At 52.6% G+C, this 282147-nt stretch overlaps 1 protein-coding gene across 1 annotated transcript; it reads right to left on the bottom strand.

Annotated features, from left to right (window-relative positions):
- Positions 1-58614: 58614 nt before the first annotated feature.
- On the bottom strand, positions 58615-273274 carry LOC140422695 (testis-specific serine/threonine-protein kinase 4-like). Its single transcript, XM_072507660.1, has 3 exons — positions 272539-273274; positions 268020-268359; positions 58615-58881 (listed from the first exon to the last, which is right to left on the bottom strand). The coding sequence occupies exons 1-3, from the start codon at positions 272955-272957 to the stop codon at positions 58648-58650; spliced, it is 993 nt and encodes a 330-aa protein (XP_072363761.1). The 5' UTR covers positions 272958-273274; the 3' UTR covers positions 58615-58647.
- Positions 273275-282147: the final 8873 nt, after the last annotated feature.

Raw genomic sequence — 282147 nt, 5'->3', positions numbered from 1 at the left:
CTCTCTCTGTCTCTTTCCCCCCTCTCTGTCTCTTTCCCCCCTCCCTTTCCCATCTCTCTTTCCCCCCCTCCCTTTCCCATCTCTCTTTCCCCCCTCTCTCTTCCCCACCTCTCCCTCTCTTTCCCCACCTGTCTCTCTCTTTCACTCCCTCTCTCTTTTTCCCTCTCTCTCTCCCTCCCCCTCTCTCTCTTTCCCTCTCCCTATCCCCACTCTCTCTCTCTTTCCCCCCTCTCTCTTTCCGTCCTCTCTCTTTCCCCCTCTCTCTTTCCCCCTCTCTCTTTCCCCCCCTCTCTTTCCCCCTCTCTCTCTTTCCACCTCTCTCTCTCTTTTCCCCTCTCTCTCTTTCCCCCCTATCTCTCTCTCTTTCCCCCCTCTCTTCACCGTCTCTCTCTCTCTTTCCCCATCTCTCTCTCTCTTCCCCCCTCTCTCTCTCTGTCCCCCCTCTCTCTCTTTCCCCTCTCTCTCTCTTTCCCCTCTCTCTCTCTTTCCCCCCTCTCTTTTTCCCCCCTCTCTCTTTCCCCCTCTCTCTTTCCCCCCTCTCTTTTCCCCACCCTCTCTTTCCCCCCTCTCTTTCCCCCCTCTCTTTCCCCCTCTCTCTTTCCCCCTCTCTCTCTTGCCCCCTCTCTCTCTCGCCCTCTCGCTCTTTTGCCCCCTCGCTCTCTTGCTCCCTCGCTCTCTTGCCCCCTCACTCTCTCTCTCTTTCCCCCGCTCTCTCTCTCTCTTTCCCCGCTCTCTCTCTCTTTCCCCCTCTCTTCCCCATCTCTCTCTCTTTCCCCATCTCTCTCTCTCTCTTTTCCCCCTCTCGCTTTTTCCCCCTCCTATCTCTTTCCCCCTCCTCTCTCTTCCCCCTCTCTCTCTTCCCCCCCCTCTCTCTTTTCCCCGCTCTCTTCCACCCTCTCTCTCTTCCCCTCTCTCTTTCCCCCTCTCTCTTTCCCCCTCTCTCTCTCCCACTCTTTCCCCCCTCTCTTTACCCCCTCTCTCTTTCCCCCTCTCTCTTTCCCCCCTCTCTCTCTCTCTTTCCCTCTCTCTACCCCCCTCTCTTACCCTCTCTCTCTATCCCCCCTCTCTCTCTCTCTCCCCGTCTCTCTCTCTCTTACCCCGTCTCTCTCTCTCTCTCTCTCTTTCCCCCCTCTCTCTCTTTCCCCATCTCTCTCTCTCTTTTCCCCCCTCTCTCGCTTTTCCCCTCTCTCTCTTTTCCCCCTCTCTCTGTCTCTTTCCCCCCTCTCTGTCTCTTTCCCCTCTCCCTTTCCCATCTCTCTTTCCCCCCTCTCTCTTCCCCACCTCTGCCTCTCTTTCCCCACCTGTCTCTCTCTTTCACTCCCTCTCTCTTTTTCCCTCTCTCTCTCCCCCCCTCTCTCTCTCTTTCCCTCTCCCTATCCCCACTCTCTCTCTCTTTCCCCCCTCTCTCTTTCCGTCCTCTCTCTTTCCCCCTCTCTCTCTTTCCCCCTCTCTCTCTTTCCACCTCTCTCTCTCTCTTTTCCCCTCTCTCTCTTCCCCCCTATCTCTCTCTCTTTCCCCCCCTCTCTGCGCCATCTCTCTCTCTTTCCCCATCTCTCTCTCTCTTTCCCCATCTCTCTCTCTCTTTTCCCCCCTCTCTCTTTTCCCCCTCTCTCTGTCTCTTTCCCCCCTCTCTGTCTCTTTCCCCCCTCCCTTTCCCATCTCTCTTTCCCCCCTCTCTCTTCCCCACCTCTGCATCTCTTTCCCCACCTGTCTCTCTCTTTCACTCCCGCTCTCTTTTTCCCTCTCTCTCTCCCCCCCCCCTCTCTCTCTTTCCCTCTCCCTATCCCCACTCTCTCTCTCTTTCCCCGCTCTCTCTTTCCGTCCTCTCTCTTTCCCCCTCTCTCTTTCCCCCTCTCTCTTTCCACCTCTCTCTCTCTCTTTTCCCCTCTCTCTCTTTCCCCCCTATCTCTCTCTCTTTCCCCCCTCTCTTCCCCGTCTCTCTCTCTCTTTCCCCATCTCTCTCTCTCTTCCCCCCCTCTCTCTCTTCCCCCTCTCTCTCTCTGTCCCCTCTCTCTCTTTCCCCTCTCTCTCTCTTTCCCCCCTCTCTTTTTCCCCCCTCTCTCTTTCCCCCTCTCTTCCCCTCTCTCTCTTTCCCCCCTCTCTTTCCCCCCCCTCTCTTTCCCCCCTCTCTTTCCCTCCTCTCTTTCCCCCTCTCTCTTTTACCCCCTCTCTCCCTTGCCCCCTCTCTCCCTTGCCCCCTCTCTCTCTTGCCCCCTCTCTCTCTTGCCCCCTCTCTCTCTCGCCCTCTCGCTCTCTTACCCCCTCGCTCTCTTGCCCCCTCACTCTCTTGCCCCCCTCTCTCTTGCCCCCCCTCTCTCTGGCCTCCTCTCTCTCTTGCCCCCTCTCTCTGTTGCCCCCTCTCTCTCTTGCCTCCTCTCTCTCTTGACCCTCTCTCTTTCCCTCTCTCTCTTCCCCCGCTCTCTTTCTCTCTTTCCCCCGCTCTCTCTCTCTGTTTCCCCCGCTCTCTCTCTCTCTTTCCCCGCGCTCTCTGTCTTTCCTCCACTCTCTCTCTCTCTTCCCCCGCTCTCTCTTCTCTTTCCCCGCTCTCTCTCTCTCTTTCCCCCGCTCTCTCTCTTTCCCCCGCTCTCTCTCTCTCTTTCCCCCGCTCTCTTTCTCTCTTTCCCCCGCTCTCTTTCCCCGCTCTCTCTCTTTCCCCCGCTCGCTCTCTCTCTTTCCCCCGCTCGCTCTCTCTCTTTCCCCCGCTCTCTCTCTCTTTCCCCCTCTCTTCCCCATCTCTCTCTCTTTCCCCATCTCTCTCTCTCTCTTTTCCCCCTCTCGCTTTTTCCCCCTCCTATCTCTTTCCCACTCCTCTCTCTTCCCCTCTCTCTCTTCCCCCCTCTCTCTTTTCCCCGCTCTCTTCCACCCTCTCTCTCTTCCCCTCTCTCTTTCCCCCTCTCTCTTTTCCCCCTCTCTCTCTTTCCCCCCTCTCTCTTTCTCCCTCTCTCTCTCTTCCCCCCTCTCTCTCTCTTTCCCCCCTCTCTTCCCCCCTCTCTCTTTCCCCCCTCTCTCTTTCCCTCCTCTTTCTCTTTCCCCCCTCTCTCTCTCTTTCCCTCTCTCTACCCCCCCTCTCTTTCCCTCTCTCTCTATCCCCCCCTCTCTCTCTCTCCCCATCTCTCTCTCTCTTTCCCCGTCTCTCTCTCTCTCTCTCTTTCCCCCCCCTCTCTTCCCCCCTATCTCTCTCTCTTTCCCCACTCTCTTCGCCATCTCTCTCTCTTTCCCCATCTCTCTCTCTCTTTCCCCATCTCTCTCTCTCTTTCCCCCTCTCGCTTTTCCCCCCTCTCTCTTTCCCCCTCTCTCTTCCCCCCTCTCTTTTTCCTCCTCTCTCTCTTTGCCCCCTCTCTTTCCCCATCCCTCCCCTCTCTCTCTCTCTTTCCCCCTCTCTCTCTTTCCCCCTCTCTCTCTTGCCCCATCTCTCTCTTGACCCTCTCTCTTTCCCTCTCTCTCTTTCCCCCGGTCTCTCTCTCTCTCTCTTTCCCCCGCTCTCTCTCTCTCTTTCCCCCGCTCTCTCTCTCTGTTCCCCCCGCTCTCTCTCTCCATTTCCCCCACTCTCTCTCTTTCCCCGCGCTCTCTGTCTTTCCCCCACTCTCTCTCTCTCTTTCCCCCGCTCTCTCTCTCTTTCCCCCGCTCTCTCTCTCTCTTTCCCCGCTCTCTCTCTCTCTTTCCCCCGCTCTCTCTCTCTCTTTCCCCCGCTCTCTCTCTCTCTTTCCCCCGCTCTCTTTCCCCGCTCTCTCTCTCTTTCCCCCGCTCGCTCTCTCTCTTTCCCCCGCTCTCTCTCTCTCTTTCCCCCGCTCTCTCTCTCTTTCCCCCTCTCTTCCCCATCTCTCTCTCTTTCCCCATCTCTCTCTCTCTCTTTTCCCCCTCTCGCTTTTTCCCCCTCCTATCTCTTTCCCCCTCCTCTCTCTTCCCCCTCTCTCTCTCTTCCCCCCTCTCTCTTTTCCCCGCTCTCTTCCACCCTCTCTCTCTTCCCCTCTCTCTTTCTCCCCCTCTCTTGCCCCCTCTCTCTCCCCCTCTCTCTTTCCCCCCTCTCATTACCCCCTCTCTCTTTTCCCCCTCTCTCTTTTCCCCTTCTCTCTCTTTCCCCCCTCTCTCTTTCCCCCCCTCTCTCTCTCTTTTCCCCCCTCTCTCTTTCCCCCTCTCTCTTTCCCCCCTCTTTCTCTTTCCCCCTCTCTCTTTCCCCCCTCTCTCTCTCTTTCCCTCTCTCTACCCCCCTCTCTTTCCCTCTCTCTCTATCCCCCCCTCTCTCTCTCTCCCCGTCTCTCTCTCTCTTTCCCCGTCTCTCTCTCTCTCTTTCCCCCCTCTCTCTCTTCCCCCCTATCTCTCTCTCTTTCCCCCCTCTCTTCGCCATCTCTCCCTCTTTCCCCATCTCTCGCTCTCTTTCCCCATCTCTCTCTCTCTTTCCCCCGTCTCTCGCTTTTCCCCCTCTCTCTGTCTCTTTCCCCCATCTCTGTCTATTTACCCCTCTCTTTCCCATCTCTCTTTCCCCCCTCTCTCTTCCCCACCTCTCCCTCTCTTTCCCCACCTGTCTCTCTCTCTCACTCCCTCTCTCTTTTTCCCTCTCTCTATCCCCCTCTTTCCCTCTCTCTATACCCACTCTCTCTCTCTTTCCCCCCCTCTCTCTTTCCCTCCTCTCTATTTCCCCCCCTCGCTTTCCCCCCTCTCTGTCTTTCCCCCTCTCTCTCTTTCCACCTCTCTCTCCCACACTCCCCCCTCACTCTTTTTCTCCCTCTCTCTTTCCCTCCTCTCTCTTTCCCCCCTCTTTCCCCCTCTCTTTTTTCCATCTCTTACTCTCTTTCCCCCCTCTCTCTCTTCCCCCCTCTCTCTCTCTGTCCCCTCTCTCTCTTTCCCCTCTCTCTTTCCCCCCTCTCTTTTCCCCCCCCTCTCTCTTTCCCCCTCTCTCTCTTTCCCCCTCTCTCTCTTTCCCCCTCTCTCTCTTGCCCCCTCTCTCTCATGTCCCCTCTCTCTCTTGCCCCCTTGCTCTCTTGCCCCCTTGCTCTCTTGCCCCCTTGCTCTCTTGCCCCCTCGCTCTCTTGCCGCCTCGCTCTCTTGCCCCCCCTCTCTCTTGCCCCCCCTCTCTCTGGCCTCCTCTCTCTCTTGCTCCCTCTCTCTTGCTCCCTCCCTCTTACCCCCTCTCTCTCTTGCCCCCTCTCTCTTTCCCTCTCTCTCTCTTTCCCCCTCTCTCTGTCTCTTTCCCCCCTCTCTTCCCTATCTCTCTCTCTTTCCCCATCTCTCTCTCTCATTCCCCACCTCTCTCTCTCTTTCCCCCCTCTCTCGCTTTTCCCCGTCTCTGTTTCCCCCTCTCATTCCCCCTCTCTCTCTTTCCCCTCTCTCTCTTTCCCCCGCTCGCTCTCTCTTTCCCCCGCTCGCTCTCTCTCTTTCCCCCGCTCGCTCTCTCTCTTTCCCCCGCTCTCTCTCTCTCTTTCCCCCGCTCGCTCTCTCTCTTTCCCCCGCTCGCTCTCTCTCTTTCCCCCGCTCGCTCTCTTTCCCCCGCGCTCTCTCTCTCTCTTTCCCCCGCTCTCTCTCTCTCTCTCTCTCTTTCCCCTCTCTCTCTCTCTCTCTTTCCCCCGCTCGCTCTCTCTCTTTCCCCCGCTCGCTCTCTCTCTTTCCCCCGCTCGCTCTCTCTCTTCCCCGCTCTCTCTCTCTCTTTCCCCTGCTCGCGCACTCTCTTTCCCCCGCTTGCTCTCTCTCTTTCCCCTGCTCGCTCTCTCTCTTTCCCCCGCTCGCTCTCTCTTTCCCCCGCTCGCTCTCTCTCTTTCCCCCGCTCACTCTCTCTCTTTCCCCCGCTCTCTCTCTCTCTTTCCCCCGCACTCTCTCTCTTTCCCCCGCTCGCTCTCTCTTTCCCCCGCGCTCTCTCTCTCTTTCCCCCGTTCTCTCTCTTCCCCTCTCTCTCTCTCTCTCTCTTTCCCCATCTCTCTCTCTTTTCCCCCTCTCGCTTTTTCCCCCTCCTCTCTTTCCCCCTCCTCTCTCTACCCCCTCTCTCTCTTCCCCCCTCTCTCTTTTCCCCGCTCTCTTCCACCCTCTCTCTCTTCCCCTCTCTCTTTCCCCCTCTCTCTTTCCCCCTCTCTCTCTTCCCCTCTCTCTTTCCCCCTCTCTCTTTCCCCCTCCCTCTCTCTTTTCCCCCTCTCTCTCTTTCCCCCCTCTCTCTTTCCCCCCTCTCTCTCTTTCCCCCCTCTCTCTTTCCCCACCTCTCTCTTTCCCCCTCTCTCTCTCTTCCCCCCCTCTCTCTTTCCCCCCTCTCTCTCTCTTCCCCCTCTCTCTCTTTCCCCCCTCTCTTTCCCCCCCTCTTCCCCCTCTCTCTTTCCCCCTCTCTTTCTTTCCCCCTCTCTCTCTTTCCCCCCTCTCTCTCTTTCCCCCTCTCTCTTCCCCCCCTCTCTCTTCCCCCTCTCTCTCTTTCTCTTTCCCCCTCTCTCTTTTCCCCTCTCTCTCTCTTCCGCCCCTCTCTCTCTCTTTCCCTCTCTCTACCCCCCGTCTCTTTCTCTCTCTCTCTATCCCCCCCTCTCTCTCTCTCCCCGTCTCTCTCTCTCTTTCCCCGTCTCTCTCTCTCTCTCTTTCCCCCCTCTCTCTCTTCCCCCTATCTCTCTCTCTTAGCCCCCACTCTTCCCCATCTCTCTCTTTCCCCATCTCTCTCTCTCTTTCCCCATCTCTCTTTCCCCCTCTCTCTTTCCCCCTCTCCCTTTCCCCCTCTCTCTTTCCTCCTCTCTCCCCCTCTCTCTTTCCCCCCCTCTCTTTCCCCTCTCTCTTTTTCCTCCTCTCTCTCTCTTTGCCCCCTCTCTTTCCCTATCCCTCCCCTCTCTCTCTTTCCCCCTCTCTCTCCTTCCCCCCTCTCTGTCTCTTTCCCCCCTCTCTTTCCCATCTCTCTTTCCCCCCTCTCTCTTCCCCACCTCTCTCTCTTTCCCCACCTGTCTCTCTCTTTCACTCCCTCTCTCTTTTTCCCTCTCTCTATCCCCCCACCTCTCTCTCTTCCCCCCGTCTCTCTCTTCCCCCCTCTCTCTCTGTCCCCCTCTCTCTCTTTCCCCTCTCTCTCTTTCCCCCTCTCTCTCTTGCCCCCTCTCTCTCTTTCCCCCCCCTCTCTCTTGCCCTCTCGCTCTCTTGCCCTCTCGCTCTCTTGCCCCCTCGCTCTCTTGCCCCCCCTCTCTCTTGCCCCCCCTCTCTCTTGCCCCCCCTCTCTCTGGCCTCCTCTCTCTCTGGCCTCCTCTCTCTCTTGCCCCCTCTCTCTCTTACCCCCTCTCTCTCTTGCCCCCTCTCTCTCTTGACCCTCTCTCTTTCCCTCTCTCTCTTTCCCCCGGTCTCTCTCTCTCTCTCTTTCCCCCGCTCTCTCTCTCTCTTTCCCCCGCTCTCTCTCTCTGTTTCCCCCGCTCTCTCTCTCCCTTTCCCCCACTCTCTCTCTTTCCCCGCGCTCTCTGTCTTTCCCCCACTCTCTCTCTCTCTTTCCCCCGCTCTCTCTCTCTTTCCCCGCTCTTTCTCTCTCTTTCCCCGCTCTCTCTCTCTCTTTCCCCCGCTCTCTCTCTCTCTTTCCCCCGCTCTCTCTCTCTCTTTCCCCCGCGCTCTTTCCCCGCTCTCTCTCTCTTTCCCCCGCTCGCTCTCTCTCTTTCCCCCGCTCTCTCTCTCTCTTTCCCCGCTCTCTCTCTCTTTCCCCCTCTCTCTCTCTCTTTCCCCCTCTCTTCCCCATCTCTCTCTCTTTCCCCATCTCTCTCTCTCTCTTTTCCCCCTCTCGCTTTTCCCCCCTCCTATCTCTTTCCCCCTCCTCTCTCTTCCCCCTCTCTCTCTCTCTTCCCCCTCTCTCTTTTCCCCGCTCTCTTCCACCCTCTCTCTCTTCCCCTCTCTCTTTCTCCCCCTCTCTTGCCCCCTCTCTCTCCCCCTCTCTTCCCCCCTCTCTCTTTCCCCCCTCTCTCTTTTCCCCCTCTCTCTTTTCCCCTTCTCTCTCTTTCCCCCCCTCTCTCTTTCCCCCCCTCTCTCTCTCTTTTCCCCCCTCTCTCTTTCCCCCTCTCTCTCTCTTCCCCCCTCTCTCTCTCTTTCCCCCCTCTCTTCCCCCCTCTCTCTTTCCCCCCTCTTTCTCTTTCCCCCTCTCTCTTTCCCCCCTCTCTCTCTCTTTCCCTCTCTCTACCCCCCTCTCTTTCCCTCTCTCTCTATCCCCCCCCCTCTCTCTCTCTCCCCGTCTCTCTCTCTCTTTCCCCGTCTCTCTCTCTCTCTTTGCCCCCTCTCTCTCTTCCCCCCTATCTCTCTCTCTTTCCCCCCTCTCTTCGCCATCTCTCCCTCTTTCCCCATCTCTCGCTCTCTTTCCCCATCTCTCTCTCTCTTTCCCCCGTCTCTCGCTTTTCCCCCCTCTCTCTTTCCCCCTCTCTCTTCCCCCTCTCTCTTTTTCCTCCTCTCTCTCTTTGCCCCCTCTCTTTCCCCATCCCTCCCCTCTCTCTCTCTTTCCCCCTCTCTCTTTCCCCCTCTCTCTCTTTTCCCCCTCTCTCTGTCTCTTTCCCCCATCTCTGTCTATTTCCCCCTCTCTTTCCCATCTCTCTTTCCCCCCTCTCTCTTCCCCACCTCTCCCTCTCTTTCCCCACCTGTCTCTCTCTCTCACTCCCTCTCTCTTTTTCCCTCTCTCTATCCCCCTCTTTCCCTCTCTCTATACCCACTCTCTCTCTCTTTCCCCCCTCTCTCTTTCCCTCCTCTCTATTTCCCCCCCTCGCTTTCCCCCCTCTCTGTCTTTCCCCCTCTCTCTCTTTCCACCTCTCTCTCTCTCTTTCCCCATCTCTCTCTCTTTCCCCCTCTCTCTTTCCCCCTCCCTCTCTCTCCCACACTCCCCCCTCACTCTTTTTCTACCTCTCTCTTTCCCTCCTCTCTCTTTCCCCCCTCTCTTTTCCCCCCTCTCTCTCTTTCCCACTCTCTCTCTTTCCCCCTCTCTCTCTTTCCCCTCTCTCTCTTTCCCCCTCTCTCTCTTTCCCCCTCTCTCTCTTGCCCCCTCTCTCTCTTGCCCCCTCTCTCTCTTGCCCCCTTGCTCTCTTGCCGCCTCGCTCTCTTGCCCCCCCTCTCTCTTGCCCCCCCCCTCTCTGGCCTCCTCTCTCTCTTGCTCCCTCTCTCTTGCTCCCTCTCTCTTACCCCCCTCTCTCTTGCCCCCTCTCTCTTTCCCTCTCTCTCTCTTTCCCCCTCTCTCTGTCTCTTTCCCCCCTCTCTTCCCTATCTCTCTCTCTTTCCCCATCTCTCTCTCTCATTCCCCACCTCTCTCTCTCTTTCCCCCCTCTCTCGCTTTTCCCCCGTCTCTGTTTCCCCCTCTCATTCCCCCTCTCTCTCTTTCCCCTCTCTCTCTTTCCCCCGCTCGCTCTCTCTTTCCCCCGCTCGCTCTCTCTCTTTCCCCCGCTCGCTCTCTCTCTTTCCCCCGCTCGCTCTCTCTCTTTCCCCCGCTCGCTCTCTCTCTTTCCCCCGCTCGCTCTCTTTCCCCCGCTCGCTCTCTTTCCCCCGCGCTCTCTCTCTCTCTTTCCCCCGCTCTCTCTCTCTTTCCCCGCTCTCTCTCTCTCTCTCTCTCTTTCCCCTCTCTCTCTCTCTCTCTCTCTCTTTCCCCCGCTCGCTCTCTCTCTTTCCCCCGCTCGCTCTCTCTCTTCCCCGCTCTCTCTCTCTCTCTTTCCCCTGCTCGCGCGCTCTCTTTCCCCCGCTTGCTCTCTTTCCCCTGCTCGCTCTCTCTCTTTCCCCCGCTCGCTCTCTCTTTCCCCCGCTCGCTCTCTCTCTTTCCCCCGCTCACTCTCTCTCTTTCCCCCGCTCTCTCTCTCTTTCCCCCGCACTCTCTCTCTTTCCCCCGCTCGCTCTCTCTTTCCCCCGCGCTCTCTCTCTCTTTCCCCCGTTCTCTCTCTTCCCCTCTCTCTCTCTCTCTCTCTTTCCCCATCTCTCTCTCTTTTCCCCCTCTCGCTTTTTCCCCCTCCTCTCTTTCCCCCTCCTCTCTCTACCCCCTCTCTCTTTTCCCCGCTCTCTTCCACCCTCTCTCTCTTCCCCTCTCTTTCCCCCTCTCTCTCTTCCGCTCTCTCTTTCCCCCTCTCTCTTTCCCCCTCCCTCTCCCCCTCTCTCTTTCCCCCCCTGTCTCTTTCCCCCCTCTCTTTACCCCCTCTCTCTTTTCCCCCTCTCTCTCTTTCCCCCCTCTATCTTTCCCCCCTCTCTCTCTTTCCCCCCTCTCTCTTTCCCCACCTCTCTCTCTCTTTCCCCCTCTCTCTCTCTTCCCCCCCTCTCTCTTTCCCCCCTCTCTCTCTCTTCCCCCTCTCTCTCTTTCCCCCCTCTCTTTCCCCCCCTCTTCCCCCTCTCTCTTTCCCCCTCTCTTTCTTTCCCCCCTCTCTCTCTTTCCCCCCTCTCTCTCTTTCCCCCTCTCTCTTCCCCCCCTCTCTCTTCCCCCTCTCTCTCTTTCTCTTTCCCCCTCTCTCTTTTCCCCTCTCTCTCTCTTCCGCCCCTCTCTCTCTCTCTTTCCCTCTCTCTACCCCCCGTCTCTTTCTCTCTCTCTCTATCCCCCCTCTCTCTCTCTCTCCCCGTCTCTCTCTCTCTTTCCCCGTCTCTCTCTCTCTCTCTTTCCCCCCTCTCTCTCTTCCCCCCTATCTCTCTCTCTTAGCCCCCACTCTTCCCCATCTCTCTCTTTCCCCATCTCTCTCTCTCTTTCCCCATCTCTCTTTCCCCCTCTCTCTTTCCCCCTCTCCCTTTCCCCCTCTCTCTTTCCTCCTCTCTCCCCCTCTCTCTTTCCCCCCCTCTCTTTCCCCTCTCTCTTTTTCCTCCTCTCTCTCTCTTTGCCCCCTCTCTTTCCCTATCCCTCCCCTCTCTCTCTTTCCCCCTCTCCCTCTTTCCCCCCTCTCTGTCTCTTTCCCCCCTCTCTTTCCCATCTCTCTTTCCCCCCTCTCTTCCCCACCTCTCTCTCTTTCCCCACCTGTCTCTCTCTTTCACTCCCTCTCTCTTTTTCCCTCTCTCTATCCCCCCACCTCTCTCTCTTCCCCCCGTCTCTCTCTTCCCCCTCTCTCTCTGTCCCCCTCTCTCTCTTTCCCCTCTCTCTCTTTCCCCCTCTCTCTCTTGCCCCCTCTCTCTCTTGCCCCCCCCTCTCTCTTGCCCTCTCGCTCTCTTGCCCCCTCGCTCTCTTGCCCCCTCGCTCTCTTGCCCCCTTGCTCTCTTGCCCCCTCGCTCTCTTGCCCCCCCTCTCTCTTGCCCCCCCTCTCTCTGGCCTCCTCTCTCTCTGGCCTCCTCTCTCTCTTGCCCCCTCTCTCTCTTACCCCCTCACTCTCTTGCCCCCTCTCTCTTTCCCTCGGTCTCTCTCTCTCTCTTTCCCCCGGTCTCTCTCTCTCTCTTTCCCCCGCTCTCTCTCTCTCTTTCCCCGCTCTCTCTCTCTGTTTCCCCCGCTCTCTCTCTCTCTCTCTTTCCCCCACTCTCTCTCTCTTTACCCCGCTCTCTCTCTCTCTTTCCCCCGCTCTCTCTTTCCCCGCTCTCTCTCTCTCTCTTTCCCCCGCTCTCTCTCTCTTTCCCCCGCTCTCTCTCTCTCTTTCCCCCGCTCTCTCTCTCTCTCTTTCCCCCGCTCTCTCTCTCTCTTTCCCCCGCTCGCTCTCTTTCCCCCGCTCGCTCTCTTTCCCCCGCTCGCTCTCTTTCCCCCGCTCGCTCTCTCTCTTTCCCCGCTCGCTCTCTCTTTCCCCCGCGCTCTCTCTCTCTTTCGCCCTCTCTCGCCCTCTCTCTATCCCCCCTCTCTCTTTCCCCCCCTCTCTCTCTTTTCCCCCTCTCTCTTTCCCCCTCTCTCTCTTTCGCCCTCTCTCTCTTCCCCCCCTCTCTCTCTCTTTCCCCCCTCTCTCTCTTCCCCACTCTCTCTCTTTCCCCCCTCTCTCTTCCCCCCTCTCTCTCTCTCCCCCTCTTCCCCCCCTCTCTCTCTTTTCCCCCCTCTCTCTTTCCCCCTCTCTCTCTTTCCCCCCCTCTCTCTCTTCCCCCCCCTCTCTCTCTCTCTCCCCCCTCTCTCTTTCCCCCCTCTCTCATTCCCCCCTCTCTCTCTTTCCCCCTCTCTCTTCCCCCCTCTCTCTCTTCCCCCCTCTCTCTCTTCCCCCCCTCTCTCTCTTTCCCCCCTCGCTCTCTTCCCCTATCTCTCTCTCTTTCCCCCCTCTCTTTCCCCCCCTCTTCCCCCTCTCTCTTTCCCCCTCTCTCTCTTTCCCCCCTCTCTCTCTTTCCCCCCCTCTCTCTCTTTCCCCCTCTCTCTTCCCCCCCTCTCTCTTCTCCCCTCTCTCTCTTTCTCTTTCCCCCTCTCTCTTTTCCCCTCTCTCTCTCTTCCGCCCCCTCTCTCTCTCTTTCCCTCTCTCTACCCCCCGTCTCTTTCCCTCTCTCTCTCTATCCCCCCTCTCTCTCTCTCCCCGTCTCTCTCTCTCTTTCCCCGTCTCTCTCTCTCTCTCTCTCTCTTTCCCCCCTCTCTCTCTTCCCCCCTATCTCTCTCTCTTAGCCCCCTCTCTTTCCCATCTCTCTCTTTCCCCATCTCTCTCTCTCTTTCCCCCTCTCTCTTTCCCCCTCTCTCTTTCCTCCTCTCTCCCCCTCTCTCTTTCCCCCTCTCTCTTTCCCCTCTCTCTTTTTCCTCCTCTCTCTCTCTTTGCCCCCTCACTTTCCCCATCCCTCCCCTCTCTCTCTTTCCCCCCCTCTCTCTTTCCCCCTCTCTATGTCTCTTTCCCCCCTCTCTGTCTCTTTCCCCCCTCTCTTTCCCATCTCACTTTCCCCCCTCTCTCTTCCCCACCTCTCTCTCTCTTTCCCCACGTGTCTCTCTCTTTCACTCCCTCTCTCTTTTCCCCTCTTTCTATCCCCCCCTCTCTCTCTTTCCCTCTCTCTATCCCCACTCTCTCTCTCTTTCCCTCTCTCTCTTTCCCCCTCTCTCTTTCCCCCCTCTCTCTCTTCCCCCCGTCTCTCTCTTTCCCCTCTCTCTCTTTCCCCCTCTCTCTCTTGCCCCCTCTCTCTCTTGCCCCCTCTCTCTCTTGCCCTCTCGCTCTCTTGCCCTCTCGCTCTCTTGCCCCCTCGCTCTCTTGCCCCCTCGCTCTCTTGCCCCCTCGCTCTCTTGCCCCCCCCTCTCTTGCCCCCCCTCTCTCTGGCCTCCTCTCTCTCTTGCCCCCTCTCTCTCGTACCCCCTCTCTCTCTTGCCCCCTCTCTCTTTCCCTCGGACTCTCTCTCTCTCTTTCCCCCGGTCTCTCTCTCTCTCTTTCCCCCTCTCTCTCTCTTCCCCCCTCTCTCTCTCTTTCCCCCCTCTCTTCCCCCCTCTCTCTTTCCCCCCTCTTTCTCTTTCCCCCTCTCTCTTTCCCCCCTCTCTCTCTCTTTCCCTCTCTCTACCCCCCTCTCTTTCCCTCTCTCTCTATCCCCCCCCCTCTCTCTCTCTCCCCGTCTCTCTCTCTCTTTCCCCGTCTCTCTCTCTCTCTTTGCCCCCTCTCTCTCTTCCCCCCTATCTCTCTCTCTTTCCCCCCTCTCTTCGCCATCTCTCCCTCTTTCCCCATCTCTCGCTCTCTTTCCCCATCTCTCTCTCTCTTTCCCCCGTCTCTCGCTTTTCCCCCCTCTCTCTTTCCCCCTCTCTCTTCCCCCTCTCTCTTTTTCCTCCTCTCTCTCTTTGCCCCCTCTCTTTCCCCATCCCTCCCCTCTCTCTCTCTTTCCCCCTCTCTCTTTCCCCCTCTCTCTCTTTTCCCCCTCTCTCTGTCTCTTTCCCCCATCTCTCTCTATTTCCCCCTCTCTTTCCCATCTCTCTTTCCCCCCTCTCTCTTCCCCACCTCTCCCTCTCTTTCCCCACCTGTCTCTCTCTCTCACTCCCTCTCTCTTTTTCCCTCTCTCTATCCCCCTCTTTCCCTCTCTCTATACCCACTCTCTCTCTCTTTCCCCCCTCTCTCTTTCCCTCCTCTCTATTTCTCCCCCTCGCTTTCCCCCCTCTCTGTCTTTCCCCCTCTCTCTCTTTCCACCTCTCTCTCTCTCTTTCCCCATCTCTCTCTCTTTCCCCCTCTCTCTTTCCCCCTCCCTCTCTCTCCCACACTCCCCCCTCACTCTTTTTCTACCTCTCTCTTTCCCTCCTCTCTCTTTCCCCCCTCTTTCCCCCTCTCTTTTTTCCATCTCTTACTCTCTTTCCCCCCTCTCTCTCTTCCCCCCTCTCTTCCCCCCTCTCTCTCTCTGTCCCCTCTCTCTCTTTCCCCTCTCTCTTTCCCCCCTCTCTTTTCCCCCCCTCTCTCTTTCCCCCTCTCTCTCTTTCCCCCTCTCTCTCTTTCCCCTCTCTCTCTTTCCCCCCTCTCTCTCTTTCCCCCTCTCTCTCTTGCCCCCTCTCTCTCTTGCCCCCTCTCTCTCATGTCCCCTCTCTCTCATGCCCCCCCTCTCTCTTGCCCCCTCTCTCTCTTGCCCCCTTGCTCTCTTGCCCCCTTGCTCTCTTGCCCCCTCGCTCTCTTGCCGCCTCGCTCTCTTGCCCCCCCTCTCTCTTGCCCCCCCCCTCTCTGGCCTCCTCTCTCTCTTGCTCCCTCTCTCTTGCTCCCTCTCTCTTACCCCCCTCTCTCTTGCCCCCTCTCTCTTTCCCTCTCTCTCTCTTTCCCCCTCTCTCTGTCTCTTTCCCCCCTCTCTTCCCTATCTCTCTCTCTTTCCCCATCTCTCTCTCTCATTCCCCACCTCTCTCTCTCTTTCCCCCCTCTCTCGCTTTTCCCCCGTCTCTGTTTCCCCCTCTCATTCCCCCTCTCTCTCTTTCCCCTCTCTCTCTTTCCCCCGCTCGCTCTCTCTTTCCCCCGCTCGCTCTCTCTCTTTCCCCCGCTCGCTCTCTCTCTTTCCCCCGCTCGCTCTCTCTCTTTCCCCCGCTCGCTCTCTCTCTTTCCCCCGCTCGCTCTCTTTCCCCCGCTCGCTCTCTTTCCCCCGCGCTCTCTCTCTCTCTTTCCCCCGCTCTCTCTCTCTTTCCCCGCTCTCTCTCTCTCTCTCTCTCTTTCCCCTCTCTCTCTCTCTCTCTCTCTCTTTCCCCCGCTCGCTCTCTCTCTTTCCCCCGCTCGCTCTCTCTCTTCCCCGCTCTCTCTCTCTCTCTTTCCCCTGCTCGCGCGCTCTCTTTCCCCCGCTTGCTCTCTTTCCCCTGCTCGCTCTCTCTCTTTCCCCCGCTCGCTCTCTCTTTCCCCCGCTCGCTCTCTCTCTTTCCCCCGCTCACTCTCTCTCTTTCCCCCGCTCTCTCTCTCTTTCCCCCGCACTCTCTCTCTTTCCCCCGCTCGCTCTCTCTTTCCCCCGCGCTCTCTCTCTCTTTCCCCCGTTCTCTCTCTACCCCTCTCTCTCTCTCTCTCTCTTTCCCCATCTCTCTCTCTTTTCCCCCTCTCGCTTTTTCCCCCTCCTCTCTTTCCCCCTCCTCTCTCTACCCCCTCTCTCTTTTCCCCGCTCTCTTCCACCCTCTCTCTCTTCCCCTCTCTTTCCCCCTCTCTCTCTTCCCCTCTCTCTTTCCCCCTCTCTCTTTCCCCCTCCCTCTCCCCCTCTCTCTTTCCCCCCCTGTCTCTTTCCCCCCTCTCTTTACCCCCTCTCTCTTTTCCCCCTCTCTCTCTTTCCCCCCTCTATCTTTCCCCCCTCTCTCTCTTTCCCCCCTCTCTCTTTCCCCACCTCTCTCTCTCTTTCCCCCTCTCTCTCTCTTCCCCCCCTCTCTCTTTCCCCCCTCTCTCTCTCTTCCCCCTCTCTCTCTTTCCCCCCTCTCTTTCCCCCCCTCTTCCCCCTCTCTCTTTCCCCCTCTCTTTCTTTCCCCCCTCTCTCTCTTTCCCCCCTCTCTCTCTTTCCCCCTCTCTCTTCCCCCCCTCTCTCTTCCCCCTCTCTCTCTTTCTCTTTCCCCCTCTCTCTTTTCCCCTCTCTCTCTCTTCCGCCCCTCTCTCTCTCTCTTTCCCTCTCTCTACCCCCCGTCTCTTTCTCTCTCTCTCTATCCCCCCTCTCTCTCTCTCTCCCCGTCTCTCTCTCTCTTTCCCCGTCTCTCTCTCTCTCTCTTTCCCCCCTCTCTCTCTTCCCCCCTATCTCTCTCTCTTAGCCCCCACTCTTCCCCATCTCTCTCTTTCCCCATCTCTCTCTCTCTTTCCCCATCTCTCTTTCCCCCTCTCTCTTTCCCCCTCTCCCTTTCCCCCTCTCTCTTTCCTCCTCTCTCCCCCTCTCTCTTTCCCCCCCTCTCTTTCCCCTCTCTCTTTTTCCTCCTCTCTCTCTCTTTGCCCCCTCTCTTTCCCTATCCCTCCCCTCTCTCTCTTTCCCCCTCTCCCTCTTTCCCCCCTCTCTGTCTCTTTCCCCCCTCTCTTTCCCATCTCTCTTTCCCCCCTCTCTTCCCCACCTCTCTCTCTTTCCCCACCTGTCTCTCTCTTTCACACCCTCTCTCTTTTTCCCTCTCTCTATCCCCCCACCTCTCTCTCTTCCCCCGTCTCTCTCTTCCCCCTCTCTCTCTGTCCCCCTCTCTCTCTTTCCCCTCTCTCTCTTTCCCCCTCTCTCTCTTGCCCCCTCTCTCTCTTGCCCCCCCCTCTCTCTTGCCCTCTCGCTCTCTTGCCCCCTCGCTCTCTTGCCCCCTCGCTCTCTTGCCCCCTTGCTCTCTTGCCCCCTCGCTCTCTTGCCCCCCCTCTCTCTTGCCCCCCCTCTCTCTGGCCTCCTCTCTCTCTGGCCTCCTCTCTCTCTTGCCCCCTCTCTCTCTTACCCCCTCACTCTCTTGCCCCCTCTCTCTTTCCCTCGGTCTCTCTCTCTCTCTTTCCCCCGGTCTCTCTCTCTCTCTTTCCCCCGCTCTCTCTCTCTCTTTCCCCGCTCTCTCTCTCTGTTTCCCCCGCTCTCTCGATCTCTCTCTCTTTCCCCCACTCTCTCTCTCTTTCCCCCGCTCTCTCTCTCTCTTTCCCCCGCTCTCTCTTTCCCCGCTCTCTCTCTCTCTCTTTCCCCCGCTCTCTCTCTCTTTCCCCCGCTCTCTCTCTCTTTCCCCCGCTCTCTCTCTCTCTCTTTCCCCCGCTCTCTCTCTCTCTTTCCCCCGCTCGCTCTCTTTCCCCCGCTCGCTCTCTTTCCCCCGCTCGCTCTCTTTCCCCCGCTCGCTCTCTCTCTTTCCCCGCTCGCTCTCTCTTTCCCCCGCGCTCTCTCTCTCTTTCGCCCTCTCTCGCCCTCTCTCTATCCCCCCTCTCTCTTTCCCCCCCTCTCTCTCTTTTCCCCCTCTCTCTTTCCCCCTCTCTCTCTTTCGCCCTCTCTCTCTTCCCCCCCTCTCTCTCTCTTTCCCCCTCTCTCTCTTTCCCCCCTCTCTCTTCCCCCCTCTCTCTCTCTCCCCCTCTTCCCCCCCTCTCTCTCTTTTCCCCCCTCTCTCTTTCCCCCTCTCTCTCTTTCCCCCCCTCTCTCTCTTCCCCCCCTCTCTCTCTCTCTCCCCCCTCTCTCTTTCCCCCCTCTCTCATTCCCCCCTCTCTCTCTTTCCCCCTCTCTCTTCCCCCCTCTCTCTCTTCCCCCCTCTCTCTCTTCCCCCCCTCTCTCTCTTTCCCCCCTCGCTCTCTTTCCCCCCTCGCTCTCTCTCTTTCCCCCCTCTCTTTCCCCCCCTCTTCCCCCTCTCTCTTTCCCCCTCTCTCTCTTTCCCCCCTCTCTCTCTTTCCCCCCCTCTCTCTCTTTCCCCCTCTCTCTTCCCCCCCTCTCTCTTCTCCCCTCTCTCTCTTTCTCTTTCCCCCTCTCTCTTTTCCCCTCTCTCTCTCTTCCGCCCCCTCTCTCTCTCTTTCCCTCTCTCTACCCCCCGTCTCTTTCCCTCTCTCTCTCTCCCCGTCTCTCTCTCTCTTTCCCCGTCTCTCTCTCTCTCTCTCTCTCTTTCCCCACTCTCTCTCTTCCCCCCTATCTCTCTCTCTTAGCCCCCTCTCTTTCCCATCTCTCTCTTTCCCCATCTCTCTCTCTCTTTCCCCCTCTCTCTTTCCCCCTCTCTCTTTCCTCCTCTCTCCCCCTCTCTCTTTCCCCCTCTCTCTTTCCCCTCTCTCTTTTTCCTCCTCTCTCTCTCTTTGCCCCCTCACTTTCCCCATCCCTCCCCTCTCTCTCTTTCCCCCCTCTCTCTTTCCCCCTCTCTATGTCTCTTTCCCCCCTCTCTGTCTCTTTCCCCCCTCTCTTTCCCATCTCACTTTCCCCCCTCTCTCTTCCCCACCTCTCTCTCTCTTTCCCCACGTGTCTCTCTCTTTCACTCCCTCTCTCTTTTCCCCTCTTTCTATCCCCCCCTCTCTCTCTTTCCCTCTCTCTATCCCCACTCTCTCTCTCTTTCCCTCTCTCTCTTTCCCCCTCTCTCTTTCCCCCCTCTCTCTCTTCCCCCCGTCTCTCTCTTTCCCCTCTCTCTCTTTCCCCCTCTCTCTCTTGCCCCCTCTCTCTCTTGCCCCCTCTCTCTCTTGCCCCCCCCTCTCTCTTGCCCTCTCGCTCTCTTGCCCTCTCGCTCTCTTGCCCCCTCGCTCTCTTGCCCCCTCGCTCTCTTGCCCCCTCGCTCTCTTGCCCCCCCTCTCTTGCCCCCCCTCTCTCTGGCCTCCTCTCTCTCTTGCCCCCTCTCTCTCGTACCCCCTCTCTCTCTTGCCCCCTCTCTCTTTCCCTCGGACTCTCTCTCTCTCTTTCCCCCGGTCTCTCTCTCTCTCTTTCCCCCTCTCTCTCTCTTCCCCCCTCTCTCTCTCTTTCCCCCCTCTCTCTCTCTTTCCCCCCTCTCTTCCCCCCTCTCTCTTTCCCCCCTCTTTCTCTTTCCCCCTCTCTCTTTCCCCCCTCTCTCTCTCTTTCCCTCTCTCTACCCCCCTCTCTTTCCCTCTCTCTCTATCCCCCCCCTCTCTCTCTCTCCCCGTCTCTCTCTCTCTTTCCCCGTCTCTCTCTCTCTCTTTGCCCCCTCTCTCTCTTCCCCCCTATCTCTCTCTCTTTCCCCCTCTCTTCGCCATCTCTCCCTCTTTCCCCATCTCTCGCTCTCTTTCCCCATCTCTCTCTCTCTTTCCCCCGTCTCTCGCTTTTCCCCCCTCTCTCTTTCCCCCTCTCTCTTCCCCCTCTCTCTTTTTCCTCCTCTCTCTCTTTGCCCCCTCTCTTTCCCCATCCCTCCCCTCTCTCTCTCTTTCCCCCTCTCTCTTTCCCCCTCTCTCTCTTTTCCCCCTCTCTCTGTCTCTTTCCCCCATCTCTGTCTATTTCCCCCTCTCTTTCCCATCTCTCTTTCCCCCCTCTCTCTTCCCCACCTCTCCCTCTCTTTCCCCACCTGTCTCTCTCTCTCACTCCCTCTCTCTTTTTCCCTCTCTCTATCCCCCTCTTTCCCTCTCTCTATACCCACTCTCTCTCTCTTTCCCCCCTCTCTCTTTCCCTCCTCTCTATTTCCCCCCCTCGCTTTCCCCCCTCTCTGTCTTTCCCCCCTCTCTCTCTTTCCACCTCTCTCTCTCTCTTTCCCCATCTCTCTCTCTTTCCCCCCTCTCTCTTTCCCCCTCCCTCTCTCTCCCACACTCCCCCCTCACTCTTTTTCTCCCTCTCTCTTTCCCTCCTCTCTCTTTCCCCCCTCTTTCCCCTCTCTTTTTTCCATCTCTTACTCTCTTTCCCCCCTCTCTCTCTTCCCCCCTCTCTTCCCCCCTCTCTCTCTCTGTCCCTCTCTCTCTTTCCCCTCTCTCCTTTCCCCCCTCTCTTTTCCCCCCCTCTCTCTTTCCCCCTCTCTCTCTTTCCCCCTCTCTCTCTTTCCCCTCTCTCTCTTTCCCCTCTCTCTCTTTCCCCCTCTCTCTCTTTCCCCCTCTCTCTCTTGCCCCCTCTCTCTCATGTCCCCTCTCTCTCATGCCCCCCCTCTCTCTTGCCCCCTCTCTCTCTTGCCCCCTTGCTCTCTTGCCCCCTTGCTCTCTTGCCCCCTCGCTCTCTTGCCGCCTCGCTCTCTTGCCCCCCCTCTCTCTTGCCCCCCCCCTCTCTGGCCTCCTCTCTCTCTTGCTCCCTCTCTCTTGCTCCCTCTCTCTACCCCCCCTCTCTCTTGCCCCCTCTCTCTTTCCCTCTCTCTCTCTTTCCCCCTCTCTCTGTCTCTTTCCCCCTCTCTTCCCTATCTCTCTCTCTTTCCCCATCTCTCTCTCTCATTCCCCACCTCTCTCTCTCTTTCCCCCCTCTCTCGCTTTTCCCCCGTCTCTGTTTCCCCCTCTCATTCCCCCTCTCTCTCTTTCCCCTCTCTCTCTTTCCCCCGCTCGCTCTCTCTTTCCCCCGCTCGCTCTCTCTCTTTCCCCCGCTCGCTCTCTCTCTTTCCCCCGCTCGCTCTCTCTCTTTCCCCGCTCGCTCTCTCTCTTTCCCCCGCTCGCTCTCTTTCCCCGCTCGCTCTCTTTCCCCCGCGCTCTCTCTCTCTTTCCCCCGCTCTCTCTCTCTTTCCCCGCTCTCTCTCTCTCTCTCTCTTTCCCCTCTCTCTCTCTCTCTCTCTCTCTTTCCCCCGCTCGCTCTCTCTCTTTCCCCCGCTCGCTCTTTCTCTTCCCGCTCTCTCTCTCTCTTTCCCCTGCTCGCGCGCTCTCTTTCCCCCGCTTGCTCTCTTTCCCCTGCTCGCTCTCTCTCTTTCCCCCGCTCGCTCTCTCTTTCCCCCGCTCGCTCTCTCTCTTTCCCCCGCCTCACTCTCTCTCTTTCCCCCGCTCTCTCTCTCTTTCCCCCGCACTCTCTCTCTTTCCCCCCGCTCGCTCTCTCTTTCCCCCGCGCTCTCTCTCTCTTTCCCCCGTTCTCTCTCTTCCCCTCTCTCTCTCTCTCTCTCTTTCCCCATCTCTCTCTCTTTTCCCCCTCTCGCTTTTTCCCCCTCCTCTCTTCCCCTCCCTCTCTCTACCCCCCTCTCTCTTTTCCCGCTCTCTTCCACCCTCTCTCTCTTCCCCTCTCTTTCCCCCTCTCTCTCTTCCCCTCTCTCTTTCCCCCTCTCTCTTTCCCCCTCCCTCTCCCCCTCTCTCTTTCCCCCCCTGTCTCTTTCCCCCCTCTCTTTAACCCCCTCTCTCTTTCCCCCTCTCTCTCTTTCCCCCCTCTATCTTTCCCCCTCTCTCTCTTTCCCCCCTCTCTCTTTCCCCACCTCTCTCTCTCTTTCCCCCCTCTCTCTCTCTTCCCCCCCTCTCTCTTTCCCCCCCTCTCTCTCTCTTCCCCCTCTCTCTCTTTCCCCCCTCTCTTTCCCCCCTCTTCCCCTCTCTCTTTCCCCCTCTCTTTCTTTCCCCCTCTCTCTCTTTCCCCCCCTCTCTCTTTCCCCCTCTCTCTTCCCCCCCTCTCTCTTCCCCCTCTCTCTCTTTCTCTTTCCCCCTCTCTCTTTTCCCCTCTCTCTCTCTTCCGCCCCTCTCTCTCTCTTTCCCTCTCTCTACCCCCCGTCTCTTTCTCTCTCTCTCTATCCCCCCTCTCTCTCTCTCTCCCCGTCTCTCTCTCTCTTTCCCCGTCTCTCTCTCTCTCTCTTTCCCCCTCTCTCTCTTCCCCCCTATCTCTCTCTCTTAGCCCCACTCTTCCCCATCTCTCTCTTTCCCCATCTCTCTCTCTCTTTCCCCATCTCTCTTTCCCCTCTCTCTTTCCCCTCTCCCCTTTCCCCCTCTCTCTTTCCTCCTCTCTCCCCCTCTCTCTTTCCCCCCCTCTCTTTCCCCTCTCTCTTTTTCCTCCTCTCTCTCTCTTTGCCCCCTCTCTTTCCCTATCCCTCCCCTCTCTCTCTTTCCCCTCTCCCTCTTTCCCCCCCTCTCTGTCTCTTTCCCCCCTCTCTTTCCCATCTCTCTTTCCCCCTCTCTCTTCCCCACCTCTCTCTCTTTCCCCACCTGTCTCTCTCTTTCACTCCCTCTCTCTTTTTCCCTCTCTCTATCCCCCCACCTCTCTCTCTTCCCCCCGTCTCTCTCTTCCCCCTCTCTCTCTGTCCCCCTCTCTCTCTTTCCCCTCTCTCTCTTTCCCCCTCTCTCTCTTGCCCCCTCTCTCTCTTGCCCCCCCCTCTCTCTTGCCCTCTCGCTCTCTTGCCCCCTCGCTCTCTTGCCCCCTCGCTCTCTTGCCCCCTTGCTCTCTTGCCCCCTCGCTCTCTTGCCCCCCCTCTCTCTTGCCCCCCCTCTCTCTGGCCTCCTCTCTCTCTTGCCCCTCTCTCTCTTACCCCCTCACTCTCTTGCCCCCTCTCTCTTTCCCTCGGTCTCTCTCTCTCTCTTTCCCCCGGTCTCTCTCTCTCTCTTTCCCCCGCTCTCTCTCTCTCTTTCCCCGCTCTCTCTCTCTGTTTCCCCCGCTCTCTCTCTCTCTCTCTTTCCCCCACTCTCTCTCTCTTTCCCCCGCTCTCTCTCTCTCTTTCCCCCGCTCTCTCTTTCCCCGCTCTCTCTCTCTCTTTCCCCCGCTCTCTCTCTCTTTCCCCCGCTCTCTCTCTCTCTTTCCCCCGCTCTCTCTCTCTCTCTTTCCCCCGCTCTCTCTCTCTCTTTCCCCCGCTCGCTCTCTTTCCCCCGCTCGCTCTCTTTCCCCCGCTCGCTCTCTTTCCCCCGCTCGCTCTCTTTCCCCCCGCTCGCTCTCTTTCCCCCCGCTCGCTCTCTCTCTTTCCCCGCTCGCTCTCTCTTTCCCCCGCGCTCTCTCTCTCTTTCGCCCTCTCTCGCCCTCTCTCTATCCCCCCTCTCTCTTTCCCCCCTCTCTCTCTCTTTCCCCCTCTCTCTTTCCCCCTCTCTCTCTTTCGCCCTCTCTCTCTTCCCCCCCTCTCTCTCTCTTTCCCCCCTCTCTCTCTTCCCCACTCTCTCTCTTTCCCCCCTCTCTCTTCCCCCCTCTCTCTCTCTCCCCCTCTTCCCCCCCCTCTCTCTCTTTTCCCCCCTCTCTCTTTCCCCCTCTCTCTCTTTCCCCCCCTCTCTCTCTTCCCCCCCTCTCTCTCTCTCTCTCCCCCCTCTTCCCCCTCTCTCTTTCCCCCCTCTCTCATTCCCCCCTCTCTCTCTTTCCCCCTCTCTCTTCCCCCCTCTCTCTCTTCCCCCCTCTCTCTCTTCCCCCCTCTCTCTCTTTCCCCCCTCGCTCTCTTCCCCTATCTCTCTCTCTTTCCCCCCTCTCTTTCCCCCCCTCTTCCCCCTCTCTCTTTCCCCTCTCTCTCTTTCCCCCTCTCTCTCTTTCCCCCCCTCTCTCTCTTTCCCCCTCTCTCTTCCCCCCCCTCTCTCTTCTCCCCTCTCTCTCTTTCTCTTTCCCCCTCTCTCTTTTCCCCTCTCTCTCTCTTCCGCCCCCTCTCTCTCTCTTTCCCTCTCTCTACCCCCGTCTCTTTCCCTCTCTCTCTCTATCCCCCCCTCTCTCTCTCTCCCCGTCTCTCTCTCTCTTTCCCCGTCTCTCTCTCTCTCTCTCTCTCTTTCCCCCCTCTCTCTCTTCCCCCCCTATCTCTCTCTCTTAGCCCCCTCTCTTTCCCATCTCTCTCTTTCCCCATCTCTCTCTCTCTTTCCCCTCTCTCTTTCCCCCTCTCTCTTTCCTCCTCTCTCCCCCTCTCTCTTTCCCCCTCTCTCTTTCCCCTCTCTCTTTTTCCTCCTCTCTCTCTCTTTGCCCCCTCACTTTCCCCATCCCTCCCCTCTCTCTCTTTCCCCCCCTCTCTCTTTCCCCCTCTCTATGTCTCTTTCCCCCCTCTCTGTCTCTTTCCCCCTCTCTTTCCCATCTCACTTTCCCCCCTCTCTCTTCCCCACCTCTCTCTCTCTTTCCCCACGTGTCTCTCTCTTTCACTCCCTCTCTCTTTTCCCCTCTTTCTATCCCCCCCTCTCTCTCTTTCCCTCTCTCTATCCCCACTCTCTCTCTCTTTCCCTCTCTCTCTTTCCCCTCTCTCTTTCCCCCTCTCTCTCTTCCCCCGTCTCTCTTTCCCCTCTCTCTCTTTCCCCCTCTCTCTCTTGCCTCCTCTCTCTCTTGCCCCCTCTCTCTCTTGCCCCCCTCTCTCTTGCCCTCTCGCTCTCTTGCCCTCTCGCTCTCTTGCCCCCTCGCTCTCTTGCCCCCTCGCTCTCTTGCCCCCCCCCTCTCTTGCCCCCCTCTCTCTGGCCTCCTCTCTCTCTTGCCCCCCTCTCTCTCGTACCCCCTCTCTCTCTTGCCCCCTCTCCTTTCCCTCGGACTCTCTCTCTCTCTTTCCCCCGGTCTCTCTCTCTCTCTTTCCCCCACTCTCTCTCTCTCTTTCCCCCGCTCTCTCTCTCTGTTTCCCCCGCTCTCTCTCTCTGTTTCCCCCGCTCTCTCTCTGTTTCCCCCGCTCTCTCTCTCTCTTTCCACCGCTCTCTTTCCCCCGCCTCTCTCTCTCTTTCCCCGCTCGCTCTCTCTCTTTCCCCCCTCGCTCTCTCTCTTTCCCCCCGCTCGCTCTCTCTCTTTCCCCCGCTCGCTCTCTCTCTTTCCCCCGCTCTCTCTCTCTCTTTCCCCCGCTCGCTCTCTCTCTTTCCCCCGCTCGCTCTCTCTTTCCCCCGCTCGCTCTCTCTTTCCCCCCGCTCGCTCTCTCTTTCCCTGCTCGCTCTCTCTCTTTCCCCCGCTCTCTCTCTCTCTCTCTCTCTCTTTCACCTGCTCGCTCTCTCTCTTTCCCCCGCTCGCTCTCTCTCTTTCCCCCGCTCGCTCTCTCTCTTTCCCCCGCTCGCTCTCTCTCTGTCCCCCGCTCGCGCTCTCTCTTTCCCCAGCTCGCTCTCTTTCCCCGCTCGCTCTCTCTCTTTCCCCGCTCGCTCTCTCTCTTTCCCCCGCTCGCTCTCTCTCTTTCCCCCGCTCGCTCTCTCTCTTTCCCCCGCTCGCTCTCTCTCTTTCCCCCGCTCGCTCTCTCTTTCCCCCGCTCGCTCTCTCTTTCCCCCGCGCTCTCTCTCTCTTTCCCCCGTTCTCTCTCTCTTTCCCCTCTCTCTCTCTCTCTTTCCCCCGCTCTCTCTCTCTTTCCCCCCGCTCGCTCACTATCTTTCCCCCGCTCGCTCTCTCTTTCCCCCGCTCGCTCGCTCTCTTTCCCCGCTCGCTCGCTCTCTTTCCCCCGCTCGCTCTCTCTCTTTCCCCCGCTCGCTCTCTCTCTTTCCCGCGCTCTCTCTCTCTTTCCCCCGCTCTCTCTCTCTCTTTCCCCCGCTTTCTTTCCCCGCTCTCTCTCTCTCTTTCCCCCGTTCGCTCTCTCTCTTTCCCCCGCTCGCTCTCACTCTTTCCCCGCTCTCTCTCTCTCTTTCCCCGCTCGCCTCTCTCTTTCCCCGCCCTCTCTTTCCCCGCCCTCTCTCTCTCTTTCCCCGCCCTCTCTCTCTCTTTCCCCCGCTCACTCTCTCTCTTTCCCCCGCTCGCTCTCTCTCTTTCCCCCGCTCGCTCTCTCTCTTTCCCCCGCTCGCTCTCTCTCTTTCCCCCGCTCGCTCTCTCTCTTTCCCCCGCTCGCTCTCTCTTTCCCCCGCTCTCTCTCGTTCCCCGCTCTCTCTCTCTCTTTCCCCCGCTCTCTCTCTCTCTCCCCCGCTCGCGCTCTCTTTCCCCCGCTCGCTTTCTCTTTCCCCTGCTCGCTCTCTCTCTTTCCCCGCTCTCTCTCTCTCTCTTTCCACCGCTCGCTCTCTCTCTTTCCCCCGCTCTCTCTCTTTCCCCCGCTCTCTCTCTCTCTTTCCCCCGCTCGCTCTCTCTCTTTCCCCCGCTCGCTCTTTCCCCCGCTCGCTCTCTCTTTCCCCCGCTCGCTCTCTCTCTTTCCCCGCTCTCTCTCTCTCTTTCCCCCGCTTGCTCTCTCTCTTTCCCCCGCTCGCTCTCTCTCTTTCCCCCGCTCGCTCTCTCTCTTTCCCCCGCTCTCTCTCTCTTTCCCCCGCTCTCTCTCTCTTTCCCCCGTTCTCTCTCTCTCTCTTTCCCTCGCTTTCTTTCCCCGCTCTCTCTCTCTTTCCCCCGCTCGCTCTCTCTTTCCCCAGCTCGCTCTCACTCTTTCCGCCGCTCTCTCTCTCTCTTTCCCCCGCTCGCTCTCTCTTTCCCCTGCGCTTTCTATCTTTCCCCGCCCTCTCTCTCTCTTTCCCCCGCTCACTCTCTCTCTTTCCCCCGCTCGCTCTCTCTCTTTCCCCGTTCGCTCTCTCTCTTTCCCCCGCTCGCTCTCTCTCTTTCCCCCGCTCGCTCTCTCTCTTTCCCCCGCTGTCTCTCTCTCTTTCCCCCGCTCTCTCTCTCTTCACCCCCCCCCTCTCCTCTTTCCCCCCCCCCTCTCCTCTTTCCCCCCCCCCCCTCCCCACCGCTCTCTTTCCCCCTTCCTGACTGCCCTCTCCACCCCTGCCCTGAGATTGGGTCCCCTAATTGTAGACTCACCAGCCGGGGGCAGCCTACATCCAACCCTGTCCAGGCAGGGTAAGAATTCTTTCACCTCCTCGTTCTTCTAAACGGCTCAAATACTGGCCGTTATCCCAATCTCGTACAACAGTCCTGCCATCCCAGGAATCAGTCTGGTGGCCCTTTGGCATTCCCTCTACGGCATGTATAAAGGCCAAGACTGTGCACAAAACCCCAGCTGCCGCCTCACCAGGCGCTCCATCATTGCAGCAAGACATCTTTGGTCCTGCATTTCAACATCTACATCTGTCTGTTTATCTGTCCATCTCCACCTCTCTCCAGCTAGCTCTCTGGTTATCTATCTATCTGTCTGCCTGTCTGTCTATCCATCTATCTATTTCTCTGTCTCTCTTCATCTCTCTCTCTCTCTATCTATCTATCTCTATTTATCTGTCTGTCGATTTATCTATCCCTTCATCTATCTATCTGTCCATCTATCATTCTCTCTCCCTGTCCATCTGTCTATCTATCTCTCTATGTATCTGTTTCTCTGCCTCTCTGTCTCCCTCTATCAATCTCTCTCTTTATGTCTGTTTATTTTTCTGTCTCTCTTTCTCTCTCTCAATCTGTCTGACTGTCTTTCTGTTTATCTATCTGATCAATCCATTTGTATCTCTCTATTTATCCATCTGTGCATCTATCCAAGGCAGGCCGATTGCAAGCCAGAGGAGGAGTCATGAGCACAGTCGGCCAATGCCCTTGTTTTGCACAGAGGTGGGTTTGAAGGGGACTGTTCAATGATCAGGGAGGGAGAGAGTTAGAGACCGAGACGGAAGTGTTAGAGGCGGCCATTTCTGAGCCTCTGTGGTTAAAGGGACACACAACTTGGGCAATGTTCCACGCGCTGACAGACTCCGCCCAAGCTCTCCACCATCCTACGATGGTGTGGTAGGCACTTGGACCACAAGACATAGGGGCAGAAATAGGCCCTTCGGCCCATCGAGCCTGCTCTGCCCATTCGATGAGATCGTGACTGATCCGATGCGATAATCCTCAACTCCGCTTTCCCGCCTTATCCCCATAAACCCTCGATCCCCTCATGGATTAAAAATCTGTCTGTCTCGGCCTTGAACATACTTAACGGCCCAGCCTCTACAGCTCCCTGCGGGAAAGAATTCCTCACATTCACCCCCCTCCGAGAGGGGAAATTCCTCCTCATCTCTGTCTGAAATGGGGCGGCCCCCTTACTCTGAGATTATGCCCTCTGGTCCCGGACTCTCCACAGGAGGAAAACATCCTCTCAGCATCGACCCTGTCGAGCCCCCTGAGAATCCTATCTGTCTCAATAAGGTCGCCTCTCATTCTTCTAAACTCCACTGAGGACAGGCCCCAACCTACTCAACCTCTCCTCGTAAGAAAATCCCTCCCTACCAGGGATCAACAGAGTGAACCTTCTCGGGACTGCCTCCAATGCCGGGATATCGTCCCTTAGGTAAGGAGACCAAAACTGTTCACCGTATTCCAGGTGCGGTCTAACTCGTGCCTTGTATAGTTTTAGCGGGATTCCCTATTTTTATATTCCAATCCCTTTGAAATAAAGGCCAACATTCCATTTACCTTCCCCATTACCCGCTGAACCTGCACGCGAGCTTTTTGTGATTTATGCACCAGGACCCCCAAATCCCCTCTGAGCTGCATCTTTCTGCCGTCTGTCTCCATTTAAATAATATTCAGCTCATTTATTCTTCCTACCAAAGTGCACAGCTTCACATTTTCCTGCATTATATTCCATCTGCAATGCCCTGACCTTTAAAGCTGCCCAGGCAATGCTGTGGGTTTCGTCACTTGCCTCATGTTCTTTGGTCCCCGCCCCCCCCCCAACAACAACAACCCCCCCCCAACAACAACCCGTCGCCCATTTGCCATTCCTTCCAAATGAGCAACAGCGGCCGACGAATGGGATGTATCTGTCAAGCCACCAAACATTCGGGCTTTGACATCTTTGCTCAGGTTCCGAAAGGAGCAATTTTTTGCACCACTGGTTTGACCATTGCATTTGGAGCATGGATGCTGGCATAGTGGAAACATTGCTGGGGTAGTAGCAATGTGGTTTGAGTAGGGGGTGGACACACACACACAAACTGTGGGGGAGGGGGCGTAAGACACGGATTTAAATCCCACCAATGGCAGCTGCTGGAATTTAAATGTAATTCATAAGAAATTGGAACACATTTTTTCCAATTAAGGGGCTCAGCGTGGCCAATCCGCCTACCCTGCACATCTTTGGGTTGTGGGGGCGAAACCCACGCAGACACGGGGAGAATGTGCAAACTCCACACTGACAGTGACCCAGAGCTGGATCGAACCTGGGACCTCGGCGCCGTGAGGCAGCCGGGCTAACCACTGCCCCACCGTGCCGCCCAAAATTTGTAATACATGGCGCAAGTCTTAGTAATGATGATCATGGCGACGATCACTAAAGGCCAGGTGTTTGAGCAGCTCAGCCAGCCTTTGTCTGCCAGTCAAGTGGTGGTTTTGCCATGACCTCCCCCCCCCCCCCCCCCCCCCCCCACAAAGCCTGTCCACCATCCACAGGGCACAAGTCAGGAGTGTGATGGGATACTCTCCACTTGCCTGGGTGAGTGCGGCTCCGACAACACTCGAGAAGCTCGACACCATCCTGGACAAAGCAGCCCCGCTTTGATCGGCACCCCATCCACAAACATTCACTCCCTCCACCACCGACGCACAGTGACAGCAGCGTGTGTACCATCTACAAGATGCACCGCAGCAACTCACCAAGGCTCCTTCGACAGCACCTTCCAAACCTACCCCCTCTACCATCTAGAAGGACAAGGGGCAGCAGACACATGGGGAACTCCACCACCTGCAAGTTCCCCTCCGAGCCCCACACTCCCCATCCTGACTGGGAAATATATCGGCCGTTCCTTCACTGTCGCTGGGTCACAATCCTGGACCTCCCTCCCTGACAGCACTGTGGGTGTTACCCACACCACACAGGGACTGCAGCCGGTTCGAGAAAGCGGCTCACCCACCACCTTCGCGAGCATGCTCCAGGATTTTGACCCAGCGATAGTGAAGGAACGGCCGATATATTTCCCAGTCAGGATGGTGTGTGGGGGGCTCGGAGGGGAACTTGCAGGTGGTGGAGTTCCCCATGTGTCTGCTGCCCCTTGTCCGTCTCATAAAAACAGTCATCGAGTCATATAGCACAGAAAGATGCCCTTCGGGCCATCATATATGTGTCGGCCATCAAGCATCTATGTATTCTACTCCCATTTTCCACAGTTATTTCCACAAACTTCTACAGATGTACGAAAGAGAGCATCACAGCCTGGTATGGTAACTGCTCGATCCAAAATCGCAAGAAACTGCAGAGTGCGGTGAACTCAGCCCAATGCATCTCACAAGTTTGCCACCCCCACATTAATTCTGTCTACACCTCCCGCTGCCTCAGGAAGGCAGACAGCATTATCAGAGACCCCTCCCACCCAGGCATTGCCCTCTTCCAGACCCTTCCATCAGGCAGAAGGAACAGAAATCTGAAGACCCGCAACATCCAGACATGGGAACAGCTTCTTCCCCACAGCTACCAGACTCCTCAACGACTCCCCCTCGGACTGATCTGTTACCTGTACGATGCCCTATGCTGCGCTTGCCCATGTATTTGCTTTGTTTGGCCCCTTGTTCCACACTGTAACTAATCACTGTCGATGTACCATTTGCCAATGTTCTCTGTTGATTATTCTTTTGTCTACTATGTACGTACTGTCTACGTTCCCTTAGCTGCAGGAAAATACTTTTCACTGTACTTCGGTACATGTGACAATAAATAAATATCAATCGAACTTGGTCCAAAGCCCTTGTTCGCTGTGGCGTTTCAAACGATCATCTAAACGCTTCTCAAATGTTGTGAGGATTTGGTCACTGTCCGTGTGGAGTTTGCACATTCTCCCCGCGTCTCGTGGGTCTCAACCCCGCAACCCAAAGATGTGCAGGCTAGGTGAATATGCCACGCTAAATTGTCCCTTAGTTGGGAAAAAAATAATTGGGTACACTAAATTTTTTTTAAAAAATGTGACGGTTCCCACCTCCACCCCCCTTTCAGACAGCGAGTTCCAGATTCCCACCACCCTCTGGGTGAAAAGTTTATCCTCAAATCCCCTCTGAACCTCCTGCCCCTGACCTATGACAATGGTTATTGACCCCTCCACTGAGGGGAAAAGTTCTAAAGGCCCCCTTCTGTGCTGTATAGTTCTGTGGTTTTATTTTTCCCAATCTGTGTCCCTCATAATTTTGTGCATCTCGCTCAGGTCCCCCTCAGCCTTCTCTGCTCCTGGGAAAACAACCCCAGCCCTACCCAGCCTCTCTTCATCGCTGAAACGCTCCAGCCCAGGCAGCATCCTGGTGAATCTCCTCTGCAGCCTCTCCAGTGCAACACATCCTTCCTATAGTGTGGTGACCAGAACTGCACACAGCTGGGGCCTAACCAGCGTTTTATACAGCTCCAGCATCACCTCCCTGCTCTCATATTCTATACGTCGGCTAATAAAGTGAAGTATTCCAAAGGCCTTGTTTAACCACTTTATCTATCTGTCCTGCTGCCTTTAGGGATCTGTGGATATGCACCCCAAGGTTCCTCTGTACTTCTTAGTGTTCTAGATGGTAGAGGTGGTGGGTTTGGAAGGTGCTGTCGAAGGAGCCTTGGTGAGTCGCTGCGGTGCATCTTGTAGATGGTACACACGCTGCTGTCACTGTGCGTCGGTGGTGGAGGGAGTGAATGTTTGTGGATGGGGTGCCGATCAAAGCGGGGCTGCTTTGTCCTGGATGGTGTCGAGCTTCTCGAGAGTTGTCGGAGCCGCACTCATCCAGGCAAGCAGCATGTGTACATCTACGTATATAGTTACCGGTACGACCTCCGGCCAGCAGGTGGCGATGGAGATCCACCATGTGACTTGAGAGATTCGGCAGTTGGTAGTCAGTCGTACGAGAAGTAGCTCCAGGAGAATTCACTGAATTCATTTACTTGTTACCACTTGTATCATAGTTGGTTAGTTGTCTTTCCACGTGTTAATCATGTTAATAAGTTATCTTACTAGTCAAAGAACTAGATGTTCTGCGTGCATCAGTACTGCGGCCATAACACAGAACATTGCATCGCACTCCTGACTTCTGCCTTGTAGATGGTGGACAGGCTTTGGGGAGTCAGGAGGTGAGTTACGCACCGCAGGATTCCCAGCCTCTGACCTGCTCTTGTAGCCACAGTATTAATATCATAGAATTTACAGTGCAGAAGGAGGCCATTCGGCCCATCGAGTCTGCACTGGCTCTTGGAAAGAGCACCCTACCCAAGGTCAACACCGCCACCCTATCCCCATAACCCAGTAACCACACTCAACACTAAGGGCAATTTTGGACACTAAGGGCAACTTATCACGGCTAATCCACCTAACCTGCACATCTTTGGACTGTGGGAGGAAACCGGAGCACCCGGAGGAAACCCACGCGCACACGGGGAGGATGTGCAGACTCTGCACAGACAGTGACCCAAGCCGGGAATCGAACCTGGGACCCTGGAGCTGTGAAGCAATTGTGCTAACCACTATGCTACCGTGCTCCAATGGCTGGCCCGATTCTGGTCAATGGTATCCCCCAGGATGTTGACAGTGGGGGGTGGGGTGTGGATTCAGCGTCAGTTTGCGTCTTGGTGGGGATCTATCTCCACCACCAACCCCCACCTCCCCACCTGCGCCTGCCCTCGCCAAGCCAGAAGGTTAAGGGTTAAAGCCCCCGATCTGGAGACTCCTGACGCCAGGACCGAGGGAGTGCCCCACAAGCATCTTCTCTCAGATGAGAAGTTAAATCGACGGGATCACGATGGAGGAGGCATCTCGGGCCGATGTAGAAGATTCCGAGGTGACTATCGGGACAAGAGGTGGGGTGGGGTGGGGAGTATACTCTGGTTGCCCGAGCGCATCCGCGCACTGCCTCGCCTGAGCACGGAGCGGCCCACTCACTTGCCACGTTTTGCTGCTTGCGGGAGCTTGCTAAGCGTGAATTGGCTTCCTGCGTCGAGGATGAGGGGAGGGGCACTGCTAGCTGCTCTTCAAAAGTAAGAAGGACAGCATTTTGTGCTGTCTCGATAAAGAACATGGAGACCATAAGAAATGGAAGGGTGGGTGTGGGAGGGATCGTGGGTGGCGGGCCGGGTGTAGTAGGCCATTCTTCCCCTCCAGCCTGCTCCCCCCCCCCCCCCCCCCGCCCATTCCCCTTCGATAAGTTTGCAGCTGATCCGATTGTGACCCCAACTCCCCTTCAGCTTCCCACCCCATGGCCTTGGATCAGAACCCTCTCTGACTCGGGCCTTGAATATATTCAGTGACCCGCAGCCTCCGCTGCTTCTCTGGGGGAGAGGATTCCACAGACTGACGTCCCTCCGAGAAAAGAAAGTCCTTCCTCATCCCCGTCTTCAATGGGGGACCCGGGTGAGGCCTCACCAAGGCCCTGTATGGTCGTGGCAAGACTTCCCTAACTTTGTCCGGGCGATCATCATCAGGTTTTACCGATACCAGTATAAGGAGTGGGTTGCTGAGGTGGGTGAAGGACCATTGAAACTGGAGATGGGAGGGCCTGGCCATCAGGATATACCAAGGTGCTGGGGCAGAGCTCGCAAGAACGCGTGCGCCATTTAACAATGGGCGGGGAGGAGGGAGTTCGCTGTTGCCCGTTTGTTTGGTTGTCTGGGTGGGGTGGAGCTGGGCCGGGGGGTGAGGGGTGGAGTGCTAACAGTGACGATTCCTTTATTTTTGGTCTGGCTTGATGGGGGATGTGGCGGCCATCTTGGGTGGGCCCGAAGCTGGTGCAGGTCGGGGCACAGCTGGATTGTCTCACAGGACGGATATGGCTGATCTTGGTGGGGGGGGGGGGTGAGGGAGGAGGTCAGAGGCCCCCTGCCCGGTTGATAACGTGGAATGTGAGGGGGTTGAATGGCCCAGTTAAAATGTCCCAGGTGTTTGCGCACCTGAGGAGTTTGAAGGCGGATGTGGTTTTCCTACAGGAAACCCATTTGAAAATCAACGCTCAGACAAGGTTGTGGAAGGGTTGAGTGGGGCAGGTATATCACTCGGGTTTTGATTGTAAGGTGTGGGGGTGGGGCCACTGTGTTGATTAATAAGAGGGTGGCTTATTTCGTGCTTAATATATTAGCAGACTCGGGGGGGAAAGTACATAATCAACAGTAGGTCATCGTGGTGTTGGGCAATCATGCATGCATCAAACTGGGATTTCACGGCATTCATTAATAAGGTGCTGCCGTCTATCCCAGAACTTGATTCACATCAGTTAAATCACAGAATCATAGTGCAGAAGAGGCCCTTCAGCCATCGGGTCTGCACCGAAGCATGAAAACACCTGACCTGCCTACCCAATCCCATTTTCCAGCACTTGGTCCATAGCCTTGAATGTTATGACGTGCTAAGTGCTCATCCAGGTGCCTTTCAAAGGATGTGAGGCAACCCGCCTCTACCACCCTCCCTGGCAGTGCATTCCAGACCGTCACCACTCTCTGGGTAAAAATGTTTTTCCTCAAATCCCCCCTGAACCTCCCACCCCTCACCTTGAACCTGTGTCCCCCTCGTGACTGACTCTTCAACTGAGGGGAACAGCTGCTCCCTATCCCCCCTGCCCATGCTCCTCATAATCTTGTACACCTCGATCAGGTCGCCCCTCAGCAGTTGGGGTGGGTGTGGGGGGCTACAATTGTGTTTTAGATCGTAGGTTGGAGAGGTCCGCGTCCCAAATCTCTACGTCCAGCTGGGGTGGCAAAGTTACTGGTGTTCGTGGAACAGATGCAAGGAGGGGGGGGGGTGTCATGTGAGAGTACCTTTAAGAAATGGGTGTTTATAAATGGGTGTGTATATAAATATCTATAGTGGGAGTACCTTTAAGAAATGGGTGTTTACTACTGCAGTGATGTCAGAGAGTGGGTGGAGCTGGGCTGTCTGTCAGCTTTTTACTTTCGTTTTAGGTTGTTTGCTGCAGGGTGTGTTTTAGTTTTGTTTTCAGTGTTGGAGCTGAAGCCAGACAGAGCAGGTGTACTGTTGATCTCTCTGCCATGAAAAGACTGTCTCTTGATCATTTGGTGAATTCGGAATTATAAATGTTCTGAGTAGTGACTTTAACCTAACGTGCTTCTGTTAAAGGTTATGTTTTTTGTAAGTCTTCTGGATGTTAAAAGGACAGCGTACGCATTACTTAGTGTTGTATTCTTTGGGGGTTGTATTTGAATTGATGGTTGCTAAGATGTTCACTGTATGTTTTAAAAAGGTTAACTCGAGTTCATGGAATAAACATTGTTTTGCTTTTAAAAAATACTTTTCGATTTCTGCTGTACCACACCTGTAGAGTGGGCCGTGTGCTCCCCATACCACAATCTAGTAAAAGTTGTGGGTCAGGTGAACTCCAGATACACTTTGGGGTTCTCTAAATCCTGGCCCATAACAAATTGGGGGCTCGTCCGGGATAAAAGTCTACCTATTGGATTGGCTCAGTGAACTTAAAGACAGTGAATCATGGAATCATAGAATTTACAGTGCAGAAGGAGGCCATTCGACCCATCGAGTCAGCACCGGCCCTTGGAAAGAGCATCCTATGGAAGCCCAAACCTCCACCCCCATCCCCCTAACCCAGTAACCCCACTTAACCTTTTTGGACACGAAGGGCAATTTATCACAGCCAATCCACCTAACCCGCACATCTTTGGGCTGTGGGAGGAAACCGGAGCACCCGGAGGAAACCCACGCAGACACGGGGAGGACGTGCAAACTCCGCACAGAATGACCCAAGCTGGGAATCGAACCTGGGACCCTGGAGCTATGAAGCAACTGTGCTGACGACTGTGCTACCCGTGCCCCCCATTATCAGTGAGGGGTGAGCATATTGTGGTTGCTTTTCATGTGTGGTATTCCAGTTTAAGTGGGAGTGTGTTGTGGACAATGGCTCTTTCAGAGGTTCTGAAGTTTTTGGGGGTGGAGACGGTCACACGCAGTACATTACGGACAGAGACTAAAAGCAGACTTTTAGATTTGGCAAAAACATTGCAGTTAACATTACCTGACAAAATGCAAAAAGATGAGGTAATTATGGCGGTGGCTAAGCATTTAAAGTTGCCTGAGATACAGTTTGACTCATTGGAAATGGCAAAAATTCAGGTGCAAATTAAACAAATGGAACATGAGAAAGAATTAAAGCAGTTTGAATACGAAAGAGAGGAAAAAGAAAGAGCGAGAGAGAGAGAGCGGAAAAAGAAAGAGAAAGAGATAGGGCGGAACGAGAAAGAGATAGAGAGGAAAAAGAAAAGGAGAAAAGAAAGAATAGCCCCTAGCAGAACAAAAAGAAAGAGAAAGGGAGACACAGATCAGGGAAAAAGATAAGAGAGAGTTTGAACTTCAGAAAATGGCCATGAAACATGACAGTCAGTTAAGAGCATCAAAGTCGAAGGCTTGGTGGGGATCTATTTAAATATGTCCAAACATTGCCAAGGTTTGACGAGAAGGAGGTAGAAGCCTTTTCATTTCATTTGAGAAGGTGGCTAAACAAATGAAATGGCCACAGGACATGTGGGTATTGCTGATTCAAACAAAACTGGTAGGTAGGGCTAGTGAACATAAGAACATAAGAACTAGGAACAGGAGTAGGCCATCTGGCCCCTCGAGCCTGCTCCGCCATTTAATGAGATCATGGCTGATCTTTGTGGACTCAGCTCCACTCTCCGGCCCGTACACCATATCCCCGAATCCCTTTATTCTTTAGAAAGGTATCTATCTTTTTCTTAAAAACGTTTAAAGGAGGAGCCTCAACTGCTTAACTGGGCAAGGAATTCCAGAGATTCACAACCCTTTGGGTGAAGAAGTTCCTCCTACACTCCGTCCTAAATCTACTTCCCCTTATTTTGAGGCTATGCCCCCTAGTTCTGCTTTCCCCGACCAGTGGAAACAACCTGCCCGCATCTATCCTATCTATTCCCTTCATAATTTTATATGTTTCAATAAGATCCCCCCGCATCCTTCTAAACTCCAATGAGTACAGTCCCAGTCTACTCAACCTCTCGTCATAATCTAATCCCCTCAACTCTGGGATCAACCTAGTGAATCTCCTCTGCACTCCCTCCAGTGCCAATATGTCCTTTCTCAGGTAAGGAGACCAAAACTGAACACAATACTCCAGATGCGGCCTCACCAACACCTTATACAATTGCAGCATAACCTCCCTAGTCTTGAACTCCATCCCTCTAGCAATGAAGGACAAAATTCCATTTGCCTTCTTAATCACCTGTTGCACCTGCACACCAACTTTTTGCGACTCGTGCACCAGCACACCCAGGTCCCTCTGCACAGCAGCATGTTTTAACATCTTACCGTTTAAATAATAATCCATTCTGCTGTTATTCCTCCCAAAATGGATAGCCTCACACTTGGCAACATTGAATTCCATCTGCCAGACCCTAGCCCATTCACCTAACCTATCCAAATCCTTCTGCAGACTTCCGGTATCCTCTGCACTTTTTGCTTTACCACTCATCTTAGTGTCGTCTGCAAACTTTGCCACATTGCACTTGGTCCCCAACTCCAAATCGGCTATGTAAATTGTGAATAACTGCGGGCCCAACACTGATCCTTGAGGGACCCCACTAGTTACAGGTTGTCAACCAGAGAAACACCCACTCTCTGCTTTCTGTTAGTTAACCAATCCGCTACCCATGCTACCACTTTACCCTCAATGCCATGCATCTTTAGTTTATGCAGCAACCTTTTGTGTGGCACCTTGTCAAAAGCTTTCCGGAAATCCAGATATACCACATCCATTGGCTCCCCGTTATCTACTGCACTGGTAACATCCTCAAAAAATTCTACCAAATTAGTCAGACACGACCTACCCTTTATGAACCCATGCTGCGTCTGCCCAATGGGACAATTTCCCTCCAGGTGCCCCGCTATTTCCTCCTTAATGATGGATTCCAGCATTTTCCCTACAACCGAAGTTAAGCTTACCGGCCTATAATTACCCGCTTTCTGCCGACCTCCTTTTTTAAACAGTGGTGTCACGTTTGCTACTTTCCAATCCTCTGGGACCACCCCAGAGTCTAGTGAATTTTGATAAATTATCACTCGTGCGTTTACAATTTCCCTAGCCATCTCTTTTAACACTCTGAGATGCATCCCATCAGGGCCAGGAGACCTGTGTACCTTTAGCCCCATTAGCTTGCCCAATACTGCCTCCTTAGTGATTACAATCATATCAAGGTCCTCACCTATCATATCTTTATTTCCATCAGTCACTGGCATGTTATTTGTGTCCTCCACTGTGAAGACTGATCCAAAAAACCTGTTCAGCTCCTCAGCCATTTCCCCGTCTCCTATTATTAAATCTCCCTTCTCATCTTCCAAAGGACCAATATTTACCTCAGCCACTCTTTTTTGTCTTATATATTTGTAGAAGCTTTTACTGTCTGATTTTATGTTCTGAGCAAGTTTACTTTCATAGTCTACCTTACTCTTTATAGCTTTTTTAGTAGCTTTCTGTTGTCCCCTAAAGACTTCCCAGTCTTCTAGTCTCCCACTAATTTTTGCCACTTTGTATGTTTTTTCCTTCAATTTGATACTCTCCCTCACCTCCTTAGATAGCCACGGTCAATTTTTCCCCTTTCTACCGTCTTTCTTTTTTGTCGGTATGAACCCTTTCTGAACACTGTGAAAGATCGCTCGGAAGGTTCTCCACTGTTCCTCAACTGCTTCACCATGAAGTCTTTGCTCCCAGTCTACCTTAGCTAGTTCTTCTCTCATCCCACTGTAATCGCCTTTGTTTGATTTTACCTTGTCATCCTCCAACTGTATTTTAAATTCCACCATATTGTGGTCGCTCCTTCCAAGAGGATCCCGAACTATGAGATCATTAATCAATTCTGCCTCATTACACAGGACCAGATCTAGGACCGCTTGTTCCCTTGTAGGTTCCATTACATACTGTTCCAGGAAATTATCCCGGACACATTCTATAAACTCCTCCTCAAGGCTGCCTTTACCAACCTGGTTAAACCAATCGATATGCAGATTAAAATCTCCCATGATAACCGCTGTACCATTTCTACATGCATCCGTTATTTCTTTGCTTATTGCCTGCCCTACCATCCTGTTACTATTTGGTGGCCTATAGACTACTCCTATCAGTGACCTTTTCACCTTACTATTCCTGATTTCCACCCAAATTGATTCAACCTTGTCCTCCATAGCACCAATATCATCCCTTACTATTGCCCGGATGCCATCCTTAAACAACAAAGCTACACCACCGCCCTTACCGTCCATTCTATCCTTTCGTATAGTCTGATACCCTTGGATATTTAACTCCCAGTCGTGACCATCTTTTAACCATGTTTCAGTAATGGCCACTAAATCATAGTCATTCATGATGATTTGCGCCATCAACTCATTCACCTTATTCCGTATACTACGAGCATTCCGGTAAAGTACACTTATGCTGTTTTTTATGTCTTTGTTATGAATCCTAACACCTTGATCAGTAACTTTTCGCAAATTATTTTTCCTCTTACCCTTTTTCTCCTAATTTTCCTCGTCTTTGAACCCATATCTCTACATAATAACCTGTCACGTAACCTGCTGCCTTGCTCTCCATTAACCATTATACTGTCCATAGCTGAAGTGTTTGCATCACTACCGGAGGAGGTATCTGGGACGTATGAGGAGGTGAAAAAATCCATCTTGGGTGCATATGAACTAGTGCCTGAAGCTTACAGACAAAGGTTTAGAAATTTAAGGAAAGAATTTGGTCAAACATACATGGAGTTTGAAAGGCTCAAACAGAGTAATTTCAATAGGTGGATAAGGGCTTTGGAAATAGACCAAATGTAGGAAGCTCTCAGAGAAAGTATACTTTTGGAGGAGTTTAAAAATTCAATTCCTGATGCAGTGAGAACTCATGTGGAAGAGCAGAGGGTTAAAACTGCGAGGTTAGCAGCAGAAATGGCAGATGATTATGAATTAGTTCATAAATCAAAGATTGGTTTCCGCCATCAGTTTCAGCCTGAGGGATAGAAACTGGGGACATGAGGAATACTCAAGTGGTAAAGGTAAGGTGATCTGATGGGAGACAATAAAGAGAGTGTACCTCAGATTAAAAAAGAAATCCAGGAGGGTGGAAACTAAATGAAAAGTTTCAAATGTCTTCACTGTAATAAACTAGGCCATGTAAAGTCACAGTGTTGGTGGTTGAAGAAAAGCACTGGGAAGGCTGATGTGGTAAAACAGGATAAGACAATGGGGTTTGTTAAAGTGGTAAAGGAAAGCCCAAGTGAAGAGAAGGAGGTGCAAAATATTGTGCAGCCTGATCAAGAGGTGATTGATAAGAAGGTGCCAGATCTCTTTAAAGAATTTACTTGGGTGGGTAAAGTTTACTCATGTCTATCAGGAGGAGCAGGTAAAGAAGTCACAATTTTCCGAGATACAGGGGCTAGTCAATCTTTAATGGTAAGAGACGAGGAGTTATGTAGTTTGGGAAGAATATTGCCAGAAAAGATGGTGATATGTGGAATTCAGGGTGAGAGGAGCAGTATCCACAGGTGGGAGTGATGCCTACTGTGGTTGATAAGACAGTGGAAAATCAGACAACTGAAGAGTTGAAGTACGAATATCCTGGGATTTTTCCGGATTGTGTAGTAACAAGGGGCGAGATTCTCCGACCCCCCGCTGGGTCGGAGAATCGCCGGGGGCTGGCGTGAATCCCGCCCCCGCCGGTTGCCGAATTCTCCGGCACCGGATATTCGGCGGGGGCGGGAATCGCGCCGCGCCGGTTGGCCGAAGGGCCGAAGTCCCGCTGCTAAAATTACTGTCCCGCCGGCATAGATTAAACCACCTACCTTACCGGCGGGACAAGGCGGCGCGGGCGGGCTCCGGAGTCCTGGGGGGGGGGGGGAGCGGGGCAATCTGGCCCCGGGGGGTGCCCCCACGGTGGCCTGGCCCGCGATCGGGGCCCACCGATCCGCGGGCGGGCCTGTGCCGTGGGGGCACTCTTTTCCTTCCAACTTCGCCATGGTCTCCGCCATGGCGGAGGCGGAAGAGACTCCCTCCACTGCGCATGCGCGGGAATGCCGTCAGCGGCCGCTAACGCTCCCGCGCATGCGCCGCCCGGAGATGTCATTTCCGCGCCAGCTGGCGGGGCACCAAAGGCCTTTTCCGCCAGCTGGCGGGGCGGAAATTAGTCCAGCGTGGGCCTAGCCCCTTAAGGTTGGGGCTCGGCCCCTCAAGATGTGGAGCATTCCACACCTTTGGGGCGGCGCGATGCCCGACTGATTTGCGCCGTTTTGGGCGCCCGTCGGCGGACATCGCGCCGATACCGGAGAATTTCGCCCAAGGTCGCAAAATCACAGATTAAGACAAGAAGAGAAATCAAAGAGTGAAGATGAAGTTGAAGTGCAATTTTCAGAAACGATTTTTGATCAGATGGTTGAAAAAGAACAAGAACAGGTGGAGGATGAGGCAGATATTTTTAGTTCAGGAAAATTGGCGGAGTTACAACAGAAAGATATAGAAATGAAACGGATGTATCAGAAAGCATATACGGAAGAGGAATCTGAGTGTATATCAGAGTGTTATTACTGTAAAAGTGATGTCTTGATGAGAAAATGGAGACCTTTACATTTACAGGCGGATGAAAAGTGGGCAGAAGTTCATCAAGTAGTATTGCCGGTAGGGTATGGAAAGGAGGTGTTGCGAGTTGCACATGAGGTACCAGTGGGAGGTCATTTGGGAATAAGGAAAACTCAAGCTAAAATCCAGAAATATTTTTATTGGCCTGGACTACATAAAGATGTAGTTAAATTTTGTCAATCATGTCACACATGTCAAGTGATAGGGAAACGTCAACCAGCACCCTTAATACCTATTCCAGCATTTGAGGAACCTTTTTCAAGGGTCCTAATTGATTGCGTGGGACCGCTTCCTAAAACTAAAAATGGGAATCAATATCTTTTGACTATAATGGATGTGTCTACTAGGTTTCCAGAGGCCATTCCAGTACGTAATATTACAGCTAAAAAGATTGTGGAGGAGTTACTTAAATTCTTTAGTAGATATGGACTACCCACAGAAATACAATCGGATCAAGGATCAAATTTTACCTCAAAGTTATTCAAAGAAGTTATGGATAGCTTAGGAATAAAACAATTTAAATCAACTGCGTACCATCCAGAATCGCAGGGTGCGTTATAAAGGTGGCATCAGACATTAAAGACAATGTTGAGGGCGTATTGTCAAGATTATCCAGAGGATTGGGATAAAGGTTCTTACTGTTTGCAATTAGGGATGCACCTAATGAGTCTACCAAATTCAGTCCTTTTGAACTAATTTTTGGTCATGAGGTAAGAGGACCACTTAAATTGATTAAGGAGAAATTGGTGGGTGAGAAATCGGAAATTACATTATTGGATTACGTGTCAAATTTTAGGGAACGATTAAATAGAGCAGGTGAATTGGCTAAACAACATTTAAAAGTTGCACAAAATGTGATGAAACGGGTTGCGGACAAGAAATCCAAAGTTCGTAGTTTTGCCAGTGGAGATAGAGTTTTAGTATTGTTACCAGTGGTAGGTGAGCCTTTAAAAGCTAGGTTTTGTGGACCGTATCAGATTGAAAGGAAATTAAGTGAGGTGGATTATGTGGTAAAAACACCAGATAGAAGGAAGACTCACCGAGTGTGTCATGTGAATATGCTTAAAAGGTACTTTGAAAGGGAAGGAGAGAAAAAGGAGGTTTTAATGATTCTAACTCAAAGTGACGAACCAAATCCAGATGACTGTGAATTTAACATACCTCAAATTAAATTGGAAAATGAGGATGTTCTTAAAAATTGGGATAAATTGTTGAGTTACCTTCCAGAGGAAAAACGGACTGACCTGAAAGAGCTATTGATATCACATGGGCAACTTTGTGGAGATAAATTGGGAAGTACTAAAATGGCTATACATGATGTAGATGTGGGAAATGCTGTTCCAATCGAACAACATCCACATAGACTTAACCCTTTAAAATTGGCACAGGTTAACAAAGAGATTGAGAATATGCTTTAAAATTGCATAATTGGAGTGGGTTGCAGCCAATGGAGCTCACCCATAGTGATGGTACCTAAACCAGACGGTACCCAACGGTGGTGTGTGGACTATAGAAAGGTTAATGAAGTTACAAGATCAGACTCTTATCCTATCCCACGTTTGGAGGATTGTATTGAGAAAATGGGACAATCAGCTTTTATTTCCAAACTGGATTTACATAAAGGTTATTGGCAGGTACCTTAATCCGAAAGGGTGAAGGAGATTTCAGCTATTGTGACTCCAGATGGTATATACCAATTCCAAAGTATGCCATTTGGCATGAAAAAGGCACCAGCCACATTTCAACGGTTAACTAACAAAGTTGTTTCAGGATTACCCAATTGTGCGGTATACATCGACGATCTGGTAGTTTTCAGCCAGACATGTAAAGAACATTTAAAACATCTGATGGAGTTATTCGATCGACTTCAGGAGGTGGGTTTGGTGGTAAACCTAGCCAAAAGTGAATTTGGAAAAGCCCAAGTCACTTTCCTTGAGGGGTTTTTGATACCCTCAAGACGAAGGGAAATAATGCGATTTCTTGGCATGAGTGGATTTGATCGAACATTTGTGCAAATGTTTGTAGCGTGATTCCTCCACTGATGGACTTGCTGAAGAAACGTCAAAAATTTCAGTGGACAGCAGAATTTCAACAGGCATTTGACTGCCTGAAAGCTGTGATAACCAATGCTTTTGTGTTGGAGAATTACAAGGCACTCTGTGATCAGACTGAACTAAAGTATCTGACTTTAAAGGGAAATGCCGAGGCGTAGAGAAATGGATGGATCGTGCAGAGTCCTTCTTGTTCAAAGAGACTGTCAATCAGAAAGGATTTCAGTTGGAGGAAGAAGAACAAAAATGAACTATATTAATATACCTGTTTGCGTGTTGGTTTTTTTAAAACAAAAAAGTACATTTACTGTGTGCATTACTTAAAGGATAGTGAAACGATGAAAAATGAAACCATCTTGAAGTTTTTTTTCTTGGGGGGAGGTGTCATGTGAGAGCACCTTTAAGAAATGGGTGTTTCTAAATGGGTGTGTATATAAATATCTGTAGTGAGAGTATCTTTAGGAAATGGGTGTTTACTACTGCAGTGATGTCAGAGAGTGGGTGGAGCTGGGCTGCCTGTCACCTTTTTACTTTTGTTTTAGGCTGTTTGCTGCAGGGTGTGTTTTAGTTTTGTTTACAGTGTTGGAGCTGAAGCCAGACAGAGCAGGTGTACTGTTGATCTCTCTGCCATGAAAAGGCTGTCTCTTGATCATTTGGCGAATTCAGGATTATAAATGTTCTGAGTAGTGACTTTAACCTAACGTGCTTCTGTTAAAGGTTATGTTTTTTGTAAGTCTTCTGGATGTTAAAAGGACAGCGTACGCATTACTTAGTGTTGTATTCTTTGGGGGTTGTATTTGAACTGAAGGTTCCTAAGATGTTCACTGTATGTTTTAAAAAGGTTAATTTGAGTTAATAGAATAAACATTGTTTTGCTTTTAAAAAATACTTTTCCATTTCTGCTGTACCACACCTGTAGAGTGGGCCGTGTGCTCCCCATACCACAATCTAGTAAAAGTTGTGGGTCAGGTGAACTCCATGATACACTTTGGGGTTCTCTAAACCCTGGCCCTTAACAGGGGGACAATCGTGATATTGGATGATGCTCTGCAATTTGTGGACCTTTGTGGAGCTGAGCCTCTCTTAGCGACCCCCATGGGGATTGGACACACTGTCGCTCGCGGATGAGGGATTTGGCGAGCGGATGTCCTCTGCCATTGGGGTGTGCGTGGGTCCAATAGGACCGGTGTTGATGGTTGAGGCTGCGACATTCGAGGGGATCGTATTATGAGTATGGGGAGAGGGGCAGTCGTTTGTTGGTTCATCAGCTGAGGGGGCAGGCTGCCTTCCGGGAGGTTAGGGCAGATTAAGGACTCGGGTGACGGGTTGGTTTCTGCCCCAGAGAGGGTCAGTGAAGTGTTTGAGGTCTTCTGTCGTGGGTTGTATGAGTCAGAGCCTCCGGAGGAGGATGCATCAATGAAGCAACGTGTGGATGGGTTGACCTTCCCAGAGTTGAAGGAGAGAAGGCAGGAGCTGGAGACGCCAATGGGGCTGGGGATGATTGTGAGCTGTATTTGTTCAATGCAGATGGGTAGAGCTTCACGTACGGACCGGTTTCCCATTGTCCTGGGGAATGTTTGCCGGCCATTTTGGCGCTGGCGTCAAATTTCTTTGATCCTGAAGATCCCAGGGAATGCGGGTCGCCTCGGTCTATCTCGTTGTTAACCGCTGACACTAAGTTGTTGGCTGAAGTCTTGGCAATGCGTTTGGAGCCCGGCCTACGTGGGGTGATTTCGGAGGAGCAGACTGGATTTGTTAAGGGCCGGTAGCTGTCGGCATATATTAGGAGATTGTTAAATGTGGTTTTGTCGCCCTCCCTTGGGACCAAGTCAGAGGCGATTATTTCGATGAACGGGCGAGAAGATGTTCGATAGGGTTGAGTGGATGTACCTCTTTGAGATCCTTGGGCGGTTTGGCTTCGGGTCTTGGGCGGTTTGGCTTCGGGCCTACGTTGGGGGGCGGGAGAACAGAGCGTCCTTATCGGAACCTCTCTCCAATGTGGGGGAGATAATGGGGCTGCGCAGGAAGTGTAGCAGCTCTTCTTCGGGGTCCAGGCTGAATCTGGGCAAGAGTGAATATTTTCCGGAGGTGTCATGCATAGGGTTGAGTCTGAGGGCCCAGTGTTGAGAGCCGCTTTGAGAAACTCAAATGAGTTTAGGCAGCATTTTAAATTGGGCTCCATGTCACCCTTGGCTCCGACTTGCAGGAACCATAGGTTGGTGCTGCCTGGGAGAAGGAGGGGTTGGAGAGGTTTAGAGACACGCTTCTGGAAGGTAGATTAGCCGGCCTGGATGAGTTGTTCGAGACGTTTCAGCTCCCACGAGGGAAGGTATTCAGATACTTTCAGGTGCGCGATTTTTTGATGCAAGGAACTTCTTTCATTTGCCCTGCTAACATCGTCTTTGCTGATGGACAGGGTCTTGTCCTGACCGGGTTTCACAGATTTCATAGAATTTACAGTGCTGACGGAGGCCATTTGGCCCATTGAGTCTGCACCGGTCCTTGGAAAGAGGGCTCTACCCAAGTCCACGCCTCCACCCTATCCCTGTAACCCCACCTAGCCTTTTTTGGACACTAAGGGCAATTTATCACGGCCAATCCACCTAACCTGCACATCTTTGGACTGTGGGAGGGAAACCGGAGCACCCGGAGGAAACCCACGCAGACACGGGGAGAACGTGCAGACGCCGCACAGACAGTGACTCAGCGGGGGATCGAACCTGGGACCCTGGAGCTCTGAAGCAACAGTGCTAACCACTGTGCTAGCGTGCCGCCCGTGGGGAGGGTAGGATTTTGGAGGTCAATGGGCAAATGTTAGTGTCATTGGAGGAAGTGGGAGGGTGAGCTAGGTTTGCTCTTTTGAGGGGGGGGGGGAGGAGGGTGGAGTGAGGCCTTCACAGGGTCAACTTCACATCCTCATGTGCGGGTTTAAGCCTGATCCAGTTCAAGGTGGTGCACACGGCGCACCGGACCAGGGTGCGTATGTGTGGGTTCTTCTTGGAGGTGGAGGATAGGTGTGAGCAGTGCTCTCGGGGGCTGGCAAATTATGCGCCCAATGTTTGGGTCTTTCCCTGAGCTCGTTGTTTCTGGGTCTCCTTTTCTGATACAAATTCAAAGATTGTGGACATTCAGCTGGAGCCCTGCCTGTTCGTGGGCCTCTTGGAGTTTCGGACACGTCACTGCTGCGGATGAGGATGAGGGCAGGTCCTGGCTTTCATCTTGCTAATAGCCCAGAGGCAAGTTCTGTTGGGGCAGAGGTCCCCAGTACTGCCTAAGGCCTCGGCCTGCCTGAGCAAAGAACAAAGAAAAGTACAGCACAGGAACAGGCCCTTCGGCCCTCCAAGCCCGTGCCGACCATGCTGCCCGACTAAACTACAATCTTCTACACTTCCTGGGTCCGTATCCCTCTATTCCCATCCTATTCATGTATTTGTCAAGATGCCCCTTAAATGTCACTATCGTCCCTGCTTCCACCACCTCCTCCGGCAGCGAGTTCCAGGCACCCACTAGAGTTCCAGGCACCCACTACCCTCTGTGTAAAAAAACTTGCCTCGTACATCTACTCTAAACCTTGCCCCTCGCACCTTAAACCTATGCCCCCTAGTAATTGACCCCTCTACCCTGGTAAAAAGCCTCTGACTATCCACTCTGTCTGTGCCCCTCATAATTTTGTAGACCTCTATCAGGTCGCCCCTCAACCTCCGTCGTTTCACTGAGAACACACCAAATTTATTCAACTGCTCCTCATAGCTAATGCCCTCCATACCAGGCAACATCCTGGTAAATCTCTTCTGCACCCTCTCTAAAGCCTCCACATCCTTCTGGTAGTGTGGCGACCAGAATTGAACACTATACTCCAAGTGTGGCCTAACTAAGGTTCTATACAGCTGCAACATGACTTGCCAATTCATATACTCAATGCCCCGGCCAATGAAGGCAAGCATGCCGTATGCCTTCTTGACTACCTTCTCCACCTGTGTTGCCCCTTTCAGTGACCTGTGGACCTGTACACCTAGATCTCTCTGACTGTCAATACTCTTGAGGGTTCTACCATTCACTGTATATTCCCTACCTGCATTAGACCTTCCAAAATGCATTACCTCACATTTGTCTGGATTAAACTCCATTTGCCATCTCTCCGCCCAAGTCTCCAAACGATCTAAATCCTGCTGTATCCTCTGACAGTCATCGCTATCCGCAATTCCACCAACCTTTGTGTAGTGTGCAAACTTACTAATCAGACCAGTTACATTTTCCTCCAAATCATTTATATATCCTACAAACAGCAAAGGTCCCAGCACTGATCCCTGCGGAACACCACTGGTCACAGCCCTCCAATTAGAAAAGCATCCTTCCATTGCTACTCTCTGCCTTCTATGACCTAGCCAGTTCTGTATCCACCTTGCCAGCTGACCCCTGATCCCGTGTGACTTCACCTTTTGTCCCAGTCTGCCATGAGGGATCTTGTCAAAGGCTTTACTGAAGTCCATATAGACAACATCCACTGCCCTACCTCCATCAATCTTTGTGACCTCTTCGAAAAACTCTACCACATTAGTGAGACACAACCTCCCCTTCACAAAACCATGCTGCCTGGGAGACCTGATGGAATGTTAGCGCCTGCCAAAGATCAAGTATGTCATGAAGGGGATGGGTGGAAGGGTTCTAGTCAACGTGGTAGCTCTTCATCTCCTTTTTCAGGGAACTGGTTACCGTCAGCTGTTTTTTTTTTGGGGGGGGAGTTTGTCTCTGAATTTTGTTCAAGGTTTGGCTTTAATTTTCCCCTCATAGTGGGGAGATGGGGTTTGGGGGAGATGGCGGTTGTTGTGTTGTTTGTGTATTATGAAAAATTTGGTCTGAATAGAAATATTTTTTTTTAAACCGTAGCTACAATCCTTTTACAAGAGGGTAGGTGCATCTTGACTAGGCCCGCCTTCTGGAGTGACACAGCTTAAAAATAAGGGGTCTCCCATTGAAGGGGATGAGGAGGAATTTCTTCTCTCAGAGGGTGGTCAGTCACAGATACATAGATACATGTATACATTGAAGATGGGAGCAGGAGGAGGCCTTTTGGCCCTTCGAGCCTGCTCCACCATTTATCACAATCATGGCTGATCATTCAACTCAATAGTCTGATCCTGCTTTCTCCCCATAGCCTTTGATCCCATTCTGCCCAAGTGCTGTATCCAGCCGCCTCTCGAAAAATTCAAAGTTTTAGCATCAACTACTTCCTGTGGTAGTGAATTCCACAGGCTCACCACTCTTTGGGTGAAGAAGTGTCTCCTTATCTCTGTCCGAAATGGTTTACCCTGAATCCTCAGACTGTGACCCCTGGTTCTGGACACACCCATCATCGGGAACATCCTCCCTGTATCTACCCTGTCTAGTCCTGTTAGAATTTTATGAGCTGGGGACTTCCGGTTGCGGCTCTGTCTAAGTAGGTCGCACGTTCAGCAGCTCCCGTCGGGAACGGACTTTTGGGCTCTCTAGAGGAGCCCCAACGGCAATTGTTCGACGGCTTCTAGTGAGGGAAGGTGACAGCAAGGTCCCCCCGACATTATATGGATTGGACCAGGAGTGGAGCGGTTAAAAAAAAGTGATCCTGGTGCAGCGAAAAGTGCGAGGGAGGAAAAGCAAGATGGCGGCGGGTGGAGACCAAGCAGCATGGGCGCAGTGGTCGCAGGAGCAGCAGGAGTTTCTTAAACGCTGCCTTGAAAATGAAATGAAATGAAAATCGCTTATTGTCACAAGTAGGCTTCAAATGAAGTTACTGTGAAAAGCCCCTAGTTGCCACATTCCGGCGCCTGTTCGGGGAGGCTGTTACGGGAATTGAACCGTGCTGCTGGCCTGCCTTGGTCTGCTTTCAAAGCCAGCGATTTAGCCCTGTGCTAAACAGCCCCTGAGGAACTGAGGACAGAAATGCTGGCGCCAATGAAGGCGGCGATTGAGAAGCTTGTGGAGACCCAGAAGGCCGAAGGGGCGGCAATCCGGGAGGTGCGGCAAAAAGCCTCGGAGAACGAGGACGAGATCTTGGGCCTGGCGGTGAAGGTGGAGGCGCACGAGGCGCTGCACAAGAGGTGGGCGGAAAAATTTGAGGACCTGGAGAATAGGTCGAGGAGGAAGACTCTTCGGATTCTGGGTCTCCCTGAAGGAGTGGAGGGGCCCGATGCCGGGGCATACATGAGCACGATGCTCAATTCGCTGATGGGCGCGGGAGCTTTCCCGAGGCCCCTGGAGTTGGATCGGGTCCTGGCAAGGAGACCCAGGGCCAACGAGCCGCCAAGGGCTGTAGTGGAGAGGTTCCACCGCTTTATGGACAGAGAGTGTGTCCTGAAATGGGCCAAAAAAGAGCGGAGCAGCAGGTGGGAGAACACGGAGATCCGAATTTACCAGGACTGGAGTGCGGAGGTGGCCAAGAAGAGAGCTGGCTTTAATCGGGCCAAGGCGGTGCTCCATCGGAATGGGGTGAAGTTCGGGATGCTGCAGCCAGCGCGATTGTGGGTCACGTTCCAAGATCGGCACCACTATTTTGAAACGCCTGAGGAGGTGTGGAACTTTATACAGACTGAAAAGTTGGACTCAAATTGAGGGTTTGTCGTGGGGGGATGTTTACTGCGTTTGGGGAATGTTCTTTTGGTTTGAGTGCTGGGTGGGGATGGGTGAGTGGATTTGAGGTGGGGGCTGTGGGGGAGTGTTGGAGGGGCAGGGCCCCGCGGAGAAAGAGGGGGGATGGAGGCCCGGGGATGGGGAGTTGGGGTAAGGCCGCAAAAAGGAGCTGCGCCAGAGGGGGCGGGGCCGGCTCAGGAAAGCGTGGGCTTTTTTCCCGTGTTAGGGAAGGATGGGGGCGGGGCCAGGGGGGGAAGGGCGGTGCTGGAGAGGAGCGCACACTGACTGCCAAGGGGTGGGGGGTTTCTCACACTGGGGGGTCGATGGAATGGCGGGAGAGGCCGGGGTCAGCAGGAGTCAGCTGACTTACGGGAGTGTTATGGGGGGAGCAAAATGGCTAGATGAGGATCTAGCGGGGGGGGGGGGGGGGGTGGCTGGGTTGCTGCTGCATTGGCCAAAGGGGAGCTGGAAGTAGGAGAGGTAGTCGGGGCGGGGGTCCGCCGCCTGGGAGACTGTAGGGAGCGGGAGGCACGGGCACGTGGCTGGCCTGGAAAAGGAGATGGCAGGGGTGGGGCGTGTAGCCCCCCAATCCGGCTGATAACTTGGAATGTGAGGGGCCTGAACGGGTCAGTCAAGAGGGCCCGGATGTTCGCGCGCTTAAAGGGACTGAAGGCAGACGTGGTTATGCTCCAGGAGACACATCTGAAGGTGGCTGTCCAGGTTAGGCAGAGAAAGGGATGGGTAGGGCAGGTCTTTCATTCAGGGCTGGATGCGAAGAACCAGAGGGGTTGCAATACTGGTGGGGAAGCGGGTGTCGTTCGAGGTACTGAATATTGTAGCGGATAATGGAGGTCGATACGTGATGGTGAGCGGTAGGTTGCAGGGGGTGCGGGTGGTACTGGTGAACGTATATGCCCCGAATTGGGATGATGCCGGATTTATGAAACGCATGCTGGGTCAGATTACGGATCTGGAGGTAGGAAGCTTGATAATGGGGGGGCACTTCAACACGGTGCTGGACCCAGCGCTGGATCGCTCCATATCCAGGACGGGTAAGAGGCCGGCTGCGGCCAAGCTGCTCAGGGGGTTTATGGACCAGATGGGGGGAGTGGATCCATGGAGGTTTGCCAGGCCGCTGGCCAGGGAATTTTCCTTCTTTTCCCACGTCAATAGAGCCTACTCCCGGATAGATTTTTTTCATTTTGAGTAGGGCGCTAATCCCGAAAGTGGAGGGAACGGAATTATCGGCCATAGCCATCTCGGACCACGCCCGCATTGGGTGGAGCTGGAGGAGGAGAGGGACCAGCGCCCGCTGTGGCGCCTTGATGTGGGACTATTGGCGGATGAGGGGGTGTGCGGGCGGGTGCGGGGGTTTATTAAAAGATATTTGGAGGCCAACGACAGTGGGGAGGTGCAGGTGGGGGTAGTCTGGGAGGTGTTGAAGGCAGTGGTCAGGGGAGAGCTAATCTCCATTAGGGCCCACAGGGAGAAGAGAGAGGGGAGGGAGAGGTTGATGGGGGAGATTTTAAGGGTGGACAGGAGGTATGCAGAAGCCCCCGAGGAGGGTTTACTCGGGGAGCGACGGAACCTCCAGACGGAGTTCGACCTGTTGACCACAGGGAAAGCAGAGGCACAGTGGAGGAAAGCGCAGGGGGTGGCGTATGAGTATGGGGAGAAGGCGAGTCGGATGCTGGCACATCAGCTTCGTAAGAGGTAAGAGGGAGGCAGCGAGGGAGTTAAGGATAGAGGGAGGAATACGGTGCGGAGTGCGGTGAGAATAAACAAGGTTTTTAGGGAATTCTATGGGGATCTGTACAGGTCTGAGCTCCCAGGGGGGGGGGGGGGGATCCTAGATCAGCTGAGGTTCCCGAGGGTGGAGGAGGGGGAGGTGGCTGGTTTGGGGGTGCCGATTGGGCTAGAGAAGCTGGTTAAAGGATGGGGGAGCATGCAGGCGGGGAAGGCCCCGGGGCCGGATGGGTTCCCGGTTGAATTCTACAGGAAATACATGGGCCTGCTGGGCCCGTTGCTAGTGAGGACTTTCAATAAGACGAGGGAGGGGGGGGGGCGGGATCTTGCCCCCGACAACGTCCAGGGCGTTGATTTCTTTGATCTTGAAGCGGGACAAGGATCCATTGCAATGTGGGTCGTATAGACCGATCTCGCTCCTCAATGTTGACGCTGAGTTGCTGGCGCAGGTGCTGGCTACGAGAATTGAGGACTGTGTCCCGGGGGTGATTCATGAGGACCAGGCGGGATTTGTGAAGGGTAGGCAGCTAAATACAAATGTGCGGAGTCTCTTCAATGTGATTATGATGCCCCCGGTGGAGGGGGAAGCAGAGGTAGTGGCAGCTATGGACGCGGAGAAGGCCTTTGATCGGGTGGAGTGGGAGTAATATCTTTGGGAAGTGTTGCGGAGGTTTGGGTTCGGGGAGAGGTTCATCAGTTGGGTCAGGGTGCTATATAGAGCCCCAGTGGCGAGTGTGGCTACGAACTGGCGGAGGTCGGAGTACTTTCGGCTGTACCGGGGGACGAGGCAGGGGTGCCCCTTATTGTTTGCACTGGCAATTGAGCCGCTGGCCATGGCACTGAGGGAGTCCAGGAAATGGAGGGGACTGGTCAGGGGGGGGGGGGGGGTGGAGGGGGGGGAACACCGGGTGTCGTTGTATGCCGATGACCTGTTGTTGTATGTTGCGGATCCAGTGGAGGGGATGGCGGAGGTCATACGGATCTTTAGGGAGTTTGGGGATTTTTCGGGGTATAAACTCAACGTAGGGAAGAGTGAGCGAGCTCTTTGTGGTGCACCCAGGGGACCAGGGAAGGGGGATAGACGAGCTGCCACTGAAGAGGGCGGAAAGGAGCTTTCGGTACCTAGGGATCCAAGTAGCTAGGAGTTGGGGGGCCCTGCTCAAGCTCAATTTGACGCGGTTGGTGGAGCAGATGGAGGAGGATTTAAAAGATGGGACATGCTGCCACTCTCACTAGCGGGTAGGGTGCAGTCGGTCAAAATGACGGTCCTTCCGAGGTTTCTCTGTGTTCCAGTGCCTTCTCATTATGATCCCCAAGGCCTTTTTCAAACGGGTAAGCAGGAGCATCATGGGTTTTGTGTGGGCGAATAAGACCCCGAGGGTGAAGAGAGTGTTTCTGGAGCGTAGCAGGGACAGGGAGGGCTGGCACTGCCGAATTTGTGTGGCTATTATTGGGCAGCCAATGTGGCGATGATCCGTAAGTGGGTAATGGAGGGAGAGGGGGTGGCATGGAAGAGGCTCAAGATGGCGTCCTGTGTGGGCACAAGCCTGAGGGCGCTGGTGACGGCACCGCTGCCGCTCTCGCCGACAAGGTACACCACGAGTCCGGTGGTGGCGGCGACGTTGAAGATCTGGGGGCAGTGGAGGCGACACAGGGGCGAGGTGGGAGCCTTGGTGTGGTCCCCGATTCGGGAGAATCATCGGTTCGTCCCAGGAAGGATGGATGGGGGGTTTCGGAGCTGGCATCGGGCAGGGATTAGAAGAATGGGGGACCTGTTCATTGACGGGACGTTTGAGAGCCATGGGGCGCTGGAGGAGAAGTTTGGGCTACCCCCGGGAAACGCTTTCAGGTACATGCAAGTGAGGGCATTTGTGAGGCGGCAGGTGAGGGAATTCCCGCTGCTTCCGGCACGTGAGATTCAGGACAGGGTGATTTCGGGTGTATGGGTTGGAGAAGGCAAGGTTTCGGCGATTTACCAGGAGCTGAAGGAAGAGGAGGAGGCCTCGGTGGAGGAGTTAAAGGGCAAGTGGGAGGAGTAGCTTGGGGAGGAGATAGATGAGGGTCTGTGGGCTGATGCCCCGAGTAGGGTTAATTCTTCCTCCTCCTGCGCCAGGCTCAGCCTAATACAGTTCAAAGTTACTCACAGAGCGCATGTGACAGGGGCGAGGGTGAGTAGGTTCTTTGGGGTGGAGGACTGATGTGGGAGGTGCTCAGGGAGCCCGGCAAATCACGTCCATATGTTCTGGTCGTGCCCGGCGCTGGATGGGTTTTGGAGGGGTTTTGCGAGGACTATGTCCAAGGTGGTGAATGCCCGGGTCAAGCCGAGCTGGGGATTAGCATTATTTGGGGTATCGGACGAGCCGGGAATGCAGGAGGCGAAAGAGGCCGGTATTCTGGCCTTTGCTTCCCTGGTAGCCCGGCGGAGGATTTTGCTACTATGGAAAGATGCGAATCCCCCTAGTGTGGAAGCTTGGATCAACAACATGGCAGGGTTCATCAAGCTGGAGAGGATAAAGTTTGCCTTGCGAGGGTCTGTGCAAGGGTACCTCAGGCGGTGGCAACCGTTCCTAGACTATCTCGTGGAGCGTTAGGAGGAGGTCAGCAGCAGCACAAGGCGGGGGGGGGGGGGTTCTTTTGGGGGGCGTTTGGGTGAAGGTGTTTTTTCCCCCCTATTTGTGTTTTGAAATGTTATATGGGGGGGTTATTGTATATGGGGGAAATCCAATATTTAATTTCTGATTGTTGTGTTCTTGTTTCTTTCTTTTTGTTGAAAAATTTGAATAAATATATTTGACAAAAAAAAGAATTTTATACGTCTCTATGAGATCCCCCCTCATTCTTCTGAACTCCAGCGCGAACAATCCCAACCTAGTCAATCTCTCCTCATATGACAGTCCCGCCATCCCTGGAATCAGTCTGGTAAACCTTCGCTGCACTCCCTCGAGAGCAAGAACATCCTTCCTCAGAGAAGGAGACCAAAACTGCACACAATACTCCAGGTGTGGCCTCACTAAGGCCCTGTACAATTGCAGCAACACATCTCTGCTCCTGTACTCGAAACCTCTCGCAATGAAGGCCAACATACCTTTAGCCTTCTTTACCGCCTGCTGCACCTGCATGCTTACCTTCAGCAACTGGTGCACAAGGACACCCAGGTCCCGCTGCACACTCCCCTCTCCCAATTTACAACTGTTCAGGTAGTAATCTGCCTTCCTGTTTTTGCTTCCAAAGTGAATAACCTCACACTTATCCAAATTATACTGCATCTGCCATTGGTTTGCCCACTCGCCCAACCTGTCCAGATCATGTCTAGGATCCCTGCATCCTCGTCATAGTTCACCCTTCCAACCAACTTGGTACCATCTGCAACCTTTGAGATGTTACATTTTGTTCCCTCATCCAAATCATTTATATATTGTGAATAGCTGGGAGGGGGGGGGAGCATGGTGATGCAGTGGTTAGCACTGTGGCCTCACAGCGCCGAGGTCCCAGGTTCAATCCTGGCTCTGGGTCACTGTCCGTGTGGAATTTGCATATTCTCCCCGTTATTGCGTGGAATTCGCCCCCACAACCCAAAAATGTGCAAGCTACGTGGATTGGCCACATTAAATTGCCCCTTAATTGGTAAACACAAATTGGGTACTCCAAATGTCTTTTAAAAAAGTGAATAGCTGGGGTCCCAGCACCGATCCCTGTGGTACCCCACTAATTACTGCCTGCCAATTTGAAAAGGACCGATTAATCCCTACTCTTTGTTTCCTCTCTGCCAACCAGTTTTCTATCCACCTCAATACACTTCCCCCAAACCCATCCGCTTCAATTTTGCAGAATAATCTCTTATGCGGGACTTTGTCAAACACCTTCTGAAAGTCCAAATATACCACATCGACTGACTCCCCCTTGTCAACTGTACTAGTCACATCTTCAAAGAATTCCAACAGATTTGTCAAGCATGATTTTCCCTTCATAAATCCATGCTGACTAACTGATCCTGCCACTGCTTTCTAAATGTTCCGCTATAAAGTCCTTGATAATGGATTCAAGAATTTCCCCCACTACTGATGTTAGGCTTACTGGTCTATAATTCCCCGTTTTCTCTCTACCTCTCTTTTTGAATATTCACGTCTGTGGAACCCTCTTCCCCAGAGAAGCAGCGGAGGTTGCGGGTCACTGAATATATTCAAGGCCCAAGTTAGAGTGAGTTCCTGATCGACGAGAGAGTCGGGGGTTATGGGGGCAGGGGAGGTGGGGGCAGCAAAGTGGAGTCGAGGCCCACGATCAGATCAGCCATGACTGTATCGAATTTTGGAGCAGGCGCAAGGGGCCAAGTGGCCTACTCCTCCTCAGATGGACATTCCCATGTCCGTACGTCTTCGGACGAGTATTTGGGCGCTTGTCCTGGTATCCTGTGAGGCTGTTGTTTGATAATCACTCCTCTGGGACATCCTGGGACAGTTCATTACGGCGAATCTCCGACTTAAGTACAAACCATTGCTTGCACGGGAGTTGGGGGAGGAGGAGAGCAGGATCTGGCAGATAGGCTAATGGAATCGGTTGAAAGATTTATTCTTTATTCAGTAACTTTGCGTATTTACAGGGTATTTACCTACTTACCCGTTTAGTTTACTCCTTGCTACACGGGGAGGGTCGGATGGGTGTGGGGGAGGGGGAAAGGTGAGGATAAGAGAGGGGAAAGGAGATACTCTGTGCAGCAAGGCATTGGCACCAGGCCTGCGTTTCTACTTCCTCTTGATCTCCCCCGCCGTGTCTCCACCTCTCGTTCTCTGCGTCCCACTCCCGCCCACCAACGCGGGGAAAGGTGTTTTCATCAGCGTCACTGCCAGGGAGCCCAGCCGGCTGGTTGGGGGAGCACCTGCCAACTCGGGCCCAGTCTGCCTCCGGTTGCCTTGACCCCGTTCATGGCCTTGAGTCTGCCGCCGGCCTTGGCCTCGCAGGGCACGGCCTTGACCTCATCAGCGAACCTGACCTTGTCGTTCACCTTGGTCTCTCTGCCACCCTTGCCTTTGAGGACGGCCTTGACCTGAGCAGAGAATTTGACCCCCGTCGCCACCTTTGCCCCACTTGGCGACCTTGGCTCCGCAGGCAACCTTGACTGCGTCACCACCTTTGGCCTCGTCGGCGACCTCGACCCAGTTGGCGTCGGCGACCTCGGCCCCGTCGCCGCCTTTAACCACATCGGCGATCTTGACCCCGTCGACGGCCTCGACCCCGTCGCCACCCTCGGTCCCGTCGGCGAAGCCGGCCCCTCGGCGGCTGACCTGGACGCCGGCCTCGGCCCCACCCCGGGGATGCCGGGCAGCCGCCAACCCCCCTCCACCGGCCACTCCCGGGCCCACGCGGCGTCCGCCCGATGGGCGTACAGCGCTGCCATGTCCCTGGGTTCAGTGGTCAGGGGCCAGTGGGTCAGGAAGGTGACGAGCCAGGGGTGACAGAACAGGTCCGGCATGGTGCAGCGGTGGATGGCTGGCATCAGCATTTTCCGCATCATATCCTGGAACGAGAAATGCACGGCGCGCCGTCAGTATCTGGTTACGTCACACAGTGCGACACCCGAAAGACATGGCAGGGGGTGTGGGGGGAGGGGGCAAAAGAAAAATCACTGTGCCCGACTCTCCTTCAAAAAAAAAAGGGAATTCAATCAGTTTTACAGAGAGGAGAGAGAGACAACTTGCATTTTTAACATGGCAACCCAACCCAACTGGGGACAAGTCGAGGACAAACTCTTATTTCTGACATACGGTCACAGTCGGGAATATGGCAGCGACTCTGCACACAGCAAGTTCCCGCCCAGGATCGGACGGGGGTTACCTGAGTCACTGGAGGGCGGGGAGGGTGGGCGGGGGCTACTTCGCAGGACAACGAACGAGGGATCACTCCCCCCGCCCCTCTCCTCCCACCGCCCACTCATTCATAGAATGCCAACAGTGCAGAAGGAGGCCATTCGGCCCATCGAGTCTGCACTGACCCTCCGAAAGAGCACCCTACCTACGCCCATTCCCCCACCCTATCCCCGTAACCCCACTAAGGGGCAATTTATCATGGCCAATCCATCCTCACCCGCACATCTTTGGACTGTGGGAGGAAACCGGAGCACCCGGAGGAAACACACGCAGACACGGGGAGAACGTGCAGATTCCGCACAGACAGTCTCCTGAGGCCAAAATCGAACCCGGGTCTCTGGCGCTGCGAGGCAGCAGTGCTAACCACTGTGCCGCCGCGCCGCCCTGTCTAGTTTTTTCTTCCACGGGACGTGAACGTCTCGTGGCCCATCCCTCGTCGACCCCTTGAACCGAGCGTGGGTTCGCCTGGCCATTTCAGAGCGGGGAGCGGGGGGGGGGGGGGCAGTTAAGAGTCAACCTCAGGGCTGTCGGGAAGGGGGGTGGTTGTGGGAGTGCGGTCCAGAGTCACCAGTAGGCCAGACACAGCTAAGGCAGCAGATTTCCCTTGGTCCCCTAAAAAGGGGGACATTAATGAACCAGATGGGGAGGAGGGGGTGGGGGTTTTATTTTAACAACAACCGGTGAGGATTTGGGGGGAGGGGGGGGGGGTGCAGCTGGCTTTGGGTAGATGGGCAGCGTGCAACTCGAAACACAGAAAGATCAGTCGCCATCTTATTGGATGGCGGACCAGCAGGGGGGGGGTTGCGAAGGTGGGGAGGGATGTTCCGAAGCTGCCGACCACCAGGCCTAAAGAGAAGCCGATCCTGCCACGGGTTGCGGTGCTGGGGCGCAGGAAAAATGAACGAGGGGACACTGGCGGCTTGTTATTTTTCTTTATTGGTTATTTTTCACTTATTTTTTTCCCTCACCCTTGCCTCACCCCACTCCGCCCCGCCCTACCGACGCCACCGCTTCACCCCACTCCGCCCCGCCCTACCGACGCCACCGCTTCACCCCACTCCGCCCTGCCCTACCGACGCCACCGCTTCACCCCACTCCGCCCCGCCCGACCGACGCCATCGCTTAAACTCTTTGTTCCACTTTTTTCTACTAAACTCGCTATCGAGGAAACGCTTACATGTGGTGACTCTGTGGAGACCCGTGAGGGAGGGGGATGGGAGGGAGGGATGCAGTGGGAAGTGAAGGAAGGGCGAGGGGGTTGGGTGGAGGAGGAGGGAGAGAGAGAGCGAGAGCGAGAGGGTGTGTGCAGGGGTGGGTTCGAAGGCATGAGTTAGTCCTGCCCTGTCTACCCGCCTCCTCGGAGACAGGGGATGGTCCCTCCTGCACCCCGCTCTTTTCCCAAACCCCCCCCCCGCTGACCCCACCCCAAATCTCCTGGGGTCCAGCCTGCATTTTTCCTTTTCTTTGGCAGAGGGTGGGGAAATGGGGGGGGGGGCTTTCGGTGGGTTTTGGAGGTGGACGAGTAGTTGGTGCGAAGGATGGCAATCTCCGCCCGATTATTCCCTCTTCCCCCCCCCCCCCCACTCCGGTTGGACTCGCCAGCTCCACCCCAGCCCTGTCCCCACCGCCTGCTCCTCCTCCTCCTCCTGGAGATTAGTCCCATCCCTTTACTGTGATCAGGGAGTCGTCATAAGAGTGGTCTTTTGAATAGCGGACTGTCATGAGGTGCTGGGTGCTACTGGTGACATTGTGGTGGTAGTACAGGCTTCCGAGCTGTTGGAGGCACTCCGGCTTCTCCGTGGCCAGGTAGGCCATCCAGGGGTGGTCGAAGATCGCCATCATGGTGCAGCGGTGGGAGGCGGTCCTGAGCACGTTGCGGATCAGGTCCTGGAACGAGAAAGGACGGGAGGCTCCAGTCAGTTATCCGACCTTTACAGAAACAGTAGGGGTGGTGGGAGTGTGGGGGGGGGGGGGGGGGGGGGGGGGGGGGGGGGGGAAGGTGAAGGAGCACGTCAGAGGTGGGGAAAGGCTGGGGCGGAGGTTGAAGGGGGTTGGCTCCAACCCCAGTCGCGGACTCTCGCACTACCTGTATGGCCCCACCACCTTGACCTACTATTCTCATGGCGCCGGAAGGCCTTTTAATGTCCTTGCCGGGGAGACGGTGGCGCAGGGCTATTGTCGCTGGCTGAGTAATCTAGAGAGCCCGGGGTAACACTCTTGGTCCCCGAGTTCGAACCCCAACCATGGTGGATGGTGAAATTTGAATTCAACATTAAAAAGAAATTGAATAAAAAGTATGACCATGAAACTATTGTCGGGCACCACGGTGGCGCAGTGGGTTAGCCCTGCTGCCTCACGGCGCCGAGGTCCCCGGTTCGATCCCGGCTCTGGGTCACTGTCCGTGTGGAGTTTGCACATTCTCCCCGTGTCTGCGTGGGTTTCACTCCCACAACCCAAAGATGTGCAGGGTAGGTGGATTGGCCACGCTAAATTGCCCCTTAATTGTAAAAAATGAATTGGGTACTCTAAAAAAAATTTTTCTTTTTAATTTTTAAAAATGAAACTATTGTCGATTGTGGTTAAAAACCCATCCAGTTCACTAATGTTCTTCAGGGAAAGAAATCTGCCATCCTCACCCGGCCTGGCCTACATGCGACTCCAGACCCACACAGCGATGCTGTTGACTTTTCACAGGCCCTCCTAGCAAGCCACTCAGCTCAAGGGCAATTAGGGATGGGCCCAGCAAGCGTTGCCCACATCCCAAGAAGGAATAAAAGAATTGTCCAACCCACCCACCCTTCTCCCCCCACGCACTCTGTAAGCCTCCCACCCCGAGAACGGCGGGAGCGACCACCCTTCGCTGCTTCCGCAGGGGGGAATCAAAGAAATCGTCAAGCTCCCATCCCTGACAGTTCCCCCCTGTGACAGATGCCATGCACACGGGTTTCAAGATGGCGGCTCACCCCCACCTTCCCGAGGGGGAGTTGGAGGGCGGGCAACAGGCCAGTGACACGCGCCAAATTCTGAGGGAGAAGCAAAGGAAAACCTAACAAAGTAATCAAAGGCATACAAAGTGGTCTTAAGATGGGCGCCCCCGGCACTCGGTCTACTGGGGGGAGCTTTATAACGAGGTGAAGAAGGAGATTGGGGTAAGGTTTAAGGATGGAATTCCAGAGCCGGTCGCCAATGGCGGTGCGATTGACATCAGGGGCGAGGTGGGGGGGAAGGTTGCTCGAGAGGCCGGAATTGGAGGGGCACAAAGATCTCAGGTTTGTGTGTGGGGGGGCGGGGGGGGGGGGGGGGAATTGGGAGGGGGAGTGGGTGAGGTCGGCTGCAGGAGGGGGGGTGCCGCGGCCACGGAGGGTTTGGAAAACGGGGGGGGGGGGGGAAGGGCGAGGATTTTCAAATGGTTGCTGGTCTCGGGGCCGTGGTTTCCTCTTCAGAGGATGCCGTTCCCTATTCCCGGGATCGCCCGCTCCCGACCGGATGTCCATCCGACTCCTTCCTTCCTCCGTCCGTCCATCGAGAAGTCGCTGAATGTTTCCGCCGGCAGTCCCTCTTGTAGCCCTTGGACGCTGTGACAGTTCAAGTGCTCATCTCAATGCTTCTCAAAGTTGTGAGGGTTCCCGCCTCCACCGCCCTTTCAGGCAGCGAGTCCCAGATTCCCACCACCCTCTGGGTGAAAAAGTTTCTCCTCAAATTCCCTCTGAACCTCCTGCTTCTTACCTTAAATCGATGCCCTCTGGTTATTGATCCGTTCACCAGGGCAAAGATTTCTTCCTATCGACCCTATCTATGTCCCTCATTATTTTATACACCTCAATCAGTTCTAACACCCCCCCCCCCCTCTCTCCAGGGTTGGCCTTCCTTAAGCTGCCTCCTGCAGTTCAATAGCCCCCCCCGCCTTACTCGGCAGAGAAGTTGGTAATGGCGCAAGTATTCCAGCCAGGAAGCATTGCCTTTGGGAGAGGGTATAAGGACGGTATTGGGGTGAGTGCGGAGAGGGTGCTGGTGCCCAACTGATGTACCTCCATCAGAGGCAGAGGGAGAGAGAGACAGAGAGAGATAGAGAGGCAAGGTTTGGTCAGGGACAGTCAACGTGGCTTTATCAAAGGGAGGTCAGGCCTAACAAATTTGATCGAGTTTTTCGAGGAGGTGTGTGTGTGGATGAGGGTAGTGCAGTCAATGTAGTTTATGTGGATTTCAGCAAAGCCTTTGACAAGGTCCCACATGGGAGACTGATAAAGAAGGTAAAGCACCTGGGATCCAGGGTAACGTGGCACGTTGGATCAAAAACTGGCTGATGAGACAGACGGTGATGGTAGAAGACTGTGTGACTGGAGGGTGGTGTCCACTGGCATACCACATGGTCACTTACTTTTTTAAAAATAAATGTTTTTTATTGGGATTTTGAACAAAGTATATTTACAGTTATGTACGCAGAATAAAATTTATATATATATATAGAAGAGAAGAAAACTAAAGAAAAAAAAAAACGGTAGGATATTGTGCACTAGCTCAACAACAGCAATTCTGTACAGTTAGCAGTATTATTTTTAACACATAAGTAGGCACCTGTTTGTGTGTGTGTGGGGGGGTGGGGGGGGGGGGGGGGGAGTACGGGACACAGGGTCACTTCTTGTTTGTGATATATATAAACAATATAGATGAGAATGTAGAAGGGGGTGTGATGATAAGTTTGCGAATGACACGAAGATTGCCAGGGTGGTGAAGAATGTCTTAGGTTGCAGGAAGGTATAGACGGGTTGGTCAGCTGGGCAGATCAGTGGTAGATGGAATTTAACCCTGCTAAGTGCGAGGTGATGCACTTTGGAAGAAGAAACAGGACAAGGGAGTCTGTAATGAATGGCAGTACATCAGGAAGCTCAAGGGAACAGGGCAGGTTAATAGGGTAGTTAAGAAGGCACATGGGACACTTACCTTTATCAGTCGTGGTATAGAATATAAGAGCAGGGAGGTGATGCCGGAGCTGTATAAAACGCTGGTTCGGCCCCAGCTGGAGTACTGTGTGCTGTTCTGGTCACCACACTGTAGGGAGGATGTGTTGCACTGGAGAGGCTGCAGAGGAGATTCACCAACACACTGCCTGGGCTGGAGAGTTTCAGCGATGAAGAGAGGCTGGGTAGGGCTGGAGGTGTTTTCTCTGGAGCGGAGAAGGCCGAGGGGGGACCTGATTGAGGTGGATCAATGTATGAGGGATACGGACAGGGTGGATAGGGAGCAGCTGTCCCCCTTCGTTGAAGGGTCAATAACGAGGGGGCATCATTTTAAATTGAGGGGCTGGGGGTTGAGCGAGGATTTGAGGAACATGTTTTCACCGAAGAGGGTGGGTGGGAATCTGGAATGTGTCTGGGAGGGTTAGTTGAAGCAGGAAAACCTCACAACCTTTAAAAGGATGGATGGAAGAGCTCTTGAAATGTTCACGGCTATGGGACAAGTGCCGGAAAGTGGGATTAGTGTGGATTTAGTGTAGTTTTGTCAGTGCAGGATCAGATGGGCTGAAGGGCACCTTCTGTACTTTAATAATCCATAATAATAATCTTTATTGTCACAAGTAAGCTGACATTAACGCTGCAATGAAGTTACTGTGAAAAGCCCCCAGTCGCCACATTCCGGAGCCTGTCCGGGTCACAGAGGGAGAATTCAGAATGTCCAATTCACCCAACAGCACGTCTTTCGGGACTTGTGGGAGGAAACCGGAACCCCCGGAGGAAACCCACACACACACGGGGAGAACGTGCCGACTCCACACAGACAGTGACCCAAGCCGGGAATCGAACCTGGGACCCTGGAGCTGTGAAGCAACAGTGCTAACCACTGTGCTACCGTGCCGCCTTGTCTCTATGAGAGTGACAGACAGAGCAACAGAAAGAAAGACGAAGAGTGAGACACAGAGAGGGAGGGAGACCCAGAGAGGGAGGGAGACCCAGAGAGGGAGGGAGACCCAGAGAGGGAGGGAGACCCAGAGAGGGAGGGAGACACAGAGAGGGAGGGAGACACAGAGAGGGAGGGAGACCCAGAGAGGGAGGGAGACCCAGAGAGGGGGGGAGACACAGAGAGGGAGGGAGACCCAGAGAGGGAGGGAGACACAGAGAGGGAGGGAGACACAGAGAGGGAGGGAGACACAGAGAGGGAGACACAGAGAGGGAGGGAGACACAGAGAGGGAGGGAGACACAGAGAGGGAGGGAGACCCAGAGAGGGAGGGAGACACAGAGAGGGAGGGAGACACAGAGAGGGAGGGAGACCCAGAGAGGGAGGGAGACACAGAGAGGGAGGGAAACCCAGAGAGGGAGGGAGACACAGAGAGGGAGGGAGACCCAGAGAGAGAGGGAGACACAGAGAGGGAGGGAGACACAGAGAGGGAGGGAGACACAGAGAGGGAGGGAGACCCAGAGAGGGAGGGAGACACAGAGAGGGAGGGAGACACAGAGAGGGAGGGAGACCCAGAGAGGGAGGGAGACCCAGAGAGGGAGACACAGAGAGGGAGGGAGACACAGAGAGGGAGGGAGACCCAGAGAGGGAGGGAGACACAGAGAGGGAGGGAGACACAGAGAGGGAGGGAGACCCAGAGAGGGAGGGAGACCCAGAGAGGGGGGGAGACACAGAGAGGGAGGGAGACCCAGAGAGGGAGGGAGACCCAGAGAGGGAGGGAGACCCAGAGAGGGAGACACATAGAGGGAGGGAGACACAGAGAGGGAGGGAGACCCAGAGAGGGAGGGAGACACAGAGAGGGAGGGAGACACAGAGAGGGAGGGAGACACAGAGAGGGAGGGAGACACAGAGAGGGAGGGAGACCCAGAGAGGGAGGGAGACACAGAGAGGGGGGGGGGAGACACAGAGAGGGAGGGAGACACAGAGAGGGAGGGAGACCCAGAGAGGGAGGGAGACCCAGAGAGGGAGGTGTCATGATATTCAAACACACACATCATGATGGACACACCAACAGGCAAATCAGAGCACACAACACCACAACCAATCACACACAAGAACACCAACCACATAAAAAGCACGAGCACGACACCTGGTGGTCAGTAGGTCTGGGGACAAAGACACGGAGAAGAGCTGTTACAAAATCACAAACAGGGAATCCCCACGTGCAGAGTGTCAAGACAAAACTGTACATAGTAAGTTTAAATAAAATAGCGTTGTACCATATACAACCGTGTTGGCTCATCTGTGTGTCAGAACACCCAACACCACATGGTACAGGAGTGGATCGATACCTGCCAACTAACCTGCCATTCTGGACATGGACCGCACCGACAAACCGCAGCCGTTGCAAGTCGCGGGGAACCTAGGTACCAATTGGAAGCTCTTCAGGCAGCGATTTGACCTGTACATCCGAGCCACCGAAAAACAGAGTGCCTCGGATGAAACGAAGATTGCAATGCTCCTCTTCTACGCAGGTCAGCACGTCCTCGACGTCTTCAACTCACTGGTGTTCGAAGAAGGCGAAAACCAATCCAAATATGACACGGTCATCCTCAAACTGGACCAGCACTTTAAAGTTGAAGTAAATGAAAGTTTTGAAAGATACCTCTTTCAGCAACGCCTGCAAGGTAAGGAGGAGCTTTTTCAACCCTTTTTGACGCACCTCCGGATTCTAGCGCAGTCCTGCGGTTACGGCACCACCACAGAGTACATGATCAGGGACCAGATTGTTTTTGGCGTTGCCTCTAGTGGCCTACGCCAGCAGCTTCTTAAAATAAAAAGCCTCACCTTAGCATCTGCTGTGGAAGCCTGTGTCCTCCACGAAAATGCTACCTGCCGTTTTGCCCGATTTCAGGCGTCCGAGTTGGCACGGAGGGGGTCCCCAGCCGTCGAATCGGCAAGCCAGGCCGCCCACGACGTCGAACGCATCCAGGCCGTCGATTACTTCCCGACCCACGGCCCGGACGACAGCGGCCGCTTCCCGCGCTTTTCGCGGTCTCCCGCGCTGGTGCGCGCCAAAAATAACGGCCACATCGAGGGACGCACTGCGCAGGCGCGCCCACCGCAAGATCGCACTGCGCATGCGCAGTGGCGCAACGAACGCCGTGACGTCATGACGTGCGGCAGTTGTGGAGCTCTACATTTAAAAGGGCAATGTCCTGCAAAAAACCGACAGTGCCTCAGATGTGGCAAGATGGGCCACTACGCTGCCCACTGTCGTTCGGCTCAACCCATGGATCCGGCACATCCCCGACAATCTCGCAGACAAGTCAGGACCGTCCAGCCCACGCATCAAGACTTCCAGTTAAGTGATGCAGATGACCAGGATGCCTTCCGCGTTTCCGTCATCGATGTCAACAAGGTCAATGCCATCAATCCAGCCGATGAGTGGTGTGCCACCCTGACGGTCAACCGATCGCGCGTCACCTTCCGTCTGGACACCGGCGCATCCGCCAACCTGATTGCATATTCTGCAGTCCAGGCCATGAAGGTCAAACCACCCATCACGCCATCCCGGCTCAAGATGGTTGACTATAACGGGAACGTCATCCCGTCCATAGGATCTTGCCAGCTACAGGTAACTCACAAGATGCACATGGCCACACTCCCCTTCGAAGTTGTCGGCTCATCAAAAGACTCGTTGCTGGGCGCACAGGCGTGTAAGGTCCTTCACCTGGTACAGCGCATTATGTCTCTCTCTCCAGATGAGATATCCGACTTCCCGGATGCTGAGTTCCACGCAAATCTCCATTCCCTCCTTGCTCACAACCAGGAGGTTTTTGAAGGCATGGGGACATTGCCATACACGTACAAGATTCGACTCAAACCGGACGCCATCCCTGTCGTTCACGCACCTCGCAGGGTTCCTGCGCCACTCAAAGACCGCCTCAAGTTACAACTGCAGGATCTTCAGGACCAAGGGGTCCTATCCAGGGTCACGGAGCCCACGCCATGGGTCAGCTCCATGGTCTGTGTAAAGAAGCCCTCTGGCGAGCTCCGCATATGTATAGATCCTAAAGATCTGAATAACAACATCATGCGGGAACACTATCCCATCCCGAAACGAGAGGACCTCACCAGCGAGATGGCGCAAGCCAAAATATTCACCAAATTGGATGCGTCCAAAGGATTTTGGCAGATCCAATTGGACCCGGCCAGCCGAAGACTATGCACATTCAACACCCCTTTTGGCAGATTCTGCTACAACCGGATGCCATTCGGCATCATTTCAGCATCTGAAGTTTTCCACCGCATTATGGAGCAGATGATGGAAGGCATCGAAGGGGTACGTGTATATGTGGACGATATCATCATTTGGTCCACCACTCCGCAGGAACACATGCATCGTCTACGACGTGTCTTCACCCACATACGACAAAATGGCCTGCGTCTCAACCGTGCGAAGTGTGCCTTCGGCCAGACGGAGCTGAAATTCCTCGGGGACCACATCTCACGGTCAGGGGTCCGTCCCGATGCAGACAAAGTTAGCGCCATCACAGCCATGCCACGGCCGGCTGACAAGAAGGCTGTCCTAAGATTCCTGGGCATGGTCAACTTCCTTGGGAAGTTCATTCCCAACCTGGCTTCTCATACAACGAATATGCGCCATCTCGTAAAAAAATCGACAGAATTCAACTGGCACCAATCGCATCAGCGGGAATGGGAGGAGCTCAAGCACAAACTGGTCACGGCACCAGTGCTGGCGTTCTTTGACACGACTCGCCCTACAAAGATCTCAACAGACGCCAGCCAATCTGGTATTGGAGCGGTACTCCTGCAAAAAGACAGCACGTCGTCATGGGGCCCGGTTGCATATGCTTCACGAGCCATGACCCCTACCGAACAGCGCTACGCGCAAACAGAAAAAGAATGCCTGGGCTTGTTAACTGGACTGGACAAGTTCCACGACTATGTGTATGGCCTGCCACGATTTACGGTTGAAACTGACCACCGCCCCCTGGTCAACATCATTAACAAAGACCTGAACGACATGACCCCTCGCCTCCAGCGCATCTTACTTAAACTCAGGAGGTATGATTTCGAACTGATCTACACTCCGGGGAAGGATCTCATCGTGGCGGACACTCTCTCCCGAGCAGTGAGCACACCACCAGATGCGGAGGGGTTCGTGCGTCAAATTGAGGCACACGTAACTCTGACAGCAGCAAATCTGCCAGCTGATGATCCTAGTCTGGCCCACATACGCGCAGAGACGGCGACTGACCCCCTTCTGCAGCGAGTGATGCGCCACATGACGGAAGGGTGGCTCAAAGGGCAGTGCCCCCAGTTTTATAATGTGCGAGATGACCTTACCAACATAGACGGGGTCCTTATGAAATTAGACAGGATCGTTATTCCGCACAGCATGCGCCAGATGATTCTTCATCAACTACACGAAGGCCACTTGGGCGTCGAAAAATGCAGACGAAGGGCCCGAGAGGCGGTATATTGGCCGGGTATTAATGAAGACATAGCCAACATGGTGCTCAACTGCACAACCTGTCAGAGGTTTCAGCCGGCGCATCCTCCGGAGACGCTTCTACCACACGAGATGGTGACGTCCCCCTGGGCGAAGGTGGGTGTTGACTTATTTCACGCGCTCGGCAGAGATTACATCGTTATTATAGACTACTTCTCAAACTACCCGGAAGTCATGCCTCTCCATGATCTGACGTCGTCCGCAGTCATTGGGGCCTGCAAGGAAACATTTGCTCGCCATGGCATTCCAAGGACTGTCATGTCAGACAATGGACCCTGTTTCGCCAGCCGTGAATGGTCGTCCTTTGCCGCAGCATATGGTTTCACTCATGTGACATCCAGCCCTCTACATCCACAATCGAACGGGAAGGCTGAAAAGGGCGTCCACATCGCCAAGCGGTTCCTGTGCAAGGCGGCTGCTGCCGGATCGGACTTTAACCTCGCCTTGCTGGCCTATCGATCGGCCCCGCTGTCCACGGGTCTCTCGCCAGCGCAGCTCCTGATGGGTCGCTCCCTCAGGACGACGGTACCTTCCATCCTGGCACCAACAACAGACCATGAGACGGTTCTTCGGAACATGCAAATGCAGCGTGATCGCCAGAAAAGTCGGTACGACATACGAGCGACGGACCTGCCCCCCTTGTCCTCCGGAGACAAAGTACGCGTCCATCAACCGTATGGTGGCTGGTCAGCACCGGCCGAAGTCCTCCGACATGTGGCTCCCCGCTCGTTCCTGGTTCGCATGCCGGATGGTTCAGTGCGTCGCCGCAATCGGCGCGCCCTTCGCCGACTTCCACGCTCACAGCCACACAGTACGCACACGCCAGATCCTCAACAGGCTTCCGAGGATGACTTCGTGGAGCTGCCGCAGATCACGCCCTTTCCATCGCCACCCATGGCCATGCCTGCACAGCAGCCGGTGGTTCTTGATCCACCCTTGAGGCGGTCAACCCGAACTCGTCACAAGCCCATTAGACTGGACTTATAACACCGTTCATATGTCTAACAAGTTGCACAATTTTACATGATAACCTGTTGTTGTTTATCGTTCCAGATATCGTCTGACTGGACAACTGTTCAAGTTTTTTTTTTTCTCGTTCGCATTTATGTTATGTTATGGTACAACTTGGTTCATGTGACGCACCCGACATCGCCCCATGTAAATAGTTCCGTCATATGCACATGCTGTACACGACACACACACACTCTTAGATGCACTCACGACACGATAATATTTATTACCACGTAGGCACATATCTTTGTAAAAAGGGGGGATGTCATGATATTCAAACACACACATCATGATGGACACACTAACAGGCAAATCAGAGCACACAACACCACAACCAATCACACACAAGAACACCAACCACATAAAAAGCACGAGCACGACACCTGGTGGTCAGTAGGTCTGGGGACAAAGACACGGAGAAGAGCTGTTACAAAATCACAAACAGGGAATCCCCACGTGCAGAGTGTCAAGACAAAACTGTACATAGTAAGTTTAAATAAAATAGCGTTGTACCATATACAACCGTGTTGGCTCATCTGTGTGTCAGAACACCCAACACCACAGGAGGGAGACCCAGAGAGGGAGGGAGACACAGAGAGGGAGGGAGACACAGAGAGGGAGGGAGACCCAGAGAGGGAGGGAGACACAGAGAGGGAGGGAGACCCAGAGAGGGAGGGAGACACAGAGAGGGAGGGAGACACAGAGAGGGAGGGAGACACAGAGAGGAAGGGAGACACAGAGAGGGAGGGAGACCCAGAGAGGGAGGGAGACCCAGAGAGGGAGGGAGACACAGAGAGGGAGGGAGACCCAGAGAGGGAGGGAGACACAATGAGGGAGGGAGACACAGAGAGGGAGGGAGACACAGAGAGGGAGGGAGACCCAGAGAGGGAGGGAGACCCAGAGAGGGAGGGAGACACAGAGAGGGAGGGAAACCCAGAGAGGGAGGGAGACACAGAGAGGGAGGGAGACCCAGAGAGGGAGGGAGACCCAGAGAGGGAGGGAGACCCAGAGAGGGAGGGAAACCCAGAGAGGAAGGGAGACACAGAGAGGGAGGGAGACACAGAGAGGGAGAGAGACACAGAGAGGGGGGGAGACACAGAGAGGGAGGGAGACACAGAGAGGGGGGGAGACCCAGAGAGGGAAGGAGACACAGAGAGGGAGGGAAACCCAGAGACAGGCTGAGGGAGACACACAGAGCGACAGAAAGAGAGCGACAGTGAGAGAGGAAGACAGAGGGACTACAGAGAGGAAAAAAGAGAATGGCAGGGGAAAACACAGAGTGAGGGAGACACAGAGAGGGAGACAGAAAGAGAGCGACAGAGCGAGAGGGAGACAGAGAGAGAGACGAACAGAGAGGGAAACAGAGACAGAGAGAGGGCGACAGAGAGAAAGACAGAGAGCCAGAGAGGGAAAGAAAGGAAGACAGAGAGAAAGGAAGACAGAGAGAGAGATATGGAGACAAAGAGAGAGGGAGAGAGAGAGAGAAACCGGGAACAAAAGCACTGAGATGCCAATAGTCTACTCAAGACCTTTATTTGCTTCCCAATATACAAAGGACAGATAGACGTCCGACAGGATGTGTCCAGGAAACACATTATCACCCCGCCCCCTCGCCACCACTGCCTCCCCCCACTCTCCAACTGCGCAAACCCCTCTGAGGCACAAAGAACAGCAAGGAGCAAGAGAAAAGAAAGAGAGTAACCCAGTGTGGACCGAGGAGGGCCAATCCGATGAAGATTAAGTTGAAGAAGGCCTCAGGATCCTGTAATTCCCTCCCTAACAGCGCTTTAAAAAAAAAAATGTATTTACGGGATGTGGGCATTTATTGCCCATCCCTAGTTGCAGTCGAGGTGTAGGTGCACCCACTGTGCTGTTAGGGAAGAGTTCCAGGATAATAATCGCTTATTGTCACGAGTAGGCTTCAGTGAAGTTACTGTGGAAAGCCCCTAGTCGCCACATTCCGGCGCCTGTTCAGGGAGGCCGGTACGGGAATTGAACCCGCGCTGCTGGCCTTGTTCTGCATTACAAGCCAGCTGTTTAGCCCACGGTGCTAAGGTCCTAGCGGAAGTGAAGGAATGGAGATATATTTCCAAGTCAAGGGTGGTGAGTGATACAGGTGGATATAGACAGGCCTGGAGAATGGGCCAAAATTTGGCAGATGGAGTTTAATGTGGATGAGTGTGAGGTTATCCAGTTTGGCCAAAGAAATAGAAAGGCAAATTATAATCTAAACTAAAAACAGATTCAAAATGCATCTGAGCAGAGGGATCTGGGTGGCTTTGTTCATGAATCACAGAAAGTCGGTGTGCAGGTACAGCTTGCAATTAAAAATGCAAATGGAATGTTAGCGTTTATTGCCAAAGGACTGGGGTATAAAAGTAGAGAAGTGTTGTTGCAATTGTACAGGGTGTTGGTGAGACCACATCTGGAGTATTGTGTCCAGTTTTGGTCTCCTTATTTGAGGAAGGATGTGGTAGCATTGGAGGCAGTTCAGAGGAGGTTCAGCAGATTGATTCTGGGGAGGAAAGGGTTGACGTATGAGGAGAGATTGAACAGTTTGGGCTCATACTCGCTGGAGTTTAGAAGGATGAGAGGGGATCTGATCGAGGGGTATAAAATACCAACAGGGATTGATAAAGTAAACGTAGACCAAATGTTCATCTTAGAACTAGAAAGCATGGATATTGGTTGAGAGGTGATAAATTTAAAACTGAGATGAGGAGGAACTACTTCTCACAGAGGGTGCTGAATTTGTGGAACTCGCTGCCCAATAGTGCGGTGGATTCGGAGTTCTTAAATGGTTTCAAGGCAGCATGGTGTCGCAGTGGTTAGCACTGCAGCTTCACGGCGCCGAGGTCCCAGGTTCGATCCCGGCTCTGGGTCACTGTCCGTGTGGAGTTTGCACATTCTCCCCGTGGGTTTCGCCCCCACAACCCAAAAGATGTGCAGGGTAGGGGGGTTGACCACGCCAAATTGGCCCTTAATTGGAAAAAAAAAGAATTGGATACCCTAAATTTATTATAAAGAAGGGTTGGTGTGGATACAGGAGAGGGTTACTGTGGTTACAGGAAAGGGTTAGGGGTTAAGGGCTAGGGCTAGGGTTGCTGTGGTTACAGGAGAGATGGCGGCACAGTGGTTAGCACTGCTACCTCACAGAGCCAGGGACCTGGTTCAATTCCAACCTTGTGTGTGGAAATAGAACTCACCTCCCATGTTGACACATGCAAATAGACCGCACCTCCATTTGGCATTTGGAAATAGACAGTACCTCCATGTTGGGACGTTCAAATAGATCGCCCATCCATGTTGGCATATAGACTAGCACGCAAATAGACCGTACCTCCATTTGGCATGTGGAAATAGACCGCCCATCCATATTGGCACATGCAAATATAAAAATAATAATCTTTATTGTCACAAGTAGGTTTACATCAACACTGCAATGAAGTTACTGTGAAAAGCCCCTAGTCGCCACATTCCGGCACCTGTTCGGGTCACAGAGGGAGAATTCAGAATGTCCAAATTACCTAACAGCCCGTCTTTTGGGACTTGTGGGAGGAAACCGGAGCACCCGACACAGGGAGAACATGCAGACTCCGCACAGACAATGACCCAAGCCGGGAATTGAGCCGGCAATCGAACCTGGGACCTTGGAGCTGTGATGCCATAGTGCTAACCACTATAAATAGACTGCACCTCCATGTTGGTGTGCGCAGATACACCGCCCATCCATTTTGGTGTGTGCAAATAGACCTCCCATCCATATTGGCGTCTGCAAATGGACACGTCCATGTTGGTGTGTGCAAATAAACCACACCTCCATGTTGGCAACCACAAATGGACCATACAGACACCATAGTAACCACAGATACACACTTTCACAGTGGCGAATGCAAATGGACTGCACTTATACAGTGGTAAACACAAATGGATCGCACGCACACTGTGCGGAATGCTAATGGATCACAAGTACACAGTGGTAAACACAAATGGATCACACGCACACTGTGCAGAATGCAAATGGATCACACATACACAGTGGTAAACACAAATGGATCGTACGTACACAGTGGAGAACGCAAATGGATCGCATGTACACAGTGGAGAATGCAAATGGATCGTATGGACACAATGGAGAATGCAAATTGATCGCACTTACACAGTGGAGAATGCAAATTGATCGCATGGACACAATGGAGAATGCAAATGGATCGCATGTACACAGTGGAGAATGCAAATTGATCGCATGTACACAGTGGAGAATGCAAATGGATCGTATGGACACAATGGAGAATGCAAATTGATCGCACTTACACAGTGGAGAATGCAAATTGATCGCATGGACACAATGGAGAATGCAAATGGATCGCATGTACACAGTGGAGAATGCAAATTGATCGCATGGACACAATGGAGAATGCAAATGGATCGCACTTACACAGTGGTAAACACAAATGGATCGTACGTACACAGTGGAGAACGCAAATGGATCGCATGTACACAGTGGAGAATGCAAATTGATCGCATGGACACAATGGAGAATGCAAATTGATCGCACTTACACAGTGGAGAACGCAAATGGATCGCATGTACACAGTGGAGAATGCAAATTGATCGCATGGGCACAATGGAGAATGCAAATGGATCGCACTTACACAGTGGTAAACACAAATGGATCGTACGTACACAGTGGAGAACGCAAATGGATCGCATGTACATAGTGGAGAATGCAAATTGATCGCATGTACACAGTGGAGAATGCAAATGAATCGCATGTACACAATGGAGAATGCAAATAGATTACACTTATACATTGGCGAATGCAAATAGATTGCACGCAGACAGTGGAGAATGCAAGTGGATTGCACTGGCAGAGTGGCGAACGCAAATGGATCGCATGTACACAGTGGAGAACGAAAATGGATCGCACTTACACAGTAGAGATGCAAATAGATTGCACTTACACAGTGGAGAACGCAAATGGATTGCATGTAGACAGTGAAGAATGCAAATAAGACCATAACACTATAAGACATAGGAGTAGAATTAGGCCACTCGGCCCATCGAGTCTGCTCCGCCATTCAATCATGGCTGATATTTTCCTCATCCCCATCCTCCTGCCTTCTCCCCATAACCCCTGATGCCCTTATTAATCAAGAACCTATCTATCTCTGTCTTAAAGACACTCAGTGATTTGGCCTCCACAGCCTTCTGCGGCAGAGAGTTCCACAGATTCACCATCCTCTGGCTGGAGAAATTCCTCCTCATCTCTGTTTTAAAGGATCGTCCCTCGAGTCTGAGGCTGTGCCCTCTGGTTCTAGTTTCTCCTACAAGTGGAAACATCCTCTCCACGTTCACTGCCTCGCAGTGTCCTGGAAGTTTCAATAATATTCCCCCCTCATCCTTCTAAACTCCAACGAGTACAGGCCAAGAGTCCTCAACTGTTCCTCATACGACGAGCTCTTCATTCCAGGGATCATTCTTGTGAACCTCCTCTGGACCCTTTCCAAGGCCAGTACATCCTTCCTTAGATACGGTGCCCAAAACTGCTCACATTACTCCAAATGGGGTCTAACCGGAGCCTTATGCAGCCTCAGAAGTACATCTCTGATTGCATTCTAGCCCTCGCGACATGAATGCTAACAATGCATTTGCCTTCCGAACTGCTGACTGACCCTGCAAGTTAACCTTAGAACATAGAACATTACAGCGCAGTACAGGCCCTTCGGCCCTCGATGTTGCGCCGACCTGTGAAACCACTCGAAAGCCCATCTACACTATTCCCTTATCATCCATATGTCTATCCAATGACCATTTGAATGCCCTTAGTGTTGGCGAGTCCACTACTGTTGCAGGCAGGGCATTCCACGCCCTCACTACTCTCTGAGTAAAGGACCTACCTCTGACATCTGTCCTATATCTATCTCCCCTCAATTTAAAGCTATGTCCCCTCGTGCTAGACATCACCATCCGAGGAAAAAGGCTCTCACTGTCCACCCTATCTAATCCTCTGATCATCTTGTATGCCTCAATTAAGTCACCTCTTAACCTTCTTCTCTCTAACGAAAACAGCCTCAGATCCCTCAGCCTTTCCTCATAAGATCTTCCCTCCATACCAGGCAACATTCTGGTAAATCTCCTCTGCACCCTTTCCAATGCTTCCACATCCGTCCTATAATGCGGCGACCAGAATTGCACGCAATACTCCAAATACGGCCGCACCAGAGTTTTGTACAGCTGCAACATGACCTCATGGCTCAGAAACTCAATCCCTCTACCAATAAAAGCGAACACACCGTACACCTTCTTAACAACCCTCTCAACCTGGGTGGCAACTTTCAGGGATCTATGTACATGGACACCGAGATCTCTCTGTTCATCCACACTGCCAATAATCTTACCATTAGCCCAGTACTCTGTCTTCCTGTTATTCCTTCCAAAATGAATCACCTCACACTTTTCTGCATTAAACTCCATTTGCCACCTCTCAGCCCAGCGCTGCAGCTTATCTATGTCCCTCTGTAACTTGTAACATCCTTCTGCACTGTCCACAACTCCACTGACTTTAGTGTCATCTGCAAATGTACTCACCCATCCTTCTACGCCCTCCTCCAGGTCATTTATAAAAATGATAAACAGCAGTGGCCCCAAAATAGACCCTTGTGGTACACCACTAGTAACTGGACTCCAGTCTGAACATTTCCCATCAACCACCACCCTTTGTCTTCTTCCAGCTAGCCAATTTCTGATCCAAACTGCTAAATCACCCTGAACCCCATGCCTCCATATTTTCTGCAGCAGCCTACCGTGGGGTACCCTGTGCTTTACTCTGTATCTAATGCCGTGCTGTACCTGTCCTGGGAGTGTTTGATAGGGACAGTATAAAGGGAGCTTTACTCTGTACCTAACCCTGTGCTGTACCTGTCCTGAGAGTGTTTAATGGGGTACAGTGGAGAGGTAGCTTTACTCTGTATCTAACCCCGTGCTGTACCTGTCCTGGGAGTGTTTAATGGGGTACAGTGGAGAGGTAGCTTTACTCTGTCTCTAACCCAGTGCTGTAGCTGTCCTGGGTGTGTTTGATTGGGACAGTGTAGAGGGAGCTTTACTCTGTGTGGTAGTATGCATTAGGGGTCATGTGGGATTGTGAAGCCGTGATGTCATTGGCTGACAGATCCCGGGTCCTGGTTGGCCGTTGACTTCTAGCTCCGCCCTGAAGGCGGAGTATAAGAACCAGGAGTCCTCCCCCGCAGGCCAGTCTCCTACTGAACTGCGGGGGAACAGTCACGCTTAATAAAGCCTCATCGACTTCACTCTATTCGTCTCTCGGAGTCTTTGTGCGCTACACTCTGTATCTAACCCCGTGCTGTACCTGTCCTGGGAGAGTTTGATGGGGACAGTGTAGAGGGAGCTTTACTCTGTATCTAACCCCGTGCTGTACCTGTCCTGGGAGTGTTTGATGGGGACAGTGTAGAGGGAGCTTTACTCTGTATCTAACCCCGTGCTGTACCTGTCCTGGGAGTGTTTGATGGGGACAATGTAGAGGGAGCTTTACTCTGTATCTAACCCCGTGCTGTACCTGTCCTGGGAGTGTTTGATGGGTACAGTGTAGAGGGAGCTTTACTCTGTATCTAACCCCGTGCTGTACCTGTCCTGGGAGTGTTTGATGGGGACAATGTAGAGGGAGCTTTACTCTGTATCTAACCCCGTGCTGTACCTGTCCTGGGAGTGTTTGATGGGGACAGTGTAGTGGGAGCTTTACTCTGTATCTAACCCCGTGCTGTACCTGTCCTGGGAGTGTTTGATGGGGACAGTGTAGAGGGAGCTTTACTCTGTATCTAACCCTGTGCTGTACCTGTCCTGGGAGTGTTTGATGGGGACAATGTAGAGGGAGCTTTACTCTGTATCTAACCCGGTGCTGTACCTGTCCTGGGAGTGTTTGATGGGGACAGTGTAGAGGGAGCTTTACTCTGTATCTAACCCCGTGCTGTACCTGTCCTGGGAGTGTTTGATGGGTACAGTGTAGAGGGAGCTTTACTCTGTATCTAACCCCGTGCTGTACCTGTCCTGGGAGTGTGTGATGGGGACAGTGTAGAGGGAGCTTTACTCTGTATCTAACCCCGTGCTGTACCTGTCCTGGGAGTGTTTGATGGGGACAGTGTAGAGGGAGCTTTACTCTATATCTAACCCCGTGCTGTACCTGTCCTGGGAGTGTTTGATGGGGACAGTGTAGAGGGAGCTTTACTCTGTATCTAACCCTGTGCTGTACCTGTCCTGGGAGTGTTTGATGGGGACAGTGTAGAGGGAGCTTTACTCTGTATCTAACCCCGTGCTGTCCCTGTCCTGGGAGTGTTTGATGGGGACAGTGTAGAGGGAGCTTTACTCTTTATCTAACCCCGTGCTGTACCTGTCCTGGGAGTGTTTGATGGGGACAGTTTAGAGGGAGCTTTACTCTGTATCTAAACCCGTGCTGTACCTGTCCTGGGAGTGTTTGATGGGGACAGTGTAGAGTGTGCTTTACTCTGTATTTAACCCCTTGCTGTACCTGTCCTGGGAGTGTTTGATAGGAACAGTATAGAGGGAGCTTTGCTCTGTACGAAACCCTGTGCTGTACCTGTCCTGGGAGTGTTTAATGGGGTACAGTGGAGAGAGAGCTTTACTCTGTCTCTAACCCAGTGCTGTAGCTGTCGTGGGTGTGTTTGATTGGGACAGTTAAGAGAGAGCTTTACTCTGTATTTATCCCCGTGCTGTACCTGTCCAGGGAGTGTTTGATGGGGACAGTGTAGAGTGAGCTTTACTCTGTACCTAACCCTGTGCTGTACCTGTCCTGAGAGTGTTTGATAGGGACAGTATAGAGTGAGCTTTACTCTGTACCTAACCCTGTGCTGTACCTGTCCTGGGAGTGTTTGATTGGGACCGTGTAGAGGGAGCTTTACTCTGTATCTAACCCCGTGCTGTACCTTCCTGGGAGTGTTTGATTGGGACAGTGTAGAGGGAGCTTTACTCTGTATCTAACCCCGTGCTGTAACTGTCCTGGGAGTGTTTGATGGGGACAGGGTTGAGAGAGCTTTACTCTGTTTCTAACCCCGTGCTGTACCTGGCCTGGGAGTGTTTGATGGGGACAGTGTAGAGGGAGCTTTACTCTGTATCTAACCCCGTGCTGGACCTGTCCAGGGAGTGTTTGATCGGGAGAGTGCAGAGGGAGCTTTACTCTATCTAACCCCGTGCTGGACCTGTCCTGGGAGTGTTTGATTGGGACAGTGTTGAGGGACCTTTACTCTGTATCTAACCCCGTGCTGTACCTGCCCTGGGAGTGTTTGATGGGGACAGTGTAGAGGGAGCTTTACTATGTACCTAACCCTGTGCTGTAGCTGTCCTGGGTTTGTTTCAATGGGACAGTGGTGAGGGAGCTTTACTCTGTCTCTAACCCTGTGCTGTACCTGTCCTGAGAGTGTTTAATGGGGTACATTGTAGAGGGAGCTTTACTCTGTATCTAACCCCGTGCCGTGCCTGTCCTGGGAGTGTTTGATTGGGACAGTGCAGAGGGAGCTTTACTCTGTATCTAACCCCGTGCTGGACCTGTCCTGGGAGTTTTTGATTGGGACAGTGTTGAGGGACCTTTACTCTGTATCTAACCCCGTGCTGTACCTGTCCTGGGAGTGTTTGATGGGGACAGTGTAGAGTGAGCTTTACTCTGTACCTAACCCTCTGCTGTACCTGTCCAGAGAGTGTTTGATAGGGACCGTATAGAGTGAGCTTTACTATGTACCTAACCCTGTGCTGTACCTGTCCTGAGAGTGTTTAATGGGGTACATTGTAGAGGGAGCTTTACTCTGTATCTAACCCCGTGCTGTAGCTGTCCTGGGTGTGTTTCATTGGGACAGTGGAGAGGGAGCTTTACTCTGTCTCTAACCCTGTGCTGTAGCTGTCCTGGGAGTGTTTGATTGGGACAGTGCAGAGGGAGCTTTACTCTGTATCCAACCCGTGCTGTACCTGTCCTGGGAGTGTTTGATTGGGACAGTGCAGAGGGAGCTTTACTCTATCTAACCCCGTGCTGGACCTGTCCTGGGAGTGTTTGATTGGGACAGTGTTGAGGGACCTTTACTCTGTATCTAACTCCGTGCTGTACCTGCCCTGGGAGTGTTTGATGGGGACAGTGCAGAGGGAGCTTTACTCTGTACCTAACCTGTGCTGTACCTGTCCTGAGAGTGTTTAATGGGCTACAGTGGAGAGGGAGCTTTACTCTGTCTCTAACCCAGTGCTGTAGCTGTCCTGGGTGTGTTTGATTGGGACAGTGTAGAGGGAGCTTTACTCTGTATCTAACCCCTGCTGTACCTGTCCTTGGAGTGTTTGATGCGGACAGTGCAGAGGGAGCTTTATTCAGTAACTATCACCGTGCTGTACCTGTCCTGAGAGTGTTTGATTGGGACAGTGGAGAGGGAGCTTTACTCTGTCTCTAACAATGTGCTGTAGCTGTCCTAGGAGTGTTTCATTGGGACAGTGTAGAGGGAGCTTTAATGGGGTACAGTGGAGAGGGAGCTTGACTCTTTATCGAACCCTGTGCTGTTCCTGTCCTGGGAGTGCTTGATTGGGACAGTGTAGAGGGAGCTTTACTCTGTATCTAACCCCGTGCTGTACCTGTCCTGGGAGTGTTTCATGGGCGACTGTGGAGAGGGAGCTTTACTCTGTCTCTAACCCTGTGCTGTAGCTGTCCTGGGAGTGCTTGATTGGGACCGTGTAGAGGGAGCTTTACTCTGTTCTAACCCTGTGCTGTTCCTGTCCTGGGAGTGTTTGATTGGGACAGTGCAGAGGGAGCTTTACTCCGTATCTAACCCGTGCTGTACCTGTCCTGAGAGTGTTTGATGGGGACAGTGTAGAGTGAGCTTTACTCTGTACCTAACCCTCTGCTGTACCTGTCCAGAGAGTGTTTGATAGGGACCGTATAGAGTGAGCTTTACTATGTACCTAACCCTGTGCTGTACCTGTCCTGAGAGTGTTTAATGGGGTACATTGTAGAGGGAGCTTTACTCTGTATCTAACCCCGTGCTGTAGCTGTCCTGGGTGTGTTTCATTGGGACAGTGGAGAGGGAGCTTTACTCTGTCTCTAACCCTGTGCTGTAGCTGTCCTGGGAGTGTTTGATTGGGACAGTGCAGAGGGAGCTTTACTCTGTATCCAACCCGTGCTGTACCTGTCCTGGGAGTGTTTGATTGGGACAGTGCAGAGGGAGCTTTACTCTATCTAACCCCGTGCTGGACCTGTCCTGGGAGTGTTTGATTGGGACAGTGTTGAGGGACCTTTACTCTGTATCTAACTCCGTGCTGTACCTGCCCTGGGAGTGTTTGATGGGGACAGTGCAGAGGGAGCTTTACTCTGTACCTAACCTGTGCTGTACCTGTCCTGAGAGTGTTTAATGGGCTACAGTGGAGAGGGAGCTTTACTCTGTCTCTAACCCAGTGCTGTAGCTGTCCTGGGTGTGTTTGATTGGGACAGTGTAGAGGGAGCTTTACTCTGTATCTAACCCCTGCTGTACCTGTCCTTGGAGTGTTTGATGCGGACAGTGCAGAGGGAGCTTTATTCAGTAACTATCACCGTGCTGTACCTGTCCTGAGAGTGTTTGATTGGGACAGTGGAGAGGGAGCTTTACTCTGTCTCTAACAATGTGCTGTAGCTGTCCTAGGAGTGTTTCATTGGGACAGTGTAGAGGGAGCTTTAATGGGGTACAGTGGAGAGGGAGCTTGACTCTTTATCGAACCCTGTGCTGTTCCTGTCCTGGGAGTGCTTGATTGGGACAGTGTAGAGGGAGCTTTACTCTGTATCTAACCCCGTGCTGTACCTGTCCTGGGAGTGTTTCATGGGCGACTGTGGAGAGGGAGCTTTACTCTGTCTCTAACCCTGTGCTGTAGCTGTCCTGGGAGTGCTTGATTGGGACCGTGTAGAGGGAGCTTTACTCTGTTCTAACCCTGTGCTGTTCCTGTCCTGGGAGTGTTTGATTGGGACAGTGCAGAGGGAGCTTTACTCCGTATCTAACCCGTGCTGTACCTGTCCTGAGAGTGTTTGATTGGGACAGTGTAGAGGTAGCTTTACTCTTTATCTAACCCTGTGCTGTTCCTGTCCTGGGAGTGTTTGATTGGGACAGTGGAGAGGGAGCTTTACTCTGTATCTAACGCCGTGCTGTACCTGTCCTGGGAGTGTTTGATGGGGACAGGGTAGATGGAGCTTTACTCTGTATCTAACCCTGTGCTGTACCTGTCCAGGGAGCGTTTGATGGGGACAGTGTAGAGGGACCTTTACTCTTTATCTAACCCCGTGCTGTACCTGTCCTGGGTTTGTTTCAATGGGACAGTGGTGAGGGAGCTTTACTCTGTCTCTAACCCTGTGCTGTAGCTGTCCTGGGAGTGTTTGATTGGGACAGTGTAGAGGGAGCTTTACTCTGTATCTAACCCCGTGCTGTACCTGTCCTGGGAGTGTTTCATGGGCGACTGTGGAGAGGGAGCTTTACTCTGTCTCTAACCCTGTGCTGTAGCTGTCCTGGGAGTGCTTGATTGGGACCATGTAGAGGGAGCTTGACTCTGTATCTAACGCCGTGCTGTACCTGTCCTGGGAGTGTTTGATGGGGACAGGGTAGATGGAGCTTTACTCTGTATCTAACCCTGTGCTGTACCTGTCCTGGGAGCGTTTGATGGGGACAGTGTAGAGGGACGTTTACTCTTTATCTAACCCCGTGCTGTACCTGTCCTGGGTTTGTTTCAATGGGACAGTGGAGAGGGAGCTTTACTCTGTATCTAACCCCGTGCTGTACCTGTCCTGGGAGTGTTTCATGGGCGACTGTGGAGAGGGAGCTTTACTCTGTCTCTAACCCTGTGCTGTAGCTGTCCTGGGAGTGCTTGATTGGGACCGTGTAGAGGGAGCTTTACTCTGTTCTAACCCTGTGCTGTTCCTGTCCTGGGAGTGTTTGATTGGGACAGTGCAGAGGGAGCTTTACTCCGTATCTAACCCGTGCTGTACCTGTCCTGAGAGTGTTTGATTGGGACAGTGGAGAGGGAGCTTTACTCTGTCTCTAACCCCGTGCTGTATCTGTCCTGAGAGTGTTTGATTGGGACAGTGTAGAGGTAGCTTTACTCTTTATCTAACCCTGTGCTGTTCCTTTCCTGGGAGTGTTTGATTGGGACAGTGTAGAGGGAGCTTTACTCTGTATCTAACGCCGTGCTGTACCTGTCCTGGGAGTGTTTGATGGGGACAGGGTAGATGGAGCTTTACTCTGTATCTAACCCTGTGCTGTACCTGTTCTGGGAGTGTTTGATTGGGACAGTGTAGAGGGAGCTTTACTCTGTATCTAACACCGTGCTGTACCTGTCCTGGGAGCGTTTGATGGGGACAGTGTAGAGGGACCTTTACTCTTTATCTAACCCCGTGCTGTACCTGTCCTGGGAGTGTTTGATTGGGACAGTGTAGAGGGACCTTTACTCTTTATCTAACCCTGTGCTGTACCTGTTCTGGGAGTGTTTGATTGGGACAGTGTAGAGGGAGCTTTACTCTGTATCTAACACCGTGCTGTACCTGTCCTGGGAGCGTTTGATGGGGACAGTGTCGACGGAGCTTTACTCTGTATCTAACCCCGTGCTGTAGCTGTCCTGGGAGTGTTTGATTGGGACAGTTCAGAGGGAGCTTTACTCTGTATCCAACCCGTGCTGTACCTGTCCTGGGAGTGTTTGATTGGGACAGTGGAGAGGGAGCTTTACTCTGTATCTAACTCCGTGCTGTACCTGTCCTGGGAGTGTTTCATTGGGACAGTGGAGAGGGAGCTTTACTCTGTATCTAACCACGTGCTGTACCTGTCCTGGGAGTGTTTGATTGGGACAGTTCAGAGGGAGCTTTACTCTGTATCCAACCCGTGCTGTACCTGTCCTGGGAGTGTTTGATAGGGACAGTATAGAGTGAGCTTTACTATGTACCTAACCCTGTGCTGTACCTGTCCTGAGAGTGTTTGATGGGGATAGTGCAGAGGGAGCTTTACTCTGTACCTAACCTGTGCTGTACCTGTCCTGAGAGTGTTTAATTGGCTACAGTGGAGAGGGAGCTTTACTCTGTCTCTAACCCAGTGCTGTAGCTGTCCTGGGAGTGTTTGATGGGGACAGTGTAGAGGGAGCTTTACTCTGTATCTAACCCCTGCTGTACCTGTCCTTGGAGTAAATGATGGGGACAGTGCAGAGGGAGCTTTATTCAGTAACTAACACCGTGCTGTGCCTGTCCTGAGAGTGTTTGATTGGGACAGTGGAGAGGGAGCTTTACTCTGTCTCTAACAATGTGCTGTAGCTGTCCTAGGAGTGTTTCATTGGGACAGTGTAGAGGGAGCTTTAATGGGGTACAGTGGAGAGGGAGCTTGACTCTTTATCGAACCCTGTGCTGTTCCTGTCCTGGGAGTGCTTGATTGGGACAGTGTAGAGGGAGCTTTACTCTGTATCTAACCCCGTGCTGTACCTGTCCTGGGAGTGTTTCATGGGCGACTGTGGAGAGGGAGCTTTACTCTGTCTCTAACCCTGTGCTGTAGCTGTCCTGGGAGTGCTTGATTGGGACCGTGTAGAGGGAACTTTACTCTGTTCTAACCCTGTGCTGTTCCTGTCCTGGGAGTGTTTGATTGGGACAGTGCAGAGGGAGCTTTACTCCGTATCGAACCCGTGCTGTACCTGTCCTGAGAGTGTTTGATTGGGACAGTGGAGAGGGAGCTTTACTCTGTCTCTAACCCTGTGCTGTATCTGTCCTGAGAGTGTTTGATTGGGACAGTGTAGAGGTAGCTTTACTCTTTATCTAACCCTGTGCTGTTCCTGTCCTGGGAGTGTTTGATTGGGACAGTGTAGAGGGAGCTTTACTCTGTATCTAACCCCGTGCTGTACCTGTCCTGGGAGTGTTTGATTGGGACAGTGTAGAGGGAGCTTTACTCTGTATCTAACGCCGTGCTGTACCTGTCCTGGGAGTGTTTGATGGGGACAGGGTAGATGGAGCTTTATTCTGTATCTAACCCTGTGCTGTACCTGTCCTGGGAGCGTTTGATGGGGACAGTGTAGAGGGACCTTTACTCTTTATCTAACCCCGTGCTGTACCTGTCCTGAGTGTGTTTGATTGGGACAGTGCAGAGGGAGCTTTACTCTGTCTCTAACCCTGTGCTGTTCCTGTCCTGGGAGTGTTTGATTGGGACAGTGCAGAGGGAGCTTTACTCCGTATCATACCCGTGCTGTACCAGTCCTGTGAGTGTTTGATTGGGACAGTGGAGAGGGAGCTTTACTCTGTCTCTAACCCTGTGCTGTAGCTGTCCTGAGAGTGTTTGATTGGGACAGTGTAGAGGGGGCTTTACTCTGTATCTAACCCCGTGCTGTACCTGTCCTGGGAGTGTTTGATTGGGACAGTGTAGAGGGAGCTTTACTCTGTATCTAACGCCGTGCTGTACCTGTCCTGGGAGTGTTTGATGGGGACAGGGTAGATGGAGCTTTACTCTGTATCTAACCCTGTGCTGTACCTGTCCTGGGAGCGTTTGATGGGGACAGTGTAGAGGGACCTTTACTCTGTATCTAACCCCGTGCTGTACCTGTCCTGAGTGTGTTTGATGGGGTACAGTGGAGAGGGAGGTTTACTCTGTCTCTAACCCTGTGCTGTAGCTGTCCTGGGAGTGTTTGATGGGGACAGTGTAGAGGGAGCTTTACTCTGTATCTAACCCCGTGCTGTCCCTGTCCTGGGAGTGTTTCATGGAGACAGTGTAGAGGGAGCTTTGCTCTGTATCTAACCCCGTGCTGTACCTGTCCTGGGAGTGTTTGATGGGGACAGGGTAGATGGAGCTTTACTCTGTATCTAACCCCGTGCTGTACCTGTCGTGGGAGTGTTTGATGGGGACAGTGTAGAGGGACCTTTACTCTGTATCTAACCCCGTGCTGTACCTGTCCTGAGTGTGTTTGATGGGGTACAGTGGAGAGGGAGCTTTACTCTGTCTCTAAGCCCGTGCTGGAGCTGTCCTGGGAGTGCTTGATTGGGACCGTGTAGAGGGAGCTTTACTCTGTTCTAAACCCGTGCTGTACCTTCCTGGGAGTGTTTGATTGGGACAGTGTAGAGGGAGCTTTACTCTGTATCTAACCCTGTGCTCTACCTGTCCTGGGAGCGTTTGATGGGCACAGTGTAGAGGGAGCTTTACTCTGTACCTAACCCTGTGCGGTACCTGTCCTGAGAGTGTTTAATGGGCTACAGTGGAGAGGGAGCTTTACTCTGTCTCTAACCCAGTGCTGTAGCTGTCCTGGGTGTGTTTGATTGGGACAGTGGAGAGGGAGCTTTACTCTGTATCTAACCCCGTGCTGTACCTGTCCTGGGAGTATTTGATGGGGGACAGTGGAGAGGGAGCTTTACTCTGTATCTAACCCCGTGCTGTACCTGTCCTTGGAGTGTTTGATGGGGACAGTGTAGATGGAGCTTTATTCAGTAACTAACACCTTGCTGTACCTGTCCTGAGAGTGTTTCATTGGGGCAGTGTAGAGGGAGCTTTAATGGGGTACAGTGGAGAGGGAGCTTTACTCTTTATCGAACCCTGTGCTGTTCCTGTCCTGGGAGTGCTTGATTGGGACAGTGTAGAGGGAGCTTTACTCTGTATCTAACCCCGTGCTGTACCTGTCCTGGGAGTGTTTGAAGAGGACAGTGTAGAAGAAGCTTTCCTTTGTATCTAACCCCGTGCCGTAACTGTCCTGGGATTTTTTGATGGGGACAGTGTAGAGGGAGCTTTACTCTGTATCTAACCCTGTGCTGTACCCGTCCTGGGAGTGTTTGATGGGGACAGTGTAGAGGGAGCTTTACTCTGTATCTAACCCCGTGCTGTATCTGTCCTGGGAGTGTTTGATGGGGACAGTGTAAAGTGTGCTTTACTCTGTATCTAACCCCGTGCTGTACTGTCCTGGGAGTGCTTGATAGGGACAGTACAGAGGGAGCTTTACTCTGTACCTAACCCTGTGCGGTACATGTCCTGAGAGTGTTTAATGGGGTACAGTGGAGAGGGAGCTTTACTCTGTCTCTAATCCAGTGCTGTAGCTGTCCTGGGTTTGTTTGATTGGGACAGTGTAGAGGGAGCTTTACTCTGTATCTATCCCCGTGCTGTACCTGTCCTGGGAGTGTTTGATAGGGACAGTATAGAGGGAGCTTTACTCTGTACCTAACCTGTGCTGTACCTGTCCTGAGAGTGTTTAATGGGCTACAGTGGAGAGGGAGCTTTACTCTGTCTCTAACCCAGTGCTGTAGCTGTCCTGGGTGTGTTTGATTGGGACAGTGTAGAGGGAGCTTTACTCTGTATCTAACCCCTGCTGTACCTGTCCTTGGAGTGTTTGATGGGGACAGTGCAGAGGGAGCTTTACTCTGTATCTAACCCCGTGCTGTCCCTGTCCTGGGAGTGTTCGATGGAGACAGTGCAGAGGGAGCTTTACTCTGTATCTAACCCCGTGCTGTACCTGACCTGGGAGTGTTTAATGGGGACAGTGTAGATGGAGCTTTATTCAGTAACTAACACCGTGCTGTACCTGTCCTGAGAGTGTTTGATTGGGACAGTGGAGAGGGAGCTTTACTCTGTCTCTAACAATGTGCTGTAGCTGTCCTAGGAGTGTTTCATTGGGACAGTGTAGAGGGAGCTTTAATGGGGTACAGTGGAGAGGGAGCTTTACTCTTTATCGAACCCTGTGCTGTAGCTGTCCTGGGAGTGCTTGATTGGGACCGTGTAGAGGGAGCTTTACTCTGTTCTAACCCCGTGCTGTTCCTGTCCTGGGAGTGTTTGATTGGGACAGTGCAGAGGGAGCTTTACTCCGTACCTAACCCGTGCTGTACCTGTCCTGAGAGTGTTTGATTGGGACAGTGGAGAGGGAGCTTTACTCTGTCTCTAACCCTGTGCTGTAGCTGTCCTGAGAGTGTTTGATTGGGACAGTGTAGAGGTAGCTTTACTCTTTATCTAACCCTGTGCTGTTCCTGTCCTGGGAGTGTTTGATTGGGACAGTGTAGAGGGAGCTTTACTCTGTATCTAACCCCGTGCTGTACCTGTCCTGGGAGTGTTTGATTGGGACAGTGTAGAGGGAGCTTTACTCTGTATCTAACGCCGTGCTGTACCTGTCCTGGGAGCGTTTGATGGGGACAGTGTAGAGGGACCTTTACTCTGTATCTAACCCCGTGCTGTACCTGTCCTGAGTGTGTTTGATTGGGACAGTGCAGAGGGAGCTTTACTCTGTCTCTAACCCTGTGCTGTTCCTGTCCTGGGAGTGTTTGATTGGGACAGTGTAGAGGGAGCTTTACTCTGTATCTAACCCCGTGCTGTACCTGTCCTGGGAGTGTTTGATGGGGACAGTGTAGAGGGAGCTTTACTCTGTTCTAACCCCGTGCTGTACCTTCCTGGGAGTGTTTGATGGGAACAGTGTACATAGAACATAGAAAATACAGCACAGAACAGGCCCTTCGGCCCACGATGTTGTGCCGAACCTTTGTCCTAGATTAATCATAGATTATCATTGAATTTACAGTGCAGAAGGAGGCCATTCGGCCCCTTGAGTCTGCACCGGCTCTTGGAAAGAGCACCATACCCAAACTCAACACCTCCACCCAACACCAAGGGCAATTTGGACATTAAGGGCAATTTATCATTGGCCAATTCACCTAACCCGCACATCTTTGGACTGTGGGAGGAAACCGGAGCACCCGGAGGAAACCCACGCAGACACGGGGAGGACGTGCAGACTCCGCACAGACAATGACTCAAGCCGGAATCGAACCTGGGACCATGGAGCTGTGAAGCAATTGCGCTATCCACAATGCGACCGTGCTGCCCTTAAGAACAAATAAATCTACACTATATCATTTTACCGTCATCCATGTACCTATCCAATAGCTGCTTGAAGGTCCCTAATGTTTCCGACTCAACTACTTCCACAGGCAGTGCATTCCATGCCCCCACTACTCTCTGGGTAAAGAACCTACCTCTGATATCCCTCTTATATCTTCCACCTTTCACCTTAAATTTATGTCCCCTTGTAATGGTTTGTTCCACCCGGGGAAAAAGTCTCTGACTGTCTACTCTATCTATTCCCCTGATCATCTTATAAACCTCTATCAAGTCGCCCCTCATCCTTCTCCGCTCTAATGAGAAAAGGCCTAGCACCCTCAACCTTTCCTCGTAAGACCTACTCTCCATTCCAGGCAACATCCTGGTAAATCTTCTTTGCACCTTTTCCAGAGCTTCCACATCCTTCCTAAAATGAGGCGACCAGAACTGTACACAGTACTCCAAATGTGGCCTTACCAAAGTTTTGTACAGCTGCATCATCACCTCATGGCTCTTAAATTCAATCCCTCTGTTAATGAACGCGAGCACACCATAGGCCTTCTTCACAGCTCTATCCACTTGAGTGGCAACTTTCAAAGATGTATGAACATAGACCCCAAGATCTCTCTGCTCCTCCACATTGCCAAGAACTCTACCGTTAACCCTATATTCTGCATTCATGTTTGTCCTTCCAAAATGGACAACCTCACACTTTTCAGGGTTAAACGCCATCTGCCACTACTCAGCCCAGCTCTGCATCCTATCTATGTCTCTTTGCAGCTGACAACAGCCCTCCTTACTATCCACAACTCCACCAATCTTCGTATCGTCTGCAAATTTACTGACCCACCCTTCAACTCCCTCATCCAAGTCATTAATGAAAATCACAAACAGCAGAGGACCCAGAACTGATCCCTGCGGTACGCCACTGGTAACTGGGATCCAGGCTGAATATTTGCCATCCACCACCACTCTCTGACTTCTATCGGTTAGCCAGTTCGTTATCCAACTGGCCAAATTTCCCACTATCCCATGCCTCCTTACTTTCTGCATAAGCCTACCATGGGGAACTTTATCAAATGCCTTACTAAAATCCATGTACACTACATCCACTGCTTTACCTTCATCCACATGCTTGGTCACCTCCTCAAAGAATTCAATAAGATTTGTAAGGCAAGACCTACCCCTCACAAATCCGTGCTGACTATCCCTAATCAAGCAGTGTCTTTCCAGATGCTCAGAAATCCTATCCTTCAGTACCCTTTCCATTACTTTGCCTACCACCGAAGTAAGACTAACTGGCCTGTAATTCCCAGGGTTATCCCTAGTTCCTTTTTTGAAAAGGGGCACGACATTCGCCACTCTCCAATCCCCTGGTACCACCCCTGTTGACAGTGAGGACGAAAAGATCATTGCCAACGGCTCTGCAATTTCATCTCTTGCTTCCCATAGAATCCTTGGATATATCCCGTCAGGCCCGGGGGACTTGTCTATCCTCAAGTTTTTCAAAATGCCCAACACATCTTCCTTCCTGACAAGTATTTCCTCGAGCTTACCAATCTGTTTCACACTGTCCTCTCCAACAATATGGCCCCTCTCATTTGTAAATACAGAAGAAAAATACTCATTCAAGACCTCTCCTATCTCTTCAGACTCAATACACAATCTCCCGCTACTGTCCTTGATCGGACCTACCCTCGCTCTAGTCATTCTCATATTTCTCACATATGTGTAAAAGGCCTTGGGGTTTTCCTTGATCCTACCCGCCAAAGATTGTTCATGCCCTCTCTTAGCTCTCCTAATCCCTTTCTTCAGTTCCCTCCTGGCTATCTTGTATCCCTCCAATGCCCTGTCTGAACCTTGTTTCCTCAGCCTTACATAAGTCACCTTTTTCCTCTTAACAAGACATTCAACCTCTCTTGTCAACCATGGTTCCCTCACTCGACCATCTCTTCCCTGCCTGACAGGGACATACATATCAAGGACACGTAGCACCTGTTCCTTGAACAAGTTCCACATTTCACTTGTGTCCTTCCCTGCCAGCCTATGTTCCCAACTTATGCACTTCAATTCTTGTCTGACAACATCATATTTACCCTTCCCCCAATTGTAAACCTTGCCCTGTTGCACGTACCTATCCCTCTCCATTACTAAAGTGAAAGTCACAGAATTGTGGTCACTATCTCCAAAATGCTCCCCCACTAACAAATCTATCACTTGCCCTGGTTCATTACCCAGTACTAAATCCAATATTGCCCCTCCTCTGGTCGGACAATCTACATACTGTGTTAGAAAAGCTTCCTGGACACACTGCACAAACACCACCCCATCCAAACTATTTGATCTAAAGAGTTTCCACTCAATATTTGGGAAGTTAAAGTCGCCCATGACTACTACCCTATGACTTCTGCACCTTTCCAAAATCTGTTTCCCAATCTGTTCCTCCACATCTCTGTTACTATTGGGGGGCCTATAGAAAACTCCTAACAAGGTGACTGCTCCTTTCCTATTTCTGACTTCAACCCATACTACCTCAATAGGGTGATACTCCTCGAACTGCCTTTCTGCAGCTGTTATACTATCTCTAATTAATAATGCCACCCCCCACCTCTTTTACCACCCTCCCTAATCTTATTGAAACATCTATAACCAGGGACCTCCAACAACCATTTCTGCCCCTCTTCTATCCAAGTTTCCGTGATGGCCAGCACATCGTAGTCCCAAGTACCGATCCATGCCTTAAGTTCACCCACCTTATTCCTGATGCTTCTTGCGTTGAAGTATACACACTTCAACCCATCTCCGTGCCTGCAAATACTCTCCTTTGTCAGTGTTCCCTTCCCCACTGCCTCATTACATGTTTTGGCGTCCTGAATATCGGCTACCTTAGTTGCTGGACTACAAATCCGGTTCCCATTCCCCTGCCAAATTAGTTTAAACCCACCCGAAGAGTACTAGCAAACCTCCCTCCCAGGATATTGGTGCCCCTCTGGTTCAGATGCAACCCGTCCTGCTTGTACAGGTCCCACCTTCCCCAGAATGCGCTCCAATTATCCAAATAGCTGAAGCCCTCCCTCCTACACCATTCCTGTAGCCACGTGTTCAACTGCACTCTCTCCCTATTCCTAGCCTCGCTATCACGTGGCACCGGGAACAAACCAGAGATGACAACTCTGTCTGTCCTGGCTTTCAACTTCCAGCCTAACTCCCTAAACTTGTTTATTACCTCCACACCCCTTTTCCTACCTATGTCATTGGTACCAATGTGCACCACGACTTCTGGCTGCTCACCCTCCCCCTTAAGGATCCTGAAGACACGATCCGAGACATCCCTGGCCCTGGCACCCGGGAGGCAACATACCTTCCGGGAGTCTCGCTCGCGACCACAGAATCTCCTATCTATTCCCCTAACCATTGAATCTCCTACAACTATTGCTTTTCTATTCTCCCCCCTTCCCTTCTGAGCCCCAGAGCCAGACTCCGTGCCAGAGACCTGACCGCAAGGGCCTTCGCCCGGTAGGTCATCCCCCCCAACAGCATCCAAAACGGTATACTGGTTTTGAAGGGGAACGGCCACGAGGGATCCCTGCACTGTCTGCCTGTTTGTTTTTTTCCCCCTGACTGTAACCCAGCTATTCTTGTCCTGTACCTTGGGTGTGGTTACCTCCCTGTAACTCTTCTCAATCACCCCCTCTGCCTCCCGGATGATCCGAAGTTCATCCAGCTTCAGCTCCAGTTCCCTAACACGGTCTTTGAGGAGCTGAAGTTGGGTGTACTTCCCGCAGGTATAGTCAGCGGGGACAGCGGTGGTATCCCTCACCACCCACATCCTACAGGAGGAGCATGTAACTGGCCTAGCCACCATCCCCTCTTACCTTAAAGATTATAGCTGCTGTGTGGACTAACTAGAGGTGGCTTTACTCTGTATCTACCCCATGCTGTACCTTCCTGGGAGTGTTTGATTGAGACCGTGTAGAGGGAGCTTTACTCTGTTCTAACCCCGTGCTGTCCCTGTCCTTGGAGTGTTTGATGGGGGACAGTGTAGAGGGAGCTTTACTCTGTCTCTAACCCTGTGCTGTTCCTGTCCTGGGAGTGTTTGATTGGGGCAGTGAAGAGGGAGCTTTACTCTGTATCTAACCCCGTGCTGTACCTGTCCTGGGAGTGTTTGATGGGGACAGTGTAGAGGGTGCTTTACTCAGTATCTAACGCCGTGCTGGACCTGTCCTGGGAGTGCTTGATAGGGACAGTATAGAGGGAGCTTTACTCTGTACCTAACCCTGTGCTGTACCTGTTCTGAGAGTGTTCAATGGGGTACAGTGGAGAGGGAGCTTTACTCTGTCTCTAATCCAGTGCTGTAGCTGTCCTGGGTGTGTTTGATTGGGATAGTGTAGAGGGAGCTTTACTCTGTATCTAACCCCGTGCTGTACCTGTCCTGGGAGTGTTTGATGGGGGAACAGTGGAGAGGGAGCTTTACTCTGTCTCTAACCCTGTGCTGTAGCTGTCCTGGGAGTGTTTGATTGGGACCGTGTAGAGGGAGCTTTACTCTTTATCTAACCCCGTGCTGTACCTGTCCTGGGAGTGTTTGATGGGGACAGTTTAGAGGGAACTTTATTCTGTATCTAACCACGTGCTGTACCTGTCCTGAGAGTGTTTAATGGGGTACAGTGGAGAGGGTGCATTCCTCTGTCTCTAACCCAGTGCTGTAGCTGTCCTGGGCGTGTTTGAGTGGGACAATGCAGAGGGAGCTTTACTCTGTATCTAACCCCTGTGCTGTACCTGTCCTGGTAGTGTTTGATGGGGACAGTGTAAAGTGTGCTTTACTCTGTATCTAACCCCGTGCTGTACTGTCCTGGGAGTGCTTGATAGGGACAGTACAGAGGGAGCTTTACTCTGTACCTAACCCTGTGCAGTACATGTCCTGAGGGTGTTTAATGGGGTACAGTGGAGAGGGAGCTTTACTCTGTCTCTAATCCAGTGCTGTAGCTGTCCTGGGTTTGTTTGATTGGGACAGTGTAGAGGGAGCTTTACTCTGTATCTATCCCCGTGCTGTACCTGTCCTGGGAGTGTTTGATAGGGACAGTATAGAGGGAGCTTTACTCTGTACCTAACCTGTGCTGTACCTGTCCTGGGAGTGTTTCATGGGCGACAGTGGAGAGGGAGCTTTACTCTGTCTCTAACCCTGTGCTGTAGCTGTCCTGGGAGTGCTTGATTGGGACCGTGTAGAGGGAGCTTTACTCTGTTCTAACCCTGTGCTGTTCCTGTCCTGGGAGTGTTTGATTGGGACAGTGCACAGGGAGCTTTACTCCGTATCTAACCCGTGCTGTACCTGTCCTGTGAGTGTTTGATTGGGACAGTGGAGAGGGAGCTTTACTCTGTCTCTAACCCTGTGCTGTAGCTGTCCTGAGAGTGTTTGATTGGGACAGTGTAGAGGTAGCTTTACTCTTTATCTAACCCTGTGCTGTTCCTGTCCTGGGAGTGTTTGATTGGGTCAGTGTAGAGGGAGCTTTACTCTGTATCTAACCCCGTGCTGTACCTGTCCTGGGAGTGTTTGATTGGGACAGTGTAGAGGGAGCTTTACTCTGTATCTAACGCCGTGCTGTACCTGTTCTGAGAGTGTTTGATTGGGACAGTGGAGAGGGAGCTTTACTCTGTATCTAACCCCGTGCTGTACCTGTCCTGGGAGAGTTTGATGGGGGACAGGAGAGAGTGTGCTTTACTCTGTATCTAACCTCGTGCTGTACCTGTCCTGGGAGTGTTTGATAGGGACAGTATAGAGGGAGCTTTGCTCTGTACCTAACCCTGTGCTGTACCTGTCCTGAGAGTGTTTAATGGGGTACAGTGGAGAGGGAGCTTTACTCTGTCTCTAACCCCGTGCTGTACTTGTCCTGGTGTGTGTGATGGGGACAGTGCACAAGGAGCTTTACTCTGTATCCAACCCCGTGCTGTACCTGTCCTGGGAGTGCTTGATAGGGACAGTATCGAGGGAGCTTTACTCTGTACCTAACCCTGTGCTGTACCTGTTCTGAGAGTGTTTAATGGGGTACAGTGGAGAGGGAGCTTTACTCTGTCTCTAACCCAGTGCTGTACCTGTCCTGGGAGTGTTTGATTGGGATAGTGTAGAGGGAGCTTTACTCTGTATCTAACCCCGTGCTGTACCTGTCCTGGGAGAGTTTGATGGGGCACAGTGGAGAGGGAGCTTTACTCTGTCTCTAACCCTGTGCTGTAGTTGTCCTGGGAGTGTTTGATTGGGACCGTGTAGAGGGAGCTTTACTCTTTATCTAACCCCGTGCTGTACCTGTCCTGGGAGTGTTTGATGGGGACAGTTTAGAGGGAACTTTATTCTGTATCTAACCACGTGCTGTACCTGTCCTGGGAGTGTTTGATGGGGACAGTACAGAGGGAGCTTTACTCTGTACCTAAGCCTGTGCGGTACCTGTCCTGAGAGTGTTTAATGGGGTACAGTGGAGAGGGAGCTTTACTCTGTCTCTAATCCAGTGCTGTAGCTGTCCTGGGTGTGTTTGATTGGGACAGTGTAGAGGGAGCTTTACTCTGTATCTATCCCCGTGCTGTACCTGTCCTGGGAGTGTTTGATAGGGACAGTATAGAGGGAGCTTTACTCTGTACCTAACCTGTGCTGTACCTGTCCTGAGAGTGTTTAATGGGCTACAGTGGAGAGGGAGCTTTACTCTGTCTCTAACCCAGTGCTGTAGCTGTCCTGGGTGTGTTTGATTGGGACAGTGTAGAGGGAGCTTTACTCTGTATCTAACCCATGCTGTACCTGTCCTGGGAGTATTTGATGGGGGACAGTGGTGAGGGAGCTTTACTCTGTATCTAACCACGTGCTGTACCTGTCCTGGGAGTGTTTGATGGGGACAGTACAGAGGGAGCTTTACTCTGTACCTAACCCTGTGCGGTACCTGTCCTGTGAGTGTTTGATAGGGACAGTATAGAGGGAGCTTTACTCTGTACCTAACCCTGTGCTGTACCTGTCCTGAGAGTGTTCAATGGGGTACAGTGGAGAGGGTGCATTCCTCTGTCTCTAACCCAGTGCTGTAGCTGTCCTGGGCGTGTTTGATTGGGACAAGGCAGAGGGAGCTTTACTCTGTATCTAACCCCTGTGCTGTACCTGTCCTGGGAGTGTTTGATGGGACAGGAGAGAGTGTGCTTTACTCTGTATCTACCCCGTGCTGTACTGTCCTGGGAGTGCTTGATAGGGACAGTACAGAGGGAGCGCTACTCTGTACCTAACCCTGTGCGGTACATGTCCTGAGAGTGTTTAATGGGGTACAGTGGAGAGGGAGCTTTACTCTGTCTCTAATCCAGTGCTGTAGCTGTCCTGGGTTTGTTTGATTGGGACTGTGTAGAGGGAGCTTTACTCTGTATCTATCCCCGTGCTGTACCTGTCCTGGGAGTGTTTGATAGGGACAGTATAGAGGGAGCTTTACTCTGTACCTAACCTGTGCTGTGCCTGTCCTGAGAGTGTTTAATGGGCTACAGTGGAGAGGGAGCTTTACTCTGTCTCTAACCCAGTGCTGTAGCTGTCCTGGGTGTGTTTGATGGGGACAGTGCAGAGGGAGCTTTACTCTGTATCTAACCCCGTGCTGTCCCTGTCCTGGGAGTGTTCGATGGAGACAGTGCAGAGGGAGCTTTACTCTGTATCTAATCCCGTGCTGTACCTGACCTGGGAGTGTTTGATGGGGACAGTGTAGATGGAGCTTTATTCAGTAACTAACACCGTGCTGTACCTGTCCTGAGAGTGTTTGATTGGGACAGTGGAGAGGGAGCTTTACTCTGTCTCTAACAATGTGCTGTAGCTGTCCTAGGAGTGTTTCATTGGGACAGTGTAGAGGGAGCTTTAATGGGGTACAGTGGAGAGGGAGCTTTACTCTTTATCGAACCCTGTGCTGTTCCTGTCCTGGGTGTGTTTGATTGGGACAGTGTAGAGGGAGCTTTACTCTGTATCTAACCCCGTGCTGCACCTGTCCTGGGAGTGTTTCATGGGCGACAGTGGAGAGGGAGCTTTACTCTGTCTCTAACCCTGTGCTGTAGCTGTCCTGGGAGTGCATGATTGGGACCGTGTAGAGGGAGCTTTACTCTGTTCTAACCCTGTGCTGTTCCTGTCCTGGGAGTGTTTGATTGGGACAGTGCAGAGGGAGCTTTACTCCGTATCATACCCGTGCTGTACCTGTCCTGTGAGTGTTTGATTGGGACAGTGGAGAGGGAGCTTTACTCTGTATCTAACCCCGTGCTGTACCTGTCCTGGGAGTGTTTGATGGGGACAGGGTAGATGGAGCTTTACTCTGTATCTAACCCTGTGCTGTACCTGTCCTGGGAGCGTTTGATGGGGACAGTGTAGAGGGACCTTTACTCTGTATCTAACCCCGTGCTGTACCTGTCCTGAGTGTGTTTGATGGGGTACAGTGGAGAGGGAGGTTTACTCTGTCTCTAACCCTGTGCTGTAGCTGTCCTGGGAGTGTTTGATGGGGACAGTGTAGAGGGAGCTTTACTCTGTATCTAACCCCGTGCTGTCCCTGTCCTGGGAGTGTTTCATGGAGACAGTGTAGAGGGAGCTTTGCTCTGTATCTAACCCCGTGCTGTCCCTGTCCTGGGAGTGTTTGATGGGGACAGGGTAGATGGAGCTTTACTCTGTATCTAACCACGTGCTGTACCTGTCGTGGGAGTGTTTGATGGGGACAGTGTAGAGGGCCCTTTACTCTGTATCTAACCCCGTGCTGTACCTGTCCTGAGTGTGTTTGATGGGGTACAGTGGAGAGGGAGCTTTACTCTGTCTCTAAGCCCGTGCTGGAGCTGTCCTGGGAGTGCTTGATTGGGACCGTGTAGAGGGAGCTTTACTCTGTTCTAAACCCGTGCTGTACCTTCCTGGGAGTGTTTGATTGGGACAGTGTAGAGGGAGCTTTACTCTGTATCTAACCCTGTGCTCTACCTGTCCTGGGAGCGTTTGATGGGCACAGTGTAGAGGGAGCTTTACTCTGTATCTAACCCTGTGCGGTACGTGTCCTGAGAGTGTTTAATGGGCTACAGTGGAGAGGGAGCTTTACTCTGTCTCTAACCCAGTGCTGTAGCTGTCCTGGGTGTGTTTGATTGGGACAGTGGAGAGGGAGCTTTACTCTGTATCTAACCCCGTGCTGTACCTGTCCTGGGAGTATTTGATGGGGGACAGTGGAGAGGGAGCTTTACTCTGTATCTAACCCCGTGCTGTACCTGTCCTTGGAGTGTTTGATGGGGACAGTGTAGATGGAGCTTTATTCAGTAACTAACACCTTGCTGTACCTGTCCTGAGAGTGTTTCATTGGGACAGTGTAGAGGGAGCTTTAATGGGGTACAGTGGAGAGGGAGCTTTACTCTTTATCGAACCCTGTGCTGTTCCTGTCCTGGGAGTGCTTGATTGGGACAGTGTAGAGGGAGCTTTACTCTGTATCTAACCCCGTGCTGTACCTGTCCTGGGAGTGTTTGAAGAGGACAGTGTAGAGGAAGCTTTCCTTTGTATCTAACCCCGTGCCGTAACTGTCCTGGGATTTTTTGATGGGGACAGTGTAGAGGGAGCTTTACTCTGTATCTAACCCTGTGCTGTACCCGTCCTGGGAGTGTTTGATGGGGACAGTGTAGAGGGAGCTTTACTCTGTATCTAACCCCGTGCTGTATCTGTCCTGGGAGTGTTTGATGGGGACAGTGTAAAGTGTGCTTTACTCTGTATCTAACCCCGTGCTGTACTGTCCTGGGAGTGCTTGATAGGGACAGTACAGAGGGAGCTTTACTCTGTACCTAACCCTGTGCGGTACATGTCCTGAGAGTGTTTAATGGGGTACAGTGGAGAGGGAGCTTTACTCTGTCTCTAATCCAGTGCTGTAGCTGTCCTGGGTGTGTTTGATTGGGACAGTGTAGAGGGAGCTTTACTCTGTATCTATCCCCGTGCTGTACCTGTCCTGGGAGTGTTTGATAGGGACAGTATAGAGGGAGCTTTACTCTGTACCTAACCTGTGCTGTACCTGTCCTGAGAGTGTTTAATGGGCTACAGTGGAGAGGGAGCTTTACTCTGTCTCTAACCCAGTGCTGTAGCTGTCCTGGGTGTGTTTGATTGGGACAGTGTAGAGGGAGCTTTACTCTGTATCTAACCCCTGCTGTACCTGTCCTTGGAGTGTTTGATGGGGACAGTGCAGAGGGAGCTTTACTCTGTATCTAACCCCGTGCTGTCCCTGTCCTGGGAGTGTTCGATGGAGACAGTGCAGAGGGAGCTTTACTCTGTATCTAACCCCGTGCTGTACCTGACCTGGGAGTGTTTGATGGGGACAGTGTAGATGGAGCTTTATTCAGTAACTAACACCGTGCTGTACCTGTCCTGAGAGTGTTTGATTGGGACAGTGGAGAGGGAGCTTTACTCTGTCTCTAACAATGTGCTGTAGCTGTCCTCGGAGTGTTTCATTGGGACAGTGTAGAGGGAGCTTTAATGGGGTACAGTGGAGAGGGAGCTTTACTCTTTATCGAACCCTGTGCTGTAGCTGTCCTGGGAGTGCTTGATTGGGACCGTGTAGAGGGAGCTTTACTCTGCTCTAACCCCGTGCTGTTCCTGTCCTGGGAGTGTTTGATTGGGACAGTGCAGAGGGAGCTTTACTCCGTACCTAACCCGTGCTGTACCTGTCCTGAGAGTGTTTGATTGGGACAGTGGAGAGGGAGCTTTACTCTGTCTCTAACCCTGTGCTGTAGCTGTCCTGAGAGTGTTTGATTGGGACAGTGTAGAGGTAGCTTTACTCTTTATCTAACCCTGTGCTGTTCCTGTCCTGGGAGTGTTTGATTGGGACAGTGTAGAGGGAGCTTTACTCTGTATCTAACCCCGTGCTGTATCTGTCCTGGGAGTGTTTGATTGGGACAGTGTAGAGGGAGCTTTACTCTGTATCTAACGCCGTGCTGTACCTGTCCTGGGAGCGTTTGATGGGGACAGTGTAGAGGGACCTTTACTCTGTATCTAACCCCGTGCTGTACCTGTCCTGAGTGTGTTTGATTGGGACAGTGCAGAGGGAGCTTTACTCTGTCTCTAACCCTGTGCTGTTCCTGTCCTGGGAGTGTTTGATTGGGACCGTGTAGAGGGAGCTTTACTCTGTTCTAACCCCGTGCTGTACCTTCCTGGGAGTGTTTGATGGGAACAGTGTACATAGAACATAGAAAATACAGCACAGAACAGGCCCTTCGGCCCACGATGTTGTGCCGAACCTTTGTCCTAGATTAATCATAGATTATCATTGAATTTACAGTGCAGAAGGAGGCCATTCGGCCCCTTGAGTCTGCACCGGCTCTTGGAAAGAGCACCATACCCAAACTCAACACCTCCACCCAACACCAAGGGCAATTTGGACATTAAGGGCAATTTATCATTGGCCAATTCACCTAACCCGCACATCTTTGGACTGTGGGAGGAAACCGGAGCACCCGGAGGAAACCCACGCAGACACGGGGAGGACGTGCAGACTCCGCACAGACAATGACTCAAGCCGGAATCGAACCTGGGACCATGGAGCTGTCAAGCAATTGCGCTATCCACAATGCGACCGTGCTGCCCTTAAGAACAAATAAATCTACACTATATCATTTTACCGTCATCCATGTACCTATCCAATAGCTGCTTGAAGGTCCCTAATGTTTCCGACTCAACTACTTCCACAGGCAGTGCATTCCATGCCCCCACTACTCTCTGGGTAAAGAACCTACCTCTGATATCCCTCTTATATCTTCCACCTTTCACCTTAAATTTATGTCCCCTTGTAATGGTTTGTTCCACCCGGGGAAAAAGTCTCTGACTGTCTACTCTATCTATTCCCCTGATCATCTTATAAACCTCTATCAAGTCGCCCCTCATCCTTCTCCGCTCTAATGAGAAAAGGCCTAGCACCCTCAACCTTTCCTCGTAAGACCTACTCTCCATTCCAGGCAACATCCTGGTAAATCTTCTTTGCACCTTTTCCAGAGCTTCCACATCCTTCCTAAAATGAGGCGACCAGAACTGTACACAGTACTCCAAATGTGGCCTTACCAAAGTTTTGTACAGCTGCATCATCACCTCACGGCTCTTAAATTCAATCCCTCTGTTAATGAACGCGAGCACACCATAGGCCTTCTTCACAGCTCTATCCACTTGAGTGGCAACTTTCAAAGATGTATGAACATAGACCCCAAGATCTCTCTGCTCCTCCACATTGCCAAGAACTCTACCGTTAACCCTATATTCCGCATTCATGTTTGTCCTTCCAAAATGGACAACCTCACACTTTTCAGGGTTAAACGCCATCTGCCACTTCTTAGCCCAGCTCTGCATCCTATCTATGTCTCTTTGCAGCCGACAACAGCCCTCCTTACTATCCACAACTCCACCAATCTTCGTATCGTCTGCAAATTTACTGACCCACCCTTCAACTCCCTCATCCAAGTCATTAATGAAAATCACAAACAGCAGAGGACCCAGAACTGATCCCTGCGGTACGCCACTGGTAACTGGGATCCAGGCTGAATATTTGCCATCCACCACCACTCTCTGACTTCTATCGGTTAGCCAGTTCGTTATCCAACTGGCCAAATTTCCCACTATCCCATGCCTCCTTACTTTCTGCATAAGCCTACCATGGGGAACTTTATCAAATGCCTTACTAAAATCCATGTACACTACATCCACTGCTTTACCTTCATCCACATGCTTGGTCACCTCCTCAAAGAATTCAATAAGATTTGTAAGGCAAGACCTACCCCTCACAAATCCGTGCTGACTATCCCTAATCAAGCAGTGTCTTTCCAGATGCTCAGAAATCCTATCCTTCAGTACCCTTTCCATTACTTTGCCTACCACCGAAGTAAGACTAACTGGCCTGTAATTCCCAGGGTTATCCCTAGTTTCTTTTTTGAAAAGGGGCACGACATTCGCCACTCTCCAATCCCCTGGTACCACCCCTGTTGACAGTGAGGACGAAAAGATCATTGCCAACGGCTCTGCAATTTCATCTCTTGCTTCCCATAGAATCCTTGGATATATCCCGTCAGGCCCGGGGGACTTGTCTATCCTCAAGTTTTTCAAAATGCCCAACACATCTTCCTTCCTGACAAGTATTTCCTCGAGCTTACCAATCTGTTTCACACTGTCCTCTCCAACAATATGGCCCCTCTCATTTGTAAATACAGAAGAAAAATACTCATTCAAGACCTCTCCTATCTCTTCAGACTCAATACACAATCTCCCGCTACTGTCCTTGATCGGACCTACCCTCGCTCTAGTCATTCTCATATTTCTCACATATGTGTAAAAGGCCTTGGGGTTTTCCTTGATCCTACCCGCCAAAGATTGTTCATGCCCTCTCTTAGCTCTCCTAATCCCTTTCTTCAGTTCCCTCCTGGCTATCTTGTATCCCTCCAATGCCCTGTCTGAACCTTGTTTCCTCAGCCTTACATAAGTCACCTTTTTCCTCTTAACAAGACATTCAACCTCTCTTGTCAACCATGGTTCCCTCACTCGACCATCTCTTCCCTGCCTGACAGGGACATACATATCAAGGACACGTAGCACCTGTTCCTTGAACAAGTTCCACATTTCACTTGTGTCCTTCCCTGCCAGCCTATGTTCCCAACTTATGCACTTCAATTCTTGTCTGACAACATCGTATTTACCCTTCCCCCAATTGTAAACCTTGCCCTGTTGCACGTACCTATCCCTCTCCATTACTAAAGTGAAAGTCACAGAATTGTGGTCACTATCTCCAAAATGCTCCCCCACTAACAAATCTATCACTTGCCCTGGTTCATTACCCAGTACTAAATCCAATATTGCCCCTCCTCTGGTCGGACAATCTACATACTGTGTTAGAAAAGCTTCCTGGACACACTGCACAAACACCACCCCATCCAAACTATTTGATCTAAAGAGTTTCCACTCAATATTTGGGAAGTTAAAGTCGCCCATGACTACTACCCTATGACTTCTGCACCTTTCCAAAATCTGTTTCCCAATCTGTTCCTCCACATCTCTGTTACTATTGGGGGGCCTATAGAAAACTCCTAACAAGGTGACTGCTCCTTTCCTATTTCTGACTTCAACCCATACTACCTCAATAGGGTGATACTCCTCGAACTGCCTTTCTGCAGCTGTTATACTATCTCTAATTAATAATGCCACCCCCCCACCTCTTTTACCACCCTCCCTAATCTTATTGAAACATCTATAACCAGGGACCTCCAACAACCATTTCTGCCCCTCTTCTATCCAAGTTTCCGTGATGGCCACCACATCGTAGTCCCAAGTACCGATCCATGCCTTAAGTTCACCCACCTTATTCCTGATGCTTCTTGCGTTGAAGTATACACACTTCAACCCATCTCCGTGCCTGCAAATACTCTCCTTTGTCAGTGTTCCCTTCCCCACTGCCTCATTACATGTTTTGGCGTCCTGAATATCGGTTACCTTAGTTGCTGGACTACAAATCCGGTTCCCATTCCCCTGCCAAATTAGTTTAAACCCTCCCGAAGAGTACTAGCAAACCTCCCTCCCAGGATATTGGTGCCCCTCTGGTTCAGATGCAACCCGTCCTGCTTGTACAGGTCCCACCTTCCCCAGAATGCGCTCCAATTATCCAAATAGCTGAAGCCCTCCCTCCTACACCATTCCTGCAGCCGCGTGTTCAACTGCACTCTCTCCCTATTCCTAGCCTCGCTATCACGTGGCACCGGCAACAAACCAGAGATGACAACTCTGTCTGTCCTGGCTTTCAACTTCCAGCCTAACTCCCTAAACTTGTTTATTACCTCCACACCCCTTTTCCTACCTATGTCGTTGGTACCAATGTGCACCACGACTTCTGGCTGCTCACCCTCCCCCTTAAGGATCCTGAAGACACGATCCGAGACATCCCTGGCCCTGGCACCCGGGAGGCAACATTCCTTCCGGGAGTCTCGCTCGCGACCACAGAATCTCCTATCTATTCCCCTAACCATTGAATCTCCTACAACTATTGCTTTTCTATTCCCCCCCCTTCCCCTCTGAGCCCCAGAGCCAGACTCCGTGCCAGAGACCTGACCGCAAGGGCCTTCCCCCGGTAGGTCATCCCCCCCAACAGCATCCAAAACGGTATACTTGTTTTGAAGGGGAACGGCCACGAGGGATCCCTGCACTGTCTGCCTGTTTGTTTTTTTCCCCCTGACTGTAACCCAGCTATTCTTGTCCTGTACCTTGGGTGTGGTTACCTCCCTGTAACTCTTCTCAATCACCCCCTCTGCCTCCCGGATGATCCGAAGTTCATCCAGCTTCAGCTCCAGTTCCCTAACACGGTCTTTGAGGAGCTGAAGTTGGGTGCACTTCCCGCAGGTATAGTCAGCGGGGACACCGGTGGTATCCCTCACCATCCACATCCTACAGGAGGAGCATGTAACTGGCCTAGCCACCATCCCCTCTTACCTTAAAGATTATAGCTGCTGTGTGGACAAACTAGGGGTGGCTTTACTCTGTATCTACCCCGTGCTGTACCTTCCTGGGAGTGTTTGATTGGGACCGTGTAGAGGGAGCTTTACTCTGTTCTAACCCCGTGCTGTACCTGTCCTTGGAGTGTTTGATGGGGGACAGTGTAGAGGGAGCTTTACTCTGTCTCTAACCCTGTGCTGTTCCTGTCCTGGGAGTGTTTGATGGGGGACAGTGTAGAGGGAGCTTTACTCTGTATCTAACCCCGTGCTGTACCTGACCTGGGAGTGTTAATGGGGACAGTGTAGAGGGAGCTTTACTCAGTATCAAACGCCGTGTTGCACCTGTTCTGAGAGTGTTTGATTGGGACAGTGGAGAGGGAGCTTTACTCTGTACCTAACACTGTGCTGTACCTGTCCTGGGAGTGTTTGATGGGGACAGTTTAGAGGGAGCTTTACTCTGTATCTAACCCCGTGCTGGACCTGTCCTGGGAGTGCTTGATAGGGACAGTATAGAGGGAGCTTTACTCTGTACCTAACCCTGTGCGGTACCTGTTCTGAGAGTGTTTAATGGGGTACAGTGGAGAGGGAGCTTTACTCTGTCTCTAACCCAGTGCTGTAGCTGTCCTGGGTGTGTTTGATTGGGATAGTGTAGAGGGAGCTTTACTCTGTATCTAACCCTGTGCTGTACCTGTCCTGGGAGAGTTTGATGGGGGACAGTGGAGAGGGAGCTTTACTCTGTCTCTAACCCTGTGCTGTAGCTGTCCTGGGAGTGTTTGATTGGGACCGTGTAGAGGGAGCTTTAGTCTTTATCTAACCCCGTGCTGTACCTGTCCTGGGAGTGTTTGATGGGGACAGGAGAGAGTGTGCTTTACTCTGTATCGAACCTCGTGCTGTACCTGTCCTGGGAGTGTTTGATAGGGACAGTATAGAGGGAGCTTTACTCTGTACCTAACCCTGTGCTGTACCTGTACTGAGAGTGTTTAATGGGGTACAGTGGAGGGGGAGCTTTACTCTGTCTCTAACCCCGTGCTGTACCTGTCCTGGTGTGTGTGATGGGGACAGTGCAGAGGGAGCTTTACTCTGTATCCAACCCCGTGTTGTACCTGTCCTGGGAGTGCTTGATAGGGACAGTATCTGAAGTTGGGTGCACTTCCCGCAGGTATAGTCAGCGGGGACACCGGTGGTATCCCTCACCATCCACATCCTACAGGAGGAGCATGTAACTGGCCTAGCCTCCATCCCCTCTTACCTTAAAGATTATAGCTGCTGTGTGGACTAACTAGAGGTGGCTTTACTCTGTATCTACCTCGTGCTGTACCTTCCTGGGAGTGTTTGATTGGGACCGTGTAGAGGGAGCTTTACTCTGTTCTAACCCCGTGCTGTACCTGTCCTTGGAGTGTTTGATGGGGGACAGTGTAGAGGGAGCTTTACTCTGTCTCTAACCCTGTGCTGTTCCTGTCCTGGGAGTGTTTGATGGGGGACAGTGTAGAGGGAGCTTTACTCTGTATCTAACCCCGTGCTGTACCTGACCTGGGAGTGTTAATGGGGACAGTGTAGAGGGAGCTTTACTCAGTATCAAACGCCGTGCTGCACCTGTTCTGAGAGTGTTTGATTGGGACAGTGGAGAGGGAGCTTTACTCTGTACCTAACACTGTGCTGTACCTGTCCTGGGAGTGTTTGATGGGGACAGTTTAGAGGGAGCTTTACTCTGTATCTAACCCCGTGCTGGACCTGTCCTGGGAGTGCTTGATAGGGACAGTATAGAGGGAGCTTTACTCTGTACCTAACCCTGTGCGGTACCTGTTCTGAGAGTGTTTAATGGGGTACAGTGGAGAGGGAGCTTTACTCTGTCTCTAACCCAGTGCTGTACCTGTCTTGGGAGTGTTTGATGGGGACAGTATAGAGGGAGCTTTACTCTGTACCTAACCCTGTGCGGTACCTGTCCTGGGTGTGTTTGATTGGGATAGTGTAGAGGGAGCTTTACTCTGTATCTAACCCTGTGCTTACCTGTCCTGGGAGAGTTTGATGGGGGACAGTGGAGAGGGAGCTTTACTCTGTCTCTAACCCTGTGCTGTAGCTGTCCTGGGAGTGTTTGATTGGGACCGTGTAGAGGGAGCTTTACTCTTTATCTAACCCCGTGCTGTACCTGTCCTGGGAGTGTTTGATGGGGACAGGAGAGAGTGTGCTTTACTCTGTATCGAACCTCGTGCTGTACCTGTCCTGGGAGTGTTTGATAGGGACAGTATAGAGGGAGCTTTACTCTGTACCTAACCCTGTGCTGTACCTGTACTGAGAGTGTTTAATGGGGTACAGTGGAGGGGGAGCTTTACTCTGTCTCTAACCCCGTGCTGTACCTGTCCTGGTGTGTGTGATGGGGACAGTGCAGAGGGAGCTTTACTCTGTATCCAACCCCGTGCTGTACCTGTCCTGGGAGTGCTTGATAGGGACAGTATCGAGGGAGCTTTACTCTGTACCTAACCCTGTGCTGTACCTGTTCTGAGAGTGTTTAATGGGGTACAGTGGAGAGGGAGCTTTACTCTGTCTCGAACCCAGTGCTGTAGCTGTCCTGGATGTGTTTGATTGGGACAGTGTAGAGGGAGCTTTACTCTGTATCTAACCCCGTGCTGTACCTGTCCTGGGAGTGTTTGATTGGGACCGTGTAGAGGGAGCTTTACTCTTTATCTCACCCCGTGCTGTACCTGTCCTGGGAGTGTTTGATGGGGACAGTTTAGAGGGAGCTTTCTTCTGTATCTAACCACGTGCTGTACCTGTCCTGGGAGTGTTTGATGGGGACAGTACAGAGGGAGCTTTACTCTGTACCTAACCCTGTGCGGTACCTGTCCTGAGAGTGTTTAATGGGGTACAGTGGAGAGGGAGCTTTACTCTGTCTCTAATCCAGTGCTGGAGCTGTCCTGGGTGTGTTTAATTGGGACAGTGTAGAGGGAGCTTTACTCTGTATCTATCCCCGTGCTGTACCTGTCCTGGGAGTGTTTGATAGGGACAGTATAGAGGGAGCTTTACTCTGTACTTAACCTGTGCTGTACCTGTCCTGAGAGTGTTTAATGGGCTACAGTGGAGAGGGAGCTTTACTCTGTCTCTAACCCAGTGCAGTAGCTGTCCTGGGTGTGTTTGATTGGGACAGTGTAGAGGGAGCTTTACTCTGTATCTAACCCCGTGCTGTACCTGTCCTGGGAGTATTTGATGGGGGACAGTGGAGAGGGAGCTTTACTCTGTATCTAACCACGTGCTGTACCTGTCCTGGGAGTGTTTGATGGGGACAGTACAGAGGGAGCTTTACTCTGTACCTAACCCTGTGCGGTACCTGTCCTGGGAGTGTTTGATAGGGACAGTATAGAGGGAGCTTTACTCTGTACCTAACCCTGTGCTGTACCTGTCCTGAGAGTGTTTCATGGGGTACAGTGGAGAGGGTGCATTCCTCTGTCTCTAACTCAGTGCTGTAGCTGCCCTGGGCGTGTTTGATTGGGACAATGCCGAGGGAGCTTTACTCTGTATCTAACCCCTGTGCTGTACCTGTCCTGGGAGTGTTTCATGGGGACAGTGTAAAGTGTGCTTTACTCTGTATCTAACCCCGTGCTGTACTGTCCTGGGAGTGCTTGATAGGGACAGTACAGAGGGAGCTTTACTCTGTACCTAACCTGTGCTGTACCTGTCCTGAGAGTGTTTAATGGGCTACAGTGGAGAGGGAGCTTTACTCTGTCTCTAACCCAGTGCTGTAGCTGTCCTGGGTGTGTTTTATTGGGACAGTGTACAGGGAGCTTTACTCTGTATCTAACCCCTGCTGTACCTGTCCTTGGAGTATTTGATGGGGACAGTGCAGAGGGAGCTTTACTCTGTATCTAACCCCGTGCTGTCCCTGTCCTGGGAGTGTTCGATGGAGACAGTGCAGAGGGAGCTTTACTCTGTATCTAACCCCGTGCTGTACCTGACCTAGAGTGTTTGATGGGGACAGTGTAGATGGAGCTTTATTCAGTAACTAACACCGTGCTGTACCTGTCCTGAGAGTGTTTGATTGGGACAGTGGAGAGGGAGCTTTCCTCTGTCTCTAACCCGTGCTGCACCATCCTGGGAGTGTTTGATTGGGACAGTGTAGAGGGAGCTTTACTCTGTGTCTAACCCTGTGCTCTACCTGTCCTGGGAGCGTTTGATGGGCACAGTGTAGAGGGAGCTTTACTCTGTATCTAACCCTGTGCGGTACCTGTCCTGAGAGTGTTTGATTGGGACAGTGGAGAGGGAGCTTTACTCTGTATCTAACCCCGTGCTGTACCTGTCCTGGGAGTATTTGATGGGGGACAGTGGAGAGGGAGCTTTACTCTGTATCTAACCCCGTGCTGTACCTGTCCTTGGAGTGTTTGATGGGGACAGTGTAGATGGAGCTTTATTCAGTAACTAACACCGTGCTGTACCTGTCCTGAGAGTGTTTCATTCGGACAGTGTAGAGGGAGCTTTACTCTGTATCTAACCCCGTGCTGTACCTGTCCTGGGAGTGTTTGAAGAGGACAGTGTAGAGGAAGCTTTACTCTGTATCTAACCCCGTGCCGTAACTGTCCTGGGATTGTTTGATGGGGACAGTGTAGAGGGAGCTTTACTCTGTATCTAACCCTGTGCTGTACCCGTCCTGGGAGTGTTTGATGGGGACAGTGTAGAGGGAGCTTTACTCTGTACCTAACCTGTGCTGTACCTGTCCTGAGAGTGTTTAATGGGCTACAGTGGAGAGGGAGCTTTACTCAGTCTATAACCCAGTGCTGTAGCTGTCCTGGGTGTGTTTGATTGGGACAGTGTAGAGGGAGCTTTACTCTGTATCTAACCCCTGCTGTACCTGTCCTTGGAGTGTTTGATGGGGACAGTGCAGAGGGAGCTTTACTCTGTATCTAACCCCGTGCTGTCCCTGTCCTGGGAGTGTTCGATGGAGACAGTGCAGAGGGAGGTTTACTCTGTATCTAACCCCGTGCTGTACCTGACCTGGGAGTGTTTGATGGGGACAGTGTAGATGGAGCTTTATTCAGTAACTAACACCGTGCTGTACCTGTCCTGAGAGTGTTTGATTGGGACAGTGGAGAGGGAGCTTTACTCTGTCTCTAACAATGTGCTGTAGCTGTCCTAGGAGTGTTTCATTGGGACAGTGTAGAGGGAGCTTTAATGGGGTACAGTGGAGAGGGAGCTTTACTCTTTATCGAACCCTGTGCTGTTCCTGTCCTGGGAGTGCTTGATTGGGACAGTGTAGATGGAGCTTTACTCTGTATCTAACCCCGTGCTGTACCTGTCCTGGGAGTGTTTCATGGGCGACAGTGGAGAGGGAGCTTTACTCTGTCTCTAACCCTGCGCTCTAGCTGTCCTGGGAGTGCTTGATTGGGACCGTGTAGAGGGAGCTTTACTCTGTTCTAACCCTGTGCTGTTCCTGTCCTGGGAGTGTTTGATTGGGACAGTGCAGAGGGAGCTTTACTCCGTATCTAACCCGTGCTGTACCTGTCCTGAGAGTGTTTGATTGGGACAGTGGAGAGGGAGCTTTATTCTCTCTCTAACCCTGTGCTGTAGCTGTCCTGAGAGTGTTTGATTGGGACAGTGTAGAGGTAGCTTTACGCTTTATCTAACCCTGTGCTGTTCCTGTCCTGGGAGTGTTTGATTGGGACAGTATAGAGGGAGCTTTACTCTGTATCTAACCCCGTGCTGTACCTGTCCTGGGAGTGTTTGATTCGGACAGTGTAGAGGGAGCTTTACTCTGTATCTAACGCCGTGCTGTACCTGTCCTGGGAGTGTTTGATGGGGACAGGGTAGATGGAGCTTTACTCTGTATCTAACCCTGTGCTGTACCTGTCCTGGGAGCGTTTGATGGGGACAGTGTAGAGGGACCTTTACTCTGTATCTAACCCCGTGCTGTACCTGTCCTGAGTGTGTTTGATGGGGTACAGTGGAGAGGGAGCTTTACTCTGTCTCTAACCCTGTGCTGTAGCTGTCCTGGGAGTGTTTGATTGGGACAGTGTAGAGGGAGCTTTACTCTGTTCTAACCGCGTGCTGTACCTTCCTGGGAGTGTTTGATGGGGACAGTGCAGAGGGAGCTTTACTCTGTACCTAACCTGTGCTGTACCTGTCCTGAGAGTGTTTAATGGGCTACAGTGGAGAGGGAGCTTTACTCAGTCTATAACCCAGTGCTGTAGCTGTCCTGGGTGTGTTTGATTGGGACAGTGTAGAGGGAGCTTTACTCTGTATCTAACCCCTGCTGTACCTGTCCTTGGAGTGTTTGATGGGGACAGTGCAGAGGGAGCTTTACTCTGTATCTAACCCCGTGCTGTCCCTGTCCTGGGAGTGTTCGATGGAGACAGTGCAGAGGGAGCTTTACTCTGTATCTAACCCCGTGCTGTACCTGACCTGGGAGTGTTTGATGGGGACAGTGTAGATGGAGCTTTATTCAGTAACTAACACCGTGCTGTACCTGTCCTGAGAGTGTTTGATTGGGACAGTGGAGAGGGAGCTTTACTCTGTCTCTAACAATGTGCTGTAGCTGTCCTAGGAGTGTTTCATTGGGACAGTGTAGAGGGAGCTTTAATGGGGTACAGTGGAGAGGGAGCTTTACTCTTTATCGAACCCTGTGCTGTTCCTGTCCTGGGAGTGCTTGATTGGGACAGTGTAGAGGGAGCTTTACTCTGTATCTAACCCCGTGCTGTACCTGTCCTGGGAGTGTTTCATGGGCGACAGTGGAGAGGGAGCTTTACTCTGTCTCTAACCCTGTGCTGTAGCTGTCCTGGGAGTGCTTGATTGGGACCGTGTAGAGGGAGCTTTACTCTGTTATAACCCTGTGCTGTTCCTGTCCTGGGAGTGTTTGATTGGGACAGTGCAGAGGGAGCTTTACTCCGTATTTAACCCGTGCTGTACCTGTCCTGAGAGTGTTTGATTGGGACAGTGGAGAGGGAGCTTTATTCTGTCTCTAACCCTGTGCTGTAGCTGTCCTGAGAGTGTTTGATTGGGACAGTGTAGAGGTAGCTTTACTCTTTATCTAACCCTGTGCTGTTCCTGTCCTGGGAGTGTTTGATTGGGACAGTATAGAGGGAGCTTTACTCTGTATCTAACCCCGTGCTGTACCTGTCCTGGGAGTGTTTGATTCGGACAGTGTAGAGGGAGCTTTACTCTGTATCTAACGCCGTGCTGTACCTGTCCTGGGAGTGTTTGATGGGGACAGGGTAGATGGAGCTTTACTCTGTATCTAACCCTGTGCTGTACCTGTCCTGGGAGCGTTTGATGGGGACAGTGTAGAGGGACCTTTACTCTGTATCTAACCCCGTGCTGTACCTGTCCTGGGAGTGTTTGATTGGGACAGTGCAGAGGGAGCTTTACTCTGTTCTAACCGCGTGCTGTACCTTCCTGGGAGTGTTTGATGGGGACAGTGTAGAGGGAGCTTTACTCTGTATCTAACCCCGTGCTGTCCCTGTCCTGGGAGTGTTTCATGGAGACAGTGTAGAGGGAGCTTTGCTCTGTATCTAACCCCGTGCTGTACCTGTCCTGGGAGTGTTTGATGGGGACAATGTTGAGGGAGCTTTACTCTGTATCTAACCCCATGCTGTACCTGTCCTGGGAGTGTTTGATGGGGACAGGGTAGATGGAGCTTTACTCTGTATCTAACCCTGTGCTGTACCTGTCGTGGGAGTGTTTGATGGGGACAGTGTAGAGGGACCTTTACTCTGTATCTAACCCCGTGCTGTACCTGCCCTGAGTGTGTTTGATGGGGTACAGTGGAGAGGGAGCTTTACTCTGTCTCTAAGCCTGTGCTGTAGCTGTCCTGGGAGTGCTTGATTGGGACCGTGTAGAGGGAGCTTTACTCTGTTCTAAACCCGTGCTGTACCTTCCTGGGAGTGTTTGATTGGGACAGTGTAGAGGGAGCTTTACTCTGTATCTAACCCTGTGCTCTACCTGTCCTGGGAGTGTTTGATGGGCACAGTGTAGAGGGAGCTTTACTCTGTATCTAACCCTGTGCGGTACCTGTCCTGAGAGTGTTTAATGGGCTATAGTGGAGAGGGAGCTTTACTCTGTCTCTAACCCAGTGCTGTAGCTGTCCTGGGTGTGTTTGATTGGGACAGTGTAGAGGGAGCCTTACTCTGTATCTAACCCTGTGCTGTACCTGTCCTGGGAGTGTTTGTTGGGGACAGTGTAGTGGGAGCTTTACTCTGTATCCAACCCCGTGCTGTAACTGTCCTGGGAGTGTTTGATGGGCACAGTGTAGAGGGAGCTTTACTCTGTATCTAACCCTGTGCGGTACCTGTCCTGAGAGTGTTTAATGGGCTATAGTGGAGAGGGAGCTTTACTCTGTCTCTAACCCAGTGCTGTAGCTGTCCTGGGTGTGTTTGATTGGGACAGTGTAGAGGGAGCTTTACTCTGTATCTCACCCCGTGCTGTACCTAGTCCTGGGAGTGGTTGCTGGGGACAGTGTGGAGGGAGCTTTACTCTGTATCTAACCCCGTGCTGTACCTGTCCTGGGAGTGTTTGCTGGGGACTGTGTAGAGGGAGCTTTACTCTGTATCTAACCCCGTGCTGTACCTGTCCTGGGAGCGTTTGATGGGGACAGTGCAGAGGGAGCTTTACTCTGTATCTAACCCCGTGCTGCACCTGTCCTGGGAGTGTTTGCTGGGGACAGTGTCGACGGAGCTTTACTCTGTATCTAACCCCGTGCTGTACCTGTCCTGGGAGTGTTTGCTGGGGACAGTGTCGACGGAGCTTTAATCTGTATCTAACCCCGTGCTGTACCTGTCCTGGGAGTGTTTGCTGGGGACAGTGCAGAGGGAGCTTTACTCTCTATCTAACCCCGTGCTGTACCTGTCCTGGGAGTGTTTGTTGGGGACAGTGTAGAGGGAGCTTTACTCTGTATCTAACCCCGTGCTGGCCCTGTCCTGGGAGTGTTTGCTGGGGACAGTGTAGAGGGAGCTTTACTCTGTATCTAACCCCATGCTGTACCTGTCCTGGGAGTGTTTGCTGGGGACAGTGTAGAGGGAGCTTTACTCTGTATCTAACCCCGTGCTATACCTGTCCTGGGAGTGTTTGCTGGGGACAGTGCAGAGGGAGGTTTACTCTGTATCTAACCCTGTGCTGTACCTAGTCCTGGGAGTGTTTGCTGGGGACAGTGTAGAGGGAGCTTTACTCTGTATCTAACCCCGTGCTGTACCTGTCCTGGGCGTGTTTGCTGGGGACAGTGTAGAGGGAGCTTTACTCTGTATCTAACCCTGTGCTGTACCTGTCCTGGGAGTATTTGCTGGGGACAGTGTACATAGAACATAGAACATAGAACAATACAGCGCAGTACAGGCCCTTCGGCCCACGATGTTGCACCGAAACAAAAGACATCTAACCTACACTATGCCATTATCATCCATATGTTTATCCAATAAACTTTTAAATGCCCTCAATGTTGGCGAGTTCACTACTGTAGCAGGTAGGGCATTCCACGGCCTCACTACTCTTTGCCTAAAGAACCTACCTCTGACCTCTGTCCTATATCTATTACCCCTCAGTTTAAAGTTATGTCCCCTCGTGCCAGCCATATCCATCCGCGGGAGAAGGCTCTCACTGTCCACCCTATCCAACCCCCTGATCATTTTGTATGCCTCTATTAAGTCTCCTCTTAACCTTCTTCTCTCCAACGAAAACAACCTCAAGTCCATCAGCCTTTCCTCATAAGATTTTCCCTCCATACCAGGCAACATCCTGGTAAATCTCCTCTGCACCCGCTCCAAAGCCTCCACGTCCTTCCTATAATGCGGTGACCAGAACTGTACGCAATACTCCAAATGCGGCCGTACCAGAGTTCTGTACAGCTGCAACATGACCTCCCGACTCCGGAACTCAATCCCTCTACCAATAAAGGCCAACACTCCATAGGCCTTCTTCACAACCCTATCAACCTGGGTGGCAACTTTCAGGGATCTATGTACATGGACACCTAGATCCCTCTGCTCATCCACACTTTCAAGAACTTTACCATTAGCCAAATATTCCGCATTCCTGTTATTCCTTCCAAAGTGAATCACCTCACACTTCTCTACATTAAACTCCATTTGCCACCTCTCAGCCCAGCTCTGCAGCTTATCTATATCCCTCTGTAACCTGCTACATCCTTCCACACTATCGACAACACCACCGACTTTAGTATCGTCTGCAAATTTACTCACCCACCCTTCTGCGCCTTCCTCTAGGTCATTGATAAAAATGACAAACAGCAACGGCCCCAGAACAGATCCTTGTGGTACTCCACTTGTGACTGTACTCCATTCTGAACATTTCCCATCAACCACCACCCTCTGTCTTCTTTCAGCTAGCCAATTTCTGATCCACATCTCTAAATCACCCTCAATCCCCAGCCTCCGTATTTTTTGCAATAGCCTACCGTGGGGAACCTTATCACACGCTTTGCTGAAATCCATATACACCACATCAACTGCTCTACCCTCGTCTACCTGTTCAGTCACCTTCTCAAAGAACTCAATAAGGTTTGTGAGGCATGACCTACCCTTCACAAAGCCATGCTGACTATCCCTGATCATATTATTCCTATCTAGATGATTATAAATCTTGTCCCTTATAATCCCTTCCAAGACTTTACCCACTACAGACGTGAGGCTCACCGGTCTATAGTTGCCGGGGTTGTCTCTGCTCCCCTTTTTGAACAAAGGGACCACATTTGCTGTCCTCCAGTCCTCTGGCACTATTCATGTAGCCAATGATGACATAAAAATCAAAGCCAAAGGTCCAGCAATCTCTTCCCTGGCCTCCCATAGAATCCTAGGATAAATCCCATCAGGTCCCGGGGACTTATCTATTTTCAGCCTGTCCAGAATTGCCAACACCTCTTCCCTACGTACCTCAATGCCATCTATTCTATTAGCCTGGGGCTCAGCATTCTCCTCCACAACATTATCTTTTTCCTGAGTGAATACTGACGAAAAATATTCATTTAGTGTCTCGCCTATCTCTTCAGACTCCACACACAATTTCCCATCCCTGTCCTTGACTGGTCCTACTCTTTCCCTAGTCATTCGCTTATTCCTGACATACCTATAGAAAGCTTTTGGGTTTTCCTTGATCCTTCCTGCCAAATACTTCTCATGTCCCCTCCTTGCTCGTCTAAGCTCTCTCTTTCGATCCTTCCTCGCTACCTTGTAACTATCCATCGCCCCAACCAAAACTTCACACTTCATCTTCACATAGGCCTCCTTCTTCCTCTTAACAAGAGATTCCACTTCCTTGGTAAACCACGGTTCCCTCGCTCGACGCCTTCCTCCCTGTCTGACCGGTACATACTTATCAAGAACACGCAGTAGCTGATCCTTGAACAAGCCCCACTTATCCAGTGTGCCCAACACTTGCAGCCTACTTCTCCACCTTATCCCCCCCAAGTCACGTCTAATGGCATCATAATTGCCCTTCCCCCAGCTATAACTCTTGCCCTGCGGTGTATACTTATCCCTTTCCATCATTAACGTAAACGTCACCGAATTGTGGTCACTGTCCCCAAAGTGCTCACCTACCTCCAAATCCAACACCTGGCCTGGTTCATTACCCAAAACCAAATCCAACGTGGCCTCGCCTCTTGTTGGCCTGTCAACATATTGTTTCAGGAAACCCTCCTGCACACACTGTACAAAAAACGACCCATCTATTGTACTCGAACTATATCTTTTCCAGTCAATATTTGGAAAGTTAAAGTCTCCCATAATAACTACCCTGTTACTTTCGCTCATATCCAGAATCATCTTCGCCATCCTTTCCTCTACATCCCTAGAACTATTAGGAGGCCTATAAAAAACTCCCAACAGGGTGACCTCTCCTTTCCTGTTTCTAACTTCAGCCAATACTACCTCGGTTGAAGAGTCCCCATCTAGCATCCTCTCCGCCACCGTAATACTGCTCTTGACTAGCAGCGCCACACCTCCCCCTCTTTTGCCTCCTTCTCTGAGCTTACTAAAACACTTAAATCCCCGGAACCTGCAACATCCATTCCTGTCCCTGCTCTATCCATGTCTCCGAAATGGCCACAACATCGAAGTCCCAGGTACCAACCCACGCTGCCAGTTCCCCTACCTTGTTTCGTATACGCCTGGCATTGAAGTAGACACACTTCAAACCACCTACCTGAACGCTGGCCCCCTCCTGCGACGTCAAATCTGTGCTCCTGACCTCTATACTCTCATTCTCCCTTACCCTAAAACTACAATCCAGGTTCCCATGCCCCTGCTGCATTAGTTTAAACCCCCCCAAAGAGCACTAACAAATCTCCCCCCCAGGATATTTGTGCCCCTCAGGTTCAGATGTAGACCATCCTGTCTGTAGAAGTCCCACCTTCCCCAGAAAGAGCCCCAGTTATCCAAAAATCTGAAACCCTCCCGCCTGCACCATCCCTGTAGCCACGTGTTTAAATGCTCTCTCTCCCTATTCCTCATCTCACTATCACGTGGCACGGGCAACAACCCAGAGATAACAACTCTGTTTGTTCTAGTTCTGAGCTTCCATCCTAGCTCCCTGAAAGCCTGCCTGACATCCTTGTCCCCTTTCCTACCTATGTCGTTGGTGCCAATGTGGACCACGACTTGGGGCTGCTCCCCCTCCCCCCTAAGGACCCGGAAAACACGATCCGAGACATCTCGTACCCTTGCACCTGGGAGGCAACATACCAAACGTGAGTCTCTCACGCTCCCACAAAATCTCCTATCTGTGCCCCTGACTATAGAGTCCCCAATTACTAATGCTCTGCTCCTCTCCCCCCTTCCCTTCTGAGCAACAGGGACAGGCTCCGTGCCAGAGGCCCGTACCCCATGGCTTACCCCTGGTAAGTCCCCCCCCCCCCACAAGTATCCAAAGCGGTATACTTGTTTCTCAGGGGAACGACCGCAGGGGATCCCTGCACTGACTGTTTTTTCCCAGTCCCTCTTACAGTTACCCACCTATCTCCAATCTTTGGTGTAACTAATTCCCTGAAGCTGCTATCTATGACCCCTTCTGCCTCCCGAATGATCCGAAGTTCTTCCAACTCCAGCTCCAGTTCCCTAACTCGGTCTTGGAGGAGCTGGAGATGGCAGCACTTCCAACAGGTAAAATCAGCAGGGACATTAACTGCATCCCTCACCTCAAACATCCTGCAGGAGGAACATTGCACTCCCTTCCATGCCATTCCTCTAACTTTTTACCAAGATCTGGCTAACAACTAAATTAAATTTTTATAAAAAATAATAATAATATAATAAAATATAGATTGTAGAGGGAGCTTTACTCTGTATCTAACCCTGTGCTGTACCTGTCCTGGAAGTGTTTGTTGGGGACAGTGTAGACGGAGCTTTACTTTGTATCTAACCCCGTGCTGTACCTGTCCTGGGAGTGTTTGATTGGGACAGTGTAGAGGGATCTTCACTCTTTATCTAACCCTGTGCTGTACCTGTCCTGGGAGTGTTTGATTGGGACAGTGTAGAGGGAGCTTTACTCGGTCTCTAACCCCGTGCTACACCTGTCCTGGGAGTGTTTGATGGGGACAGTGTAGAGGGAGCTTTAATCTGTATCTAACCCCGTGCTGTTCCTGTCCTGGGAGTGTTTCATAGGGACAGTATAGAGGGAACTTTACTCTGTACCTAACCGTGTGCTGTACCTGTCCGGGGAGTGTTTGATGGGGACAGTGTAGAGGGAGCTTTACTCTGTATCTAACCCCGTCCTGTACCTGTCGTGGGAGTGTTTGATGGGGATAGTGTAGAGGGTGCTTTAATCTGTATCTAACCCCATGCTGTACCTAGTCCTGGGAGTGTTTGCTGGGGACAGTGTAGAGGGAGCTTTACTCTCTATCTCACCCCGTGCTGTACCTAGTCCTGGGAGTGTTTGCTGGGGACAGTGTAGAGGGATCTTTACTCTGTATCTAACCCCGTGCTGTACCTCTCCTGGGAGTGTTTGCTGGGAACAGTGTAGAGGGAGCGTTACTCTGTATCTAACCCCGTGCTGTACCTGTCCTGGGAGTGTTTGATGGGGACAGGGTAGATGGAGCTTTACTCTGTATCTAACCCTGTGCTGTTCCTGTCCTCGGAGTGTTTGTTGGGGACAGTGTAGTGGGAGATTTACTCTGTATCTAACCCCGTGCTGTACCTGTCCTGGGAGTGTTTGTTGGGGACAGTGTAGAGGGAGCTTTCGTCTGTTTCTAACTCCGTGCTGTACCTGTCCTGGGAGTGTTTGTTGGGGACAGTGTTGAGGGAGCTTTACTCTGTATCTAACCCCGTGCTGTACCTGTCCTGGGAGTGTTTGTTGGGGACAGTGTAGAGGGAGCTTTACTTTGTATCTAACCCCGTGCTGTACCTGTCCTGGGAGTGTTTGATTGGGACAGTGTAGAGGGAGCTTTACTCTGTCTCTAACCCCGTGCTACACCTGTCCTGGGAGTGTTTGCTGGGGACAGTGTAGAGGGGGCTTTACTCTGTATCTAACCCCGTGCTGTACCTGTCCTGGGAGTGTTTGCTGGGGACAGTGTAGAGGGAGCGTTACTCTGTATCTAACCCCGTGCTGTACCTGTCCTGGGAGTATTTAATGGGGTACAGTGGAGAGGGATCTTTACTCTGTATTTAACCCCGTGCTGTACCTGTCCTGGGAGTGTTTGCTGGGGACAGTGCAGAGGGAGGTTTACTCTGTATCTCACCCTGTGCTGTACCTAGTCCTGGGAGTGTTTGCTGGGGACAGTGTAGAGGGAGCTTTACTCTGTATCTAACCCCGTGCTGTACCTGTCCTGGGCGTGTTTGCTGGGGACAGTGTAGAGGGAGCTTTACTCTGTATCTAACCCCGTGCTGTACCTGTCCTGGGAGTATTTGCTGGGGACAGTGTAGAGGGAGCTTTACTCTGTATCTAACCCTGTGCTGTACCTGTCCTGGGAGTGTTTGTTGGGGACAGTGTAGACGGAGCTTTACTTTGTATCTAACCCCGTGCTGTACATGTCCTGGGAGTGTTTGATTGGGACAGTGTAGAGGGATCTTCACTCTTTATCTAACCCTGTGCTGTACCTGTCCTGGGAGTGTTTGATTGGGACCGTGTAGAGGGAGCTTTACTCTGTCTCTAACCCCGTGCTACACCTGTCCTGTGAGTGTTTGATGGGGACTGTGTAGAGGGAGCTTTAATCTGTACCTAACCCCGTGCTGTACCTGTCATGGGAGCGTTTGATGGGGACAGTGCAGAGGGAGCTTTACTCTGTATCTAACCCCGTGCTACACCTGTCCTGGGAGTGTTTGCTGGGGACAGTGTCGACGGAGCTTTACTCTGTATCTAACCCCGTGCTATACCTGTCCTGGGAGTGTTTGCTGGGGACAGTGTCGACGGAGCTTTACTCTGTATCTAACCCCGTGCTGTACCTGTCCTGGGAGTGTTTGTTGGGGACAGTGTAGAGGGAGCTTTATTCTGTATCTAACCCCGTGCTGGCCCTGTCCTGGGAGTGTTTGCTGGGGACAGTGTCGAGGGAGCTTTACTCTGTATCTAACCCCGTGCTGTACCTGTCCTGGGAGTGTTTGCTGGGGACAGTGTAGAGGGAGCTTTACTCTGTATCTAACCCCGTGCTGTACCTGTCCTGGGAGTGTTTGCTGGGGACAGTGCAGAGGGAGGTTTACTCTGTATCTAACCCTGTGCTGTACCTAGTCCTGGGAGTGTTTGCTGGGGACAGTGTAGAGGGAGCTTTACTCTGTATCTAACCCCGTGCTGTACCTGTCCTGGGCGTGTTTGCTGGGGACAGTGGAGAGGGAGCTTTACTCTGTATCTAACCCCGTGCTGTACCTGTCCTGGGAGTGTTTGATTGTGACAGTGTAGAGGGAGCTTTACTCTGTATCTAACCCCGTGCTGTACCTGTCCTGGGAGTGTTTGATTGGGACAGTGCAGAGGGAGCTTTACTCTGTATCTAACCCAGTCTGAACATGTCCTGGGAGTGTTTGATGGGGACAGGGTAGAGGGACCTTTACTCTGTATCTAACCCCCTGCTGTTCCTGTCCTGGGAGTGTTTGATGGAGACAGGGCAGAGGGAGCTTTACTCTGTATCTAACCCCGGGCTGTTCCTGTCCTGGGAGTGTTTGATGGGGACAGTGTAGAGGGAGCTTTACTCTGTCTCTAACCCCGTGCTACACCTGTCCTGGGAGTGTTTGATGGGGACAGTGTAGAGGGAGCTTTAATCTGTATCTAACCCCGTGCTGTACCTGTCCTGGGAGTGTTTGATGGGGGACAGTGGAGAGGGAGCTTTACTCTGTATCTAACCCCGTGCTGTACCTGTCCTGGGAGTGTTTGATGGGGACAGTGTAGAGTGAGCTTTACTCTGTACCTAACCCTGTGCTGTACCTGTCCTGAGAGTGTTTAATGGGTACAGTGGAGAGGAAGCTTTACTCTGTATCTAACCCCGTGCTGTACCTGGCCTGGGAGTGTTTGCTGGGGACAGTGCAGAGGGAGGTTTACTCTGTATCTAACCCTGTGCTGTACCTGTCCTGGGCGTGTTTGCTGGGGACAGTGTAGAGGGAGCTTTACTCTGTATCTAACCCCGTGCTGTACCTGTCCTGGGAGTATTTGCTGGAGACAGTGTAGAGGGAGCTTTACTCTGTATCTAACCCTGTGCTGTACCTGTCCTGGGAGTGTTTGTTGGGGACAGTGTAGACGGCGCTTTACTTTGTATCTAACCCCGTGCTGTGCCTGTCCTGGGAGTGTTTCATTGGGACAGTGTAGAGGGATCTTCACTCTTTATCTAACACTGTGCTGTACCTGTCCTGGGAGTGTTTGATTGGGACAGTGTAGAGGGAGCTTTAATCTGTATCTAACCCCGTGCTGTACCTGTCCTGGTAGCGTTTGATGGGGACAGTGCAGAGGGAGCTTTACTCTGTATCTAACACCGTGCTACACCTGTCCTGGGAGTGTTTGCTGGGGACAGTGTCGACGGAGCTTTACTCTGTATCTAACCCGGTGCTGTACCTGTCCTGGGAGTGTTTGCTGGGGACAGTGTCGACGGAGCTTTACTCTGTATCTAACCCCGTGCTGTACCTGTCCTGGGAGTGTTTGCTGGGGACAGTGCAGAGGGAGCTTTACTCTCTATCTAACCCCGTGCTGTAGCTGTCCTGGGAGTGTTTGTTGGGGACAGTGTTGAGGGAGCTTTACTCTGTATCTAACCCCGTGCTGGCCCTGTCCTGGGAGTGTTTGCTGGGGACAGTGTAGAGGGAGCTTTACTCTGTATCTAACCCCGTGCTGTACCTGTCCTGGGAGTGTTTGCTGGGGACAGTGTAGAGGGAGCTTTACTCTGTATCTAACCCCGTGCTGTACCTGTCCTGGGAGTGTTTGCTGGGGACAGTGCAGAGGGAGGTTTACTCTGTATCTAACCCTGTGCTGTACCTAGTCCTGGGAGTGTTTGCTGGGGACAGTGTAGAGGGAGCTTTACGCTGTATCTAACCCCGTGCTGTACCTGTCCTGGGCGTGTTTGCTGGGGACAGTGTAGAGGGAGCTTTTCTCTGGATCTAACCCCGTGCTGTACCTGTCTTGGGAGTATTTGCTGGGGACAGTGAAGAGGGAGCTTTACTCTGTATCTAACCCTGTGCTGTACCTGTCCTGGGAGTGTTTGTTGGGGACAGTGTAGAGGGAGCTTTACTTTGTATCTAACCCCGTGCTGTACCTGTCCTGGGAGTGTTTGATTGGGACAGTGTAGAGGGATCTTCACTCTTTATCTAACCCTGTGCTGTACCTGTCCTGGGAGTGTTTGATTGGGACTGTGTAGAGGGAGCTTTACTCTCTCTCTAACCCCGTGCTACACCTGTCCTGGGAGTGTTTGATGGGGACAGTGTAGAGGGAACTTTAATCTGTATCTAACCCCGTGCTGTACCTGTCCTGGGAGTGTTTCATGGGGGACAGTGGAGAGGGAGCTTTACTCTGTATCTAACCCCGTGCTGTACCTGTCCTGGGAGTGTTTGATGGGGACAGTGTAGAGTGAGCTTTACTCTGTACCTAACCCTGTGCTGTACCTGTCCTGAGAGTGTTTAAAGGGGTACAGTGGAGAGGGAGCTTTACTCTGTATCTAACCCCGTGCTGTACCTGTCCTGGGAGTGTTTGCTGGGGACAGTGCAGAGGGAGGTTTACTCTGTATCTAACCCTGTGCTGTACCTGTCCTGGGAGTGTTTGCTGGGGACAGTGTCGACGGAGCTTTACTCTGTATCTAACCCTGTGCTGTACCTGTCCTGGGAGTGTTTGATTGGGACAGTGTAGAGGGAGCTTTACTCTGTCTCTAACCCCGTGCTACACCTGTCCTGGGAGTGTTTGATGGGGACAGTGTAGAGGGAACTTTAATCTGTATCTAACCCCGTGCTGTACCTGTCCTGGGAGTGTTTGATGGGGGACAGTGGAGAGGGAGCTTTACTCTGTATCTAACCCCGTGCTGTACCTGTCCTGGGAGTGTTTGATGGGGACAGTGTAGTGTGAGCTTTACTCTGTACCTAATCCTGTGCTGTACCTGTCCTGAGAGTGTTTAATGTGGTACAGTGGAGAGGGAGCTTTACTCTGTATCTAACCCCGTGCTGTACCTGTCCTGGGAGTGTTTGCTGGGGACAGTGCAGAGGGAGGTTTACTCTGTATCTAACCCTGTGCTGTACCTAGTCCTGGGAGTGTTTGCTGGGGACAGTGTAGAGGGAACTTTACTCTGCATCTAACCCCGTGCAGTACCTGTCCTGGGCGTGTTTGCTGGGGACAGTGTAGAGGGAGCTTTACTCTGGATCTAACCCCGTGCTGTACCTGTCCTGGGAGTATTTGCTGGGGACAGTGTAGAGGGAGCTTTACTCTGTATCTAACCCTGTGCTGTACCTGTCCTGGGAGTGTTTGTTGGGGACAGTGTAGACGGAGCTTTACTTTGTATCTAACCCCGTGCTGTACCTGTCCTGGGAGTGTTTGATTGGGACAGTGTAGAGGGAGCTTTACTCTGTATCTAACACCGTGCTACACCTGTCCTGGGAGTGTTTGCTGGGGACAGTGTCGACGGAGCTTTACTCTGTATCTAACCCCGTGCTGTACCTGTCCTGGGAGTGTTTGCTGAGGACAGTGTCGACGGAGCTTTACTCTGTATCTAACCCCGTGCTGTACCTGTCCTGGGAGTGTTTGCTGGGGACAGTGCAGAGGGAGCTTTACTCTCTATCTAACCCCGTGCTGTAGCTGTCCTGGGAGTGTTTGTTGGGGACAGTGTTGAGGGAGCTTTACTCTGTATCTAACCCCGTGCTGGCCCTGTCCTGGGAGTGTTTGCTGGGGACAGTGTAGAGGGAGCTTTACTCTGTATCTAACCCCGTGCTGTACCTGTCCTGGGAGTGTTTGCTGGGGACAGTGTAGAGGGAGCTTTACTCTGTATCTAACCCCGTGCTGTACCTGTCCTGGGAGTGTTTGCTGGGGACAGTGCAGAGGGAGGTTTACTCTGTATCTAACCCTGTGCTGTACCTAGTCCTGGGAGTGTTTGCTGGGGACAGTGTAGAGGGAGCTTTACGCTGTATCTAACCCCGTGCTGTACCTGTCCTGGGCGTGTTTGCTGGGGACAGTGTAGAGGGAGCTTTACTCTGGATCTAACCCCGTGCTGTACCTGTCCTGGGAGTATTTGCTGGGGACAGTGTAGAGGGAGCTTTACTCTGTATCTAACCCTGTGCTGTACCTGTCCTGGGAGTGTTTGTTGGGGACAGTGTAGACGGAGCTTTACTTTGTATCTAACCCCGTGCTGTACCTGTCCTGGGAGTGTTTGATTGGGACAGTGTAGAGGGATCTTCACTCTTTATCTAACCCTGTGCTGTACCTGTCCTGGGAGTGTTTGATTGGGACTGTGTAGAGGGAGCTTTACTCTCTCTCTAACCCCGTGCTACACCTGTCCTGGGAGTGTTTGATGGGGACAGTGTAGAGGGAACTTTAATCTGTATCTAACCCCGTGCTGTACCTGTCCTGGGAGTGTTTGATGGGGGGCAGTGGAGAGGGAGCTTTACTCTGTATCTAACCCCGTGCTGTACCTGTCCTGGGAGTGTTTGATGGGGACAGTGTAGAGTGAGCTTTACTCTGTACCTAACCCTGTGCTGTACCTGTCCTGAGAGTGTTTAAAGGGGTACAGTGGAGAGGGAGCTTTACTCTGTATCTAACCCCGTGCTGTACCTGTCCTGGGAGTGTTTGCTGGGGACAGTGCAGAGGGAGGTTTACTCTGTATCTAACCCTGTGCTGTACCTGTCCTGGGAGTGTTTGCTGGGGACAGTGTCGACGGAGCTTTACTCTGTATCTAACCCCGTGCTGTACCTGTCCTGGGAGTATTTGCTGGGGACAGTGTAGAGGGAGCTTTACTCTGTATCTAACCCTGTGCTGTACCTGTCCTGGGAGTGTTTGATTGGGACAGTGTAGAGGGAGCTTTACTCTGTCTCTAACCCCGTGCTACACCTGTCCTGGGAGTGTTTGATGGGGACAGTGTAGAGGGAACTTTAATCTGTATCTAACCCCGTGCTGTACCTGTCCTGGGAGTGTTTGATGGGGGACAGTGGAGAGGGAGCTTTACTCTGTATCTAACCCCGTGCTGTACCTGTCCTGGGAGTGTTTGATGGGGACAGTGTAGTGTGAGCTTTACTCTGTACCTAATCCTGTGCTGTACCTGTCCTGAGAGTGTTTAATGTGGTACAGTGGAGAGGGAGCTTTACTCTGTATCTAACCCCGTGCTGTACCTGTCCTGGGAGTGTTTGCTGGGGACAGTGCAGAGGGAGGTTTACTCTGTATCTAACCCTGTGCTGTACCTAGTCCTGGGAGTGTTTGCTGGGGACAGTGTAGAGGGAACTTTACTCTGCATCTAACCCCGTGCAGTACCTGTCCTGGGCGTGTTTGCTGGGGACAGTGTAGAGGGAGCTTTACTCTGGATCTAACCCCGTGCTGTACCTGTCCTGGGAGTATTTGCTGGGGACAGTGTAGAGGGAGCTTTACTCTGTATCTAACCCTGTGCTGTACCTGTCCTGGGAGTGTTTGTTGGGGACAGTGTAGACGGAGCTTTACTTTGTATCTAACCCTGTGCTGTACCTGTCCTGGGAGTGTTTGATTGGGACAGTGTAGAGGGATCTTCACTCTTTATCTAACCCTGTGCTGTACCTGTCCTGGGAGTGTTTGATTGGGACAGTGTAGAGGGAGCTTTACTCTGTCTCTAACCCCGTGCTACACCTGTCCTGGGAGTGTTTGATGGGGACAGTGTAGAGGGAGCTTTAATCTGTATCTAACCCCGTGCTGTACCTGTCCTGGGAGCGTTTGATGGGGACAGTGCAGTGGGAGCTTTACTCTGTATCTAACCCCGTGCTACACCTGTCCTGGGAGTGTTTGCTGGGGACAGTGTCGACGGAGCTTTACTCTGTATCTAACCTCGTGCTGTACCTGTCCTGGGAGTGTTTGCTGGGGACAGTGCAGAGGGAGCTTTACTCTCTATCTAACCCCGTGCTGTACCTGTCCTGGGAGTGTTTGTTGGGAACAGTGTAGAGGGAGCTTTACTCTGTATCTAACCCTGTGCTGTACCTAGTCCTGGGAGTGTTTGCTGGGGACAGTGTAGAGGGAGCTTTACTCTGTATCTAACCCCGTGCTGTACCTGTCCTGGGCGTGTTTGCTGGGGACAGTGTAGAGGGAGCTTTACTCTGGATCTAACCCCGTGCTGTACCTGTCCTGGGAGTATTTGCTGGGGACAGTGTAGAGGGAGCTTTACTCTGTATCTAACCCTGTGCTGTACCTGTCCTGGGAGTGTTTGTTGGGGACAGTGTAGAGGGAGCTTTACTTTGTATCTAACCCCGTGCTGTACCTGTCCTGGGAGTGTTTGATTGGGACAGTGTAGAGGGATCTTCACTCTTTATCTAACCCTGTGCTGTACCTGTCCTGGGAGTGTTTGATTGGGACAGTGTAGAGGGAGCTTTACTCTCTCTCTAACCCCGTGCTACACCTGTCCTGGGAGTGTTTGATGGGGACAGTGTAGAGGGAACTTTAATCTGTATCTAACCCCGTGCTGTACCTGTCCTGGGAGTGTTTGATGGGGGACAGTGGAGAGGGAGCTTTACTCTGTATCTAACCCCGTGCTGTACCTGTCCTGGGAGTGTTTGATGGGGACAGTGTAGAGTGAGCTTTACTCTGTACCTAACCCTGTGCTGTACCTGTCCTGAGAGTGTTTAATGGGGTACAGTGGAGAGGGAGCTTTACTCTGTATCTAACCCCGTGCTGTACCTGTCCTGGGAGTGTTTGCTGGGGACAGTGCAGAGGGAGGTTTACTCTGTATCTAACCCTGTGCTGTACCTGTCCTGGGCGTGTTTGCTGGGGACAGTGTAGAGGGAGCTTTACTCTGTATCTAACCCCGTGCTGTACCTGTCCTGGGAGTATTTGCTGGGGACAGTGTAGAGGGAGCTTTACTTTGTATCTAACCCTGTGCTGTACCTGTCCTGGGAGTGTTTGTTGGGGACAGTGTAGACGGAGCTTTACTTTGTATCTAACCCCGTGCTGTGCCTGTCCTGGGAGTGTTTCATTGGGACAGTGTAGAGGGATCTTCACTCTTTATCTAACCCTGTGCTGTACCTGTCCTGGGAGTGTTTGATTGGGACAGTGTAGAGGGAGCTTTAATCTGTATCTAACCCCGTGCTGTACCTGTCCTGGTAGCGTTTGATGGGGACAGTGCAGAGGGAGCTTTACTCTGTATCTAACACCGTGCTACACCTGTCCTGGGAGTGTTTGCAGGGGACTGTGTCGACGGAGCTTTACTCTGTATCTAACCCCGTGCTGTACCTGTCCTGGGAGTGTTTGCTGGGGACAGTGTCGACGGAGCTTTACTCTGTATCTAACCCCGTGCTGTACCTGTCCTGGGAGTGTTTGCTGGGGACAGTGCAGAGGGAGCTTTACTCTCTATCTAACCCCGTGCTGTAGCTGTCCTGGGAGTGTTTGTTGGGGACAGTGTAGAGGGAGCTTTACTCTGTATCTAACCCTGTGCTGTACCTGTCCTGGGAGTGTTTGCTGGGGACAGTGTCGACGGAGCTTTACTCTGTATCTAACCCCGTGCTGTACCTGTCCTGGGAGTATTTGCTGGGGACAGTGTAGAGGGAGCTTTACTCTGTATCTAACCCTGTGCTGTACCTGTCCTGGGAGTGTTTGATTGGGACAGTGTAGAGGGAGCTTTACTCTGTCTCTAACCCCGTGCTACACCTGTCCTGGGAGTGTTTGATGGGGACAGTGTAGAGGGAACTTTAATCTGTATCTAACCCCGTGCTGTACCTGTCCTGGGAGTGTTTGATGGGGGACAGTGGAGAGGGAGCTTTACTCTGTATCTAACCCCGTGCTGTACCTGTCCTGGGAGTGTTTGATGGGGACAGTGTAGTGTGAGCTTTACTCTGTACCTAATCCTGTGCTGTACCTGTCCTGAGAGTGTTTAATGTGGTACAGTGGAGAGGGAGCTTTACTCTGTATCTAACCCCGTGCTGTACCTGTCCTGGGAGTGTTTGCTGGGGACAGTGCAGAGGGAGGTTTACTCTGTATCTAACCCTGTGCTGTACCTAGTCCTGGGAGTGTTTGCTGGGGACAGTGTAGAGGGAACTTTACTCTGCATCTAACCCCGTGCAGTACCTGTCCTGGGCGTGTTTGCTGGGGACAGTGTAGAGGGAGCTTTACTCTGGATCTAACCCCGTGCTGTACCTGTCCTGGGAGTATTTGCTGGGGACAGTGTAGAGGGAGCTTTACTCTGTATCTAACCCTGTGCTGTACCTGTCCTGGGAGTGTTTGTTGGGGACAGTGTAGACGGAGCTTTACTTTGTATCTAACCCTGTGCTGTACCTGTCCTGGGAGTGTTTGATTGGGACAGTGTAGAGGGATCTTCACTCTTTATCTAACCCTGTGCTGTACCTGTCCTGGGAGTGTTTGATTGGGACAGTGTAGAGGGAGCTTTACTCTGTCTCTAACCCCGTGCTACACCTGTCCTGGGAGTGTTTGATGGGGACAGTGTAGAGGGAGCTTTAATCTGTATCTAACCCCGTGCTGTACCTGTCCTGGGAGCGTTTGATGGGGACAGTGCAGTGGGAGCTTTACTCTGTATCTAACCCCGTGCTACACCTGTCCTGGGAGTGTTTGCTGGGGACAGTGTCGACGGAGCTTTACTCTGTATCTAACCTCGTGCTGTACCTGTCCTGGGAGTGTTTGCTGGGGACAGTGCAGAGGGAGCTTTACTCTCTATCTAACCCCGTGCTGTACCTGTCCTGGGAGTGTTTGTTGGGAACAGTGTAGAGGGAGCTTTACTCTGTATCTAACCCTGTGCTGTACCTAGTCCTGGGAGTGTTTGCTGGGGACAGTGTAGAGGGAGCTTTACTCTGTATCTAACCCCGTGCTGTACCTGTCCTGGGCGTGTTTGCTGGGGACAGTGTAGAGGGAGCTTTACTCTGGATCTAACCCCGTGCTGTACCTGTCCTGGGAGTATTTGCTGGGGACAGTGTAGAGGGAGCTTTACTCTGTATCTAACCCTGTGCTGTACCTGTCCTGGGAGTGTTTGTTGGGGACAGTGTAGAGGGAGCTTTACTTTGTATCTAACCCCGTGCTGTACCTGTCCTGGGAGTGTTTGATTGGGACAGTGTAGAGGGATCTTCACTCTTTATCTAACCCTGTGCTGTACCTGTCCTGGGAGTGTTTGATTGGGACAGTGTAGAGGGAGCTTTACTCTCTCTCTAACCCCGTGCTACACCTGTCCTGGGAGTGTTTGATGGGGACAGTGTAGAGGGAACTTTAATCTGTATCTAACCCCGTGCTGTACCTGTCCTGGGAGTGTTTGATGGGGGACAGTGGAGAGGGAGCTTTACTCTGTATCTAACCCCGTGCTGTACCTGTCCTGGGAGTGTTTGATGGGGACAGTGTAGAGTGAGCTTTACTCTGTACCTAACCCTGTGCTGTACCTGTCCTGAGAGTGTTTAATGGGGTACAGTGGAGAGGGAGCTTTACTCTGTATCTAACCCCGTGCTGTACCTGTCCTGGGAGTGTTTGCTGGGGACAGTGCAGAGGGAGGTTTACTCTGTATCTAACCCTGTGCTGTACCTGTCCTGGGCGTGTTTGCTGGGGACAGTGTAGAGGGAGCTTTACTCTGTATCTAACCCCGTGCTGTACCTGTCCTGGGAGTATTTGCTGGGGACAGTGTAGAGGGAGCTTTACTTTGTATCTAACCCTGTGCTGTACCTGTCCTGGGAGTGTTTGTTGGGGACAGTGTAGACGGAGCTTTACTTTGTATCTAACCCCGTGCTGTGCCTGTCCTGGGAGTGTTTCATTGGGACAGTGTAGAGGGATCTTCACTCTTTATCTAACCCTGTGCTGTACCTGTCCTGGGAGTGTTTGATTGGGACAGTGTAGAGGGAGCTTTAATCTGTATCTAACCCCGTGCTGTACCTGTCCTGGTAGCGTTTGATGGGGACAGTGCAGAGGGAGCTTTACTCTGTATCTAACACCGTGCTACACCTGTCCTGGGAGTGTTTGCAGGGGACTGTGTCGACGGAGCTTTACTCTGTATCTAACCCCGTGCTGTACCTGTCCTGGGAGTGTTTGCTGGGGACAGTGTCGACGGAGCTTTACTCTGTATCTAACCCCGTGCTGTACCTGTCCTGGGAGTGTTTGCTGGGGACAGTGCAGAGGGAGCTTTACTCTCTATCTAACCCCGTGCTGTAGCTGTCCTGGGAGTGTTTGTTGGGGACAGTGTAGAGGGAGCTTTACTCTGTATCTAACCCCGTGCTGGCCCTGTCCTGGGAGTGTTTGCTGGGGACAGTGTAGAGGGAGCTTTACTCTGTATCTAACCCCGTGCTGTACCTGTCCTGGGAGTGTTTGCTGGGGACAGTGTAGAGGGAGCTTTACTCTCTCTCTAACCCCGTGCTACACCTGTCCTGGGAGTGTTTGATGGGGACAGTGTAGAGGGAACTTTAATCTGTATCTAACCCCGTGCTGTACCTGTCCTGGGAGTGTTTGATGGGGGACAGTGGAGAGGGAGCTTTACTCTGTATCTAACCCCGTGCTGTACCTGTCCTGGGAGTGTTTGATGGGGACAGTGTAGAGTGAGCTTTACTCTGTACCTAACCCTGTGCTGTACCTGTCCTGAGAGTGTTTAATGGGGTACAGTGGAGAGGGAGCTTTACTCTGTATCTAACCCCGTGCTGTACCTGTCCTGGGAGTGTTTGCTGGGGACAGTGCAGAGCGAGGTTTACTCTGTATCTAACCCTGTGCTGTACCTGTCCTGGGCGTGTTTGCTGGGGACAGTGTAGAGGGAGCTTTACTCTGTATCTAACCCCGTGCTGTACCTGTCCTGGGAGTATTTGCTGGGGACAGTGTAGAGGGAGCTTTACTTTGTATCTAACCCTGTGCTGTACCTGTCCTGGGAGTGTTTGTTGGGGACAGTGTAGACGGAGCTTTACTTTGTATCTAACCCCGTGCTGTGCCTGTCCTGGGAGTGTTTCATTGGGACAGTGTAGAGGGATCTTCACTCTTTATCTAACCCTGTGCTGTACCTGTCCTGGGAGTGTTTGATTGGGACAGTGTAGAGGGAGCTTTAATCTGTATCTAACCCCGTGCTGTACCTGTCCTGGTAGCGTTTGATGGGGACAGTGCAGAGGGAGCTTTACTCTGTATCTAACACCGTGCTACACCTGTCCTGGGAGTGTTTGCAGGGGACTGTGTCGACGGAGCTTTACTCTGTATCTAACCCCGTGCTGTACCTGTCCTGGGAGTGTTTGCTGGGGACAGTGTCGACGGAGCTTTACTCTGTATCTAACCCCGTGCTGTACCTGTCCTGGGAGTGTTTGCTGGGGACAGTGCAGAGGGAGCTTTACTCTCTATCTAACCCCGTGCTGTAGCTGTCCTGGGAGTGTTTGTTGGGGACAGTGTAGAGGGAGCTTTACTCTGTATCTAACCCCGTGCTGGCCCTGTCCTGGGAGTGTTTGCTGGGGACAGTGTAGAGGGAGCTTTACTCTGTATCTAACCCCGTGCTGTACCTGTCCTGGGAGTGTTTGCTGGGGACAGTGTAGAGGGAGCTTTACTCTGTATCTAACCCCGTGCTGTACCTGTCCTGGGAGTGTTTGCTGGGGACAGTGCAGAGGGAGGTTTACTCTGTATCTAACCCTGTGCTGTACCTAGTCCTGGGAGTGTTTGCTGGGGACAGTGTAGAGGGAGCTTTACGCTGTATCTAACCCCGTGCTGTACCTGTCCTGGGCGTGTTTGCTGGGGACAGTGTAGAGGGAGCTTTACTCTGGATCTAACCCCGTGCTGTACCTGTCCTGGGAGTATTTGCTGGGGACAGTGTAGAGGGAGCTTTACTCTGTATCTAACCCTGTGCTGTACCTGTCCTGGGAGTGTTTGTTGGGGACAGTGTAGAGGGAGCTTTACTTTGTATCTAACCCCGTGCTGTACCTGTCCTGGGAGTGTTTGATTGGGACAGTGTAGAGGGATCTTCACTCTTTATCTAACCCTGTGCTGTACCTGTCCTGGGAGTGTTTGATTGGGACAGTGTAGAGGGAGCTTTACTCTCTCTCTAACCCCGTGCTACACCTGTCCTGGGAGTGTTTGATGGGGACAGTGTAGAGGGAACTTTAATCTGTATCTAACCCCGTGCTGTACCTGTCCTGGGAGTGTTTGATGGGGGACAGTGGAGAGGGAGCTTTACTCTGTATCTAACCCCGTGCTGTACCTGTCCTGGGAGTGTTTGATGGGGACAGTGTAGAGTGAGCTTTACTCTGTACCTAACCCTGTGCTGTACCTGTCCTGAGAGTGTTTAAAGGGGTACAGTGGAGAGGGAGCTTTACTCTGTATCTAACCCCGTGCTGTACCTGTCCTGGGAGTGTTTGCTGGGGACAGTGCAGACGGAGGTTTACTCTGTATCTAACCCTGTGCTGTACCTGTCCTGGGAGTGGTTGCTGGGGACAGTGTCGACGGAGCTTTACTCTGTATCTAACCCCGTGCTGTACCTGTCCTGGGAGTATTTGCTGGGGACAGTGTAGAGGGAGCTTTACTCTGTATCTAACCCTGTGCTGTACCTGTCCTGGGAGTGTTTGATTGGGACAGTGTAGAGGGAGCTTTACTCTGTCTCTAACCCCGTGCTACACCTGTCCTGGGAGTGTTTGATGGGGACAGTGTAGAGGGAACTTTAATCTGTATCTAACCCCGTGCTGTGCCTGTCCTGGGAGTGTTTGATGGGGGACAGTGGAGAGGGAGCTTTACTCTGTATCTAACCCCGTGCTGTATCTGTCCTGGGAGTGTTTGATGGGGACAGTGTAGTGTGAGCTTTACTCTGTACCTAATCCTGTGCTGTACCTGTCCTGAGAGTGTTTAATGTGGTACAGTGGAGAGGGAGCTTTACTCTGTATCTAACCCCGTGCTGTACCTGTCCTGGGAGTGTTTGCTGGGGACAGTGCAGAGGGAGGTTTACTCTGTATCTAACCCTGTGCTGTACCTAGTCCTGGGAGTGTTTGCTGGGGACAGTGTAGAGGGAACTTTACTCTGCATCTAACCCCGTGCAGTACCTGTCCTGGGCGTGTTCGCTGGGGACAGTGTAGAGGGAGCTTTACTCTGGATCTAACCCCGTGCTGTACCTGTCCTGGGAGTATTTGCTGGGGACAGTGTAGAGGGAGCTTTACTCTGTATCTAACCCTGTGCTGTACCTGTCCTGGGAGTGTTTGTTGGGGACAGTGTAGACGGAGCTTTACTTTGTATCTAACCCCGTGCTGTACCTGTCCTGGGAGTGTTTGATTGGGACAGTGTAGAGGGATCTTCACTCTTTATCTAACCCTGTGCTGTACCTGTCCTGGGAGTGTTTGATTGGGACAGTGTAGAGGGAGCTTTACTCTGTCTCTAACCCCGTGCTACACCTGTCCTGGGAGTGTTTGATGGGGACAGTGTAGAGGGAGCTTTAATCTGTATCTAACCCCGTGCTGTACCTGTCCTGGGAGCGTTTGATGGGGACAGTGCAGTGGGAGCTTTACTCTGTATCTAACCCCGTGCTACACCTGTCCTGGGAGTGTTTGCTGGGGACAGTGTCGACGGAGCTTTACTCTGTATCTAACCCCGTGCTGTACCTGTCCTGGGAATGTTTGCTGGGGACAGTGTCGACGGAGCTCTACTCTGTATCTAACCTCGTGCTGTACCTGTCCTGGGAGTGTTTGCTGGGGACAGTGCAGAGGGAGCTTTACTCTCTATCTAACCCCGTGCTGTACCTGTCCTGGGAGTGTTTGTTGGGAACAGTGTAGAGGGAGCTTTACTCTGTATCTAACCCCGTGCTGGCCCTGTCCTGGGAGTGTTTGCTGGGGACAGTGTAGAGGGAGCTTTACTCTGTATCTAACCCCGTGCTGTACCTGTCCTGGGAGTGTTTGCTGGGGACAGTGTAGAGGGAGCTTTACTCTGTATCTAACCCCGTGCTGTACCTGTCCTGGGAGTGTTTGCTGGGGACAGTGCAGAGGGAGGTGTACTCTGTATCTAACCCTGTGCTGTACCTAGTCCTGGGAGTGTTTGCTGGGGACAGTGTAGAGGGAGCTTTACTCTGTATCTAACCCCGTGCTGTACCTGTCCTGGGCGTGTTTGCTGGGGACAGTGTAGAGGGAGCTTTACTCTGGATCTAACCCCGTGCTGTACCAGTCCTGGGAGTATTTGCTGGGGACAGTGTAGAGGGAGCTTTACTCTGTATCTAACCCTGTGCTGTACCTGTCCTGGGAGTGTTTGTTGGGGACAGTGTAGAGGGAGCTTTACTTTGTATCTAACCCCGTGCTGTACCTGTCCTGGGAGTGTTTGATTGGGACAGTGTAGAGGGATCTTCACTCTTTATCTAACCCTGTGCTGTACCTGTCCTGGGAGTGTTTGATTGGGACAGTGTAGAGGGAGCTTTACTCTCTCTCTAACCCCGTGCTACACCTGTCCTGGGAGTGTTTGATGGGGACAGTGTAGAGGGAGCTTTACTCTGTATCTAACCCCGTGCTGTACCTGTCCTGGGAGTGTTTGCTGGGGACAGTGCAGAGGGAGGTTTACTCTGTATCTAACCCTGTGCTGTACCTGTCCTGGGAGTGTTTGCTGGGGACAGTGTCGACGGAGCTTTACTCTGTATCTAACCCCGTGCTGTACCTGTCCTGGGAGTGTTTGCTGGGGACAGTGCAAAGGGAGCTTTACTCTCTATCTAACCCCGTGCTGTAGCTGTCCAGGGAGTGTTTGTTGGGGACAGTGTAGAGGGAGCTTTACTCTGTATCTAACCCCGTGCTGGCCCTGTCCTGGGAGTGTTTGCTGGGGACAGTGTAGAGGGAGCTTTACTCTGTATCTAACCCCGTGCTGTACCTGTCCTGGGAGTGTTTGCTGGGGACAGTGTAGAGGGAGCTTTACTCTGTATCTAACCCCGTGCTGTACCTGTCCTGGGAGTGTTTGCTGGGGACAGTGCAGAGGGAGGTTTACTCTGTATCTAACCCTGTGCTGTACCCAGTCCTGGGAGTGTTTGCTGGGGACAGTGTAGAGGGAGCTTTACTCTGCATCTAACCCCGTGCTGTACCTGTCCTGGGAGTATTTGCTGGGGACAGTGTAGAGGGAGCTTTACTCTGTATCTAACCCTGTGCTGTACCTGTCCTGGGAGTGTTTGATTGGGACAGTGGAGAGGGAGCTTTACTCTGTACCTAATCCTGTGCTGTACCTGTCCTGAGAGTGTTTAATGGGGTACAGTGGAGAGGGAGCTTTACTCTGTATCTAACCCCGTGCTGTACCTGTCCTGGGAGTGTTTGCTGGGGACAGTGCAGAGGGAGGTTTACTCTGTATCTAACCCTGTGCTGTACCTAGTCCTGGGAGTGTTTGCTGGGGACAGTGTAGAGGGAGCTTTACTCTGCATCTAACCCCGTGCTGTACCTGTCCTGGGCGTGTTTGCTGGGGACAGTGTAGAGGGAGCTTTACTCTGGATCTAACCCCGTGCTGTACCTGTCCTGGGAGTATTTGCTGGGGACAGTGTAGAGGGAGCTTTACTCTGTATCTAACCCTGTGCTGTACCTGTCCTGGGAGTGTTTGTTGGGGACAGTGTAGACGGAGCTTTACTTTGTATCTAACCCCGTGCTGTACCTGTCCTGGGAGTGTTTGATTGGGACAGTGTAGAGGGATCTTCACTCTTTATCTAACCCTGTGCTGTACCTGTCCTGGGAGTGTTTGATTGGGACAGTGTAGAGGGAGCTTTACTCTGTCTCTAACCCCGTGCTACACCTGTCCTGGGAGTGTTTTATGGGGAAAGTGTAGAGGGAGCTTTAATCTGTATCTAACCCCGTGCTGTACCTGTCCTGGGAGCGTTTGATGGGGACAGTGCAGTGGGAGCTTTACTCTGTATCTAACCCCGTGCTACACCTGTCCTGGGAGTGTTTGCTGGGGACAGTGTCGACGGAGCTTTACTCTGTATCTAACCCCGTGCTGTACCTGTCCTGGGAATGTTTGCTGGGGACAGTGTCGACGGAGCTTTACTCTGTATCTAACCTCGTGCTGTACCTGTCCTGGGAGTGTTTGCTGGGGACAGTGCAGAGGGAGCTTTACTCTCTATCTAACCCCGTGCTGTACCTGTCCTGGGAGTGTTTGTTGGGAACAGTGTAGAGGGAGCTTTACTCTGTATCTAACCCCGTGCTGGCCCTGTCCTGGGAGTGTTTGCTGGGGACAGTGTAGAGGGAGCTTTACTCTGTATCTAACCCCGTGCTGTACCTGTCCTGGGAGTGTTTGCTGGGGACAGTGTAGAGGGAGCTTTACTCTGTATCTAACCCCGTGCTGTACCTGTCCTGGGAGTGTTTGCTGGGGACAGTGCAGAGGGAGGTTTACTCTGTATCTAACCCTGTGCTGTACCTAGTCCTGGGAATGTTTGCTGGGGACAGTGTAGAGGGAGCTTTACTCTGTATCTAACCCCGTGCTGTACCTGTCCTGGGCGTGTTTGCTGGGGACAGTGTAGAGGGAGCTTTACTCTGGATCTAACCCCGTGCTGTACCTGTCCTGGGAGTATTTGCTGGGGACAGTGTAGAGGGAGCTTTACTCTGTATCTAACCCTGTGCTGTACCTGTCCTGGGAGTGTTTGTTGGGGACAGTGTAGAGGGAGCTTTACTTTGTATCTAACCCCGTGCTGTACCTGTCCTGGGAGTGTTTGATTGGGACAGTGTAGAGGGATCTTCACTCTTTATCTAACCCGGTGCTGTACCTGTCCTGGGAGTGTTTGATTGGGACAGTGTAGAGGGAGCTTTACTCTCTCTCTAACCCCGTGCTACACCTGTCCTGGGAGTGTTTGTTGGGGACAGTGTAGAGGGAGCTTTACTCTGTCTCCAACCCCGTGCTGTACCTGTCCTGGGAGTGTTTGATGGGGACAGTGTAGAGGGAGCTTTACTCTCTCTCTAACCCCGTGCTACACCTGTCCTGGGAGTGTTTGTTGGGGACAGTGTAGAGGGAGCTTTACTCTGTCTCCAACCCCGTGCTGTACCTGTCCTGGGAGTGTTTGATTGGGACAGTGTAGAGGGAGCTTTACTCTCTCTCTAACCCCGTGCTACACCTGTCCTGGGAGTGTTTGATGGGGACAGTGTAGAGGGAACTTTAATCTGTATCTAACCCCGTGCTGTACCTGTCCTGGGAGTGTTTGATGGGGGACAGTGGAGAGGGAGCTTTACTCTGTATCTAACCCCGTGCTTTACCTGTCCTGGGAGTGTTTGATGGGGACAGTGTAGAGTGAGCTTTACTCTGTACCTAACCCTGTGCTGTACCTGTCCTGAGAGTGTTTAATGGGGTACAGTGGAGAGGGAGCTTTACTCTGTATCTAACCCCGTGCTGTACCTGTCCTGGGAGTGTTTGCTGGGGACAGTGCAGAGGGAGGTTTACTCTGTATCTAACCCTGTGCTGTACCTGTCCTGGGAGTGTTTGCTGGGGACAGTGTCGACGGAGCTTTACTCTGTATCTAACCCCGTGCTGTACCTGTCCTGGGAGTGTTTGCTGGGGACAGTGCAAAGGGAGCTTTACTCTCTATCTAACCCCGTGCTGTAGCTGTCCTGGGAGTGTTTGTTGGGGACAGTGTAGAGGGAGCTTTACTCTGTATCTAACCCCGTGCTGGCCCTGTCCTGGGAGTGTTTGCTGGGGACAGTGTAGAGGGAGCTTTACTCTGTATCTAACCCCGTGCTGTACCTGTCCTGGGAGTGTTTGCTGGGGACAGTGTAGAGGGAGCTTTACACTGTATCTAACCCCGTGCTGTACCTGTCCTGGGAGTGTTTGCTGGGGACAGTGCAGAGGGAGGTTTACTCTGTATCTAACCCTGTGCTGTACCCAGTCCAGGGAGTGTTTGCTGGGGACAGTGTAGAGGGAGCTTTACTCTGCATCTAACCCCGTGCTGTACCTGTCCTGGGAGTATTTGCTGGGGACAGTGTAGAGGGAGCTTTACTCTGTATCTAACCCTGTGCTGTACCTGTCCTGGGAGTGTTTGATTGGGACAGTGTAGAGGGAGCTTTACTCTGTACCTAATCCTGTGCTGTACCTGTCCTGAGAGTGTTTAATGGGGTACAGTGGAGAGGGAGCTTTACTCTGTATCTAACCCCGTGCTGTACCTGTCCTGGGAGTGTTTGCTGGGGACAGTGCAGAGGGAGGTTTACTCTGTATCTAACCCTGTGCTGTACCTAGTCCTGGGAGTGTTTGCTGGGGACAGTGTAGAGGGAGCTTTACTCTGTATCTAACCCCGTGCTGTACCTGTCCTGGGCGTGTTTGCTGGGGACAGTGTAGAGGGAGCTTTACTCTGGATCTAACCCCGTGCTGTACCTGTCCTGGGAGTATTTGCTGGGGACAGTGTAGAGGGAGCTTTACTCTGTATCTAACCCTGTGCTCTACCTGTCCTGGGAGTGTTTGTTGGGGACAGTGTAGACGGAGCTTTACTTTGTATCTAACCCCGTGCTGTACCTGTCCTGGGAGTGTTTGATTGGGACAGTGTAGAGGGATCTTCACTCTTTATCTAACCCTGTGCTGTACCTGTCCTGGGAGTGTTTTATTGGGACAGTGTAGAGGGAGCTTTACTCTGTCTCTAACCCCGTGCTACACCTGTCCTGGGAGTGTTTGATGGGGACAGTGTAGAGGGAGCTTTAATCTGTATCTAACCCCGTGCTGTACCTGTCCTGGGAGCGTTTGATGGGGACAGTGCAGAGGGAGCTTTACTCTGTATCTAACCCCGTGCTTCACCTGTCCTGGGAGTGTTTGCTGGGGACAGTGTCGACGGAGCTTTACCCTGTATCTAACCCCGTGCTGTACCTGTCCTGGGAATGTTTGCTGGGAACAGTGTAGAGGGAGCTTTACTCTGTATCTAACCCCGTGCTGGCCCTGTCCTGGGAGTCTTTGCTGGGGACAGTGTAGAGGGAGCTTTACTCTGTATCTAACCCCGTGCTGTACCTGTCCTGGGAGTGTTTGCTGGGGACAGTGTAGAGGGAGCTTTACTCTGTATCTAACCCCGTGCTGTACCTGTCCTGGGAGTGTTTGCTGGGGACAGTGCAGAGGGAGGTTTACTCTGTATCTAACCCTGTGCTGTACCTAGTCCTGGGAGTGTTTGCTGGGGACAGTGTAGAGGGAGCTTTACTCTGCATCTAACCCCGTGCTGTACCTGTCCTGGGCGTGTTTGCTGGGGACAGTGTAGAGGGAGCTTTACTCTGTATCTAACCCCGTGCTGTACCTGTCCTGGGAGTATTTGCTGGGGACAGTGTAGAGGGAGCTTTACTCTGTATCTAACCCTGTGCTGTACCTGTCCTGGGAGTGTTTGTTGGGGACAGCGTAGAGGGAGCTTTACTTTGTATCTAACCCCGTGCTGTACCTGTCCTGGGAGTGTTTGATTGGGACAGTGTAGAGGGATCTTCACTCTTTATCTAACCCTGTGCTGTACCTGTCCTGGGAGTGTTTGATTGGGACAGTGTAGAGGGAGCTTTACTCTGTCTCTAACCCCGTGCTCCACCTGTCTTGGGAGTGTTTGATGGGGACAGTGTAGAGGGAGCTTCAATCTGTATCTAACCCCGTGCTGTACCTGTCCTGGGAGTGTTTGATTGGGACAGTGCAGAGGGAGCTTTAATCTGTATCTAACCCAGTCTGAACCTGTCCTGGGAGTGTTTGCTGGGGACAGTGCAAAGGGAGCTTTACTCTCTATCTAACCCCGTGCTGTAGCTGTCCTGGGAGTGTTTGTTGGGGACAGTGTAGAGGGAGCTTTACTCTGTATCTAACCCCGTGCTGGCCCTGTCCTGGGAGTGTTTGCTGGGGACAGTGTAGAGGGAGCTTTACTCTGTATCTAACCCCGTGCTGTACCTGTCCTGGGAGTGTTTGCTGGGGACAGTGTAGAGGGAGCTTTACTCTGTATCTAACCCCGTGCTGTACCTGTCCTGGGAGTGTTTGCTGGGGACAGTGCAGAGGGAGGTTTGCTCTGTATCTAACCCTGTGCTGTACCCAGTCCTGGGAGTGTTTGCTGGGGACAGTGTAGAGGGAGCTTTACTCTGTATCTAACCCCGTGCTGTACCTGTCCTGGGAGTATTTGCTGGGGACAGTGTAGAGGGAGCTTTAATCTGTATCTAACCCTGTGCTGTACCTGTCCTGGGAGTGTTTGATTGGGACAGTGTAGAGGGAGCTTTACTCTGTCTCTAACCCCGTGCTACACCTGTCCTGGGAGTGTTTGATGGGGACAGTGTAGAGGGAACTTTAATCTGTATCTAACCCCGTGCTGTACCTGTCCTGGGAGTGTTTGATGGGGGACAGTGGAGAGGGAGCTTTACTCTGTATCTAACCCCGTGCTGTACCTGTCCTGGGAGTGTTTGCTGGGGACAGTGCAGAGGGAGGTTTACTCTGTATCTAACCCTGTGCTGTACCTAGTCCTGGGAGTGTTTGCTGGGGACAGTGTAGAGGGAGCTTTACTCTGTATCTAACCCCGTGCTGTACCTGTCCTGGGCGTGTTTGCTGGGGACAGTGTAGAGGGAGCTTTACTCTGGATCTAACCCCGTGCTGTACCTGTCCTGGGAGTATTTGCTGGGGACAGTGTAGAGGGAGCTTTACTCTGTATCTAACCCTGTGCTGTACCTGTCCTGGGAGTGTTTGTTGGGGATAGTGTAGACGGAGCTTTACTTTGTATCTAACCCCGTGCTGTACCTGTCCTGGGAGTGTTTGATGGGGACAGTGTAGAGGGAGCTTTACTCTGTATCTAACCCCGTGCTGTACCTATCCTGGGAGTGTTTAATGAGGACAGTGTAGAGGGAGCTTTACTCTGTATCTAACCCCGTGCTGTCCCTGTCCTGGGAGTGTTTGATGGGGACAGTGGAGAGGGAGCTTTAATCGGTATCTAACCCCGTGCTGTACCTGTCCTGGGAGCGTTTGATGGGGACAGTGCAGAGGGAGCTTTACTCTGTATCTAACCCCGTGCTCCACCTGTCCTGGGAGTGTTTGCTGGGGACAGTGTCGACGGAGCTTTACTCTGTATCTAACCCCGTGCTGTACCTGTCCTGGGAATGTTTGCTGGGGACAGTGTCGACGGAGCTTTACTCTGTATCTAACCTCGTGCTGTACCTGTCCTGGGAGTGTTTGCTGGGGACAGTGCAGAGGGAGCTTTATTCTCTATCTAACCCCGTGCTGTACCTGTCCTGGGAGTGTTTGTTGGGGACAGTGTAGAGGGAGCTTTACTCTGTATCTAACCCCGTGCTGGTCCTGTCCTGGGAGTCTTTGCTGGGGACAGTGTAGAGGGAGCTTTACTCTGTATCTAACCCCGTGCTGTACCTGTCCTGGGAGTGTTTGCTGGGGACAGTGTAGAGGGAGCTTTACTCTGCATCTAACCCCGTGCTGTACCTGTCCTGGGCGTGTTTGCTGGGGACAGTGTAGAGGGAGCTTTACTCTGTATCTAACCCCGTGCTGTACCTGTCCTGGGAGTATTTGCTGGGGACAGTGTAGAGGGAACTTTACTCTGTATCTAACCCTGTGCTGTACCTGTCCTGGGAGTGTTTGTTGGGGACAGCGTAGTGGGAGCTTTACTTTGTTTCTAACCCCGTGCTGTACCTGTCCTGGGAGTGTTTGATTGGGACAGTGTAGAGGGAGCTTTACTCTGTCTCTAACCCCGTGCTACACCTGTCTTGGGAGTGTTTGATGGGGACAGTGTAGAGGGAGCTTCAATCTGTATCTAACCCCGTGCTGTACCTGTCCTGGGAGTGTTTGATTGGGACAGTGCAGAGGGAGCTTTAATCTGTATCTAACCCAGTCTGAACCTGTCCTGGGAGTGTTGGATGGGGACAGGGTAGAGGGACCTTTACTCTGTATCTAACCCCCTGCTGTTCCTGTACTGGGAGTGTTTGATGGAAACAGGGCAGAGGGAGCTTTACTCTGTATCTAACCCCGGGCTGTACCTGTCCTGGGAGTGTTTGATGGGGACAGTGTAGAGGGAGCTTTACTCTGTCTCTAACCCCGTGCTACACCTGTCCTGGGAGTGTTTGATGGGGACAGTGTAGAGGGAGCTTTAATCTGTATCTAACCCCGTGCTGTACCTGTCCTGGGAGTGTTTGATGGGGGACAGTGGAGAGGGAGCTTTACTCTGTATCTAACCCCGTGCTGTACCTGTACTGGGAGTGTTTGCTGGGGACAGTGCAGAGGGAGGTTTACTCTGTATCTAACCCTGTGCTGTACCTAGTCCTGGGAGTGCTTGCTGGGGACAGTGTAGAGGGAGCTTTACTCTCTATCTAACCCCGTGCTGTACCTGTCCTGGGCGTGTTTGCTGGGGACAGTGTAGAGGGAGCTTTACTCTGTATCTAACCCCGTGCTGTACCTGTCCTGGGAGTATTTGCTGGGGACAGTGTAGAGGGAGCTTTACTCTGTATCTAACCCTGTGCTGTACCTGTCCTGGGACTGTTTGTTGGGGACAGTGTAGAGGGAGCTTCACTCTTTATCTAACCCTGTGCTGTACCTGTCCTGGGTTTGTTTGATTGGGACAGTGTAGAGGGATCTTCACTCTTTATCTAACCCTGTGCTGTACCTGTCCTGGGAGTGTTTGATGGGGACAGGGCAGAGTGTGCTTTACTCTGTATCTAACCCCGTGCTGTACCTGTCCTGGGAGTGTTTCATAGGGACAGTATAGAGGGAACTTTACTCTGTACCTAACCCTGTGCTGTACCTGTCCGGGGAGTGTTTGATGGGGACAGTGTAGAGGGAGCTTTACTCTGTATCTAACCCCGTCCTGTACCTGTCGTGGGAGTGTTTGATGGGGATAGTGTAGAGGGCGCTTTACTCTGTATCTAACCCCGTGCTGTACCTAGTCCTGGGAGTGTTTGCTGGGGACAGTGTAGAGGGAGCTTTACTCTGTATCTAACCCCGTGCTGTACCTGTCCTGGGAGTGTTTGCTGGGGACAGTGTAGAGGGGGCTTTACTCTGTATCTAACCCCGTGCTGTACCTGTCCTGGGAGTGTTTGCTGGGGATAGTGTAGAGGGAGCTTTACTCTGTATCTAACCCCGTGCTGTACCTGTCCTGGGAGTGTTTGTTGGGGATAGTGTAGTGGGAGCTTTACTCTGTATCTAACCCCGTGCTGTACCTGTCCTGGGAGTGTTTGATGGGGACAGTGTAGAGGGAGCTTTACTCTGTATCTAACCCTGTGCTGTTCCTGTCCTCGGAGTGTTTGTTGGGGACAGTGTAGTGGGAGCTTTACTCTGTATCTAACCCCGTGCTGTACCTGTCCTGGGAGTGTTTGTTGGGGACAGTGTCGAGGGAGCTTTCCTCTGTTTCTAACTCCGTGCTGTACCTGTCCTGGGAGTGTTTGTTGGGGACAGTGTCGAGGGAGCTTTACTCTGTATCTAACCACGTGCTGTACCTGTCCTGGGAGTGTTTGCTGGGGACAGTGTAGAGGGAGCTTTACTCTGTATCTAACTCCGTGCTGTACCTCTCCTGGGAGTGTTTGCTGGGGACAGTGTAGAGGGAGCTTTACTTTGTATCTAACCCCGTGCTGTCCCTGTCCTGGGAGTGTTTGATTGGGACAGTGGAGAGGGATCTTCCCCCCTTATCGAACCCTGTGCTGTACCTGTCCTGGGAGTGTTTGATTGGGACAGTGTAGAGGGAGCTTTACTCTGTCTCTAACCCCGTGCTACACCTGTCCTGGGAGTGTTTGATGGGGACAGTGTAGAGGGAGCTTTAATCTGTATCTAACCCCGTGCTGTACCTGTCCTGGGAGTGTTTGATGGGGACAGTGTAGAGTGAGCTTTACTCTGTACCTAACCCTGTGCTGTACCTGTCCTGAGAGTGTTTAATGGGGTACAGTGGAGAGGGAGCTTTACTCTGTATCTAACCCCGTGCTGTACCTGTCCTGGGAGTGTTTGCTGGGGACAGTGCAGAGGGAGGTTTACTCTGTATCTAACCCTGTGCTGTACCTAGTCCTGGGAGTGTTTGCTGGGGACAGTGTAGAGGGAGCTTTACTCTGTATCTAACCCTGTGCTGTACCTGTCCTGGGCGTGTTTGCTGGGGACAGTGTAGAGGGAGCTTTACTCTGTATCTAACCCCGTGCTGTACCTGTCCTGGGAGTATTTGCTGGGGACAGTGTAGAGGGAGCTTTACTCTGTCTCTAACCCCGTGCTACACCTGTCCTGAGAGTGTTTGATGGGGACAGTGTAGATGGAGCTTTAATCTGTATCTAACCCCGTGCTGTACCTGTCCTGGGAGCGTTTGCTGGGGACAGTGTCGACGGAGCTTTACTCTGTATCTAACCCCGTGCTGTCCCTGTCCTGGGAGTGTTTGCTGGGGACCGTGTCGACGGAGCTTTACTCTGTATCTAACCCCGTGCTGTACCTGTCCTGGGAGTGTTTGCTGGGGACAGTGCAGAGGGAGCTTTACTCTCTATCTAACCCCGTGCTGTACCTGTCCTGGGAGTGTTTGTTGGGGACAGTGTAGAGGGAGCTTTACTCTGTATCTAACCCCGTGCTGGCCCTGTCCTGGGAGTGTTTGCTGTGGACAGTGTAGAGGGAGCTTTACTCTATATCTAACCCCGTGCTGCACCTGTCCTGGGCGTGTTTGCTGGGGACAGTGTAGAGGGAGCTTTACTCTGTATCTAACCCCGTGCTGTACCTGTCCTGGGAGTATTTGCTGGGGACAGTGTAGAGGGAGCTTTACTCTGTATCTAACCCTGTGCTGTACCTGTCCTGGGAGTGTTTGTTGGGGACAGTGTAGAGGGAGCTTTACTTTGTGTCTAACCCCGTGCTGTACTTGTCCTGGGAGTGTTTGATTGGGACAGTGTAGAGGGATCTTCACTCTTTATCTAACCCTGTGCTGTACCTGTCCTGGGAGTGTTTGATTGGGACAGTGTAGAGGGAGCTTTACTCTGTCTCTAACCCCGTGCTACACCTGTCCTGGGAGTGTTTGATGGGGACAGTGTAGAGGGAGCTTTACTTTGTATCTAACCCCGTGCTGTACCTGTCCTGGGAGTGTTTGATTGGGACAGTGTATAGGGATCTTCACTCTTTATCTAACCCTGTGCTGTACCTGTCCTGGGAGTGTTTGATTGGGACAGTGTAGAGGGAGCTTTAATCTGTATCTAACCCCGTGCTGTACCTGTCCTGGGAGTGTTTGATGGGGGACAGTGGAGAGGGAGCTTTACTCTGTATCTAACCCCGTGCTGTACCTGTCCTGGGAGTGTTTGATGGGGACAGTGTAGAGTGAGCTTTACTTTGTACCTAACCCTGTGCTGTACCTGTCCTGAGAGTGTTTAATGGGGTACAGTGGAGAGGGAGCTTTACTCTGTATCTAACCCCGTGCTGTACCTGTCCTGGGAGTGTTTGCTGGGGACAGTGCAGAGGGAGGTTTACTCTGTATCTAACCCTGTGCTGTACCTAGTCCTGGGAGTGTTTGCTGGGGACAGTGTAGAGGGAGCTTTACTCTGTATCTAACCCCGTGCTGTACCTAGTCCTGGGAGTATTTGCTGGGGACACTAGAGGGAGCTTTACTCTGTATCTAACCCTGTGCTGTACCTGTCCTGGGAGTGTTTGTTGGGGACAGTGTAGACGGAGCTTTACTTTGTATCCAACCCCGTGCTGTACCTGTCCTGGGAGTGTTTGATTGGGACAGTGTAGAGGGATCTTCACTCTATATCTAACCCTGTGCTGTACCTGTCCTGGGAGTGTTTGATTGGGACAGTGTAGAGGGAGCTTTACTCTGTCTCTCACCCCGTGCTACACCTGTCCTGGGAGCGTTTGCTGGGGACAGTGTCGACGGAGCTTTACTCTGTATCTAACCCCGTGCTGTACCTGTCCTGGGAGTGTTTGCTGGGGACAGTGCAGAGGGAGCTTTACTCTGTATCTAACCCCGTGCTGTCCCTGTCCTGGGAGTGTTTGCTGGGGACAGTGTCGACGGAGCTTTACTCTGTATCTAACCCCGTGCTGTACCTGTCCTGGGAGTGTTTGCTGGGGACAGTGCAGAGGGAGCTTTACTCTCTATCTAACCCCGTGCTGTACGTGTCCTGGGAGTGTTTGTTGGGGACAGTGTAGAGGGAGCTTTACTCTGTATCTAACCCCGTGCTGGCCCTGTCCTGGGAGTGTTTGCTGGGGACAGTGTAGAGGGAGCTTTACTCTATATCTAACCCCGTGCTGTACCTGTCCTGGGCGTGTTTGCTGGGGACAGTGTAGAGGGAGCTTTACTCTGTATCTAACCCCGTGCTGAACATGTCCTGGGAGTATTTGCTGGGGACAGTGTAGAGGGAGCTTTACTCTGTATCTAACCCTGTGCTGTACCTGTCCGGGTAGTGTTTGTTGGGGACAGTGTAGAGGGAGCTTTACTTTGTGTCTAACCCCGTGCTGTACCTGTCCTGGGAGTGTTTGATTGGGACAGTGTAGAGGGATCTTCACTCTTTATCTAACCCTGTGCTGTACCTGTCCTGGGAGTGTTTGATTGGGACAGTGTAGAGGGAGCTTTACTCTGTCTCTAACCCCGTGCTACACCTGTCCTGGGAGTGTTTGATGGGGACAGTGTAGAGGGAGCTTTAATCTGTATCTAACCCCGTGCTGTACCTGTCCTGGGAGTGTTTGATGGGGGACAGTGGAGAGGGAGCTTTACTCTGTATCTAACCCCGTGCTGTACCTGTCCTGGGAGTGTTTGATGGGGACAGTAGAGTGAGCTTTACTCTGTACCTAACCCTGTGCTGTACCTGGCCTGAGAGTGTTTAATGGGGTACAGTGGAGAGGGAGCTTTACTCTGTCTCTAACCCTGTGCTGGAGCTGTCCTGGGAGGGTTTGATTGCGACAGTGTAGAGGGAGCTTTACTCTGTATCTAACCCCGTGCTGTATCTGTCCTGGGAGTGTTTGATTGGGACAGTGCAGAGGGAGCTTTACTCTGTATCTAACCCAGTCTGAACCTGTCCTGGGAGTGTTTGATGGGGACAGGGTAGAGGGACCTTTACTCTGTATCTAACCCCCTGCTGTTCCTGTCCTGGGAGTCTTTGATGGAGACAGGGCAGAGGGAGCTTTACTCTGTATCTAACCCCGGGCTGTACCTGTCCTGGGAGTGTTTGATGGGGACAGTGTAGAGGGAGCTTTACTCTGTATCTAACCCCGTGCTGTACCTGTCCTGGGAGTGTTTGATGGGCACAGTGTAGAGGGAGCTTTACTCTGTATCTTACCCCGTGCTGTACCTGTCCTGGGCGTGTGTGATGGGGATAGTGCAGAGGGAGCTTTACTCTGTATCCAACCCCGTTCTGTACCTGTCCTGGGAGTGTTTGCTGGGGACAGTGTAGAGGGAGCTTTACTCTGCATCTAACCCCGTGCTGTACCTGTCCTGGGCGTGTTTGCTGGGGACAGTGTAGAGGGAGCTTTACTCTGTATCTAACCCCGTGCTGTACCTGTCCTGGGAGTATTTGCTGGGGACAGTGTAGAGGGAACTTTACTCTGTATCTAACCCTGTGCTGTACCTGTCCTGGGAGTGTTTGTTGGGGACAGCGTAGTGGGAGCTTTACTTTGTTTCTAACCCCGTGCTGTACCTGTCCTGGGAGTGTTTGATTGGGACAGTGTAGAGGGAGCTTTACTCTGTCTCTAACCCCGTGCTACACCTGTCTTGGGAGTGTTTGATGGGGACAGTGTAGAGGGAGCTTCAATCTGTATCTAACCCCGTGCTGTACCTGTCCTGGGAGTGTTTGATTGGGACAGTGCAGAGGGAGCTTTAATCTGTATCTAACCCAGTCTGAACCTGTCCTGGGAGTGTTGGATGGGGACAGGGTAGAGGGACCTTTACTCTGTATCTAACCCCCTGCTGTTCCTGTACTGGGAGTGTTTGATGGAAACAGGGCAGAGGGAGCTTTACTCTGTATCTAACCCCGGGCTGTACCTGTCCTGGGAGTGTTTGATGGGGACAGTGTAGAGGGAGCTTTACTCTGTCTCTAACCCCGTGCTACACCTGTCCTGGGAGTGTTTGATGGGGACAGTGTAGAGGGAGCTTTAATCTGTATCTAACCCCGTGCTGTACCTGTCCTGGGAGTGTTTGATGGGGGACAGTGGAGAGGGAGCTTTACTCTGTATCTAACCCCGTGCTGTACCTGTACTGGGAGTGTTTGCTGGGGACAGTGCAGAGGGAGGTTTACTCTGTATCTAACCCTGTGCTGTACCTAGTCCTGGGAGTGCTTGCTGGGGACAGTGTAGAGGGAGCTTTACTCTCTATCTAACCCCGTGCTGTACCTGTCCTGGGCGTGTTTGCTGGGGACAGTGTAGAGGGAGCTTTACTCTGTATCTAACCCCGTGCTGTACCTGTCCTGGGAGTATTTGCTGGGGACAGTGTAGAGGGAGCTTTACTCTGTATCTAACCCTGTGCTGTACCTGTCCTGGGACTGTTTGTTGGGGACAGTGTAGAGGGAGCTTCACTCTTTATCTAACCCTGTGCTGTACCTGTCCTGGGTTTGTTTGATTGGGACAGTGTAGAGGGATCTTCACTCTTTATCTAACCCTGTGCTGTACCTGTCCTGGGAGTGTTTGATGGGGACAGGGCAGAGTGTGCTTTACTCTGTATCTAACCCCGTGCTGTACCTGTCCTGGGAGTGTTTCATAGGGACAGTATAGAGGGAACTTTACTCTGTACCTAACCCTGTGCTGTACCTGTCCGGGGAGTGTTTGATGGGGACAGTGTAGAGGGAGCTTTACTCTGTATCTAACCCCGTCCTGTACCTGTCGTGGGAGTGTTTGATGGGGATAGTGTAGAGGGCGCTTTACTCTGTATCTAACCCCGTGCTGTACCTAGTCCTGGGAGTGTTTGCTGGGGACAGTGTAGAGGGAGCTTTACTCTGTATCTAACCCCGTGCTGTACCTGTCCTGGGAGTGTTTGCTGGGGACAGTGTAGAGGGGGCTTTACTCTGTATCTAACCCCGTGCTGTACCTGTCCTGGGAGTGTTTGCTGGGGATAGTGTAGAGGGAGCTTTACTCTGTATCTAACCCCGTGCTGTACCTGTCCTGGGAGTGTTTGTTGGGGATAGTGTAGTGGGAGCTTTACTCTGTATCTAACCCCGTGCTGTACCTGTCCTGGGAGTGTTTGATGGGGACAGTGTAGAGGGAGCTTTACTCTGTATCTAACCCTGTGCTGTTCCTGTCCTCGGAGTGTTTGTTGGGGACAGTGTAGTGGGAGCTTTACTCTGTATCTAACCCCGTGCTGTACCTGTCCTGGGAGTGTTTGTTGGGGACAGTGTCGAGGGAGCTTTCCTCTGTTTCTAACTCCGTGCTGTACCTGTCCTGGGAGTGTTTGTTGGGGACAGTGTCGAGGGAGCTTTACTCTGTATCTAACCACGTGCTGTACCTGTCCTGGGAGTGTTTGCTGGGGACAGTGTAGAGGGAGCTTTACTCTGTATCTAACTCCGTGCTGTACCTCTCCTGGGAGTGTTTGCTGGGGACAGTGTAGAGGGAGCTTTACTTTGTATCTAACCCCGTGCTGTCCCTGTCCTGGGAGTGTTTGATTGGGACAGTGGAGAGGGATCTTCCCCCCTTATCGAACCCTGTGCTGTACCTGTCCTGGGAGTGTTTGATTGGGACAGTGTAGAGGGAGCTTTACTCTGTCTCTAACCCCGTGCTACACCTGTCCTGGGAGTGTTTGATGGGGACAGTGTAGAGGGAGCTTTAATCTGTATCTAACCCCGTGCTGTACCTGTCCTGGGAGTGTTTGATGGGGACAGTGTAGAGTGAGCTTTACTCTGTACCTAACCCTGTGCTGTACCTGTCCTGAGAGTGTTTAATGGGGTACAGTGGAGAGGGAGCTTTACTCTGTATCTAACCCCGTGCTGTACCTGTCCTGGGAGTGTTTGCTGGGGACAGTGCAGAGGGAGGTTTACTCTGTATCTAACCCTGTGCTGTACCTAGTCCTGGGAGTGTTTGCTGGGGACAGTGTAGAGGGAGCTTTACTCTGTATCTAACCCTGTGCTGTACCTGTCCTGGGCGTGTTTGCTGGGGACAGTGTAGAGGGAGCTTTACTCTGTATCTAACCCCGTGCTGTACCTGTCCTGGGAGTATTTGCTGGGGACAGTGTAGAGGGAGCTTTACTCTGTCTCTAACCCCGTGCTACACCTGTCCTGAGAGTGTTTGATGGGGACAGTGTAGATGGAGCTTTAATCTGTATCTAACCCCGTGCTGTACCTGTCCTGGGAGCGTTTGCTGGGGACAGTGTCGACGGAGCTTTACTCTGTATCTAACCCCGTGCTGTCCCTGTCCTGGGAGTGTTTGCTGGGGACCGTGTCGACGGAGCTTTACTCTGTATCTAACCCCGTGCTGTACCTGTCCTGGGAGTGTTTGCTGGGGACAGTGCAGAGGGAGCTTTACTCTCTATCTAACCCCGTGCTGTACCTGTCCTGGGAGTGTTTGTTGGGGACAGTGTAGAGGGAGCTTTACTCTGTATCTAACCCCGTGCTGGCCCTGTCCTGGGAGTGTTTGCTGTGGACAGTGTAGAGGGAGCTTTACTCTATATCTAACCCCGTGCTGCACCTGTCCTGGGCGTGTTTGCTGGGGACAGTGTAGAGGGAGCTTTACTCTGTATCTAACCCCGTGCTGTACCTGTCCTGGGAGTATTTGCTGGGGACAGTGTAGAGGGAGCTTTACTCTGTATCTAACCCTGTGCTGTACCTGTCCTGGGAGTGTTTGTTGGGGACAGTGTAGAGGGAGCTTTACTTTGTGTCTAACCCCGTGCTGTACTTGTCCTGGGAGTGTTTGATTGGGACAGTGTAGAGGGATCTTCACTCTTTATCTAACCCTGTGCTGTACCTGTCCTGGGAGTGTTTGATTGGGACAGTGTAGAGGGAGCTTTACTCTGTCTCTAACCCCGTGCTACACCTGTCCTGGGAGTGTTTGATGGGGACAGTGTAGAGGGAGCTTTACTTTGTATCTAACCCCGTGCTGTACCTGTCCTGGGAGTGTTTGATTGGGACAGTGTATAGGGATCTTCACTCTTTATCTAACCCTGTGCTGTACCTGTCCTGGGAGTGTTTGATTGGGACAGTGTAGAGGGAGCTTTAATCTGTATCTAACCCCGTGCTGTACCTGTCCTGGGAGTGTTTGATGGGGGACAGTGGAGAGGGAGCTTTACTCTGTATCTAACCCCGTGCTGTACCTGTCCTGGGAGTGTTTGATGGGGACAGTGTAGAGTGAGCTTTACTTTGTACCTAACCCTGTGCTGTACCTGTCCTGAGAGTGTTTAATGGGGTACAGTGGAGAGGGAGCTTTACTCTGTATCTAACCCCGTGCTGTACCTGTCCTGGGAGTGTTTGCTGGGGACAGTGCAGAGGGAGGTTTACTCTGTATCTAACCCTGTGCTGTACCTAGTCCTGGGAGTGTTTGCTGGGGACAGTGTAGAGGGAGCTTTACTCTGTATCTAACCCCGTGCTGTACCTAGTCCTGGGAGTATTTGCTGGGGACACTAGAGGGAGCTTTACTCTGTATCTAACCCTGTGCTGTACCTGTCCTGGGAGTGTTTGTTGGGGACAGTGTAGACGGAGCTTTACTTTGTATCCAACCCCGTGCTGTACCTGTCCTGGGAGTGTTTGATTGGGACAGTGTAGAGGGATCTTCACTCTATATCTAACCCTGTGCTGTACCTGTCCTGGGAGTGTTTGATTGGGACAGTGTAGAGGGAGCTTTACTCTGTCTCTCACCCCGTGCTACACCTGTCCTGGGAGCGTTTGCTGGGGACAGTGTCGACGGAGCTTTACTCTGTATCTAACCCCGTGCTGTACCTGTCCTGGGAGTGTTTGCTGGGGACAGTGCAGAGGGAGCTTTACTCTGTATCTAACCCCGTGCTGTCCCTGTCCTGGGAGTGTTTGCTGGGGACAGTGTCGACGGAGCTTTACTCTGTATCTAACCCCGTGCTGTACCTGTCCTGGGAGTGTTTGCTGGGGACAGTGCAGAGGGAGCTTTACTCTCTATCTAACCCCGTGCTGTACGTGTCCTGGGAGTGTTTGTTGGGGACAGTGTAGAGGGAGCTTTACTCTGTATCTAACCCCGTGCTGGCCCTGTCCTGGGAGTGTTTGCTGGGGACAGTGTGGAGGGAGCTTTACTCTATATCTAACCCCGTGCTGTACCTGTCCTGGGCGTGTTTGCTGGGGACAGTGTAGAGGGAGCTTTACTCTGTATCTAACCCCGTGCTGAACATGTCCTGGGAGTATTTGCTGGGGACAGTGTAGAGGGAGCTTTACTCTGTATCTAACCCTGTGCTGTACCTGTCCGGGTAGTGTTTGTTGGGGACAGTGTAGAGGGAGCTTTACTTTGTGTCTAACCCCGTGCTGTACCTGTCCTGGGAGTGTTTGATTGGGACAGTGTAGAGGGATCTTCACTCTTTATCTAACCCTGTGCTGTACCTGTCCTGGGAGTGTTTGATTGGGACAGTGTAGAGGGAGCTTTACTCTGTCTCTAACCCCGTGCTACACCTGTCCTGGGAGTGTTTGATGGGGACAGTGTAGAGGGAGCTTTAATCTGTATCTAACCCCGTGCTGTACCTGTCCTGGGAGTGTTTGATGGGGGACAGTGGAGAGGGAGCTTTACTCTGTATCTAACCCCGTGCTGTACCTGTCCTGGGAGTGTTTGATGGGGACAGTGTAGAGTGAGCTTTACTCTGTACCTAACCCTGTGCTGTACCTGGCCTGAGAGTGTTTAATGGGGTACAGTGGAGAGGGAGCTTTACTCTGTCTCTAACCCTGTGCTGGAGCTGTCCTGGGAGGGTTTGATTGCGACAGTGTAGAGGGAGCTTTACTCTGTATCTAACCCCGTGCTGTATCTGTCCTGGGAGTGTTTGATTGGGACAGTGCAGAGGGAGCTTTACTCTGTATCTAACCCAGTCTGAACCTGTCCTGGGAGTGTTTGATGGGGACAGGGTAGAGGGACCTTTACTCTGTATCTAACCCCCTGCTGTTCCTGTCCTGGGAGTCTTTGATGGAGACAGGGCAGAGGGAGCTTTACTCTGTATCTAACCCCGGGCTGTACCTGTCCTGGGAGTGTTTGATGGGGACAGTGTAGAGGGAGCTTTACTCTGTATCTAACCCCGTGCTGTACCTGTCCTGGGAGTGTTTGATGGGCACAGTGTAGAGGGAGCTTTACTCTGTATCTTACCCCGTGCTGTACCTGTCCTGGGCGTGTGTGATGGGGATAGTGCAGAGGGAGCTTTACTCTGTATCCAACCCCGTTCTGTACCTGTCCTGGGAGTGTTTGATGGGGCAGTGCAGAAGGAGCTTTATTCTTTATCTGAACACTTGCTGTACTTGTCCTGGGAGTGTTTGATGGGGACAGTTTAGAGGGAGCTTTACTCTGTATCTAACCCAGTGCTGTACCTGTCCTGGGAGTGTTTGATGGGGACAGCGCAGAGTGTGCTTTACTCTGTATCTAACCCCGTGCTGTACCTGTCCTGGGAGTGTTTCATAGGGACAGTATAGAGGGAACTTTACTCTGTACCTAACCCTATGCTGTACCTGTCCTGGGAGTGTTTGATGGGGACAGTGTAGAGGGAGCTTTACTCTGTATCTAACCCCGTCCTGTACCTGTCGTGGGAGTGTTTGATGGGGATGGTGTAGAGGGCGCTTTACTCTGTATCTAACCCCGTGCTGTACCTAGTCCTGGGAGTGTTTGCTGGGGACAGTGTAGAGGGAGCTTTACTCTGTGTCTAACCCCGTGCTGTACCTGTCCTTGGAGTGTTTGATTGGGACAGTGTAGAGGGAGCTTTACTCTGTCTCTAACCCCGTGCTACACCTGTCCTGGGAGTGTTTGATGGGGACAGTGTAGAGGGAGCTTTAATCTGTATCTAACCCCGTGCTGTACCTGTCCTGGGAGCGTTTGCTGGGGACAGTGTCGACGGAGCTTTACTCTGTATCTAACCCCGTGCTGTACCTGTCCTGGGAGTGTTTGCTGGGGACAGTGCAGAGGGAGCTTTACTCTGTATCTAACCCCGTGCTGTCCCTGTCCTGGGAGTGTTTGCTGGGGACAGTGTCGACGGAGCTTTACTCTGTATCTAACCCCGTGCTGTACCTGTCCTGGGAGTGTTTGCTGGGGACAGTGCAGAGGGAGCTTTACTCTCTATCTAACCCCGTGCTGTTCCTGTCCTGGGAGTGTTTGTTGGGGACAGTGTAGAGTGAGCTTTACTCTGTATCTAACCCCGTGCTGGCCCTGTCCTGGGAGTGTTTGCTGGGGACAGTGTAGAGGGAGCTTTACTCTATATCTAACCCCGTGCTGTACCTGTCCTGGGCGTGTTTGCTGGGGACAGTGTAGAGGGAGCTTTACTCTGTATCTAACCCCGTGCTGTACATGTCCTGGGAGTATTTGCTGGGGACAGTGTAGAGGGAGCTTTACTCTGTATCTAACCCTGTGCTGTACCTGTCCGGGTAGTGTTTGTTGGGGACAGTGTAGAGGGAGCTTTACATTGTGTCTAACCCCGTGCTGTACCTGTCCTGGGAGTGTTTGATTGGGACAGTGTAGAGGGATCTTCACTCTTTATCTAACCCTGTGCTGTACCTGTCCTGGGAGTGTTTGATTGGGACAGTGTAGAGGGAGCTTTACTCTGTCTCTAACCCCGTGCTACACCTGTCCTGGGAGTGTTTGATGGGGACAGTGTAGAGGGAGCTTTAATCTGTATCTAACCCCGTGCTGTACCTGTCCTGGGAGTGTTTGATGGGGGACAGTGGAGAGGGAGCTTTACTCTGTATCTAACCCCGTGCTGTACCTGTCCTGGGAGTGTTTGATGGGGACAGTGTAGAGTGAGCTTTACTCTGTACCTAACCCTGTGCTGTACCTGGCCTGAGAGTGTTTAATGGGGTACAGTGGAGAGGGAGTTTTACTCTGTCTCTAACCCTGTGCTGTAGCGGTCCTGGGAGGGTTTGATTGCGACAGTGTAGAGGGAGCTTTACTCTGTATCTAACCCCGTGCTGTATTTGTCCTGGGAGTGTTTGATTGGGACAGTGCAGAGGGAGCTTTACTCTGTATCTAACCCAGTCTGAACCTGTCCTGGGAGTGTTTGATGGGGACAGGGTAGAGGGACCTTTACTCTGTATCGAACCCCCTGCTGTTCCTGTCCTGGGAGTCTTTGATGGAGACAGGGCAGAGGGAGCTTTACTCTGTATCTAACCCCGGGCTGTACCTGTCCTGGGAGTGTTTGATGGGGACAGTGGAGAGGGAGCTTTACTCTGTATCTAACCCCGTGCTGTACCTGTCCTGGGAGTGTTTGATGGGCACAGTGTAGAGGGAGCTTTACTCTGTATCTTACCCCGTTCTGTACCTGTCCTGGGAGTGTTTGATGGGGACAGTTTAGAGGGAGCTTTACTCTGTATCTAACCCAGTGCTGTACCTGTCCTGAGAGTGTTTGATGGGGACAGGGCAGAGTGTGCTTTACTCTGTATCTAACCCCGTGCTGTACCTGTCCTGGGAGTGTTTCATAGGGACAGTATAGAGGGAACTTTACTCTGTACCTAACCCTGTGCTGTACCTGTCCTGGGAGTTTTTGATGGGGACAGTGTAGAGGGAGCTTTACTCTGTATCTAACCCCGTCCTGTACCTGTCGTGGGAGTGTTTGATGGGGATGGTGTAGAGGGCGCTTTACTCTGTATCTAACCCCGTGCTGTACCTAGTCCTGGGAGTGTTTGCTGGGGACAGTGTAGAGGGAGCTTTACTCTGTGTCTAACCCCGTGCTGTACCTGTCCTGGGAGTGTTTGTTGGGGATAGTGTAGTGGGAGCTTTACTCTGTATCTAACCCCGTGCTGTACCTGTTCTGGGAGTGTTTGATGGAGACAGTGTAGAGGGAGCTTTACTCTGTATCTAACCCCGTGCTGCACCTAGTCCTGGGAGTGTTTGCTGGGGACAGTGTAGAGGTATCTTTACTCTGTATCTAACCCCGTGCTGTACCTGTCCTGGGAGTGTTTGATGGGGACCGTGTAGAGGAAGCTTTACTCTGTATCTAACCCCGTGCTGTACGTGTCCTGGGAGTGTTTGATGGGGACAGTGTAGAGGGAACTTTACTCTGTATCTAACCCCGTGCTGTACCTGTCCTGGGAGCGTTTGATGGGGACAGTGTAGAGGGATCCTTACTCTGTATCTAACCCCGTGCTGTACCTGTCCTGGGAGTGTTTGATGGGGACCGTGTAGAGGAAGCTTTACTCTTTATCTAACCCCGTGCTGTACCTGTCCTGGGAGTGTTTGATGGGGACAGTGTAGAGGGAACTTTACTCTGTATCTAACCCCGTGCTGTACCTGTCCTGGGAGCGTTTGATGGGGACAGTGCAGAGGGAGCTTTACTCTGTATCTAACCCCGTGCTACACCTGTCCTGAAAGTGTTTGCTGGGGACAGTGTCGACGGAGCTTTACTCTGTATCTAACCCCGTGCTGTACCTATCCTGGGAGTGTTTAATGAGGACAGTGTAGAGGGAGCTTTACTCTGTATCTAACCCCGTGCTGTCCCTGTCCTGGGAGTGTTTGATGGGGACAGTGGAGAGGGAGCTTTACTCTGTATCTAACCCCGTGCTGTACCTATCCTGGGAGTGTTTAATGAGGACAGTGTAGAGGGAGCTTTACTCTGTATCTAACCCCGTGCTGTCCCTGTCCTGGGAGTGTTTGATGGGGACAGTGTAGAGGGAGCTTTACTCTGTATCTAACCCCGTGCTGTACCTGTCCTGGGAGTGTTTGATGGGGAAGTGTAGAGGGAGCTTTACTCTGTATCTAACCCCATGCTGTACCTGTCTTGGGAGTGTTTGATGGGGACTGTGTAGAGGGAGCTTTACTCTGTATCTAACCCCGTGCTGTACCTGTCCTGGGAGTGTTTGATGGGGACAGTGTAGAGGGAACTTTACTCTGTATCTAACCCCGTGCTGTACCTGTCCTGGGAGTGTTTGTTGGGGACAGTGTAGAGGGAGTTTTACTCTGTATCTAACCCCGTGCTGTACCTGTCCTGGGAGTGTTTGTTGGGGACAGTGTAGAGGGAGTTTTACTCTGTATCTAACCCCGTGCTGTACCTGTCCTGGGAGTGTTTGATGGGGACAGTGTAGAGGGAGCTTTACTCTGTATCTAACCCCGTGCTGTACCTGTCCTGGGAGTGTTCGATGGGGACAGTGTAGAGGGAGCTTTACTCTGTATCTAACACCGTGTGTACCTGTCCTGGGAGTGTTTGATGGGGACAGTGTAGAGGGAGTTTTACTCTGTATCTAACCCCGTGCTGTACCTGCCCTGGGAGTGTTTGATGGGGACAGTGTAGAGGGAGTTTTACTCTGTATCTAACCCCGTGCTGTACCTGTCCTGGGAGTGTTTGTTGGGGACAGTGTAGAGGGAGTTTTACTCTGTATCTAACCCCGTGCTGTACCTGTCCTGGGAGTGTTCGAGGGGGACAGTGTAGAGGGAGCTTTACTCTGTATCTAACCCCATGCTGTACCTGTCCTGGGAGTGTTTGATGGGGACAGTGTAGAGGGAGCTTTACTCTGTATCTAACACCGTGCTGTACCTGTCCTGGGCGTGTTGGATGGGTGTTGGGAAAAGTTAACGTCCCCTCGATCTTAAGTTTGAATTTGGGTTTTAATTGTTTAACAGATGGCACTGATTATTTTGTGGACTGCACCAATTTTTAAAGAGGATGCAGGTGGCACTGATTTGTTGTGGAGAAATGATTACTGAACACAGTAAATGTGGAGTCGAAGAAGTAATGACTTGCTTCCTAGTTCTTATTATGCAGTTACCATCGGACCTTAACAATGGTAGCAGTTGTTGGTTTCTGCTTGTGAGATTAGGATTGCAATGTAAGATTTCTTTGGGCGAAAGACTGTATTCCTGAATTCATTTTTTCAAAAATAAATTCAGAGTACCCAATTCTGTTTTTTCCAATTCCATGGAATTCAGCGTGGCCAATCCACCTAGCCTGCACATCTTTGGGTTGTGGGGGCAAAACCCACGCAAGACACGGGGACTGAATTCTAACCTTGAAGGGCAATTTGGATTAACTTGAATGTTTGGATACATCATTAACTTTCGTGGACAAATCGGGCAGCACGGTGGCGCAGTGGTTAGCACTGCTGCCTAAGGCGCTGAGGATTCGAGTTCGGTCCTGGCCCCGGGTCACTGTCCGTGTGGAGTTTGCACATTCTCCTCGTGTCTGCGTGGGTTTCAGCCCCACAACCCAAAGTTGTGCAGGGTAGGTGGATTGGACACGCTAAATCGCCCCTTAATTGGGAGAAAAAAAATTGGGGACTCTAAGTTTAAAAAAATACTTTCATGGAGAAGATCTACCAGAAGGGTAACTTACTGAACTAATAAGTCACGGTCCATTGTTAAGCCTAGTTGGATTTTGACAGATCTAGAAAGTTCGAGGATACCTCCTCAGAAGAGTCCATGATGGAACTTAGCAGGCCTAAGTTCTGCAAGGCTGCAAAATCTCCATCCAGAAATGCCTCAATCCGTGCTGGCATCCAAGTTACTGGACTGTGCCAGAGTTACAAATATGGACAAGCTCCTGGTTCTGACGGGAAGACACACCCTGATAGAACAAATGCCGGAGGCTCTGAAAAAAGTTCCAGGGCCAAACATTCCTTCCCGGCAGCCATCTTTGACACAAATGGGCCAATCGGCGGTGCGGCAGACTGGGGAAGGCACAACACTAATGGGACGGCAAGGCGGCCTGGAAACAGGTCGCAAGCGTCGATACGAAAGAAGACTTCGAACTAAAAACAACGAGGACGTAAGTACCGTTAACAGTTGATGGCAGGAGGAATGAATTGGGACGTTTCAACAAAAAAATAAGCCCAGTAAAATGGGTTAAAGGGATAAGGGGGAAACAGGTAGGGGGAGGGGTTTGGAAACGAACGCGAGACAAGAGACTCTGAAGAGGAAGAGGGAGACGTTAACCAAAGAGAGGGCTGTGGTAGTATGCATTAGGGGTCATGTGGGACTGTGAAGCCGTGATACTATTGGCTGACAGATCCCGGGTCCTGGTTGGCTGTTGATCCCGAGCTCCGCCCTGAAGGCGGAGTATAAGAACCCGGGCTTCTCCCCGCAGCTCCAGTGTGTTGCTGAACTGCGGGGAACAAGTCACGCTTAATAAAGCCTCATCGACTTCATCTCTATTCGTCTCTCTCGTAAGTCATTGTGCGCTACAATGGCATTGTCTCGGTAACGAGACGTTTCAGTCAGGTGATGAGTGTGCTAGTCGCAGAGTCCTTCAATTGTGCAGCATTAGACAGCTGATGTTCATCCACAGTCGGCAGTTCAGACCAGCTGAAATGTTACCCGGACACTTTGTGACAAAGATCGGAACAAGGGTCAAGGAATTTGGAAGTACCACGAGTTTCCGATTTGGGGATGACAATACTCTTAAATCGCTGGAAGGAGAAGCGATTCCTTGCAAAATCGCCGGAAGAAAGCATTTTGTCAGCAGGGAAGTATCTGTATTATTGAGCCGACCATTGATGAAGAAAGCACATATGAAAGTGGACACGGAAAACGACAAGGCCATCGTATTTGGAAAAAAATGGACTTACAATTTACAATTTAGTCTGGACACTATTGTATACCGTTAATGAATCCTAATTTTTCTTGTTAAGAAATTAAGGAACAGTGGTTAGCATTGCTGCCTCACAAAAAAGTGGGCAGCACGGTGGCGCAGTGGGTTAGCCCTGCTGCCTCATGGCACCAATGTCCCAGGTTCGATCCCGGCTCTGGGTCACTGTCCGTGTGGGGTTTCGCCCCCACAACCCAAAGATGTGCAGGCTAGGTGGATTGGCCATGATAAATTGCCCCTTAAATGGAAAAAATGAATTGGGCACTCAAATGTTAAAAAAAAAAAGAAATTAAGGAAGTACTGTTAGCGTCAGAGAACAGGGGTCTAGAAAATAAAAGTTGATTGCGTTAAAGTTGCATCGGCAGGAAATAGCACAGATACAAAACAGCGGAGGCAGACTGGTAACCGAGTTAAATTTAACAATCTTTATTGTCACGAGTAGGCTTACATTAACGCTGCAATGAAGTTACTGTGAAAAGCCCCTAGTCGCCACATTCCGGAGCCTGTCCGAGTCACAGAGGGAGAATTCAGAATGTCCAATTCACCCAACAGCATGTTTTTCGGGACTTGTGGGAAGAAACCGGAGCACCCGGAGGAAACGTGCTCACACACGGGGAGGATGTGCAGACTCCGCACAGACAGTGACCCAAGCCGGGAATTGAACCTGGGACCCTGGAGTTGTGAAGCAATTGTGCTAACCACCGTGCTGCCCAGAGTTTGGAATTTCTCAGTGAGGTCGGTTTTGTTAAAATTGGGCTGTCTTTCGTTGAAAGCAGACCCTGCGATGTTTTATTGGCATCACGGAGGGAAACTTCTGGGCATCTTCCTGATGCATGTAGATGATCTTTTGTGAATTTGAAAACACTGTTATTAACGGGCTTAGAATAGAGTTCAAGACTTGAAGCATACACAGAAACATACGTAGAGAATAGAAGCAGGAGGAGGCCATTCGGCCCTTCGAGCCTGCTCCACCATTCATTATGATCATGGCTGATCATCAAGTTCAATACCCTGATCCTGCCTCCCCCCATCCCCAGCCATATCCCTTCCTTTAGCCCCAAGAGTTCTATCTAATTCCTTCTTGAAATTACACAACGTTTTGGCCTCAACTACGTCCTGTGGTAGCGAATTCCACAGATTCACCCCTCACTGGTTGAAGAAATTTCTCCGCACCTCAGTCCGAAAAGGTTTACCCCTTATCCTTAAACTATGACCCCCAGTTCTGAACTCCCCCACCATCGGGAACATTCTATCTGAATCTACCCTGTCTAATCCTGTTAGAATTTTGTAAGTTTCTATGAGATCCCCTCTCACTCTTCTAAACTCCAATGAATATCATCCTAACCGACTTAGTCTCTCCTGATATGACAGTCCCGCCATCCCAGGAATCAGCCTGGTAAACCTCCGCTCCCTCCATAGCAAGAACATCCTTCCTGAGATAAGGACACCAAAACTGTACACAATACTCCAGGTGGGGCCTCGCCGATGCCCTATACCATTGCAGGAAAACATCCCTATTCCTGTACCCAAATCCTCTTGCTATGAAGGCCATTTGGTCAGGTCTCTGACGCATTCAAATCCATTGGGTTAGAAATTGGGAAGAGTTGGGTCTCATCCCCACAACCCAAAGATGTGCCTGGTAGGTGAATTGGCCAAACTAAAATTGCCTCTTAATTGGAAAAAAAAAAAGAATTGGGTACTCTAAATTTATTCATGTTTTTAAATCGGTGGTTCGTACCTCACTCTACATCAGCAGCCTTACTTGGAAAATAGATATATTTTTAAAATAAATTCAGAGTACCCAATTATTTGTTTCCAAATTAAGGGTCAATTCAATGTGGCCAATCCACCTACCCTGCACATTTTTGGGTTGTGGGGGTGAGACCCACGCGGACACGGGGAGAATGTGCAACCTCCACACGGACAGTGGCCTGAGGCCGGGATCGATTCTCGATCCTCGGTGCCGTGAGGCAACAGTGCTAACCCACTGCGCCACCGTGCTGCCCCTTGCTTGGAGAATATTAACCCCACAACAAGTAGTCTTGGTAGGATCTCACAAAAGGACACACAGGCTTCTAAACTGGATAAGTGAGAAGGCAACTTATTATGCAAATATGGAGAGACTTTGGGGTGCTCCATTGCAGAGGGATCTGGGTGTCCTTGTTCATCAGTCACAGAAAACAAGCTGCAGGTACAATAAAGAAAGCAAATGGAATGTTGGCATTTATAGCTAAAGGAATAGAGTATAAAGATAAGGAAATATTGTTGCAACTGTATAAGACTGCACCAGGAGTATTGTGCACAGTTTTGGTCCCCTTATTTGAGCAAAGGTGTAGTGGCACTGGAGGCAGTTCAGAGGAGGATCACCAGATCGATTCCAGAGATGAGGGGTTTGTGGTATGAGGAATGATTGAACAGTTTAGGCCGAAACGCTCTCGAGTTTAGAAGAATGAGGGGAGATCAAATTGAGGTATACAAGATGCTAAAAGGTTTGGATAAAGTAGACGTGGAGCTGACGCTTCCTCTTGTGGGGCATTCTGGAACCAGAGGTCATAGTCTCAGGATAAGGGCAGCACGGTGGAGCAGTGGGTTAGCCCTGCAGCCTCACGGTGCCGAGGTCCCAGGTTCGACCCCGGCTCTGGGTCACTGTCCGTATGGAGTTTGCACATTCTCCCCGTGTCTGCATGGGTTTCACCCCCACAACCCAAAAAAAATGTGCAGGCTAGGTGGATTGGCCACGCTAAATTGCCCCTTAATTGGGAAAAAATGAATTGGCTACGCTAAATTTATTTAAAAAAAGAAGTCTCAGGATAAGAGGTTGCAAATTTAAAACTGAGTTGAGGAGAAACTACTTCTCGCAAAGAGCTGTGAATCTGCGGAATTCGCTACCCCAGAATGTGGTGGAACGGGGATAGTGAGTAAATTTAGGGAGGAGTCAGACAGATGTTTATAGAATCTACCTTTAGTATCAATCTACTTTTTTAGTACATAACAAGTGTAAAGAAATAAATGGCCCAAGATTTAAAATGGCTTTTTGAAATGGTTTGTTAAAATACCCGCATTTCAAACAGGACAGTAAAAATGCTGAATCCCCTGAGAAACATGAAGATAATGAAGCCAAACAGGCCAAGGACACATTTGGCTAATTTAAAGTTTCTGGTCAGTGTTCCCAGAAACTGTTTTCATGACAACGGATAAGGTTCATAAGAAAGACGTATTTCAATCACCTCACATTAAAATTTGATGGACAGATATTTTAATCGAATTGAATTAACTGTGTAATTACTTTAACCCAATCACAGACAGAAAGGGGAAGGACATTAGTGTAGCGCAACAATTACTCACTCAAGTCGAGAAGTGATGAAATCAATCGAGGCTTTATTAAGCAAGACTTGTTCCCCAGCAGCTCAGTTACAGAATGCAGCTGCTGGGAGAACTCGAGCTCTTATACTCCGCCTTCAGGGCGGAGCCAGAAGGCGGCAGATCCAACCAGGACCCGGGACCTGTCAGCCAATAGCCTCTCGGCTTCACAGGTACCGTATTACCCCTAATACATACCACCACAATTAGTGATAGCAATAATCTTTAAAAAGTACTGCCGGTTTGAACAATTCATTCCGGAATCATCTGTCTTAACTTCAGAAGCTATTTTTCTGCACTATCGCTTTGAGCAGCCATTTTGTTTATTTTCAACTTTTCTGTACCGTGTGTTCAATTAGAAGAACTATCAAGAGCTGTTTAATTTGTATTGAATTCAACTCAGGACTCTGTGTTTGCTTGGACAAGACAAACTTTTAAAAGACTCTGTATCTGCAAGAAAACTGACCTTTGATAAGAGACGTCTGCAAAACTAACTGAATAAAAGACAATTTACTTCACTCATGAAGCTGTTTCAAAGTCTGTCGAGTAGTATTTAAAGTGCGGTGACACATAAGGTATATTAACCAAAGTACAGACCTTTCAAATAGGTAATGGGCTGAAGGGTTATGGAGAACTGGCAGGACGGTGGAGTTAAGTCCGGGATGCGATCAGCCATGATCGAATGGCGGAGCAGACTCGATGGGATCAATGGCATAATTCCGCTCCTATATCCTATGAACTTATAAAGAGCAACTCCAAAGTCGATTTGGGCGACTGAATTTGCTCGGTAGGCAAACCAGACCGGCCGCCAGTTTCAGCACCATGCAGTAAAATGAACAATCGCAAAGTCGAAGATATTGTTTGAGCCAACGAAACTGTGGCGAAATTAAAACTGGGGAATTGTGTTTTGAAATTCCCATCTTTGGGTGGTGTCAGACAAGCGAAGCTGCTTGTTTACAGTGGATGCATCCCCTGCTAATGTCTGTGACGGCTTTCCAAGTGCGGGAGGATTTAGCATTGTTTTCCTGGGGGAGAAAGGCAAATGTTGTCCCTTTGGCATGGGAAACTAAACAGATACAAAGAACAGGCTCAAAAGGACTCTGGCAAAGGAGCCACTTACTTTAGTGCAGGCAGTACACGTGGAATTTTTAAAAATTCAGCATCCTGACTGAAATTTTGAATGGAACAGGGTATTCGGGAACAGTACCTAGAGTGACACACAGACGGTGGGCGAGATTCTCCGACCCCCCGCCGGGTCGGAGAATCGCCGGGGGCTGGCGTGAATCCCGCCCCCGCCGGTTGCCGAAGTCTCCGGCACCGGATATTCGGCGGGGGCGGGAATCGCGCCGCGCCGGTTGACGGGCCCCTGCGCGATTCTCCGGCCAGGATGGGCCGAAGTCCCGCCGCTAAAATGCCTGTCCCGCCGGCGTAGATTAAACCACCTACCTTACCGGCGGGTCAAGGCGGCGCGGGCGGGCTCCGGGGTCCTGGGGGGGGGTGCGGGGCGATCTGGCCCCGGGGGGTGCCCCCACGGTGGCCTGGCCCGCGATCGGGGCCCACCGATCCGCGGGCGGGCCTGTGCCGTGGGGGCACTCTTTCCCTTCCGCCTTCGCCACGGTCTCCACTATGGCGGAGGCAGAAGAGACTCCCTCCACTGCGCATGCGCGGGAATGCCGTCAGCGGCCGCTGACGCTCCTGCACATGCGCCGCCCGGAGATGTCATTTCCGCGCCAGCTGGCGGGTCACCAAAGGCCTTTTCCGCCAGCTGGCGGGGCGGAAATTCGACCGGCGCCGACCTAGCCCCTTATGGCTGGGGCTCAGCCCCCAAAGATGCGGAGCATTCTGCACCTTTGGGGCGGCGCGATGCCTGACTGATTTGCGCCGTTTTGGGCGCCAGTCGGCGGACATCGCGCCGTTTCCGGAGAATTTCGCCCGGTAAGTCCCTTTGGAGAATGGCCACTCTCCAAAAAGGATCAGTGAAAAGAGACTACGGATTGACATAGCAATCCTAAAACAGATGCTAGAAAACAGGCGGGAGATTGACAAGATCAAATGGGTTGATACCAGTTACCATGGGCGGGATTCTCCGCAAACTGGCGCGATGTCTGCTACCCGGCGCCAAAAACGGCGCGGATCACTCCGGCGTCGGGCAGCCCCAAAGGTGCGGAATTCTCAGCACCTTTAAGGGCCAAGCCCTCACCTTGAGGGGCTAGGCCCGCGCCGGAGCGGTTTCCGTTCCGCTGGCTGGCGGGAAAGGCCTTTGGCGCCACACCAGCCGGTGCCAAAAGGACTTTGCCGGACGACGCATGCGCGGGAGCGTCAGCGGCCGCTGACGCGTTCCCCGCGCATGCGCAGGGGAGGGGGTCTCTTCCGCCTCCGCCATAGTGTAGACCATGGCAAAGGCGGAAGAAAAAGAGTGCCCCCACGGCACAGGCCCGCCCATGGATCGGATCGGTGGGCCCCGATCGCGGGACAGGCCACCGTGGGGGCACCCCCCGGGGCCAGATCGCCCCGCGCCCCCCTCAGAACCCCGGACCCCGCCCTCGCCGACTTGTCCCGCCGTTCAAAAGGAGGTCTAATCCACGCCGGCTGGCGAGGGTTGACAGCGGCAGGACTTCGGCCCATCGTGGGCCGGAGAATCGCCGGGGGTGGGCCCGCCGACCGGCGCGATTCCTGCCGACCGGCGCGATTCCTGCCCCCGGCGAATCTCTGGTGGCGGAGAATTTGGGACACGGCGGGGGCGGGATTCACGCCTGCCCCCCCCGCGATTCTCCGACCCGGTGGGGGGGTCGGAGAATCGCGCCCCAGTTGTCTGACTATCTGACGAAATAGAGTGGGGCAGCACGAAGATGTCATCAGACATAATTAAAGAGGTGCGCCTTCTCCAATACCAGAGATATATGTGATTGAATCGAAAAGGGGGAATAGAGCACATTTGTTGCAAAAGAAAATAAATCAATTTTGGTTACGGTCAATTGGAAATTAAGTCAAAATTAAAGATTTTCTTTTCTTTTAAGAGGGGAAATTTGTTAAAACTGAGATTTTAATTGTTGAATGGACAGCACAGTATATCAAGGGGATGCAGGTGGCAGTGTTTTGTTGTGGAGCAGTGATTATTGAACACAATAAACTTGGGAGTCGAAGAAGTCAAGGCTTGCTTCGAGGTCTTATTACACAGTTACCATCAGAGGTTAATTCGGGTACTTTGGAGGGAGCTTTACTCTGCATCTAACCCCGTGCTGTACCTGTCTTGGGAGTGTTTCATGGGGACAGTGTAGAGGGAGCTTTACTCTGTATCTAACCCCGTGCTGTACCTGTCCTGGGAGTGTTTGATGGGGACAGTATAGAGGGAGCTTTACTCTGTATCTAACCACGAGCTGTATCTGTCCTGGGAGTGTTTGATGGGGTCAGGGTAGAGGGAGCTTTACTCTGTATCTAACCCTGTGCTGTATCTGTCCTGGGAGTGTTTGATGGGGGACAATGTAGAGGGAGCTTTACTCTGTATCTAACCCCGTGCTGTACCTGTTCTGGGAGTGTTTGATGGGGACAGTGTAGAGGGAGCTTTACTCTGTATCTAACCACGAGCTGTATCTGTCCTGGGAGTGTTTGATGGGGACAGTGTAGAGGGAGCTTTACTCTGTATCTAACCCTGTGCTGTATCTGTCCTGGCAGTGTTTGATGGGGACAGTGTAGAGGGAGCTTTACTCTGTATCTAACCCCGTGCTGTCCCTGTCCTGGGAGTGTTTAATGGGGACAGGGTAGAGGGAGCTTTACTCTGTAACTAACCCCATACTGTACCTGCTCTGGGAATGTTTGATGGGACAGTGCAAAAGGAGCTTTACTCTGTATCCAACCCCATGTTGTACCTGTCCTGGGAGTGTTTGATGAGGACAGTGTAGAGGGAGCTTTACTCTGTATCTAACCCCGTGCTGTACCTGTCCTGTGAATGTTTAATGGGGACAGTGTAGAGGGAGCTTTACTCTGTATCTCACCCCGTGCTGTACCTGTCCTGGAAGTGTTTGATGGGGACAGTGAAGAGGGAGCTTTACTCTGTATCTAACCCCGTGCTGTACCTGCCCTGGGAGTGTTTGATGGGGACAGTGCAGAGGGAGCTTTACTCTGTATCTAACCCCGTGCTGTACCTGTCCTGGGTGTGTTTGATGGGGACAGTGTGGAGGGAGCGTTACTCTGTATCTAACACCGTGCTGTACCTGTCCTGGGAGTGTTTGATGGGGACAGGGTGGAGGGAGCTTTACTCTGTATCTAACCCCGTGCTGTACCTGTCCTGGGAGTGTTTGATGGGGACAGGGTGGAGGGAGCTTTACTCTGTATCTAACCCCGTGCTGTACCTGTCCTGGGAGTTTGATGGGGACAGGGTGGAGGGAGCTTTACTCTGTATCTAACCCTGTGCTGTACCTGTCCTGGGAGTGTTTGATGGGGATAGTGTAGAGGGAGCTTTACTCTGTATCTAACCCCGTGCTGTACCTGTCCTGCGAGTTTGATGGGGACAGGGTGGAGGGAGCTTTACTCTGTATCTAACCCCGTGCTGTACCTGTCCTGGGAGTGTTTGATGGGGACAGTGTAGAGGGAGCTTTACTCTGTATCTAACCCCGTGCTGTATCTGTCCTGGGAGTGTTTGATGGGGACAGTGTAGAGGGAGCTTTACTCTGTATCTAACCCCGTGCTGTACCTGTCCTGGTAGTGTTTGATGGGGATAGTGTAGAGGGAGCTTGACTCTGTATCTAACCCCGTGCTGTACCTGTCCTGGGAGTGTTTGATGGGGACAGTGTAGAGGGAGCTTTACTCTGTATCTAACCCCGTGCTGTACCTGTCCTGGGAGTGTTTGATGGGGACAGTGTAGAGGGAGCTTTACTCTGTATCTAACCCCGTGCTGTACCTGTCCTGGTAGTGTTTGATGGGGATAGTGTAGAGGGAGCTTGACTCTGTATCTAACCCCGTGCTGTATCTGTCCTGGTAGTGTTTGATGGGGATAGTGTAGAGGGAGCTTGACTCTGTATCTAACCCCGTGCTGTACCTGTCCTGGGAGTGTTTGATGGGGACAGTGAAGAGGGAGCTTTACTCTGTATCTAACCCCGTGCCGTACCTGCCCTGGGAGTGTTTGATGGGGACAGTGTAGAGGGAGCTTTGCTCTGTATCTAACCCCGTGCTGTACCTGTCCTGGGAGTGTTTAATGGGGACAGTGTAGAGGGAGCTTTACTCTGTATCAAACCCATGTTGTACCTGTCCTGGGAGTGTTTGATGGGGACAGTGTAGAGGGAGCTTTACTCTGTATCTAACCCCGTGCTGTACCTGTCCTGTGAATGTTTAATGGGGACAGTGTAGAGGGAGCTTTACTCTGTATCTCACCCCGTGCTGTACCTGTCCTGGGAGTGTTTGATGCGGACAGTGTAGAGGGAGCTTTACTCTGTATCTAACCCCGTGCTGTACCTGTCCTGGGTGTTTGATGGGGACAGTGTAGAGGGAGCTTTACTCTGTATCTCACCCCGTGCTGTACCTGTCCTGGAAGTGTTTGATGGGGACAGTGTAGAGGGAGCTTTACTCTGTATCTAACCCCGTGCTGTACCTGCCCTGGGAGTGTTTGATGGGGACAGTGCAGAGGGAGCTTTACTCTGTATCTAACCCCGTGCTGTACCTGTCCTGGGTGTGTTTGATGGGGACAGTGTGGAGGGAGCGTTACTCTGTATCTAACACCGTGCTGTACCTGTCCTGGGAGTGTTTGATGGGGACAGGGTGGAGGGAGCTTTACTCTGTATCTAACCCCGTGCTGTACCTGTCCTGGGAGTGTTTGATGGGGACAGGGTGGAGGGAGCTTTACTCTGTATCTAACCCCGTGCTGTACCTGTCCTGGGAGTTTGATGGGGACAGGGTGGAGGGAGCTTTACTCTGTATCTAACCCTGTGCTGTACCTGTCCTGGGAGTGTTTGATGGGGATAGTGTAGAGGGAGCTTTACTCTGTATCTAACCCTGTGCTGTACCTGTCCTGGGAGTTTGATGGGGACAGGGTGGAGGGAGCTTTACTCTGTATCTAACCCCGTGCTGTACCTGTCCTGGGAGTGTTTGATGGGGACAGTGTAGAGGGAGCTTTACTCTGTATCTAACCCCGTGCTGTATCTGTCCTGGGAGTGTTTGATGGGGACAGTGTAGAGGGAGCTATACTCTGTATCTAACCCCGTGCTGTACCTGTCCTGGTAGTGTTTGATGGGGATAGTGTAGAGGGAGCTTGACTCTGTATCTAACCCCGTGCTGTACCTGTCCTGGTAGTGTTTGATGGGGATAGTGTAGAGGGAGCTTGACTCTGTATCTAACCCCGTGCTGTACCTGTCCTGGGAGTGTTTGATGGGGACAGTGTAGAGGGAGCTTTACTCTGTATCTAACCCCGTGCTGTACCTGTCCTGGGAGTGTTTGATGGGGACAGTGTAGAGGGAGCTTTACTCTGTATCTAACCCCGTGCTGTACCTGTCCTGGGAGTGTTTGATGGGGACAGTGTAGAGGGAGCTTTACTCTGTATGTAACCCCGTGCTGTACCTGTCCTGGGAGTGTTTGATGGGGACAGTGTAGAGGGAGCTTTACTCTGTATCAAACCCCGTGCTGTACCTGTTCTGGGAGTGTTTGATGGGGACAGTGTAGAGGGAGCTTTACTCTGTATCTAACCCCGTGCTGTACCTGTCCTGGGAGTTTGATGGGGACAGGGTGGAGGGAGCTTTATTCTGTATCTAACCCCGTGCTGTACCTGTCCTGGGACTGTTTGATGGGGACAGTGTAGAGGGAGCTTTATTCTGTATCTAACCCCGTGCTGTACCTGTCCTGGGAGTGTTTGATGGGGACAGTGTAGAGGGAGCTTTACTCTGTATCTAACCCCGTGCTGTACCTGTCCTGGGAGTGTTTGCTGGGGACAGTGTAGAGGGAGCTTTACTCTGTATCTAACCCCGTGCTGCACCTGTCCTGGGAGTGTTTGATGGGGACAGTGCAGAGGGAGCTTTACTCTGCATCTAACCCCGTGCCGTACCTGTCCTGGGAGTGTTTGATTGGGACAGTGTAGAGGGAGCTTTACTCTGTATCTAACCCCGTGCTGTACCTGTCCTCAGAGTGTTTGATGGGGACAGTGTAGAGGGAGCTTTACTCTGTATCTAACCCCGTGCTGCACCTGTCCTGGGAGTGTTTGATGGGGACAGTGTGGAGGGAGCTTTACTCTGTATCTAACCCCGTGCTGTACCTGTCCCGGGAGTTTGATGGGGACAGTGTAGAGGGAGCTTTACTCTGTATCTAACCCCGTGCTGTACCTGTCCTGGGAGTGTTTGCTGGGGACAGTGTAGAGGGAGCTTTACTCTGTATCTAACCCCGTGCTGCACCATTCCTGGGAGTGTTTGATGGGGACAGTGCAGAGGGAGCTTTACTCTGTATCTAACCCCGTGCTGTACCTGTCCTGGGAGTGTTTGATGGGGACAGTGTAGAGGGAGCTTTACTCTGTATCTAACCCCGTGCTGTGCCTGTCCTGGGAGTTTGATGGGGACAGGGTGGAGGGAGCTTTATTCTGTATCTAACCCCGTGCTGTACCTGTCCGGGGAGTGTTTGATGGGGACAGTGTAGAGGGAGCTTTACTCTGTATCTAACCCCGTGCAGTACCGGGCCTGGGAGTTTGATGGGGACAGTGTAGAGGGAGCTTTACTCTGTATCTAATCCCGTGCTGTACCTGTCCTGGGAGTTTGATGGGGACAGGGCGGAGGGAGCTTTACTCTGTATCTAACCCCGTGCTGTACCTGTCCTGGGAGTGTTTGATGGGGACAGTGTAGAGGGAGCTTTACTCTGTATCTAATCCCGTGCTGTACCTGTCCTGGGAGTGTTTGATGGGGACAGTGTAGAGGGAGCTTTAGTCTGTATCTAACCCCGTGCTGTACCTGTCCTGGGAGTTTGATGGGGACTGTGTAGAGGGAGCTTTACTCTGTATCTAACCCCGTGCTGTACCTGTCCTGGGAGTGTTTGATGGGGACAGTGTAGAGGGAGCTTTACTCTGTATCTAACCCTGTGCTGTACCTGTCCGGGGAGTGTTTGATGGGGACAGTGTAGAGGGAGCTTTACTCTGTATCTAACCCCGTGCAGTACCGGGCCTGGGAGTTTGATGGGGACAGTGTAGAGGGAGCTTTACTCTGTATCTAATCCCGTGCTGTACCTGTCCTGGGAGTTTGATGGGGACAGGGTGGAGGGAGCTTTACTCTGTATCTAACCCCGTGCTGTACCTGTCCTGGGAGTGTTTGATGGGGACAGTGTAGAGGGAGCTTTACTCTGTATCTAACCCCGTGCTGTACCTGTCCTGGGCGTGTTTGATGGGGACAGTGAAGAGGGAGCTTTACTATGTATCTAACCCCGTGCTGTACCTGTCATGGGAGTGTTTGATGGGGACAGTGTAGAGGGAGCTTTACTCTGTATCTAATCCCGTGCAGTACCTGTCCTGGGAGTTTGATGGGGACAGGGTGGAGGGAGCTTTACTCTGTATCTAACCCCGTGCTATACCTTTCCTGGGAGTGTTTGATGGGGACAGTGTAGAGGGAGCTTTACTCTGTATCTAACCCCGTGCTGTACCTGTCCTGGGAGTTTGATGGGGACAGTGTAGAGGGAGCTTTACTCTGTATCTCACCCCGTGCTGTACCTGTCCTGGAAGTGTTTGATGGGGACAGTGTAGAGGGAGCTTTACTCTGTATCGAACCCCGTGCTGTACCTGCCCTGGGAGTGTTTGATGGGGACAGTGCAGAGGGAGCTTTACTCTGTATCTAACCCCATGCTGTACCTATCCTGGGTGTGTTTGATGGGGACAGTGTGGAGGGAGCGTTACTCTGTATCTAACACCGTGCTGTACCTGTCCTGGGAGTGTTTGATGGGGACAGTGTGGAGGGAGCGTTACTCTGTATCTAACACCGTGCTGTTCCTGTCCTGGGAGTGTTTGATGGGGACAGGGTGGAGGGAGCTTTACTCTGTATCTAACCCCGTGCTGTACCTGTCCTGGGAGTTTGATGGGGACAGGGTGGAGGGAGCTTTACTCTGCATCTAACCCCGTGCTGTACCTGTCCTGGGAGTGTTTGATGGGGACAGTATAGAGGGAGCTTTACTCTGTATCTAATCCCGTGCTGTACCTGTCCTGGGAGTTTGATGGGGACAGGGTGGAGGGAGCTTTACTCTGTATCTAACCCCGTGCTGTACCTGTCCTGGGAGTGTTTGATGGGGACAGTGTAGAGGGAGCTTTACTCTTTATCTAACCCCGTGCTGTACCTGTCCTGGGCGTGTTTGATGGGGACAGTGAAGAGGGAGCTTTACTCTGTATCTAACCCCGTGCTGTACCTGTCCTGGGAGTGTTTGATGGGGACAGTGTAGAGGGAGCTTTACTCTGTATCTAACCCCGTGCTGTATCTGTCCTGGGAGTGTTTGATGGGGACAGTGTAGAGGGAGCTTTACTCTGTATCTAACCCCGTGCTGTACCTGTCCTGGTAGTGTTTGATGGGGAAAGTGTAGAGGGAGCTTGACTCTGTATCTAACCCCGTGCTGTACCTATCCTGGGAGTGTTTGATGGGGACAGTGTAGAGGGAGCTTTACTCTGTATCTAACCCCGTGCTGTACCTGTCCTGGGAGTGTTTGATGGGGACAGTGTAGAGGGAGCTTTACTCTGTACCTAACCCCGTGCTGTACCTGTCCTGGGAGTGTTTGATGGGGACAGTGTAGAGGGAGCTTTACTCTGTATTTAACCCCGTGCTGTACCTGTCCTGGGAGTGTTTGATGGGGACAGTGTAGAGGGAGCTTTACTCTGTATCAAACCCCGTGCTGTACTTGTCCTGGTAGTGTTTGATGGGGACAGTGTAGAGGGAGCTTTACTCTGTATCAAACCCCGTGCTGTACCTGTCCTGGGAGAGTTTGATGGGGACAGTGTAGAGGGAGCTTTACTCTGTATCTAACCCCGTGCTGTACCTGTCCTGGGAGTGTGATGGGGACAGGGTGGAGGGAGCTTTACTCTGTATCTAACCCCGTGCTGTACCTGTCCAGGGAGTTTGATGGGGACAGGGTGGAGGGAGCTTTACTCTGTATCTAACCCTGTGCTGTACCTGTCCGGGGAGTTTGATGGGGACAGGGTGGAGGGAGCTTTACTCTGTATCTAACCCCGTGCTGTACCTGTCCTGGGAGTTTGATCGGGACAGGGTGGAGGGAGCTTTACTCTGTATCTAACCCCGTGCTGTACCTGTCCTGGGATTTTGATGGGGACAGGGTGGAGGGAGCTTTATTCTGTATCTAACCCCGTGCTGTACCTGTCCTGGGAGTGTTTGATGGGGACAGGGTGGAGGGAGCTTTACTCTGTATCTAACCCCGTGCTGTACCTGTCCTGGGAGTTTGATGGGGACAGGGTGGAGGGAGCTTTATTCTGTATCTAACCCCGTGCTGTACCTGTCCGGGGAGTGTTTGATGGGGACAGTGTAGAGGGAGCTTTACTCTGTATCTAACCCCGTGCAGTACCGGGCCTGGGAGTTTGATGGGGACAGTGTAGAGGGAGCTTTACTCTGTATCTAATCCCGTGCTGTACCTGTCCTGGGAGTTTGATGGGGACAGGGTGGAGGGAGCTTTACTCTGTATCTAATCCCGTGCTGTACCTGTCCTGGGAGTGTTTGATGGGGACAGTGTAGAGGGAGCTTTACTCTGTATCTAACCCCGTGCTGTACCTGTCCTGGGAGTTTGATGGGGACTGTGTAGAGGGAGCTTTACTCTGTATCCAACCCCGTGCTGTACCTGTCCTGGGAGTGTTTGATGGGGACAGTGTAGAGGGAGCTTTACTCTTTATCTAACCCCGTGCTGTACCTGTCCGGGGAGTGTTTGATGGGGACAGTGTAGAGGGAGCTTTACTCTGTATCTAACCCCGTGCAGTACCGGGCCTGGGAGTTTGATGGGGACAGTGTAGAGGGAGCTTTACTCTGTATCTAATCCCGTGCTGTACCTGTCCTGGGAGTTTGATGGGGACAGGGTGGAGGGAGCTTTACTCTGTATCTAACCCCGTGCTGTACCTGTCCTGGGAGTGTTTGATGGGGACAGTGTAGAGGGAGCTTTACTCTGTATCTAACCCCGTGCTGTACCTGTCCTGGGCGTGTTTGATGGGGACAGTGAAGAGGGAGCTTTACTATGTATCTAACCCCGTGCTGTACCTGTCCTGGGAGTGTTTGATGGGGACAGTGTAGAGGGAGCTTTACTCTGTATCTAATCACGTGCTGTACCTGTCCTGGGAGTTTGATGGGGACAGGGTGGAGGGAGCTTTACTCTGTATCTAACCCCGTGCAGTACCTGTCCTGGGAGTGTTTGATGGGGACAGTGTAGAGGGAGCTTTACTCTGTATCTAACCCCGTGCTGTACCTGTCCTGGGAGTTTGATGGGGACAGGGTGGAGGGAGCTTTACTCTGTATCTAACCCCGTGCTGTACCTGTCCTGGGAGTGTTTGATGGGGACAGTGTAGAGGGAGCTTTACTCTGTATCTAACCCCGTGCTGTATCTGTCCTGGGAGTGTTTGATGGGGACAGTGTAGAGGGAGCTTTACTCTGTATCTAACCCCGTGCTGTACCTGTCCTGGTCGTGTTTGATGGGGATAGTGTAGAGGGAGTTTGACTCTGTATCTAACCCCGTGCTGTATCTGTCCTGGTAGTGTTTGATGGGGATGGTGTAGAGGGAGCTTGACTCTGTATCTAACCCCGTGCTGTACCTGTCCTGGGAGTGTTTGATGGGGACAGTGAAGAGGGAGCTTTACTCTGTATCTAACCCCGTGCCGTACCTGCCCTGGGAGTGTTTGATGGGGACAGTGTAGAGGGAGCTTTGCTCTGTATCTAACCCCGTGCTGTACCTGTCCTGGGAGTGTTTAATGGGGACAGTTTAGAGGGAGCTTTACTCTGTATCTAACCCCATGTTGTACCTGTCCTGGGAGTGTTTGATGGGGACAGTGTAGAGGGAGCTTTACTCTGTATCTAACCCCGTGCTGTACCTGTCCTGTGAATGTTTAATGGGGACAGTGTAGAGGGAGCTTTACTCTGTATCTCACCCCGTGCTGTACCTGTCCTGGGAGTGTTTGATGCGGACAGTGTACAGGGAGCTTTACTCTGTATCTAACCCCGTGCTGTACCTGTCCTGGGTGTTTGATGGGGACAGTGTAGAGGGAGCTTTACTCTGTATCTCACCCCGTGCTGTACCTGTCCTGGAAGTGTTTGATGGGGACAGTGTAGAGGGAGCTTTACTCTGTATCTAACCCCGTGCTGTACCTGCCCTGGGAGTGTTTGATGGGGACAGTGCAGAGGGAGCTTTACTCTGTATCTAACCCCGTGCTGTACCTGTCCTGGGTGTGTTTGATGGGGACAGTGTGGAGGGAGCGTTACTCTGTATCTAACACCGTGCTGTACCTGTCCTGGGAGTGTTTGATGGGGACAGGGTGGAGGGAGCTTTACTCTGTATCTAACCCCGTGCTGTACCTGTCCTGGGAGTGTTTGATGGGGACAGGGTGGAGGGAGCTTTACTCTGTATCTAACCCCGTGCTGTACCTGTCCTGGGAGTTTGATGGGGACAGGGTGGAGGGAGCTTTACTCTGTATCTAACCCTGTGCTGTACCTGTCCTGGGAGTGTTTGATGGGGATAGTGTAGAGGGAGCTTTACTCTGTATCTAACCCCGTGCTGTACCTGTCCTGGGAGTTTGATGGGGACAGGGTGGAGGGAGCTTTACTCTGTATCTAACCCCGTGCTGTACCTGTCCTGGGAGTGTTTGATGGGGACAGTGTAGAGGGAGCTTTACTCTGTATCTAACCCCGTGCTGTATCTGTCCTGGGAGTGTTTGATGGGGACAGTGTAGAGGGAGCTATACTCTGTATCTAACCCCGTGCTGTACCTGTCCTGGTAGTGTTTGATGGGGATAGTGTAGAGGGAGCTTGACTCTGTATCTAACCCCGTGCTGTACCTGTCCTGGTAGTGTTTGATGGGGATAGTGTAGAGGGAGCTTGACTCTGTATCTAACCCCGTGCTGTACCTGTCCTGGGAGTGTTTGATGGGGACAGTGTAGAGGGAGCTTTACTCTGTATCTAACCCCGTGCTGTACCTGTCCTGGGAGTGTTTGATGGGGACAGTGTAGAGGGAGCTTTACTCTGTATCTAACCCCGTGCTGTACCTGTCCTGGGAGTGTTTGATGGGGACAGTGTAGAGGGAGCTTTACTCTGTATGTAACCCCGTGCTGTACCTGTCCTGGGAGTGTTTGATGGGGACAGTGTAGAGGGAGCTTTACTCTGTATCAAACCCCGTGCTGTACCTGTTCTGGGAGTGTTTGATGGGGACAGTGTAGAGGGAGCTTTACTCTGTATCTAACCCCGTGCTGTACCTGTCCTGGGAGTTTGATGGGGACAGGGTGGAGGGAGCTTTATTCTGTATCTAACCCCGTGCTGTACCTGTCCTGGGACTGTTTGATGGGGACAGTGTAGAGGGAGCTTTATTCTGTATCTAACCCCGTGCTGTACCTGTCCTGGGAGTGTTTGATGGGGACAGTGTAGAGGGAGCTTTACTCTGTATCTAACCCCGTGCTGTACCTGTCCTGGGAGTGTTTGCTGGGGACAGTGTAGAGGGAGCTTTACTCTGTATCTAACCCCGTGCTGCACCTGTCCTGGGAGTGTTTGATGGGGACAGTGCAGAGGGAGCTTTACTCTGCATCTAACCCCGTGCCGTACCTGTCCTGGGAGTGTTTGATGGGGACAGTGTAGAGGGAGCTTTACTCTGTATCTAACCCCGTGCTGTACCTGTCCTCAGAGTGTTTGATGGGGACAGTGTAGAGGGAGCTTTACTCTGTATCTAACCCCGTGCTGCACCTGTCCTGGGAGTGTTTGATGGGGACAGTGTGGAGGGAGCTTTACTCTGTATCTAACCCCGTGCTGTACCTGTCCCGGGAGTTTGATGGGGACAGTGTAGAGGGAGCTTTACTCTGTATCTAACCCCGTGCTGTACCTGTCCTGGGAGTGTTTGCTGGGGACAGTGTAGAGGGAGCTTTACTCTGTATCTAACCCCGTGCTGTACCTGTCCTGGGAGTGTTTGATGGGGACAGTGCAGAGGGAGCTTTACTCTGTATCTAACCCCGTGCTGTACCTGTCCTGGGAGTGTTTGATGGGGACAGTGTAGAGGGAGCTTTACTCTGTATCTAACCCCGTGCTGTACCTGTCCTGGGAGTTTGATGGGGACAGGGTGGAGGGAGCTTTATTCTGTATCTAACCCCGTGCTGTACCTGTCCGGGGAGTGTTTGATGGGGACATTGTAGAGGGAGCTTTACTCTGTATCTAACCCCGTGCAGTACCGGGCCTGGGAGTTTGATGGGGACAGTGTAGAGGGAGCTTTACTCTGTATCTAATCCCGTGCTGTACCTGTCCTGGGAGTTTGATGGGGACAGGGTGGAGGGAGCTTAACTCTGTATCTAACCCCGTGCTGTACCTGTCCTGGGAGTGTTTGATGGGGACAGTGTAGAGGGAGCTTTACTCTGTATCTAATCCCGTGCTGTACCTGTCCTGGGAGTGTTTGATGGGGACAGTGTAGAGGGAGCTTTAGTCTGTATCTAACCCCGTGCTGTACCTGTCCTGGGAGTTTGATGGGGACTGTGTAGAGGGAGCTTTACTCTGTATCTAACCCCGTGCTGTACCTGTCCTGGGAGTGTTTGATGGGGACAGTGTAGAGGAAGCCTTACTCTGTATCTAACCCTGTGCTGTACCTGTCCGGGGAGTGTTTGATGGGGACAGTTTAGAGGGAGCTTTACTCTGTATCTAACCCCGTGCAGTACCGGGCCTGGGAGTTTGATGGGGACAGTGTAGAGGGAGCTTTACTCTGTATCTAATCCCGTGCTGTACCTGTCCTGGGAGTTTGATGGGGACAGGGTGGAGGGAGCTTTACTCTGTATCTAACCCCGCGCTGTACCTGTCCTGGGAGTGTTTGATGGGGACAGTGTAGAGGGAGCTTTACTCTGTATCTAACCCCGTGCTGTACCTGTCCTGGGCGTGTTTGATGGGGACAGTGAAGAGGGAGCTTTACTATGTATCTAACCCCGTGCTGTACCTGTCCTGGGAGTGTTTGATGGGGACAGTGTAGAGGGAGCTTTACTCTGTATCTAATCCCGTGCAGTACCTGTCCTGGGAGTTTGATGGGGACAGGGTGGAGGGAGCTTTACTCTGTATCTAACCCCGTGCTGTACCTGTCCTGGGAGTGTTTGATGGGGACAGTGTAGAGGGAGCTTTACTCTGTATCTAACCCCGTGCTGTACCTGTCCTGGGAGTTTGATGGGGCCAGGGTGGAGGGAGCTTTACTCTGTATCTAACCCCGTGCTGTACCTGTCCTGGGAGTGTTTGATGGGGACAGTGTAGAGGGAGCTTTACTCTGTATCTAACATCGTGCTGTATCTGTCCTGGGAGTGTTTGATGGGGACAGTGTAGAGGGAGCTTTACTCTGTATCTAACCCCGTGCTGTACCTGTCCTGGTCGTGTTTGATGGGGATAGTGTAGAGGGAGCTTGACTCTGTATCTAACCCCGTGCTGTATCTGTCCTGGTAGTGTTTGATGGGGATTGTGTAGAGGGAGCTTGACTCTGTATCTAACCCCGTGCTGTACCTGTCCTGGGAGTGTTTGATGGGGACAGTGAAGAGGGAGCTTTACTCTGTATCTAACCCCGTGCCGTACCTGCCCTGGGAGTGTTTGATGGGGACAGTGTAGAGGGAGCTTTGCTCTGTATCTAACCCCGTGCTGTACCTGTCCTGGGAGTGTTTAATGGGGACAGTGTAGAGGGAGCTTTACTCTGTATCTAACCCCATTTTGTACCTGTCCTGGGAGTGTTTGATGGGGACAGTGTAGAGGGAGCTTTACTCTGTATCTAACCCCGTGCTGTACCTGTCCTGTGAATGTTTAATGGGGACAGTGTAGAGGGAGCTTTACTCTGTATCTCACCCCGTGCTGTACCTGTCCTGGGAGTGTTTGATGGGGACAGTGTAGAGGGAGCTTTACTCTGTATCTAACCCCGTGCTGTACCTGTCCTGGGAGTTTGATGGGGACAGTGTAGAGGGAGCTTTACTCTGTATCTCACCCCGTGCTGTACCTGTCCTGGAAGTGTTTGATGGGGACAGTGTAGAGGGAGCTTTACTCTGTATCGAACCCCGTGCTGTACCTGCCCTGGGAGTGTTTGATGGGGACAGTGCAGAGGGAGCTTTACTCTGTATCTAACCCCGTGCTGTACCTATCCTGGGTGTGTTTGATGGGGACAGTGTGGAGGGAGCGTTACTCTGTATCTAACACCGTGCTGTACCTGTCCTGGGAGTGTTTGATGGGGACAGTGTGGAGGGAGCGTTACTCTGTATCTAACACCGTGCTGTTCCTGTCCTGGGAGTGTTTGACGGGGACAGGGTGGAGGGAGCTTTACTCTGTATCTAACCCCGTGCTGTACCTGTCCTGGGAGTTTGATGGGGACAGGGTGGAGGGAGCTTTACTCTGTATCTAAGCCCGTGCTGTACCTGTCCTGGGAGTGTTTGATGGGGACAGTATAGAGGGAGCTTTACTCTGTATCTAACCCCGTGCTGTACCTGTCCTGGTAGTGTTTGATGGGGATAGTGTAGAGGGAGCTTGACTCTGTATCTAACCCCGTGCTGTACCTGTCCTGGGAGTGTTTGATGGGGACAGTGTAGAGGGAGCTTTACTCTGTATCTAACCCCGTGCTGTACCTGTCCTGGGAGTGTTTGATGGGGACAGTGTAGAGGGAGCTTTACTCTGTATCTAACCCCGTGCTGTACCTGTCCTGGTAGTGTTTGATGGGGATAGTGTAGAGGGAGCTTGACTCTGTATCTAACCCCGTGCTGTATCTGTCCTGGTAGTGTTTGATGGGGATAGTGTAGAGGGAGCTTGACTCTGTATCTAACCCCGTGCTGTACCTGTCCTGGGAGTGTTTGATGGGGACAGTGAAGAGGGAGCTTTACTCTGTATCTAACCCCGTGCCGTACCTGCCCTGGGAGTGTTTGATGTGGACAGTGTAGAGGGAGCTTTGCTCTGTATCTAACCCCGTGCTGTACCTGTCCTGGGAGTGTTTAATGGGGACAGTGTAGAGGGAGCTTTACTCTGTATCTAACCCCATGTTGTACCTGTCCTGGGAGTGTTTGATGGGGACAGTGTAGAGGGAGCTTTACTCTGTATCTAACCCCGTGCTGTACCTGTCCTGTGAATGTTTAATGGGGACAGTGTAGAGGGAGCTTTACTCTGTATCTCACCCCGTGCTGTACCTGTCCTGGGAGTGTTTGATGCGGACAGTATAGAGGGAGCTTTACTCTGTATCTAACCCCGTGCTGTACCTGTCCTGGGAGTTTGATGGGGACAGTGTAGAGGGAGCTTTACTCTGTATCTCAGCCCGTGCTGTACCTGTCCTGGAAGTGTTTGATGGGGACAGTGTAGAGGGAGCTTTACTCTGTATCTAACCCCGTGCTGTACCTGCCCTGGGAGTGTTTGATGGGGACAGTGCAGAGGGAGCTTTACTCTGTATCTAACCCCGTGCTGTACCTGTCCTGGGTGTGTTTGATGGGGACAGTGTGGAGGGAGCGTTACTCTGTATCTAACACCGTGCTGTACCTGTCCTGGGAGTGTTTGATGGGGACAGGGTGGAGGGAGCTTTACTCTGTATCTAACCCCATGCTGTACCTGTCCTGGGAGTGTTTGATGGGGACAGGGTGGAGGGAGCTTTACTCTGTATCTAACCCCGTGCTGTACCAGTCCTGGGAGTTTGATGGGGACAGGGTGGAGGGAGCTTTACTCTGTATCTAACCCTGTGCTGTACCTGTCCTGGGAGTGTTTGATGGGGATAGTGTAGAGGGAGCTTTACTCTGTATCTAACCCCGTGCTGTACCTGTCCTGGGAGTTTGATGGGGACAGGGTGGAGGGAGCTTTACTCTGTATCTAACCCCGTGCTGTACCTGTCCTGGGAGTGTTTGATGGGGACAGTGTAGAGGGAGCTTTACTCTGTATCTAACCCCGTGCTGTATCTGTCCTGGGAGTGTTTGATGGGGACAGTGTAGAGGGAGCTTTACTCTGTATCTAACCCCGTGCTGTACCTGTCCTGGTAGTGTTTGATGGGGATAGTGTAGAGGGAGCTTGACTCTGTATCTAACACCGTGCTGTACCTGTCCTGGGAGTGTTTGATGGGGACAGTGTAGAGGGAGCTTTACTCTGTATCTAATCCCGTGCTGTACCTGTCCTGGGAGTGTTTGATGGGGACAGTGTAGAGGGAGCTTTAGTCTGCATCTAACCCCGTGCTGTACCTGTCCTGGGAGTTTGATGGGGACTGTGTAGAGGGAGCTTTACTCTGTATCTAACCCCGTGCTGTACCTGTCCTGGGAGTGTTTGATGGGGACAGTGTAGAGGGAGCTTGACTCTGTATCTAACCCTGTGCTGTACCTGTCCGGGGAGTGTTTGATGTGGACAGTGTAGAGGGAGCTTTGCTCTGTATCTAACCCCGTGCTGTACCTGTCCTGGGAGTGTTTAATGGGGACAGTGTAGAGGGAGCTTTACTCTGTATCTAACCCCATGTTGTACCTGTCCTGGGAGTGTTTGATGGGGACAGTGTAGAGGGAGCTTTACTCTGTATCTAACCCCGTGCTGTACCTGTCCTGTGAATGTTTAATGGGGACAGTGTAGAGGGAGCTTTACTCTGTATCTCACCCCGTGCTGTACCTGTCCTGGGAGTGTTTGATGCGGACAGTGTAGAGGGAGCTTTACTCTGTATCTAACCCCGTGCTGTACCTGTCCTGGGAGTTTGATGGGGACAGTGTAGAGGGAGCTTTACTCTGTATCTCTGCCCGTGCTGTACCTGTCCTGGAAGTGTTTGATGGGGACAGTGAAGAGGGAGCTTTACTCTGTATCTAACCCCGTGCTGTACCTGCCCTGGGAGTGTTTGATGGGGACAGTGCAGAGGGAGCTTTACTCTGTATCTAACCCCGTGCTGTACCTGTCCTGGGTGTGTTTGATGGGGACAGTGTGGAGGGAGCGTTACTCTGTATCTAACACCGTGCTGTACCTGTCCTGGGAGTGTTTGATGGGGACAGGGTGGAGGGAGCTTTACTCTGTATCTAACCCCATGCTGTACCTGTCCTGGGAGTGTTTGATGGGGACAGGGTGGAGGGAGCTTTACTCTGTATCTAACCCCGTGCTGTACCAGTCCTGGGAGTTTGATGGGGACAGGGTGGAGGGAGCTTTACTCTGTATCTAACCCTGTGCTGTACCTGTCCTGGGAGTGTTTGATGGGGATAGTGTAGAGGGAGCTTTACTCTGTATCTAACCCCGTGCTGTACCTGTCCTGGGAGTTTGATGGGGACAGGGTGGAGGGAGCTTTACTCTGTATCTAACCCCGTGCTGTACCTGTCCTGGGAGTGTTTGATGGGGACAGTGTAGAGGGAGCTTTACTCTGTATCTAACCCCGTGCTGTATCTGTCCTGGGAGTGTTTGATGGGGACAGTGTAGAGGGAGCTTTACTCTGTATCTAACCCCGTGCTGTACCTGTCCTGGTAGTGTTTGATGGGGATAGTGTAGAGGGAGCTTGACTCTGTATCTAACACCGTGCTGTACCTGTCCTGGGAGTGTTTGATGGGGACAGTGTAGAGGGAGCTTTACTCTGTATCTAATCCCGTGCTGTACCTGTCCTGGGAGTGTTTGATGGGGACAGTGTAGAGGGAGCTTTAGTCTGCATCTAACCCCGTGCTGTACCTGTCCTGGGAGTTTGATGGGGACTGTGTAGAGGGAGCTTTACTCTGTATCTAACCCCGTGCTGTACCTGTCCTGGGAGTGTTTGATGGGGACAGTGTAGAGGGAGCTTTACTCTGTATCTAACCCTGTGCTGTACCTGTCCGGGGAGTGTTTGATGGGGACAGTGTAGAGGGAGCTTTACTCTGTATCTAACCCCGTGCAGTACCGGGCCTGGGAGTTTGATGGGGACAGTGTAGAGGGAGCTTTACTCTGTATCTAACCCCGTGCTGTACCTGTCCTGGGTGTGTTTGATGGGGACAGTGTGGAGGGAGCGTTACTCTGTATCTAACACCGTGCTGTACCTGTCCTGGGAGTGTTTGATGGGGACAGGGTGGAGGGAGCTTTACTCTGTATCTAACCCCGTGCTGTACCTGTCCTGGGAGTGTTTGATGGGGACAGGGTGGAGGGAGCTTTACTCTGTATCTAACCCCGTGCTGTACCTGTCCTGGGAGTTTGATGGGGACAGGGTGGAGGGAGCTTTACTCTGTATCTAACCCTGTGCTGTACCTGTCCTGGGAGTGTTTGATGGGGATAGTGTAGAGGGAGCTTTACTCTGTATCTAACCCCGTGCTGTACCTGTCCTGGGAGTTTGATGGGGACAGGGTGGAGGGAGCTTTACTCTGTATCTAACCCCGTGCTGTACCTGTCCTGGGAGTGTTTGATGGGGACAGTGTAGAGGGAGTTTTACTCTGTATCTAACCCCGTGCTGTATCTGTCCTGGGAGTGTTTGATGGGGACAGTGTAGAGGGAGCTTTACTCTGTATCTAACCCCGTGCTGTACCTGTCCTGGTAGTGTTTGATGGGGATAGTGTAGAGGGAGCTTGACTCTGTATCTAACCCCGTGCTGTACCTGTCCTGGGAGTGTTTGATGGGGACAGTGTAGAGGGAGCTTTACTCTGTATCTAATCCCGTGCTGTACCTGTCCTGGGAGTGTTTGATGGGGACAGTGTAGAGGGAGCTTTAGTCTGCATCTAACCCCGTGCTGTACCTGTCCTGGGAGTTTGATGGGGACTGTGTAGAGGGAGCTTTACTCTGTATCTGACCCCGTGCTGTACCTGTCCTGGGAGTGTTTGATGGGGACAGTGTAGAGGGAGCTTTACTCTGTATCTAACCCTGTGCTGTACCTGTCCGGGGAGTGTTTGATGGGGACAGTGTAGAGGGAGCTTTACTCTGTATCTAACCCCGTGCAGTACCGGGCCTGGGAGTTTGATGGGGACAGTGTAGAGGGAGCTTTACTCTGTATCTAATCCCGTGCTGTACCTGTCCTGGGAGTTTGATGGGGACAGGGTGGAGGGAGCTTTACTCTGTATCTAACCCCGTGCTGTACCTGTCCTGGGAGTGTTTGATGGGGACAGTGTAGAGGGAGCTTTACTCTGTATCTAACCCCGTGCTGTAACTGTCCTGGGCGTGTTTGATGGGGACAGTGAAGAGGGAGCTTTACTCTGTATCTAACCCCGTGCAGTACCGGGCCTGGGAGTTTGATGGGGACAGTGTAGAGGGAGCTTTACTCTGTATCTAACCCCGTGCTGTACCTGTCCTGGGTGTGTTTGATGGGGACAGTGTGGAGGGAGCGTTACTCTGTATCTAACACCGTGCTGTACCTGTCCTGGGAGTGTTTGATGGGGACAGGGTGGAGGGAGCTTTACTCTGTATCTAACCCCGTGCTGTACCTGTCCTGGGAGTGTTTGATGGGGACAGGGTGGTGGGAGCTTTACTCTGTATCTAACCCCGTGCTGTACCTGTCCTGGGAGTTTGATGGGGACAGGGTGGAGGGAGCTTTACTCTGTATCTAACCCTGTGCTGTACCTGTCCTGGGAGTGTTTGATGGGGATAGTGTAGAGGGAGCTTTACTCTGTATCTAACCCCGTGCTGTACCTGTCCTGGGAGTTTGATGGGGACAGGGTGGAGGGAGCTTTACTCTGTATCTAACCCCGTGCTGTACCTGTCCTGGGAGTGTTTGATGGGGACAGTGTAGAGGGAGCTTTACTCTGTATCTAACCCCGTGCTGTATCTGTCCTGGGAGTGTTTGATGGGGACAGTGTAGAGGGAGCTTTACTCTGTATCTAACCCCGTGCTGTACCTGTCCTGGTAGTGTTTGATGGGGATAGTGTAGAGGGAGCTTGACTCTGTATCTAACCCCGTGCTGTACCTGTCCTGGGAGTGTTTGATGGGGACAGTGTAGAGGGAGCTTTACTCTGTATCTAATCCCGTGCTGTACCTGTCCTGGGAGTGTTTGATGGGGACAGTGTAGAGGGAGCTTTAGTCTGCATCTAACCCCGTGCTGTACCTGTCCTGGGAGTTTGATGGGGACTGTGTAGAGGGAGCTTTACTCTGTATCTGACCCCGTGCTGTACCTGTCCTGGGAGTGTTTGATGGGGACAGTGTAGAGGGAGCTTTACTCTGTATCTAACCCTGTGCTGTACCTGTCCGGGGAGTGTTTGATGGGGACAGTGTAGAGGGAGCTTTACTCTGTATCTAACCCCGTGCAGTACCGGGCCTGGGAGTTTGATGGGGACAGTGTAGAGGGAGCTTTACTCTGTATCTAATCCCGTGCTGTACCTGTCCTGGGAGTTTGATGGGGACAGGGTGGAGGGAGCTTTACTCTGTATCTAACCCCGTGCTGTACCTGTCCTGGGAGTGTTTGATGGGGACAGTGTAGAGGGAGCTTTACTCTGTATCTAACCCCGTGCTGTAACTGTCCTGGGCGTGTTTGATGGGGACAGTGAAGAGGGAGCTTTACTATGTATCTAACCCCGTGCTGTACCAGTCCTGGGAGTGTTTGATGGGGACAGTGTAGAGGGAGCTTTACTCTGTATCTAATCCCGTGCAGTACCTGTCCTGGGAGTTTGATGGGGACAGGGTGGAGGGAGCTTTACTCTGTATCTAACCCCGTGCTGTACCTGTCCTGGGAGTGTTTGAAGGGGACAGTGTAGAGGGAGCGTTACTCTGTATCTAACCCCGTGCTGTACCTGTCCTGGGAGTTTGATGGGGACAGGGTGGAGGGAGCTTTACTCTGTATCTAACCCCGTGCTGGACCTGTCCTGGGAGTGTTTGATGGGGACAGTGTAGAGGGAGCTTTACTCTGTATCTAACCCCGTGCTGTATCTGTCCTGGGAGTGTTTGATGGGGACAGTGTAGAGGGAGCTTTACTCTGTATCTAACCCCGTGCTGTACCTGTCCTGGTCGTGTTTGATGGGGATAGTGTAGAGGGAGCTTGACTCTGTATCTAACCCCGTGCTGTATCTGTCCTGGTAGTGTTTGATGGGGACAGTGAAGAGGGAGCTTTACTCTGTATCTAACCCCGTGCCGTACCTGCCCTGGGAGTGTTTGATGGGGACAGTGTAGAGGGAGCTTTGCTCTGTATCTAACCCCGTGCTGTACCTGTCCTGGGAGTGTTTAATGGGGACAGTGTAGAGGGAGCTTTACTCTGTATCTAACCCCATGTTGGACCTGTCCTGGGAGTGTTTGATGGGGACAGTGTAGAGGGAGCTTTACTCTGTATCTAACCCCGTGCTGTACCTGTCCTGTGAATGTTTAATGGGGACAGTGTAGAGGGAGCTTTACTCTGTATCTATCCCCGTGCTGTACCTGTCCTGGGAGTTTGATGGGGACAGTGTAGAGGGAGCTTTACTCTGTATCTCACCCCGTGCTGTACCTGTCCTGGAAGTGTTTGATGGGGACAGTGTAGAGGGAGCTTTACTCTGTATCTAACCCCGTGCTGTACCTGCCCTGGGAGTGTTTGATGGGGACAGTGCAGAGGGAGCTTTACTCTGTATCTAACCCCGTGCTGTACCTGTCCTGGGTGTGTTTGATGGGGACAGTGTGGAGGGAGCGTTACTCTGTATCTAACACCGTGCTGTACCTGTCCTGGGAGTGTTTGATGGGGACAGTGTGGAGGGAGCGTTACTCTGTATCTAACACCGTGCTGTACCTGTCCTGGGAGTGTTTGATGGGGACAGGGTGGAGGGAGCTTTACTCTGTATCTAACCCCGTGCTGTACCTGTCCTGGGAGTTTGATGGGGACAGGGTGGAGGGAGCTTTACTCTGTATCTAACCCTGTGCTGTACCTGTCCTGGGAGTGTTTGATGGGGACAGTGTAGAGGGAGCTTTACTCTGTATCTAACCCCGTGCTGTACCTGTCCTGGGAGTGTTTGATGGGGACAGTATAGAGGGAGCTTTACTCTGTATCTAACCCCGTGCTGTACCTGTCCTGGTAGTGTTTGATGGGGATAGTGTAGAGGGAGCTTGACTCTGTATCTAACCCCGTGCTGTATCTGTCCTGGTAGTGTTTGATGGGGATAGTGTAGAGGGAGCTTGACTCTGTATCTAACCCCGTGCTGTACCTGTCCTGGGAGTGTTTGATGGGGACAGTGAAGAGGGAGCTTTACTCTGTATCTAACCCCGTGCCGTACCTGCCCTGGGAGTGTTTGATGGGGACAGTGTAGAGGGAGCTTTGCTCTGTATCTAACCCCGTGCTGTACCTGTCCTGGGAGTGTTTAATGGGGACAGTGTAGAGGGAGCTTTACTCTGTATCTAACCCCATGTTGTACCTGTCCTGGGAGTGTTTGATGGGGACAGTGTAGAGGGAGCTTTACTCTGTATCTAACCCCGTGCTGTACCTGTCCTGTGAATGTTTAATGGGGACAGTGTAGAGGGAGCTTTACTCTGTATCTAACCCCGTGCTGTACCTGCCCTGGGAGTGTTTGATGGGGACAGTGCAGAGGGAGCTTTACTCTGTATCTAACCCCGTGCTGTACCTGTCCTGGGTGTGTTTGATGGGGACAGTGTGGAGGGAGCGTTACTCTGTATCTAACACCGTGCTGTACCTGTCCTGGGAGTGTTTGATGGGGACAGGGTGGAGGGAGCTTTACTCTGTATCTAACCCCGTGCTGTACCTGTCCTGGGAGTGTTTGATGGGGACAGGGTGGAGGGAGCTTTACTCTGTATCTAACCCCGTGCTGTACCTGTCCTGGGAGTTTGATGGGGACAGGGTGGAGGGAGCTTTACTCTGTATCTAACCCTGTGCTGTACCTGTCCTGGGAGTGTTTGATGGGGATAGTGTAGAGGGAGCTTTACTCTGTATCTAACCCCGTGCTGTACCTGTCCTGGGAGTTTGATGGGGACAGGGTGGAGGGAGCTTTACTTTGTATCTAATCCCGTGCTGTACCTGTCCTGGGAGTTTGATGGGGACAGGGTGGAGGGAGCTTTACTCTGTATCTAACCCCGTGCTGTACCTGTCCTGGGAGTGTTTGATGGGGACAGTGTAGAGGGAGCTTTACTCTGTATCTAACCCCGTGCTGTAACTGTCCTGGGCGTGTTTGATGGGGACAGTGAAGAGGGAGCTTTACTATGTATCTAACCCCGTGCTGTACCAGTCCTGGGAGTGTTTGAGGGGGACAGTGTAGAGGGAGCTTTACTCTGTATCTAATCCCGTGCAGTACCTGTCCTGGGAGTTTGATGGGGACAGGGTGGAGGGAGCTTTACTCTGTATCTAACCCCGTGCTGTACCTGTCCTGGGAGTGTTTGATGGGGACAGTGTAGAGGGAGCTTTACTCTGTATCTAACCCCGTGCTGTACCTGTCCTGGGAGTTTGATGGGGACAGGGTGGAGGGAGCTTTACTCTGTATCTAACCCCGTGCTGTACCTGTCCTGGGAGTGTTTGATGGGGACAGTGTAGAGGGAGCTTTACTCTGTATCTAACCCCGTGCTGTACCTGTCCTGGGAGTGTTTGATGGGGACAGTGAAGAGGGAGCTTTACTCTGTATCTAACCCCATGCCGTACCTGCCCTGGGAGTGTTTGATGGGGACAGTGTAGAGGGAGCTTTGCTCTGTATCTAACCCCGTGCTGTACCTGTCCTGGGAGTGTTTAATGGGGACAGTGTAGAGGGAGCTTTACTCTGTATCTAACCCCATGTTGGACCTGTCCTGGGAGTGTTTGATGGGGACAGTGTAGAGGGAGCTTTACTCTGTATCTAACCCCGTGCTGTACCTGTCCTGTGAATGTTTAATGGGGACAGTGTAGAGGGAGCTTTACTCTGTATCTCACCCCGTGCTGTACCTGTCCTGGGAGTGTTTGATGGGGACAGTGTATAGGGAGCTTTACTCTGTATCTATCCCCGTGCTGTACCTGTCCTGGGAGTTTGATGGGGACAGTGTAGAGGGAGCTTTACTCTGTATCTCACCCCGTGCTGTACCTGTCCTGGAAGTGTTTGATGGGGACAGTGTAGAGGGAGCTTTACTCTGTATCTAACCCCGTGCTGTACCTGCCCTGGGAGTGTTTGATGGGGCCAGTGCAGAGGGAGCTTTACTCTGTATGTAACCCCGTGCTGTACCTGCCCTGGGTGTGTTTGATGGGGACAGTGTGGAGGGATAGTTACTCTGTATCTAACACCGTGCTGTACCTGTCCTGGGAGTGTTTGATGGGGACAGTGTGGAGGGAGCGTTACTCTGTATCTAACACCGTGCTGTACCTGTCCTGGGAGTGTTTGATGGGGACAGGGTGGAGGGAGCTTTACTCTGTATCTAACCCCGTGCTGTACCTGTCCTTGGAGTTTGATGGGGACAGGGTGGAGGGAGCTTTACTCTGTATCTAACCCTGTGCTGTACCTGTCCTGGGAGTATTTGATGGGGATAGTGTAGAGGGAGCTTTACTCTGTATCTAACCCCGTGCTGTATCTGTCCTGGTAGTGTTTGATGGGGATAGTGTAGAGGGAGCTTGACTCTGTATCTAACCCCGTGCTGTACCTGTCCTGGGAGTGTTTGATGGGGACAGTGAAGAGGGAGCTTTACTCTGTATCTAACCCCGTGCCGTACCTGCCCTGGAAGTGTTTGATGGGGACAGTGTAGAGGGAGCTTTGCTCTGTATCTAACCCCGTGCTGTACCTGTCCTGGGAGTGTTTAATGGGGACAGTGTAGAGGGAGCTTTACTCTGTATCTAACCCCATGTTGTACCTGTCCTGGGAGTGTTTGATGGGGACAGTGTAGAGGGAGCTTTACTCTGTATCTAACCCCGTGCTGTACCTGTCCTGTGAATGTTTAATGGGGACAGTGTAGAGGGAGCTTTACTCTGTATCTCACCCCGTGCTGTACCTGTCCTGGGAGTGTTTGATGCGGACAGTGTAGAGGGAGCTTTACTCTGTATCTAACCCCATGCTGTACCTGTCCTGGGAGTTTGATGGGGACAGTGTAGAGGGAGCTTTACTCTGTATCTCACCCCGTGCTGTACCTGTCCTGGAAGTGTTTGATGGGGACAGTGTAGAGGGAGCTTTACTCTGTATCTAACCCCGTGCTGTACCTGCCCTGGGAGTGTTTGATGGGGACAGTGCAGAGGGAGCTTTACTCTGTATCTAACCCCGTGCTGTACCTGTCCTGGGTGTGTTTGATGGGGACAGTGTGGAGGGAGCGTTACTCTGTATCTAACACCGTGCTGTACCTGTCCTGGGAGTGTTTGATGGGGACAGGGTGGAGGGAGCTTTACTCTGTATCTAACCCCGTGCTGTACCTGTCCTGGGAGTGTTTGATGGGGACAGGGTGGAGGGAGCTTTACTCTGTATCTAACCCCGTGCTGTACCTGTCCTGGGAGTTTGATGGGGACAGGGTGGAGGGAGCTTTACTCTGTATCTAACCCTGTGCTGTACCTGTCCTGGGAGTGTTTGATGGGGATAGTGTAGAGGGAGCTTTACTCTGTATCTAACCCCGTGCTGTACCTGTCCTGGGAGTTTGATGGGGACAGGGTGGAGGGAGCTTTACTCTGTATCTAACCCCGTGCTGTACCTGTCCTGGGAGTGTTTGATGGGGACAGTGTAGAGGGAGCTTTACTCTGTATCTAACCCCGTGCTGTATCTGTCCTGGGAGTGTTTGATGGGGACAGTGTAGAGGGAGCTTTACTCTGTATCTAACCCCGTGCTGTACCTGTCCTGGTAGTGTTTGATGGGGATAGTGTAGAGGGAGCTTGACTCTGTATCAAACCCCGTGCTGTACCTGTCCTGGGAGTGTTTGATGGGGACAGTGTAGAGGGAGCTTTACTCTGTATCAAACCCCGTGCTGTACCTGTCCTGGGAGTGTTTGATGGGGACAGTGTAGAGGGAGCTTTACTCTGTATCAAACCCCGTGCTGTACCTGTCCTGGGAGAGTTTGATGGGGACAGTGTAGAGGGAGCTTTACTCTGTATCTAACCCCGTGCTGTACCTGTCCTGGGAGTGTGATGGGGACAGGGTGGAGGGAGCTTTACTCTGTATCTAACCCCGTGCTGTACCTGTCCTGGGAGTTTGATGGGGACAGGGTGGAGGGAGCTTTACTCTGTATCTAACCCCGTGCTGTACCTGTCCTGGGAGTTTGATGGGGACAGGGTGGAGGGAGCTTTATTCTGTATCTAACCCCGTGCTGTACCTGTCCTGGGACTGTTTGATGGGGACAGGGTGGAGGGAGCTTTACTCTGTATCTAACCCCGTGCTGTACCTGTCCTGGGAGTTTGATGGGGACAGTGTAGAGGGAGCTTTATTCCGTATCTAACCCCGTGCTGTACCTGTCCTGGGAGTGTTTGATGGGGACAGTGTAGAGGGAGCTTTACTCTGTATCTAACCCCGTGCTGTACCTGTCCTGGGAGTGTTTGCTGGGGACAGTGTAGAGGGAGCTTGACTCTGTATCTAACCCCGTGCTGTACCTGTCCTGGGAGTGTTTGATGGGGACAGTGAAGAGGGAGCTTTACTCTGTATCTAACCCCGTGCCGTACCTGCCCTGGGAGTGTTTGATGGGGACAGTGTAGAGGGAGCTTTACTCTGTATCTAACCCCGTGCTGTACCTGTCCTGGGAGTTTGATGGGGACAGTGTAGAGGGAGCTTTACTCTGTATCTCACCCCGTGCTGTACCTGTCCTGGAAGTGTTTGATGGGGACAGTGTAGAGGGAGCTTTACTCTGTATCTAACCCCGTGCTGTCCCTGTCCTGGGAGTGTTTGATGGGGACAGTGTGGAGGGAGCGTTACTCTGTATCTAACACCGTGCTGTACCTGTCCTGGGAGTGTTTGATGGGGACAGTGTGGAGGGAGCGTTACTCTGTATCTAACACCGTGCTGTACCTGTCCTGGGAGTGTTTGATGGGGACAGGGTGGAGGGAGCTTTACTCTGTATCTAACCCCGTGCTGTACCTGTCCTGGGAGTTTGATGGGGACAGGGTGGAGGGAGCTTTACTCTGTATCTAACCCTGTGCTGTACCTGTCCTGGGAGTATTTGATGGGGATAGTGTAGAGGGAGCTTTACTCTGTATCTAACCCCGTGCTGTACCTGTCCTGGGAGTTTGATGGGGACAGGGTGGAGGGAGCTTTACTCTGTATCTAACCCCGTGCTGTACCTGTCCTGGGAGTGTTTGATGGGGACAGTGTAGAGGGAGCTTTACTCTGTATCTAACCCCGTGCTGTACCTGTCCTGGGAGTGTTTGATGGGGACAGTATAGAGGGAGCTTTACTCTGTATCTAACCCCGTGCTGTACCTGTCCTGGTAGTGTTTGATGGGGATAGTGTAGAGGGAGCTTGACTCTGTATCTAACCCCGTGCTGTATCTGTCCTGGTAGTGTTTGATGGGGATAGTGTAGAGGGAGCTTGACTCTGTATCTAACCCCGTGCTGTACCTGTCCTGGGAGTGTTTGATGGGGACAGTGAAGAGGGAGCTTTACTCTGTATCTAACCCCGTGCCGTACCTGCCCTGGGAGTGTTTGATGGGGACAGTGTAGAGGGAGCTTTGCTCTGTATCTAACCCCGTGCTGTACCTGTCCTGGGAGTATTTAATGGGGACAGTGTAGAGGGAGCTTTACTCTGTATCTAACCCCATGTTGTACCTGTCCTGGGAGTGTTTGATGGGGACAGTGTAGAGGGAGCTTTACTCTGTATCTAACCCCGTGCTGTACCTGTCCTGTGAATGTTTAATGGGGACAGTGTAGAGGGAGCTTTACTCTGTATCTCACCCCGTGCTGTACCTGTCCTGTGAGTGTTTGATGCGGACAGTGTAGAGGGAGCTTTACTCTGTATCTAACCCCATGCTGTACCTGTCCTGGGAGTTTGATGGGGACAGTGTAGAGGGAGCTTTACTCTGTATCTCACCCCGTGCTGTACCTGTCCTGGAAGTGTTTGATGGGGACAGTGTAGAGGGAGCTTTACTCTGTATCTAACCCCGTGCTGTACCTGCCCTCGGAGTGTTTGATGGGGACAGTGCAGAGGGAGCTTTACTCTGTATCTAACCCCGTGCTGTACCTGTCCTGGGTGTGTTTGATGGGGACAGTGTGGAGGGAGCGTTACTCTGTATCTAACACCGTGCTGTACCTGTCCTGGGAGTGTTTGATGGGGACAGGGTGGAGGGAGCTTTACTCTGTATCTAACCCCGTGCTGTACCTGTCCTGGGAGTGTTTGTTGGGGACAGGGTGGAGGGAGCTTTACTCTGTATCTAACCCCGTGCTGTACCTGTCCTGGGAGTTTGATGGGGACAGGGTGGAGGGAGCTTTACTCTGTATCTAACCCTGTGCTGTACCTGTCCTGGGAGTGTTTGATGGGGATAGTGTAGAGGGAGCTTTACTCTGTATCTAACCCCGTGCTGTACCTGTCCTGGGAGTTTGATGGGGACAGGGTGGAGGGAGCTTTACTCTGTATCTAACCCCGTGCTGTATCTGTCCTGGGAGTGTTTGATGGGGACAGTGTACAGGGAGCTTTACTCTGTATCTAACCCCGTGCTGTACCTGTCCTGGTAGTGTTTGATGGGGATAGTGTAGAGGGAGCTTGACTCTGTATCTAACCCCGTGCTGTACCTGTCCTGGGAGTGTTTGATGGGGACAGTGTAGAGGGAGCTTTACTCTGTATCAAACCCCGTGCTGTACCTGTCCTGGGAGTGTTTGATGGGGACAGTGTAGAGGGAGCTTTACTCTGTATCAAACCCCGTGCTGTACCTGTCCTGGGAGAGTTTGATGGGGACAGTGTAGAGGGAGCTTTACTCTGTATCTAACCCCGTGCTGTACCTGTCCTGGGAGTGTGATGGGGACAGGGTGGAGGGAGCTTTACTCTGTATCTAACCCCGTGCTGTACCTGTCCTGGGAGTTTGATGGGGACAGGGTGGAGGGAGCTTTACTCTGTATCTAACCCCGTGCTGTACCTGTCCTGGGAGTTTGATGGGGACAGGGTGGAGGGAGCTTTATTCTGTATCTAACTCCGTGCTGTACCTGTCCTGGGACTGTTTGATGGGGACAGGGTGGAGGGAGCTTTACTCTGTATTTAACCCCGTGCTGTACCTGTCCTGGGAGTTTGATGGGGACAGTGTAGAGGGAGCTTTATTCTGTATCTAACCCCGTGCTGTACCTGTCCTGGGAGTGTTTGATGGGGACAGTGTAGAGGGAGCTTTACTCTGTATCTAACCCCGTGCTGTACCTGTCCTGGGAGTGTTTGATGGGGACAGGGTGGAGGGAGCTTTACTCTGTATCTAACCCCGTGCTGTACCTGTCCTGGGAGTGTTTGATGGGGACAGGGTGGAGGGAGCTTTACTCTGTATCTAACCCCGTGCTGTACCTGTCCTGGGAGTTTGATGGGGACAGGGTGGAGGGAGCTTTACTCTGTATCTAACCCTGTGCTGTACCTGTCCTGGGAGTGTTTGATGGGGATAGTGTAGAGGGAGCTTTACTCTGTATCTAACCCCGTGCTGTACCTCTCCTGGGAGTTTGATGGGGACAGGGTGGAGGGAGCTTTACTCTGTATCTAACCCCGTGCTGTACCTGTCCTGGGAGTGTTTGATGGGGACAGTGTAGAGGGAGCTTTACTCTGTATCTAACCCCGTGCTGTATCTGTCCTGGGAGTGTTTGATGGGGACAGTGTAGAGGGAGCTTTACTCTGTATCTAACCCCGTGCTGTACCTGTCCTGGGAGTGTTTGATGGGGACAGTGTAGAGGGAGCTTTACTCTGTATCAAACCCCGTGCTGTACCTGTCCTGGGAGTGTTTGATGGGGACAGTGTAGAGGGAGCTTTACTCTGTATCAAACCCCGTGCTGTACCTGTCCTGGGAGAGTTTGATGGGGACAGTGTAGAGGGAGCTTTACTCTGTATCTAACCCCGTGCTGTACCTGTCCTGGGAGTGTGATGGGGACAGGGTGGAGGGAGCTTTACTCTGTATCTAACCCCGTGCTGTACCTGTCCTGGGAGTTTGATGGGGACAGGGTGGAGGGGGCTTTACTCTGTATCTAACCCCGTGCTGTACCTGTCCTGGGAGTTTGATGGGGACAGGGTGGAGGGAGCTTTATTCTGTATCTAACCCCGTGCTGTACCTGTCCTGGGACTGTTTGATGGGGACAGGGTGGAGGGAGCTTTACTCTGTATCTAACCCCGTGCTGTACCTGTCCTGGGAGTTTGATGGGGACAGTGTAGAGGGAGCTTTATTCCGTATCTAACCCCGTGCTGTACCTGTCCTGGGAGTGTTTGATGGGGACAGTGTAGAGGGAGCTTTACTCTGTATCTAACCCCGTGCTGTACCTGTCCTGGGAGTGTTTGCTGGGGACAGTGTAGAGGGAGCTTGACTCTGTATCTAACCCCGTGCTGTACCTGTCCTGGGAGTGTTTGATGGGGACAGTGAAGAGGGAGCTTTACTCTGTATCTAACCCCGTGCCGTACCTGCCCTGGGAGTGTTTGATGGGGACAGTGTAGAGGGAGCTTTACTCTGTATCGAACCCCGTGCTGTACCTGTCCTGGGAGTTTGATGGGGACAGTGTAGAGGGAGCTTTACTCTGTATCTCACCCCGTGCTGTACCTGTCCTGGAAGTGTTTGATGGGGACAGTGAAGAGGGAGCTTTACTCTGTATCTAACCCCGTGCTGTACCTGTCCTGGGAGTGTTTGATGGGGACAGTGTGGAGGGAGCGTTACTCTGTATCTAACACCGTGCTGTACCTGTCCTGGGAGTGTTTGATGGGGACAGTGTGGAGGGAGCGTTACTCTGTATCTAACACCGTGCTGTACCTGTCCTGGGAGTGTTTGATGGGGACAGGGTGGAGGGAGCTTTACTCTGTATCTAACCCCGTGCTGTACCTGTCCTGGGAGTTTGATGGGGACCGGGTGGAGGGAGCTTTACTCTGTATCTAACCCTGTGCTGTACCTGTCCTGGGAGTATTTGATGGGGATAGTGTAGAGGGAGCTTTACTCTGTATCTAACCCCGTGCTGTACCTGTCCTGGGAGTTTGATGGGGACAGGGTGGAGGGAGCTTTACTCTGTATCTAACCCCGTGCTGTACCTGTCCTGGGAGTGTTTGATGGGGACAGTGTAGAGGGAGCTTTACTCTGTATCTAACCCCGTGCTGTACCTGTCCTGAGAGTGTTTGATGGGGACAGTATAGAGGGAGCTTTACTCTGTATCTAACCCCGTGCTGTACCTGTCCTGGTAGTGTTTGATGGGGATAGTGTAGAGGGAGCTTGACTCTGTATCTAACCCCGTGCTGTATCTGTCCTGGTAGTGTTTGATGGGGATAGTGTAGAGGGAGCTTGACTCTGTATCTAACCCCGTGCTGTACCTGTCCTGGGAGTGTTTGATGGGGACAGTGAAGAGGGAGCTTTACTCTGTATCTAACCCCGTGCTGTATCTGTCCTGGGAGTGTTTGATGGGGACAGTGTAGAGGGAGCTTTACTCTGTATCTAACCCCGTGCTGTACCTGTCCTGGTAGTGTTTGATGGGGATAGTGTAGAGGGAGCTTTACTCTGTATCTAACCCCGTGCTGTATCTGTCCTGGGAGTGTTTGATGGGGACAGTGTAGAGGGAGCTTTACTCTGTATCTAACCCCGTGCTGTACCTGTCCTGGTAGTGTTTGATGGGGATAGTGTAGAGGGAGCTTGACTCTGTATCTAACCCCGTGCTGTACCTGTCCTGGGAGTGTTTGATGGGGACAGTGTAGAGGGAGCTTTACTCTGTATCAAACCCCGTGCTGTACCTGTCCTGGGAGTGTTTGATGGGGACAGTGTAGAGGGAGCTTTACTCTGTATCAAACCCCGTGCTGTACCTGTCCTGGGAGAGTTTGATGGGGACAGTGTAGAGGGAGCTTTACTCTGTATCTAACCCCGTGCTGTACCTGTCCTGGGAGTGTGATGGGGACAGGGTGGAGGGAGCTTTACTCTGTATCTAACCCCGTGCTGTACCTGTCCTGGGAGTTTGATGGGGACAGGGTGGAGGGAGCTTTACTCTGTATCTAACCCCGTGCTGTACCTGTCCTGGGAGTTTGATGGGGACAGGGTGGAGGGAGCTTTATTCTGTATCTAACCCCGTGCTGTACCTGTCCTGGGACTGTTTGATGGGGACAGGGTGGAGGGAGCTTTACTCTGTATCTAACCCCGTGCTGTACCTGTCCTGGGAGTTTGATGGGGACAGTGTAGAGGGAGCTTTATTCCGTATCTAACCCCGTGCTGTACCTGTCCTGGGAGTGTTTGATGGGGACAGTGTAGAGGGAGCTTTACTCTGTATCTAACCACGTGCTGTACCTGTCCTGGGAGTGTTTGCTGGGGACAGTGTAGAGGGAGCTTGACTCTGTATCTAACCCCGTGCTGTACCTGTCCTGGGAGTGTTTGATGGGGACAGTGAAGAGGGAGCTTTACTCTGTATCTAACCCCGTGCCGTACCTGCCCTGGGAGTGTTTGATGGGGACAGTGTAGAGGGAGCTTTACTCTGTATCGAACCCCGTGCTGTACCTGTCCTGGGAGTTTGATGGGGACAGTGTAGAGGGAGCTTTACTCTGTATCTCACCCCGTGCTGTACCTGTCCTGGAAGTGTTTGATGGGGACAGTGTAGAGGGAGCTTTACTCTGTATCTAACCCCGTGCTGTACCTGTCCTGGGAGTGTTTGATGGGGACAGTGTGGAGGGAGCGTTACTCTGTATCTAACACCGTGCTGTACCTGTCCTGGGAGTGTTTGATGGGGACAGTGTGGAGGGAGCGTTACTCTGTATCTAACACCGTGCTGTACCTGTCCTGGGAGTGTTTGATGGGGACAGGGTGGAGGGAGCTTTACTCTGTATCTAACCCCGTGCTGTACCTGTCCAGGGAGTTTGATGGGGACAGGGTGGAGGGAGCTTTACTCTGTATCTAACCCTGTGCTGTACCTGTCCTGGGAGTATTTGATGGGGATAGTGTAGAGGGAGCTTTACTCTGTATCTAACCCCGTGCTGTACCTGTCCTGGGAGTTTGATGGGGACAGGGTGGAGGGAGCTTTACTCTGTATCTAACCCCGTGCTGTACCTGTCCTGGGAGTGTTTGATGGGGACAGTGTAGAGGGAGCTTTACTCTGTATCTAACCCCGTGCTGTACCTGTCCTGAGAGTGTTTGATGGGGACAGTATAGAGGGAGCTTTACTCTGTATCTAACCCCGTGCTGTACCTGTCCTGGTAGTGTTTGATGGGGATAGTGTAGAGGGAGCTTGACTCTGTATCTAACCCCGTGCTGTATCTGTCCTGGTAGTGTTTGATGGGGATAGTGTAGAGGGAGCTTGACTCTGTATCTAACCCCGTGCTGTACCTGTCCTGGGAGTGTTTGATGGGGACAGTGAAGAGGGAGCTTTACTCTGTATCTAACCCCGTGCCGTACCTGCCCTGGGAGTGTTTGATGGGGACAGTGTAGAGGGAGCTTTGCTCTGTATCTAACCCCGTGCTGTACCTGTCCTGGGAGTATTTAATGGGGACAGTGTAGAGGGAGCTTTACTCTGTATCTAACCCCATGTTGTACCTGTCCTGGGAGTGTTTGATGGGGACAGTGTAGAGGGAGCTTTACTCTGTATCTTACCCCGTGCTGTACCTGTCCTGTGAATGTTTAATGGGGACAGTGTAGAGGGAGCTTTACTCTGTATCTCACCCCGTGCTGTACCTGTCCTGGGAGTTTGATGGGGACAGGGTGGAGGGAGCTTTACTCTGTATCTAACCCTGTGCTGTACCTGTCCTGGGAGTGTTTGATGGGGATAGTGTAGAGGGAGCTTTACTCTGTATCTAACCCCGTGCTGTACCTCTCCTGGGAGTTTGATGGGGACAGGGTGGAGGGAGCTTTACTCTGTATCTAACCCCGTGCTGTACCTGTCCTGGGAGTGTTTGATGGGGACAGTGTAGAGGGAGCTTTACTCTGTATCTAACCCCGTGCTGTATCTGTCCTGGGAGTGTTTGATGGGGACAGTGTAGAGGGAGCTTTACTCTGTATCTAACCCCGTGCTGTACCTGTCCTGGGAGTGTTTGATGGGGACAGTGTAGAGGGAGCTTTACTCTGTATCAAACCCCGTGCTGTACCTGTCCTGGGAGTGTTTGATGGGGACAGTGTAGAGGGAGCTTTACTCTGTATCAAACCCCGTGCTGTACCTGTCCTGGGAGAGTTTGATGGGGACAGTGTAGAGGGAGCTTTACTCTGTATCTAACCCCGTGCTGTACCTGTCCTGGGAGTGTGATGGGGACAGGGTGGAGGGAGCTTTACTCTGTATCTAACCCCGTGCTGTACCTGTCCTGGGAGTTTGATGGGGACAGGGTGGAGGGGGCTTTACTCTGTATCTAACCCCGTGCTGTACCTGTCCTGGGAGTTTGATGGGGACAGGGTGGAGGGAGCTTTATTCTGTATCTAACCCCGTGCTGTACCTGTCCTGGGACTGTTTGATGGGGACAGGGTGGAGGGAGCTTTACTCTGTATCTAACCCCGTGCTGTACCTGTCCTGGGAGTTTGATGGGGACAGTGTAGAGGGAGCTTTATTCCGTATCTAACCCCGTGCTGTACCTGTCCTGGGAGTGTTTGATGGGGACAGTGTAGAGGGAGCTTTACTCTGTATCTAACCCCGTGCTGTACCTGTCCTGGGAGTGTTTGCTGGGGACAGTGTAGAGGGAGCTTGACTCTGTATCTAACCCCGTGCTGTACCTGTCCTGGGAGTGTTTGATGGGGACAGTGAAGAGGGAGCTTTACTCTGTATCTAACCCCGTGCCGTACCTGCCCTGGGAGTGTTTGATGGGGACAGTGTAGAGGGAGCTTTACTCTGTATCGAACCCCGTGCTGTACCTGTCCTGGGAGTTTGATGGGGACAGTGTAGAGGGAGCTTTACTCTGTATCTCACCCCGTGCTGTACCTGTCCTGGAAGTGTTTGATGGGGACAGTGAAGAGGGAGCTTTACTCTGTATCTAACCCCGTGCTGTACCTGTCCTGGGAGTGTTTGATGGGGACAGTGTGGAGGGAGCGTTACTCTGTATCTAACACCGTGCTGTACCTGTCCTGGGAGTGTTTGATGGGGACAGTGTGGAGGGAGCGTTACTCTGTATCTAACACCGTGCTGTACCTGTCCTGGGAGTGTTTGATGGGGACAGGGTGGAGGGAGCTTTACTCTGTATCTAACCCCGTGCTGTACCTGTCCTGGGAGTTTGATGGGGACCGGGTGGAGGGAGCTTTACTCTGTATCTAACCCTGTGCTGTACCTGTCCTGGGAGTATTTGATGGGGATAGTGTAGAGGGAGCTTTACTCTGTATCTAACCCCGTGCTGTACCTGTCCTGGGAGTTTGATGGGGACAGGGTGGAGGGAGCTTTACTCTGTATCTAACCCCGTGCTGTACCTGTCCTGGGAGTGTTTGATGGGGACAGTGTAGAGGGAGCTTTACTCTGTATCTAACCCCGTGCTGTACCTGTCCTGAGAGTGTTTGATGGGGACAGTATAGAGGGAGCTTTACTCTGTATCTAACCCCGTGCTGTACCTGTCCTGGTAGTGTTTGATGGGGATAGTGTAGAGGGAGCTTGACTCTGTATCTAACCCCGTGCTGTATCTGTCCTGGTAGTGTTTGATGGGGATAGTGTAGAGGGAGCTTGACTCTGTATCTAACCCCGTGCTGTACCTGTCCTGGGAGTGTTTGATGGGGACAGTGAAGAGGGAGCTTTACTCTGTATCTAACCCCGTGCTGTATCTGTCCTGGGAGTGTTTGATGGGGACAGTGTAGAGGGAGCTTTACTCTGTATCTAACCCCGTGCTGTACCTGTCCTGGTAGTGTTTGATGGGGATAGTGTAGAGGGAGCTTTACTCTGTATCTAACCCCGTGCTGTATCTGTCCTGGGAGTGTTTGATGGGGACAGTGTAGAGGGAGCTTTACTCTGTATCTAACCCCGTGCTGTACCTGTCCTGGTAGTGTTTGATGGGGATAGTGTAGAGGGAGCTTGACTCTGTATCTAACCCCGTGCTGTACCTGTCCTGGGAGTGTTTGATGGGGACAGTGTAGAGGGAGCTTTACTCTGTATCAAACCCCGTGCTGTACCTGTCCTGGGAGTGTTTGATGGGGACAGTGTAGAGGGAGCTTTACTCTGTATCAAACCCCGTGCTGTACCTGTCCTGGGAGAGTTTGATGGGGACAGTGTAGAGGGAGCTTTACTCTGTATCTAACCCCGTGCTGTACCTGTCCTGGGAGTGTGATGGGGACAGGGTGGAGGGAGCTTTACTCTGTATCTAACCCCGTGCTGTACCTGTCCTGGGAGTTTGATGGGGACAGGGTGGAGGGAGCTTTACTCTGTATCTAACCCCGTGCTGTACCTGTCCTGGGAGTTTGATGGGGACAGGGTGGAGGGAGCTTTATTCTGTATCTAACCCCGTGCTGTACCTGTCCTGGGACTGTTTGATGGGGACAGGGTGGAGGGAGCTTTACTCTGTATCTAACCCCGTGCTGTACCTGTCCTGGGAGTTTGATGGGGACAGTGTAGAGGGAGCTTTATTCCGTATCTAACCCCGTGCTGTACCTGTCCTGGGAGTGTTTGATGGGGACAGTGTAGAGGGAGCTTTACTCTGTATCTAACCACGTGCTGTACCTGTCCTGGGAGTGTTTGCTGGGGACAGTGTAGAGGGAGCTTGACTCTGTATCTAACCCCGTGCTGTACCTGTCCTGGGAGTGTTTGATGGGGACAGTGAAGAGGGAGCTTTACTCTGTATCTAACCCCGTGCCGTACCTGCCCTGGGAGTGTTTGATGGGGACAGTGTAGAGGGAGCTTTACTCTGTATCGAACCCCGTGCTGTACCTGTCCTGGGAGTTTGATGGGGACAGTGTAGAGGGAGCTTTACTCTGTATCTCACCCCGTGCTGTACCTGTCCTGGAAGTGTTTGATGGGGACAGTGTAGAGGGAGCTTTACTCTGTATCTAACCCCGTGCTGTACCTGTCCTGGGAGTGTTTGATGGGGACAGTGTGGAGGGAGCGTTACTCTGTATCTAACACCGTGCTGTACCTGTCCTGGGAGTGTTTGATGGGGACAGTGTGGAGGGAGCGTTACTCTGTATCTAACACCGTGCTGTACCTGTCCTGGGAGTGTTTGATGGGGACAGGGTGGAGGGAGCTTTACTCTGTATCTAACCCCGTGCTGTACCTGTCCAGGGAGTTTGATGGGGACAGGGTGGAGGGAGCTTTACTCTGTATCTAACCCTGTGCTGTACCTGTCCTGGGAGTATTTGATGGGGATAGTGTAGAGGGAGCTTTACTCTGTATCTAACCCCGTGCTGTACCTGTCCTGGGAGTTTGATGGGGACAGGGTGGAGGGAGCTTTACTCTGTATCTAACCCCGTGCTGTACCTGTCCTGGGAGTGTTTGATGGGGACAGTGTAGAGGGAGCTTTACTCTGTATCTAACCCCGTGCTGTACCTGTCCTGAGAGTGTTTGATGGGGACAGTATAGAGGGAGCTTTACTCTGTATCTAACCCCGTGCTGTACCTGTCCTGGTAGTGTTTGATGGGGATAGTGTAGAGGGAGCTTGACTCTGTATCTAACCCCGTGCTGTATCTGTCCTGGTAGTGTTTGATGGGGATAGTGTAGAGGGAGCTTGACTCTGTATCTAACCCCGTGCTGTACCTGTCCTGGGAGTGTTTGATGGGGACAGTGAAGAGGGAGCTTTACTCTGTATCTAACCCCGTGCCGTACCTGCCCTGGGAGTGTTTGATGGGGACAGTGTAGAGGGAGCTTTGCTCTGTATCTAACCCCGTGCTGTACCTGTCCTGGGAGTATTTAATGGGGACAGTGTAGAGGGAGCTTTACTCTGTATCTAACCCCATGTTGTACCTGTCCTGGGAGTGTTTGATGGGGACAGTGTAGAGGGAGCTTTACTCTGTATCTTACCCCGTGCTGTACCTGTCCTGTGAATGTTTAATGGGGACAGTGTAGAGGGAGCTTTACTCTGTATCTCACCCCGTGCTGTACCTGTCCTGGGAGTGTTTGATGCGGACAGTGTAGAGGGAGCTTTACTCTGTATCTAACCCCATGCTGTACCTGTCCTGGGAGTTTGATGGGGACAGTGTAGAGGGAGCTTTACTCTGTATCTCACCCCGTGCTGTACCTGTCCTGGAAGTGTTTGATGGGGACAGTGTAGAGGGAGCTTTACTCTGTATCTAACCCCGTGCTGTACCTGCCCTCGGAGTGTTTGATGGGGACAGTGCAGAGGGAGCTTTACTCTGTATCTAACCCCGTGCTGTACCTGTCCTGGGTGTGTTTGATGGGGACAGTGTGGAGGGAGCGTTACTCTGTATCTAACACCGTGCTGTACCTGTCCTGGGAGTGTTTGATGGGGACAGGGTGGAGGGAGCTTTACTCTGTATCTAACCCCGTGCTGTACCTGTCCTGGGAGTGTTTGATGGGGACAGGGTGGAGGGAGCTTTACTCTGTATCTAACCCCGTGCTGTACCTGTCCTGGGAGTTTGATGGGGACAGGGTGGAGGGAGCTTTACTCTGTATCTAACCCTGTGCTGTACCTGTCCTGGGAGTGTTTGATGGGGATAGTGTAGAGGGAGCTTTACTCTGTATCTAACCCGGTGCTGTACCTGTCCTGGGAGTTTGATGGGGACAGGGTGGAGGGAGCTTTACTCTGTATCTAACCCCGTGCTGTATCTGTCCTGGGAGTGTTTGATGGGGACAGTGTAGAGGGAGCTTTACTCTGTATCTAACCCCGTGCTGTACCTGTCCTGGTAGTGTTTGATGGGGATAGTGTAGAGGGAGCTTGACTCTGTATCTAACCCCGTGCTGTACCTGTCCTGGGAGTGTTTGATGGGGACAGTGTAGAGGGAGCTTTACTCTGTATCAAACCCCGTGCTGTACCTGTCCTGGGAGTGTTTGATGGGGACAGTGAAGAGGGAGCTTTACTCTGTATCAAACCCCGTGCTGTACCTGTCCTGGGAGAGTTTGATGGGGACAGTGTAGAGGGAGCTTTACTCTGTATCTAACCCCGTGCTGTACCTCTCCTGGGAGTGTGATGGGGACAGGGTGGAGGGAGCTTTACTCTGTATCTAACCCCGTGCTGTACCTGTCCTGGGAGTTTGATGGGGACAGGGTGGAGGGAGCTTTACTCTGTATCTAACCCCGTGCTGTACCTGTCCTGGGAGTTTGATGGGGACAGGGTGGAGGGAGCTTTATTCTGTATCTAACCCCGTGCTGTACCTGTCCTGGGACTGTTTGATGGGGACAGGGTGGAGGGAGCTTTACTCTGTATTTAACCCCGTGCTGTACCTGTCCTGGGAGTTTGATGGGGACAGTGTAGAGGGAGCTTTATTCTGTATCTAACCCCGTGCTGTACCTGTCCTGGGAGTGTTTGATGGGGACAGTGTAGAGGGAGCTTTACTCTGTATCTAACCCCGTGCTGTACCTGTCCTGGGAGTGTTTGATGGGGACAGGGTGGAGGGAGCTTTACTCTGTATCTAACCCCGTGCTGTACCTGTCCTGGGAGTGTTTGATGGGGACAGGGTGGAGGGAGCTTTACTCTGTATCTAACCCCGTGCTGTACCTGTCCTGGGAGTTTGATGGGGACAGGGTGGAGGGAGCTTTACTCTGTATCTAACCCTGTGCTGTACCTGTCCTGGGAGTGTTTGATGGGGATAGTGTAGAGGGAGCTTTACTCTGTATCTAACCCCGTGCTGTACCTCTCCTGGGAGTTTGATGGGGACAGGGTGGAGGGAGCTTTACTCTGTATCTAACCCCGTGCTGTACCTGTCCTGGGAGTGTTTGATGGGGACAGTGTAGACGGAGCTTTACTCTGTATCTAACCCCGTGCTGTATCTGTCCTGGGAGTGTTTGATGGGGACAGTGTAGAGGGAGCTTTACTCTGTATCTAACCCCGTGCTGTACCTGTCCTGGTAGTGTTTGATGGGGATAGTGTAGAGGGAGCTTGACTCTGTATCTAACCCCGTGCTGTACCTGTCCTGGGAGTGTTTGATGGGGACAGTGTAGAGGGAGCTTTACTCTGTATCAAACCCCGTGCTGTACCTGTCCTGGGAGTGTTTGATGGGGACAGTGTAGAGGGAGCTTTACTCTGTATCAAACCCCGTGCTGTACCTGTCCTGGGAGAGTTTGATGGGGACAGTGTAGAGGGAGCTTTACTCTGTATCTAACCCCGTGCTGTACCTGTCCTGGGAGTGTGATGGGGACAGGGTGGAGGGAGCTTTACTCTGTATCTAACCCCGTGCTGTACCTGTCCTGGGAGTTTGATGGGGACAGGGTGGAGGGAGCTTTACTCTGTATCTAACCCCGTGCTGTACCTGTCCTGGGAGTTTGATGGGGACAGGGTGGAGGGAGCTTTATTCTGTATCTAACCCCGTGCTGTACCTGTCCTGGGACTGTTTGATGGGGACAGGGTGGAGGGAGCTTTACTCTGTATCTAACCCCGTGCTGTACCTGTCCTGGGAGTTTGATGGGGACAGTGTAGAGGGAGCTTTATTCCGTATCTAACCCCGTGCTGTACCTGTCCTGGGAGTGTTTGATGGGGACAGTGTAGAGGGAGCTTTACTCTGTATCTAACCCCGTGCTGTACCTGTCCTGGGAGTGTTTGCTGGGGACAGTGTAGAGGGAGCTTGACTCTGTATCTAACCCCGTGCTGTACCTGTCCTGGGAGTGTTTGATGGGGACAGTGAAGAGGGAGCTTTACTCTGTATCTAACCCCGTGCCGTACCTGCCCTGGGAGTGTTTGATGGGGACAGTGTAGAGGGAGCTTTACTCTGTATCGAACCCCGTGCTGTACCTGTCCTGGGAGTTTGATGGGGACAGTGTAGAGGGAGCTTTACTCTGTATCTCACGCCGTGCTGTACCTGTCCTGGAAGTGTTTGATGGGGACAGTGTAGAGGGAGCTTTACTCTGTATCTAACCCCGTGCTGTACCTGTCCTGGGAGTGTTTGATGGGGACAGTGTGGAGGGAGCGTTACTCTGTATCTAACACCGTGCTGTACCTGTCCTGGGAGTGTTTGATGGGGACAGTGTGGAGGGAGCGTTACTCTGTATCTAACACCGTGCTGTACCTGTCCTGGGAGTGTTTGATGGGGACAGGGTGGAGGGAGCTTTACTCTGTATCTAACCCCGTGCTGTACCTGTCCTGGGAGTTTGATGGGGACAGGGTGGAGGGAGCTTTACTCTGTATCTAACCCTGTGCTGTACCTGTCCTGGGAGTATTTGATGGGGATAGTGTAGAGGGAGCTTTACTCTGTATCTAACCCCGTGCTGTACCTGTCCTGGGAGTTTGATGGGGACAGGGTGGAGGGAGCTTTACTCTGTATCTAACCCCGTGCTGTACCTGTCCTGGGAGTTTGATGGGGACAGGGTGGAGGGAGCTTTATTCTGTATCTAACCCCGTGCTGTACCTGTCCTGGGACTGTTTGATGGGGACAGGGTGGAGGGAGCTTTACTCTGTATTTAACCCCGTGCTGTACCTGTCCTGGGAGTTTGATGGGGACAGTGTAGAGGGAGCTTTATTCTGTATCTAACCCCGTGCTGTACCTGTCCTGGGAGTGTTTGATGGGGACAGTGTAGAGGGAGCTTTACTCTGTATCTAACCCCGTGCTGTACCTGTCCTGGGAGTGTTTGATGGGGACAGGGTGGAGGGAGCTTTACTCTGTATCTAACCCCGTGCTGTACCTGTCCTGGGAGTGTTTGATGGGGACAGGGTGGAGGGAGCTTTACTCTGTATCTAACCCCGTGCTGTACCTGTCCTGGGAGTTTGATGGGGACAGGGTGGAGGGAGCTTTACTCTGTATCTAACCCTGTGCTGTACCTGTCCTGGGAGTGTTTGATGGGGATAGTGTAGAGGGAGCTTTACTCTGTATCTAACCCCGTGCTGTACCTCTCCTGGGAGTTTGATGGGGACAGGGTGGAGGGAGCTTTAGTCTGTATCTAACCCCGTGCTGTACCTGTCCTGGGAGTGTTTGATGGGGACAGTGTAGACGGAGCTTTACTCTGTATCTAACCCCGTGCTGTATCTGTCCTGGGAGTGTTTGATGGGGACAGTGTAGAGGGAGCTTTACTCTGTATCTAACCCCGTGCTGTACCTGTCCTGGGAGTTTGATGGGGACAGGGTGGAGGGAGCTTTACTCTGTATCTAACCCCGTGCTGTACCTGTCCTGGGAGTGTTTGATGGGGACAGTGTAGAGGGAGCTTTACTCTGTATCTAACCCCGTGCTGTACCTGTCCTGAGAGTGTTTGATGGGGACAGTATAGAGGGAGCTTTACTCTGTATCTAACCCCGTGCTGTACCTGTCCTGGTAGTGTTTGATGGGGATAGTGTAGAGGGAGCTTGACTCTGTATCTAACCCCGTGCTGTATCTGTCCTGGTAGTGTTTGATGGGGATAGTGTAGAGGGAGCTTGACTCTGTATCTAACCCCGTGCTGTACCTGTCCTGGGAGTGTTTGATGGGGACAGTGAAGAGGGAGCTTTACTCTGTATCTAACCCCGTGCCGTACCTGCCCTGGGAGTGTTTGATGGGGACAGTGTAGAGGGAGCTTTGCTCTGTATCTAACCCCGTGCTGTACCTGTCCTGGGAGTATTTAATGGGGACAGTGTAGAGGGAGCTTTGCTCTGTATCTAACCCCATGTTGTACCTGTCCTGGGAGTGTTTGATGGGGACAGTGTAGAGGGAGCTTTACTCTGTATCTAACCCCGTGCTGTACCTGTCCTGTGAATGTTTAATGGGGACAGTGTAGAGGGAGCTTTACTCTGTATCTCACCCCGTGCTGTACCTGTCCTGGGAGTGTTTGATGCGGACAGTGTAGAGGGAGCTTTACTCTGTATCTAACCCCATGCTGTACCTGTCCTGGGAGTTTGATGGGGACAGTGTAGAGGGAGCTTTACTCTGTATCTCACCCCGTGCTGTACCTGTCCTGGAAGTGTTTGATGGGGACAGTGTAGAGGGAGCTTTACTCTGTATCTAACCCCGTGCTGTACCTGCCCTCGGAGTGTTTGATGGGGACAGTGCAGAGGGAGCTTTACTCTGTATCTAACCCCGTGCTGTACCTGTCCTGGGTGTGTTTGATGGGGACAGTGTGGAGGGAGCGTTACTCTGTATCTAACACCGTGCTGTACCTGTCCTGGGAGTGTTTGATGGGGACAGGGTGGAGGGAGCTTTACTCTGTATCTAACCCCGTGCTGTACCTGTCCTGGGAGTGTTTGATGGGGACAGGGTGGAGGGAGCTTTACTCTGTATCTAACCCCGTGCTGTACCTGTCCTGGGAGTTTGATGGGGACAGGGTGGAGGGAGCTTTACTCTGTATCTAACCCTGTGCTGTACCTGTCCTGGGAGTGTTTGATGGGGATAGTGTAGAGGGAGCTTTACTCTGTATCTAACCCCATGTTGTACCTGTCCTGGGAGTGTTTGATGGGGACAGTGTAGAGGGAGCTTTACTCTGTATCTAACCCCGTGCTGTACCTGTCCTGTGAATGTTTAATGGGGACAGTGTAGAGGGAGTTTTACTCTGTATCTCACCCCGTGCTGTACCTGTCCTGGGAGTGTTTGATGCGGACAGTGTAGAGGGAGCTTTACTCTGTATCTAACCCCATGCTGTACCTGTCCTGGGAGTTTGATGGGGACAGTGTAGAGGGAGCTTTACTCTGTATCTCACCCCGTGCTGTACCTGTCCTGGAAGTGTTTGATGGGGACAGTGTAGAGGGAGCTTTACTCTGTATCTAACCCCGTGCTGTACCTGCCCTCGGAGTGTTTGATGGGGACAGTGCAGAGGGAGCTTTACTCTGTATCTAACCCCGTGCTGTACCTGTCCTGGGAGTTTGATGGGGACAGGGTGGAGGGAGCTTTACTCTGTATCTAACCCCGTGCTGTATCTGTCCTGGGAGTGTTTGATGGGGACAGTGTAGAGGGAGCTTTACTCTGTATCTAACCCCGTGCTGTACCTGTCCTGGGAGTGTGATGGGGACAGGGTGGAGGGAGCTTTACTCTGTATCTAACCCCGTGCTGTACCTGTCCTGGGAGTTTGATGGGGACAGGGTGGAGGGAGCTTTACTCTGTATCGAACCCCGTGCTGTACCTGTCCTGGGAGTTTGATGGGGACAGGGTGGAGGGAGCTTTATTCTGTATCTAACCCCGTGCTGTACCTGTCCTGGGACTGTTTGATGGGGACAGGGTGGAGGGAGCTTTACTCTGTATCTAACCCCGTGCTGTACCTGTCCTGGGAGTTTGATGGGGACAGTGTAGAGGGAGCTTTATTCCGTATCTAACCCCGTGCTGTACCTGTCCTGGGAGTGTTTGATGGGGACAGTGTAGAGGGAGCTTTACTCTGTATCTAACCACGTGCTGTACCTGTCCTGGGAGTGTTTGCTGGGGACAGTGTAGAGGGAGCTTGACTCTGTATCTAACCCCGTGCTGTACCTGTCCTGGGAGTGTTTGATGGGGACAGTGAAGAGGGAGCTTTACTCTGTATCTAACCCCGTGCCGTACCTGCCCTGGGAGTGTTTGATGGGGACAGTGTAGAGGGAGCTTTACTCTGTATCGAACCCCGTGCTGTACCTGTCCTGGGAGTTTGATGGGGACAGTGTAGAGGGAGCTTTACTCTGTATCTCACCCCGTGCTGTACCTGTCCTGGAAGTGTTTGATGGGGACAGTGTAGAGGGAGCTTTACTCTGTATCTAACCCCGTGCTGTACCTGTCCTGGGAGTGTTTGATGGGGACAGTGTGGAGGGAGCGTTACTCTGTATCTAACACCGTGCTGTACCTGTCCTGGGAGTGTTTGATGGGGACAGTGTGGAGGGAGCGTTACTCTGTATCTAACACCGTGCTGTACCTGTCCTGGGAGTGATTGATGGGGACAGGGTGGAGGGAGCTTTACTCTGTATCTAACCCCGTGCTGTACCTGTCCAGGGAGTTTGATGGGGACAGGGTGGAGGGAGCTTTACTCTGTATCTAACCCTGTGCTGTACCTGTCCTGGGAGTATTTGATGGGGATAGTGTAGAGGGAGCTTTACTCTGTATCTAACCCCGTGCTGTACCTGTCCTGGGAGTTTGATGGGGACAGGGTGGAGGGAGCTTTACTCTGTATCTAACCCCGTGCTGTACCTGTCCTGGGAGTGTTTGATGGGGACAGTGTAGAGGGAGCTTTACTCTGTATCTAACCCCGTGCTGTACCTGTCCTGAGAGTGTTTGATGGGGACAGTATAGAGGGAGCTTTACTCTGTATCTAACCCCGTGCTGTACCTGTCCTGGTAGTGTTTGATGGGGATAGTGTAGAGGGAGCTTGACTCTGTATCTAACCCCGTGCTGTATCTGTCCTGGTAGTGTTTGATGGGGATAGTGTAGAGGGAGCTTGACTCTGTATCTAACCCCGTGCTGTACCTGTCCTGGGAGTGTTTGATGGGGACAGTGAAGAGGGAGCTTTACTCTGTATCTAACCCCGTGCCGTACCTGCCCTGGGAGTGTTTGATGGGGACAGTGTAGAGGGAGCTTTGCTCTGTATCTAACCCCGTGCTGTACCTGTCCTGGGAGTATTTAATGGGGACAGTGTAGAGGGAGCTTTACTCTGTATCTAACCCCATGTTGTACCTGTCCTGGGAGTGTTTGATGGGGACAGTGTAGAGGGAGCTTTACTCTGTATCTAACCCCGTGCTGTACCTGTCCTGTGAATGTTTAATGGGGACAGTGTAGAGGGAGCTTTACTCTGTATCTCACCCCGTGCTGTACCTGTCCTGGGAGTGTTTGATGCGGACAGTGTAGAGGGAGCTTTACTCTGTATCTAACCCCATGCTGTACCTGTCCTGGGAGTTTGATGGGGACAGTGTAGAGGGAGCTTTACTCTGTATCTCACCCCGTGCTGTACCTGTCCTGGAAGTGTTTGATGGGGACAGTGTAGAGGGAGCTTTACTCTGTATCTAACCCCGTGCTGTACCTGCCCTCGGAGTGTTTGATGGGGACAGTGCAGAGGGAGCTTTACTCTGTATCTAACCCCGTGCTGTACCTGTCCTGGGTGTGTTTGATGGGGACAGTGTGGAGGGAGCGTTACTCTGTATCTAACACCGTGCTGTACCTGTCCTGGGAGTGTTTGATGGGGACAGGGTGGAGGGAGCTTTACTCTGTATCTAACCCCGTGCTGTACCTGTCCTGGGAGTGTTTGATGGGGACAGGGTGGAGGGAGCTTTACTCTGTATCTAACCCCGTGCTGTACCTGTCCTGGGAGTTTGATGGGGACAGGGTGGAGGGAGCTTTACTCTGTATCTAACCCTGTGCTGTACCTGTCCTGGGAGTGTTTGATGGGGATAGTGTAGAGGGAGCTTTACTCTGTATCTAACCCGGTGCTGTACCTGTCCTGGGAGTTTGATGGGGACAGGGTGGAGGGAGCTTTACTCTGCATCTAACCCCGTGCTGTATCTGTCCTGGGAGTGTTTGATGGGGACAGTGTAGAGGGAGCTTTACTCTGTATCTAACCCCGTGCTGTACCTGTCCTGGTAGTGTTTGATGGGGATAGTGTAGAGGGAGCTTGACTCTGTATCTAACCCCGTGCTGTACCTGTCCTGGGAGTGTTTGATGGGGACAGTGTAGAGGGAGCTTTACTCTGTATCAAACCCCGTGCTGTACCTGTCCTGGGAGTGTTTGATGGGGACAGTGAAGAGGGAGCTTTACTCTGTATCAAACCCCGTGCTGTACCTGTCCTGGGAGAGTTTGATGGGGACAGTGTAGAGGGAGCTTTACTCTGTATCTAACCCCGTGCTGTACCTCTCCTGGGAGTGTGATGGGGACAGGGTGGAGGGAGCTTTACTCTGTATCTAACCCCGTGCTGTACCTGTCCTGGGAGTTTGATGGGGACAGGGTGGAGGGAGCTTTACTCTGTATCTAACCCCGTGCTGTACCTGTCCTGGGAGTTTGATGGGGACAGGGTGGAGGGAGCTTTATTCTGTATCTAACCCCGTGCTGTACCTGTCCTGGGACTGTTTGATGGGGACAGGGTGGAGGGAGCTTTACTCTGTATTTAACCCCGTGCTGTACCTGTCCTGGGAGTTTGATGGGGACAGTGTAGAGGGAGCTTTATTCTGTATCTAACCCCGTGCTGTACCTGTCCTGGGAGTGTTTGATGGGGACAGTGTAGAGGGAGCTTTACTCTGTATCTAACCCCGTGCTGTACCTGTCCTGGGAGTGTTTGATGGGGACAGGGTGGAGGGAGCTTTACTCTGTATCTAACCCCGTGCTGTACCTGTCCTGGGAGTGTTTGATGGGGACAGGGTGGAGGGAGCTTTACTCTGTATCTAACCCCGTGCTGTACCTGTCCTGGGAGTTTGATGGGGACAGGGTGGAGGGAGCTTTACTCTGTATCTAACCCTGTGCTGTACCTGTCCTGGGAGTGTTTGATGGGGATAGTGTAGAGGGAGCTTTACTCTGTATCTAACCCCGTGCTGTACCTCTCCTGGGAGTTTGATGGGGACAGGGTGGAGGGAGCTTTACTCTGTATCTAACCCCGTGCTGTACCTGTCCTGGGAGTGTTTGATGGGGACAGTGTAGACGGAGCTTTACTCTGTATCTAACCCCGTGCTGTATCTGTCCTGGGAGTGTTTGATGGGGACAGTGTAGAGGGAGCTTTACTCTGTATCTAACCCCGTGCTGTACCTGTCCTGGTAGTGTTTGATGGGGATAGTGTAGAGGGAGCTTGACTCTGTATCTAACCCCGTGCTGTACCTGTCCTGGGAGTGTTTGATGGGGACAGTGTAGAGGGAGCTTTACTCTGTATCAAACCCCGTGCTGTACCTGTCCTGGGAGTGTTTGATGGGGACAGTGTAGAGGGAGCTTTACTCTGTATCAAACCCCGTGCTGTACCTGTCCTGGGAGAGTTTGATGGGGACAGTGTAGAGGGAGCTTTACTCTGTATCTAACCCCGTGCTGTACCTGTCCTGGGAGTGTGATGGGGACAGGGTGGAGGGAGCTTTACTCTGTATCTAACCCCGTGCTGTACCTGTCCTGGGAGTTTGATGGGGACAGGGTGGAGGGAGCTTTACTCTGTATCTAACCCCGTGCTGTACCTGTCCTGGGAGTTTGATGGGGACAGGGTGGAGGGAGCTTTATTCTGTATCTAACCCCGTGCTGTACCTGTCCTGGGACTGTTTGATGGGGACAGGGTGGAGGGAGCTTTACTCTGTATCTAACCCCGTGCTGTACCTGTCCTGGGAGTTTGATGGGGACAGTGTAGAGGGAGCTTTATTCCGTATCTAACCCCGTGCTGTACCTGTCCTGGGAGTGTTTGATGGGGACAGTGTAGAGGGAGCTTTACTCTGTATCTAACCCCGTGCTGTACCTGTCCTGGGAGTGTTTGCTGGGGACAGTGTAGAGGGAGCTTGACTCTGTATCTAACCCCGTGCTGTACCTGTCCTGGGAGTGTTTGATGGGGACAGTGAAGAGGGAGCTTTACTCTGTATCTAACCCCGTGCCGTACCTGCCCTGGGAGTGTTTGATGGGGACAGTGTAGAGGGAGCTTTACTCTGTATCGAACCCCGTGCTGTACCTGTCCTGGGAGTTTGATGGGGACAGTGTAGAGGGAGCTTTACTCTGTATCTCACCCCGTGCTGTACCTGTCCTGGAAGTGTTTGATGGGGACAGTGTAGAGGGAGCTTTACTCTGTATCTAACCCCGTGCTGTACCTGTCCTGGGAGTGTTTGATGGGGACAGTGTGGAGGGAGCGTTACTCTGTATCTAACACCGTGCTGTACCTGTCCTGGGAGTGTTTGATGGGGACAGTGTGGAGGGAGCGTTACTCTGTATCTAACACCGTGCTGTACCTGTCCTGGGAGTGTTTGATGGGGACAGGGTGGAGGGAGCTTTACTCTGTATCTAACCCCGTGCTGTACCTGTCCTGGGAGTTTGATGGGGACAGGGTGGAGGGAGCTTTACTCTGTATCTAACCCTGTGCTGTACCTGTCCTGGGAGTATTTGATGGGGATAGTGTAGAGGGAGCTTTACTCTGTATCTAACCCCGTGCTGTACCTGTCCTGGGAGTTTGATGGGGACAGGGTGGAGGGAGCTTTACTCTGTATCTAACCCCGTGCTGTACCTGTCCTGGGAGTTTGATGGGGACAGGGTGGAGGGAGCTTTATTCTGTATCTAACCCCGTGCTGTACCTGTCCTGGGACTGTTTGATGGGGACAGGGTGGAGGGAGCTTTACTCTGTATTTAACCCCGTGCTGTACCTGTCCTGGGAGTTTGATGGGGACAGTGTAGAGGGAGCTTTATTCTGTATCTAACCCCGTGCTGTACCTGTCCTGGGAGTGTTTGATGGGGACAGTGTAGAGGGAGCTTTACTCTGTATCTAACCCCGTGCTGTACCTGTCCTGGGAGTGTTTGATGGGGACAGGGTGGAGGGAGCTTTACTCTGTATCTAACCCCGTGCTGTACCTGTCCTGGGAGTGTTTGATGGGGACAGGGTGGAGGGAGCTTTACTCTGTATCTAACCCCGTGCTGTACCTGTCCTGGGAGTTTGATGGGGACAGGGTGGAGGGAGCTTTACTCTGTATCTAACCCTGTGCTGTACCTGTCCTGGGAGTGTTTGATGGGGATAGTGTAGAGGGAGCTTTACTCTGTATCTAACCCCGTGCTGTACCTCTCCTGGGAGTTTGATGGGGACAGGGTGGAGGGAGCTTTACTCTGTATCTAACCCCGTGCTGTACCTGTCCTGGGAGTGTTTGATGGGGACAGTGTAGACGGAGCTTTACTCTGTATCTAACCCCGTGCTGTATCTGTCCTGGGAGTGTTTGATGGGGACAGTGTAGAGGGAGCTTTACTCTGTATCTAACCCCGTGCTGTACCTGTCCTGGGAGTTTGATGGGGACAGGGTGGAGGGAGCTTTACTCTGTATCTAACCCCGTGCTGTACCTGTCCTGGGAGTGTTTGATGGGGACAGTGTAGAGGGAGCTTTACTCTGTATCTAACCCCGTGCTGTACCTGTCCTGAGAGTGTTTGATGGGGACAGTATAGAGGGAGCTTTACTCTGTATCTAACCCCGTGCTGTACCTGTCCTGGTAGTGTTTGATGGGGATAGTGTAGAGGGAGCTTGACTCTGTATCTAACCCCGTGCTGTATCTGTCCTGGTAGTGTTTGATGGGGATAGTGTAGAGGGAGCTTGACTCTGTATCTAACCCCGTGCTGTACCTGTCCTGGGAGTGTTTGATGGGGACAGTGAAGAGGGAGCTTTACTCTGTATCTAACCCCGTGCCGTACCTGCCCTGGGAGTGTTTGATGGGGACAGTGTAGAGGGAGCTTTGCTCTGTATCTAACCCCGTGCTGTACCTGTCCTGGGAGTATTTAATGGGGACAGTGTAGAGGGAGCTTTACTCTGTATCTAACCCCATGTTGTACCTGTCCTGGGAGTGTTTGATGGGGACAGTGTAGAGGGAGCTTTACTCTGTATCTAACCCCGTGCTGTACCTGTCCTGTGAATGTTTAATGGGGACAGTGTAGAGGGAGCTTTACTCTGTATCTCACCCCGTGCTGTACCTGTCCTGGGAGTGTTTGATGCGGACAGTGTAGAGGGAGCTTTACTCTGTATCTAACCCCATGCTGTACCTGTCCTGGGAGTTTGATGGGGACAGTGTAGAGGGAGCTTTACTCTGTATCTCACCCCGTGCTGTACCTGTCCTGGAAGTGTTTGATGGGGACAGTGTAGAGGGAGCTTTACTCTGTATCTAACCCCGTGCTGTACCTGCCCTCGGAGTGTTTGATGGGGACAGTGCAGAGGGAGCTTTACTCTGTATCTAACCCCGTGCTGTACCTGTCCTGGGTGTGTTTGATGGGGACAGTGTGGAGGGAGCGTTACTCTGTATCTAACACCGTGCTGTACCTGTCCTGGGAGTGTTTGATGGGGACAGGGTGGAGGGAGCTTTACTCTGTATCTAACCCCGTGCTGTACCTGTCCTGGGAGTGTTTGATGGGGACAGGGTGGAGGGAGCTTTACTCTGTATCTAACCCCGTGCTGTACCTGTCCTGGGAGTTTGATGGGGACAGGGTGGAGGGAGCTTTACTCTGTATCTAACCCTGTGCTGTACCTGTCCTGGGAGTGTTTGATGGGGATAGTGTAGAGGGAGCTTTACTCTGTATCTAACCCCATGTTGTACCTGTCCTGGGAGTGTTTGATGGGGACAGTGTAGAGGGAGCTTTACTCTGTATCTAACCCCGTGCTGTACCTGTCCTGTGAATGTTTAATGGGGACAGTGTAGAGGGAGTTTTACTCTGTATCTCACCCCGTGCTGTACCTGTCCTGGGAGTGTTTGATGCGGACAGTGTAGAGGGAGCTTTACTCTGTATCTAACCCCATGCTGTACCTGTCCTGGGAGTTTGATGGGGACAGTGTAGAGGGAGCTTTACTCTGTATCTCACCCCGTGCTGTACCTGTCCTGGAAGTGTTTGATGGGGACAGTGTAGAGGGAGCTTTACTCTGTATCTAACCCCGTGCTGTACCTGCCCTCGGAGTGTTTGATGGGGACAGTGCAGAGGGAGCTTTACTCTGTATCTAACCCCGTGCTGTACCTGTCCTGGGAGTTTGATGGGGACAGGGTGGAGGGAGCTTTACTCTGTATCTAACCCCGTGCTGTATCTGTCCTGGGAGTGTTTGATGGGGACAGTGTAGAGGGAGCTTTACTCTGTATCTAACCCCGTGCTGTACCTGTCCTGGTAGTGTTTGATGGGGATAGTGTAGAGGGAGCTTGACTCTGTATCTAACCCCGTGCTGTACCTGTCCTGGGAGTGTTTGATGGGGACAGTGTAGAGGGAGCTTTACTCTGTATCAAACCCCGTGCTGTACCTGTCCTGGGAGTGTTTGATGGGGACAGTGAAGAGGGAGCTTTACTCTGTATCAAACCCCGTGCTGTACCTGTCCTGGGAGAGTTTGATGGGGACAGTGTAGAGGGAGCTTTACTCTGTATCTAACCCCGTGCTGTACCTGTCCTGGGAGTGTGATGGGGACAGGGTGGAGGGAGCTTTACTCTGTATCTAACCCCGTGCTGTACCTGTCCTGGGAGTTTGATGGGGACAGGGTGGAGGGAGCTTTACTCTGTATCTAACCCCGTGCTGTACCTGTCCTGGGAGTTTGATGGGGACAGGGTGGAGGGAGCTTTATTCTGTATCTAACCCCGTGCTGTACCTGTCCTGGGACTGTTTGATGGGGACAGGGTGGAGGGAGCTTTACTCTGTATTTAACCCCGTGCTGTACCTGTCCTGGGAGTTTGATGGGGACAGTGTAGAGGGAGCTTTATTCTGTATCTAACCCCGTGCTGTACCTGTCCTGGGAGTGTTTGATGGGGACAGTGTAGAGGGAGCTTTACTCTGTATCTAACCCCGTGCTGTACCTGTCCTGGGAGTGTTTGATGGGGACAGGGTGGAGGGAGCTTTACTCTGTATCTAACCCCGTGCTGTACCTGTCCTGGGAGTGTTTGATGGGGACAGGGTGGAGGGAGCTTTACTCTGTATCTAACCCCGTGCTGTACCTGTCCTGGGAGTTTGATGGGGACAGGGTGGAGGGAGCTTTACTCTGTATCTAACCCTGTGCTGTACCTGTCCTGGGAGTGTTTGATGGGGATAGTGTAGAGGGAGCTTTACTCTGTATCTAACCCCGTGCTGTACCTCTCCTGGGAGTTTGATGGGGACAGGGTGGAGGGAGCTTTACTCTGTATCTAACCCCGTGCTGTAGCTGTCCTGGGAGTGTTTGATGGGGACAGTGTAGACGGAGCTTTACTCTGTATCTAACCCCGTGCTGTATCTGTCCTGGGAGTGTTTGATGGGGACAGTGTAGAGGGAGCTTTACTCTGTATCTAACCCCGTGCTGTACCTGTCCTGGTAGTGTTTGATGGGGATAGTGTAGAGGGAGCTTGACTCTGTATCTAACCCCGTGCTGTACCTGTCCTGGGAGTGTTTGATGGGGACAGTGTAGAGGGAGCTTTACTCTGTATCAAACCCCGTGCTGTACCTGTCCTGGGAGTGTTTGATGGGGACAGTGTAGAGGGAGCTTTACTCTGTATCAAACCCCGTGCTGTACCTGTCCTGGGAGTGTTTGATGGGGACAGTGTAGAGGGAGCTTTACTCTGTATCTAACCCCGTGCTGTACCTGTCCTGGGAGTGTGATGGGGACAGGGTGGAGGGAGCTTTACTCTGTATCTAACCCCGTGCTGTACCTGTCCTGGGAGTTTGATGGGGACAGGGTGGAGGGAGCTTTACTCTGTATCTAACCCCGTGCTGTACCTGTCCTGGGAGTTTGATGGGGACAGGGTGGAGGGAGCTTTATTCTGTATCTAACCCCGTGCTGTACCTGTCCTGGGACTGTTTGATGGGGACAGGGTGGAGGGAGCTTTACTCTGTATCTAACCCCGTGCTGTACCTGTCCTGGGAGTTTGATGGGGACAGTGTAGAGGGAGCTTTATTCCGTATCTAACCCCGTGCTGTACCTGTCCTGGGAGTGTTTGATGGGGACAGTGTAGAGGGAGCTTTACTCTGTATCTAACCCCGTGCTGTACCTGTCCTGGGAGTGTTTGCTGGGGACAGTGTAGAGGGAGCTTGACTCTGTATCTAACCCCGTGCTGTACCTGTCCTGGGAGTGTTTGATGGGGACAGTGAAGAGGGAGCTTTACTCTGTATCTAACCCCGTGCCGTACCTGCCCTGGGAGTGTTTGATGGGGACAGTGTAGAGGGAGCTTTACTCTGTATCGAACCCCGTGCTGTACCTGTCCTGGGAGTTTGATGGGGACAGTGTAGAGGGAGCTTTACTCTGTATCTCACCCCGTGCTGTACCTGTCCTGGAAGTGTTTGATGGGGACAGTGTAGAGGGAGCTTTACTCTGTATCTAACCCCGTGCTGTACCTGTCCTGGGAGTGTTTGATGGGGACAGTGTGGAGGGAGCGTTACTCTGTATCTAACACCGTGCTGTACCTGTCCTGGGAGTGTTTGATGGGGACAGTGTGGAGGGAGCGTTACTCTGTATCTAACACCGTGCTGTACCTGTCCTGGGAGTGTTTGATGGGGACAGGGTGGAGGGAGCTTTACTCTGTATCTAACCCCGTGCTGTACCTGTCCTGGGAGTTTGATGGGGACAGGGTGGAGGGAGCTTTACTCTGTATCTAACCCTGTGCTGTACCTGTCCTGGGAGTATTTGATGGGGATAGTGTAGAGGGAGCTTTACTCTGTATCTAACCCCGTGCTGTACCTGTCCTGGGAGTTTGATGGGGACAGGGTGGAGGGAGCTTTACTCTGTATCTAACCCCGTGCTGTACCTGTCCTGGGAGTGTTTGATGGGGACAGTGTAGAGGGAGCTTTACTCTGTATCTAACCCCGTGCTGTACCTGTCCTGGTAGTGTTTGATGGGGATAGTGTAGAGGGAGCTTGACTCTGTATCTAACCCCGTGCTGTATCGGTCCTGGTAGTGTTTGATGGGGATAGTGTAGAGGGAGCTTGACTCTGTATCTAACCCCGTGCTGTACCTGTCCTGGGAGTGTTTGATGGGGACAGTGAAGAGGGAGCTTTACTCTGTATCTCACCCCGTGCTGTACCTGTCCTGGAAGTGTTTGATGGGGACAGTGTAGAGGGAGCTTTACTCTGTATCTAACCCCGTGCTGTACCTGCCCTCGGAGTGTTTGATGGGGACAGTGCAGAGGGAGCTTTACTCTGTATCTAACCCCGTGCTGTACCTGTCCTGGGTGTGTTTGATGGGGACAGTGTGGAGGGAGCGTTACTCTGTATCTAACACCGTGCTGTACCTGTCCTGGGAGTGTTTGATGGGGACAGGGTGGAGGGAGCTTTACTCTGTATCTAACCCCGTGCTGTACCTGTCCTGGGAGTGTTTGATGGGGACAGGGTGGAGGGAGCTTTACTCTGTATCTAACCCCGTGCTGTACCTGTCCTGGGAGTTTGATGGGGACAGGGTGGAGGGAGCTTTACTCTGTATCTAACCCTGTGCTGTACCTGTCCTGGGAGTGTTTGATGGGGATAGTGTAGAGGGAGCTTTACTCTGTATCTAACCCCGTGCTGTACCTGTCCTGGGAGTTTGATGGGGACAGGGTGGAGGGAGCTTTACTCTGTATCTAACCCCGTGCTGTATCTGTCCTGGGAGTGTTTGATGGGGACAGTGTAGAGGGAGCTTTACTCTGTATCTAACCCCGTGCTGTACCTGTCCTGGTAGTGTTTGATGGGGATAGTGTAGAGGGAGCTTGACTCTGTATCTAACCCCGTGCTGTACCTGTCCTGTGAGTGTTTGATGGGGACAGTGTAGAGGGAGCTTTACTCTGTATCAAACCCCGTGCTGTACCTGTCCTGGGAGTGTTTGATGGGGACAGTGAAGAGGGAGCTTTACTCTGTATCAAACCCCGTGCTGTACCTGTCCTGGGAGAGTTTGATGGGGACAGTGTAGAGGGAGCTTTATTCTGTATCTAACCCCGTGCTGTACCTGTCCTGGGAGTGTGATGGGGACAGGGTGGAGGGAGCTTTACTCTGTATCTAACCCCGTGCTGTACCTGTCCTGGGAGTTTGATGGGGACAGGGTGGAGGGAGCTTTACTCTGTATCTAACCCCGTGCTGTACCTGTCCTGGGAGTTTGATGGGGACAGGGTGGAGGGAGCTTTATTCTGTATCTAACCCCGTGCTGTACCTGTCCTGGGACTGTTTGATGGGGACAGGGTGGAGGGAGCTTTACTCTGTATTTAACCCCGTGCTGTACCTGTCCTGGGAGTTTGATGGGGACAGTGTAGAGGGAGCTTTATTCTGTATCTAACCCCGTGCTGTACCTGTCCTGGGAGTGTTTGATGGGGACAGTGTAGAGGGAGCTTTACTCTGTATCTAACCCCGTGCTGTACCTGTCCTGGGAGTGTTTGATGGGGACAGGGTGGAGGGAGCTTTACTCTGTATCTAACCCCGTGCTGTACCTGTCCTGGGAGTGTTTGATGGGGACAGGGTGGAGGGAGCTTTACTCTGTATCTAACCCCGTGCTGTACCTGTCCTGGGAGTTTGATGGGGACAGGGTGGAGGGAGCTTTACTCTGTATCTAACCCTGTGCTGTACCTGTCCTGGGAGTGTTTGATGGGGATAGTGTAGAGGGAGCTTTACTCTGTATCTAACCCCGTGCTGTACCTCTCCTGGGAGTTTGATGGGGACAGGGTGGAGGGAGCTTTACTCTGTATCTAACCCCGTGCTGTACCTGTCCTGGGAGTGTTTGATGGGGACAGTGTAGACGGAGCTTTACTCTGTATCTAACCCCGTGCTGTATCTGTCCTGGGAGTGTTTGATGGGGACAGTGTAGAGGGAGCTTTACTCTGTATCTAACCCCGTGCTGTACCTGTCCTGTGAATGTTTAATGGGGACAGTGTAGAGGGAGCTTTACTCTGTATCTCACCCCGTGCTGTACCTGTCCTGGGAGTGTTTGATGCGGACAGTGTAGAGGGAGCTTTACTCTGTATCTAACCCCATGCTGTACCTGTCCTGGGAGTTTGATGGGGACAGTGTAGAGGGAGCTTTACTCTGTATCTCACCCCGTGCTGTACCTGTCCTGGAAGTGTTTGATGGGGACAGTGTAGAGGGAGCTTTACTCTGTATCTAACCCCGTGCTGTACCTGCCCTCGGAGTGTTTGATGGGGACAGTGCAGAGGGAGCTTTACTCTGTATCTAACCCCGTGCTGTACCTGTCCTGGGTGTGTTTGATGGGGACAGTGTCGAGGGAGCGTTACTCTGTATCTAACACCGTGCTGTACCTGTCCTGGGAGTGTTTGATGGGGACAGGGTGGAGGGAGCTTTACTCTGTATCTAACCCCGTGCTGTACCTGTCCTGGGAGTGTTTGATGGGGACAGGGTGGAGGGAGCTTTACTCTGTATCTAACCCCGTGCTGTACCTGTCCTGGGAGTTTGATGGGGACAGGGTGGAGGGAGCTTTACTCTGTATCTAACCCTGTGCTGTACCTGTCCTGGGAGTGTTTGATGGGGATAGTGTAGAGGGAGCTTTACTCTGTATCTAACCCCATGTTGTACCTGTCCTGGGAGTGTTTGATGGGGACAGTGTAGAGGGAGCTTTACTCTGTATCTAACCCCGTGCTGTACCTGTCCTGTGAATGTTTAATGGGGACAGTGTAGAGGGAGTTTTACTCTGTATCTCACCCCGTGCTGTACCTGTCCTGGGAGTGTTTGATGCGGACAGTGTAGAGGGAGCTTTACTCTGTATCTAACCCCATGCTGTACCTGTCCTGGGAGTTTGATGGGGACAGTGTAGAGGGAGCTTTACTCTGTATCTCACCCCGTGCTGTACCTGTCCTGGAAGTGTTTGATGGGGACAGTGTAGAGGGAGCTTTACTCTGTATCTAACCCCGTGCTGTACCTGCCCTCGGAGTGTTTGATGGGGACAGTGCAGAGGGAGCTTTACTCTGTATCTAACCCCGTGCTGTACCTGTCCTGGGAGTTTGATGGGGACAGGGTGGAGGGAGCTTTACTCTGTATCTAACCCCGTGCTGTATCTGTCCTGGGAGTGTTTGATGGGGACAGTGTAGAGGGAGCTTTACTCTGTATCTAACCCCGTGCTGTACCTGTCCTGGTAGTGTTTGATGGGGATAGTGTAGAGGGAGCTTGACTCTGTATCTAACCCCGTGCTGTACCTGTCCTGGGAGTGTTTGATGGGGACAGTGTAGAGGGAGCTTTACTCTGTATCAAACCCCGTGCTGTACCTGTCCTGGGAGTGTTTGATGGGGACAGTGAAGAGGGAGCTTTACTCTGTATCAAACCCCGTGCTGTACCTGTCCTGGGAGAGTTTGATGGGGACAGTGTAGAGGGAGCTTTACTCTGTATCTAACCCCGTGCTGTACCTGTCCTGGGAGTGTGATGGGGACAGGGTGGAGGGAGCTTTACTCTGTATCTAACCCCGTGCTGTACCTGTCCTGGGAGTTTGATGGGGACAGGGTGGAGGGAGCTTTACTCTGTATCTAACCCCGTGCTGTACCTGTCCTGGGAGTTTGATGGGGACAGGGTGGAGGGAGCTTTATTCTGTATCTAACCCCGTGCTGTACCTGTCCTGGGACTGTTTGATGGGGACAGGGTGGAGGGAGCTTTACTCTGTATTTAACCCCGTGCTGTACCTGTCCTGGGAGTTTGATGGGGACAGTGTAGAGGGAGCTTTATTCTGTATCTAACCCCGTGCTGTACCTGTCCTGGGAGTGTTTGATGGGGACAGTGTAGAGGGAGCTTTACTCTGTATCTAACCCCGTGCTGTACCTGTCCTGGGAGGTGTTTGATGGGGACAGGGTGGAGGGAGCTTTACTCTGTATCTAACCCCGTGCTGTACCTGTCCTGGGAGTGTTTGATGGGGACAGGGTGGAGGGAGCTTTACTCTGTATCTAACCCCGTGCTGTACCTGTCCTGGGAGTTTGATGGGGACAGGGTGGAGGGAGCTTTACTCTGTATCTAACCCTGTGCTGTACCTGTCCTGGGAGTGTTTGATGGGGATAGTGTAGAGGGAGCTTTACTCTGTATCTAACCCCGTGCTGTACCTCTCCTGGGAGTTTGATGGGGACAGGGTGGAGGGAGCTTTACTCTGTATCTAACCCCGTGCTGTAGCTGTCCTGGGAGTGTTTGATGGGGACAGTGTAGACGGAGCTTTACTCTGTATCTAACCCCGTGCTGTATCTGTCCTGGGAGTGTTTGATGGGGACAGTGTAGAGGGAGCTTTACTCTGTATCTAACCCCGTGCTGTACCTGTCCTGGTAGTGTTTGATGGGGATAGTGTAGAGGGAGCTTGACTCTGTATCTAACCCCGTGCTGTACCTGTCCTGGGAGTGTTTGATGGGGACAGTGTAGAGGGAGCTTTACTCTGTATCAAACCCCGTGCTGTACCTGTCCTGGGAGTGTTTGATGGGGACAGTGTAGAGGGAGCTTTACTCTGTATCAAACCCCGTGCTGTACCTGTCCTGGGAGTGTTTGATGGGGACAGTGTAGAGGGAGCTTTACTCTGTATCTAACCCCGTGCTGTACCTGTCCTGGGAGTGTGATGGGGACAGGGTGGAGGGAGCTTTACTCTGTATCTAACCCCGTGCTGTACCTGTCCTGGGAGTTTGATGGGGACAGGGTGGAGGGAGCTTTACTCTGTATCTAACCCCGTGCTGTACCTGTCCTGGGAGTTTGATGGGGACAGGGTGGAGGGAGCTTTATTCTGTATCTAACCCCGTGCTGTACCTGTCCTGGGACTGTTTGATGGGGACAGGGTGGAGGGAGCTTTACTCTGTATCTAACCCCGTGCTGTACCTGTCCTGGGAGTTTGATGGGGACAGTGTAGAGGGAGCTTTATTCCGTATCTAACCCCGTGCTGTACCTGTCCTGGGAGTGTTTGATGGGGACAGTGTAGAGGGAGCTTTACTCTGTATCTAACCCCGTGCTGTACCTGTCCTGGGAGTGTTTGCTGGGGACAGTGTAGAGGGAGCTTGACTCTGTATCTAACCCCGTGCTGTACCTGTCCTGGGAGTGTTTGATGGGGACAGTGAAGAGGGAGCTTTACTCTGTATCTAACCCCGTGCCGTACCTGCCCTGGGAGTGTTTGATGGGGACAGTGTAGAGGGAGCTTTACTCTGTATCGAACCCCGTGCTGTACCTGTCCTGGGAGTTTGATGGGGACAGTGTAGAGGGAGCTTTACTCTGTATCTCACCCCGTGCTGTACCTGTCCTGGAAGTGTTTGATGGGGACAGTGTAGAGGGAGCTTTACTCTGTATCTAACCCCGTGCTGTACCTGTCCTGGGAGTGTTTGATGGGGACAGTGTGGAGGGAGCGTTACTCTGTATCTAACACCGTGCTGTACCTGTCCTGGGAGTGTTTGATGGGGACAGTGTGGAGGGAGCGTTACTCTGTATCTAACACCGTGCTGTACCTGTCCTGGGAGTGTTTGATGGGGACAGGGTGGAGGGAGCTTTACTCTGTATCTAACCCCGTGCTGTACCTGTCCTGGGAGTTTGATGGGGACAGGGTGGAGGGAGCTTTACTCTGTATCTAACCCTGTGCTGTACCTGTCCTGGGAGTATTTGATGGGGATAGTGTAGAGGGAGCTTTACTCTGTATCTAACCCCGTGCTGTACCTGTCCTGGGAGTTTGATGGGGACAGGGTGGAGGGAGCTTTACTCTGTATCTAACCCCGTGCTGTACCTGTCCTGGGAGTGTTTGATGGGGACAGTGTAGAGGGAGCTTTACTCTGTATCTAACCCCGTGCTGTACCTGTCCTGGTAGTGTTTGATGGGGATAGTGTAGAGGGAGCTTGACTCTGTATCTAACCCCGTGCTGTATCTGTCCTGGTAGTGTTTGATGGGGATAGTGTAGAGGGAGCTTGACTCTGTATCTAACCCCGTGCTGTACCTGTCCTGGGAGTGTTTGATGGGGACAGTGAAGAGGGAGCTTTACTCTGTATCTAACCCCGTGCCGTACCTGCCCTGGGAGTGTTTGATGGGGACAGTGTAGAGGGAGCTTTGCTCTGTATCTAACCCCGTGCTGTACCTGTCCTGGGAGTATTTAATGGGGACAGTGTAGAGGGAGCTTTACTCTGTATCTAACCCCATGTTGTACCTGTCCTGGGAGTGTTTGATGGGGACAGTGTAGAGGGAGCTTTACTCTGTATCTAACCCCGTGCTGTACCTGTCCTGTGAATGTTTAATGGGGACAGTGTAGAGGGAGCTTTACTCTGTATCTCACCCCGTGCTGTACCTGTCCTGGGAGTGTTTGATGCGGACAGTGTAGAGGGAGCTTTACTCTGTATCTAACCCCATGCTGTACCTGTCCTGGGAGTTTGATGGGGACAGTGTAGAGGGAGCTTGACTCTGTATCTCACCCCGTGCTGTACCTGTCCTGGAAGTGTTTGATGGGGACAGTGTAGAGGGAGCTTTACTCTGTATCTAACCCCGTGCTGTACCTGCCCTCGGAGTGTTTGATGGGGACAGTGCAGAGGGAGCTTTACTCTGTATCTAACCCCGTGCTGTACCTGTCCTGGGTGTGTTTGATGGGGACAGTGTGGAGGGAGCGTTACTCTGTATCTAACACCGTGCTGTACCTGTCCTGGGAGTGTTTGATGGGGACAGGGTGGAGGGAGCTTTACTCTGTATCTAACCCCGTGCTGTACCTGTCCTGGGAGTGTTTGATGGGGACAGGGTGGAGGGAGCTTTACTCTGTATCTAACCCCGTGCTGTACCTGTCCTGGGAGTTTGATGGGGACAGGGTGGAGGGAGCTTTACTCTGTATCTACCCCTGTGCTGTACCTGTCCTGGGAGTGTTTGATGGGGATAGTGTAGAGGGAGCTTTACTCTGTATCTAACCCCGTGCTGTACCTGTCCTGGGAGTTTGATGGGGACAGGGTGGAGGGAGCTTTACTCTGTATCTAACCCCGTGCTGTACCTGTCCTGGTAGTGTTTGATGGGGATAGTGTAGAGGGAGCTTGACTCTGTATCTAACCCCGTGCTGTACCTGTCCTGGGAGTGTTTGATGGGGACAGTGTAGAGGGAGCTTTACTCTGTATCAAACCCCGTGCTGTACCTGTCCTGGGAGTGTTTGATGGGGACAGTGAAGAGGGAGCTTTACTCTGTATCAAACCCCGTGCTGTACCTGTCCTGGGAGAGTTTGATGGGGACAGTGTAGAGGGAGCTTTACTCTGTATCTAACCCCGTGCTGTACCTGTCCTGGGAGTGTGATGGGGACAGGGTGGAGGGAGCTTTACTCTGTATCTAACCCCGTGCTGTACCTGTCCTGGGAGTTTGATGGGGACAGGGTGGAGGGAGCTTTACTCTGTATCTAACCCCGTGCTGTACCTGTCCTGGGAGTTTGATGGGGACAGGGTGGAGGGAGCTTTATTCTGTATCTAACCCCGTGCTGTACCTGTCCTGGGACTGTTTGATGGGGACAGGGTGGAGGGAGCTTTACTCTGTATTTAACCCCGTGCTGTACCTGTCCTGGGAGTTTGATGGGGACAGTGTAGAGGGAGCTTTATTCTGTATCTAACCCCGTGCTGTACCTGTCCTGGGAGTGTTTGATGGGGACAGTGTAGAGGGAGCTTTACTCTGTATCTAACCCCGTGCTGTACCTGTCCTGGGAGGTGTTTGATGGGGACAGGGTGGAGGGAGCTTTACTCTGTATCTAACCCCGTGCTGTACCTGTCCTGGGAGTGTTTGATGGGGACAGGGTGGAGGGAGCTTTACTCTGTATCTAACCCCGTGCTGTACCTGTCCTGGGAGTTTGATGGGGACAGGGTGGAGGGAGCTTTACTCTGTATCTAACCCTGTGCTGTACCTGTCCTGGGAGTGTTTGATGGGGATAGTGTAGAGGGAGCTTTACTCTGTATCTAACCCCGTGCTGTACCTCTCCTGGGAGTTTGATGGGGACAGGGTGGAGGGAGCTTTACTCTGTATCTAACCCCGTGCTGTAGCTGTCCTGGGAGTGTTTGATGGGGACAGTGTAGACGGAGCTTTACTCTGTATCTAACCCCGTGCTGTATCTGTCCTGGGAGTGTTTGATGGGGACAGTGTAGAGGGAGCTTTACTCTGTATCTAACCCCGTGCTGTACCTGTCCTGGTAGTGTTTGATGGGGATAGTGTAGAGGGAGCTTGACTCTGTATCTAACCCCGTGCTGTACCTGTCCTGGGAGTGTTTGATGGGGACAGTGTAGAGGGAGCTTTACTCTGTATCAAACCCCGTGCTGTACCTGTCCTGGGAGTGTTTGATGGGGACAGTGTAGAGGGAGCTTTACTCTGTATCAAACCCCGTGCTGTACCTGTCCTGGGAGTGTTTGATGGGGACAGTGTAGAGGGAGCTTTACTCTGTATCTAACCCCGTGCTGTACCTGTCCTGGGAGTGTGATGGGGACAGGGTGGAGGGAGCTTTACTCTGTATCTAACCCCGTGCTGTACCTGTCCTGGGAGTTTGATGGGGACAGGGTGGAGGGAGCTTTACTCTGTATCTAACCCCGTGCTGTACCTGTCCTGGGAGTTTGATGGGGACAGGGTGGAGGGAGCTTTATTCTGTATCTAACCCCGTGCTGTACCTGTCCTGGGACTGTTTGATGGGGACAGGGTGGAGGGAGCTTTACTCTGTATCTAACCCCGTGCTGTACCTGTCCTGGGAGTTTGATGGGGACAGTGTAGAGGGAGCTTTATTCCGTATCTAACCCCGTGCTGTACCTGTCCTGGGAGTGTTTGATGGGGACAGTGTAGAGGGAGCTTTACTCTGTATCTAACCCCGTGCTGTACCTGTCCTGGGAGTGTTTGCTGGGGACAGTGTAGAGGGAGCTTGACTCTGTATCTAACCCCGTGCTGTACCTGTCCTGGGAGTGTTTGATGGGGACAGTGAAGAGGGAGCTTTACTCTGTATCTAACCCCGTGCCGTACCTGCCCTGGGAGTGTTTGATGGGGACAGTGTAGAGGGAGCTTTACTCTGTATCGAACCCCGTGCTGTACCTGTCCTGGGAGTTTGATGGGGACAGTGTAGAGGGAGCTTTACTCTGTATCTCACCCCGTGCTGTACCTGTCCTGGAAGTGTTTGATGGGGACAGTGTAGAGGGAGCTTTACTCTGTATCTAACCCCGTGCTGTACCTGTCCTGGGAGTGTTTGATGGGGACAGTGTGGAGGGAGCGTTACTCTGTATCTAACACCGTGCTGTACCTGTCCTGGGAGTGTTTGATGGGGACAGTGTGGAGGGAGCGTTACTCTGTATCTAACACCGTGCTGTACCTGTCCTGGGAGTGTTTGATGGGGACAGGGTGGAGGGAGCTTTACTCTGTATCTAACCCCGTGCTGTACCTGTCCTGGGAGTTTGATGGGGACAGGGTGGAGGGAGCTTTACTCTGTATCTAACCCTGTGCTGTACCTGTCCTGGGAGTATTTGATGGGGATAGTGTAGAGGGAGCTTTACTCTGTATCTAACCCCGTGCTGTACCTGTCCTGGGAGTTTGATGGGGACAGGGTGGAGGGAGCTTTACTCTGTATCTAACCCCGTGCTGTACCTGTCCTGGGAGTGTTTGATGGGGACAGTGTAGAGGGAGCTTTACTCTGTATCTAACCCCGTGCTGTACCTGTCCTGGTAGTGTTTGATGGGGATAGTGTAGAGGGAGCTTGACTCTGTATCTAACCCCGTGCTGTATCTGTCCTGGTAGTGTTTGATGGGGATAGTGTAGAGGGAGCTTGACTCTGTATCTAACCCCGTGCTGTACCTGTCCTGGGAGTGTTTGATGGGGACAGTGAAGAGGGAGCTTTACTCTGTATCTAACCCCGTGCCGTACCTGCCCTGGGAGTGTTTGATGGGGACAGTGTAGAGGGAGCTTTGCTCTGTATCTAACCCCGTGCTGTACCTGTCCTGGGAGTATTTAATGGGGACAGTGTAGAGGGAGCTTTACTCTGTATCTAACCCCATGTTGTACCTGTCCTGGGAGTGTTTGATGGGGACAGTGTAGAGGGAGCTTTACTCTGTATCTAACCCCGTGCTGTACCTGTCCTGTGAATGTTTAATGGGGACAGTGTAGAGGGAGCTTTACTCTGTATCTCACCCCGTGCTGTACCTGTCCTGGGAGTGTTTGATGCGGACAGTGTAGAGGGAGCTTTACTCTGTATCTAACCCCATGCTGTACCTGTCCTGGGAGTTTGATGGGGACAGTGTAGAGGGAGCTTGACTCTGTATCTCACCCCGTGCTGTACCTGTCCTGGAAGTGTTTGATGGGGACAGTGTAGAGGGAGCTTTACTCTGTATCTAACCCCGTGCTGTACCTGCCCTCGGAGTGTTTGATGGGGACAGTGCAGAGGGAGCTTTACTCTGTATCTAACCCCGTGCTGTACCTGTCCTGGGTGTGTTTGATGGGGACAGTGTGGAGGGAGCGTTACTCTGTATCTAACACCGTGCTGTACCTGTCCTGGGAGTGTTTGATGGGGACAGGGTGGAGGGAGCTTTACTCTGTATCTAACCCCGTGCTGTACCTGTCCTGGGAGTGTTTGATGGGGACAGGGTGGAGGGAGCTTTACTCTGTATCTAACCCCGTGCTGTACCTGTCCTGGGAGTTTGATGGGGACAGGGTGGAGGGAGCTTTACTCTGTATCTACCCCTGTGCTGTACCTGTCCTGGGAGTGTTTGATGGGGATAGTGTAGAGGGAGCTTTACTCTGTATCTAACCCCGTGCTGTACCTGTCCTGGGAGTTTGATGGGGACAGGGTGGAGGGAGCTTTACTCTGTATCTAACCCCGTGCTGTATCTGTCCTGGGAGTGTTTGATGGGGACAGTGTAGAGGGAGCTTTACTCTGTATCTAACCCCGTGCTGTACCTGTCCTGGTAGTGTTTGATGGGGATAGTGTAGAGGGAGCTTGACTCTGTATCTAACCCCGTGCTGTACCTGTCCTGTGAGTGTTTGATGGGGACAGTGTAGAGGGAGCTTTACTCTGTATCAAACCCCGTGCTGTACCTGTCCTGGGAGTGTTTGATGGGGACAGTGAAGAGGGAGCTTTACTCTGTATCAAACCCCGTGCTGTACCTGTCCTGGGAGAGTTTGATGGGGACAGTGTAGAGGGAGCTTTATTCTGTATCTAACCCCGTGCTGTACCTGTCCTGGGAGTGTGATGGGGACAGGGTGGAGGAAGCTTTACTCTGTATCTAACCCCGTGCTGTACCTGTCCTGGGAGTTTGATGGGGACAGGGTGGAGGGAGCTTTACTCTGTATCTAACCCCGTGCTGTACCTGTCCTGGGAGTTTGATGGGGACAGGGTGGAGGGAGCTTTATTCTGTATCTAACCCCGTGCTGTACCTGTCCTGGGACTGTTTGATGGGGACAGGGTGGAGGGAGCTTTACTCTGTATTTAACCCCGTGCTGTACCTGTCCTGGGAGTTTGATGGGGACAGTGTAGAGGGAGCTTTATTCTGTATCTAACCCCGTGCTGTACCTGTCCTGGGAGTGTTTGATGGGGACAGTGTAGAGGGAGCTTTACTCTGTATCTAACCCCGTGCTGTACCTGTCCTGGGAGTGTTTGATGGGGACAGGGTGGAGGGAGCTTTACTCTGTATCTAACCCCGTGCTGTACCTGTCCTGGGAGTGTTTGATGGGGACAGGGTGGAGGGAGCTTTACTCTGTATCTAACCCCGTGCTGTACCTGTCCTGGGAGTTTGATGGGGACAGGGTGGAGGGAGCTTTACTCTGTATCTAACCCTGTGCTGTACCTGTCCTGGGAGTGTTTGATGGGGATAGTGTAGAGGGAGCTTTACTCTGTATCTAACCCCGTGCTGTACCTCTCCTGGGAGTTTGATGGGGACAGGGTGGAGGGAGCTTTACTCTGTATCTAACCCCGTGCTGTACCTGTCCTGGGAGTGTTTGATGGGGACAGTGTAGACGGAGCTTTACTCTGTATCTAACCCCGTGCTGTATCTGTCCTGGGAGTGTTTGATGGGGACAGTGTAGAGGGAGCTTTACTCTGTATCTAACCCCGTGCTGTACCTGTCCTGGTAGTGTTTGATGGGGATAGTGTAGAGGGAGCTTGACTCTGTATCTAACCCCGTGCTGTACCTGTCCTGGGAGTGTTTGATGGGGACAGTGTAGAGGGAGCTTTACTCTGTATCAAACCCCGTGCTGTACCTGTCCTGGGAGTGTTTGATGGGGACAGTGTAGAGGGAGCTTTACTCTGTATCAAACCCCGTGCTGTACCTGTCCTGGGAGAGTTTGATGGGGACAGTGTAGAGGGAGCTTTACTCTGTATCTAACCCCGTGCTGTACCTGTCCTGGGAGTGTGATGGGGACAGGGTGGAGGGAGCTTTACTCTGTATCTAACCCCGTGCTGTACCTGTCCTGGGAGTTTGATGGGGACAGGGTGGAGGGAGCTTTACTCTGTATCTAACCCCGTGCTGTACCTGTCCTGGGAGTTTGATGGGGACAGGGTGGAGGGAGCTTTATTCTGTATCTAACCCCGTGCTGTACCTGTCCTGGGACTGTTTGATGGGGACAGGGTGGAGGGAGCTTTACTCTGTATCTAACCCCGTGCTGTACCTGTCCTGGGAGTTTGATGGGGACAGTGTAGAGGGAGCTTTATTCCGTATCTAACCCCGTGCTGTACCTGTCCTGGGAGTGTTTGATGGGGACAGTGTAGAGGGAGCTTTACTCTGTATCTAACCCCGTGCTGTACCTGTCCTGGGAGTGTTTGCTGGGGACAGTGTAGAGGGAGCTTGACTCTGTATCTAACCCCGTGCTGTACCTGTCCTGGGAGTGTTTGGTGGGGACAGTGAAGAGGGAGCTTTACTCTGTATCTAACCCCGTGCCGTACCTGCCCTGGGAGTGTTTGATGGGGACAGTGTAGAGGGAGCTTTACTCTGTATCGAACCCCGTGCTGTACCTGTCCTGGGAGTTTGATGGGGACAGTGTAGAGGGAGCTTTACTCTGTATCTCAACCCGTGCTGTACCGGTCCTGGAAGTGTTTGATGGGGACAGTGTAGAGGGAGCTTTACTCTGTATCTAACCCCGTGCTGTACCTGTCCTGGGAGTGTTTGATGGGGACAGTGTGGAGGGAGCGTTACTCTGTATCTAACACCGTGCTGTACCTGTCCTGGGAGTGTTTGATGGGGACAGTGTGGAGGGAGCGTTACTCTGTATCTAACACCGTGCTGTACCTGTCCTGGGAGTGTTTGATGGGGACAGGGTGGAGGGAGCTTTACTCTGTATCTAACCCCGTGCTGTACCTGTCCTGGGAGTTTGATGGGGACAGGGTGGAGGGAGCTTTACTCTGTATCTAACCCTGTGCTGTACCTGTCCTGGGAGTATTTGATGGGGATAGTGTAGAGGGAGCTTTACTCTGTATCTAACCCCGTGCTGTACCTGTCCTGGGAGTTTGATGGGGACAGGGTGGAGGGAGCTTTACTCTGTATCTAACCCCGTGCTGTACCTGTCCTGGGAGTGTTTGATGGGGACAGTGTAGAGGGAGCTTTACTCTGTATCTAACCCCGTGCTGTACCTGTCCTGAGAGTGTTTGATGGGGACAGTATAGAGGGAGCTTTACTCTGTATCTAACCCCGTGCTGTACCTGTCCTGGTAGTGTTTGATGGGGATAGTGTAGAGGGAGCTTGACTCTGTATCTAACCCCGTGCTGTATCTGTCCTGGTAGTGTTTGATGGGGATAGTGTAGAGGGAGCTTGACTCTGTATCTAACCCCGTGCTGTACCTGTCCTGGGAGTGTTTGATGGGGACAGTGAAGAGGGAGCTTTACTCTGTATCTAACCCCGTGCCGTACCTGCCCTGGGAGTGTTTGATGGGGACAGTGTAGAGGGAGCTTTGCTCTGTATCTAACCCCGTGCTGTACCTGTCCTGGGAGTATTTAATGGGGACAGTGTAGAGGGAGCTTTACTCTGTATCTAACCCCATGTTGTACCTGTCCTGGGAGTGTTTGATGGGGACAGTGTAGAGGGAGCTTTACTCTGTATCTAACCCCGTGCTGTACCTGTCCTGTGAATGTTTAATGGGGACAGTGTAGAGGGAGCTTTACTCTGTATCTCACCCCGTGCTGTACCTGTCCTGGGAGTGTTTGATGCGGACAGTGTAGAGGGAGCTTTACTCTGTATCTAACCCCATGCTGTACCTGTCCTGGGAGTTTGATGGGGACAGTGTAGAGGGAGCTTTACTCTGTATCTCACACCGTGCTGTACCTGTCCTGGAAGTGTTTGATGGGGACAGTGTAGAGGGAGCTTTACTCTGTATCTAACCCCGTGCTGTACCTGCCCTCGGAGTGTTTGATGGGGACAGTGCAGAGGGAGCTTTACTCTGTATCTAACCCCGTGCTGTACCTGTCCTGGGTGTGTTTGATGGGGACAGTGTGGAGGGAGCGTTACTCTGTATCTAATACCGTGCTGTACCTGTCCTGGGAGTGTTTGATGGGGACAGGGTGGAGGGAGCTTTACTCTGTATCTAACCCCGTGCTGTACCTGTCCTGGGAGTGTTTGATGGGGACAGGGTGGAGGGAGCTTTACTCTGTATCTAACCCCGTGCTGTACCTGTCCTGGGAGTTTGATGGGGACAGGGTGGAGGGAGCTTTACTCTGTATCTAACCCTGTGCTGTACCTGTCCTGGGAGTGTTTGATGGGGATAGTGTAGAGGGAGCTTTACTCTGTATCTAACCCCGTGCTGTACCTGTCCTGGGAGTTTGATGGGGACAGGGTGGAGGGAGCTTTACTCTGTATCTAACCCCGTGCTGTATCTGTCCTGGGAGTGTTTGATGGGGACAGTGTAGAGGGAGCTTTACTCTGTATCTAACCCCGTGCTGTACCTGTCCTGGTAGTGTTTGATGGGGATAGTGTAGAGGGAGCTTGACTCTGTATCTAACCCCGTGCTGTACCTGTCCTGGGAGTGTTTGATGGCGACAGTGTAGAGGGAGCTTTACTCTGTATCAAACCCCGTGCTGTACCTGTCCTGGGAGTGTTTGATGGGGACAGTGAAGAGGGAGCTTTACTCTGTATCAAACCCCGTGCTGTACCTGTCCTGGGAGAGTTTGATGGGGACAGTGTAGAGGGAGCTTTACTCTGTATCTAACCCCGTGCTGTACCTGTCCTGGGAGTGTGATGGGGACAGGGTGGAGGGAGCTTTACTCTGTATCTAACCCCGTGCTGTACCTGTCCTGGGAGTTTGATGGGGACAGGGTGGAGGGAGCTTTACTCTGTATCTAACCCCGTGCTGTACCTGTCCTGGGAGTTTGATGGGGACAGGGTGGAGGGAGCTTTATTCTGTATCTAACCCCGTGCTGTACCTGTCCTGGGACTGTTTGATGGGGACAGGGTGGAGGGAGCTTTACTCTGTATTTAACCCCGTGCTGTACCTGTCCTGGGAGTTTGATGGGGACAGTGTAGAGGGAGCTTTATTCTGTATCTAACCCCGTGCTGTACCTGTCCTGGGAGTGTTTGATGGGGACAGTGTAGAGGGAGCTTGACTCTGTATCTAACCCCGTGCTGTACCTGTCCTGGGAGTGTTTGATGGGGACAGTGTAGAGGGAGCTTTACTCTGTATCAAACCCCGTGCTGTACCTGTCCTGGGAGTGTTTGATGGGGACAGTGTAGAGGGAGCTTTACTCTGTATCAAACCCCGTGCTGTACCTGTCCTGGGAGTGTTTGATGGGGACAGTGTAGAGGGAGCTTTACTCTGTATCTAACCCCGTGCTGTACCTGTCCTGGGAGTGTGATGGGGACAGGGTGGAGGGAGCTTTACTCTGTATCTAACCCCGTGCTGTACCTGTCCTGGGAGTTTGATGGGGACAGGGTGGAGGGAGCTTTACTCTGTATCTAACCCCGTGCTGTACCTGTCCTGGGAGTTTGATGGGGACAGGGTGGAGGGAGCTTTATTCTGTATCTAACCCCGTGCTGTACCTGTCCTGGGACTGTTTGATGGGGACAGGGTGGAGGGAGCTTTACTCCGTATCTAACCCCGTGCTGTACCTGTCCTGGGAGTTTGATGGGGACAGTGTAGAGGGAGCTTTATTCCGTATCTAACCCCGTGCTGTACCTGTCCTGGGAGTGTTTGATGGGGACAGTGTAGAGGGAGCTTTACTCTGTATCTAACCCCGTGCTGTACCTGTCCTGGGAGTGTTTGCTGGGGACAGTGTAGACGGAGCTTGACTCTGTATCTAACCCCGTGCTGTACCTGTCCTGGGAGTGTTTGATGGGGACAGTGAAGAGGGAGCTTTACTCTGTATCTAACCCCGTGCCGTACCTGCCCTGGGAGTGTTTGATGGGGACAGTGTAGAGGGAGCTTTACTCTGTATCGAACCCCGTGCTGTACCTGTCCTGGGAGTTTGATGGGGACAGTGTAGAGGGAGCTTTACTCTGTATCTCACCCCGTGCTGTACCTGTCCTGGAAGTGTTTGATGGGGACAGTGTAGAGGGAGCTTTACTCTGTATCTAACCCCGTGCTGTACCTGTCCTGGGAGTGTTTGATGGGGACAGTGTGGAGGGAGCGTTACTCTGTATCTAACACCGTGCTGTACCTGTCCTGGGAGTGTTTGATGGGGACAGTGTGGAGGGAGCGTTACTCTGTATCTAACACCGTGCTGTACCTGTCCTGGGAGTGTTTGATGGGGACAGGGTGGAGGGAGCTTTACTCTGTATCTAACCCCGTGCTGTACCTGTCCTGGGAGTTTGATGGGGACAGGGTGGAGGGAGCTTTACTCTGTATCTAACCCTGTGCTGTACCTGTCCTGGGAGTATTTGATGGGGATAGTGTAGAGGGAGCTTTACTCTGTATCTAACCCCGTGCTGTACCTGTCCTGGGAGTTTGATGGGGACAGGGTGGAGGGAGCTTTACTCTGAATCTAACCCCGTGCTGTACCTGTCCTGGGAGTGTTTGATGGGGACAGTGTAGAGGGAGCTTTACTCTGTATCTAACCCCGTGCTGTACCTGTCCTGAGAGTGTTTGATGGGGACAGTATAGAGGGAGCTTTACTCTGTATCTAACCCCGTGCTGTACCTGTCCTGGTAGTGTTTGATGGGGATAGTGTAGAGGGAGCTTGACTCTGTATCTAACCCCGTGCTGTATCTGTCCTGGTAGTGTTTGATGGGGATAGTGTAGAGGGAGCTTGACTCTGTATCTAACCCCGTGCTGTACCTGTCCTGGGAGTGTTTGATGGGGACAGTGAAGAGGGAGCTTTACTCTGTATCTAACCCCGTGCCGTACCTGCCCTGGGAGTGTTTGATGGGGACAGTGTAGAGGGAGCTTTGCTCTGTATCTAACCCCGTGCTGTACCTGTCCTGGGAGTATTTAATGGGGACAGTGTAGAGGGAGCTTTACTCTGTATCTAACCCCATGTTGTACCTGTCCTGGGAGTGTTTGATGGGGACAGTGTAGAGGGAGCTTTACTCTGTATCTAACCCCGTGCTGTACCTGTCCTGTGAATGTTTAATGGGGACAGTGTAGAGGGAGCTTTACTCTGTATCTTACCCCGTGCTGTACCTGTCCTGGGAGTGTTTGATGCGGACAGTGTAGAGGGAGCTTTACTCTGTATCTAACCCCATGCTGTACCTGTCCTGGGAGTTTGATGGGGACAGTGTAGAGGGAGCTTTACTCTGTATCTCACCCCGTGCTGTACCTGTCCTGGAAGTGTTTGATGGGGACAGTGTAGAGGGAGCTTTACTCTGTATCTAACCCCGTGCTGTACCTGCCCTCGGAGTGTTTGATGGGGACAGTGCAGAGGGAGCTTTACTCTGTATCTAACCCCGTGCTGTACCTGTCCTGGGTGTGTTTGATGGGGACAGTGTGGAGGGAGCGTTACTCTGTATCTAACACCGTGCTGTACCTGTCCTGGGAGTGTTTGATGGGGACAGGGTGGAGGGAGCTTTACTCTGTATCTAACCCCGTGCTGTACCTGTCCTGGGAGTGTTTGATGGGGACAGGGTGGAGGGAGCTTTACTCTGTATCTAACCCCGTGCTGTACCTGTCCTGGGAGTTTGATGGGGACAGGGTGGAGGGAGCTTTACTCTGTATCTAACCCTGTGCTGTACCTGTCCTGGGAGTGTTTGATGGGGATAGTGTAGAGGGAGCTTTACTCTGTATCTAACCCCGTGCTGTACCTGTCCTGGGAGTTTGATGGGGACAGGGTGGAGGGAGCTTTACTCTGTATCTAACCCCGTGCTGTATCTGTCCTGGGAGTGTTTGATGGGGACAGTGTAGAGGGAGCTTTACTCTGTATCTAACCCCGTGCTGTACCTGTCCTGGTAGTGTTTGATGGGGATAGTGTAGAGGGAGCTTGACTCTGTATCTAACCCCGTGCTGTACCTGTCCTGGGAGTGTTTGATGGGGACAGTGTAGAGGGAGCTTTACTCTGTATCAAACCCCGTGCTGTACCTGTCCTGGGAGTGTTTGATGGGGACAGTGTAGAGGGAGCTTTACTCTGTATCAAACCCCGTGCTGTACCTGTCCTGGGAGAGTTTGATGGGGACAGTGTAGAGGGAGCTTTACTCTGTATCTAACCCCGTGCTGTACCTGTCCTGGGAGTGTGATGGGGACAGGGTGGAGGGAGCTTTACTCTGTATCTAACCCCGTGCTGTACCTGTCCTGGGAGTTTGATGGGGACAGGGTGGAGGGAGCTTTACTCTGTATCTAACCCCGTGCTGTACCTGTCCTGGGAGTTTGATGGGGACAGGGTGGAGGGAGCTTTATTCTGTATCTAGCCCCGTGCTGTACCTGTCCTGGGACTGTTTGATGGGGACAGGGTGGAGGGAGCTTTACTCTGTATTTAACCCCGTGCTGTACCTGTCCTGGGAGTTTGATGGGGACAGTGTAGAGGGAGCTTTATTCTGTATCTAACCCCGTGCTGTACCTGTCCTGGGAGTGTTTGATGGGGACAGTGTAGAGGGAGCTTTACTCTGTATCTAACCCCGTGCTGTACCTGTCCTGGGAGTGTTTGATGGGGACAGGGTGGAGGGAGCTTTACTCTGTATCTAACCCCGTGCTGTACCTGTCCTGGGAGTGTTTGATGGGGACAGGGTGGAGGGAGCTTTACTCTGTATCTAACCCCGTGCTGTACCTGTCCTGGGAGTTTGATGGGGACAGGGTGGAGGGAGCTTTACTCTGTATCTAACCCTGTGCTGTACCTGTCCTGGGAGTGTTTGATGGGGATAGTGTAGAGGGAGCTTTACTCTGTATCTAACCCCGTGCTGTACCTCTCCTGGGAGTTTGATGGGGACAGGGTGGAGGGAGCTTTACTCTGTATCTAACCCCGTGCTGTACCTGTCCTGGGAGTGTTTGATGGGGACAGTGTAGACGGAGCTTTACTCTGTATCTAACCCCGTGCTGTATCTGTCCTGGGAGTGTTTGATGGGGACAGTGTAGAGGGAGCTTTACTCTGTATCTAACCCCGTGCTGTACCTGTCCTGGTAGTGTTTGATGGGGATAGTGTAGAGGGAGCTTGACTCTGTATCTAACCCCGTGCTGTACCTGTCCTGGGAGTGTTTGATGGGGACAGTGTAGAGGGAGCTTTACTCTGTATCAAACCCCGTGCTGTACCTGTCCTGGGAGTGTTTGATGGGGACAGTGTAGAGGGAGCTTTACTCTGTATCAAACCCCGTGCTGTACCTGTCCTGGGAGTGTTTGATGGGGACAGTGTAGAGGGAGCTTTACTCTGTATCTAACCCCGTGCTGTACCTGTCCTGGGAGTGTGATGGGGACAGGGTGGAGGGAGCTTTACTCTGTATCTAACCCCGTGCTGTACCTGTCCTGGGAGTTTGATGGGGACAGGGTGGAGGGAGCTTTACTCTGTATCTAACCCCGTGCTGTACCTGTCCTGGGAGTTTGATGGGGACAGGGTGGAGGGAGCTTTATTCTGTATCTAACCCCGTGCTGTACCTGTCCTGGGACTGTTTGATGGGGACAGGGTGGAGGGAGCTTTACTCTGTATCTAACCCCGTGCTGTACCTGTCCTGGGAGTTTGATGGGGACAGTGTAGAGGGAGCTTTATTTCGTATCTAACCCCGTGCTGTACCTGTCCTGGGAGTGTTTGATGGGGACAGTGTAGAGGGAGCTTTACTCTGTATCTAACCCCGTGCTGTACCTGTCCTGGGAGTGTTTGCTGGGGACAGTGTAGACGGAGCTTGACTCTGTATCTAACCCCGTGCTGTACCTGTCCTGGGAGTGTTTGATGGGGACAGTGAAGAGGGAGCTTTACTCTGTATCTAACCCCGTGCCGTACCTGCCCTGGGAGTGTTTGATGGGGACAGTGTAGAGGGAGCTTTACTCTGTATCGAACCCCGTGCTGTACCTGTCCTGGGAGTTTGATGGGGACAGTGTAGAGGGAGCTTTACTCTGTATCTCACCCCGTGCTGTACCTGTCCTGGAAGTGTTTGATGGGGACAGTGTAGAGGGAGCTTTACTCTGTATCTAACCCCGTGCTGTACCTGTCCTGGGAGTGTTTGATGGGGACAGTGTGGAGGGAGCGTTACTCTGTATCTAACACCGTGCTGTACCTGTCCTGGGAGTGTTTGATGGGGACAGTGTGGAGGGAGCGTTACTCTGTACCTAACACCGTGCTGTACCTGTCCTGGGAGTGTTTGATGGGGACAGGGTGGAGGGAGCTTTACTCTGTATCTAACCCCGTGCTGTACCTGTCCTGGGAGTTTGATGGGGACAGGGTGGAGGGAGCTTTACTCTGTATCTAACCCCGTGCTGTACCTGTCCTGGGAGTTTGATGGGGACAGGGTGGAGGGAGCTTTACTCTGTATCTAACCCCGTGCTGTACCTGTCCTGGGAGTGTTTGATGGGGACAGTGTAGAGGGAGCTTTACTCTGTATCTAACCCCGTGCTGTACCTGTCCTGAGAGTGTTTGATGGGGACAGTATAGAGGGAGCTTTACTCTGTATCTAACCCCGTGCTGTACCTGTCCTGGTAGTGTTTGATGGGGATAGTGTAGAGGGAGCTTGACTCTGTATCTAACCCCGTGCTGTATCTGTCCTGGTAGTGTTTGATGGGGATAGTGTAGAGGGAGCTTGACTCTGTATCTAACCCCGTGCTGTACCTGTCCTGGGAGTGTTTGATGGGGACAGTGAAGAGGGAGCTTTACTCTGTATCTAACCCCGTGCCGTACCTGCCCTGGGAGTGTTTGATGGGGACAGTGTAGAGGGAGCTTTGCTCTGTATCTAACCCCGTGCTGTACCTGTCCTGGGAGTATTTAATGGGGACAGTGTAGAGGGAGCTTTACTCTGTATCTAACCCCATGTTGTACCTGTCCTGGGAGTGTTTGATGGGGACAGTGTAGAGGGAGCTTTACTCTGTATCTAACCCCGTGCTGTACCTGTCCTGTGAATGTTTAATGGGGACAGTGTAGAGGGAGCTTTACTCTGTATCTTACCCCGTGCTGTACCTGTCCTGGGAGTGTTTGATGCGGACAGTGTAGAGGGAGCTTTACTCTGTATCTAACCCCATGCTGTACCTGTCCTGGGAGTTTGATGGGGACAGTGTAGAGGGAGCTTTACTCTGTATCTCACCCCGTGCTGTACCTGTCCTGGAAGTGTTTGATGGGGACAGTGTAGAGGGAGCTTTACTCTGTATCTAACCCGGGCTGTACCTGCCCTCGGAGTGTTTGATGGGGACAGTGCAGAGGGAGCTTTACTCTGTATCTAACCCCGTGCTGTACCTGTCCTGGGTGTGTTTGATGGGGACAGTGTGGAGGGAGCGTTACTCTGTATCTAACACCGTGCTGTACCTGTCCTGGGAGTGTTTGATGGGGACAGGGTGGAGGGAGCTTTACTCTGTATCTAACCCCGTGCTGTACCTGTCCTGGGAGTGTTTGATGGGGACAGGGTGGAGGGAGCTTTACTCTGTATCTAACCCCGTGCTGTACCTGTCCTGGGAGTTTGATGGGGACAGGGTGGAGGGAGCTTTACTCTGTATCTAACCCTGTGCTGTACCTGTCCTGGGAGTGTTTGATGGGGATAGTGTAGAGGGAGCTTTACTCTGTATCTAACCCCGTGCTGTACCTGTCCTGGGAGTTTGATGGGGACAGGGTGGAGGGAGCTTTACTCTGTATCTAACCCCGTGCTGTATCTGTCCTGGGAGTGTTTGATGGGGACAGTGTAGAGGGAGCTTTACTCTGTATCTAACCCCGTGCTGTACCTGTCCTGGTAGTGTTTGATGGGGATAGTGTAGAGGGAGCTTGACTCTGTATCTAACCCCGTGCTGTACCTGTCCTGGGAGTGTTTGATGGGGACAGTGTAGAGGGAGCTTTACTCTGTATCAAACCCCGTGCTGTACCTGTCCTGGGAGTGTTTGATGGGGACAGTGTAGAGGGAGCTTTACTCTGTATCAAACCCCGTGCTGTACCTGTCCTGGGAGAGTTTGATGGGGACAGTGTAGAGGGAGCTTTACTCTGTATCTAACCCCGTGCTGTACCTGTCCTGGGAGTGTGATGGGGACAGGGTGGAGGGAGCTTTACTCTGTATCTAACCCCGTGCTGTACCTGTCCTGGGAGTTTGATGGGGACAGGGTGGAGGGAGCTTTACTCTGTATCTAACCCCGTGCTGTACCTGTCCTGGGAGTTTGATGGGGACAGGGTGGAGGGAGCTTTATTCTGTATCTAACCCCGTGCTGTACCTGTCCTGGGACTGTTTGATGGGGACAGGGTGGAGGGAGCTTTACTCTGTATCTAACCCCGTGCTGTACCTGTCCTGGGAGTTTGATGGGGACAGTGTAGAGGGAGCTTTATTCTGTATCTAACCCCGTGCTGTACCTGTCCTGGGAGTGTTTGATGGGGACAGTGTAGAGGGAGCTTTACTCTGTATCTAACCCCGTGCTGTACCTGTCCTGGGAGTGTTTGCTGGGGACAGTGTAGAGGGAGCTTTACTCTGTATCTAACCCCGTGCTGCACCTGTCCTGGGAGTGTTTGATGGGGACAGTGCAGAGGGAGCTTTACTCTGTATCTAACCCCGTGCTGTACCTGTCCTGGGAGTGTTTGATGGGGACAGTGTAGAGGGAGCTTTACTCTGTATCTAACCCCGTGCTGTACCTGTCCTCAGAGTGTTTGATGGGGACAGTGTAGAGGGAGCTTTACTCTGTATCTAACCCCGTGCTGCACCTGTCCTGGGAGTGTTTGATGGGGACAGTGTGGAGGGAGCTTTAATCTGTATCTAACCCCGTGCTGTACCTGTCCCGGGAGTTTGATGGGGACAGTGTAGAGGGAGCTTTACTCTGTATCTAACCCCGTGCTGTACCTGTCCTGGGAGTGTTTGCTGGGGACAGTGTAGAGGGAGCTTTACTCTGTATGTAACCCCGTGCTGCACCTGTCCTGGGAGTGTTTGATGGGGACAGTGTAGACGGAGCTTTACTCTGTATCTAACCCCGTGCTGTACCTGTCCTGGGAGTGTTTGATGGGGACAGGGTGGAGGGAGTGTGATGGGGACAGGGTGGAGGGAGTTTGATGGGGACAGGGTGGAGGGAGTTTGATGGGGACAGTGTAGAGGGATCTTTACTCTGTATCTAACCCCATGCTGTACCTGTCCTGGGAGTGTTTGATGGGGTCAGTGTAGAGGGAGCTTTACTCTGTATCTAACCCCGTGTTGTACCTGTCCGGGGAGTGTGATGGGGACAGGGTGGAGGGAGTTTGATGGGGACAGTGTCGCGGGAGCTTTACTCTGTTCTAACCGCGTGCTGTACCTTCCTGGGAGTGTTTGATGGGGACAGTATAGAGGGAGCTTTACTCTGTATCTAACCCCGTGCTGTACCTGTCCTGGGAGTGTTTGATGGGGACAGTGTAGAGGGAGCTTTACTCTGTATCAAACCCCGTGCTGTACCTGTCCTGGGAGTGTTTGATGGGGACAGTGTAGAGGGAGCTTTACTCTGTATCAAACCCCGTGCTGTACCTGTCCTGGGAGAGTTTGATGGGGACAGTGTAGAGGGAGCTTTACTCTGTATCTAACCCCGTGCTGTACCTGTCCTGGGAGTGTGATGGGGACAGGGTGGAGGGAGATTTACTCTGTATCTAACCCCGTGCTGTACCTGTCCTGGGAGTTTGATGGGGACAGGGTGGAGGGAGCTTTACTCTGTATCTAACCCCGTGCTGTACCTGTCCTGGGAGTTTGATGGGGACAGGGTGGAGGGAGCTTTATTCTGTATCTAACCCCGTGCTGTACCTGTCCTGGGACTGTTTGATGGGGACAGGGTGGAGGGAGCTTTACTCTGTATCTAACCCCGTGCTGTACCTGTCCTGGGAGTTTGATGGGGACAGTGTAGAGGGAGCTTTACTCTGTATCTAACCCCGTGCTGTACCTGTCCTGGGAGTGTTTGCTGGGGACAGTGTAGAGGGAGCTTTACTCTGTATCTAACCCCGTGCTGCACCTGTCCTGGGAGTGTTTGATGGGGACAGTGCAGAGGGAGCTTTACTCTGTATCTAACCCAGTGCTGTACCTGTCCTGGGAGTGTTTGCTGGGGACAGTGGAGAGGGAGCTTTACTCTGTATCTAACCCCGTGCTGCACCTGTCCTGGGAGTGTTTGATGGGGACAGTGCAGAGGGAGCTTTACTCTGTATCTAACCCCGTGCTGTACCTGTCCTGGGAGTGTTTGATGGGGACAGTGTAGAGGGAGCTTTACTCTGTATCTAACCCCGTGCTGTACCTGTCCTCAGAGTGTTTGATGGGGACAGTGTAGAGGGAGCTTTACTCTGTATCTAACCCCGTGCTGCACCTGTCCTGGGAGTGTTTGATGGGGACAGTGTGGAGGGAGCTTTACTCTGTATCTAACCCCGTGCTGTACCTGTCCCGGGAGTTTGATGGGGACAGTGTAGAGGGAGCTTTACTCTGTATCTAACCCCGTGCTGTACCTGTCCTGGGAGTGTTTGCTGGGGACAGTGTAGAGGGAGCTTTACTCTGTATGTAACCCCGTGCTGCACCTGTCCTGGGAGTGTTTGATGGGGACAGTGTAGACGGAGCTTTACTCTGTATCTAACCCCGTGCTGTACCTGTCCTGGGAGTGTTTGATGGGGACAGGGTGGAGGGAGTGTGATGGGGACAGGGTGGAGGGAGTTTGATGGGGACAGGGTGGAGGGAGTTTGATGGGGACAGTGTAGAGGGATCTTTACTCTGTATCTAACCCCATGCTGTACCTGTCCTGGGAGTGTTTGATGGGGTCAGTGTAGAGGGAGCTTTACTCTGTATCTAACCCCGTGTTGTACCTGTCCGGGGAGTGTGATGGGGACAGGGTGGAGGGAGTTTGATGGGGACAGTGTCGCGGGAGCTTTACTCTGTTCTAACCGCGTGCTGTACCTTCCTGGGAGTGTTTGATGGGGACAGTATAGAGGGAGCTTTACTCTGTATCTAACCCCGTGCTGTACGTGTCCTGGGAGTGTTTGATGGGGACAGTGTAGAGGGAGCTTTACTCTGTATCAAACCCCGTGCTGTACCTGTCCTGGGAGTGTTTGATGGGGACAGTGTAGAGGGAGCTTTACTCTGTATCAAACCCCGTGCTGTACCTGTCCTGGGAGAGTTTGATGGGGACAGTGTAGAGGGAGCTTTACTCTGTATCTAACCCCGTGCTGTACCTGTCCTGGGAGTGTGATGGGGACAGGGTGGAGGGAGATTTACTCTGTATCTAACCCCGTGCTGTACCTGTCCTGGGAGTTTGATGGGGACAGGGTGGAGGGAGCTTTACTCTGTATCTAACCCCGTGCTGTACCTGTCCTGGGAGTTTGATGGGGACAGGGTGGAGGGAGCTTTATTCTGTATCTAACCCCGTGCTGTACCTGTCCTGGGACTGTTTGATGGGGACAGGGTGGAGGGAGCTTTACTCTGTATCTAACCCCGTGCTGTACCTGTCCTGGGAGTTTGATGGGGACAGTGTAGAGGGAGCTTTACTCTGTATCTAACCCCGTGCTGTACCTGTCCTGGGAGTGTTTGCTGGGGACAGTGTAGAGTGAGCTTTACTCTGTATCTAACCCCGTGCTGCACCTGTCCTGGGAGTGTTTGATGGGGACAGTGCAGAGGGAGCTTTACTCTGTATCTAACCCAGTGCTGTACCTGTCCTGGGAGTGTTTGATGGGGACAGTGTAGAGGGAGCTTTACTCTGTATCTAACCCCGTGCTGTACCTGTCCTCAGAGTGTTTGATGGGGACAGTGTAGAGGGAGCTTTACTCTGTATCTAACCCCGTGCTGCACCTGTCCTGGGAGTGTTTGATGGGGACAGTGTGGAGGGAGCTTTACTCTGTATCTAACCCCGTGCTGTACCTGTCCCGGGAGTTTGATGGGGACAGTGTAGAGGGAGCTTTACTCTGTATCTAACCCCGTGCTGTACCTGTACTGGGAGTGTTTGCTGGGGACAGTGTAAAGGGAGCTTTACTCTGTATCTAACCCCGTGCTGCACCTGTCCTGGGAGTATTTGATGGGGACAGTGCAGAGGGAGCTTTACTCTGTATCTAACCCCGTGCTGTACCTGTCCCGGGAGTGCTTGATGGGGGCAGTGTAGAGGGAGCTTTACTCTGTATCTAACCCCGTGCTGTACCTGTCCTGGGAGTGTTTGATGGGGACAGTGTAGAGGGAGCTTTACTCTGTATCTAACCCCGTGCTGTACCTGTCCTGGGAGTGTTTGCTGGGGACAGTGTGGAGGGAGCTTTACTCTGTATCTAACCCCGTGCTGTACCTGTCCCGGGAGTTTGATGGGGACAGTGTAGAGGGAGCTTTACTCTGTATCTAACCGCGTGCTGTACCTGTCCTGGGAGTGTTTGATGGGGACAGGGTGGAGGGAGTGTGAGGGGGACAGGGTGGAGGGAGTTTGATGGGGACAGGGTGGAGGGAGTTTGATGGGGACAGTGTAGAGGGAACTTTACTCTGTATCTAACCCCGTGCTGTACCTGTCCTGGGAGTGTTTGATGGGGTCAGTGTAGAGGGAGCTTTACTCTGTATCTAACCCCGTGTTGTACCTGTCCGGGGAGTGTGATGGGGACAGGGTGGCGGGAGTTTGATGGGGACAGTGTCGCGGGAGCTTTACTCTGTTCTAACCGCGTGCTGTACCTTCCTGGGAGTGTTTGATGGGGACAGTATAGAGGGAGCTTTACTCTGTATCTAACCCCGTGCTGTACCTGTCCTGGGAGTGTTTGATGGGGACAGTGTAGAGGGAGCTTTACTCTGTATCTAACCCCGTGCTGTACCTGTCCTGGGAGTGTTTGATGGGGACAGTGTAGAGGGAGCTTTACTCTGTATCAAACCCCGTGCTGTACCTGTCCTGGGAGTGTTTGATGGGGACAGTGTAGAGGGAGCTTTACTCTGTATCAAACCCCGTGCTGTACCTGTCCTGGGAGAGTTTGATGGGGACAGTGTAGAGGGAGCTTTACTCTGTATCTAACCCTGTGCTGTACCTGTCCTGGGAGTGTGATGGGGACAGGGTGGAGGGAGCTTTACTCTGTATCTAACCCCGTGCTGTACCTGTCCTGGGAGTTTGATGGGGACAGGGTGGAGGGAGCTTTACTCTGTATCTAACCCCGTGCTGTACCTGTCCTGGGAGTTTGATGGGGACAGGGTGGAGGGAGCTTTATTCTGTATCTAACCCCGTGCTGTACCTGTCCTGGGACTGTTTGATGGGGACAGGGTGGAGGGAGCTTTACTCTGTATCTAACCCCGTGCTGTACCTGTCCTGGGAGTTTGATGGGGACAGTGTAGAGGGAGCTTTATTCTGTATCTAACCCCGTGCTGTACCTGTCCTGCGAGTGTTTGATGGGGACAGTGTAGAGGGAGCTTTACTCTGTATCTAACCCCGTGCTGTACCTGTCCTGGGAGTGTTTGCTGGGGACAGTGTAGAGGGAGCTTTACTCTGTATCTAACCCCGTGCTGCACCTGTCCTGGGAGTGTTTGATTGGGACAGTGCAGAGGGAGCTTTACTCTGTATCTAACCCCGTGCTGTACCTGTCCTGGGAGTGTTTGATGGGGACAGTGTAGAGGGAGCTTTACTCTGTATCTTACCCCGTGCTGTACCTGTCCTCAGAGTGTTTGATGGGGACAGTGTAGAGGGAGCTTTACTCTGTATCTAACCCCGTGCTGCACCTGTCCTGGGAGTGTTTGATGGGGACAGTGTGGAGGGAGCTTTACTCTGTATCTAACCCCGTGCTGTACCTGTCCTGGGAGTGTTTGATGGGGACAGTGTAGAGGGAGCTTTACTCTGTATCTAACCCTGTGCTGTACCTGTCCCGGGAGTTTGATGGGGACAGTGTAGAGGGAGCTTTACTCTGTATCTAACCCCGTGCTGTACCTCTCCTGGGAGTTTGATGGGGACAGGGTGGAGGGAGCTTTACTCTGTATCTAACCCCGTGCTGTACCTGTCCTGGGAGTGTTTGATGGGGACAGTGTAGAGGGAGCTTTACTCTGTATCTAACCCCGTGCTGTATCTGTCCTGGGAGTGTTTGATGGGGACAGTGTAGAGGGAGCTTTACTCTGTATCTAACCCCGTGCTGTACCTGTCCTGGTAGTGTTTGATGGGGATAGTGTAGAGGGAGCTTGACTCTGTATCTAACCCCGTGCTGTACCTGTCCTGGGAGTGTTTGATGGGGACAGTGTAGAGGGAGCTTTACTCTGTATCAAACCCCGTGCTGTACCTGTCCTGGGAGTGTTTGATGGGGACAGTGTAGAGGGAGCTTTACTCTGTATCAAACCCCGTGCTGTACCTGTCCTGGGAGATTTTGATGGGGACAGTGTAGAGGGAGCTTTACTCTGTATCTAACCCCGTGCTGTACCTGTCCTGGGAGTGTGATGGGGACAGGGTGGAGGGAGCTTTACTCTGTATCTAACCCCGTGCTGTACCTGTCCTGGGAGTTTGATGGGGACAGGGTGGAGGGAGCTTTACTCTGTATCTAACCCCGTGCTGTACCTGTCCTGGGAGTTTGATGGGGACAGGGTGGAGGGAGCTTTATTCTGTATCTAACCCCGTGCTGTACCTGTCCTGGGACTGTTTGATGGGGACAGGGTGGAGGGAGCTTTACTCTGTATCTAACCCCGTGCTGTACCTGTCCTGGGAGTTTGATGGGGACAGTGTAGAGGGAGCTTTATTCCGTATCTAACCCCGTGCTGTACCTGTCCTGGGAGTGTTTGCTGGGGACAGTGTAGAGGGAGCTTGACTCTGTATCTAACCCCGTGCTGTACCTGTCCTGGGAGTGTTTGATGGGGACAGTGAAGAGGGAGCTTTACTCTGTATCTAACCCCGTGCCGTACCTGCCCTGGGAGTGTTTGATGGGGACAGTGTAGAGGGAGCTTTACTCTGTATCGAACCCCGTGCTGTACCTGTCCTGGGAGTTTGATGGGGACAGTGTAGAGGGAGCTTTACTCTGTATCTCACCCCGTGCTGTACCTGTCCTGGAAGTGTTTGATGGGGACAGTGTAGAGGGAGCTTTACTCTGTATCTAACCCCGTGCTGTACCTGTCCTGGGAGTGTTTGATGGGGACAGTGTGGAGGGAGCGTTACTCTGTATCTAACACCGTGCTGTACCTGTCCTGGGAGTGTTTGATGGGGACAGTGTGGAGGGAGCGTTACTCTGTATCTAACACCGTGCTGTACCTGTCCTGGGAGTGTTTGATGGGGACAGGGTGGAGGGAGCTTTACTCTGTATCTAACCCCGTGCTGTACCTGTCCTGGGAGTTTGATGGGGACAGGGTGGAGGGAGCTTTACTCTGTATCTAACCCTGTGCTGTACCTGTCCTGGGAGTATTTGATGGGGATAGTGTAGAGGGAGCTTTACTCTGTATCTAACCCCGTGCTGTACCTGTCCTGGGAGTTTGATGGGGACAGGGTGGAGGGAGCTTTACTCTGTATCTAACCCCGTGCTGTACCTGTCCTGGGAGTGTTTGATGGGGACAGTGTAGAGGGAGCTTTACTCTGTATCTAACCCCGTGCTGTACCTGTCCTGAGAGTGTTTGATGGGGACAGTATAGAGGGAGCTTTACTCTGTATCTAACCCCGTGCTGTACCTGTCCTGGTAGTGTTTGATGGGGATAGTGTAGAGGGAGCTTGACTCTGTATCTAACCCCGTGCTGTATCTGTCCTGGTAGTGTTTGATGGGGATAGTGTAGAGGGAGCTTGACTCTGTATCTAACCCCGTGCTGTACCTGTCCTGGGAGTGTTTGATGGGGACAGTGAAGAGGGAGCTTTACTCTGTATCTAACCCCGTGCCGTACCTGCCCTGGGAGTGTTTGATGGGGACAGTGTAGAGGGAGCTTTGCTCTGTATCTAACCCCGTGCTGTACCTGTCCTGGGAGTATTTAATGGGGACAGTGTAGAGGGAGCTTTACTCTGTATCTAACCCCATGTTGTACCTGTCCTGGGAGTGTTTGATGGGGACAGTGTAGAGGGAGCTTTACTCTGTATCTAACCCCGTGCTGTACCTGTCCTGTGAATGTTTAATGGGGACAGTGTAGAGGGAGCTTTACTCTGTATCTCACCCCGTGCTGTACCTGTCCTGGGAGTGTTTGATGCGGACAGTGTAGAGGGAGCTTTACTCTGTATCTAACCCCATGCTGTACCTGTCCTGGGAGTTTGATGGGGACAGTGTAGAGGGAGCTTTACTCTGTATCTCACCCCGTGCTGTACCTGTCCTGGAAGTGTTTGATGGGGACAGTGTAGAGGGAGCTTTACTCTGTATCTAACCCCGTGCTGTACCTGCCCTCGGAGTGTTTGATGGGGACAGTGCAGAGGGAGCTTTACTCTGTATCTAACCCCGTGCTGTACCTGTCCTGGGTGTGTTTGATGGGGACAGTGTGGAGGGAGCGTTACTCTGTATCTAACACCGTGCTGTACCTGTCCTGGGAGTGTTTGATGGGGACAGGGTGGAGGGAGCTTTACTCTGTATCTAACCCCGTGCTGTACCTGTCCTGGGAGTGTTTGATGGGGACAGGGTGGAGGGAGCTTTACTCTGTATCTAACCCCGTGCTGTACCTGTCCTGGGAGTTTGATGGGGACAGGGTGGAGGGAGCTTTACTCTGTATCTAACCCTGTGCTGTACCTGTCCTGGGAGTGTTTGATGGGGATAGTGTAGAGGGAGCTTTACTCTGTATCTAACCCCGTGCTGTACCTGTCCTGGGAGTTTGATGGGGACAGGGTGGAGGGAGCTTTACTCTGTATCTAACCCCGTGCTGTATCTGTCCTGGGAGTGTTTGATGGGGACAGTGTAGATGGAGCTTTACTCTGTATCTAACCCCGTGCTGTACCTGTCCTGGTAGTGTTTGATGGGGATAGTGTAGAGGGAGCTTGACTCTGTATCTAACCCCGTGCTGTACCTGTCCTGGGAGTGTTTGATGGGGACAGTGTAGAGGGAGCTTTACTCTGTATCAAACCCCGTGCTGTACCTGTCCTGGGAGTGTTTGATGGGGACAGTGTAGAGGGAGCTTTACTCTGTATCAAACCCCGTGCTATACCTGTCCTGGGAGAGTTTGATGGGGACAGTGTAGAGGGAGCTTTACTCTGTATCTAACCCCGTGCTGTACCTGTCCTGGGAGTGTGATGGGGACAGGGAGGAGGGAGCTTTACTCTGTATCTAACCCCGTGCTGTACCTGTCCTGGGAGTTTGATGGGGACAGGGTGGAGGGAGCTTTACTCTGTATCTAACCCCGTGCTGTACCTGTCCTGGGAGTTTGATGGGGACAGGGTGGAGGGAGCTTTATTCTGTATCTAACCCCGTGCTGTACCTGTCCTGGGACTGTTTGATGGGGACAGGGTGGAGGGAGCTTTACTCTGTATTTAACCCCGTGCTGTACCTGTCCTGGGGGTTTGATGGGGACAGTGTAGAGGGAGCTTTATTCTGTATCTAACCCCGTGCTGTACCTGTCCTGGGAGTGTTTGATGGGGACAGTGTAGAGGGAGCTTTACTCTGTATCTAACCCCGTGCTGTACCTGTCCTGGGAGTGTTTGATGGGGACAGGGTGGAGGGAGCTTTACTCTGTATCTAACCCCGTGCTGTACCTGTCCTGGGAGTGTTTGATGGGGACAGGGTGGAGGGAGCTTTACTCTGTATCTAACCCCGTGCTGTACCTGTCCTGGGAGTTTGATGGGGACAGGGTGGAGGGAGCTTTACTCTGTATCTAACCCTGTGCTGTACCTGTCCTGGGAGTGTTTGATGGGGATAGTGTAGAGGGAGCTTTACTCTGTATCTAACCCCGTGCTGTACCTCTCCTGGGAGTTTGATGGGGACAGGGTGGAGGGAGCTTTACTCTGTATCTAACCCCGTGCTGTACCTGTCCTGGGAGTGTTTGATGGGGACAGTGTAGACGGAGCTTTACTCTGTATCGAACCCCGTGCTGTACCTGTCCTGGGAGTTTGATGGGGACAGTGTAGAGGGAGCTTTACTCTGTATCGAACCCCGTGCTGTACCTGTCCTGGGAGTTTGATGGGGACAGTGTAGAGGGAGCTTTACTCTGTATCTCACCCCGTGCTGTACCTGTCCTGGAAGTGTTTGATGGGGACAGTGTAGAGGGAGCTTTACTCTGTATCTAACCCCGTGCTGTACCTGTCCTGGGAGTGTTTGATGGGGACAGTGTGGAGGGAGCGTTACTCTGTATCTAACACCGTGCTGTACCTGTCCTGGGAGTGTTTGATGGGGACAGTGTGGAGGGAGCGTTACTCTGTATCTAACACCGTGCTGTACCTGTCCTGGGAGTGTTTGATGGGGACAGGGTGGAGGGAGCTTTACTCTGTATCTAACCCCGTGCTGTACCTGTCCTGGGAGTTTGATGGGGACAGGGTGGAGGGAGCTTTACTCTGTATCTAACCCTGTGCTGTACCTGTCCTGGGAGTATTTGATGGGGATAGTGTAGAGGGAGCTTTACTCTGTATCTAACCCCGTGCTGTACCTGTCCTGGGAGTTTGATGGGGACAGGGTGGAGGGAGCTTTACTCTGTATCTAACCCCGTGCTGTACCTGTCCTGGGAGTGTTTGATGGGGACAGTGTAGAGGGAGCTTTACTCTGTATCTAACCCCGTGCTGTACCTGTCCTGAGAGTGTTTGATGGGGACAGTATAGAGGGAGCTTTACTCTGTATCTAACCCCGTGCTGTACCTGTCCTGGTAGTGTTTGATGGGGATAGTGTAGAGGGAGCTTGACTCTGTATCTAACCCCGTGCTGTATCTGTCCTGGTAGTGTTTGATGGGGATAGTGTAGAGGGAGCTTGACTCTGTATCTAACCCCGTGCTGTACCTGTCCTGGGAGTGTTTGATGGGGACAGTGAAGAGGGAGCTTTACTCTGTATCTAACCCCGTGCCGTACCTGCCCTGGGAGTGTTTGATGGGGACAGTGTAGAGGGAGCTTTGCTCTGTATCTAACCCCGTGCTGTACCTGTCCTGGGAGTATTTAATGGGGACAGTGTAGAGGGAGCTTTACTCTGTATCTAACCCCATGTTGTACCTGTCCTGGGAGTGTTTGATGGGGACAGTGTAGAGGGAGCTTTACTCTGTATCTAACCCCGTGCTGTACCTGTCCTGTGAATGTTTAATGGGGACAGTGTAGAGGGAGCTTTACTCTGTATCTCACCCCGTGCTGTACCTGTCCTGGGAGTGTTTGATGCGGACAGTGTAGAGGGAGCTTTACTCTGTATCTAACCCCATGCTGTACCTGTCCTGGGAGTTTGATGGGGACAGTGTAGAGGGAGCTTTACTCTGTATCTCACCCCGTGCTGTACCTGTCCTGGAAGTGTTTGATGGGGACAGTGTAGAGGGAGCTTTACTCTGTATCTAACCCCGTGCTGTACCTGCCCTCGGAGTGTTTGATGGGGACAGTGCAGAGGGAGCTTTACTCTGTATCTAACCCCGTGCTGTACCTGTCCTGGGTGTGTTTGATGGGGACAGTGTGGAGGGAGCGTTACTCTGTATCTAACACCGTGCTGTACCTGTCCTGGGAGTGTTTGATGGGGACAGGGTGGAGGGAGCTTTACTCTGTATCTAACCCCGTGCTGTACCTGTCCTGGGAGTGTTTGATGGGGACAGGGTGGAGGGAGCTTTACTCTGTATCTAACCCCGTGCTGTACCTGTCCTGGGAGTTTGATGGGGACAGGGTGGAGGGAGCTTTACTCTGTATCTAACCCTGTGCTGTACCTGTCCTGGGAGTGTTTGATGGGGATAGTGTAGAGGGAGCTTTACTCTGTATCTAACCCCGTGCTGTACCTGTCCTGGGAGTTTGATGGGGACAGGGTGGAGGGAGCTTTACTCTGTATCTAACCCCGTGCTGTATCTGTCCTGGGAGTGTTTGATGGGGACAGTGTAGATGGAGCTTTACTCTGTATCTAACCCCGTGCTGTACCTGTCCTGGTAGTGTTTGATGGGGATAGTGTAGAGGGAGCTTGACTCTGTATCTAACCCCGTGCTGTACCTGTCCTGGGAGTGTTTGATGGGGACAGTGTAGAGGGAGCTTTACTCTGTATCAAACCCCGTGCTGTACCTGTCCTGGGAGTGTTTGATGGGGACAGTGTAGAGGGAGCTTTACTCTGTATCAAACCCCGTGCTATACCTGTCCTGGGAGAGTTTGATGGGGACAGTGTAGAGGGAGCTTTACTCTGTATCTAACCCCGTGCTGTACCTGTCCTGGGAGTGTGATGGGGACAGGGAGGAGGGAGCTTTACTCTGTATCTAACCCCGTGCTGTACCTGTCCTGGGAGTTTGATGGGGACAGGGTGGAGGGAGCTTTACTCTGTATCTAACCCCGTGCTGTACCTGTCCTGGGAGTTTGATGGGGACAGGGTGGAGGGAGCTTTATTCTGTATCTAACCCCGTGCTGTACCTGTCCTGGGACTGTTTGATGGGGACAGGGTGGAGGGAGCTTTACTCTGTATTTAACCCCGTGCTGTACCTGTCCTGGGGGTTTGATGGGGACAGTGTAGAGGGAGCTTTATTCTGTATCTAACCCCGTGCTGTACCTGTCCTGGGAGTGTTTGATGGGGACAGTGTAGAGGGAGCTTTACTCTGTATCTAACCCCGTGCTGTACCTGTCCTGGGAGTGTTTGATGGGGACAGGGTGGAGGGAGCTTTACTCTGTATCTAACCCCGTGCTGTACCTGTCCTGGGAGTGTTTGATGGGGACAGGGTGGAGGGAGCTTTACTCTGTATCTAACCCCGTGCTGTACCTGTCCTGGGAGTTTGATGGGGACAGGGTGGAGGGAGCTTTACTCTGTATCTAACCCTGTGCTGTACCTGTCCTGGGAGTGTTTGATGGGGATAGTGTAGAGGGAGCTTTACTCTGTATCTAACCCCGTGCTGTACCTCTCCTGGGAGTTTGATGGGGACAGGGTGGAGGGAGCTTTACTCTGTATCTAACCCCGTGCTGTACCTGTCCTGGGAGTGTTTGATGGGGACAGTGTAGACGGAGCTTTACTCTGTATCTAACCCCGTGCTGTATCTGTCCTGGGAGTGTTTGATGGGGACAGTGTAGAGGGAGCTTTACTCTGTATCTAACCCCGTGCTGTACCTGTCCTGGTAGTGTTTGATGGGGACAGTGTAGAGGGAGCTTTACTCTGTATCAAACCCCGTGCTGTACCTGTCCTGGGAGAGTTTGATGGGGACAGTGTAGAGGGAGCTTTACTCTGTATCTAACCCCGTGCTGTACCTGTCCTGGGAGTGTGATGGGGACAGGGTGGAGGGAGCTTTACTCTGTATCTAACCCCGTGCTGTACCTGTCCTGGGAGTTTGATGGGGACAGGGTGGAGGGAGCTTTACTCTGTATCTAACCCCGTGCTGTACCTGTCCTGGGAGTTTGATGGGGACAGGGTGGAGGGAGCTTTATTCTGTATCTAACCCCGTGCTGTACCTGTCCTGGGACTGTTTGATGGGGACAGGGTGGAGGGAGCTTTACTCTGTATCTAACCCCGTGCTGTACCTGTCCTGGGAGTTTGATGGGGACAGTGTAGAGGGAGCTTTATTCCGTATCTAACCCCGTGCTGTACCTGTCCTGGGAGTGTTTGATGGGGACAGTGTAGAGGGAGCTTTACTCTGTATCTAACCCCGTGCTGTACCTGTCCTGGGAGTGTTTGCTGGGGACAGTGTAGAGGGAGCTTGACTCTGTATCTAACCCCGTGCTGTACCTGTCCTGGGAGTGTTTGATGGGGACAGTGAAGAGGGAGCTTTACTCTGTATCTAACCCCGTGCCGTACCTGCCCTGGGAGTGTTTGATGGGGACAGTGTAGAGGGAGCTTTACTCTGTATCGAACCCCGTGCTGTACCTGTCCTGGGAGTTTGATGGGGACAGTGTAGAGGGAGCTTTACTCTGTATCTCACCCCGTGCTGTACCTGTCCTGGAAGTGTTTGATGGGGACAGTGTAGAGGGAGCTTTACTCTGTATCTAACCCCGTGCTGTACCTGTCCTGGGAGTGTTTGATGGGGACAGTGTGGAGGGAGCGTTACTCTGTATCTAACACCGTGCTGTACCTGTCCTGGGAGTGTTTGATGGGGACAGTGTGGAGGGAGCGTTACTCTGTATCTAACACCGTGCTGTACCTGTCCTGGGAGTGTCTGATGGGGACAGGGTGGAGGGAGCTTTACTCTGTATCTAACCCCGTGCTGTACCTGTCCTGGGAGTTTGATGGGGACAGGGTGGAGGGAGCTTTACTCTGTATCTAACCCTGTGCTGTACCTGTCCTGGGAGTATTTGATGGGGATAGTGTAGAGGGAGCTTTACTCTGTATCTAACCCCGTGCTGTACCTGTCCTGGGAGTTTGATGGGGACAGGGTGGAGGGAGCTTTACTCTGTATCTAACCCCGTGCTGTACCTGTCCTGGGAGTGTTTGATGGGGACAGTGTAGAGGGAGCTTTATTCCGTATCTAACCCCGTGCTGTACCTGTCCTGGGAGTGTTTGATGGGGACAGTGTAGAGGGAGCTTTACTCTGTATCTAACCCCGTGCTGTACCTGTCCTGGGAGTGTTTGCTGGGGACAGTGTAGAGGGAGCTTGACTCTGTATCTAACCCCGTGCTGTACCTGTCCTGGGAGTGTTTGATGGGGACAGTGAAGAGGGAGCTTTACTCTGTATCTAACCCCGTGCCGTACCTGCCCTGGGAGTGTTTGATGGGGACAGTGTAGAGGGAGCTTTACTCTGTATCGAACTCCGTGCTGTACCTGTCCTGGGAGTTTGATGGGGACAGTGTAGAGGGAGCTTTACTCTGTATCTCACCCCGTGCTGTACCTGTCCTGGAAGTGTTTGATGGGGACAGTGTAGAGGGAGCTTTACTCTGTATCTAACCCCGTGCTGTACCTGTCCTGGGAGTGTTTGATGGGGACAGTGTGGAGGGAGCGTTACTCTGTATCTAACACCGTGCTGTACCTGTCCTGGGAGTGTTTGATGGGGACAGTGTGGAGGGAGCGTTACTCTGTATCTAACACCGTGCTGTACCTGTCCTGGGAGTGTTTGATGGGGACAGGGTGGAGGGAGCTTTACTCTGTATCTAACCCCGTGCTGTACCTGTCCTGGGAGTTTGATGGGGACAGGGTGGAGGGAGCTTTACTCTGTATCTAACCCTGTGCTGTACCTGTCCTGGGAGTATTTGATGGGGATAGTGTAGAGGGAGCTTTACTCTGTATCTAACCCCGTGCTGTACCTGTCCTGGGAGTTTGATGGGGACAGGGTGGAGGGAGCTTTACTCTGTATCTAACCCCGTGCTGTACCTGTCCTGGGAGTGTTTGATGGGGACAGTGTAGAGGGAGCTTTACTCTGTATCTAACCCCGTGCTGTACCTGTCCTGAGAGTGTTTGATGGGGACAGTATAGAGGGAGCTTTACTCTGTATCTAACCCCGTGCTGTACCTGTCCTGGTAGTGTTTGATGGGGATAGTGTAGAGGGAGCTTGACTCTGTATCTAACCCCGTGCTGTATCTGTCCTGGTAGTGTTTGATGGGGATAGTGTAGAGGGAGCTTGACTCTGTATCTAACCCCGTGCTGTACCTGTCCTGGGAGTGTTTGATGGGGACAGTGAAGAGGGAGCTTTACTCTGTATCTAACCCCGTGCCGTACCTGCCCTGGGAGTGTTTGATGGGGACAGTGTAGAGGGAGCTTTGCTCTGTATCTAACCCCGTGCTGTACCTGTCCTGGGAGTATTTAATGGGGACAGTGTAGAGGGAGCTTTACTCTGTATCTAACCCCATGTTGTACCTGTCCTGGGAGTGTTTGATGGGGACAGTGTAGAGGGAGGTTTACTCTGTATCTAACCCCGTGCTGTACCTGTCCTGTGAATGTTTAATGGGGACAGTGTAGAGGGAGCTTTACTCTGTATCTCACCCCGTGCTGTACCTGTCCTGGGAGTGTTTGATGCGGACAGTGTAGAGGGAGCTTTACTCTGTATCTAACCCCATGCTGTACCTGTCCTGGGAGTTTGATGGGGACAGTGTAGAGGGAGCTTTACTCTGTATCTCACCCCGTGCTGTACCTGTCCTGGAAGTGTTTGATGGGGACAGTGTAGAGGGAGCTTTACTCTGTATCTAACCCCGTGCTGTACCTGCCCTCGGAGTGTTTGATGGGGACAGTGCAGAGGGAGCTTTACTCTGTATCTAACCCCGTGCTGTACCTGTCCTGGGTGTGTTTGATGGGGACAGTGTGGAGGGAGCGTTACTCTGTATCTAACACCGTGCTGTACCTGTCCTGGGAGTGTTTGATGGGGACAGGGTGGAGGGAGCTTTACTCTGTATCTAACCCCGTGCTGTACCTGTCCTGGGAGTGTTTGATGGGGACAGGGTGGAGGGAGCTTTACTCTGTATCTAACCCCGTGCTGTACCTGTCCTGGGAGTTTGATGGGGACAGGGTGGAGGGAGCTTTACTCTGTATCTAACCCTGTGCTGTACCTGTCCTGGGAGTGTTTGATGGGGATAGTGTAGAGGGAGCTTTACTCTGTATCTAACCCCGTGCTGTACCTGTCCTGGGAGTTTGATGGGGACAGGGTGGAGGGAGCTTTACTCTGTATCTAACCCCGTGCTGTATCTGTCCTGGGAGTGTTTGATGGGGACAGTGTAGAGGGAGCTTTACTCTGTATCTAACCCCGTGCTGTACCTGTCCTGGTAGTGTTTGATGGGGATAGTGTAGAGGGAGCTTGACTCTGTATCTAACGCCGTGCTGTACCTGTCCTGGGAGTGTTTGATGGGGACAGTGTAGAGGGAGCTTTACTCTGTATCAAACCCCGTGCTGTACCTGTCCTGGGAGTGTTTGATGGGGACAGTGTAGAGGGAGCTTTACTCTGTATCAAACCCCGTGCTGTACCTGTCCTGGGAGAGTTTGATGGGGACAGTGTAGAGGGAGCTTTACTCTGTATCTAACCCCGTGCTGTACCTGTCCTGGGAGTGTGATGGGGACAGGGTGGAGGGAGCTTTACTCTGTATCTAACCCCGTGCTGTACCTGTCCTGGGAGTTTGATGGGGACAGGGTGGAGGGAGCTTTACTCTGTATCTAACCCCGTGCTGTACCTGTCCTGGGAGTTTGATGGGGACGAGGTGGAGGGAGCTTTATTCTGTATCTAACCCCGTGCTGTACCTGTCCTGGGACTGTTTGATGGGGACAGGGTGGAGGGAGCTTTACTCTGTATTTAACCCCGTGCAGTACCTGTCCTGGGAGTTTGATGGGGACAGTGTAGAGGGAGCTTTATTCTGTATCTAACCCCGTGCTGTCCCTGTCCTGGGAGTGTTTGATGGGGACAGTGTAGAGGGAGCTTTACTCTGTATCTAACCCCGTGCTGTACCTGTCCTGGGAGTGTTTGATGGGGACAGGGTGGAGGGAGCTTTACTCTGTATCTAACCCCGTGCTGTACCTGTCCTGGGAGTGTTTGATGGGGACAGGGTGGAGGGAGCTTTACTCTGTATCTAACCCCGTGCTGTACCTGTCCTGGGAGTTTGATGGGGACAGGGTGGAGGGAGCTTTACTCTGTATCTAACCCTGTGCTGTACCTGTCCTGGGAGTGTTTGATGGGGATAGTGTAGAGGGAGCTTTACTCTGTATCTAACCCCGTGCTGTACCTCTCCTGGGAGTTTGATGGGGACAGGGTGGAGGGAGCTTTACTCTGTATCTAACCCCGTGCTGTACCTGTCCTGGGAGTGTTTGATGGGGACAGTGTAGACGGAGCTTTACTCTGTATCTAACCCCGTGCTGTATCTGTCCTGGGAGTGTTTGATGGGGACAGTGTAGAGGGAGCTTTACTCTGTATCTAACCCCGTGCTGTACCTGTCCTGGTAGTGTTTGATGGGGATAGTGTAGAGGGAGCTTGACTCTGTATCTAACCCCGTGCTGTACCTGTCCTGGGAGTGTTTGATGGGGACAGTGTAGAGGGAGCTTTACTCTGTATCAAACCCCGTGCTGTACCTGTCCTGGGAGTGTTTGATGGGGACAGTGTAGAGGGAGCTTTACTCTGTATCAAACCCCGTGCTGTACCTGTCCTGGGAGAGTTTGATGGGGACAGTGTAGAGGGAGCTTTACTCTGTATCTAACCCCGTGCTGTACCTGTCCTGGGAGTGTGATGGGGACAGGGTGGAGGGAGCTTTACTCTGTATCTAACCCCGTGCTGTACCTGTCCTGGGAGTTTGATGGGGACAGGGTGGAGGGAGCTTTACTCTGTATCTAACCCCGTGCTGTACCTGTCCTGGGAGTTTGATGGGGACAGGGTGGAGGGAGCTTTATTCTGTATCTAACCCCGTGCTGTACCTGTCCTGGGACTGTTTGATGGGGACAGGGTGGAGGGAGCTTTACTCTGTATCTAACCCCGTGCTGTACCTGTCCTGGGAGTTTGATGGGGACAGTGTAGAGGGAGCTTTATTCCGTATCTAACCCCGTGCTGTACCTGTCCTGGGAGTGTTTGATGGGGACAGTGTAGAGGGAGCTTTACTCTGTATCTAACCCCGTGCTGTACCTGTCCTGGGAGTGTTTGCTGGGGACAGTGTAGAGGGAGCTTGACTCTGTATCTAACCCCGTGCTGTACCTGTCCTGGGAGTGTTTGATGGGGACAGTGAAGAGGGAGCTTTACTCTGTATCTAACCCCGTGCCGTACCTGCCCTGGGAGTGTTTGATGGGGACAGTGTAGAGGGAGCTTTACTCTGTATCGAACCCCGTGCTGTACCTGTCCTGGGAGTTTGATGGGGACAGTGTAGAGGGAGCTTTACTCTGTATCTCACCCCGTGCTGTACCTGTCCTGGAAGTGTTTGATGGGGACAGTGTAGAGGGAGCTTTACTCTGTATCTAACCCCGTGCTGTACCTGTCCTGGGAGTGTTTGATGGGGAGAGTGTGGAGGGAGCGTTACTCTGTATCTAACACCGTGCTGTACCTGTCCTGGGAGTGTTTGATGGGGACAGTGTGGAGGGAGCGTTACTCTGTATCTAACACCGTGCTGTACCTGTCCTGGGAGTGTTTGATGGGGACAGGGTGGAGGGAGCTTTACTCTGTATCTAACCCCGTGCTGTACCTGTCCTGGGAGTTTGATGGGGACAGGGTGGAGGGAGCTTTACTCTGTATCTAACCCTGTGCTGTACCTGTCCTGGGAGTATTTGATGGGGATAGTGTATAGGGAGCTTTACTCTGTATCTAACCCCGTGCTGTACCTGTCCTGGGAGTTTGATGGGGACAGGGTGGAGGGAGCTTTACTCTGTATCTAACCCCGTGCTGTACCTGTCCTGGGAGTGTTTGATGGGGACAGTGTAGAGGGAGCTTTACTCTGTATCTAACCCCGTGCTGTGCCTGTCCTGAGAGTGTTTGATGGGGACAGTATAGAGGGAGCTTTACTCTGTATCTAACCCCGTGCTGTACCTGTCCTGGTAGTGTTTGATGGGGATAGTGTAGAGGGAGCTTGACTCTGTATCTAACCCCGTGCTGTATCTGTCCTGGTAGTGTTTGATGGGGATAGTGTAGAGGGAGCTTGACTCTGTATCTAACCCCGTGCTGTACCTGTCCTGGGAGTGTTTGATGGGGACAGTGAAGAGGGAGCTTTACTCTGTATCTAACCCCGTGCCGTACCTGCCCTGGGAGTGTTTGATGGGGACAGTGTAGAGGGAGCTTTGCTCTGTATCTAACCCCGTGCTGTACCTGTCCTGGGAGTATTTAATGGGGACAGTGTAGAGGGAGCTTTACTCTGTATCTAACCCCATGTTGTACCTGTCCTGGGAGTGTTTGATGGGGACAGTGTAGAGGGAGCTTTACTCTGTATCTAACCCCGTGCTGTACCTGTCCTGTGAATGTTTAATGGGGACAGTGTAGAGGGAGCTTTACTCTGTATCTCACCCCGTGCTGTACCTGTCCTGGGAGTGTTTGATGCGGACAGTGTAGAGGGAGCTTTACTCTGTATCTAACCCCATGCTGTACCTGTCCTGGGAGTTTGATGGGGACAGTGTAGAGGGAGCTTTACTCTGTATCTCACCCCGTGCTGTACCTGTCCTGGAAGTGTTTGATGGGGACAGTGTAGAGGGAGCTTTACTCTGTATCTAACCCCGTGCTGTACCTGCCCTCGGAGTGTTTGATGGGGACAGTGCAGAGGGAGCTTTACTCTGTATCTAACCCCGTGCTGTACCTGTCCTGGGTGTGTTTGATGGGGACAGTGTGGAGGGAGCGTTACTCTGTATCTAACACCGTGCTGTACCTGTCCTGGGAGTGTTTGATGGGGACAGGGTGGAGGGAGCTTTACTCTGTATCTAACCCCGTGCTGTACCTGTCCTGGGAGTGTTTGATGGGGACAGGGTGGAGGGAGCTTTACTCTGTATCTAACCCCGTGCTGTACCTGTCATGGGAGTTTGATGGGGACAGGGTGGAGGGAGCTTTACTCTGTATCTAACCCTGTGCTGTACCTGTCCTGGGAGTGTTTGATGGGGATAGTGTAGAGGGAGCTTTACTCTGTATCTAACCCAGTGCTGTACCTGTCCTGGGAGTTTGATGGGGACAGGGTGGAGGGAGCTTTACTCTGTATCTAACCCCGTGCTGTATCTGTCCTGGGAGTGTTTGATGGGGACAGTGTAGAGGGAGCTTTACTCTGTATCTAACCCCGTGCTGTACCTGTCCTGGTAGTGTTTGATGGGGATAGTGTAGAGGGAGCTTGACTCTGTATCTAACCCCGTGCTGTACCTGTCCTGGGAGTGTTTGATGGGGACAGTGTAGAGGGAGCTTTACTCTGTATCAAACCCCGTGCTGTACCTGTCCTGGGAGTGTTTGATGGGGACAGTGTAGAGGGAGCTTTACTCTGTATCAAACCCCGTGCTGTACCTGTCCTGGGAGAGTTTGATGGGGACAGTGTAGAGGGAGCTTTACTCTGTATCTAACCCCGTGCTGTACCTGTCCTGGGAGTGTGATGGGGACAGGGTGGAGGGAGCTTTACTCTGTATCTAACCCCGTGCTGTACCTGTCCTGGGAGTTTGATGGGGACAGGGTGGAGGGAGCTTTACTCTGTATCTAACCCCGTGCTGTACCTGTCCTGGGAGTGTTTGATGGGGACAGGGTGGAGGGAGCTTTATTCTGTATCTAACCCCGTGCTGTACCTGTCCTGGGACTGTTTGATGGGGACAGGGTGGAGGGAGCTTTACTCTGTATCTAACCCCGTGCTGTACCTGTCCTGGGAGTTTGATGGGGACAGTGTAGAGGGAGCTTTATTCTGTATCTAACCCCGTGCTGTACCTGTCCTGGGAGTGTTTGATGGGGACAGTGTAGAGGGAGCTTTACTCTGTATCTAACCCCGTGCTGTACCTGTCCTGGGAGTGTTTGCTGGGGACAGTGTAGAGGGAGCTTTACTCTGTATCTAACCCCGTGCTGCACCTGTCCTGGGAGTGTTTGATGGGGACAGTGCAGAGGGAGCTTTACTCTGTATCTAACCCCGTGCTGTACCTGTCCTGGGAGTGTTTGATGGGGACAGTGTAGAGGGAGCTTTACTCTGTATCTAACCCCGTGCTGTACCTGTCCTCAGAGTGTTTGATGGGGACAGTGTAGAGGGAGCTTTACTCTGTATCTAACCCCGTGCTGCACCTGTCCTGGGAGTGTTTGATGGGGACAGTGTGGAGGGAGCTTTACTCTGTATCTAACCCCGTGCTGTACCTGTCCCGGGAGTTTGATGGGGACAGTGTAGAGGGAGCTTTACTCTGTATCTAACCCCGTGCTGTACCTGTCCTGGGAGTGTTTGCTGGGGACAGTGTAGAGGGAGCTTTACTCTGTATGTAACCCCGTGCTGCACCTGTCCTGGGAGTGTTTGATGGGGACAGTGTAGACGGAGCTTTACTCTGTATCTAACCCCGTGCTGTACCTGTCCTGGGAGTGTTTGATGGGGACAGGGTGGAGGGAGTGTGATGGGGACAGGGTGGAGGGAGTTTGATGGGGACAGGGTGGAGGGAGTTTGATGGGGACAGTGTAGAGGGAGCTTTACTCTGTATCTAACCCCATGCTGTACCTGTCCTGGGAGTGTTTGATGGGGTCAGTGTAGAGGGAGCTTTACTCTGTATCTAACCCCGTGTTGTACCTGTCCGGGGAGTGTGATGGGGACAGGGTGGAGGGAGTTTGATGGGGACAGTGTCGCGGGAGCTTTACTCTGTTCTAACCGCGTGCTGTACCTTCCTGGGAGTGTTTGATGGGGACAGTATAGAGGGAGCTTTACTCTGTATCTAACCCCGTGCTGTACCTGTCCTGGGAGTGTTTGATGGGGACAGTGTAGAGGGAGCTTTACTCTGTATCTAACCCCGTGCTGTACCTGTCCTGGGAGTGTTTGATGGGGACAGTGTAGAGGGAGCTTTACTCTGTATCAAACCCCGTGCTGTACCTGTCCTGGGAGTGTTTGATGGGGACAGTGTAGAGGGAGCTTTACTCTGTATCAAACCCCGTGCTGTACCTGTCCTGGGAGAGTTTGATGGGGACAGTGTAGAGGGAGCTTTACTCTGTATCTAACCCCGTGCTGTACCTGTCCTGGGAGTGTGATGGGGACAGGGTGGAGGGAGATTTACTCTGTATCTAACCCCGTGCTGTACCTGTCCTGGGAGTTTGATGGGGACAGGGTGGAGGGAGCTTTACTCTGTATCTAACCCCGTGCTGTACCTGTCCTGGGAGTTTGATGGGGACAGGGTGGAGGGAGCTTTATTCTGTATCTAACCCCGTGCTGTACCTGTCCTGGGACTGTTTGATGGGGACAGGGTGGAGGGAGCTTTACTCTGTATCTAACCCCGTGCTGTACCTGTCCTGGGAGTTTGATGGGGACAGTGTAGAGGGAGCTTTACTCTGTATCTAACCCCGTGCTGTACCTGTCCTGGGAGTGTTTGCTGGGGACAGTGTAGAGGGAGCTTTACTCTGTATCTAACCCCGTGCTGCACCTGTCCTGGGAGTGTTTGATGGGGACAGTGCAGAGGGAGCTTTACTCTGTATCTAACCCAGTGCTGTACCTGTCCTGGGAGTGTTTGATGGGGACAGTGTAGAGGGAGCTTTACTCTGTATCTAACCCCGTGCTGTACCTGTCCTCGGAGTGTTTGATGGGGACAGTGTAGAGGGAGCTTTACTCTGTATCTAACCCCATGCTGCACCTGTCCTGGGAGTGTTTGATGGGGACAGTGTGGAGGGAGCTTTACTCTGTATCTAACCCCGTGCTGTACCTGTCCCGGGAGTTTGATGGGGACAGTGTAGAGGGAGCTTTACTCTGTATCTAACCCCGTGCTGTACCTGTACTGGGAGTGTTTGCTGGGGACAGTGTAGAGGGAGCTTTACTCTGTATCTAACCCCGTGCTGCACCTGTCCTGGGAGTATTTGATGGGGACAGTGCAGAGGGAGCTTTACTCTGTATCTAACCCCGTGCTGTACCTGTCCCGGGAGTGTTTGATGGGGACAGTGTAGAGGGAGCTTTACTCTGTATCTAACCCCGTGCTGTACCTGTCCTGGGAGTGTTTGATGGGGACAGTGTAGAGGGAGCTTTACTCTGTATCTAACCCCGTGCTGTACCTGTCCTGGGAGTGTTTGCTGGGGACAGTGTGGAGGGAGCTTTACTCTGTATCTAACCCCGTGCTCTACCTGTCCCGGGAGTTTGATGGGGACAGTGTAGAGGGAGCTTTACTCTGTATCTAACCCCGTGCTGTACCTGTCCTGGGAGTGTTTGATGGGGACAGGGTGGAGGGAGTGTGAGGGGGACAGGGTGGAGGGAGTTTGATGGGGACAGGGTGGAGGGAGTTTGATGGGGACAGTGTAGAGGGAGCTTTACTCTGTATCTAACCCCGTGCTGTACCTGTCCTGGGAGTGTTTGATGGGGACAGGGTGGAGGGAGCTTTATTCTGTATCTAACCCCGTGCTGTACCTGTCCTGGGACTGTTTGATGGGGACAGGGTGGAGGGAGCTTTACTCTGTATCTAACCCCGTGCTGTACCTGTCCTGGGAGTTTGATGGGGACAGTGTAGAGGGAGCTTTATTCTGTATCTAACCCCGTGCTGTACCTGTCCTGGGAGTGTTTGATGGGGACAGTGTAGAGGGAGCTTTACTCTGTATCTAACCCCGTGCTGTACCTGTCCTGGGAGTGTTTGCTGGGGACAGTGTAGAGGGAGCTTTACTCTGTATCTAACCCCGTGCTGCACCTGTCCTGGGAGTGTTTGATGGGGACAGTGCAGAGGGAGCTTTACTCTGTATCTAACCCCGTGCTGTACCTGTCCTGGGAGTGTTTGATGGGGACAGTGTAGAGGGAGCTTTACTCTGTATCTAACCCCGTGCTGTACCTGTCCTCAGAGTGTTTGATGGGGACAGTGTAGAGGGAGCTTTACTCTGTATCTAACCCCGTGCTGCACCTGTCCTGGGAGTGTTTGATGGGGACAGTGTGGAGGGAGCTTTACTCTGTATCTAACCCCTTGCTGTACCTGTCCCGGGAGTTTGATGGGGACAGTGTAGAGGGAGCTTTACTCTGTATCTAACCCCGTGCTGTACCTGTCCTGGGAGTGTTTGCTGGGGACAGTGTAGAGGGAGCTTTACTCTGTATGTAACCCCGTGCTGCACCTGTCCTGGGAGTGTTTGATGGGGACAGTGTAGACGGAGCTTTACTCTGTATCTAACCCCGTGCTGTACCTGTCCTGGGAGTGTTTGATGGGGACAGGGTGGAGGGAGTGTGATGGGGACAGGGTGGAGGGAGTTTGATGGGGACAGGGTGGAGGGAGTTTGATGGGGACAGTGTAGAGGGAGCTTTACTCTGTATCTAACCCCATGCTGTACCTGTCCTGGGAGTGTTTGATGGGGTCAGTGTAGAGGGAGCTTTACTCTGTATCTAACCCCGTGTTGTACCTGTCCGGGGAGTGTGATGGGGACAGGGTGGAGGGAGTTTGATGGGGACAGTGTCGCGGGAGCTTTACTCTGTTCTAACCGCGTGCTGTACCTTCCTGGGAGTGTTTGATGGGGACAGTATAGAGGGAGCTTTACTCTGTATCTAACCCCGTGCTGTACCTGTCCTGGGAGTTTGATGGGGACAGTGTAGAGGGAGCTTTACTCTGTATCTAACCCCGTGCTGTACCTGTCCTGGGAGTGTTTGCTGGGGACAGTGTAGAGGGAGCTTTACTCTGTATCTAACCCCGTGCTGCACCTGTCCTGGGAGTGTTTGATGGGGACAGTGCAGAGGGAGCTTTACTCTGTATCTAACCCAGTGCTGTACCTGTCCTGGGAGTGTTTGATGGGGACAGTGTAGAGGGAGCTTTACTCTGTATCTAACCCCGTGCTGTACCTGTCCTCAGAGTGTTTGATGGGGACAGTGTAGAGGGAGCTTTACTCTGTATCTAACCCCATGCTGCACCTGTCCTGGGAGTGTTTGATGGGGACAGTGTGGAGGGAGCTTTACTCTGTATCTAACCCCGTGCTGTACCTGTCCCGGGAGTTTGATGGGGACAGTGTAGAGGGAGCTTTACTCTGTATCTAACCCCGTGCTGTACCTGTACTGGGAGTGTTTGCTGGGGACAGTGTAGAGGGAGCTTTACTCTGTATCTAACCCCGTGCTGCACCTGTCCTGGGAGTATTTGATGGGGACAGTGCAGAGGGAGCTTTACTCTGTATCTAACCCCGTGCTGTACCTGTCCCGGGAGTGTTTGATGGGGACAGTGTAGAGGGAGCTTTACTCTGTATCTAACCCCGTGCTGTACCTGTCCTGGGAGTGTTTGATGGGGACAGTGTAGAGGGAGCTTTACTCTGTATCTAACCCCGTGCTGTACCTGTCCTGGGAGTGTTTGCTGGGGACAGTGTGGAGGGAGCTTTACTCTGTATCTAACCCCGTGCTGTACCTGTCCCGGGAGTTTGATGGGGACAGTGTAGAGGGAGCTTTACTCTGTATCTAACCCCGTGCTGTACCTGTCCTGGGAGTGTTTGATGGGGACAGGGTGGAGGGAGTGTGAGGGGGACAGGGTGGAGGGAGTTTGATGGGGACAGGGTGGAGGGAGTTTGATGGGGACAGTGTAGAGGGAGCTTTACTCTGTATCTAACCCCGTGCTGTACCTGTCCTGGGAGTGTTTGATGGGGTCAGTGTAGAGGGAGCTTTACTCTGTATCTAACCCCGTGTTGTACCTGTCCGGGGAGTGTGATGGGGACAGGGTGGCGGGAGTTTGATGGGGACAGTGTCGCGGGAGCTTTACTCTGTTCTAACCGCGTGCTGTACCTTCCTGGGAGTGTTTGATGGGGACAGTATAGAGGGAGCTTTACTCTGTATCTAACCCCGTGCTGTACCTGTCCTGGGAGTGTTTGATGGGGACAGTGTAGAGGGAGCTTTACTCTGTATCTAACCCCGTGCTGTACCTGTCCTGGGAGTGTTTGATGGGGACAGTGTAGAGGGAGCTTTACTCTGTATCAAACCCCGTGCTGTACCTGTCCTGGGAGTGTTTGATGGGGACAGTGTAGAGGGAGCTTTACTCTGTATCAAACCCCGTGCTGTACCTGTCCTGGGAGAGTTTGATGGGGACAGTGTAGAGGGAGCTTTACTCTGTATCTAACCCTGTGCTGTACCTGTCCTGGGAGTGTGATGGGGACAGGGTGGAGGGAGCTTTACTCTGTATCTAACCCCGTGCTGTACCTGTCCTGGGAGTTTGATGGGGACAGGGTGGAGGGAGCTTTACTCTGTATCTAACCCCGTGCTGTACCTGTCCTGGGAGTTTGATGGGGACAGGGTGGAGGGAGCTTTATTCTGTATCTAACCCCGTGCTGTACCTGTCCTGGGACTGTTTGATGGGGACAGGGTGGAGGGAGCTTTACTCTGTATCTAACCCCGTGCTGTACCTGTCCTGGGAGTTTGATGGGGACAGTGTAGAGGGAGCTTTATTCTGTATCTAACCCCGTGCTGTACCTGTCCTGGGAGTGTTTGATGGGGACAGTGTAGAGGGAGCTTTACTCTGTATCTAACCCCGTGCTGTACCTGTCCTGGGAGTGTTTGCTGGGGACAGTGTAGAGGGAGCTTTACTCTGTATCTAACCCCGTGCTGCACCTGTCCTGGGAGTGTTTGATTGGGACAGTGCAGAGGGAGCTTTACTCTGTATCTAACCCCGTGCTGTACCTGTCCTGGGAGTGTTTGATGGGGACAGTGTAGAGGGAGCTTTACTCTGTATCTTACCCCGTGCTGTACCTGTCCTCAGAGTGTTTGATGGGGACAGTGTAGAGGGAGCTTGACTCTGTATCTAACCCCGTGCTGCACCTGTCCTGGGAGTGTTTGATGGGGACAGTGTGGAGGGAGCTTTACTCTGTATCTAACCCCGTGCTGTACCTGTCCTGGGAGTGTTTGATGGGGACAGTGTAGAGGGAGCTTTACTCTGTATCTAACCCTGTGCTGTACCTGTCCCGGGAGTTTGATGGGGACAGTGTAGAGGGAGCTTTACTCTGTATCTAACCCCGTGCTGTACCTGTCCCGGGAGTTTGATGGGGACAGTGTAGAGGGAGCTTTACTCTGTATCTAACCCCGTGCTGTACCTGTCCTGGGAGTGTTTGATGGGGACAGTGTAGAGGGAGCTTTACTCTGTATCTAACCCCGTGCTGTACCTGTCCCGGGAGTTTGATGGGGACAGTGTAGAGGGAGCTTTACTCTGTATCTAACCCCGTGCTGTACCTGTCCTGGGAGTGTTTGCTGGGGACAGTGTAGAGGGAGCTTTACTCTGTATCTATCCCCGTGCTGCACCTGTCCTGGGAGTGTTTGATGGGGACAGTGCAGAGGGAGCTTTACTCTGTATCTAACCCCGTGCTGTACCTGTCCTGGGAGTGTTTGATGGGGACAGTGCAGAGGGAGCTTTACTCTGTATCTAACCCCGTGCTGCACCTGTCCTGGGAGTGTTTGATGGGGACAGTGTAGAGCTAGCTTAACTCTGTATCTAACCCCCTGTGTACCTGTCCTGGGAGTGTTTGATGGGGACAGTGTAGAGGGAGCTTTACTCTGTATCTAATCCCGTGCTGTACCTGTCCTGGGAGTGTTTGATGGGGACAGTGTAGAGGGAGTTTTACTCTGTATCTAACCCCGTGCTGTACCTGTCCTGGGAGTGTTTGATGGGGACAGTGTAGAGGGAGCTTTACTCTGTATCTAACCCTGTGCTGTACCTGTCCTGGGAGTGTGATGGGGACAGGGTGGAGGGAGTGGGTGGAGGGAGTGCCGGATTGAGGTTTCGGAAGGATGGGTCAGAGTGGAAGCCGGATGGAAGAAGTGGGGTTCCGAAGCTGACCCTTACCTTACATTCGGCGGAGATTGACTTGTGCTTCGCGGTGAAGGTGGGGCCTTTGATCATCTGCTTGAGGAGGCGCCGCAGGTTGGAGTCATCGAAGGGGAGTTTGCCCGTCCGCATAGTGAAGAGGATGACCCCCATGCTCCAGACGTCCGACAGGAAGGGGTTGTAGGGAATGCCCTGGAGGACCTCCGGCGGGACGTAGGCGTAGCTGCCGCAGTACGTCTCACTCAGTTGGACATGCTTCAGGGTCTGCAGGTCCGTCGCCGCGTATTTACAGAAACCAAAGTCTGAGATCTTTATGTTGTCGTTTTTGTCCAGCAGTAGATTCTCCAGTTTCAGGTCCCTGTGTGTTTGTGGGGTGGGGGTGGGGAGTTGCAGTGGGGAGTTGCGGTGGGGGTGGGATGGTTGCGGTGGGGGTGGGGAGTTGCAGTGGGGGTGGGATGGTTGTGGTGGGGGTGGGGGTGGGGGTGGGGAGTTGCGGTGGGGGTGGGGAGTTGCGGTGGGGGGTTGCGGTGGGGAGTTGCGGTGGGGGTGGGGGGGTTGCGGTGGGGAGTTGCGGTGGGGGTGGGGAGTTGCAGTGGGGGTGGGGAGTTGCGGTGGGAGTGGGGAGTTGCGGTGGGGGTGGGGAGTTGCGGTGGGGGTGGGGAGTTGCGGCGGGGGTTGGGAGTTGCGGTGGGGGTGGGGAAATGCGGTGGGGAGTTGCAGTGGGAGTGGGGAGTGGGGGTGGGGAGTTGCGGTGGGGGTGGGGAGTTGCGGTGGGGGTGGGGAGTTGCGGTGGGGGGATTTGCGGTGGGGGTGGAGAGTTGCATTGGGGGGGGTTGCGGTGGGGAGTTGCGTTGGGGGGAGTTGCGGTGGGGAGTTGCCGTGGGGGGAGTTGCGTTGGGGGTGGGGGAGTTGCGGTGGGGGTGGGGAGTTGCGGTGGGGAGTTACGGTGGGGGTGGGGGAGTTGCGGTGGGGGTGGGGAGTTGCGGTGGGGGTGGGGAGTTGCGGTGGGGGTGGGGAGTTGCGGTGGGGTGGGGAGTTGCGGTGGGGAGTTGCGGTGGGGGTGGGGGAGTTGCGGTGGGGGTGGGGGAGTTGCGGTGGGGGTGGGGGAGTTGCGGTGGGGGTAGGGAGTTGCGGTGGGGAGTTGCGGTGGAGGTGGGGAGTTGCGGTGGGGAGTTGCGGTGGGGGTGGGGGAGTTGCGGTGGGGGTGGGGAGTTGCGGTGGGGAGTTGCGGTGGGGGTGGAGGAGTTGCATTGGGGGTGGGGAGTTGTGGTGGGGGAGTTGCGGTGGGGGTGGGGAGTTCCGGTGGGGAGTTGCGGTGGGGGTAGGAGAGTTGCGGTGGTGGTGGGGAGTTGCGATTGGGGTGGGGGGTGTTGCGGTGGGGAGTTGAAATGGGTGTGGGGGTGTTGCGGTGGGGGTGGGGAGTTGCGGTGGGGGTGTGGAGTTGCGGTGGGGGAGTTGCAGTGGGGGTGGGGGAGTTGCGGTGGGGGTGTGGAGTTGCGGTGGGGGAGTTGCAGTGGGGGTGGGGGAGTTGCGGTGGGGTGGGGGAGTTGCGGTGGGGTGGGGGAGTTGCAGTGGGGTGGGGGAGTGGTGGTGGGGGTCGGGGAGTTGCGGTGGGGTGGGGGAGTTGCAGTGGGGTGGGGGAGTGGTGGTGGGGTGGGGAGATGCGGTGGGGGTGGGGAGTTGCGTTGGGGGTGTAGTTGCGGTGGGGGTGGGGGTGTTGCGGTGGGGGGAGTTGCGGTAGGGGGGATTTGCGGTGGGGAGTTGAAATGGGTGTGGGGGAGTTGCGGTGGGGGAGTTGTGGTGGGGGTGTTGCGGTGGGGGTGGGGGTGGGGAGTTGCGGTGGGGGTGGGGAGTTGCGGTGTGGAGTTGCGGTTTTGGGGTGGGGGAGTTGCGGTGGGGGTGGGGAGTTGCGGTGGGGAGTTGCGGTGGGGTGGGGAGTTGCGGTGGGGAGTTGCAGTGGGGGTGGGGGAGTTGCGGTGGGGGTGGGGGAGTTGCGGTGGGGGTGGGGAGTTGCGGTGGGGAGTTGCGGTGGGGGTGGGGAGTTGCGGTGGGGAGTTGCGGTGGGGGTGGGGGAGTTGCGGTGGGGGTGGGGAGTTGCGGTGGGGAGTTGCGGTGGGGGTGGAGGAGTTGCATTGGGGGTGGAGAGTTGTGGTGGGGGAGTTGCGGTGGGGGTGGGGAGTTCCGGTGGAGAGTTGCGGTGGGGGTAGGAGAGTTGCGGTGGTGGTGGGGAGTTGAGGTGGGGAGTTGCGGTGGGGGTGGGGAGTTGCGGTGGAGGTAGGGGAGTTGCGGTGGGGGTGGGGAGTTGCGGTGGGGGTGGGGGAGTTGAGGTGGGGGTGGGGAATTGCGGTGGGGGTGGGGAGTTGCGGTGGGGAGTTGCGGTGGGGGTGGGGGAGTTGCGGTGGGGAGTTGCGGTGGGAGTGGGGCGTTGCGGTGGGGGTGGGGGAGTTGTGGTCGGGGTGGGGAGTTGCAGTGGGGAGTTGCGGTGGGGGTGGGGTAGTTGCGGTGGCGGTGGGGAGTTGCGGTGGGGAGTTGAAATGGATGTGGGGGAGTTGCGGTGGGGGAGTTGAGGTGGGGGTGTTGCGGTGGGGGTGGGGAGTTGTGGTGGGGGTGGGGAGTTGCGGTGTGGAGTTGCGGTTTTGGGGTGGGGGAGTTGCGGTGGGGGTGGGGAGTTGCGGTGGGGGTGGGGAGTTGCGGTGGGGGTGGGGAGTTGCGGTGGGGTGGGGAGTTGCGGTGGGGAGTTGCGGTGGGGGTGGGGGAGTTGCGGTGGGGGTGGGGGAGTTGTGGTGGGGGTGGGGAGTTGCGGTGGGGAGTTGCGGTGGGGGTGGGGAGTTGCGGTGGGGAGTTGCGGTGGGGGTGGGGGAGTTGCGGTGGGGGTGGGGAGTTGCGGTGGGGAGTTGCGGTGGGGGTGGGGAGTTGCGGTGGGGGTGGGGGAGTTGCAGTGGGGGTGGGGAGTTGTGGTGGGGGAGTTGCGGTGGGGGTGGGGAGTTGCGGTGGGGGTGGGGGTGGGGAGTTCCGGTGGGGAGTTGCGGTGGGGGTAGGAGAGTTGCGGTGGTGGTGGGGAGTTGAGGTGGGGAGTTGCGGTGGTGGTGGGGAGTTGAGGTGGGGAGTTGTGGTGGGGGTGGGGGAGTTGCGGTGGAGGTAGGGGAGTTGCGGTGGGGGAGTTGCGGTGGGGGTGGGGAGTTGCGGTGGGGGTGGGGGAGTTGAGGTGGGGGTGGGGAATTGCGGTGGGGGTGGGGAGTTGCGGTGGGGGTGGTGGAGTTGCGGTGGGGGTGGGGGAGTTGTGGTGGGGGTGGGGAGTTGCAGTGGGGAGTTGCGGTGGGGGTGGGGTAGTTGCGGTGGGGGCGGGGAGTTGCGGTGGGGAGTTGCGGTGGGGGTTGGGATTTGCGTTGGGGGAGATGCGGTGGGGGTGGGGAGTTGCGGTGGGGGTGGGGGAGTTGCGGTGGGGGTGGGGGAGTTGCGGTGGGGAGTTGCGGTGGGGGTGGGGCGTTCCGGTGGGGAGTTGCGGTGGGGATGGTGGAGTTGCGGTGGGGGTGGGGGAGTTGCGGTGGGGGTGGGGAGTTGCGGTGGGGAGTTGCGGTGGGGGTTGGGATTTGCGTTGGGGGAGATGCGGTGGGGGTGGGGAGTTGCGGTGGGGGTGGGAGTTGCGGTGGGGGTGGGGGAGTTGCGGTGGGGAGTTGCGGTGGGGGTGGGGTAGTTGCGGTGGGGAGTTGCGGTGGGGGTGGGGAGTTGCAGTGGGGTAGGTGCGGTGGGGGGAGTTGCGGTGGGGGTGGGGGAGTTGCGGTGGGGGTGGGGGAGTTGCGGTGGGGGTGAGGGAGTTGCGGTGGGGGTGGGGAGTTGCGGTGGGGGTGGGGAGTTGCGGTGGGGGTGGGGGAGTTGCGGTGGAGGTGGGGAGTTCCGGTGGGGGTGGGGGAGGGAGGAGAGTCGCAGATGTGGGTGGGGGAGGGGGGGGGGGTGGAAGAGGGGAAACAAGATAAACCATTATTTCAGAATCCGCACCTTGACTGCTGCAGACAGTTCGTAGATTGACAAACGTTTACAGCACATGTGAAGGGAGACCATTCTGTCCATTGCATCCCACCACCCTGTGGGTGAAAAAGCTTTTCCCCCAATCCCCTCTAAACCTCCTGCCCATTGCCTTAAATCTATGCCCCTGGTTATTATTCTTTTAAAATTAATTTAGAGTACCTAATTCATGTTTTCCAATTAAGGAGCAATTTAGCGAGGCCAATCCACCTACCCTGCACATCTTTGGGTTGTGGGGGTGAAACCCACGCAAACACGGGGAGAATGTGCAAACTCCACACGGACAGTGACCCAGAGCCGGGATCGAACCTGGGACCTCGGCGCCGTGAGGCAGCCGTGCTAACCACTGTGCCACCTGTGGTTGTGGTGACTCTCGAATACCTTGACATGAAACTCCACAAGAGTCTGTGGCTGGCCGTCATCCACCTGCCTAGGCCGTCCACCAACCCTCCAGCGCTGCTCCCTCCCCCGCCACGCCCCAAAACCAACCCAACCCCCCCGGCATCTTTCCTACCTGTGAACTACCCCTCTGCTGTGGATGTAGGCCATCCCCTGGCACAGCTGCTCGAACCACTTGCCCGCCGTCTTCTCGTCACACGCCCCCTTCATGCGGATAATGTCCATGACCTCACCCCTCGGCGCCAGCTCCAGCATGATGTAGACCCGGTTTGTCGTCTCGATGGACTGGTAGAAGTTGATGATGTTCGGGTGTTTCAGCGACTTCCAGACCTGGATCTCGCGCGGCAGGAACTTGCTGAGGAACTCCGCCTCGGCCTTCTCCTTCAGCAGCACCTTCACAGCCACGTTCGTCCGCCACTTCTTGAAGTAGGCCTCCCACACGATGGCGTAGGCCCCCTTTCCCAGGTAGCGGCCCAGCTGGTAGCCGTGCTTCTCCAGGATGGTGGACACCACCCGGGCTTGCGAGCTGGCCATCGGCTGAGGGCGGTGAGGGTTGGGGGGAGGGGGGGAGGGTCCAGCCCTCAGAGATGACAGACGCTCTTAAAACATGGGCCGCAAACTTAGCACCGGCCCCTCCAACCCCTTCCCCAAGTTAAAGGTCCCCAGGGCAGGCAAAGTGGATGATTCAATGCCAACCTTGATTCAAATCCATCCTAGTGGCTATTGATATATTTACATCCTTCAGAAAAAGTATGGATGATCAAGTAATTATTTCCTTCCACCAGGAGTGAATGAAATATATATGTACATATATATATATATATAAAATGTATATATATATATATATATATAGATATATATATATGGTCGGGTTGAAATTCAGGATGAACACGAAATGGAGATGAGGGGGGGTGGTGGAGAGCGGGTGTAGGGTGGGTGGGTTGGGGAGGGGGGATGAATTTAAAATGGCCACCGAGAGAGAAGATGACGAAGGGCAGGATTGCCAGGAAGGATCCGGAAGCAGCTGCCAGTGGAGGCCTTGTTCAAAAAATAAGCAGCACAGTCTTCATGTCGGAAGGGAAGAGTGCTTCTTCGGGTAGGGGGGGTTGGGGGCACCAGGGCATCCAGTCTGCTGGGTTGATGGGAAGGTCTGAGCTCATTGCCCACAACCAGGTCTCTGGGCGAGGGGTGGGGGCAATTCTGTGCCTCTGTGAGGTCACAAAGCTTGGGTGGCTTATCGGCCATCGCATCACTGAGGGAGGGAGGCTGAGAGGCAGAGGGAGAGGGGGAGAAAGGGAGTGGGAAAGTGGGCAAGATAGAGGGAAAGAGAGGGGGAGAGAGGGGGCACGAGAGAGGGGGAGAGAGAGAGAGGTAGAGGAAGAGGGCGGGAGAGAGCGGGGAAAGAGAGTGAGGGAGAGGGGGAAAAGAGAGAGGAAAAAGGGAGGGGAGGGAGAGAGGAAAAAGGGAAGGGAGGGAGGGAGGAAAAAGGGAAGGGAGGGAGGGAGGGAGGGGGAGAGAGGGAGGGGGGAGAGAGGGAAGGAGGGGGGAGAGAGGGAGGGCGCAATGGAGGGGGAAGAGAGGGGGAGGGGATTGAGAGCCCAGGGGACAGAGAGAGCGAGCAAGAGGATGAGATAGAGGGATGGAGAGAGAAAGTAAGAGAGATGGTAGCGAGGGAGGAAAAGGGAGGGAGAGAGAGTAAAAGGGAGAGAGAGGGAGGGGATAGAGGAAGGGAGGGAGAGAGGAGGAAGGGAGGGAGAGAGTCAGAGAGAGGGAGGGTGGAATGGTGTGGGGGGAGGGAGAGCGGGGGAGGGAGAGCGGGAGTTGCAGGGATGGGGTTGGAGGGAGTGAGAGTGGTGGAGAGGAGGAGGGAGGAACAGAGAGAGAGAGCAAGAGAGAAAGAGCAGGAGACTGAGGGAGGGTTAGGGGGTTAGACAGAGAGGGTGGAAGCTAGGGGAATGCAGAATGAGGTTGTAGGCGCGACTCAACAGAAAGCAGAGTCCCGTTTTGGGCAGGGTTCGCTTTCGCCCGGCAGAGGCACACTGAGCCGCACTCCCTGGCTGCCCACCCTCTCCACCCGCGACCCCCGGACTCCCCCAATACCTCAGCTCACCTGCTGGGGAGGGTCCTTGAGCCATCACAAACCCCGCCTCATACGGGCAGGGTATCCCCGGGCCTGACCCCCCAGCGTGGACAAATGCCATATGGGCACCTTGGCACTGCCACCTGGGCGCCCTGGCAGTGCCACAGTGCCCAGGCGGCATTGAGCATGCCAACGTGCTACCCTGCCAAGATTCCAACCACCCGGGGGTCTCCAATCGCCTGTGAGAGGTCTGCCCCCCCCCCCCCCAAGTGCCGCTTATGGGACCCACATTTGCTCAACAGCGCCCAGCCATTGTGGGCGGGATCCAGATTCAGACACCTTGCAAGGTCTCGTTGCATCTCGCGGGGCGTAACAGCCGCTGGGAATTGCGGAGGAGGCCTCCCGCGGGGTCTATCGGCCGCTCCCAGTCCCGATTCCGGTGAGACGCAGCCGGCAAATCGCACCCGATGTATTCATCGTGGATCCTGAGAGTCCCGACAGTTGCAGGAGGCCATTCGGCCCATCGAGTCTGCACCGACCCTCCGACAGAGCACCCTAACCTCGGCCCACTCCCATCAGCCCTGCCTAGCTCGGTCCTGGAATCTAACCCGCCTCGCTCTCTCTCTCTCTTCACGGCTGCAACGCCTCCAACCCTGGGCATCATCCTGGTGAATCCTCTCCGCCTCCTCCCTCTCGAGCCCAATTGCTCTGGGCAGACGGTGGCATAGTGGTGTTGTGACTGGATTGGTGCTCCCCACCCAACCCCCAAGGCCGTGCTACATGGCACCCGGGTTCGAATCCCACCCACGGTGGTTTCAAACCAGGATACTTTTTTCAAAACCACTACTGCAGCAATCAAACACACACAACTCAGGCTGTCAACTCGGGTGTTAGATTTGGAGGTAGGTGAGCACTTTGGTGATAGTGACCACAATTCGATTACGTTTACTTTAGTGATGAAAAGGGATAGGTATATACCGCAGGGCAAGAGTTATATCTGGGGGAAAGGCAATTATGCGATGAGGCAAGACTTAGGATGCATCGGATGGAGAGGAAAACTGCAGGGGATGGACACAATGGAAATGTGGAGCTTGTTCAAGGAACAGCTACTGCATGTCCTTGATAAGTATGTACCTGTCAGGCAGGGAGGAAGTGGTCGAGCGAGGGAACCGTGGTTTACTAAAGCAGTCGAAACACTTGTCAAGAGGAAGAAGGAGGCTTATGTAAAGATGAGACATGAAGGTTCAGTTGGGACGCTCGGGAGTTACAAGTTAGCTAGGAAGGACCTAAAGAGGGAGCTAAGAAGAGCCAGGAGGGGACATGAGAAGTCTTTGGCAGGTAGGATCAAGGATAACCAGCTTTCTATAGATATGTCAGGAATAAAAGAATGCCTTGGGTAAGAGTAGGGCCAGTCAAGGACAGTAGTGGGAAGTTGTGCATGGAGTCCGAGGAGATAGGAGAGGTGCTCAGTGAATATTTTACGTCAGTATTCACACTGGAAAAAGACAATGTTGTCAAGGAGAATATTGAGATTCAGGCTACTAGACTAGAAGGGCTTGAGGTTCATAACGAGGAGGTGTGAGCAATTCTGGAAAGTGTGAAAATAGATAAGTCCTCTGGGCCGGATGGGATTTATCCTAGGATTCTCTGGGAAGCTAGGGAGGAGATTGCTGAGCCTTTGGCTTTGATCTTTAAGTCATCTTTGTCTACAGGAATAGTGCCAGAAGACTGGAGGATAGCAAATGTTGTCCCCTTGTTCAAGAAGGGGAGTAGAGACAACCCCGGTAACTACAGACCAGTGAGCCTTACTTCTGTTGTGGGCAAAATCTTGGATCGGTTTATAAGAGATAGGATGCATAATCATCTGGAAAGGAATAATTTGATTAGAGATAGCCTAAACGGTTATGTGAAGGGTAGGTCGTGCCTCACAAACCTTATTGAGTTCTTTGAGAAGGTGACCGAACAGGTGGATGAAGGTAAAGCAGTTGATGTGGTGTATATGGATTTCAGTAAAGCGTTTGATAAGGTTCCCCACGGTAGGCTACTGCAGAAAATACGAAGGCATGGGATTCAGGGTGATTTAGCAGTTTGGGTCAGAAATTGGCTAGCTGGAAGAAGACAAAGGGCGGTGGTTGATGGGAAATGTTCAGACTGGAGTCCGATTACCAGTGGTGTACCACAAGGATCTGTTTGGGGCCACTGCTGTTTGTCATTTTTATAAATGACCTGGAGGAGGGCGTAGAAGGATGGGTGAGTAAATTTGCAGATGACACTAAAGTCGGTGGAGTTGTGGACAGTGCGGAAGGATGTTACAACTTACAGAGGGACATAGATAAGCTGCAGAGCTGGGCTGAGAGGTGGCAAATGGAGTTTAATGCAGAAAAGTGTGAGGTGATTCATTTTGGAAGGAATAACAGGAAGACAGAGTACTGGGCTAATGGGAAGATTCTTGGTAGTGTGGATGAGCAGAGATCTCGGTATCCATGTACATAGATCCCTGAAAGTTGCCACCCAGGTTGAGAGGGTTGTTAAGAAGGTGTACGGTGTGTTAGCTTATATTGGTAGAGGGATTGAGTTTCGGAGCCATGAGGTCATGTTGCAGCTGTACAAAACCCTGGTGCGGCCGCATTTGGAGTATTGCATGCAGTTCTGGTCACCGCATTATAGGAAGGATGTGGAAGCATTGGAAAGGGTGCAGAGGAGATTTACCAGAATGTTGCCTGGTATGGAGGGAAGATCTTATGAAGGAAGGCTGAGGGACCTGAGGCTGTTTTCGTTAGAGAGAAGAAGGTTAAGAGGTGACTTAATTGAGGCATACAAGATGATCAGAGGATTAGATAGGGTGGACAGTGAGAGCCTTTTTCCTCGGATGGTGATGTCTAGCACAAGGGGACATAGCTTTAAATTGAGGGGAGATAGATATAGGACAGATGTCAGAGGTAGGTTCTTTACTCAGAGAGTAGTAAGGGCGTGGAATGCCCTGCCTGCAACAGCAGTGGACTCGCCAACACTAAGGGCATCAAATGGTCATTGGCTAGACATATGGACAATAAGGGAATAGTGTAGATGGGCTTTAGAGTGGTTTCACAGGTCGGCGCAACATCGAGGGCCGAAGGGCCTGTACTGCGCTGTAATGTTCTATGTTCTATGTAAATACCTAGAATATAATGTATCATCACAGTGATTGGAAAGGTAAATGGCCTTTATCGCAGTGTATAAATGTACGGAGGCCTTGTGAGCACATCGGTGAGACTGCATCCGCATACTGTGCATACTTTTGTTTCCCATTTCCATCAGGCATGAGACAGAAAAAAGAACTTCTAAATCCTTCATCGCCACCTTTAATGTAACATTTGGCGAGGGGAGGGGGGCGGGGGAGTAGAGTATAAAAGTTAGGGAAGTCTGGCTACAACCGCACGGAGAATCAAATTTCTTATCCCGGCCCCTCCCTTTCCTTCTCAGCCCTCCCAAGCGGCACGGTAGCACAGCGGTTAGCACTGTTGCTTCACAGCTCCAGGTTCGATTCCCGGCTTGGGTCACTGTCTGTGCAGAGTTTTGCACGTTCTCCCCGTGTCTGCGTGGGTTTCCTCCGGGTGCTCCGGTTTCCCTCCCAGTCTCGAAAGACGTGCTGTTGGGTGAATTGAAATGAAAAATGAAATGAAAGTCGCTTATTGTCACGAGTAGGCTTCAAATGAAGTTACTGTGAAAAGCCCCCGGTCGCCACATTCCGGCGCCTGTTCGGGGAGGCTGTTACGGGAATTGAACCGTGCTGCTGGCCTGCCTTGGTCTGCTTTCAAAGCCAGCGATTTAGCCCTGTGCTAAACCAGCCCCTGGACATTATGAATTCTCCCTCTGTGCATCCGAACAGGCGCCGGAATGTGGCAACTGGGGGAGTTTCACAGTAACCTCATTTTTAAAAAAAGTTAGAGTACCCAATTAATTTTTTCAAATTAAGGGGCAATTTAGCGTGGCCAATCCACCTACCTTGCACATATTTGGGTTGTGGGGGTGAGACTGTTGCTAACTTTTGGTTGGTTCAATTGGCTGTTTTATAACCTTTGCTTGAGAGCCGCCAGGTATCTTTATGATACCGCCACGAGGTTCAAGTTCAAGTAATGATCAATAACTCAATACACCAATTAGTAAGATTCAAATCAATACACATTTATTATACACAGTAAATCACTACTCATGCATAAACTCTACTTTCTAGGCTATTTCTATAACTAACAGGCCTATACTTAGCTTCGGACTGGCCCACCAGGTCAGGGGAACAAATGGCCTTTCGTTCGGGTTCTGAGTCTGCGGGATTCAAAAGCTGGTATGGACTGGTAGCTAGGAGCGCCGATCTCGTAGCGAGCGTTGACTTGAGACTTACGTTCTTGGAGGCCGCCGGACAGGTCACTGTCAAGGGTTGCTCCGCATTGCTGAGTGACACTGTCAAGAAGGGCGATTTGAACTTGGGGGCTTTACATTATAGTCCCCAGGGGCTTCTCGCCTTTTGGGGCGGACCCCGTACCTGGTTTCAAGTGATTGGACTTTGTTCCAATCGTTTGGTTCGATTTCTCCAATACTGGAGCGGTTCCCTGATCGTTGGGCGGTCTTTAAGTGTCCGTTACCCTCTTTTGTGTTGGCTCCTGCTGGCGCCGAGGAGTCTGGCTTGGCTTTGTTTACCTTAAATGTTTCGATTGTTCCCAGGGATCGCTCATTCCTCTGTAGATGGCTGCTACATTACTATGCAGATGGTTGCTTGTATCGATGCTGTCTGTGTTTTTTGCAGAGTCTAATACACAGTAAACTTGCACCTGCTAGTTTTTGCCTGTGTTGGCTGAATTTCCCTTCAGCCTTTGCTGTTCTCCATTTTAAGTTGGGAAGTGGCCAACTCAGGTGGCTACAAGACCCACGCAATCACAGGGAGAATGTGCAAACTCCACACGGACAGTGACCCAGGACAAAAGAACGAACCTGGGACCTAGGCGCCTTGTGGCAGCAGCGCTAACCACTGTGTCACCGTGCTGCCCTCCACAGTAACTTCATTTCAGTGTTAATGTAAGCCTACTTGTGACACTAATAAAGATTATTACTAAATTAATTTACCCCTCAATTCTCCATTTGAAAGCCACGATTGAATCGTGGCCGGTAAGCTTAACTTCGGTTGTAGGGAAAATGCTGGAATCTATCATTAAGGAGGAAATAGCGGGGCACCTGGAGGGAAATTGTCTCATTGGCAGACGCAGCATGGGTTCACAAACGGTAGGTCGTGTCTGACTAATTTGGTAGAATTTTTTGAGAACATTAACAGTGCAGTAGATAATGGGGAGCCAATGGATGTGGTATATCTGGATTTCCAGAAAGCTTTTGACAAGGTGCCACACAAAAGGTTGCTGCATAAACTAAAGATGCATGGCATTGAGGGTAAAGTGGTAGCATGGGTAGAGGATTGGTTAACTAACAGAAAGCAGAGAGTGGGGATAAATGGGTGTTTCACTGGTTGGCAACCTGTAACTAGTGGGGTCCCTCAAGGATCAGTGTTGGGCCCGCAGTTGTTCACAATTTACATAGCCGATTTGGAGTTGGGGACCAAGTGCAATGTGTCAAAGTTTGCAGACGACACTAAGATGAGTGGTAAAGCAAAAAGTACAGAGGATACCGGAAGTCTGCAGAAGGATTTGGATAGGTTAGGTGAATGGGCAGATGGAATTCAATGTTGCCAAGTGTGAGGCTATCCATTTTGGGAGGAATAATAGCAGAATGGATTATTATTTAAACGGTAAGATGTTAAAACATGCTGCTGTGCAGAGGGACCTGGGTGTGCTGGTGCACGAGTCGCAAAAAGTTGGTGTGCAGGTGCAACAGGTGATTAAGAAGGCTAATCGAGTTTTGTCTTTCATTGCTAGAGGGATGGAGTTCAAGACTAGGGAGGTTATGCTGCAATTGTATAGGGTGTTGGTGAGGCCGCATCTGGAGTATTGTGTTCAGTTTTGGTCTCCTTACCTGAGAAAGGACATATTGGCACTGGAGGGAGTGCAGAGGAGATTCACTAGGTTGATCCCAGAGTTGAGGGGATTAGATTATGACGAGAGGTTGAGTAGACTGGGACTGTACTCATTGGAGTTTAGAAGGATGCGGGGGGATCTTATTGAGCCAGAAAAATTATGACGGGAATAGATAGGATAGATGCGGGCAGGTTGTTTCCACTGGTCGGGGAAAGCAGAACTAGGGGGCATAGCCTCAAAATAAGGGGCGGTAGATTTAGGACAGAGTGTAGGAGGAACTTCTTCACCCAAAGGGTTGTGAATCTCTGGAATTCCTTGCCCAGTTAAGCAGTTGAGGCTCCTTCTTTAAACGTTTTTAAGAAAAAGATAGATGCCTTTCTAAAGAATAAAGGGATTCGGGGATATGGTGTACGGGCCGGAAAGTGGAGCTGAGTCCACAAAGATCAGCCATGATCTCATTGAATGGCGGAGCAGGCTCGAGGGGCCAGATGGCCTACTCCTGTTCCTCGTTCTTATGTTCTACTGGGCCGGCGGAAAGTCGATGCAGATCCGAACCACTCGCTGCTCTTATAGTCGCAGTATGAATTTGGCTGGTCCAGTTCAGTTTCTGGTCAATGGTAACCCCCAAGATGTTCACACTGAGATATTCAGGGTTGGTAAATGCCACTAAATGTCAAGGGATGATGGTGAGATTCTCCCTTGTTGGAGATGGTCATTGCCTGGCAGTTGTGTGGTACGATTGTTACTTGCCACTCGTCAGCCCCAAGCTTGGATATTGTCCCGGTCTTGCTACATTTCGACATGGACTGCTTCAGTGTCTGAGGAATCCACAGAGCGCACCCAGTGGGCCGATCCTGCCAACCGTGGGTGGAGCCTGCCAATACATCACCACCATCCCCTAGTGGACGAAGCCTGCCAACATGTCACCAACATCCCACAGAGGACTGAGCCTGCCAATCACGTCACCGTAACTCTACCAGAGAGCTGAGCATGGCACCACATCACCACCCAGATAGCGGAGCCTGCCAACTACGTCACCACACCCCAAACAGAGCCTGCCAATACATCACCATCCAGGTGGCAGTGCCTGCCAACTGCAGAGCCACCCCTCAGAGGATGGAGCCTGCCAACATGTCGCCACCCAGAAGGTAGAACCTGCCAACTACGTCACATCCCCCCAGAAGACAGAGCCTGCCATCTACGTCACCATCTACCAGAGGACAGAGCCTGCCAACACCTCACCACCCAGATGGCAGAGACTTCTTTAGCTCCAACTCCATCTATAAGTTTGCTGATGACACGACCGTACTGGGTCGGATCTCGGTCAATGGCGAGTCAGAGTACAGGAGGGAAATAAGAGAACCTAGTGGAGTGGTGCAGCGACAACAATCTCTCTCCCAATGTCACCAAAACTAAAGAGCTGGTCATTGACTTCAGGAAGCGAAGCATGCACATCGCTGTCTGCATCAACGGGGCCGAGGTGGAGATGGTTCGCAGTTTCAAATTCCTAGGGGTACACATTTCCAAAAATCTGTCCTGGTCCACCCACGTCGACGCTACCAGCAAGAAAGCACAACAGCGCCTATACTTCCTCAGGAAACTAAGGAAATTCGGCATGTCCACATTAACCCTGACAAACATTTACAGA

Source organism: Scyliorhinus torazame, chromosome 5, assembly GCF_047496885.1.
Source record: "Scyliorhinus torazame isolate Kashiwa2021f chromosome 5, sScyTor2.1, whole genome shotgun sequence".
Lineage (NCBI taxonomy): Eukaryota > Metazoa > Chordata > Chondrichthyes > Carcharhiniformes > Scyliorhinidae > Scyliorhinus > Scyliorhinus torazame.
The sequence above is the reverse complement of the archived record's forward strand: the minus strand, read 5'-3'. Positions and strand labels throughout refer to the sequence as shown.

What these genes read in the sequence shown, in the direction of transcription:
- LOC140422695 (XM_072507660.1), bottom strand. Translation starts at nt 272,957, where the DNA reads ATGGCCAGCTCGCAAGCCCGGGTGGTGTCCACCATCCTGGAGAAGCAC. An exon ending in AGCAGAGGGGTAGTTCACAG is followed by an intron (nt 268,360 to 272,538) that starts GTAGGAAAGATG and finishes ACAAACACACAG; the next exon opens with GGACCTGAAACTGGAGAATC. An exon ending in CAATCTCCGCCGAATGTAAG is followed by an intron (nt 58,882 to 268,019) that starts GTAAGGGTCAGC and finishes TTCTCGTTCCAG; the next exon opens with GACCTGATCCGCAACGTGCT.